This window comes from Pyrus communis, chromosome 8 (assembly GCF_041283825.1).
Source record: "Pyrus communis isolate YQ-2024b chromosome 8, ASM4128382v1, whole genome shotgun sequence".
Classification (NCBI taxonomy): domain Eukaryota; kingdom Viridiplantae; phylum Streptophyta; class Magnoliopsida; order Rosales; family Rosaceae; genus Pyrus; species Pyrus communis.
Genome location: NC_142572.1, coordinates 18,450,972 through 18,690,895, shown reverse-complemented (window position 1 = coordinate 18,690,895; position 239,924 = coordinate 18,450,972). Strand labels below are relative to the sequence as shown.

Here is a 239,924-nt window from a genome sequence, read left to right as displayed (position 1 = left end):
CCCATGTATTAATTTCTTTTAGCGCCTATATTTTTTTTACATTCATTTATACTCATAATTTTTTAATCTTTTATCTGTACCCTAATTTATTTATAATGTACCCATTCTTCTTTATTAATGTACCACTTTGTTATATGTGAAATATACCAATTTTTTTAACACTATGGATACATTCTTTTGCCATTTATTATTTCTTATTTTTGCATAATTTTTATCCATTTATTCAATCAAAATGTTTAAATTTTTTTATTGTAACCGTTTCAAATAGTATTATAATGAGGGATTTTAAATTTATAGGATTATAAATCTCATAAAATATCAAACATTTAATGTCAAAACTATAAAAATATAAATATTAATAGTAATATAATAAGATGTACAAAATCAAGGGACTTTGATTAAACTTTGAATACTATTAAAGTTTTAATAAAAAAATGTTAAGAATTATGAACCGCATCGAAAATATTTCTACTTTTATTGTGTCTAAAATAGGATCATATGCAAATATCATTATACAAGTAGAATGGCATTTTAAAAATTCTCCTCTATTTGTAGAATAATCAAATCGTATTACGGAAGTTATGACAAGCATCCCCTACCACCACCACCAATAATTTAATCTTTACCTCAAAATATCAACTTCTTAACCAAAAAAAACCAGTCTGGTTTTTCAGCTTATAGCTATTAAAATGCACCCCTCTCTCTCTCTCTACAACTCCTTAAAGGCTAAAGATTGCATCTTTTTTGTAGGCAAATGAAAACCCAAATGCTGCATTTTTCTTAAACCCCTCTGATTTTTTCGTGTTCTATATGGATTTTGGGGTGGTGGGTTTTGATGGGTTGGGGGGTTGTTTTTCAGATTCTGGTTTTCCTTTTGCTGCTACTTCATCGGCAGCAGATCAGGAGGCAGAGAAGCATAAGTGGCTGTACGGATCCAGGTCTCACAGGCAGGGAAGATCTGCCGACGAGGGGGAGGATTGGAGGAGCTCTAAACTTGCAAAGACTGATGATTTTTCAGCTTCCAAAGCAACGCAACAGCAACACCAGCAGCAGCAGTTACTGAGCTTCTCTAATTCTCCCAATTCAGAATCTATCATGGTTGAAAAGAATGCCACAATGCCTTACTTTCATCAAACATTATCTGCTTACAATACAAGTTCTGCAGGTAATTGATTAATTCGTAATGATGTTTAATTACGGTTATGCTTTTGTAAGCAGCAAAACGATTGTTCAGCACTGCGTTGCTTTGATTTAAAAGAAAAAAAAGTTGCATCTGCATGGAGCTTTTGGGTTTGGTAAATGTTTACCAAAAAAAAAACATATATAGTTTGCTTTGGTTCCCCAGGAGGACTTTGGTGGGAGGTCTTTTCATGGAAATTATTCTGAGTCTTGTCAAGCACTAAAAAATAGCAAATACCTATTCCTTGATTGGTTCCGGTTTCCTTTTCTCTTCCCTTTTCTTTTCCTTTTTATTCTATCTTCTTCTAGCAAAAAGAAGAAATTCATGATTTTGTAGCTTCCATAAATGCTGAAGGCAAGGTTTAATTTTTAGGCATATTCTGCCATACTTTAAAAAAAAAAAAAAAAAAAAAATCAGTGCGACGGTTACTGGGAAATGAACAGAACTTAAATAGTTTAATTTCGACTTCTGAAAATATTTGTTCTTGGGGTTTTTAGTTTTCTTAATTTTATTTTTGGTTTTCTGATTTCTGGTTGTGTTCCAGGGCAAAATACTGGGAGTTTGAGTAATGGAGGAGCTGGCATGCATTGGAGTTTAGCAGGAGGCAGAGGACCTTTCACGCCATCCCAATGGATGGAGCTAGAACACCAGGCCTTGATCTACAAATACATCACTGCAAATATGCCTATTCCATCGAATTTGCTCTTCCCAATCAAGAAGGCTCTTGATTCTGCTGGATTTTCGACGTTCCCGAACGGACTTCTCAGGCCCAATTCATGTAATTTCTTCGGTTTACGTAAAGGAAAATGATTTCCGCGCACCCTTTTTTCTAAATGCATGCTTTGATTATACAATATTCATGCCCTTTCTTGCATTCTAAGTTTTTCACCCATCGGGGGTTGTGTATGTGCAGTGGGATGGGGTTCTATCCATTTGGGATTCTCCAACAACACCGATCCTGAGCCGGGAAGGTGTCGTAGGACCGACGGCAAGAAATGGCGGTGCTGGAGAGATGCCGTTCCTGACCAAAAGTATTGTGAGCGGCACATGAACAGAGGCCGCCACCGTTCAAGAAAGCCTGTGGAAGGCCACACCGGCCACACTGGAACCACCACCACCACCACCTCAAAGCAGCCTTTGGCTTCTTCGTCATCAACATCCGTAGTGTCCGTTCCCGGTGGCGGTGGTGGCAGCAGCCTTGCTGTTGCCAACCAGCAGCTCAAGAGCTTGCAGCAGCCTGCTGCATCTAATTCTTCTGCAGCAACCACTAAGACGAGCAGGTGAAATAAAAAGTTTAGACTCACTCAGTGGTCCGCAATTTCTTATGTTTTCAGCATTTATTCCTTGAGACTCACAATTAGTGTTCAAACTTTGCATAGTAGTAGTACCACATTCATTACTTTAAAAAAGAATGATTTCCGCACTTCCATTTTCCTCACTTTTTCATTAGCCGATCGATTGAATAAATGAAAAGAGAATCATGGGAAAATGAGAAGTAAAGTGCATAAGAAAAAATGGGAGTGTGGAAGTCATTTCTGTTGCTTGTACAGTCTAAAGAATCACAGAATCTGATGATGTTGATCAGTGCTCTTTTACCAGCTGAAGTTACTAGAATCTACACAGATTCGACAATGTTAATTAACTGTATGATTCGTATTGGTGGTTCTTACGGGTTTGTTTCTGTTTTGTGTTGATTTGTCTTTGCAGGATGTTCATGAACAAAGAGAAGGCGGGCGAGAGAATTCAACACACGCCAGGCCTCTCCATGCTGTCGAAAGAAAACCCATTCTTGACTCAGAAACAGCAAATCGGACATGAAGAGTCCCCAAGAACAGAGTTCGGGCTTGTCCTCTCTGACTCCCTCCTAAACCCTTCACAGAAAGCGTCATGCCCTGCAGAAACAAATTCACAACATCATTCCCTTCGCCACTTCATCAACGATTGCCCTAAAACTCAATCCGACTGTCAACCTGTTTTGTGGCCTAACCAACTCAACATGCAGTCGGACAGAACCCAATTATCAATTTCGATCCCCATAGCTTCCTCCACAAGCAATGAGACTCTCTCACCGCTCCATCTCCCAAGGGAACTAGAGTCCCCTGCCTCAATGGGATTGGGAGTAGGCAGCGGTCATGCCCTCAGTGAACAAAACAACATCAAGCAAGCGAATTGGATTCCAACGGCTTGGGAGACTTCAGTTGGGGGTCCTCTAGGGGAAGTTCTGCACAATCCCAACAGCAGCAACAGTGCAGCAGAATACAAGAACAACTCTTCAGTCCTTAATCTGATGACCGGGGGCAGCTGGGACAACAATAACAATAGCCCTTCGCCTTTAGGGTCATCTCCAACTGGGGTCCTACAGAAGATGGCGTTTGGGTCTCTGTCGAATAGCAGTGCAGGGAGCAGTCCAAGAGCAGAGAATAATAATAGAAGCCATGAAGGGTTTAGCCTTTTGCAATGACCTCCTTGGGTCCAATATGTTCAACTCTTCCTCCTTGCCGGCCTTGTTGGTCAAGGAAGAAGAAAAAGAATGAGTTTTTATAGTTTTTCTAATTAGTCTCTTTTTATTTACTTGTGTTCTTAAATTTCAGTATGTGTTCCTCTGTGGTTGTTGGCTTCCTTACTACCTCTGAAATTAAGGCTCCTTTGGTTGATATATATTAAACTTCAAACGAAATGAGATCAGTCGTGGCTTCGCACGCCGGCTTTTCTTGGTTGATGATAGGGTTCCTGTCTGCCCTTGGCCTTGGTTCTAATCTCATAAGCACTGACTAGTCTTTTTATATATACTTTCTTTGGTCCGTTCCGTTGCCACTACTCGATCATTATCAAACTGACTGCAATCTTTTTTTGTTCAAATCGAACAAGCTAGAACCTGTTACCTATTAATTGATTAATGATTCTCGAATTTCAATCTAATTTTTATGGAATACAAGATGCCCATTGAGTAATCAGAAACTAATTTTCACTAATTTTCACTTGTCCAACTCGAGATATCAAAAGAACATTTGTACAAAGAGGCTAACTTTGAAGCAAGTTCTTCCCTTCTGTTAATCTTATGAAATGGTTACAGGAACAATTTGAATGATAATTACGAAAGAAACTCAGTCCATCTTCATCGTCCTCCACACACCAAAGAAACTCAGAACTCGGCAAAATAACCTCGTAACTTTAGGACAATTTTTGGAAAAAATTGAGTGCTCAGAAGCCAAGCGTAACAATTGTATTTCATCGAAAATTCCCAAACAAATCGGGATATTTTCTTACGTGTTAGCTGCTCATCACTGCTCTCCCTACCTATCCAATTCATCATTCATTTAGGGTTTACCAATCATAATTATACATATCACATTTTACAATTGATGAGTTGAAGCTGATGTTTCCGAATTTTTTTATGTCAATTAGGGCTTTTAACCCTAATTATCTTTTCCAGAAACCCTAAACCCCGAATAAAAAAAAAATTAAAAAGGGCTGTATCCCAAACAATGACAGTCCTGCAATTTTTGGCACCGCTGCAGGGAAGCGACTTGACAAGGAACCGCCAGAATTTTCTCGCTGCAGGGAAGCGACTTGACAAGGAACCGCCAGAATTTTCTCAAGCCGCTTTCCGGTGCCAAAAATTGCAGAACACGGCTGCGAAAACCTCAGCCAATATACCAAAAATTAAAAAGAAAAAGAAATTGAAATTGATGGGTGATTGGAGCTCATATTCTATGGGTGTATAGGTGTCTGTCAAGCCATGGCTATGGCAAATTCAGAACGAGGAATTTTTATAATCACCGCAACCAAACTACCCATTTTTTTCAAAAACTCAAATCCGAAAACAACTTCACAAGCATCAAACGAATCATCAGAAAACAATTTGCAGGGTTTGAAAACGAATCGAATAACAGTTTCTGAAAATTTTGGTTTCTGAAAACTGAGAGGAAACAGAACGCGGCTGCGATTGCTGATTTTCTCACCTGTTTCGTAGATTTATAGGGATGTTGGTGAGGGAATGCCCTAAAACCCTAGCGCGAGGGGCGCCTCTTTAATCGAGACCAAAACGACGGTGGAGGTGTTGTCGTATTTGTTTCCATGGCTGGTTGGGTGAAAATTTGGGCCTTGAGAAGGGAATGGTTGGGCCAACCCAATTGAAGATAAAGAGACACGGTTTGCACCAGATAAATAATTTGTTTAATATGATAGGATATGAGTTGATTGGTTTTAATCTTAAAGTCTTGATACTTCACTCCTTACAACATTTAGTTATTTTTTTTATATTTGGAAAGAATCGAACTTAGAATTTTAGACCTATTATAATCATAACTCATTATTTTTTGACATGGGTTCTCATTACTTCATCTAGGGTTTAAGTATTTTACACAATCAAATCAACTTATTACTTGAGAATGAATTAATCCATCTTCAGCTAGAATAGAGGATATCATTTATTAAAAATATTTTTGTTACACTTTAAGAATAATCAACTGTAAAATAAAGCTATTTTGCATTTGATTAACTATATTTTTAAAGTGTTATGACTATGAAAAGCAGTGTAAAAGCGTTTGTAAACTTTAATGATAAAGTGAAGTAATTGTATATAGTGACAAAAATAGACATGGTAGTGGGGGTAGTGGCAACGATAACAGTGGTGGGGGGGGGGGGGGGCAGTGATTGTGATAATGATGGTGGCGGTGGCGGCGGCATAGTGGTATAGTGGCAATGATGCGGGTATGGTGGTGGTGCCAATTGGAAGTTTGGTGGTTAGAGTATATAGCTAACAATGGTGGTAATGGTTGAGGCAATGACGGTGGTTGTGGTTGTGGTTATGGTGGTGGTGGCAACGATGACGCAATTGTGGTTGTGGTGGCAATTATGGTTGTGGTAGAGCTATAGGTGACAGCAATGACGGTAGTGGCGGTTGTGGTTGTTGTGTTGGTGGTGGTGGTGGTAATAGTGGTGGCGGTGTAAGGTTAGTATTTGTAATAGTAGGTGGTAATTGTCACTTATTCTCCAAGATATAAAATGTGTGTAGAAGGATACAGAATGTCATTTTTTTTAAGGGAATTGTTATTGGCATTCAAAAAATCTCATTCTACACTCCAAAATTTTTATATTTGAAAAGAAAAATACACTTATGAGGAGTGTAGAATGAAATTTTTGGAGTGTCAATAACACTTCCCTTTTTTAAAACTAATTAGGGTAATAGGAATTGAAAATATCTATTAAAAGCTCAACTCCCTTTTTTTTTTTTTTATGAAAGCAGCTTCTACAAACAACTTTCAAGTTGCTTTTAAAAGTTACTGTCGGGAGGTCATTGCTTTTAAATTAAGATGGACATTTATTTGTACCAAGCTTTTTTTTTTTTTTTTGAAAAAAAAAAAATTGAACAAAACAATATTATCTACACTAAAGGAGAAGGGTGGGTTTAGCCTCACAATGGGCTAGCAATAATGTGGTCCAAGTTCACCTTTGGCAAGAATCGAACCTAAGACCTCACTTACAAGTGAAGATGAATACCATTAAACCGTAGTACTAAAATGGTTGTAACCTCACAATGGACTAGCAATAATGTGGTCAAAATTCACCTTTGGCGAGAATCGAACCTAAGAGCAAGTCCACCCCTAAAAAAATGCGCCAACACCTAGCCTATTTAATCCACTCAATGAACAGTGATAGACCTCAATGAACAGTAATATGCCAAATGCATCTCCACCCCTAACAAAAAATAGCATAGTCAATTTTATTAAAATATTATTATTTTTATTATAAAATAATAATATTTTTATTTTTAATTTCTGACTTTAACAGAAACAAAACAAAACCCATTCATCAAAATCTTCCATCCTTAATCCCACCAAAAAACCAAACTGCAATGTCGGTAGCATGTGGTATGGAGTGTGTGGTTGTGTTGGGCTGTATGCGCTGGGTGCGGCGGCCTAGACATCCGCCAAACTGCAACCTAGACATCCGCCACTCTCGACGAGTTCGACCCAGTTCCCCGTGTCTGCCGCTTAGTCCTCACCATCTACGAGCTCGATCTCCACAACCCCCACTTCCTCCCCAGGGGATTCCGCCCCAACCTCAACTGGGTCGTCAAGCGTGTCACCTACAACGTCAACATGACGTCAGATAGGCCGTCCCATGGGTCTGTCGATTCTGGGCCGGCCTGTGGCCTGGCTTGGTCTAGGTGCCAGCTTATTAGGCTGGGGTGGAGCACAAATATGGGAGGCTGGTCAATTTTTTGGACTGGGTGCCGAGCTATCAAGCCCTGGTGGAACTGCTTTAAGACCTCACTTACAAGTGAAGAGAAATACCACTAGACCGTAATACTAAGTAGTTGTACCAAACACTTTTAAAGTAAAACAATTTTTAGTGAAAAAAGCAATACCAAACTCGATCTAAAAGGTTCAAACAATACAAAGCAGACTTGACAAGCACATGTGCTACATACAAGGTTACAAATGTGAGGGCCTGAATTGGCATGGAGCTTGTTTGAAAGAGCTTTTAGTTCTTTCAAATCACCAAAAAGCTTATGAATGTATTTGGCAGAAAATGTTAAAGGGCTTTTGTGTTGGGGAAAAAAAAAAAAACACTTAAAAAGTTTTTTCTGGAAGAAGTTTATGTGTTTCTTTCATGAACCACTCCAAGTACTATTCCAAGGAACACTTGTATTTTAATAAAATAATTCATAATGCTTCTAATATAAGCGTTGTTACTAAAGTGCTTCGAAATATAAGTGCTTTTTAAAATGAAGAAAACTGACGAAAAGTTAAAAAAAATTTTAGTTTTAATGAAAAATGATGAATAAAAGTGTACTAAATAGTATCAGGAAAAGATAAAAATATGATTTTTCATTAAAAATGAATAATACCGGAAGTATTTCATTAAAACTCCTTTTTAAAAAAGCATTTGAAAATTCCACACGGGTTCATAAACTTTTAATTAGTTCTTCGATAAGGCATGATTTTCATCCGTTAGTCTATTTAGGCTGTTCCCTTTATTAAACAAAGACCACATGAATATTCCACATTTAAAAAATATTTGGTTTCATTTCTTATTGCCATGGTCTGGTTAACACCAAATATAAATTGATTTCATAAGCATAGAAATATGGATAAAATATCATTATCCATGAAGCAATGCATTTTCTAGTGATAAGTACAAAGTATTAAAAAATGGAAGATAAAACCTAACATTAATTAAAGAAATTAATTGGGATTCATTTTCACGGCATCTTTAGAGAGCTTCAGTGTGCCAGAAACTCGGTTTGGTACACACTAAATGTCAGAATATAAGCGGTTGGAAAGTCGAAAAGAAAAAGTTCCCAACCAATTATATTATAACACTTATTGTACTGAGCTGTTTTCCCGACACATAGAAAAATTTATACCACATTTATATGATACAGGTTTTGATAATTAATCCAATTGCTAAGAAGCAACATTAGCCATCAAATCCAAGTTTGTTAGAAAACCCTAGTTGGCTAGATAAACCAAAAAAACCCTCCTCTCAACTTTTTTACGTTATTGAACAATGACGTGAACTGAAAAGGGGCTCGCCATCTTTTTCCAATATTCATTTGGTGCATGGCTACAATTTGAATTAGTTAAACCTAACGAACACAAACAAAATTAAGCTTCCCATTTAAAGGCCACAATTAGCACATAATCCTAAAACATTTAACCTCGATCATTGCATTAGTTTCCATTAATACAGTATCGATCAAACACCATGCACCAGAGGAGACGAAGTGACACTGAGGCCGTATTGTCACTGCATTCCCAGGCTAACATACCCTTCGCATGGGAAATGGAGCCCGGGATGTCCAAGGCTGCAACTGATGTACATCATGGCGATCACCGCGATCATAGAGTACTGTCGGAACATTTGAACGTGGAGCAGTTAACGTTGAAGCTGACTCCTCCTCCTCGTTTATTGTCGCCAAGGGGTGGCAGTGCTAGGTTTGTGGTGGTTGATCGGCAGAGCCGTCTTCCTGTATGCTCAATCCAGCCTTCGTTTAGGTTAAACTCATTCCGATTAGGCGGTGGCGGTGTTAGGAAGGAGGAAGATCCGTTTCTGGCAGCTTTGGTGAAATGCACGGCAGCGAAGAGTCCTATTGGTCATCCAGCTGGAAACAATGGTAAGAAGTACGTTGGGAAGAAAACTAAGACCAGGTTTAGTTTTTCATGCAAGTACTCGTGTGATGTTAAGGAGGACTCTGTAGTTAAAATGCCTCAATCTCCTTATAAATAGAGAGATGGAGTACTGTATGTTCAGATGGCAATATATACCTAATGATGGGTTAAATAACCCCTCTAATTGGTGTATTGTTTGTTCTTTTTTTTTTTCGAGTGGTGTTATCCATACACTCCTTTTTATCTGCCACACATACTTTTTAATTTTTGACCGTCGAATCAAATGAATTGAAGATGATCAAAGGACATAAGGAATATAGGATAATATGTTTTGTTGGTGTTTTGTTTCTTTCCAATTGGTGTAGTTTTTGAATTAGTTTCGTTGGTGTTTTGTTTCTTTTCGACATTCCATAAAGTTCCCTAGCATTGATTTTTATCATGATGTTGGAATAGTATGTCGGTCGTTGTCAAATTCAGTAAGATTTTATTTCATGTAATTACTTTCAATTACAAAAATGTCTTTCGTCTGAGTTTTGAATCACATTCTAATTATTAAGGGGATAGAAGGAGTAATTTTTAAGAAAATTATTAAAAATGACTTAAAAATTTTGAGTTTTAACAAAAAAGATAAAAAAATATTGTAAGTGAATGGTACTATGATTGACTTTTTAGAATAAAAATATGATTTTTTGTTAAAATGAACAGTACCATGAGTTTTTCGTTAAAGTTTTCAAATTTTAACCCGGATGCATTTATGTAAATTCAACATCTTATAAATTAAAGGGAATTTCAGTCAAACCCCTTAAAGCATCGTTTCAAAGGAAAAAACAAAACTAGACATGGCATTGGTACACCTAACTCTTTTTACACTACGTACGTATGAGTATTTTTTATAGTTTGATTCTTTAAGTATTTTTCGCTTAATTGATCAATAGAGGTATAAGACTAATTAAATATTTAATACATTAACAATAGAGATAAATTTTTCGGTAATGCCGGAAAAACTGTCCAGTACACCAAGTATCATAATACAAGTAATTGTATGTTTTTTCAAGTATTCAAATAATTGTATTATGACAGTTGATATACCCGACAATATTTCCGACATGTTGAAAAATTTCTCAACATGCACATACTACTCATCCGTCCTTGCCCTATTTTTTAATTAAAAAAAAAAAAAACTATATGGAGATTTATTGGTGCCAAATATTGTCCTTCAGCATAAGAAAAGATAATTTTCAAGTATGATTTTGTAAAAGTGTACTCTCCATAGATTTTCTACCATCTTATATTTTTTGCATATTTTTTATGATTTTAACATAAAAATTAATATTAAATTGTAAAATGATAGAAAATCTATCAAGAATTTCATTTTAAAAGAGACCCTATTGCATATCTCTAAAGATAAATATGAATTGAGTCGCACATCATGCTGGTCTCGTGGCCCCTTAAAATTCATATTAAAATCGCAGCCATGGCCCATGGGAACTCATCAGTCATCTTTCTTTATACATATTCATTGTCTTTAGCCTTCATTAATCTTTCACTGATGACTATCAGAATTAAAAAATGTGGACAGAAATATATTTTCTGAATCCTTTGTTTTGTCCATCTTTGTTCTAGGTCATAAAAAGCCACCTGATGAGAATCTGAAATTGAAATATTTGCATGAGCGATCACTTTATCTACCAATAATATACAAGGTTAATTAAATCCTACTAACTCTTAGAATAGCATATGTCTTGGTTACTTTCAACGGGAGATTTTTTAATGTGTCAGAAATACAGTTCGGTACACTAAGTATTATAATGTAAGTGGTAACACCAAGTATCATAATTAATACAAGTAGTTGGATACTTAAAAAAAAATTTCAACCGCTTGTATCATAATACTTAATGTACTTGATCATAATTTCAGCATCCTTAAAATTTCTCACTTTCGACATATAGTTTTCTGTTTGGCCAACAAACACATAATTGTGGTATATTTTAATGCTTTTTGTCAAATGAAAGAGCAAATACATAACTTGCAAGCATCACCTGCAGTAGTGGAACCCAGATCCCATCACGTTTTTATTCATTTGGCCTTATTGACCTTTTGCCGCTACAAAAACCCTAAAAAGCATAACAAACTCTCTCATCCTCCCATATAAATATTCTCCTTCACACTTCACATCCTCTCCATATTTTCACACCAAAAATTAGAAGCCAAACCAAAAGTATGAGCAACGACAAGGCCGAATACTTCCCAGCCAACGTGCCCTTCTCATGGGAACACAAGCCCGGCGTCTCCAAGCTCTCACGCAAACAAACACACACAGACAGAAAATACTACTTGCCACCACCACCTTACCCTTATGAGCCTTCTTCCAAGCTTTCTTTCCATGACTTTCAGCTCCCTCTTCCTCCCTGCACGTTTCAGCAGCCGCTTTCGCGAAGCTCCTCCTCGAAGGCTCTCCAGGATGACCCTTTTCTGGTGGCCTTCCAAGAGTGCACCAAGCCCGGACCCAAGGACAAGGGCAAGACGTCGTTCTTGTCACGTAAGTATGGTGTTAGATCTGGATTTGGGAGGTGGTTTGGTTTTGGCTTCTCGTGTAAGCGTTCGAGTAGTGTGAGGGATGATAGTTGGTTAGAGTTTCTCGGGTTCCATATCATAAAGACAGATCGCTTTGACTGGTTTTTCAGCTTTGGTATATGTAATTTGAATTGTCTCATCATATATAGCTTGTTTTGAAATGATGACGACCTTATATTTTTCTTTGCTATTTGGCCAAAGCGTTAATAATTTTGTATTTATGAAAGTAGGATATTCATTGATGATATGAGAGAATACGTAGAAAAAAGATATAATATTTTTAAGTGGGGTTCTAGTAAATTTTACTGGAATTTTCAATCCAATAGAAGGAAAATATGCATCCACAAAAATATTCTTACAAATTAGGGTGAATGTCCGAAAACGGTCTCGAACCGAAGGCCAGACCAAAGGGTCCGTGGGCCCCACTGGGTGGCCCGGGCCAAGCCACTTTTTGATTTTTTTTTTTTACAGTTTTTTTTTTGTTTTTATACAAAATTTGTTGTAATTTTTTTACAGTTTGTTTAAGTTGTTGTAGTTTTTAAATTTAAATAATAATTATGTTTGACCTTGTGGCCCTTTGGCCCTCAGTTGGAGACGATTTTTTTTCCAGGACTATGTTTGGCCTATGGTCCCCTGGCCCCTCAGTTGGAGATGATAAAAAATATAGCCTTGTACTGTTCATTAAAATATTAATTTCTTGGAGGGCTAAAGGGCTAAAACGAGTCTTTTGGCCAGCCTTCGATTAGAGATAGCCTTACAATCCCCGTATTGCACCTCCATTTAAAGGGAAAAATATTTAGTTAAAGAAATGCGGCCGGGTCAACATCCATCCTGAAATGACACGAACCGCAATGCATCAAAAGTCCTTTTAAAATAGCTGAAAACATTTTGATGAAAATATTTTTGAATCAATTCTTAATAAAAATACAAGTGAATTTTTAAAAAGCACGTCAAGTGTTTTTTGTAAGAAGAACCAAACTTGTGTTATTTGTAAGAGAAGTATTTCAAATACTTTTAGAACACAAAAATATTTTTTCTAAAATCAATTTTAGTCATTTTAAAAGCAGATAGGTGGTTTTTGCAGAAACACTTTAAGTGTTTTTAGAACTCAAAAATATTTTCTTTAAAACCAGTTCTTAAACTGTGACATGCATGTAAATTCGGCGAAAGACAGGGTTATTTTCGGTAGTCGGCAAACGTCGATACCCAAAATTACAACTCTCTCCGACTTATTCAGCTCTTACTTTGCTAACAAAAATCCTCCGATTTCTTAAACCCTAGCACCTGAGTGTAGTGGTGAACACACAGTCGCAGAGGTCCTCCCGCTCCTCCGCTCGTCGACGGCAAAAGGTTCTCGCACCGCCGATTGCCTCCCCCTGTAAGTATTTCTTCCTCTCCTCCCTCCCAAAATTCGAAACGATTGGTCATCCCTTTCTTCTTCGTTCTTTCCTCTACATTTTGCCCTAGGTTCCAATTGCAGAGGCCAATTGAATTTCGGTATGCGGTTATGGTCGAATTCGTATTAGCACATGCGGACTTAGATATTAGAACTCTAAATAGAACAATGAATAGATGTGTTTAGGTTGCATTTGAGTGGTTAATTTCAACTCCTCGTTGATTCGGAATCAATTCGTAAATTCTTGAAAATGTTCCGAATTCATGATTAATTCAGCATGCTTTACCTGCTCTGATGCATTTGCATTCACATTTTACTGTTTTTTGGGCATGTACTAGCCCCGGCTTGTTGACATAATTGGCAAGATATGATTCTGTTTTGATTTTTGCAGTTGGATCCGGTTGTGTATGCGCAGCAATGGCGAATAACCCTCAGTCCTCAGCTGGGCAGGTACCGAACTTTGAACCTTGTCATGGCTTAAGCAGTCAATCACATGAATTTATTTTTTGTCCTGTTTTGCAATTCACTTTCGATTATAGTAGTTGTTTAGACAGTGAAAGTATTTTAAGGATGTTGAATGTTCATGTTGGCTTGTTAGGGGACAAATAACTTCGTATTCTGTCATCATTGTTGTTAGGGGCCGGAATACCTTAATCATTTCAAGTGCATAAACAAATGTGTTTTAGTAATCTTGTTTATGTAGTTTTCACCTATTTTTAATCTGTTTTTTTTTCTTTTTTTTTGGTCTCTCCTATCTATCTGGATTAGCCATTTCGTCCTCCCCCAGTTGCTTCCATGGGTCCTCAAAGTTTTGGTTCATCCCCTCTTCAAGTAAATCCCTTTCATGTTCATCTTCTGTGACTTTTTGTATTCTCTACTTCCCGGCGGACTATTAATACGAGGTGTATGTACAAATCCCAACAATGCAGTACCGACCAGTGGTTCCAACACAGCAAGGACAGCAATTTATTCCACCAGCTTCCCAACAATTTCAGCCTGTGGGACAAGGTATTCCTTCTCCAAATGTTGGGATGCCTGGTAGTCAAAGTCAGCAATTACAATATTCTCAACCAATGCAACCGTATCCTCTCAGGCCAAGTCAACCTGGTCATGCTCATTCATCACAGGCGTTGCCTATGCAATACATGCAGACAAGGCCTACTGTCCCATCTCAGTCTCAGCAACCTGTCCCACCTTTTAATAATCAGATGCCTGGAATGCCTTATTCTTCCTCATATATGGTATGTTCTCACAATGTTATCTGCATATATGTGTTTTCTTTGATTTGATGGAGCATATTTTTCAAATGTTTACATGCATCTGAACTGTTTCAGTTTGCTCCGCCTACGTATGTCCAGCAACAAAATAATGTCAGTTCACAATTTCAGCCGATGTCTCAAGTGCAAGCACACATTGTATCTGCCACAGGACAGCCTTGGGTGTCCTCTGGTAATCAGGGTGCAGCAGTTCCTTCACCAGTACAGCAGCCTGGCCAACAATCTTCAAGCACTCCTTCCACAGATTCTGTAAGTGCTATATGTAAAATTCAATTCAGTTACCTTTAACGCCATTAAACATTAGGCTAAGGTCATCGCTTTTGTTCAGGAAACATGTTTCAATATCTCCTTCTGGTACTAATCCAGAACCCAAAAGATGTGTCATCGGAGTGAATTTCTGATTATTTCATCATCTAAATTGTCATTTTTAAATTATGTTTGTCATGTTTTGCGATGCTACACAGCCCCATGAAACAATAAGGCGCACTTAGATGCTGATACGACACTGATAATTTTGTATGAATCCCGATTTGGGAATCATGCAAACCCATTATCTTTAGTGTCAATGACAAATGAATGACTTTTCTTATTTGTGTTGTAATTTTTACTTTCCTAAATTTCAGGCTGTAAGTGTTCCTAGCCAAGTACAGCAGTCTTCTTCGGATTGGCAAGAGCATATGGCGGCTGATGGAAGAAGGTAAAATTATAATTTTGTCTGCCTTTTCTTCTTGCAGTTGATGAAATATGATGCATTGTTACAGTGTTTATTTATTATTTTTTTCAATGAGAAACAGTGTGGTTCGTTATTTTTGAGAGTTACTCTGATTTTGTATTAGTTATTTTGAAGTTCTTCTTGACCTTATGCTTTCTTACTTGTGTTATTTCTATTTTTTTATGGATTCATTTTTCTTTTCCAGATATTATTTCAACAGAAGAACAAGAGAATCTAATTGGGAGAAGCCTTTAGAGTTGATGACACCGATGGAGGTGAGTCATATTGTTGATTGGTTACCAGTAGCTTGAACTTTTATATATAATCTCCAATTACCTGTTGAACATGCCTTTGAAATGTTTTTGTATTTGCAATTTCGCCCATAAAATTTATTGCTGTTTATGGATGTTTTAAATTTTTTGGTTTTAACTATGCTTAAATTGATTGAAATTGTTTTATGTGAATTATCCTTTTATTTGCATATGCTTTAACTGGTTTGTAGATGTCATGGCAAGTCTGGAGAAATTTTACAACTGCTCTATAAGCTCACTTTGAAGACGGGGTTTCATTTCACAAGTCAGGCAATAATTGCTATTTACATCTTATTTATCTTGTAGCTGGATGTGGTTAATGAATGCCAAGCAGTAATTGTTGCCTTTACCCATATCATCCATTATCCTTGGTGGAGACGAGTGTACTTTGGTCTATTTATTTTTGTCTATCCTCTGTGGGGTTGATTTTGTTTAAGTATCTTCTTAGCGGAGTGTTTCATATTTCTATTTGTTTCTTATTGTCTTTCCCTCTAAGTCTATGTCCGTTATTCTTGTTAGTTGTTATAGTTGTTATGGTTTTTATAAAATAAAGTATAAAATACACAGGCAGACAGCCGAATTTTCTCTCCGTCTCCCTTGTATAAGCAGTTGCATTAGTAGATTAACATGTGCATGTATCTCATGTGCACGCCCACTCAGAGAGTCACACAGAAATGCTCACCCACACTCCCACATTGATGCTGCTTGTCACAGGTTTTCTTGTGGCTGTGGTATTTCTTTTCTGATATTTTTTTTAACTTAATTTTTTTGTTAGTACGAGAGTCATCATATAGTGGACAATATTTTTAATCTTATTCTCAATAAGGTGTCCCTGCATGCACTTCTTAGTTGTATATGACATTTTTGTTGTCTATGGATTATAAAGGCTTTTTCAACATGAATTCTTGTGCTACTGTCAGAGGTATTAAATGTTATGTCACTGGGATTGGGTTTTTTACTTTAACAATTATTATGTATGTGCATTATATTTGTATGTGTACTGTAGTATCATTATTTGTATGCAAAGAAAGGCCCAACAGTGTTTCCTAGTTTTACTAGCGTAAAATTGAAGGATTTCAAGGATATGTAGAACTTCTAGCGGGTACTGTAACTTGTAATTTGCTGTTAATAAACTACTAGGAGTTCTCTCCAGCTGCTTTTTCATAGAAGTTAAGAAACCAGAGTATATAATAGTCTATCCCCTGCTGCTTTGTTGTAGTACTTTTTCTTTTCATTTTTCACCTGTTATATGCATTTGGTTCAATCTTCATTTATTTGCTTTCTACACCTGTTGGGTGTGTAATTCACTACAGGAGGTCAGGCATCTTCATTTACAGACATGTATCGATTTCAGGTTGATTTTTTGGGGGTGGGCAGGCTTTTGTACTGTTATTTCATTTTCTAGTGAACCTATTCTTTTTGACTGATTATGCTCAACTTTTAGCATTCTTTCACAAATGGCTGCAATCTTTCACTAAATACTTTTTGTGACTGTAATAGAGGGCCGATGCATCAACTGTTTGGAAGGAGTATACGTCTGCAGATGGGAAAAAGTGCGTTTATTCTGATCATTCTGTTTAATTCCCCAATTCCTGCTTTTGTTTTCTAAATATGCATGTCAATGAATTTTTGTTGGGCCCTGTTGTTCACTATTAATTTTTCAATGACTGATGCAGGTATTATTACAACAAGGTTACAAGGGAGTCTAAGTGGACAATTCCAGAGGAGTTAAAGGTTTCATATCATTGCCTGTTTATTCTTTTTCTCCCTTTTATTTGTAATTTCCTTACACTATGAAGTACGTGCTTCCAGTTGGCTCGCGAACAGGCTCAAAGAGAACTAATCCAAGGAACACATTCAGAAATGAATTTGACTTCTCATACCCCTCCTGCTGTTGCTTCAGCAGAAACACCTTTGGGAACTAGTTTAGTTGGCCCCAGTACTTCTTCAGCCCTACCTGGGATGGTCCCGAGCCCTGTTGCAGTTACACCTGTGTCTTCTTTTTCTAATCCTTCTCCTACCGCACCTACTGGATCATCAGTTGCTTCTGGTGCACAGTCTTCTATAACAGGTGCCGTTGGCGTTCAACCTCCTGCAGTAACTGTGACTCCACTGCCTGCTTCTGTTTCAGGGAGTACCGGAGTTCCTCCTACTTCGGTCAACACCACTACAAACTCAGTGTATGGACTTTTTAGGGTGCTTTATTTCCTACGCTCTGTTGATTCTTCTGTGATTTGTATAATCTTCCAGTTCAAATTGGTCTTATGTGTCTCGAAATATTACAGGAGTACTTATGAAACTGTAGCATCTCAAGATATTGCAAGTTCAGCTGATGGAACTTTGACTCAAGATATCGAGGTAAGGTTTTTTCCTTAATGGAAACATGCACATTAATTACACCTTTTCTAGACTGCCGTAGTGAGACTGATTTTCATAGCATTTCTTTTGCCTGTTTCAAATTGTGGTTTAAAGCAATTAACGAGACCAAATGCTTATTCTTTTCTGAGAGTTCTCTATGGCAGGAAGCCAAAAGAGGTATGGCAGTTGCTGGAAAAGTCAATGTGACTCCTTCAGAGGAGAAAACATTTGATGACGAACCACTGGTGTATGCCAATAAGCAGGTAAAAACTTTAGGTTTTATTTCTCTGTCCAATTTTGTTTCATTGTTCTTTTTTTTTTTTTCTAAATTAATTTGATAATTTTTCTCCTTTTAGGAGGCAAAAACTGCTTTCAAATCACTTCTGGAATCTGCAAATGTCCAATCTGATTGGACTTGGGAGCAGGTAGCTTCTTTTCCCTTCTTTTTATCACTGTCTTATATCATTGAGGAGTCTTCTTACAATTTATGAAATGTTATATCAGACAATGAGGGAGATCATTAATGACAAAAGATACGGTGGTTTAAAAACTCTAGGTGAGAGGAAGCAAGCATTTAATGAGGTAAACTTTTGGTTAATGTCTTAACTGCTTTAGAGTCAGTGCGTTCTTATGTTACATGGAAGACTAGTTTAATCTCATTGGAATGCTGTGATGCTCAAATGACTTTCCTTCTGCTTAGTATTCAAGATGTTCATCAAGAATATTTCGACTCATGTTTTAACCTAAAACTAATTATATGTTTTGAATTGTAGTACTTGGGTCAAAGGAAAAAACTGGAGAATGAAGAGAGGCGCATGAGGCAGAAAAAAGCTCGGGAAGAATTCACAAAAATGTTGGAAGTATGTTGTTTACAAGTCATAGTTGGTTTTGCATTTTTCTTTAACGACTTTGAAATACCTCTTATCTTGATCTTAACAAAAGACTTTGTGGTTTGTTCTTTTCTAAAGGAGTCCAGGGAACTTACATCAGCAACCAGATGGAGGTTTAGTCTCTCCCTGCATCATGCGGAGTTTGATATTGTTTTAGCCTTTTTATATATTTTTTTTTACGACAAAAAATGTTTTAGATGTTCTAACTGATGCATTTGCCTGATCAGCAAAGCTGTGAGTATGTTTGAAAATGATGAACGATTCAAAGCTGTAGAACGAGCTAGAGACCGGGAAGATCTTTATGAGAGCTACATTGTAGAACTCGAAAGGAAGGTAACAATTTGCATTTTTATTTCACATTTTCTGACTTATGCAATCCACCAAATGGAGATGTCATGTTGTACATTAGGGCTTCATATTTGACTCCAGATTATTTATTCGTAACAAAAATTTTTTTTTGTAACCAATAAAGAGAATGGAGAATTGAAAATTTGGAACCACTTGCTTTATGTATGAATTATGTTGAAGAACCAGAAATTAGGAACTGGGCATCGGGTTATAGACCGGCTGCCTGATTTACCATGATCCTTAGTCCAGTCCCACACATTCCATATCCCTTCAATTTGTGGCCCTTTTTCAGAATTAAGGCAATTCTCACTGGTAAAGGTTGCCTTAAATGGTTTCCTCATTTTCATTGTCCTTTTGGTGTACTAAACTCCAGAGTCCTCATGTCGCTAAATGTGCCACGTAAGTAGATATTGACAGTTCATGGATGGTAGGGAATATCACCAGACAGCAAAGTGCACAATTTTGAGTTATTTAAGTCTCAAGCAGAAGCATCAAAAAAATCTGAGATACATTTAGTTGCCATATGTGTTGCTATTTCATTGCCATTCTCTTTTGAAGAGTGCGGATAAAAATAGGTACTCGTATGTCACAAAGGATGCCTGGCTTACTGCATAGGTTGCAATGTTCAATGTGCAGGAAAAACAAAAGGCAGCTGAAGAGCATAAGCAGAATATTGTAGAGTACAGGAAATTTCTGGAATCTTGTGACTTTATCAAGGTAAGTCTTGTAAAATGAGCGTGCACATAACTAGTATTATTTTTTTGTTTTTTGTTTTTATTTTTGTGATTCCTTGTATCTATAAACCTTTTGCATGGTTATCGTTCATTTGCAGGTGAACAGCCAGTGGCGGAAAGTTCAAGATCGCTTGGAGGATGACGAGAGATGCTTGCGCCTTGAAAAGCTTGTTAGGTTGCTCATTTTCCAGGTAAGTCAATCAGGCATGTTGTGTGTGTGAAATGATTGATCATGTTAATTTAGTAGAATTATAAGACGGTATTTTTGGTGCAGGACTATATTCGTGACCTTGAGAAGGTGGAAGAGGAGCAAAAAAAGTTACAGAAGGTATAATCCCATATAAATGATATTTTCCTTTTCAAGTTCATGTTCTTATATTTGTCTCTGAATTCAAGGAACAATTGAGGCGGGAAGAGAGGAAAAACCGCGATGAGTTCCGCAAGCTATTGGAAGAACATGTTGCTGATGGCACTCTTACAGCTAAAACTCTCTGGCGCGATTACTGTACAAAGGTGCTCAACCTTAAAATCGTCGCAGAGATAATGTCTAGAACAGTTGCATAGTAAATTAAAAGACAATTGATTATTTTCTTCTGCATCAGAAATTCGTTTGATATGTACTGTCTTTGGATAGTAGGTTAAGGACTTGCCTCCATATGAAGCTGTTGCATTGAACGCCTCTGGTTCAACACCAAAAGAATTGTTTGATGACGTTTTTGAAGAATTAGAGAAACAGGTGATGCTTAACATCTCATGCCTCAGTCCATTAATGATTTTGTATGGTTAATGTTAATAATACATCGAGATGTAATTGAAGGAAGTTAAGGTTCCTTCATAAAACCAATTGGCAATATGAGGAGTAGCCCAACTTCTTGTAAACACATGCTAGGTCCCTTAATTCTCTGATGTGTGATTCACACTCTCAAGACAGCCTCACACGTGGGGGTCATGGAAGCCTAACATGTGGACAACATATTGGGTGATGTGAGAGCACATGGGTTAACATGCTCTGATACCATAAAGGAAGTTGAGGTTTCACTATAAAACCAATTGACTATATGAGGAGTCTCAACTTTTATTAGCATGCAAGGTCCCTGTAATTCCATGATGCGGGGATTCACTCTCAACAGTTTGGATGAGATGCTCTGACATATACGTAGGTTAACGATCTCATGTGCTCCTCACCACCCAAAATACTAAAGCTCCATGTATTTTGGCTCTGTCATTGCTCGTCATGTCACATATGAGGTGTGTGTTGACAATAAAATGCCACATCGGAAATTAATAGCCTTGCATAGCAATATATAATATCATGGTGCTCTCCCCCCAGTGCTAAATGATTGTGGGTTTAAAGCTCTAACTTCTACAGATAAAATACAATATTAGTTTTAGAGTTTGATTGCATTACACAACTTTGAACCTGGAATGCAGCTGACTCTATATGCCTGACATTGTTTTTTCTTGTGGACAGTATCATGACGATAAAGCTCGGATAAAGGATGCAATGAAGTCAGGGAAGGTATGCTGTTTTTAACTGTATAATTTTATAAACTTGTGGCATTTTGGGAAACATTTCAAATATCATTAATTTCTTTACCCAGGTTACCATGACTTCCACATTGGCATTTGAAGAGTTTAAGGTTCCTATTCTGGAAGATATTGGTTCCCCACCAATATCAGACATTAACTTCAAGGTAAACCCCTGCGTATTTTCAGTCCATTGCTAGCCTAATACTCATATTTTTTTTTTCCTTTCATTTGTATGCTTGAAATATAAAGGTCTGTATAATAGGAGTTGATGGTGTTTTTTTACTCGTTGCTGGCATATTCCTACCCCCCATTAAGCAAATAAAATTAGTTTGTGTGTATTCAAAATATTTTTAAGTGGCTCTTTATATTGTATTCAAGTTCACCGAGAATCATACAGTTTACTTGGATGTAGCAGTATCAGTGTTTCTTGTATCTTCTTTTAGTGAAATACATTCATATTCATCAGAGGAGAGAATAAAACAGTCATAACTTCTTGGTTTGAAACTTTGTCATTTTGACCCGAGCATCTTATATCCTGATGTATCATTTGTAGCAAGAAACCATAATTGGTTCAGTGTGCATGGTCAAGATAAAAAAGAATATCATTTTTTTTCTATGTGCTTCTTTACTTATTAAAGCTGAAGGGTTTGAAAATGACAGCCAGTAAATAATTAAACTTTAACCACTATCTTCATTTGATTTGGATTACATGGTTACGCCATCATCTGTAACACTCAATTCACGTATGCACACTGATGCAAGGATCAACTTTGTTCTGGTTTCTAAATCAACAACTGATGTGACTGTTAGTATTTACCTGTGTTGTGTATTTGAAAGTCTGCTAATACTTTTACTCCTTTGGAAGCTTGTGTATGAGGAATTATTAGAGAGAGCCAAGGAGAAGGAGGAGAAAGAGGCAAAGAAGCGTCAACGACATGTTGATGACTTCAATAACCTATTGCACACAATCAAGGTACTGTGGACTTTTGTGGAAGAGTATGAAGCAAGTGTGATGCTAGAGATTGTATTGACCTTCTTTATTATGTTCTTTGTAGGAAATAACTGCTGCTTCTAATTGGGAAGATAGCAAACACCTTTTTGAAGAAACCCAAGAATACAGGTTTTTCTATTGATCTTTTACTGTAAAAAAAACATTTAACATGCCTTTTTTTGTTCGAACTTTTTAGTTTTCGGAGTGAAAATTATTTCTTTTATTTTCAGATCAATTGGTGATGGTAGGGAAGTTTTTGAGGAATATATTACAAGCTTACAGGAGAGGGCTAAAGAGAAGGAACGAAAGCGTGAGGAGGAAAAGGTATGGATCTTATTGTCATCTATAAGCTGTTAATGTCATTTGGCTCGTCAATTCTTGCAATGTTAATATGCGTAGAGCTTATGCTGAAAAATAATTTACTTTAACACAGTGCATATGTTATCTTTATAAATGACAATATCTCAAAGTTTGAGCCTATGTAAATATTTTCGCTTTAATTTTTTATAGGAGTGGCATGTAATGCATTGTTATCAACTGATATCTTGAGTTGGGAATTTTTGTACTGATTCTGATACATTGCAGGCCAAAAAAGAGAAAGAAAGAGAAGAGAAAGAGAAGCGGAAGGATAAAGAGAGAAAGGAGAAGGAAAGAGAACGTGAAAAAGAAAAGGGAAAGGACCGATCTAAGAAGGATGAAACAGATAGTGAAAATGTAGACATAACTGATAGTCATGGGCATAAAGAAGATAAGAAGAGGGAGAAAGACAAAGACAGAAAGCACCGGAAGCGGCATCAAAGTTCCATTGATGATGTAGGTTCCGATAAGGAGGAGAAAGAGGAGTCTAAGAAACACAGACATAGTAGTGACCGCAAAAGATCAAGGAAAGTAAGTGAACTTATCTCGTAATATATTTGGTCAATAACTTTTAAGCTATTCATGAATGGAAAATGTATGATTATTTTCCTGTTGTATGGTAGCATACACCTGAATCTGACAGTGAAAGTCGTCATAGAAGGCATAAGAGAGAGCATCGTCGAAGTGGTGAACATGTCGACCTTGAAGATGGGGAGCTTGGTGAAGATGGGGAAATTAAGTAAGCCCTGCCGATCTATCTTCATAGAGGTGTGAGTTTTGTGGCCTATCAGGGTCTAAACATACCGAACATAACCAAGATTATTGTTCTTTTAGCATTTCTCATGGTTATACACGACGGAAATCTGATAGCTGACATTCATCACAATTAATTTTAATTGAATGCTGTGTATTGTTCAGCGGTGGCTGGAGGGCGAGTGGTAAAATTTATCAGATCTGGTAAGATTAACATAAACCTCTTCGACCACCGATTGATTAGTTTCTTTTGCAGTAGATCCTACCATAATTCTCAGTTTTCTCGTGTTTAGTAAATTTCGTGTGTTGTCGATTGCAAGATAGCTGAATCATATGCATCAATCTTATTGGGACCGTGTGATAGATGCGTATGGCAGCCTTCGAAACGATGTTGAGTTTTCACATTAAATGCAAAGAGAAGAGAGACTCGGCAGAATAATTCTGGGGTTTAATGTTATATGCCGGTGGTGGTTCGGATATCTACATCAACTCGTTTGCCCCATGGGTTAAAACGCTTGTTGCCTCTTCCTGTCACGCTGTTTGCTTTTGTTTCTCTTTTGTCCCTGCAGAAAAAGAAATTAACCTTCCTAATCCATGTGCTGTGTCTGTGTGTGCATTTATATTGGCTTGTGTGTGTAAATTTTTATTTTTTTGAACAAACGATATTATTTACAAAAGAGGAAAGGGGGTGGGGTGGTTTAGCTTTACAATAGGTTAGGAATAATGTGGTTCAAATTTACTTTGACGATAATCGAACTTGAGATCTTTCACTTGCAAGTAAAGAGGAATACCATTAAGCCGTAGTACTAAGTGACATCATACTCTCTAATATAAAGAGCCATAACACTATCAGTCAATAAATAATCAAGAGAGATTATTTATTTATTTATTTAAATAACATTGAAATAGTTAGCATTATGTACGGAGAGTCAGTAGGAGTTCATTTCTCCCTTGATACATTTAGGAGCTCCAAGATGATTCTCTATCACAGATGGTGGATAGTGAGCATGATTGGAGTCGATTTTTTTAAATCCTCTCTAAATTCTAGTTAAGAGCTCATTGGAGATGCTCTAAGTGTTGCTTAGCAATAAATCCAGATGAGAAATAGTTGGTTTGTTGCATAACAATCATTTCTTCATTAAGATAAATTACAGTTTGACACGCACAAAAATGTTATTTTTGTTGTTCTATGTCACTTCAATATACGTGTGTTAGTTTGTGAAATGTGAGTTTGAACTAGTGACTCCCTTAACTGTAAGGAGCCAAGCAGTAATCTATATGAGTTGTGGTAACCAGAAATATTACTGGTGTTGGGAAACAACAAATATAATGTGGACAGACATGAGTGGCTGCAAGATCCATCAAATAGTAGGAGACGAACTGTCAAGGCACGGGAATGTCATAGTAGCGTAGTGTGTTTGTATTATAATGTTATGTGGAGATACTTCAAATGTACAGATTTAGCACAAGTACACATGACATTGTATCATCAGCACGAGTGACACAGCTGTGCCACGGAAGTCCTCATAAAGACTTCCATACACTCTTGGTACATGTCTATGGCATGCTGGACCGATAAGGGATCATCGTCATGTGGCCGATCTGAGATGTCACGATGGCGTACCGGGAGTGTATGGTAGTCTCCATGAGATGAGGTTGCTCTCAAGTAACTTTGGCATCTGATACAATTATTTTTCACTCTTCAGAGACAATGCCTTTGATGATCTCTTCTAAAATGGCGTCTCCAATTTCGGACCCAATTTCCCTTTTCTCTTGGTAACTATCATCCCATTCTTCACGGGAGCCCAACAAGTCCAACTCCAACAAAACATTGACGTCGGCTTCGTGCCCAGCCTGTTTACCTCCCCAACTCCCCAACTTCTCATAAATCAGCTTCCCAATCTCTTCGGCTCCAAGAAATCCGTTGGGGTTATGCTGCTGCTGCTCTTTCGATTTCTTTGCGTGATTTTCCGTCATCTCCCTCACGCAATCGAACAGGAGCTGCCTCTTCTGCTGCAACACCCTTTTCGATTTTGCAAAATGAGGGGATGGATTGATGCTAGACCGGACAGGCTCGAGCTTTTCCGAAATTCCAGAGGCTCTCGGCTTCTCTAATGGTGGGTGGAAAAGTAGTTCCCAGAGAGAAGATGATAAATTTGGGTCTTCTATAATCTTGTTGAAGCTATAAGTGGATGGACATGAAGTTTCCTTCTCTCTAGACATTGTGTGCAGTTTATACCCTGTTTAGCCAGAAGAGAAATTCACTAGTATAAAATTACTTAAATCTTGTAATTAAGACGATATTTTAAACTACTCTAATTAGCGGTGAGGAAAATAAAATTTTGAACATGGGTGAAGGAGCTGAGTGCATGGTCTCGACCAACTGGCCTAACTTGTGTCTGCGGACTGAGAGAGAGGGACTAACTGTTGTTATAAAGAGCTGAACTTGCGTTTGCATGGGGAGGTTCATCTTCTGGTACCGAAACGGGGTTTTGTTGCTTACGGTGAATCTTCGATGATTGTCCGTTGAGCCATTCTATCTGTAACATCCTGTTGGCTTTGTTAGCAAGCAAATCTAATGAACATTTTTGTAGAGATCGGAAAATTTTCCGCTACCAAACTATCAATATTGTCGAAAATGTATCGATAACATGTAAGGGGTTGTATGGAAAGTGGTGTTCCTACCTTTCTCTCTTTCATATTACAGGATTCCGAAATTTGAGTAGCGTCTGCAGCAAGTGAGGAAGCATCATGCTTATTTCGCAACGAAACGGGAGCTTCTTGTTTTGATTCTTTTTCGCCCTCGGAGCACGAATCATACTGTGTCCTACTGCTGGCAGATGAAAATGTATCCGTCCCCCCGCTCTCTTGGCTACTTCTCCGCGTCTCGGCGCCACCATTGGGCTTCCCCTCTCGGTTTTCACAACCCTTAGTGCTTGTTGTCTCACTATGTCTTGAACCAAGCTTGTTACACACAGATCTCAATACTTTATGGCAGCTGAGATTACCCCAACTGGATGATCTGGTGAGTTTCTTGCTAGAAGTTCTACTTGTAATCCTCGAACTGCTATTTGTACTCGAGGTTTTTCTCAGGTAACTCCTTTCAAATAGGTAAACCTCTAGGACAAAGGGCTCTTGCTGCTCTTGGAGGAGCTCTGCAAGTTTTACCGGCTTGGGGGTGGAAGCCATTGGAAAACTCTAAGGTTGGGGAGGGGTTGGGATAGAGTTTGGGTGCAAACTGGAAAAGTCAGCAAATGAGACAGGGTGGTGAGGTTCTGGATTGAAGTTAATTTAGACGGACAAATCATATTTGTCAGCTTTTGGGACTGACAGAAGCAGATCAGAGGAAGGAAAGTTGGTATTTATTATATGTGAGAGAGAGAAAGAGAGAGAGCTCAAATATCTCTAGGTTATATCTTTTAGAAGGAGATCATCTCCGGATCTCTTTCTTCTAATTCATCAAGTCTGAGAATTCGGATCGTTAAAATTTAATGCAACGGTTAAAGTTATCATAACTTTTAAAATGAGCCTCTATTTGTAGCCGTTTGATCAAATTTCAACGGTTTAGATCTCTGAACTTAGTGGATTAGGAGAAAGGGATCTGATCGCTTTCCATATCTATTGACTGGTTGAGGTTATGACCAATAAGTTATAGTATTGACTTGTTGCACGTTAGGTCTTACGTGCTCTTTTAACCTAGATCAGTGTGTCTGCTATTTCGCATTCGTAATCCTTAATTTTTCTTATTCGTTAAATTAGAACGGCTTAGAATAGAACATTTTACGTTAAAGAAATGGAAAATTGACTAAAATGATTAGAAAATCAAAAATTTCAATTACTAAATTACTTGGAACCAAATCTAAACGGCATAGAAATCAGACATCGACGACATAATGAGAAATTGATCATTTCAACGATTGAAATGTAAAAAATAATATTTCTGACCAATTTCCGAAAACAATAAAATAAACCAACGTTTTTTTTTTTTTTTTTTTTTGTTTTTTTATCTCGACCAACCCTTTCAATTTTGCTTTTGCAACTGTATATAATCTCGTCCCCTCACGTATTTTTTTCCTAAATAATAAATTTCAATGTTGTGTTGTATTCGTATCTATCTTCTATGGTTTTCTCCAGAATGGATGGTCCCATTGTTGTTGTGACTGGTGGCCATAAGAAGTTAAACGTTGATGTAACAAGAGCCAAAATTTGAATGTAATTCTTTCTGCATGAGATAGCGGTACATGTCATAACGTTACATATAATTAGTGCTTGAGATAAAAATATAATACAACATGTCACACTAATCAACAAAAGAGTATTTGTCATGTATTGTAATTGTCGACATCTTTTCGACATCTTTCAAATATTGTCTTGACATGTCTCTGTGTGTGTGTGTGAGACCATAGTTTAGGTATGCGTTAAGTGAAGTGTTTAAAATATCGATGTTAGTGGAAATATTGATCGATATCGGTTGTTTAGATGAAAATGATGAAATTTAAAATGAAAATTTAGAAAATATCAAACACTGATTTAAACAAAATATAAGAGTGTTTCGCTGATATTTAACTAATATGTTAAAAGTATCGATGAAATCAATCAGTTTTAATGGAAATTAAAAAATGTCTCCTGTGTGGAATGAGTTTTTATTCCAACCTCTTTTCCATGTCTTTATCTAATCGTGTGACATCTTATACTTTCAATCCTTGTCTTTTTAACATGTCCAATCTCCATCTTTCTATGATTAGTTTATATTTTATCCTGAAAGATAAAAAAATATAATATTTGAGAGATTAAATTTGTAAAAAAAATTTTGAAAATTAAAAGACATGAAAGTTTATAGTTGGTTTATTATTTAAGCGTTGATAAACATGCTCATTTCTAACAATGGAGGGATTTTTCAATGTGACTGGCACACGAGGCGATACATCACGTATTACTATACAAATGGTGAGATATGTGTGTTGAAAAGTTAATAACTTAAAAAATAAAATTTCCCACCACTTATATAAAAACACGTGGTGTACTATCCATGTTTCTATCACAATAAAAAATTTCTCTTATTAGTGACACATAATTTAGTTTATAAATTTTATCTTCCTAACATTATAAAAATAAAAAATAAAAAAAAATAAAAAAACAGTTTCTTGACAGATCATGCAAATGACATCATCAGCGTGGAAATCTTTGGAGATCACGAGGAAAAGTAGCTTCTGAAAAATATATAGTATTACAAAAATGATGTAATGAAAAAAAATTTGAGGTATCATCGATTTGGAAATTTTGGGGATTAGCAAAGAAAAGTATTACCAGTAATGTGTAATTTAAGTGTTTCATACATCACTCATTTAATAATTTAGGATGGTTGGCCAAAACTCCATCTCATTTAACCAAATGCAACGCTCTCCCATCCTCTCTCCTTCTAAAAAGAAAAATATATTCGATACAACATGATATGATGTAATTTTGTTTCGGCTACACGTAATTAATTTTATTTTTGTATTGGCAACACACATTACAACTAGGCCTTCCACGTATTGACAGCACACATTATATCTAGGCCTTCAACAACGAATTTTGTGAGATCCGCTATATATAGGAATCAGGTTTTTTGGTTTGATTCTTATAACATTGCTTAGTTAATGGTGTGACCGTGTAAGTTTCATAGATATGAGAGTCGTATTATATAAGGTTCAAAATCAACAAACCTATATATTAAACTCAACAATTGAATTCAAATTTTCATATTTTCTTTTTTTAAAATAAGAATCAGTTGGCGACTTCGCTAAAACAGTTTAACTTTTTAAATTTCGGAGATCAAACTCATGATGTGCTGTGTAGATAGAAGATATGTTCTCAAATTACACATAATACAAGAGAATGCCGCATTTGATTAATTCTCGACAATCATTAGAATTAAGGTACCATCATTTGATTAGTGCCCCATTCCGTGATTTAAGGTAAAATCATGGAGTTTGTTGCACCTAAAAGAAGCTCGCACTTCCTCAAATATTAAATGTTGTGATAGATTTTCTTCCAAAAAATTATAGAGAATTATCACCTTTTGTTGTTCTTGTGGTGGGACTTTTCATGATGGGATGGTTTATGGGCCTCAATTTCCATCACAATCTTATCTCCAACCCTAATTAAGTATTAATTACTTGTACTTTTTGGGGCTAAAGACCTTTTGAATAATCCCTAACATGTGAGGTGTGCCTTTACTTGTAGCCCACTATGGCACTACCAGCGTGGTGTAATGTAATGGGAAGATGGGGGACTATAAGATGAAACTCAAGCAACCCCACAAAATTTTTTTAAAAAATTAATAAAAATGACTTGAAAACTTTAAGTTTTAACACAAAATAAAGGGTAAAATGAATAGTACCATAATTGACTTTTTAGTGTTAAAATGTGATTTTTCGTTAAAATGAATAGTACCGTAGACTTTTCGTTAAAACTTCCTTTTTTTTTATGGATTTTTAAATAAAATGGTCTCTGAGATTGACTTAACTTTTTTGTTTGGTCTTTTGATGTTTAAAATTGATAGATCTGGTCACTGAGTTTGTCCACCATCAATCGTTTGTCATTCCACTAAAAATTCTCCATTAAATAAGGATAAAATTACAAAAATATGTTTTTGTTGTCAGATATTTTGGCCCATTGAAGATTAAATTGAGAGTATTTTTGTCATTTTAGCCCTATTTAATGGAGATTTTTCACGAAATGACCAAAATGATTGACGGTAAACAAACTCAGGGACCAGTTCCATCAATTTTATATCTCAGAGACCAAACAAGAGTTATCCAATCTCATGAACCATTTTTGCTAAAATGCCATTTTTCTATTTTATATGACCAATATTGAGGGAGATGAATTTAAATTTGGGACTTTGAATACAAAGTAAATATTTTTAACCAACTGAACTACAATTCCATTGTAGAAACTCCATGACATTTTGTTTCGCTCTTCAAGTATGAAAGAAAGGGTAGGAAGATGATTTTTTTCTTTCTTTCTTTCTTAGATTGTGGGTAAGTGGTCTACGATTCAAGTTGCAAATCCAAGCTAACGATCTTTGTAGATGTAGCAACACTATAGTTTAGTGGTGTTTCTCTGTACTAGTAATGAGAAGTCTCATGTTTGACGAACATGAATGACGAGTTCAATACCTAATACATAATTGTAAGAATTAAAAGGGTCATTCTAAAAATCCACATTGATACCAAATCACAAGAGTTAAAAGAGTCGTTCTGAATAGAAAGGAAACAAACGTTACAGCTTACATAAATATTACTAAATAAGGCCACTTGATAATCTTCAGCATCCAACAGATTTGGGTACTGAAACTGGATTTTGGGCTCTCAAACTCTCAATCTTAGACTTAAACTCGCTGTGGAAAGACATGAGCGATGTCTTCCGGCAACCAAAAGCGACACGGAACTGTTCGATTTTTTCTTCAAGGTCTTTCCTTCTCAGTAACTCGTGATTCAGATCCTTCACAACATTTTCCTTTTGGTCAGTAACCAGAGCAAGTGTTTGAGATGATTCAGATACCTTTTTGTGCAAGGAATCTCTTTCTTCTTTCAAAAGCCGAAACTCAGCTTCGAAGGCATCATATCTTTGCTTGGATTTCTCTAGAAGCTGGTTATTCGAATCTAGCTCTTCCTCCAGGCCATGGTATCTTCCCTTGATAGTGCTGAGCTCATTGCTTAGTTTTTCCTCCCAACAGGCAGTTTCTCCTCCCCTTGCACGGTCCTTTATCACAAAAACTTTAACTTATAACAAAGCCACTCTAGTTTTTCCTGGGAACTATACCCAGACAGAACTTTTTACAAATCTTCTATGAAACACACAACTTTTTTTCACTAAACAAACAATAAATGAGGACTAAAGGGACACCGAAACGTGTTTGATTGCCTTTTAGCGCTCCTTTAGTGAAAAAGTTATATATTTGATTAAAATCCGTAAAATGTTATGTCCAGGTATATTTCTCTTTTCTCCCAAACCCAACTAAAGTTGGTTCTTTCATGATTTCTGTGGGTTCAGCTAAAACTTACATTGTCAGAGTGCACATAAAAGTAAAACGCAAGAAAGACTCTGAAAAGGAGACATATACATATAAATATGAACCATAATAAGTGATTATAGCAGCTTGAATCATTCCTATACGTAGATAGTTTCCCAAAATATCACAAAAATTTGAGTTTCCTTGCCTACATTGGAAGCAATCGTTCCTATTCTTGTATCCTAACCCATTTTCCCGCCCTTCGTCACTACTTGGCTTAAACCCCAAGTATTCACAAAATTCTAAAATACTGTTTAGAACTCCCCTGTAACTAATACTTTATGCATCAACATGATTAAAAAACATGTAAGAAATCTTCAACAGCAAGGCAGAGAATAGAATCATAACTAATGGAAAATATCTTTTTAGTTGTGACCAGGCAGCTACCTTGTATTCATTGCAGCATAGCGAATTTCTCACTTGCTCATTCTCAAGACTTGATGGTTCTGATGATACGAACAATTTGATTGTGCTGTTCAACCTCTCGGAGAGAATTTTGCGCTGTTCTTCAATTAGAGAACTATTCCTAGAGAGCACTCCTTGGTCCTCATCAAATGCCGCTGAGAATTGGGCTTCGAGAGTCGTAAAGAGGCTTGTGCCAATTTCACTTATGCTTGAAAGCAATGTTGCCGCAGAAGATTTTTCATCAGATATAAAGCTCTGTCCAGGTAACTGTAATGTTACTAAATTGTGGAACACCAAACAAAAGTTGGGAGCGCAAAATGGAAAACAGCTATTACCTGAGTTTTTGATAAAACATCCACATAAATATCTTTGCAAGTTGCCGCACATTCACAAAGCCTTTGAGGGATGTCTCGAATTAGTTGTGCTTCTTTTTGGAGTTCAGATATTTCCCGAACTAATTGATCATTCAGTACAGCTTGTTCGGCATGTTTCCTCTACACAGATAAGTATCAAAACAGAAATCCATAAATCTAGGCAGAAATTTGTGCATTTTAAACTCTAAAGTTGGACTACAATATCCAAGTCCATATGCCATATACTAACCTTGAGATCATCTCTCTCTTCAACAGCAAGTTCTAGCTGTCTCTTCAAATTGTGGACCTCGTGCTTGTAGTTCTCATTTGAGCCCTAGAAAAAATTGATGAGATAAGTGAAAAAAAATTAATAAAACTTATGTCCGACAAGCAAAATGCAAAACGAGAAAATAGGATGAGAATGGTGGCTTCTCAAAGTTTTAAAATGGAAAAATATTGAAAGTGAAGAATAGTAGGTAAAATTAAACTCACGGGAGTTTCATCACTTGGCGGAAAGGATTGAACTTTTCTTGCAGGAGTTATCTGAAGGGAATCAAGGTCAGCTATGAAACCTTTGTTCATTTTAAACCATGTGTCTTCATCAACCACGTTGCTAAAAGCATCTGGAAGAGGGCTAAAGCTGGGCAACTGTGAATAATTTGATCGCTTGACAACGAAGGAATGGGGAGCGGCCTTGAAATTAGATGGGGTACTGAAGATATCTCCCTGAGATTTACTACTGCTGTCACTACTAACTTCCTTAAGGCTTTGTCTCCCAGAATCTTGTGCCTATAAAAAGATTTATGGATATGAGAACCTCACCTACACACACACACACGTGCACTACAAACAAACAGAACTACCTGAAGACCCTAAAACAACATGAAACATGTAAGTTAGAATACATATTTGCACAACATATAACAAAGCATTAGAGGTATACCTGACTAGAACTTCTCTCAAAGTCTGAAGTAGTAGAAAGACTACCGAGATTGTCAGTTTTCATCTGTTGGTCCCTGATGCTTTGTTCGCGTTGTTTATGTGATTTCCGCTGCTCTTCCAGTTCCATTTCAAGCTTCTCGCGTTCTAGTTCATACTGAATCATAGAAAGTTAGCATCTAAGTTGACTAAATGTAAAAGAAGCAAAAGTAATGGTTGGTGGGTGATGCAGATGAAACTCTAGATATGGAAAGTTCGTGGGGAAATACCATACCTGAAGCATGTCGTTTCGCAACTTCAGTATTTCTTGCTCCAGCACCCCAGCATGGGATCCCTGATAATTTATTTTTTTTCAAGACAAGATAGTTATGTGAGCTTGTGTCTAACTTTTCATGTAAAATAAAAGAGATAGTTCTACCTGAAGTTTCATACGAAGCTCTTCTATCTCTTGTTTTTGTCGCTTCAGTAAGGCTGCATCTGTCAAAATCTGCAATAGATTTGATCATTAGTGATGCGCTTAGAAATTTCCTGTATGAGATGCTAAAATCTTGAACTAATTAGCACTGGAATATACTACCCAAGAAGAAACATACCTCATTAACTTGAGCACAATTAGTGATGCGCTTAGCTCTGCTAGCAAATTGAAGGGTCCCCTTTGTTTCCTCAATGTGTACCTAAATGCATCCATAACATATTATGATTATAATACATATAGCATTCAGTTATGCTGCTAAACTAAATTATATTACCAGGGGAACACTAATATGATACCTCTTCTGGTGCTATAGTACAAATAATTGAAGTTTTTGCATTGCCTCCAAGGGCAGGTTGAAGTATACGGGTAAGCTTACTATCGCGATAAGGAATGTGACCCCTGCACAGAAGTTATCATTAGCAAAAATAGCTCACATTCAGCTAAAAATGATTTACCAAGAGCAAAATAAATACCTGTTTTTTGCCCCATCACTAAGTTTGTTAATTACATTTCCAAGAATCATTAAGCTCTTGTTTATGTACTTTCCCTCCTTCAGACGTACTCCGCCAGCTCCAGTTTTGGCAATCCGTTCAGAACCAGCTAAATCTACCAAATTCTGCACCCATCATTTAAAATTTAACGACAACACTCACAGAGTCAGAAATAAATAATTAAGATGCTGCAAAGCATAAGAGAACAAATCATCTGGAACTGTTTATCAACTTTGATAGAGAATGGCAGAAAGAATACGAACCAAGACTGAGACACGAATAGCATCAGTACTTGAACAAGTAGTGTCCTTCGCATGGCTTTCAATTACCTAAACTCATGAGATACAGAAACCATTACTTGGGAGTTAGAAGTAAATCCAAAATTTAGTTGGAGGCTCTACATGGAAAAGCATAATATATTAATATGGACATACCATTCTGAATATTGTGTGAGATCTACTACTCCGAGCATTCATATTCGTTTCTCCAAAGTGCCTATTAACTGTAATTAACATTTTTGCAGGTGCATGTAAGAACGAATATTCAAGTAAAAAAGCATAGAGGAACCAAAAACCCAGAAACTCAAGTTTTGGTTTCCAAGTGCAAACCTTCTCCGGATTCAATGAGCTTCAACACCTGTTCAGCGTTACTGACAATTTCCTCCCTGAGGCCAGCAACAAATATGCCACGCTGCATGCGAAAAATCAGTGAATTCAGTTCACTTAAAAGAAGCTAACTAAATTTGTGAAAGGGGTCGGTGTAGCCAACCTCCAAACTCTCATGGATCTGCAATTTCTGGTTCTCTACTGCAAAAAGGTCGTTAATTTCCTCATTGTACAATTCCATGTAGGATACTCGAATCAGAAACTCCCGATGGGACATCTGGAAACATAAAGTTGCATCCAAATCAATACAGCAAGCATCAAATTTAATCTAGCAAAAATCAAATTTCAAATTAAGAGAACCTCTATAGCTCATTACCAACTGGATTCTGTCAAAGACATCTCTAACAGCTCGATGAATGATACCCGGATCTGTTTCGGAACCATTCATGGTGAAAGTCTTCCCACTGCTGGTCTGCCCATAAGCAAACGCAGTTCCTGCAAACATTCCACACAAACATCATTAAACGCAAAACACCAACGAAACGGAGCTAATAAAGTCTCGATCTTTTCACATACCATTGAATCCTTCAACTGCGGCGTGAATAATGTCCTTAGTGAGAAGCTCGTAAACCCTAGAATTCGTACAACCTTCATCGAACACATGATCTGCAAACAAAAAAACCACATTTCTTTCAACCAAATCACACCGAAACCAAACCAAAACAAATCAGAATCAAATCGCGAACTCTCATGTGCTCGCTTACCGAAAGCGTAGGAGATGCCGGAGATCGGCGTGCCGTGGGACTTGTGGAGCGAAATGCGGTTGTCGTCGACCTTCCAGAAGGCTCCGGTGGAGGAATCGTGAGTTACCGGAGGCCTCACCCGAACCGCGACGCAGATCTTCTCCATTGAAGCCGTCGATTTTTTTTCTCTCGAAGAGAGGAACTGATGGAATTCAACTTCCGCAGGCGGCAAATGCTCTCTTCCTTTTGGAACAGTTCTAATTTGAATTTCGTTCGGTTTACGAAAATGCCCTTTATTGATAATTTTTCAGTGCAGATTTCAACGGTTGGATGACGAACCAAAAAATAAAAAATAATTTTTAGCCCGATCCATGCTGAAAAGCCCATACAATTTTGGGCTCTCTAGTTTGAAGCCCAAATGTAATAAAAAATGAAGCCCAATAGGTTGGCCTTTTGTGGGCTTCATCTGTACTGTGTATGCAGCAGTCTATCACAATGGAATCCAACCCTCTGTGTGAGTGCGAGTCCCTCTCTTCGTCCGAGGCTAGATTATATTATATTCAAGAAAGTATGGTTGGAATGAAAAACTATATTTACTTTTTTACCTTTCTAAGTTTCACTTGTACTTTTTTTCTAAAACGAATATTTATATTATGTCCACCCTTATTTTTTTTTTTTTTTTCAAAAGAAACCATAGACGTGATGATCTAACCTCCCACTAGGTTGCAATCAACAAAAAAGATAAGACGTTTAGATGACTACCTTAGAGTAGTATGTTTGAAACTTTGTTACCTATGATATTATTAAAATGTGTCACTAGGTTGCGAATTTTGTCACAAAAGCTGACCAACTTACTATATTCAAAAGCTCAAAACAACTTGAGCTTGGTATCGAGCTTGAGTTATTTAAATTCGCTCAAGCTCGTTTCGTGTAAGAAGCAAACCAAACTTAATTTAAGGTCGGAAATAAAATTAAACAAGCTAAACTTCAGTATAATGATATTATTAAAATGTGTCACTAGGTTGCGAATTTTGTCACAAAAGCTGACCAACTTACTATATTCAAAAGCTCAAAACAACTTGAGCTTGGTATCGAGCTTGAGTTATTTAAATTCGCTCAAGCTCGTTTCGTGTAAGAAGCAAGCCAAACTGAATTTAAGGTCGGAAATAAAATTAAACAAGCTAAACTTCAGTATAATGATATTAAATTTGGGTCGAGTTGTTTATAACCCTATCTATAGTACAATCTCTTGTGGTAGAGAGGTGGTCGATGGAGTGGCCACTTAAGATGGCACAAATTAGTAGCGCTTTGTTTTTTCTTTCTTTCTTGTTATACAAATGATATTAGGCGAGGAAGTAATGAACTTCGAACCTCATATTCAAGAATAAATGTTATTAATCGATTGAGCTACTTGCATTATCATTTCAAATTAATGTATGTCTATAGTGTCGTAACTTTGGATAAGTCGACATAAACGTGTCCATTTTTTTGGCCCGACGTCAGAAGAGTATCTTTGCTATCCACTAGATATAAGAAATTGTAAGATTGACTGCAAAAGAAAAGGAGGAAGAAAGCAATAGGAAGAAGGAAGAATCAAAGAGACTGAACATATATGGAATATAATCTGGTTTCCTTTTTCAGATGAAGATTCATGATTATCCAAACTATGAACTACAATTTCAAAAGAGTAATGCCAGATAGAAGAATTTTTTTTTATTACATTATAAATCAGGTAATGGGTTAAATCACCATCAATCACATTATATGATTTATAAAATATAATTTAAAATGATAACCTGCGTTGCATTTCCCAATCCAACAACATATCCATGAACGATGCATACTTTTGCAAGAAGTCAAAAAGAAATTTACTTTCACCAACTTTTTTCGCTACTTTTGTTTTAATTACTACCAACTATTTGTGCATGTGTTAATTAATTAAGTTGTCAACATCTAAGAATAGTATAATATTTTGTTTTATCCGGAACTTGGTTGTAACAACTTACAAAGAAAGTTAGTGTCACGAAAGAGATAATATATATAACAGAGACAGTAGATACAGTGTTTTTAGATTCTACAATTTTCCGGAGTTTGAAGGATTAACACATCTAAGAAGTGATTAATGATCAACTAAACATGCATTAGAGAGTGTTAATTATCTCTTTTTCTTTTTATGTAGTTGAATTAATCAAATCGGTCGGCCTAGCTAGGAGGTTTCCTTTTCTTTTTCTTTGTTTATTTTTTTAATTTTCTCTCCGGAATGATACATGCTTTGGTGATTTGATGGGGGCTACAAATCCAAAAGTTCAAATCCATTCCTTGCATCTGGATTGAAAGAGTCCACAACAAGATTAATTGCATGCAATAGAAGGTCGACGTATGTTTTGTCCCTGCACATTTTCTTTATCCATCAACCACACACACGCACACACATATCTATTTTTATGGTAGCGGCCTAACTCTCTTGACTACACTTTCCGACTTCCCATGGCTTCGGAAGGATCAGGATCCTCTCCTGAGTAAAAGATGAGGATGTTCCTGATCAACCTCATCAGGTCGTTGAAATTTTATCCAACGACTACAATTATTATAACTTTTAGAATGACTCCTTATTTCTAGCTATTGAATAAAATTTCAACGATCTAAATCAAAAGTCATGTTTAGTTATTTAACCCTGACTTGATAAGTAGACAAATCATGTGCTGTCGATAAATAATGAGATGTTCACAAAAATAATTAAAGAGCATTATTTAATATATATTAAAACCCAAAAATAACTGAAATACTGTTCATAATCACAGTGTTGTTTCAATTTTGCCCTCACACTTTTACAATAATCCCGGTTGTGTCCTTGCTGATTATTTTTTTCTTCCTTCCTCTCTCTTCCCCTCTCGATGCTCTCTGGTTTCTATTCTTCTCTCTCATATGTCCACTCTCTCTCCAAAAGTCCATCTCCCTCTTCCTCCGAACCACTCACCGTATTTTCTGTTTGGAACCACTCACCGTATTTTCAGTTTGGAAGAGTCATCATCCTTAGCTGCATTTTAGATCAATTTTTCACTGCCCTCCAACCATGTAGACTTGCTGCACAAATTTTCACTCATCTGCCATACCACTGTAAATTCACAAGTTTTCACAATCTGTTGGTACTACTTTTTAAATATTAATTCCCTTTGTTTTGATGTTAATTGGATTGTGCTTTGCCTTCATCTTCTACACACCAGCATATTCCTAACTCACATAGAAACTGTAACGTATATAATTAGAGATTGACAAGAATACAAATAATATTCCTTTCAAACTTCGTTAATGTTGCGTGCATATTTCGATTACGATTTGGGTGTATATATATTTATAACTTTCTACATGTTTTATACGGTTCTAAAATTCACAGCATTGCACGAGAACACTTTCACTTGTGATTTCTATTTTTAATGAATTTTTGCAATAATGATTTATGAATGAAACCTTAAAAACAAACACTTCATCAGACTATGAGATTACTTTGTAGAACAAATCATACAAATAAATAGCGCTATCTTAAGTTACTAACTAGTTAGCATTTAACAAGTACAGATGTCTACGCGAGCTAGAAAAATCACATACTCTTGTTTGCCAAATAAAACTAATCACATAAAACATTAACATTAGCGAGTAAATTATGACAATGGTCTTTTAACTTTAACTCAATTGGAGTAATGGTCCCTCAACTAAAAATTAATTACCATTGGTCTCTCAACTCATCAAAATGTGCGTGCATCTATGGTCCATCAACTAAAAATTTATTGTCATTGGTCCCTCAACTTTAATCTAACTGAAGAAATTGTCCATCAACTTTAACTCAATTCGAGCAATAGTCCCTCAACTTTAACCAAATTGTAGCAATGACCCTTCCAACATAACTCGTTTTGACAAAATTTTGACAAAGTTGACGAAAAGGACCATAGCTACACGTTTTAATAAGTTAAGGGACCCTAATTGTAGCAATTGTCATTACAACATAACTCATTTTGACAAAATTTTGACGAAGTTGATGAAAAGGATCATAGCTACACATTTTGATGAGTTGAAGGACATCAATAATAATAAATTTTTAATTAATAAATCATTGCTCAAATTTAATTAAAGTTTAAAAACCATTAATACAATTTACTCTAACATTAGCATGTCGATCGCATCAACTAGGCTGCTGCGGTGCGTAGTTGCCGCTTTGCCCAACAAGTAATGGGACAAAGTTAAAAAGTAGTGAATCATCATGCGCTAGCTAAAAGCAAAGCAAAATGTGAGATACAATATATGGAAGGAAATGCATGTGTTTGGAGAATTGAGAATCTTCCACACTATTCCTCCTTCGATATTAATCTTTTATTTTCCAAGTAACGTATAGTACTGTTTCACTGCTTTTCCTTCGAATGGACACCTCTCTAAAGTTCGCAAGCCTAATATATACCACACATATATACATGATATACACCATAGTTATATTATCCAATCGTTAAGAACCAAGTTGTACATCTAAAAAGCTCGAGCTAGCAAGCTGTAAAGAATAAGATCAAAGATTAATTTTCCCTTATTCTTAATTGCCCTAAAATAAAAGATATTGCACCCAAACATAGTACTGTTAACATAATTTAATATCTTACTGCTGGGACCTTCTTCTTTTTTTTCTACTTATAGGACCTTACATGTGTTGGTTATGATGGGTCGGAATTAGCGGATTCTAGTATAATACAAATTACAATATATTATTTATATTACAGAATTTAAGATATAACGGATCCAATCCAAAATTCTTTTCTTTTTTTTTTTTCCAATTTTTCTGAGTTGATTTTGATGCATCAAAGTTACAAATAATATCTGGCTCGTATTTTCTATCTAACTTGCACTCCTAAGTATAACAGTTAAGAACCAAAATAGTCTGTTAACTAGTGTACTCCTTATATATTAGGGTTATGTTGCGGTGTGTGAGAGTGAAGGCTTTGAACTGTAATATTCTGCCCTAATCTAATGAGAAAAGAGACCCATATATATATAGTTGAACGTAGAACTCTCTGATTGATAAGGACCATACAATTTAATCTGATTTGGTGCTTTGCTTCTTTCTTTCTTTTTTCCCCTTTATTTCTAGCATTCTATTTGGCAAGTCCCTGTGTCCTTATGTTGCATAATCTAGGTACCAACTTTTTTCTTTAATTTTGCTCGTACTGTTTTCAGGTAAAAGACATAGATATGGCTGTCTGGATAGTGGAAGATAAAGCTGCGCAAATGTTGTGCATAAGACATGTATAAGAGTAATTTTATAGGTATCAACTAACAATTAATCTAAAATATTGGCATTCAAATTTTGAGATTCATCTTGGAAATGTTCATTATATCCTATAGTATGCGATATTGCGTACCTTGCAACAAAACTGACTGTGAGGATGCGAATGTAAAATAGTCTCATATCGGTGAAAAAATAAACATTGTAAGGGCTTATAAGGGGGCGTTTGTTGCGCCGAACTATCTCGGACTGGATTAGCTTCAAGGACTAAGCTGGACTGGCTTAGACTAGACTAAACTGGACTAATTTAGTGAAGCGTTTGGTGCAGTATTGGACTAAGAAGCTGGATAATAACAAATTCTAATATTATTTTATTTAATATATAAATTATTAATATTTTATTATGATCTTATCTTTTTCTCCATCTTTTCCTACCATTTCCGTCCCACTCTTTTCCTCTTCTCTCATCGTCCCACCCTCTCCCTCGTTTTTTCCTCTCAGACCTTTCAATTCATGTCTCTTTCTCATTCCTGGTCAAACTCCTTATTGATTCCAGTCTCTATTTCTCTGTCCTCCCTCCCTCTCTAGCTATGCGTTGTTCGAACGGACCTCACGGCTCCAATTTTCCCGACGAGTTGCAGGTTTCCCGATGTGTTTTTTGGCCAACCCTCATTAAATTGGATGAAGTTAGCATCACCAAAAAATTCATCACCATCCCTGAACCGAGATCTTAGCTTTGCATGCTCGAATTTGTCATGGATTTGAAGAAGCCCAAACAGGTTGAGACTTCCAGGCCATTTTCAGGCCACATTCGACCACATTTTGGCCTCGATTCAAGTAAAATCATAATCTTGTCACTCCCAGCTTCAATTTGGTATATTTTATATGAAAGTTGGTTGTGAAATGGATCTGAAAGCGAGTCGGGAAGTTAATGATTGATCTAGATGATTGGCGATGACGAGGAGTCTATCGAGAGTGGTCGTTGAGCATGACAAGGACGATAAATAGAGGATAGTCTTAGCTAGTCCCATGGTTATTGGGGGGTCTCACTAAGACCTCTTAGTGAAGGGTTTTGTCTATACTAGTCCCCTTTAGTCTCATTAATGTTAGTCCCAGCATGGAACAAACACAGTATTGGACTAATAGCTAGTCCAGTCCAGTCCAGTCCGAGTTAGTGAGGGCAAACAAACGCCCCCTAAAAGATTAAGCTACTCCCCATATATCAATTATTTTGGTTATATCAGTTATTACGATTTACTCTTAGGTGTTGGTATTTCTAGGGTTTGTTCACGACAAGACGTGCCATGAATAATTGCTAATTGCATTTGCTCCAAATTTGTACATATTATAGCATGACTTGGAGATGAATAACCAAACTATTGTTTAGCTAGCTAACTTAGCATCAAGTTTAAAGTAACATAGAACAATATTATATTATTTAAATTACGAAATTAAAGAAAGAAAGAAAGAAAGAAAAAGAAAGTCTTCAACATGCAAGACCAAAAAGCTACTAGATGTTACCCTCGAATCTTTACGTAGACCAACAACGTGATGCAGAGCTACGTAGCTACTACCAATCTTTTTGAAAAAGGCAAAAACAAGTGCCTCAAGTTCAATACATAAATATTCTTCAATACAAATATTTACACGAAGCGCCAAGCCCGATAGAGCATGCATGGTGATAAAGCTAAAAGGCCAAACAAATATCGCCGGAGAAATATTTGCATACATTCGGCTCCTTGCAGCATCTCTCTCATATGTAGACATGATTACGTGCTGCTCTCAGTACTTACAAAGCTACTAAAAAGAAAGTCTCCCCCGATCGACAACGGGAACCCAAAAGTAAAGTAAAACCCAAAAGACAATTTAACCATCATTTTCAGTGACACACTGAGCATGCATGCAGCCTAATGTACCCCACAAAACCATACAACTTTTTGACCTTTCCTCTAATTAATCTTCATTAAGCTTATTAATGATGATCATTTTGCTAATTTCGGGATTTTTTTTATAAATGGATTAGACGTGGAAATATTTAATAATTATTGTGAGCACTGCGTCTGCATGGCAATCAAAATCCGGTATAAATCCGAAAGTCTTGCACGTAGTGCTAAGGACTCGGATGTCATCCGGTTATTTTCTCTCCATAATACGTGACACTTTTGAGCAACCAGCCCCAAACGATTCTTCAGCTCCTGGTTCTCTATTTTCAACCGGTCCACGTCGCTCGTCAGGTCCTCTAAACGCCTCTTCTTTCTCCACCTGGACCGCCGGGCTGACTCGCGGTTTGACATCATCCGCCTACGCTTTCTCTCGTCAACTGTATCGACCTCCCGGTTCGACCCCTCTGAGCTTGGGGAGGCCGAGTTCCCAGCTTGAAGCAAGGACAGTAGCTCCTGAATCTCGGCTGTTGTGAGCACGGTTTCTTGAACCGGACACTCGAAGTGGCCCATGTGGGACGGTTCATGGATGAAGGACATGGCTGAAGAACTCATCATCATTTGAGTGAAGGGGAGGGGAGGAGGGAAGGAGGAGAAAAGGGAAGGAACGAAGAGGAGAGGTTGAGTATTTATAATCGAAGGAAAGGATACACATGGGATCCACCCTATGCAAAAGTTTTGGAGGAGTGAGGGTAATTTTGTCCAAGAAAAGTATGTGTTAACAAAGAACTAATATATTTTTATTTTAAATTAAATAATATTTAGGGTTGATGTAGTGCCATTACGTGCACAACTTTTGTGTAAAGGGGAATGGTAATGGTGGTGTGTGGCCATAGGGTTTCTGCTTATTTGTTCAGGTGGGCTCCAACACAATGTTAGCTTTAGCTTAATCACGAAGAATCAAACAAAAATGTGTAAACAAACAACAGATTATCTGAAAGTTTAGCCGAGAAATTACGCAGAAGACGTATGGAATACGCAATTGAGAAGGTGATGATTTGATTCTCTCAATATACTTACGTGTGTGTGAAAATTTCTTAAAAATATACACTCGAGTTATCTAAAATTGATATTTGTAAAAATCAATCAACATCTTCGATCGATCTCATGATAAATGTGAAGTATATGTGATCTTAGCGTTTAAAAGGCGGAACATTTCTAGAAAATCACATTTATAATAATATTTTGAGTAATGCTAAATAGACTAAAATTTTAAATTAAATTTGTAAACCAGATGATGTGTCACTAATAAGCAATCGGCATATTAATCGACACTTGATTAATAATTCAATTATCAATAATCATATCATTTGGTTTACATAATTTGATTTAAATATTTAGTCTCCCTAGCATTACCCTAATATTTTTCTTAACTTTGATCTCATTTAGGGTATATAAGCCTTTTTGACCTCCGTTTTTAGGTTGTGTCAGATTTTGCTCCTAAAGTGATTAACCAATCTAAGACTAGAATCCTAATGTTTAAGCTTTAAATGGGGATGCTATTCTACAACTAAAACCAATCAATATTGTCGATATGATCAAATCAAAAGAAAATTGAGTATAGAGATAAATTTTTTCAACATAATTGTTCTTTTAACGTCATATTCAGATAATGACTAGTGCATATGTAATCCTAATTAATCGTAATACCTATGTGAGATGCATTAGTAAGCCTTTTTAAGAATATTTCATTTCGAAAAGATCGCATAACTCAAGTGGTTAATACCGTTTAATTTTGCACGTAAAGTCGTGTGTTCAAACCCCTCATTCTCCATTTATCACCTGTATCTGAAAAGCATACCTCGGTTGTCACATTATTCCTTGTTCCTAGAACATGGCGTTTCTAATAGAATACTCACATACATTAGGAATTATGCAAAAGGAATCGAGGCAGTTTTCTTAGTTAGCATTCTTGGACGTTTTCTCAGTTGGCCGTTTGGGAAAAAGGGTTCGTCTCTGATCAATCAATCCAAAACAAAATAAAAGTGGAGCCTAACATGCACACGTTCTCTGATGCGTTTTGAGCTTTAAAAAACCTGTAAAAATACAAATCAATGAAATATTAACTATTAAAGCTTAATTACTGATCAGGTTTGTCTCCCCTCTCACTTTTAATCTGCCTCATTAAAATCGGCAAATCCACAGTAGGGTTCATGTGCTGTGCTGCAGAGTTATTGGAAAAGTATTAACCTGGTCGATTCCCTCTATTTTTTAGGAAATTGTTATTGGCATTCCAAAAATCTCACTCTACACTCCAAACTTTTTATATTTAGAAAGAAAAATACACTTGTGAGGAGTGTAGAATGAGATTTTTGTAGTGCCAATAATACTTTACATTTTTTAAACTGTGTTTATTATATAATTCTGCTACGGTTTGTCTTTTTTCGAATGTTAATTAATCTTGGAATCCCAGTTTACTACAAGGGACCAACATGAGCATCATGTTTCATAGGATTCAGCACCGTATATCATCATTTTTCGATAGCTCAGTATTACTATATGGTGATATTCCTCTTCATTTGGAAGTGAGAGGTCTTAGATTCGAATCTTGTGGATGACGAATTCAATACCAATTAGGCTGCTTATTGTGTGGTTTAACCAAACTCTTTTTCTCTTAGTGTAAAAATATCGATGTACTCAAACCAAAAAAAAAATCGTAATCCATTTCTCTATCCACCTTCACCACTATGATCTGATTCCTGATTTCTCATACATTAAATTATAGATTTTAATGTGAAAATTTTATTTTATTCCGTGTGTTAGTAAACACATGAGAAGTCCCAAATGTAAACATTCAAGAACACTAGTGGATCCACATCCTTGTTTGCAATTTCCCTCACCCCCATTGATTCACACACATGAAAATATTCCCTGTACATCCTTACTTATTTTTGAATTATAAAAATATATATTTAATTAAGTAAAATGTAGAAAAAAGAAAAGTGTAGAAATGGTTTCCCTTTCTTTAATGTTATCCATGAAATATGACTGCTTTAACTAAATGCCTCACAAAGACTGGAATTTTGATCCTCTCCAGACCTGTCCGGAGCTAGGATTAGGAAATTTGCACCCTTGGTTTGTATGAGGTGGTGGGCTAATGGAATAAGTTAATCGGTACATTTGAATTCAATTTGAGTAGTACGAATTGCCTGGTCTTTCCGCATGATGAGATCCAGAGTGAATCTATGTCCCAAAGACTGAGCCAAGGGTAGGGAGGCAAGGACAACTCCACAAAGTGGCATGAGGACTCATGACGACCAAAAAGTTCTGGACCCGCCATTTTGGAGTCTCGGGAGGTATATGTGATTGGCACAAAAATATAGTACTTAAACCGTCCTAAAAGAATTGGAACCTAAAAAGCTAAAAAAGTCAAGACATCCCCCCCATCCTCTAAAGCATGATTACAAATCAAACTCTAGGCATACAAGAAACTCTTGCCATTCAGCAAGAACAAGTAGCGAATTCAAAGTGCTTCCACTCTCCAATATATTATATATATATATATATATATATATATATATATATAGCTAAAGCTTATTTTTCACTGAACCTGGAAAGTACATTGATAGTGAAGATGCCGCTTAGTCTTGTAAAAGAAATGAATGTTTTACAATACAATTTACAAACGGCCCTTAGCCGGCGGCACCACATGCACACACGAACAGCAAGACTCCCATCTACAGTTGGGGTACAATCTTTACATTTATCACAGGCAGTGAAATGTCTCTGCTTGTCTCATGTTTTCCTGTTGTCCATATAGACTCGTCTATGATATTCATTGCCTGCGAGAAGTATATATATGATGCTTACAACGTCACTGGAGGAGTACCCTGCATTTCACGAACGAGATGACTAAAATTTAGTCGTGGAAGGAGTGATCAACTGCGGGTTTTATTTTTCTGTTTTTGTTTCAATACTTATTTACACAAGTTACGATTACCCAAAAATATTCAGTAGCAACCGGGAACAACAAACTCACCTTAAAGAGAAGATCATATGCAATCTGTTCCCAGGGTAATGAAATGGACATTAAGCAGCATTTGAGAGGTACCATCTCATCATCAAAACTATGGGTAGAAGAAGCAGCTGCATAGGCATTCTTCGCAGCCACAGACGCAACAGAAGCTGCTTTACGAACAATGGAGCCAATTCCAAATCCTCTTTTGGATATAACTGGTGAAAAAGGACCCAGATCTTGTTGGCTTTGATCTGATAACATAACATCGACTTTCAGTATTTGACACAAATGATCTCATCATAGGGTCAATTATTTGATAATAGTAACACCTTTGTCACAAAACAAAAGCAAGCATGAATAACAATCTCACATGAAACTAGATGAACTTTGCATGAAAGATAACGATAATCATACGAATTTCCTACTGTCAGGTATAACTTTCTTTAGACCTTTCAAATCTATAATCACTTAAGAAGTGCGGGTCACATGATAATCAATCTCCATCTGAACTATTATGAATACACAAAATTTAGGAAAACAACTACTTCAACTTTATACCGTCACTAAATTTTAGAGAAAAAATTCCTTGCCTGCAACCCTAGAAACAGCTACTTCAACTTCCCCACGTCCTCCGGGACCTTTCATGTAAAGTTTGTCTGTTTTGCCAGGGGAATGACCAAGAAGGTTCCCAAATCGAGACTTGCCAGCTGCAAGAGAGACAGAGAGATGAGTGAATCAATATGCTGCACCAAATCCCCTTGTAAGATGCTGAGAGATGTATAAATGGCGTTCCCAAAATATTTAATGCATTGTTCAAAGATCAAAAAATATAGTGGTTGTGTGGGTGGAACCCAGTCTTAATGGATTTTGAAACAAACTGGTTTACAAGATAAGCGTGAATAAAAAAAAAAAGATCTAAATGAAACAACAGAAATTTAGTGAGTTTATCCAAATCAGCAATACTTTTACACATCACGTTCCAAAAACTCTGCATGTATACCACGAAATGAAAACCTTTTATACTCCAACCAACTTAGACCAGATAACATATGAAGTCATCCAACAGTTGCAGGGGAAATGAAAACTGTATCTAATGGCACAACAACATAAAGTTATTTGTAGGAAATCTTACCATCATATGCGTCTCGAACCATTTGATAGCTGACGAATCCTGAAAAAAGAGTCAGCTGCAATCATGACACCAGAAAATCAGAATGTTTACAGAGTATTCCTTGAAGCAAAAGCATGCGGGGGACATTCACCTATCTCATCTCTAATTGTAGTTCTGGCATGTGAAACAGAGATTTAGAAAGAAACCTTTGTATTTTTCATCTTTGCGGAGTTAGTCTCAACCCTCAGAGAGGAACTATCACTAGAACTGCAATCATTAGACTCCTTTTCCCTCGGAAATGCTGCCCCATCGTGTGCATTGAGAATTACGCAGTAGCAATGGTCTGTTTCAGTCAAGACCTGGAAAAACAGAAAATAAAATCATTTCTTAGTTCTTACAAAATTGTAAATTGTAGATGAGTCAGAAAGCAAACTGAAAGTCTTGCACAAAAGGTTGGTTAAAGTCTGAAAATGTGAGATTTGGAAAAACGAAAGATCATTATCAAATTAACAGAAAAGTGACAATAACAGAAAAGTCTCAAAACAAGCAGGTTTTTCAAACTGACTAATAACAGAAAAGTGACGATCAAAAGCATGATCAAGCATTTAACTGTTGTGGCAACAACATTATCAAATTAACAACAGAAGGTCATTTGTAAATGATCTCATCACATAAAAGGTCTTTTACCACAGCATCAAAAGTGGAGTCGAAGTCATCGATTGCAAAACAAATATCTGGATAAGCAGGTGTTGTCTCCACTTCCTAGATAAATGTCAGCGATAGTGTTATATTAAGGGGATCCAATAACATGATTCAGTGATATCACGTTTTATCAGAAAGTACCTAAACTTGCCTTTTTTGAGTCCAACTGAAAATTGACACGGCTTGGAGATGCATAAAGAGTCTTTACAACCTGCAGAGATACCACAAGTCGTAAGGAAAACTGAGACTGCAACCAGAGATATGCACAGTGTGCAAACTGTATCGCAATTTTCCCGTAATAAATACGGAAAGAAGAAGATCGGTAAGACATACATCTAACACAGAAATTTAAGGTTGTGCATACCTTATATATTGGAGATAATGGTATACCTTGCTCAGCTTGATGATTCCGGAGGTCCTGATGACTGAATTTCAACCGTTAATTTAACTTCTACCATTGATCAAGTGAAAACTAAAGCACTATTCGAATAGAAGTCTGAAAGATATTTTTTTTAAGTAAAATCATTGTTCCCTTTTTTTTCTAAGATTCTGGGATAACTGAACTGCAAAGTTATGATCGCTAAACATCTAAGCTCAATCTCCTTACTTAATTAACAACACGGAAACACGCTTAATAAGAAAAGGCGGTGTGTGCAACTCACAGAACTGAAACATTATTAAAACATTATGCACACAAACACTAAACACAAGAACAAATTACCTGCAAATAGCCACTGTTACAGTAAAAGAAGTGTGAGCAATCAAGTTCAAGTAAAACGACCGCCTCCAATCCACATCCACATTACTTTCCCCGATCAAGTCATCCAACTGTTTGAAAAAATTTAACACATTTATGAATTCCATTCCATCAACAATCTCTTAAATTTGACAACACAAAAACCCGAAAAATCGATTTCCAAACCCCTTTTTTTTTTTTACCTTAGGTGCCCACCTGCGTACGAAGTACGGAGAAACACCTTCCTTGCCGTCATTGAATCCATAACCATAAGAGCTCTGCTCCCAAAAAATGCAATAACATAACAAACGAAACTATAAAATTATCAAAATTTAAGCAAAAATAAAAACAAATAAATAAAAAGGTACCAATTTTCTGACGAAGAAAACGAGATCATCGTCCTGACGTCCTCTGGAATCTTTACCGCGAACGAAGTACAAATCCAACATGTCGTGCCAGAATCTGTGGTCCAATTCGACATCGGAAGTGTCGTCCTCGTCCGCGACGATCACTGTTTTCCCCAATAAGCTCGAGTGCTTCTTCACCATACTCAGCAATTCGAACCTACCCAAAAGAAAAAGAACAAAATTTTACCATCAGAAACTCCAATCCAACCCATTTTCCCGAGAAACAAACAGAAAATAGAAAATTTGAAGATGTGGGTTTTACCTGGACGGGGTGTCTTCTCCATGTCCGAGCATTTCGATTGGAAGCATTTGGTTTTGCTTCTCTGGTTTGGTTTTATGAGGGGTGATTGGAGAAATTGGGGAAGGAATGTCGGAGGTGGTGGTTATGGCGGTCACGAGTTATGGTGAGTTCATTCGGTGATCTGCTGCCGCTCTCTGTAAGTGTTTCGTTGTGTTCCACCTGACAGTCTGACAGGGACGACTCGCGTGACTTTGGACCCGGAGAAATTTCAAGTTTCTTATAATTTTTAATTTATGGATAATATTACGTGGAATACTAACATCAAGGTCGTTGTAGTATAGTGGTAAGTATTCCCGCCTGTCACGCGGGTGACCCGGGTTCGATCCCCGGCAACGGCGATTTTATTTTATTTTATTTTTATCTTTTTGGGCCTGCTTCTTATGAATTGGACTGATTAACTTTGGGCCAAAAAATTCGAATCCAGTACAGACTTTTTTACGATGGGTTTAGAACAATGCATGAAGTTAAGCCTTCAAATTTTTTGTTCTTCTAAATGGTGAGATAGGCTTAGAGCTAAAATGTGTCGGGTGGATGATTTTCGTTAGCTACTATTTTTGTCCCAAACTCCTTAAAGAGTCTTGAGCCAGAGCTAGGTCTAGTTTGGCCTCACAACTGCAACGGGTATGGCTGATTGGATGTGCTAGAAAGCTTTTCTTTGCAATCTAAGGCTAGATATTTGTCTAGCCTAGGCTAAAAATCCTTCGTTAAATATGCTTTTAGACCTACTCCAACTATGGGTTATTTGCCAAATTTTCCCCCAAAATCACCCCCCCAAAACACCACCCAACCGAAGCTAAAACATTGGGCTAAAAGCCAAATGCTAAACCTGGGCCAAATTCCCCGCCCCCAATCCGCGTGGACTTGCTTGAAACTGGGCCACTCTCAGCCCATCCACTCGTGGACGCGCCCAACAGGCTTGCTTCAAATCTGCTCCCGATAGAGTGGGGGCCCACTGTCAGGGCCTTGTCGGCCACTTCCCCCGAGCATAACGGCTCTTTTCCCCATCTGACGACCATCATTTAAGGACCGTTGGTTGATCCAACGGTCCAGATTCAAATTTCATTTTTAAAAAATATGTTATTTTAAAATACATTGAATCCAACGGCTGAGATCGAATATAATCAAATCTAATGGTAAAAAAAAAAAAAAAGATCTAACGGCCCAAAATTCAACGGCTAAAATAATTAAAAAAATATATTTAACTCAAAATTCACCCAAAAACTCTATAAATACCTATGTATTTGTTCAAACATCCACACAAAATTCAATTTTCTCCTAAAATTCTTCCAATTTATCTTTCTACCATTTCTTTCCATTTCCAAATTGTTCAACATGGCAAGAGAGTATATTAGAGGTCGTAATTGGACCTATGAGGAAGATGTTGCTTTATGCTTGGCATGAGTTTCTGTTAGTGAAGATGGTGCGATTGGTACAAATCAAAATAAAAAAGTTTTGTGGGATAAAATCATTGCAAAGTTTCAAGAAAACTGCAATGGTGGCGGGCGGGATGGTGGTGGTGTTTATAATCAGTGGAAGACTATCAACAAAGCATGCACTTTATGGAAGGGAAGCTTGGAGGAAGCCGTGGTTGGTATGCCTAGTGGAAGGAGCACCATAGAAATTATGAGTTTTGTTCTTGATATTTTATTTGTCATGTGCATAATATTAGTTTGCAACTAATTATTTTTATGTATTTTTTGCATAGGGTGACAAAACAATGGAAATTTACAAGACAAAAGTAACACCAAAAAATCAAGTTTTTAAGTCGCAACATGCTTGGGACGTCCTCAAGGATTGTCCGAGGTGGGGAACTGATGCGGACCAACAATTGGGAAGACTATTTCAATGTGAAGCTACACAAACAAATGCCGGAGATGAAGGTGTTTATGAAATGACCCCATCTCCTTCTTTTGCAAGGTCCCCGGGAAGAGATAAGCAAAAGGAAGCAAAGAGAAAAGGGAAGTTCCAAGATCCGATGAGTGGACACTTTGCTACCGGAATTGCAAAATTGAACGAAACTCATAGCGCTCACCAAGAAGAAACAGCCCGAATGTGTTTGTAAATGAAGGCAATCTCAGATAAGGAGCAAGATAGGTTTGAAATTAATTTGAGGATGGAGGACCTCATCAAATACACTCTAGAGAGGAGGAAGTTCTTACGTGGTAAGCAAAGGGAAATTTTGCGAAAGTCTGCCTCAAGGAGTATGTTTCAAGATGATGAATCCTCTGAACCCTATATCCCAATTCAATCACGAAGTCCATCACCAAGTGAAGATGATGGATATGATTATTAAGTTTATGTAGTGTATGAATTATGTGCTTTATTAATTAAATTTATTAATTGTCGTTTGTATTTAAGTTTATATAGTTTATTAATTATGTGGTTTATGAATTATCGGTTGCATTAAGTTTATGTGGTTTATTAATTATTGTTTCTATTAATCTAGATGCCTTCAATAATTATTGTACTTATTATTCCACACTGTGATGTAGAATAGATGTCTTTAATAATTCAACCATCATTCAATAATTTATCCAACGTAGTAGACAAAATATTTTGCACAAGAAAACACTTAAATTTATTACTAGAAAATAACAACATAGTACACTTAAAATTATTGCATAAATGCTTAACCAACATCATCAACGTTCACCTTCTCAGCGCCATACATGCTCAACCAAATCCTTACGGAGTGTCATGATATTGAGGAGCTTGAATTCTATTTAAATGTCTCATATACTCACTCAAGGTGACCCTATCCTGTCGGGTCTCATATGTGGTTGGAGTGAGATATTCAACATCTCTTGCAATAGCTCTCGCATGTGTTGGTTGGTCATCATCCACATCTTCGTCTGAATCTTCTTCAATTTCGATGTACTCATCTTCCACAATCATGTTGTGCAAAATTATGCACGTCATCATGATTGAATGGAGATCTTTGGTCTGCCAAAATCGTGCAGGCCCTCTAACAATGGCCCATCGAGTTTGTAGGATCCCGAACGCTCTCTCCACATCCTTCCTGTAAGACTCTTGCCTATGCGAAAATAATTTCTTATTTGCATTATCGGGGTGAGAAAAACTTTTGACAAAGGTAGACCAACTAGGATAAATACCATCAATTAGTTAGTAACCTAGCTCATACCTATTACCATTTACCTTGTACCGAAATTCTGGTGCCCATCCATTGTTAACATCATCGAACAAAGGAGAAGACCAAAGGACGTTGATATTGTTGTTTGATCCTGGAGCATCGAAGAAAGCATGCCAAATCCATGTGCCGTAAGATGCCACAACCTCGAGCACGATGGTTGGCTTGTTATGACGGCCCTTGAATTGGCCAGCCCAAGTAGTAGGACAATTTTTCCACTCCCAATGCATACAATCGAGACTTCCTATCATGCCAATGAAGCCTCTTTTGTCTGCCTTTTGTAGAAGCCTCTTCAAGTCTTCACATTTTGGCTTGCGAAGGTATGTGGCTCCATATATGGCTTGAATTGCTTGACAGAAGCGCTTCAGGTTCTCAATAGCAGTACTCTCTGCAAGTTGGCAATACTCGTCAATTGAGTATGCATATCACCCATTAGCTAGCATGTGAAAAGCAGATTTGAGCTTCTGATGAGGTGATAGACTTTGTCAGCATGCGGCATCTATCTTCCTTGCAAAGTACTGGTCATGATTGACAACTACGTTCAAGATGCTTTCAAAAAGCTCTCACCTCATCTGAAACCTCCTTCGAAAATCATGAGCAGGAAATCTCGGACGCTCATTGAAATAATTTTTCATCATTTGGTCATGACACTCTTCTCTATCATGCTGCATAAATGAACGCCCCGTGACAGAACCACGATGGCTAGATTCGCCATCGTACTCATATTGCATAAACGAGTTTACAAGTTCAGCTTCAGTGTTAATCAATTATGCATCATCAATCTCAATCCTTGCTTGGTATTGTGCCATCTGCATTGCCATGCTATGCCTTATTCTATCACCCATTGATGAGATATTGAGGATTTTTAAGAAACAAAAACTCTTTGAAAGTTGAAAGATTGGTGAATATAGAGGATGATTGAAGGTTGAAAGGTTGTGTGATCAACTAATATTGGACATATGTTTATATAGAGGATGATTGATGAAAGTTGAACGGTTGGTGAAAGTTGAAAGTTTGGTGTTGAACGGTTGGTAAATTGAAAGTTTGGTGAAAGTTGAAAGATCGGTGAAAGTTGAAGGCTTGCTTTGTAGAAAATTTAGTGATTTTTCAATATTTATCGGAATTTAAATATTTTTAGATTAAAATGTTCATAAAATTAATTTACGGTAGTCTACATATTTATTTTTTATATTTTAAATTAATTTAAGAAAAAAATTAGCCTAAGTTCATTATTTAATAATCTTGAGCTAAAATTTTAGGTCAGAAGGGTTGGAGCAGAAAAGTTGTTTCTGGGCTAAAAGCTAAATTTTCCGGGTTAAAAAATTTAGCTTTTAGCCCAAGGGTTGGAGATGGTCTTAGTGGCATAAAACCAATCTCAACTATCTATAGTTTTCTTGTTATTATAGCCATAGAGTATTCCTTGTAATTAAATACATAATTTTTGGGAATTTTAACGAAAAGCTCCGATACTATTTACTTTAACGAAAAACCATATTTTTACACTAAAAAGACAATCTTGGTACTATTTACTTTACCTTTTATTTTGTCTTTATCATTAAAACTTAAAGTTTTCAAACTATTTTCATTAGTTTTCTTATAATTTTTTCCATTGAAAGAAAAATATCATAATTTTATGGCCTAAAACCTTTTATGAGTCCTCTCAATTCGACCACATGTTCTTCTATACAACCATTTGGATGTGACCCTTCTCTCACACACTAAGATCCTTTTTTCGATACGTGGGCTCAGCTTATATGTTGTCGTAGAACCACCTCTTCAGCTCATCAAACCTTTGAATTTGTCTGATTTCAAACTCTATAACCACTCGCTTTATCACTTGCAATTTTTCTTTGTGTCCCACTTTACCTCTTATATTATATTGTCTCATATGAGTAGATGCAATCTTCCTCAATATCTTACTTTACCTTATTTTGTCAATTAAGTTTAAAAGAGTCGTTAATTGTGCTAACATCGTATAAACAATTTAGTCATTTCAACTATGTTAGTAAGACTCATGATTGCAGAGATGTAGGTTAACTCAAACTAGAGTTTGATTTCTCCAAATTAAAAAAAATAACGAAGATGAGAGCAATAGAGGTACATATTCTCCCTAAGAATCTTTGCAAAAGAATTCGAAAACATTGAAATTGATTCATAAATCTTGAAATTCAAGCTTCTCTTGTATATCTACCTTTTTTCTTATATTTTTCTCTTGATCTGGATAAATCAAACCGTAGCTTGAGTTTAACCCACCTACCATAGTTTGAGTTTAACCCATGGGTCCACTAACATGACATGTTACAAGCCATACAACCAACATTGTTGGAAAGACTAAATTGTCCATGCCACGTCAAAACGATTAATGACTCTCTAACTTATTTGATAAAATAGGATGAAGTGGGAAAATAAGGAATAGTACATGTGGTAAAGTGAGACGATATAGTATGTAAGGCATAAAGTGGTATACGAATGAAGAGTTCTGGACCTCAAGTGGTAAAGTGTGACAATATAGAGGGTAGAGAATAAAGTGAAATTTGGTGAAGAATACATGTGTCATAGCTAAAAATAAACCTATTAATTTAGTGGTTTGGTCTCTGTTTGGGATATGAATATATTCGGATCAAATAAATAAATTTGATAGTTATACGAACAATTTACAATTCGTGACACCCAAGAATCCCCACAATCGTAGACGTAAGCCGCACAGACATGAAAGTACCCGCTCTAATGCTTAGATAGTGGCACCTAAAAAGAAGAGTATAATGGATTGAGATGATCAACTTGGCACTTAAAAAAAAACAATTAGCGACACTAATTATGTTGTTAGACGTGACCCTTCACCATAAAAAGAAATTGGGTCATTGTCTTTGCTTAATATTCCTTGTTTACTACTGCATTAAACTTGTTAAAGGTACATAGGCATTTTTTGGTAGCTATTGGAAGAACAAAGGTGGAGTAACTCTTCTTGGTGTACTGCTCTTGTTAAGCTTTTGTGATTTAAGAGATAACTTATCTTGTTAGTTGTTACCATTCTGTGAAAATTTTTACTATGTTCGAATTTCAAATAAATGACAATTTTTCGCTGTTAATTATTAATTATTGGATATATTCTTGACCAAAAATTTAACAACTAAGGACTCTAATATAAGATACTCCTAAACATGTAGAACTGTAGATAGTTATAAATCTCCCATGCTTTGGATTCCTTGGTCTTGATATATTGTACATGCTCAAGGGGAAAAGAGGGAACAAAAAAGTAAAAAACGAAAAACTTGGGGCAATGAAACAACATGATTATAAATGAAATGACAGCATATTCAAAATCATGGAGAAAATAGCGCTTAAAGTGGCTTTGCTTTCTTGTTGGCTTTGCTTTCTTGTACATTTCTTTCTGCCATGAATTTTAATAATAATTAGGAAATCCTTAAATTCATTTAAAGTAAATTAAAACGACAATTTCAAGGTTCCTGCAGGCTTGAACCTTGGCAGCAGCAGGCTAGGTGAAAAAAACAGCATATTCTACGACTAAATTAATAATTTGTATAAGATTAACAGTCCAAAGTTTGATCACATATATGCAGATATTCATCACATAAGTCAAAACCAGTAAATAATTAAAATATGATTAGCACCATTAATTTCCAGTCTTTAATCCCAAAACCATGACCAGCAAACTTTCACAACTGTAAATCAAAGACACCACATTTGATTTCACTTACCAAAAGAGAAGAGATAGAGATAGGGATAGAGAACATTTGATCTGCTTGTTACATATATAGTTGAGATAACTTAGTCCTCAATCGGTCAATATGGTGCTGGTCCAGTAGTACTAGTACGTACACTTCTTTCCTTTGCCTGTTCTTCTCCTGGTGGTGGAGTGATCAGCAACATCATGCCGGAAATTCCCGTCGTTAAAAATCAACGGCAAGTCGTTACAGTCATCGCCGTCTTCTTGAGTGACGATACGGATGCAAGAGCACCTCTCTAAGGATGCGAAGAAAGCAGAACAGACACTGTGAATGAACCACATACCCACCCCATCAACCTTGCCACACCCGTGTGATGACCCTTGGCTCGACGATGACCGGACCTTGGGCTCGCTGGAAGAACTACTTGACCGGAAACTGAAGAAGCTGGAGCATGTGGTGGCCATGGAGTTGGAGGTTGAATTAAGTTTCGGTGGCTAGCCACATTGTGAGAGATATGTTGAGAAAGCTAGGCTTTAAGCATTTTCTTAAGGGACCTTTATTAGGCTTGTCAATGATTTTAAACTAAATTCCAACATATGCCCTTTCAAAGTTACAGAATTACGAATTTGTACTACTTTAGATTGAATAGATTTTTTTTTATCGAACTTTAGATTAAATAGTTTAATCATGTGACGTTTGCTATGTTGATTCGCGTTACTGTCTTTTTTTGACCTGTTGGCCGTCTACGACTACTGCAAAAATACCATAAAAATAAATAAAGTAAAAATCACAGACTTAAGACGAAAACATCAATTATGGTTAATCCATGAATAATCATACCAAAGCATATGATGTGATCTTCCTTCATTAGTAAGCTAACCAACACTAGTATTGGTTCTAATTGCTAATAATTAATGAGAATATATTGTTGACTACCTTTTAAGAATGACATTATTCGATTTAAAGAACAGAAGTACCAGTAAACTATTTAAGAGGAAAAATTACTTGACCTAATGTGTGTGTCTGCAGTGTGTTATGTTAGTTCAGAAAAACGTTATCAAAGATTAAGTTCTCACACCACTCTAGCTAGTTTACCTACCATGCCCAAGTCTTCTTTAGAAATTTTCCAAGCATTTATTTATATAGTAAATATACTCAAGAGAACATCATAGGAAAAGCAAAGCATATTTAGTACAAAATAATAATGAATATGCTTGATATAAATATACAGGATAGGAATAAATGAGGAGGCTGAGAATATATTAAAGAACGGAGGAAGATAATGATGAGACTTCAGTGCGTTTCATCATATCCATTACTGGGCTAGCTAGAAAGAGATCGATCAAAGACATTTCTTTAATACAGCAAGATTTATTTTCTTATAAGACAAACCCTAATAAAAGTTAACTTTCGAGGTATGAGTTGGGTACGTATGTGCTTCTGTGCATGCGCGCGCATGCTGGAGAGAGAGAGAGAGAGAGCAGAGAGGGTCATTGATTGAAAATGTTTCCTCGATAGACCAAACAAATGCATGGCAAAATTGCTTTGCACAATAGAATTGCTCCAGCAATTGGAAGATTTCTTAGTTGCTGATTGAACAGATAATAATAATTAGATTTTTTACAAGTGATAGCGTTAGTGAGTTAAACTATTAAATATTATGAGGAAGAGAGATATCGGTGGCATTGTAACCCTCAATAGGATGCATAAGTATTATTGTTTTTTAGCCATTGCGGTAAAGTACTATCTGCGATTAAAATTAGAAATTGATGTATGTGTGCATGAATGGGTGCCACTAAACAGTCTAGCATAGTCCAAAGATAGATTTTTGATGTCATCATTTCTATATAATAATGTGTTTATCTCTTTGAGGACTTATCATTAAATAGTTTAGTCAAGTCCAACAAAATATTTTTGAATGTCACAAATTATATACAATCATGTATCTATCTCTTTCAATACGAAATTATTATAATAAACAAGATAAACAAGTGTAATTGTATACAACTAGTAACATGGTAGGTTTTCTCGAGTTGAAGGTTTTAGGAGTGGCAATGGAAGCATAACAAGTAATTAAATACATGCATAAAAGTAATTAAATACATTTCTTCTCTTTATACAATTCACTTCTCTTCCTCTATGAAGGCCCAATTTTAGCAACCCTGCAGGTTTCATTTAATACAGTTTTTGGAATTTAAGCCCATTCTTTACACTGCAATGTTGTTTATTAAGTGATGTGACAAAAAATTTTCTAACCAATCATTCCCAAAGTACATGTAAAAATCTTGGTTTTATGGTTCGAGGAAGTGACCAAATATACATGTCATGCTGAAATACCCCCACTCTTCTGATTGATCAGAAATCAGAATGGCAAATCTGTCATGATCAGTTGATGACAATTTCAATACAAATGGTTGTATTTACACATATTTTTTTTATCTTTTACGCATTCCTATCATTTTTTTTTTATCTTTCACACAATACTTTCAAATTTTGATCGTTGAATAGAAAGAATTATAAAAGATCAAATGACATAAATTAACAAGATGTGTACACAAGAGTGTGGACATCATCACCCTTTCAACACAAGCCCTCTTTTTGGAAGATTCTTCGTTGTAATTTTCTTGCTTTCAGGAGCTTCAGAAAGATCATGAGAATTTTGGCATATTTTATGGGAAAAGAGATTCTCTCCGGATCCCTTCTATCTAATTCATCAAGTCCGGAGATCCGAACCATTGAAATTTGATCAAACGGCTAAATTTATTATAACTTTTAAAGTGGGCCCCTATTTGTAGTCGTTGGATCAAATTTCAATAATCCAGATCTCCAAACTTGATGAATTAGGAAGAAGGGATCCAGAGAGGACTCCGGATCCCTTTCCATTTTCTGCAGTCTGCATATCCAAATTTAGAGTTGTGGAAGGGACTTCCTTGTGTTTTGTTCCTCTAGCCAAGTCCCTAGTTTTGGAAGAATCCCACCGACACTGTACTTTCTACGTGATCACAAGGCATTATCACTTTAATCCAAGGATTATTCAATCATTAACATTATAAACTCTCAAGTTCGAATCACCTTATTACTCAAACCAAAAGCCCCGTGACTAATTCACTTAGTCATCACCAAAAACACACACTGACTGATTAAACATGTATTAGTCACAACACATCTTATTACTAGAAAATTAAACCAGATTCTCACTTTTAGTCACAACATTCTTTTAATTACAACGTATCTATCTTTTGTGTCAACCCTTATAATGACTAGTAATTATTTAGTCGCAACTACTCTTCATGAATTCATCTTATAGTAATTTTAGTCTCATCAGCCTTCTTAATTAAAACTCTTTCAGTCACAATTGCATCTATGACTAAAATCAAATACTAACAACTAGAAACTAACGACGGTGATTAAAAGTCCACTACTTCATATAAATATCTTCCATTCTATCATTCACACATGCCATTCCATCTTTGTGTGCAGTTTTAGGGACAAAAATATAGTCAAAGACATTAAGACATTGTATTTCACAAAACAAGAAGTTTTATGTTCTAGTTATCATCAAACACGACGTCTACAACAGGGTACCAAAGTAGTAGATATTTTATCAGAGAAACAACTAGTATCTAGACCCAAATCAGCACGCACGTTGCTGCCAACAAGTAACCAGTTGCATTTCCTGTAAAAACAAAGAATAAATTGTATAAATATTCAAATTTTATTCCTAGTTAGCATATAGATGTAAATACAAGACCAATAGCTGCATTTCCTTACTAATCTTACTAACCTTTGGGCTTCTTGTGGTTTTGCTTTGAGTGCAAGATTCACTGATTCGCACCCTTCCTATCCTACATGGCCTGCAACCAAGAATGGCACTGACGCCACAGAGAATGAATGGACTGAAGCTTATAGTATATAATTAAATTCTTGCTTATAGCTTAGGAATCATATCTGTTTTCACACATATCGCAAGGGAAATGAATCAATACTACTGTAGTAAAAGTATCAAGTTACACATTGTCTGTCGACGAAGAACAATTCTTACATCGTGTTTGTTCACCAAACATAAAAGATTCAATTTCCACGAATCATGAAACTTGTAGTATACCGTAAGATATTGCTTCGAATTACCAAAAACAACACAGCCTCAAAGAATTTGTAACAGAAAAAACAAAAGCACCAGTAGAAGATTGAAATTATAATCGGCTTAAGAGTGCGTACCACATTGAATCATTGTGTAGGAATAGAGATCAAATTATAACCAAAGTTTGAAAATGGCTATGCCAACAAATGTGTGAAATTAGAAGAAAAAAAGGCCGGATTTGGTGATTACATACCTCTAAAAATAATGTGATTTTAAACCCAGACAAATCTTCCAGAAGAAGAACCTGGCAAATGGAGGAAATGTTAAATTGCATTGCCAAGTATATATTCTAGAAGGAATTGAAGATAAGAAAACTTGTATGAAGGAATTGAACTTTGGCAGTTGAGTGAAAAACAAAGCAAAGGTATCTACAAAACACAATAGAACAAAGCATATTATGCAAAAGTATAACCTTTTAGGAAATATGTATCAAATCCTTAATTAGAGGTCGTTATTACTCTGTAAGTTGAACATCAAAGATGAAAGATAACTTGTGAACATTATTTTATTAAACAAAAATCAAATAAACAAAATTGACGAAACGTCTAAAAACTGAGGGTTACATTTTGCTAGACTTATATAATAAACAAATACAAGGCAATGTAGAATGATAGTCTCCCTAGCATTACAGTATAAGTCTATCCTCCCAAAAGGTGATGCACCTGCTTAAGTCAAATGCCGTCAACGAGTAAGTATCCAATTGGGCATGCAAAACGACCAAACAAAAACCCTCAGGAGCATCCTCTTTATGAGGATCCTCTCAAAATTCTCTTTATGAGGATGCTGGGGATCCTCAAATTATGTCTGTTCATCGTATATTGTACGGCCAGTTTTCATCACGTACTATTTATATTTAATTTAAAATAAAAGAATTTAAAATGATTACTGGCCGCACGATATACGATGAACGGACACGATTTGAGGATCCCCATAATCCTTACAAAGAGAATTCGGAGAGGATTCTCATTCCAAAAACCCCACTATAAATTCTCCACTTTAGTTTCTTTCACATTTTGTATCCCCCTTCTAAAGATATTCCGAACAAATAAAAAAAAAAAAAAAAAAAAAAAAGAAGAAATGGCAAAGCATATTATCACCTTCTTCACCGTAGCTCTCCTCCTCAACCTTCAACTCACAACCTTCGCTGCTCGTCCAGTCCCTGCTGCTTTCACCAACAACACTCTCAAAAGCCAACACCCAGTAAGTTGTTTTAATTGCTTTGTTTTAGGGTCGTCTAATAACCCTTTCGTTTTCACATTTTTTCTTCTAAGAACTGAAAAATGAAAGTTGTTTTTGTGGCTTTTCAAATATTGTTTTAATTTAGTATTCAATCTTCAGTTATTTTAAAACTGGCAAGTAATAACTAAAAACTGAAATGTCACTTTTCTTTCATTAAATATTTGTTATCTTAACTTTTTGTTTTGTTTATGTTGTAATTTGTTGAATAAATATGTGCAGCAGGACATAGAAGCAAAGATCGCTGTGGCGGAGGAAGGCGGGAGCTGCGAAGGAGTAGATAAGGAGGAGTGCCTGATGAGGAGGACGCTGGCGGCTCATTTGGATTATATATACACCCAGAAGCACAAGCCTTGAACTCGTGTAACCAATTAAAATTATCTCTCTTTCTTCCTTTTTTGTTGTTGTTGTTGTTGTTGTTGTTGTTGTGAAAAGCCATGCAATAATAAAGCATCTATATGTTCATACTAAATAATAGCAATCTTGTCTGCAGATTTCCCAAATTTCATAAACTCAATCTTTGTTTGCCAAGAAAGATAATGGATTTAATTAGGATTAATTAGTTTGTCTATATAATATTCTGTGTCTTTCGCAGAGTTTGGCTTCATGTCCCTCTCGTTATACCTTTAAATTTTTTTAATCAAATTTAGATGACGCGTCGGTCTCTCTTTCTTCTCTTTTTCTTTTTTTTTTTTTTTTTTTTTTTTTTTTTTTTTTTGTGGTTGTTGTTGTTGTTGTTGTGAAAAGCCATGCAATAATAAAGCATCTATATGTTCATACTAAATAGTAGCAATCTTGTCTGCAGATTTCCCAAATTTCATAAACTCAATCTTTGTTTGCCAAGAAAGATACAGGATTTAATTAGGATTAATTAGTTTGCCTATATAATATTCTGTGTCTTTCGTAAAGTTTGGCTTCATGTCCCTCTGGTTATACCTTTAAATTTTTTTAATCAAATTTAGATGACGCGTCGGAAGGGCGCGACAAAGTTTTTGCTAAATCGCCTTGAGAGGGTAAATCACTATATGTGGGAGTATGATGACTTCACCGCCACGCTATTGTCAACAATAATATAAAAAAATAACCAGACTATGTGTTTGGCAACAAGAAATTGGTTGCCATTTTGATGGTAAAAGTAAAAACGATGAGTCATGAGCTTCTATTAATAATTTAAACTCAAAGTCAAGTAGTGTGGACTTTGGGGGCTGGGTTTCTTATCTTTTCCATGGTTTCCGTTGGAAGTTAAATGTTGTTGGAGTGACATCTAAGAAATCATTCTGCAATCTTTCTAATAAAAAAAATTAATTATAAAAAAAAGAAGAACATGATGACTATTTTGCTAATAACAGTCGATCTATCTTTAATAAAAGAAATTATTTGTTGTCCTCATTTGTGAAGTATGTAGATGGAAAATGTTTAAACCCACAAACCAAAGCAGCTTGACGAATCTAGAGTCTATATGATATCATTAAGGGTAGAGGTTTTCACACTTTCGTTTCTTCTTTAGAAATTTTCTTTCTATTTATTAATTTTTTTTTATTTATTCAAAACTTGTTTTGTCAAAATGGTTTATGAGATTTATACAACTTTTCACTTTGGCCTCTGAGATTTGAAATCGATATAATTAGTCATGAGTTTATCAACCATCAATCATTTTGGTTATTAACTTATTTCGTGAAAAATCTTCATTAAATAAGAATAAAATGACAAAACTTTGTCAATTTTTGTCAACTTATTTTGGCCTATAATTTATTAAAATGAGGGTATTTTTATCATTTTGATCCTTATTTAACATAATTGTACATGGAATGACTAAAATGATTGATGGTGGACAATCTTAGGAACAACTGCTATTGATTTCAAATCTTAGGAACCAAAATGATGAGTTATGCAAATCTTAGGAATTATTTTGGCTAAAAGCCTTTATTCAATGGATTAGGATTTTCTTCCCTCCTCTTTCCATCCCCTCTTCTCACATTCTTTATTTTGTCTTTCTCTTTCTATAAAAAATTAATATACGATATTGACGTGACTTAACCGTGACCGTTAAAATAAGAGTAGAGTGAAGGGAAGGGAAAAAAAGTTGAAGAGATAATCCTACTCCTTATTCAATTCAATGTGAAAGAAAAAAAAAGAATGTAACCAGAACGAAAAGAAGTGCAAAAATTACTCGCCTATTCGACATCTTTGGTCAACTATGGTCAACAAAAGCAACTACTAACACCACCATATTCATAGCACATGATTACATTGTGGTAATTAAAATTTTGAAACCCAATATTAGCGGTGTCTAACACGGCTGTGAGGATTGCCAAAGCCCAAATCGAGTTGAATTAAGAATTAATGTGTCATCTTTGGAAAATTTTAGATTAACGAATGCATTTTTAACCACCACCAGCAGTTGGCGGGGACGGCGATGTCCACGATGTCTCTGTCGTGTCATGGGATCTGCAACCTCTGTTGTCCTTGCTACCCACACACCCACGCGATCCTGTAGCCCACGCCTCCTGCAACGTTTGTACTCATGTCTTCCGTGTGGACAGGTAATCGGCTTTAGTTACGTTTTAAGTATTTGTTTTGTAGCGCTTTGAGCGGGTTGGATTATTAGATTTTGTGTTGCTCTTGGGATCTGATTGTATCGCTTATGCGATTTATGTGGTTTCGGTGTTGATAGCTTTATGTCAGGGTACCAGTGTTAGAACTGTCGCGTCTACCGTCTTTGTGACAGTTTTACATGGAATTCTTGTTTATGTTGGTTTATTGTGGTATCCGTGTAAGGGTTTAAAATCCTAGCATCTTGTGCGAACTATCTTCAAATCAAGAAATTAATCACTGGAGAAATTGTACCTATCTGGCACCTCTTGTATTTAGTTATTCTTAGTAATGAAACTCACTATCATTCCTATCAACAACAAAAAAAAAAAAAAAAACAAAAAACACAACCACCACCAGTTGACATCAGAATTCCATCTTGTACGTGCATGCATCGAGTCTGACCTCACAAAGATGATAAGCCCGTAATCGATCTGCAATCCTCTCATTCTGCATCTAGATAGAGTCTTGAGTGACATAAATTGTATACAACCACGACTCTCTCTTATCACGTGACCAAAAGTGACGGAACAGATGAACCATGGGAATAGTGAGCATCACTAGCTCCAAACTTTTGCTATGGTAGACACCTGAAAGGGGCACAGTGATCCATTTATCAAATGAAATATGACTTTTCAGACGTACATTATAAAAGGTCTCAGTTACCCTTGAGGGCAAAGAATCATCACAGGTTTCCAACGACTACGTTCTTTCTGCAGCAGAAAAAGATCACTGCTTCTTTCATCCACTTCTGATAAATCCTTTTCCCCGGAGACTAATCAGGTCCCCCGTCCTACGAGGTGGTCGTCATGGATCGTTCTATTTCCTGAGATGCTAAATTAGGTGCAGGTATAGTTCCAAATGAATTCTCAAGTATCAACAAGTCGGACATAATCACTGAGCGGTCTCAGTTCCTGCATCATCGGTTAGTTCAACAACAAGCATACTTGGGACGCTTTGGATTACCGACTCTCTAAATTTCCAGATTTAAACAGATGAACAAAACTCAACTACAGAAACATTCATTGGACGCTACAGTGCAATTCTATGGGTAGTATTAACAAAACGCGACTGATCGTTACAACAGAAACATTCATTGGACACACGAGAAATGGAGAAAGATCAAATCCACGCGGCCCCTGGATTTCTTAAAATGTTGAAACAAAGACAGTCTACAATTAACCAATATGAACCAACATGAACCAAAGCAGTAAGATGTAAACCAGAATCTGCTCATATTCATCACCCTACCTAGTGCTTCAAAAAGAAACAGTTGAAACAGAAAATAGTTTTACAGAAAGATGATACCAAAATCAGAATCTGGCAAATTAAGAACGCGGTACATATCATGAACGTTTAAACAGCAGAATCATTAACGTCTATTCGATTTAACTTCAGCAACATAAACAATGATTCCTCCAAATCGAAAGTAGGGATTTTCTAAACCTTTAGATCCCACCAACATTCAGACATGTATAGAGGCAATCACTCAAGGATTCCAAAATTAAAATTTTAAAACACAAGAAAGGAATAAAATTTCCTGATTTAAAGCATGCATCATCATGAATCATGAACCCCTTTTTTTTCCTTTTCAATTAAGTGACAAAGATATACATACATACATAACCTTCCTCAAAGGGAGTCATATCTGACTGATAGGAGCGTCTTACAAGGGAGGGATAAACCCATCAAATTAAGCAGTCAAGAGAACTCTTGTACCACCCAAGACATACAAATGCAAGGCAAGACATACAGTAACTATAACCGAAGACTTTCCACTGAAGTATCTGATGACTTGCAATCCCCTGTCTGCAACCTCCCCATGAAGTGCACTAAGGCTTCTTTTCAAACCATCTAATAGCATCCACAACATAAACTCAACGAGAGATCGTACTGTCTCGAACGTCACCCTCCCTGTCACATCAAAAACAAACTTCCTGTTGCTCGGAACTGCCAATGTAGATGAAACATTCCTAAGCCACCCACTACTCTGAATAACATCAAACGAACTTCCCTCCTTCAGCTGCTTTGGAGACACCTCTCGATGCAAGCACTCATCCATGGTTCCACTTGGACCTTCACTCTGATCAACAATTGAACACGCATGCGAATTCGAGCTTGAACTCGAACTGGAACTTGTCAAAACTTGGTGAGATGTCCTCACAACTGTTTCCGCAGCACCATTGCAAATAGAAACCAGAACATCCCTCACTCTGTTCTGATGCTTGGGATTGGTCAACCCATCAAACATTTCTTCATAAACGTTGATATCTTTCGTTTTGTCAAGGTAAACCGCAACCGCAGTGCTTACGAAAACCTGAATGGAATTCGATATGAGCTCCTTGCTTCTATCACTGCAAACAACATTAACCCATCTAGGCACATCTGATGAACTTGATTTCGACACAGTCGAATTCTCACCCGATTGCTCATCAGAGTAAAATCCCATAACCAAATTCTTAGCAAAGCTTCCAACCACAACCGAAACGAACCCGGTTCCAGCCGTAGAGAAAACCTTCTCGAAAACCCTATCCGAAAAGCTCGAATTCTCCAAACCCTTCCCCGATTCACTCTCATTCTTCATCTCCAATTTACACCCTCGAATCATCCCAACCGTCATAGCCTCTGTAATCCTACTCAGTGGCACAGAGAACTCGTCCGACCTTGCAATTTTTGAAATCTGCTTTAAACTTTGGGGCATTTCGTCCGAATCAGAACGCAAAAACTCCTTCAAATCCCCGGAGACAACACCGATCGTCTCGGCCGAATCGGAGACCATCTCGGCCATAGAAATTAGGGCTCCTACGAGCTTCAGGAACCTCTTCCTCTTCCTGGCCACAGAGGGCAAATTGTAAACCCTATAAGCTCCATAGCCGGAGACCCCAAGTGCTGCGAGTATCAGAAGCCATTGCCTTCTTCTCCGAGAGAAATTCAAGCCCTTGGCGACGAGCCCAAGTTCCATTGGAACTCAAATCACAAAAGGGAAGCTGTAAAGATTCAATCTTTAAAGTGAGAATGGAAATGAACTGACAATTTTACGAATTGGGTACTGAATATCGATTGCTTTGGATCGATGAATTCCTTGGGTTATGGAGTTGAAAATCCCAATGAATTGGAAAGATCAGATATTAATTGGGGGAATTATACGGAGGGCGATGAGAAGACGAACCTTCCCGAGTGATTGTCGATTGGTGAGAGGAGAGAGAGAGAGAGAGAGAGAGAGAGAGAGAGAGAGAGGAGCCGGCGGGCGTTACAGTGACGGAGGAGAGAGAGGGAGAGACAGCAGTACCCCCCGCCAGAAATATTTTATTGCAATTAATTAAATGGCATCGTGCGCTGATTGGATAAATTACGTTGACCGCATTGGCGGGCGTTACAGTGACGGAGGAGGGAGAGGGAGAGACAGCAGTACCCCGCGCCAGAAATATTTTATTGTAATTAATTAAATGTCATCGTGTGCTGATTGGATAAATTACGTTGACCGCACTGGCGGGTGTTAGAGTGACGGAGGAGGGAGAGGGAGAGACGGCAGTGCCCCCCCCCCCGGGCCAGAAATATTTTATTGTAATTAATTAAATGGCATCGTGCGCTGATTGGATAAATTACGTTGACCGCATTTTGTTTTGGAATTATTATTTTTTCTTTTTCATGAGATTTTTATACACGAGATATTTATACTAACAAATGAAGTGAAATTTCTAGTTGAACTCATACAACATTATCTTTCGCAAGTGACCATTTATCATAGTATTGAAAATAAGTTGAATCCTTATATGACAGTAAGATTTTTTAAGTTTCGTTGGTGACTAATCTAATAAAATGATATATATAACATTATTTTCAAAATATATATCATTTTTTTTCATTTAATTTAAATTTTAAATGTAAATTATTCTCTTATTCTTGTATAATTACCATCAAGTACAAGTTTGTGAGGCTATTAACAACTAAGTAATAGATATGAGTTTAAAGTGATATTGATAGTTTTGTTAAAAAAAAATGAAGATATTTATAGTTTGATTAAAATTAATATGAGTGTAGAATACGGTTATATGAGTTTAAAATGAAAGTTAAAAAAATTATTTTGATGTATTTTGATGATTTAATCATTCTTGTAATTTTATGTCTAAATTCAATAAAAATTGTTCTTGAATTCTAAAAGACTATTCAAATTTGATCTTTATGGATTTATTCGAATCTGACATTTCTTATGCAACGAAAAAGAAATCGTAATATTGAAAAAGACTACTAAATTGTAATGGCAATGACAGGAGACCTAACAGTCTTGGCACTTGCAATATCACTTTAACCCTCTGATCATGATCAAGAGGCTGACATTTCCTCCAAACTTTGTCAAGTAATTGGAAAGAAGTGATGATATAAAGTTTTTTTTTTAAGTAAATCATAATTCCAAATTCATATTTATGTTTTTTTCATATAAATTAAAAAATGTTGTTTATCTCATATATTACGTTGCATGATTAGTTTGAGACAGTCCTTCCTAACTTACCCATTTCATGAAAGTGCTCCTCGTCGTGTAGACTACTAGCAATAATGTTTTTGAATGCATAGAGACTCCATAGTGTAATATAGAAACTGAAAGATAGAGCTAATTACCATCCTTCCAAACAACCAACATTGGATTTTGATTGTGGTAGCGGCGGTGGAGGTTGATACATTACTTGAGGCGGCGGAGGAGTCTGAGGATATCCCTGTGCCGGATAGCCTTGTGCTGTATATTAACTTGTGCAATGTAAATTTATCATAACTTAGCCTAACATCTCGACCCATTCCACTTTATCATCCTAGTTGTCTTGTGGCACGGGATGAGAGATGCGTTTGAGACTGCGTTTTAGAAAGCTTGAAGCTTTGTTGGAGTTCAGCCTCTAATTCGATTTTCCACTGCCGAAAGCTCTAGAAACAAGAACATAACACAATTCCTTTGCTCGGGTATTGGCAAGAAGATGAAGCGGAAGATGAAGAACATAAAATGTTGCCCCTCCAGATGTTTCTCCTAAAGAACTGACTGTAACAGTGAGCATGATTTTCATGTCAAAGTACAGAGAATCCGGCATCTGCAGATGAATCCGAGCAGAAGACCATTTCTGATGAAGCCAAAGAGTTCATGGATTGTCATCGGGAGACAAATGACATCATTCTTCTTTCTGACGGCCTCCTGTAGTGCATAAAAACCATGAAAAAGCCTCAGAGAGTCTTAACATTGTTCTGTCTGACATAGATTTTATCATCTAAACCGAAGTAGTATCATCATCATGGATGTGTAAACCACATTGTCGTTATCATTCATTTAGAAACTCAAATTTATGTTCTAAGATGTCTTTCGTTTTCTTAACTTACATTACATATGCTAAACTCTCATTTTCCTTTCAAATTTTGAAAAGTTTTTGGAAATTTTCTATTTTGTAGTTGCGTCGGAATCTACAAAATGTATTGCAGCAGGCCATCAGTGATTCACACACCAGAAGACTAGCCAGACATAAAACAGAAACTTGGATTACAAGAAACCGAGGCAAACTACTACAATATGAGTTCAAAACCAAGACTGAAAACGAACAAACTAATTAATACTATTACCACAAGGAGAAAAAGACGCAAATTCACTCCAGATATCGATAACCCTGGTCTTGATCTTCTGTTGCTTTCACCACGAGAAACCCTTGGCTGCCTCGTACAAATTACAGGGTCACCATCAAGAAGACAAAGGCTCCCCACTACAAAAGTAGCTTCTCCATTGTGAGGGGGCATAACACGGGTTTCTGTATATTCATCGACCTCTTCCTCTAAATCAAACCAACGAAGACCAGGGTGCGACTCACTTTGAACGAGAACCATTTCACCATTTTTTGAAAACACCAAAGGTTTGTAACGCTTGCAAAGATGAGAAATACTTGAATGAAGCAAGGTCCAAGATTCTCTCGCTCCATATTCCTTCATAATCCAAATACCGAATTCACTGTTGTTATAGTTAAGAATACAAACACATAGATAGCCTCCCAAGACCTCCAGCTCAATACTGACATCCAAAATGCCGTTGACCGGGCAGTAAAACTCACCATATTTCTCAGTGGCAAGATCAAGAGTTAAAATTATGCTCATATTGTTATCAGACATCACCCAATTTAGAGCACCGTTTGAAAAATGGATTTTCGAAACAAGTTCAAGGCCTTTGGAAGGCATGCTTTGGATCTTCTTCCACAAGTTGGATTTTAGGCTGTAAACATGCACTTCATAACTCAAGGCAACACAATAGGGCCAAGAACCATTAGTAATGTTTTCCCAAGACCACTTAGAAACGTCTACCGAATACGGAGTTGAGATCTTCTCAATTTCCACAAGTTTATAGTCATCATTAGTCGAATCATATCCGAATCCATACTGAGGACTTGAAACTGAGGGTGTGAAGGGAATTCTCTTGAACTTTTGAATGGAAGGATTCCACAAAGCTATCTCAGCATTTTCAGTGCTTTTAATGCAAACCAGGCCATTGCAGGATCCCAATATCGATATTTCACCCCAGCCACGACGTTCAACCAGCGGTTGCCAAATTTCGACAGCTGTGCTGAACGAATCGTCGTCTGAAAGAGCCAACAAAAAGAAATCCTTGGGATAAATGGTACCCCATAGACTAAATAAAATGGTACGAGCGGAGTTGGTGTTGATGGAGCGTTGAAGATGCCTTTTGGTGAAGCGTCCATCGCGGATGCAAGCATTCCAAGCTTTGGAAACACACATGCATCGGATCAAATCCTTGGGCGGGAGAAGTAAAAGGATTTCGAAGAGTAGCTCCGGTGGGAAGTAGTCTGACATGCTTAGGTTGATACATGAAAGTTTGAGTCTAGGGTTTTGGGATTTAGAATTATTGATTTATGTTATCGTACTACTTAGAGTTATATTTACGTAAAACAAGGATTACTTAAAGTTCAGCTTCCACAATGACTCTTGTGAGTTCCCTCCATGTAACCCTAATATGTCGATTGGTTTCTGAATTATTATCTGAGTGAAAATATTGAAGAAGACTAGGGAGGAAAGATGTCTTTTTAACTTCTAATTGTGGTGGAAAAGTAAAACGCACTAATTGCAATTATTTATCTAACGTTGAAGCTTCCCTTTACATCCTGGGAGCTTGCTCTGTTACTTTTGGCCAATATTTTAAATGGAGGTTCAGAGAAATATTGAAAACGAAATAAGATCGTATGTGATTCAACTAGAAGATCATTTTTATAACAGATTACAAAAACAAGAAATTCGGATAAACGCCTGAGCTAGAGTTATGTTAAAAGGTTGTAGTGACTGAAAAATGATTCAGTGTGGTGACATTTTGTACGTTTGAGGTTTCAAACTTGCAGGCAATTTCCTTTGCATATACCATTAAGCTCCTAAATTTGTTAGCTTGGGTGCATATATTGCCACACATGATACATCAATTATCATGCTACACAGCCAAATAGATCATTCTCTTCTTTCACAAATTCTTGCTTCCCAAGGAACCTGTGACTTAAGCTAGAGTTCTGATATACAACAAACCATGTTCAAATTTAGTATACCTAACATTATTCAAAAATTACATGTCCGTCAATAAATGTTAAAATTTGTTTATTCTTCTTTCTTCTTAATGTTATTTGTGTTTGTCTTTTCTTGAAGAGTAATGTGACAATCTTAACGATAAGCGTAGAACAAGTTCATGAGATGGTAAAAAAATATGACAAGAAAGACAAAATTGTTGTATTGATGCAATGGTCACAGAATCTACTCTGCATATTTTCTTTCCAGGACATTTCATTGGTGAAATGACCCTTGTACCCTCTCTTTCTCTCTCTCTCAAAATCACTGGAACAACAGTGTAATTACAATCATATCACAATTCACAACCAATCAAACATGTACTTTTCTGAAAAACTTGGACCACAAGAAATCAACATATCATGTACAATTTGGTATTAGAACAAATAGTATCACCACCAGAGGCTTGAGTCCCAACGTGGGACTACTCAGTAGGACAATCAGCTAGCATTTAGAAGAGTCCCCGCGCAGGACTATACGACAGCGTACATTTGCAATCCATTTAGCCATTTAGCCACTACCAGTTCATCCGTTGACTTGAAGCGCCATCTTCTATCCGACGAGCAGAGCACGCGCCGATTGTTTATCCTCTCTTTCCTTGAGGTTTCTTATTCCTTTGAGACAGTCTTGAGTTTTGTGGGAGCAAGGAAATCATCGTCCTCTAGGTCACTGAACGATATGTCTTCTTCATTGATAGCGTGAGTAGCCGTTCCACTATACCCATCTAATTCAGAATCTTCCTCTGGCCAGTCATCGTCGTCATCATCTTCGTAGATATTATCTAGCATCTTCGAGGATGGACCAACTGTTAGATTCTTGTCCTCGCTCTTAATGATGGGCTTTTCTTCAATAACAGACTTGTCAATAAATGGGACTTCATCACTCTCAACTGGGTGCTTCTCAGTCTCATAAGCCGTGGGGGACATCGTTGATTCATAAGGATACGTCCTTAGCATCTTGTCCTCGTAATAAACACTACATGATGAGACCGGAGCACAATCTTCGTCTAGTATATTGGAACTGCCTTTTAAAAAAGAAGTGTTTCTTCCAAATTGATCATGTTCTAATGCAGTCTGACAATGTAGCTCCTGCATCCACTTTGCTCTGGCTTCCATTACCTGCGACCAATATGTTGTACTACATTAAATTTCACAAAGTATAAATAATGTTTTAATCTAAGAAAATATTGTCATTTTTCTAGAACCATCTAGAATTCCGAAATCCTAACTTCATTCCGAACCAGGAAGATCACCTGCAACCTAAATAGAAAATTGAAGTTGAACGCCTAGAACTACCAAAATCCACGCTGTGGTAATCCATCCCATGGGGGAGTTCAAGAAACTACTAGCATCCAACAACAACGAGAACTCGTGATATACAATCAAGCTGATCGTGGATAAGAAAAAAGAAATGGAAGACCGCAATCTGGATTTGGCATGAAGCAACATTTCCAACTTTATGATGCCACAAGTCCGGTTTAAGTTGGAAGCAGAAACAAATTTAATCAATTGACTGACGGACACTAAAAGTAATTATACAAAGAAGGAAGCTTACTTGGAGTGTGGATAAGACCTCGGCATCCTGCTTATTGAGCCTCGAATGCAGAAGAACAAAATACACTTTCCAGAAGTAACTCTCGCTCATATGGCACGGACACAGTTCAAATCTCAAGGCAGCAAATCTTGGCGCAAGATGTTCAATCACCATAGCATGCTCTTGCTGGACATCAGACAAGTCAAAATCTAAAATAAGAAACGCGTATCAATTAGGCACCAATCCCAAAACTGCGGAACTGGAAAAAGCAACAAGTTTGTTCAAAAAAATCAGAAAGACACAGAAAAAACTACTATCAACTAGTTTTTCTGTGCAACATAATCTTAACTCCCGTTCCAACAATGTTACAATGCAATATTTCAAATTTCCCAAACTAATATCAACTGCATTGTGCATAACATCCATCACCGCAATGAGACAAGCTATGAATCCTAAGCCACTCAACTGCCACAACCTTATGCATTGTCCTAACAAACAATAGGGAAAATTCTATGTTCCTAACATATGAATCTCCAATAGCAAAACATCGAAATTCGAAGATTAACCCAACAATTTGAAGGAGAATAATGCAATGTACATTTCAATTCCACATTTCTAAAATTCACCAAATAAAACTGAGTAATACATTGAAAAATACGTACTGTATAAAATTTTGTATACATACTGCCCAAATCCTCCTCCTCGTCGAGAGGAAAGTCCAGCCACGTCTCCGGATGCATCGCGATGTTCCTGGTGAAGGCCGAGTTCATCTAGATACTTTCGCTGCTTCTCATCGCGATGATATTGCGCGACGAATACTGTGTTCGTTGCGAAAACGTACTTTGCGCGACTACTCTATCATTCGTCGCGCAAGTCTACTTTTTTTTTTTTTTCGTTTACTTTATAATTTATTAATTTAAACAAGTTGCGCGATGAATACTATTTTCATCATGCAAAATGCATATTTTTTATTTTTTCCATTTCCTTTTTAACTAATGTAAATTTTTATTTTAATCTAATAAAAAACTCAAACCTAATTAAACATTACCAACATAATTAACAAAACTAATATACTATCCCTAATACATATTATAATTAATTTAAATATTAATGGTCATCCATATAACATAAATTTATTGATTAAAGTCAAATATAACGTCCTAAAAATCTTATTTCATAAAAAAAAAAAAAACAAAAAAAAAAAACAATTCAACTTCAATCCTCCTCCTCCGGGGTAGCTCCTCGCTTCGCATCCAGCAGCTCATTAAACTTCCATTGCCGAAAATGCTTCTTGAAAAGTTCATCCAGATATTTTCGCTGCTTCTCATCGGTTTTATCAACATCCCAATGAACCTATATTAATGCCAATAACAATATATTAGTAATTCAAAAAATACTACTTTTTAACAAAAATAATTATACATTATCAAACCTAAGTTCGGCGTATGCATCAGCCCTACTCTTGTCTTCAAAGTAAGTCATTTGCTTAGCTGGTACCTCTCTATTCACAATACACCTTTCCTTTTGCAAGAGCCTTCTCCCGAATTAGCCATTGCCTTTGAAAATTAGGGTTTTGAAATGTGTTTATATAGCACTTGGAACACTTAGCCCAACGAAGAACTTCGTCGCGCGAACTTCTTTGTTCGTCATGCAAAACGCGTTATAAATGCGCACTAAATGGGAGCATTCGAAGGCATCTGACCGTTTCAATGAAGTGTTGCGCGACAAATATGTGGAAATTTTTGTCGTGCAAACATTTGGTGGCAAATTTTTTTTTCTCGCGTTTTCTTGCACGACGACCACAAGTGCTTGTTGCGCAAAGTATTTTTCATCCTATAAATTTTTTTTTTTCCTTTCCTGCCATTTTTGCGCCACAATTTTTTTTTTTTGTCACGCATGAGCCTCTTAGGCGACCAAATATGTTTCTTCGCGCAAAATCTCGTTACGCAAACCATTTTTTTTTACTACTGGCTGCTCTGACCAACTAACCTAATAGGGGTGAGAAAGATGTTCATGATTTTTTTCATCAGATTTTTGGGGAAAGGTCTAGTTGGGTTAGATTCCCTTCTCCCTCTTGTTGCTAGGCAACTTAACCCTCAACATAGTTGAGTAACATAAGAGATAAAATATTTTCTCATATTGTTTTTTAATTTATTATACTCAAATCTCATATATAAATTAATATTTTTCGATATGGCGAGGTCTTGTAAATATTGTCCCGTGGTGTGCGATGGAGGAAGTGCCTCTGTTGTTTCATGGCGTAACAACATTGCTTATGAAATTTATGCAAGTATTGTAAAAAGGTTGGTTCGATGAGATTAAGATGATCTGAAACATTGTTACCAATCGCTGTTAGCTGAATTTGCAATCCCTGAATGCGATTATTGTAGTTGGTCTTCTTTTTAGTTTTATTGTTGTAAATTTGAGATGTTATTTACAGTTTCCTGCCAAGATGTTTTACATCACCCTTGTCAGAGAGTTTTCAAAGTTAAATTTGAATGACATTTTTGCTAATTTATTGTGAGGCTTAGCCCATTCTCCCACCAACTTGGTGTAATAATATCGTTTGTTCAAAAAAATTATACCAGTGAAATTAATCTTTTGATTTTACCTGGTTAATGAATTCAAATAAAACCATTATCTGTTTTACTCATCGAATCCGTCAAACAATTTGATGATGATAAAGGTTAGACAAAATCATTCCAATTTTGAAAATGATTTATTAATTAATGGTTGGTCAAGATATTCTAAAGACACAATCTAATAACATAACGTAAAGTAAGAAAAGATTAAAAGTTCATAAAAATAGATAGAATCTGAAATACATTCCACGAAACTGATCAGCTCTATTATTTAAATCCAAATTAATCTCTCTCTAAACATTTTTCATTCAAGAACAAGCAACTTGGGAAGAGAGTGGCTTGAAAGGAAACTTAGTTGTCGAAGCATAAGCAAAATTGAAAATTTTATTTCCATAGATTGGTTGACCATTATTGACCAAACACTCGCCACCAGATTTTGACAAAATTGAAGGATCAATGGGTTCTGCAGACTGAAATCCATCGCAACTGAGCTTTACATCCCGTTGAGAACATACACAGTCATTAGTGATTGTTACATCCCACTTGACATTGCTAATCTTTGCTTGTGCAATTTTAAGATTGTCTAACGTGCAGGGTTGGCAATTTCCTGCAATAAGCGAATATGCAAAGTTGGTAAACTACTATATTGACAGTAAAATACTATACACTAATTCTTCTAAACTGCGGAGGAGGGATTTGAACTCGTAACATATAGTGAGTTGAAGAGAGAAACTCAAAAAAAGAATGTCATGGAAAATTATATAAATTGTTACTGCCACCAAGTATTTCATATAAAAAGTAAAAACTAATATGCAAATACATAAACTAAAAATTAACTAGATCATTCGTTAAGCAAGACTACAAGGAATAGTAACATTGGATAAAAAAAGGAGGGTAAAACTTTACCTCCTACAATGAGACTGCAAACGAAAACCAACAGAGAAAAGTTCACGAATCTAGATGCCATTGGATTGGAGACAAAAACCAGAATTTTGTTTTGCTCTTGGCTGCCCTTGTTATTTGATGAAAAAGTTAGAGAAATCTAACCCAATTTATAAGGGATTCTAGGGAAACAAAAAACGTAAAGATATGAATGCATTAATACTTGAAATCTTTTGTGATAAAAGAATATTTAAAATATTTGAGCGAAAAGGTAAATGTAGGAGGGCGTATTTAATTGAGATTTTGAAGGAATTTAAAATTTATAAACCATAAATTTTGGTGGAGTTTAATTGATTTGTAGAGTTTTCATGCAAAATTTTGATTCAATTTTCTCAAAATATCAGGGTGAGAGATGAGATTCGTGAGTGCTTAAAATACACTCAAAAAAATTAAAATCTCTTAAAATCTCAATTAAATTGACAATAGAGAAAAATGAACTTGCCAATCCACTCAACGGGAGGATAAAGTCAAGGCTCCACATTAAAATAATAATTAAGTGAGTTTGAATATGGAATTTATTTATGTAAAAGGAAATTGAAGGAATGCATGAATTTAAAAGATTATTTGCACTTTAAAATTTTTAATTAACCGTATTACTTTGTATAGTCTTTTTCGAATACGCTGTATTCATGTAGCCAAGGTACTCACTCCTAGGGTTGGAAAAAAAATACCGAAAATACCAAACCGAACCAAAAAAATACCAAACCGAAAATTCCGAAAATTTCGGTACCCAATACCAAATCGATCCCGAACTTTCGGTATGGGAATCGGTCTCACATTTCCATTTTTTCGGTAAATCCCGAACCGACGAAACAAAAAAAAAAAAATTTAATTTTAAATATATATATTTGGAATTGTAACATCCGTCAGATTTGGCTGAGATTTAATCTCAACTGTTGAATACAAATCGAGGTTCAAACCCTTAGAGAACTTAGTCACCCTCTCTCTCCGTCTCTCGAGTCTCAACTTGACCACACCTCACCTTAGACACCACCTTCCTCGCCGATTTCTCTCTCCGTCTTCGAATCCGGCCACACCCACATCACACAAGTGACTCACCTCTTTGATCTCTCTCTCAAATCAGGTAAATTTTGGAATTAATTTAGGGTTTGAAATTTAGTTTAAGGTTTGAATTCTAGATTACGGTTTGTGAAATTTAACACTTGGAATTGATATGGAGTTTTATTTACATTGTGTCTTGTTTCTTTGTGGTTAGGCTCTCCACAATTAGGCATATGGAGACCCTTCATTCTAGGATTGTAAGCGAGCATCTGAAGCTGCTTTGACCATAATTATCAAGAATTTGCAGGTTTATCCTTTTTTCTTTATCTTTCTTTCCATTTTATAATACGGTGAGACTGGTTTTTCTCTCTACCCATATCTAACAAGAAACAAGTAGATGTCTTATCCTTACTTCCCTTGCAACGTTTCTCTGGGGGGTTCTTGTTAAGTTTCTACAGTCGAGGTAGTACTTTTTAGTTGGATGGTGTCATAGTTATTAGTTTATATGTTTAGGGGCATATAATATATAACTCCAATAGAGGAGCCAAGGTGGGAGCAATGGGATTCCTTGACCCCAAAAACCTTGTGTCAACAGTCCCAAACAAGAAGAAAAAGAAGGAGCTGCTGCTCCATTTTGATATGCACCGACTCACAAATCACCTTAACTCGACCTGCAAATTGCAGTAGTAGTAGACGGGTAATGGAGCAGAAAAAGATAGTGGAGAGAAAGAGAGAGATTTTTTAATATTTCTTTTGAATATGTCTGTCTTCCTTTAGCCCCATAATTGATTACATATATTCTTTTCCAAAACACAAGAAGCTAACTGGCCTAACTAATCAAAAATACTTATTTAATAACTAAGCTTGTGATTAAGATAATCATAACTATAACACATTTGTTAGCCATCACTCCATCAGCGCCTTAAGATAATCATAACTATAACACATTTGTTAGCCATCACTCCATCAGCGCCCCTTCTCCCCCTGCTAAATCTTCCCACCATTGTGAATCTATCGCCTGGCAGCCTTTAGATCATCAAACCCGTGTTTTCGGCCTGCCCTGTCTAGGGCGTCGAATCAGACAGCACTTTGTCATCATCGTGTGGGGATTTGGATTCTTTGGATACCTAGATGGGTCCCAGCGTGGCCTCGTAGCCTTTGGCGAAGTACCTGGCGCTAACTAGTTTACGATTACAATTGGAGGAGTTGAACTGGGTTCCAAATTCGCAAGTGCCATTCCAAGAGGTGGGCATAGGTCCAAATCCAGTGTCATCGAAGCTCTTGCTCTCAGGCCAGACGCTGGTGTCCAGTACTCCGATGATGATGTCACTGGCCGAGGGTAAATTTATGACCCCATCGTTGTAAATTTTTGGCTCCACCACTGTATAACTCCATTTGCTTTAATACATGGATAGGCGTTATGCAGTTTTTGGTAGAAGTATTAGCATCAATATTGGTAAAGAATTATGTTGTATGTTAGGATTGTGCATATATCTCAGACAAAAGATTAGTTTTAAGATGTAACAATCATGTACTGCCGTGTAATCTCTTTTCAAGAAGGCCACTGCTTGAAACGTGTGGGAAACATTCCCTTGGATGAATACAATGTTTCAGTAATATGATGCATGTGTTGTCTTAAAATAAGCTCTCTGATCTCTTGGGATATCTCCAAGTTATGTGAGTGAGATGTTCATGCTCATGAGTAAGCTGTATCCTATTAGATGAAGTAAAATTTATGAATCAAGGCATGTCATTTTTCACTAGCTATCAAGCTATTTCTTAATAGCCATTTATTGTGTATCTGTGTCGTATTACTGTACTTTCTTAAGCATACTTTGACAGAAGAGTGGACATTCACCATCTTTTGTGTTTTTAGTAATTTAGGAGAGTTGAAAACTTAGAATTAGCAAATTTAGGTTTTGCAGATTGCTGAAAGAAGGAAATTGGTATCTTCTATACAAAGTAGTGATATTAGCCAAGAAGAAGAGGAAGTTTCTTTTGAACAAGGGAATGAATCATTTTCGAATGTGGAAAGTTCTTCAAGTAGTGTTGATAATAGTGTTGACCAAATTGGCAGTATTGTTTCGAGCAGCTATGAGCATTCAACTGAAGAAAGGGGCTTTGAGGCTGTGCCTTCTGCTCTTAATGGAGGGCTTGATGAAATAGAAAAGGATCATGGATATGCTTTGCCGTTTAATAAGTCTCCCAGTGAACTAGAGTCCAGTAAGCATGTAAGTAAGGATAGTTCCAACACAGAGTGGTCTGATGGTTTGCCATCTTTTCTTACTAACCCTGAGTCGTCTATGCTAAAATATGAGGAGCTTATTGATCTGAAAGAACCAAGTGTAGAGGAGGTCAATGATGGGGCAACTGGTTTTACGAGTAAGGACGTAAAGCCCCTTCTTTTGGATGGCCCTAATGTCATGAATATTATATTAATAGTTGGAAAATGTGCTCCATGGTCGAAAACAGGTAATGTTTCGTAAGCCCAGAATGTACGAAGGCAATGTCCTCCAGCATGCATGTTTAACTGGCCTCCCATTTGATTTACAATTTTATGGCTGCTAAACCTAAAACAGAAAGGTATATGAGTCATCTACTTGTTTCTTCCAATAGCACAAAATCCCAAATTATTTCGGGACAAAATGGAATATCTTTTCCACAAGGTTTAGAATCCTAAATGCCATCTTTGGATGTTCTGGCTGTGAACGAATTCCCTATTTCGTAATGATTCCCGATTTGTCCCAAAATCCCAAAACTATTTCGGGATTTCCAAAAATTTGGTTTGGAATCAGTCTTGAAATTGGAATTCCTGAAAACTTCAGTTTGGGAATCAGGACAAGGGTTTCAGTTCGTTATCTCATACTGAACTAGCCCTCCTCATGTTCGACCTAGCCTCGAACCTTAGAACTCGAATTAGGGATGTTCGTTGAATCCCAAGCCTTGGATCTCAAGCATAGATCTTGGACTCGAGACTGAAACCCAGGACTTCGATACCGAAGTGATCCAAACCCAAGCCCTAAATCCATCTTTTGAGCCATAAACCCCAAACCCTAGCGTTAGAGATTGAGTCATACTTTTTTTTTTAATAAATGATATTATCTATATTAAAGAGGTGGGGAGTGGGCTAAGCCTCACAATGGGCTAGCAATAATGTGGTTCAAATTCGTCTTTGGTGAGAATCGAACTTAAAACCTTACACTTACAAGTAGGCCTGACAATTTCTAATACAACCTATTAATCCGACACGAAATTAACAGGTCATCGAGTTAACATGATAACGAATCGAGTCATTATTGGGTAATTCAATAAGCACCTATTTATATAATGGGTTGGTCCATGTATACACGTGGGTACCCCGATACACTATAAGCAAAATATTAATTTAATAATTTTATACCCCTAAAAAACTATAACAATTATATATATATATATATATATATATATATATAATATTATAAGGAAAACTAATAAAAAGTCCTCAAAAACTTTAGTTTTTAATGAAAATGACAAAACAAAAGTGTAAGTGAATAGTACCAGGAGTGACTTTTCAAGGTAAAAAAGTCCTTAACGTTGAAAGTGAACAGTATCGGGAGTGTTTCATTTAGATTTCCTATTATATACTATAATAATTATATATATATATATATATATATTAAATTAAATTAAATTTAGAAAATTTAGAAAATGAGATAATATATTTTTATAGGTACAGTACTATTGTTTTCCTCCCACGCTCGACTGCTAAACTTGCCAGATAGCTCCAGATGCAGTTGTAGACGCGGGTCCCAGCATGCACATGGCCTCTTATTTTTTAAAATTATAAGTCAATTGTTAGAATTTGAACTTGGCTTAGATTTAATGTTTGTTATCCTTCTCTCTTGCTCCTTCTCTTCCTCCCTTCCTCCATAGCCTCTATGTGCTATTTGCATGTTGAAATAGGGTTTTGAGAAATGGGTTTTAGCCAATGCTTCCCTCTCGATCTTGTTGGAATTTTGACAAGGAAGAGAAGAAGAAATATTTTAACAATTTGGTAAAGGGAGCTCTTGGCCATCCCTCAAACCTTCTGTTTGTATTTTCACATTGGAGAAAGACAATGTTCTCTCTCAAACACTTCCAGCATAATACTATCCCTTTGGGGGTAGTAGATTAAATCCCCTCCCCCCACTAAAACCTCCTCCAACCTTCCTAAGTCCACCGGGCTATGGGAAAGCCCAGTTGGTCCCCCATACCAGAACTGCTTAGCCTAGCCCCTAGGTTATGTGATGTCACGCTGACGTCAATTTATATTAAATTATCAAAAAATCAATAGAAATTACTTAAAACACAAAAAAATTAATTTAAAATACAAAAAATTATTATTTTTTCTCTATAAATACTTGACCATGTTCTTCCACCTTACATCACATTTCAATATTTTCAAATACTTTCAACTAATCTTCATGATTATCCTCATTTAAAATAAAATGATATTTTAATATTTTAATACGAATTTCTTGGTGTTAGGAAGGCTAGTGAGGTCGTACTAGTATGTGAGAGTGAATATCCACCAAGTAAATATGAGAGCTAAATTTTACCAATTAGACCTGACAATTTTTTACACGACCCGTTAAAACGACACAAAATAATAGGTTTCGGGTCAACACGATAACTAATTGGGTCCTTAGAAGGCTACTAAGGTGAAACGCGAGTAATCTGTTTCGACACGTTAAAAAAAAAGTTATTTTGATGATTTTAATTTTTTAAACTACTAAAAAAACTTACTATAAAATACAATAGCTATAGTGTATATGTATATATTGTATCTTAAATATGTATTATTGTATTATTATTCTATATAAATTTTTAAAAAATGACTTATTTATTTATTTTTATTGTATATTATAGGCAAACAGTGAGATTAAAAAATTATAAAACACATTAAAAAAAGTATCAAGTAATTTAAAAATACCAAACACATTAAAAACAAGTATAATAATTAATTTGCAAGTGTGAAAAATGTGAAAAATATGCAAAGACTCGTGATCGCATCATTTACGCTATGAGTATGGGTACATTGCCTTTTGAATTTTTAAAACCATACAAACCCTCATTAGTAGTATTTTTAAGGAAGTTCAAAATAAATAATCATTAATGATAAAAATGTGAAAGCATATATAAACGTGCAAAGTTCATCAACCTTAAAACGCAACTCCCTTCATTTTGCATATCCTTGAACATTTGCTATTTTATAGCAATGTACTAATGATTTTTCATTAGTCTCTTATTTTGGAGTATGTAATACTTGACATTTTTTTTTTAATGTTTTGAAATAATATTTATGTGACAATATGGTATGTGACACACCCCGTCCCGAAGGAGGGCATGCTGGCCGTCACGTGAGAGTGACGTAACCATTTGCACAGTTCGGAAGCTTTAAAATATACAACTTCTAAAATGAAACACCCGAAGGTGAGTCCTTATTTGATCCATTCTGTCAGAACACCGTTGAATTTCCTCGTAGTCACCACACCTTTGCAATTCTTGAACCTGGAGGGGCGCAAAACAAAATTGAGTGGGTCAGCAAAACAAACTTATTCAAAACTTTCTTTTCTCTTTAAATATACTAACCCCTCGCCGTAAAACAAGTATACTTCCAGAAAATAAACATATATACGTATGTATAAATATGCCAAACATGCTCAAGAGTATATCATTCATGCTCAAGAATATGCCATGTCGGAAACTCATAATGAAATGTAAGTGCTCAAGCATAACTCATATCAATAACATATAATCTGGCAGCCGGGAGTCACCTAACGTGACCTATACGGCTGCATATAGAGCTCAAATCTCAAACTCAATAACTGAATCTGCACACGAGTCGGAACCACCTAACGTGGTCTGTACGACAGGCTTGGTGTAATATATATATATGCTCTAGTGCTACGATCACGTGAAGCTGTGCGATAAATCGCGGGTCACCTACAAGTCGGAACCACCTAATGTGGTCTGTACGACAGGCTGTGCACCTAACTTGGATCCAAGGCGAGCATGCGGTGCGGGAGGTGAACATACACGTGAAGGCTATGCCCCTAACTCTGGGCGGGAGCACTAACACCGGGGGTGCAGATTATAAGCTCTCTAAGCATCTCAAGCTACTACTGAATACAAACATGAATACCACTTACCTGGCACTTACCTGTGCGTCCACAGCACCAAATACACATATATAAGTGTATGCCACTACTAATGCATGTGATGATAGTATTTCAATCGTATTCCAAATGTATTTCATACGTATATCAAATGTATTTCGTACGTAGCTTACCTGGGCCTCCTCAGCACCATGCAACAGTATGCATAATTATGGTAATGCACATATTAAAATATGATGCATATATGACAGGATATTTAATTCGTATTTCTTTTAAAATACGTTTTCTGGGAAATACGTCAAGCATACGTATATATATATACTGAAAAATAACTGTCCACTCACAGATAAGTAGCCGGTTCGTAACCCTCACGCCTAGTTTGGTTACATTCGTCGTCCGTACAAGTTTCACCTATAACAGAATAATTATAAAATCATCAATTAAACGCACACACAAACATTCGTCCATAACTTTCTCATACGTTGCTCAATTTGGGTGTGTGAATATACCACGGTGATCTACACGACGTCACGAACACGTGACAATTTTTCAGAACTCAATTTGGAGCTCTCACGCGCCCCCACGCGCCCTGTTCACGCGCTGCCCACGCGCGCGTCTTTTTCCTCGCGTCGCCGGACTGGTTTCGCCGAAGGTGGGTGTTTTGCGGGAATTTCTGGGTAAACTTCAAAGTGTCATAACTTCTTCATTTCTTAACCATTTTCGACGTACTATATATCAAAATGAAGGTATTGACGAGACGAACACATCCATACCTTCCTCGACCCCTAACTCTCCGTGAATTCGCCGGAAAAAGCCTCGAAAGTTCCGGCCAAACTTTGAACTTGTCGTTCTCCGTGTTCCTACGTTCATTTTTCACGTAATTTATACCAAAATGAAGCCCTAATCATAATCTACCACGTTGGACTAGTTTTAGGGCCTAAAAACAACGGAATCAAACTTTTCCAAAAATACGAAAATTCGGCCGAACTTACAGTTCGTGATCCCGACGTCCAAATCCTTCAAACGAAGCACTCCGAGCTTCCTTAGGACCTCACCAAGCTTCCTACAAGCTTCAAAATCCCAAAAAAACATCAAGTTTTACGTGTGCATGAACAGTGCACACGCACAGTGAAATTGAAATCCATGTTTTCCGAAGTGAAACTCACCTGAAATTGGTACCATCGTGTTCGTGTGGTCTTCAGGAGTACGATGGTGGTCTTAGATCCTTCGTTGTTATAGTTTTAGGGTGGTTTGTGGGTGGTCCGTGTGAGTTCGAAGGAGAGAGAGAGAACTGAGAGAGAATGAGAGATTTGTGAGGGAGGAGAGAGAGAGGGACAAGGTACGGGAATGGGGAGAGATTTGAGGGATGTGGGGTTCCTACCCAATCCCCAAATCATCAAGTTATAACATATAAACCTAGTTCTAAGTCTTAAATTTAAGTCCCTAAAACTAATGAATATTCCAATTAACATTAGTTTAGGAACTTCAGGTAAAAACCAATGCCAACTTTACGCCCCTTAGTCCCGTTTAAGGGCATCTTCGTAACTTCACGTCCTCGGAATTAAAAATTCCGGGACGGGTTGTGACAGTATGCATATACTAATTTAGTATTATATTTTCTATTTTTTTGGGTTAAATTATGTTTTTCATTTTCATTATTTATTGATTTAAAAAAAAAATAACGGGTAATAGGTCGGGTCGTATTACTTGATAATTTTAACGGGTTCATTTCAGGTCGGATCATATTAGCCATTTACTTTAACGGATATTACATGACACTGTCCGTGAAAATATCAAGTATAACATGAAAACAACACGAACACGAACAACATGACACGAATGCCAGAAACCGAGTCGAATTAAAACAATATGGGTTCAAAACTAAGACTGAAATCGATCAAACTAATTAATACTATTACCACAAGGAGAAAAAGACACAAATTCAGTCCAGATATCGATAACCCTGGTCTTGATCTTCTGTTGCTTTCACCACGAGAAACCCTTGGCTGCCTCGTACAAATTACAGGGTCACCATCAAGAAAACAAAGGCTCCCCACTACAAAAGTAGCTTCTCCATTGTGAGGGGGCATACCATGTGTTTCTGTATATTCGTCGATCTCTTCCTCTAAATCAAACAAACGAAGACCAGGGTGCGACTCACTTTGAACAATAACCATTTCACCATTTTTTGAAAACACCAAAGGTTTGTAACGATTGCAAAGATGAGAACTACTTGAATAAAGCAAGGTCCAAGATTCTCTAGCTCCATATTCCTTCATAATCCCAATACCGAATTCGCTGTTGTTATAGTTACTAATACAAACACAGTGATAGCCTCCCAAGACCACCAGCTCAATCCTGACATCCAAAATGCCGTTGACCGGGCAGTAAAACTCACCATATTTCTCAGTGGCAAGATCAAGAGTTAAAATTATGCTCATATTGTTATCAGACATCACCCAATTTAGAGCACCGTTTGAAAATTGGATTTTCGAAACAAGTTCAAGGCCTTTGGAAGGCATGCTTTGGATCTTCTTCCACAAGTTGGATTTTAGGCTGTAAACATGCACTTCATAACTCAAAGTAACCCAATAGGGCCAAGAACCAGGCCAGTACAGGATCCCAAATTCCCAATATCGATATTTCACCCCAGCCACGACGTTCAACCAACGATTGCCAAATTTCTACAGCTGTGCTGAACGAATCGTTGTCGGAAAGAGCCAACAAAAAGAAATCCTTGGGATAAATGGTACCCCGTAGACTAAATAAAATGGTGCGAGCGGAGTTGGTGCTGATGGAACGTTGATGATGCCTCTTGGTGAAGCGTCCATCGCGGATGCAAGCATTCCAAGCTTTGGAAACACACATGCATCGGATCAAATCCTTGGGCGGGAGAAGTATTCGAAGAGTAGGTCCGGTGGGAAGTAGTCTGACATGCTTAGGTTGATACATGAAAGTTTGAGTCTAGGGTTTTGGGATTTAGAATTATTGATTTATGTTATCGTTCCACTTAGAGTTATATTTACGTTAAGCAAGGATTACTTAAAGTTCAGCTTCCACAATGACTCTTGTGAGTTCCCTCCCTGTAACCCTAATGTGTCGATTGGTCTTTGAGTTATTATTCAAGTGAAAATATTAAAGAAGACTAGGGAGGAAAGATGTCTTCTTAATTTCTAATTGTGGTGGAAAAGTAAAACCCACTAATTGCAATTATTTATCTGACGTTGAAGCTTCCCTTTACATCCTGGGAGCTTGCTTTTTTACTTTTGGCCAATATTTTACGTGAAGGTTCAGAAAAATAATGAAAACGAAATAAGATTGTATGTGATTCAACTAGAAGATCATTTTTACAACAAATTACAAAAACAAAAAATTTGGATAGACGCCTGAGCTAGAGTTATGTTAAAAGGTTGTAGGGACTGAAAGATGATTCAGTGTGGTGGCATTTTGTATGTTTGAGGTTTCAAACTTGCAGACAATTTCCTTTGCATATACCATTAAGCTCCTAAATTTGTTAGCTTGGTGCATATATTGTCACACATGATACATCAATTATCATGCTACACAGCCAAAGAGATCATTCTCTTCTTTCACAAATTCTTGCTTCCCAAGGAACCTGTGACTTAAGCTAGGGTTCTGATATACAACAAACCATGTTCAAATTCAGTGTACCTAACATTATTCAAAAATCACATGTCCGTCGATAAATGTTAAAATTTGTTTGTTCTTCTTTCTTCTTACTGTTATTTGTGTTTGTCTTTTCTTGAAGAGTAATGTGACAATCTTAACAATAAGCATAGAACAAGTTATTGTATAGAACAAGTTCATGAGATAGTAAAAAAATATGACAAGAAAGACAAAATTCTTGTATTGATGTGGTCACAGAATCTACTCTGCATATTTTCTTTCCAGGACACTTCATTGGTGAAATGACCCTTGTACCCTCTCTCTCTCTCTCTCTTTCACACTGGAACAACAGTGATATTACAATTGTGTCACAACCAATCAAACATATACTTTTCTGTAAAAACTTGGACCACAAGAAACCAACATATCATGTACAATTTCGTAATAGAACAAATAGCATCATCACGAGAGGCTTGAGTCCCAGCGTGGGACTACTCAGTAGGACAATCACCAAGCATTTAGAAGAGTCCCGGCTCAGGACTACACGACAGCGTACTTTTGCAAGCCATTTAGCCACTACCAGTTCATCAGCGCCATCTTCTATCCGATGAGCAGAGCATGTGCCGATGGTTAACCTTTCTTTCCATGAGGTTTCTTGACAGTCTTGAGTTTTGTGGGAGCAAGGAAATCATCGTCCTCTAGGTCACTAAAAGATATGTCTTCTTCATTGATCGCGTAAATAGCTGTTCCACTATACCCATCTAATTCAGAATCTTCCTCTGGCCAGTCATCATCGTCATCATCTTCGTAGATATTATCTAGCATCTTCGAGGATGGACCAACTGTTAGATTCTTGTCCTCACTCTTAATGATGGGCTTTTCTTCAATAACAGACTTGTCAATAAATGGGACTTCATCACTCTCAACTGGGTGCTTCTCAGTCTCGTAAGCCGTGGGGGATATCCTTGATTCATAAGGATACGTCCTTAGCATCTTGTCCTCGTAATAAACACTACATGATGAGACCAGAGCACAATCTTCATCTAGTATATTGGAACTGTCTTTTATAAAAGAAGTGTTTCTTCCAAATTGATCATGTTCTAATGCAGTCTGACAATGTAGCTCCTGCATCCACTTTGCTCTGGCTTCCATTACCTGCGACCAATATGTTATACTACATTAAATTTCGGAAACGTAACAGGTTTGGCATGAACTTAGGCTCAATCACAAAGTATAAATAATGTTTTAATCTAAGAATTTCTGGAACCATGTAGAATTCCGAAATCCTAACTTTATTCCCAACCGGGAAGATCACCTGCAACCTAAATAGAAAATTGAAGTTGAACGCCTAGAACTACCAAAATCCATGCCGTGATAATCCATCCCATGGAGGAGTACAAGAAACTACTAGCATCCAACAACAACGAGAACTTGTGATATACAATCAAGCTGATCCTGGATAAGAAAAAAGAAATGGAAGGCCGCAATCTAGAATTGACATGAAGCAACATTTCCCACTTTATGATGCTTTAAGTATGGTTTAAGTTGGAAGCAGAAACAAATTTAATCAATTGACTGACGGACACTAAAAGTAATTATACGAAGCTTACTTGGGGTGTAGATAAGACATCGGCATCCTGCTTATTGAGCCTCGAATGCAGAAGAACAAAATAGACTTTCCAGAAGTAACTCTTGCTCATATGGCACGGACACAGTTCAAATCTCAAAGCAGCAAATCTTGGCGCAAGATGTTCAATCACCATAGCATGCTCTTGCTGGGCATCAGACAAGTCAAAATCTAAAATAAGAAACGCGTATCAATTAGGCACCAATCCCAAAACTGCGGAACTGGAAAAAGCAACAAGTTTGTTCAAAAAAATCGGAAAGACAGACAAAAAACTACTATCAACTAGTTTTTCTGTGCAACGTAATCTTAACTCCCGCTCCAACAATTTTACAATGCAATATTTCAAATTTCCCCAACTAATATCAACTGCATTGTGCATAACATCCATCACCGCAATGAGACAAGCTATGAATCCTAAGCCACTCAACTGCCACAACCTTATGCATTGTCCTAACAAACAATAGGGCAAATTCTATGTTCCTAACATATGAATCTCCAATAGCAAAACAACGAAATTCGAAGATTAACCCAACAATTTGAAGGAGAATAATGCAATGTACAGTTCAACCGCACCAAAGTTTCCACATTTCTAAGATTCACCAACGAAAACTGAGTAATACAGTGAAAAATACATACGGTATAAAATTTCGTATACATACCGCCCAAATCCTCCTCCTCGTCGAGAGGAAAGTCCAGCCACGTCTCCGGATGCATCGCGATGTTCCTGGCGAACGCCAATACCTCCTCCGTGACCCCAACGGCGCAATCCCCCTCCAATTCCTCCTCTTTCTCTTCACCTTCATCAAAATTCATCGCCGATTGATCGGGCGGCTCGGATCCATCCATGTCAGGAGGATCCGATCGATTACTGGACGGCAATGAAGGGTACGGAGGTGGCGGAGGGGGAGGCGGCGGAGCGAGGAACGACGCGACGCCCCAGAATTGGCGGGTCAGCGTCTGCTTGAATTCGTCCAAATCTTCCCTCACGCCTCGGGTTTGGTCGTCCTCGTCTTCGTTTTCCTCATCTGAAGATTCAATTTCGCTTCTTCTTCGAACGACGTCGTTGTCAGCGCTGGGTGGGGTTGGTGATCCATTGTCGTTGTCGTGGGGTACGGCGTCGCCGTCGTCGTTGAGACGTAGAGAGTCACCGAAGGAGCGAGCGAGCCATGACATTTTTTTTTTTTTTTTTTTTTTTGGAGTTAAAAAAAAAAGTGACGGATTTAAAAAACAAAAAAAATTAAAAAATTAAAGAACTGGGACGTTTGAAAAGGGTACGGAAAAGTCCGGGGGAGGGATCGACTGGTTTTTGAACTACCGGTATCGGTGTTCATGGAGCTTATGGGATAGCGACACGTGTTCATTTTTCCCGGGTAAAACAACCGAAATATTTTATCCGGCACGAGGTGATTAAGGTAGATCCGGAAATGATTTATCCAATCATATGGATCTCGAAAGCTTGAAGCCCATATTTTAATGGATTTTGGGCTTAATGTCACATGGATAAAAAAAAATTGAATTTATCCAACTACTTTTTTTTTGTTGTCGATGAATTGATCCAACTTAAAAATTCAAAAACGATCCACCATTTAGTGTTAAGATCTGATGATATTTCTCTTCATTTGTAAGTGAGAGACTTTAGGTTCAATTTTTGGTAAATGCGAATTTGAACAACAATATTGCTAACCCATTGTGAGGCTTAACCCACTCCCTTACCCTTTTAATATAAATAATATCGTTTGTTCAACAACAAAAAAACCAAATACAACCTAAGTTCCGTCTTTAATTAGGAAAATTTTTTGTGTGTAACCAGAACATCATGAGGGATTCCGATGTTATAAGTCACGCAAATTATAACGCGTTACCATGAGAAACTACTTCTCTATTAGATTGAATTTTATGATTGCTTATGCTTCGCGGCAATTGAAACCCCATGAGATGAATTACCCTACACATGATTTGGAGTTGGCTGCTATCATTTTTGCGTTAAAGTTGTGGAGACATTATCTTTATGGAGAAAAGTGTAGGATCTTTACAGATCACAAGAGTCTTCAGTATCTCTTCACCCAGAAGGAACTTAATCTTCGTCAACGGAGGTGGTTGGAGTTGCTCAGCGATTACGATTGCACGATTGATTATCACCCTGGTCGTGCGAACGTGGTAGCCGATGCACTTAGCAGGAAGTCACAAGGCCGTATCAATGCGTTGTACGCTAGTCGTATTCCTCTTTTGGTGGACTTGCGTGCTACGGGAGTAAGGTTAGAAGCAGAAGATCGAGAAGTGGCGTTACTTGCTAATTTTCAAGTTAGGCCAATCTTGGTTGATCGGGTGCTTGAAGCTCAGGTAGCTGATGAACAGATTCAAGAACTAATTCGAGCTCGAGATCAAGGAAGGAGGCGAGATCTCAGAGTTCGTGATTCTGATGGCATGTTGATGTTAGAGGGTAGAATGTTCGTGCCTAGTAATGTGGAGTTGAAGAAGGAAATTCTCGATGAAGCACATATATCGGCTTATGCCATGCACCCAGGAGCGACTAAAATGTATCATACCATTCGACCATTTTACTATTGGCCGGGTATAAAAAGGGAGATAGCTGAGTATGTGAGCAGTTGTGCTGTTTGTCAGCAGGTTAAGCAGAAAGAAAGAAGCCGTTTGGATTGTTGCAGCCGATTCCCGTTCCAGAGTGGAAATGGGAAAATATCACTATGGATTTTGTGTACAAGTTGCCGCGTACACATAATGGCTTTGATGGCATTTGGGTGATCGTTGATCGGCTCACTAAGTCGGCACATTTTATTCCAGTAAGAGAGAAGTATTCTTTGAGCCGGTTAGCGGAGTTGTTTATTTCAAAGGTTGTGAAGTACCATGGTGTCCCTGTAAGTATTGTCTCGGATCGTGACCCACGATTCACATCGAAGTTTTGGGTAGCTTTTCAGGAAGCATTGGGTACGAGACTACTTTACAGTACGACATATCATCCACAGACAGACGGACAGTCTGAAAGAACTATTTAGACCTTGGAAGATATGTTGCGAGCATCAGTGTTACAGTTCAGTGATGCTTGGCACCAGCGGTTAGATTTGATGGAATTTGCTTACAACAACAGTTTCCATTCGAGCATTGGCATGGCGCCATTTGAAGCCTTGTATGGTAGATCTTGTCGCACTCCGTTATGTTGGTCAGAGGTAGGAGAAAGAGTTTTAGTAGGTCCGGAGATTGTCGAAGAGACTACTCAAAATGTTCAGGTAATTAGGTCTAACCTGAAAGCAGCTCAGGACAGACAGAAAAGTTTAGCAGATCGACATGCTACGGACAGAACGTATGAGGTCGGAGATTGGGTATTTTTGAAGCTTTCACCGTGGAGAGGTGTTGTGCGGTTTGGAAAGAAATGGAAGTTGAGTCCCAGGTACATCGGACCGTACATAGTCACAGAAAGAGTTGGTGAGGTAGCTTACAGGTTGGAGTTGCCTCCGGAGTTGGCTAAAGTGCATAACGTTTTTCACGTGTCTATGCTCTGACATTATGTTGCTGATTCGTCGCATGTGATACCTCCTCAACCGTTAGAGATAAATCCAGATTTGACGTATGACGAGGAACCGTTAACGATCTTAGATTGGAAAGAGAAGGTTTTGAGGAACAAAACGGTGAATTTGGTGAAAGTTTTGTGGAGGAATCACTCGGTTGAAGAAGCGACATGGGAGGCAGAAAATAGGATGAGGGATTTGTATCCTAGATTATTCTTTGACCGTTAGGGGTGTAATTAGTTATTTTGAATTTCGGGACGAAATTCTATTAAGGTGGGTAGGTTGTAACATCCCGTCCCAAATTTCATTTTAACGTACGTGTGAATTTACAATTTTACCCCCTAGTTGTTATTTTACGTGTAGTTTTGTGTTGTGTGGTGTTGTAGGACCACACACACTCATACACTCTATCACTCTCCCGGGATTCCCTCCCTCTTTCCCTCACTTTCTGTCACTCTGTCTCTCTCTCTCTCTCTCTCCCCGAGTTCTCCTTCTTCTTCATTCAACACACGGACATACACACAAACATACTCAATACTTCACCAATCAAGAAACCAATTACACCATTGAACTCGTGAGGTTGTGAGGAGCACAACCATACCAATTCCAGGTAAGGATTCGAACGTTTTCACGTCGTTTCGACAATGGGCGAATTATGTACTGTTCATGCAACCCTTAAACTAGCTTGTTTTTGCAATTTTGAAGCTTGTAGTTGTGTTTGTGAGGTCCCAAGGAGCCTCGGAGTGTATCGTTGGACGAGTTTGGACGTCGGGATCGTCCTGTTCAAAGTTGGCCGAGTTTTGAGTTTGAAGACAGGTATGATCGTGTGATTTTTAGGCCTTAAAACTAGTCTAACGTTGTTCTACTAGTCCTAAGCTTCATTTTGGTATAAAGATCGTGAAAAATGGTTGAAAAACGAAGGAGAAAACACGGTTGGAAGTTTTCCCAGTTTTCCGGCGCCGTCGCCGGCGCCGGAGTCTCGCCGGAGAAGGTGACGGAATATTCCGTCAAATCTGACGGAATATTCCTAACGGCAGTAACGGTATCAGTTAAGTTTAACGGAATATTCCGTCAGTTTAACGGAATATTCCTGACGGCGTCAGTTGACACCGTCAGTGTGCATGGCACGTGGCCGCGCGTGGGGGGCGCGTAGGTCCGTGCCTAGGACGGCGCGTGGGGGCGCGTGCGGGGTCCAAAAAATTTTCTAAAAATATGGGTGTGATCCTGAGGTTGTGTAGAGCACTTTGGTATATTCAATTGTCCAATTTGAGCAATGTATGAGAAGTTATTACAAGAAGTTGCTTAGGTGCTTTTAAATTAACGTTTTCGTAACTTTGTCGCGTATAGGTGATTCGTATTCCGAGGACGAGCGTACACACTCGAGGCAGGGGGGCTACGACCCTTCCAATTATCAGTGAGTGGGCTTTTGTTTTCCGTATATACCTATATACATATTAATTCCCAGAAATTAAATAGAAAAGGTTATTTGTTTTATGCCATGCATCATATGAATGTTGTTTACGCATCATCGCATGTATTAGTAGTGGCATACATATATATATATGTGTATTTGGTGCTGTGGACGCACAGGTAAGTGCCAGGTAAGCGGTATTCATGTTGTTATGTAATAGTAGTTTGAAATGCTTAGAGAGCTCATAATCTGCACCCCGGTGTTAGTGCTCCCGCCCAGGGCCAGGGCATAGTCCTTCACGTGATGTTCACCCGCACCACACGCTCGCCTTGGATCCAAGTTAGGTGCAAGCCTTGTCGTGCAGACCACATTAGGTGGTTCCGACTCGTAGGTGACCCGCGATTATTCGCACAGTCTTCACGTGATCGTAGCACTAGAGCGTATATATTACACCCAGTCCTGTCGTACAGACCACGTTAGGTGGTTCCGACTCGTGTGCAGATTCAGATATTGAGTTGAGATTGGAGCTCTATCTGCAGCCGTACAGGTCACGTTAGGTGACTCCCGGCTGCCAGATTATATGTTATTGATGTGAATTACGCTTGAGCATTTATATTTGATTATGAGCTTCTGTTGTGGCATATTGTGGAGCATGAATGGCATATTGTGGAGCATGAATGGCATATTGTGGAGCATGATTGGCATACCTATACATACGTATATATGTTCATTTTCTGGGAAATATACAGGTTTTACGGCGAGGGGTTAGAATATATTTTGCTAAAGAGTTTTCAAAGAGCTTTGTTTTTGCCCACTCACGCTTTTGTTTTTGCGCCCCTCCAGGTTCTAGTGGTCTAGCAGGTTCAGTGGTTTTTCCCAGAAGGCGTCCCGGCATTTCTGACAGACACTCACCATTGTAGGGTCACCTTCGGGTGTAATTATGTCGCATTTTCCTTTTTGACTGATGTAGACTTGCTCTGAAATTGTGTCTCACATACACTAGTACTTTGTATGCTAGTAGGTTTTTAATTATTCGTACTTTTATATTACTATCTTCTTAGCTTCCGCACGCGCACATGGCTACGTCACCTTCGTGTGACGGCCAGCACGCCCTGATCTCGGTCGGGGTGTGTCAGTTAGTGTGCTTGACAGAAGAATAAAAAACAAGTTGAAGGCATTGATGAGTTGCATTGAGTAACAATTTTCTTTTCTTTTTCTTTTTTCTGAAAAAAATAAAATAAAATGAGAAAAATATGTTTTGTTTCTCAAAATAACAAATTTCGTTAAGTTCCAGCAGTACAGCATGAGAGGTCAAGTCATGAAAATGTTACAAGCTTCGTTCCGAGTAAAAGTTACACAAAATATAGCCGCCGGGGGAGTGTTACGAGATAAGAGTAGTGATTGATTTGGTGGGTTTTCGGTTAAGTTGGGCAAATGGCCTTTCGGTTAATGCTGAAATTTGTGGGGCTTTATTTTGGTCTACAGCTTGCAGCAAACTAAAGTCTTTTAAGCCATTTGTGTGAAATGGATTCAATTATAGTCGTTAATTTAATTAACGCTAGTATATGGTCACACATAAAGTGTGTGTGGGATTTTTTTTTTTTTTTTTTTTAATTAGAGATATGTTAGGATTACATGTAGATGAGACTTTGAAAAAAAAAACAGCAAAATTTGGTTATGTGAAATTACATTTCTGCCCATATTTTTTATTCATGTTTTGTTTTAATTAGATGGTTAAACTTGTAATTTCATAGGATTTTGGTTGACAATAAGTATTTTATTAATTAGTAAAGATTAGCATTTGCCTACACATTTTGTGTGTATGAACACATTTTTTAGAAAATGAGAAGGAGAGGGAGAGAGAGAGAGAGAATGCAGGGGAGTGGAAGGTTTTTGTTTTTGTTTTTGTTTTTTTTTTTAATTTTAATATTGGATGTATTTTAACATTACCTGTAGGTAAGACTTTAATAAATAAAAAAAATTTGGATATGTGAAATTACATTATTGCCCATCATTTTTTTTGTGTAATAGAAGACTAAGTAGTCTTTTCACCCTCTTTTGATTGACAAAGAAGGTTTCATTAATTAATAGATATTATAACTAATGCCAACTTTCATTATCTTACTAACATCATTGATCAATGCATACAATTTATGGTACGCATAACGGATTGTGAGTTTGTTCATGTTTACTAGAAGAAGAATGTTGTGGCGAACGGGCTTGCCAATTGGAGTTATAATATGAATTTTAGGTACCATTATTTTGAGAATTCACTTGAATGGATTGGAACTCATTTATTTGGTGATATGATCAGTCTCTAGGAGTTGAACTGTTTTTAATAATTTAATAATTTATTGAGTTAGTTTTGGGGTGATTGACCCCCTTATGTTGCGGGAAATAAAAAAAAGGGTTTTGAATTCGACTTTTATGTAAGACGAATTTGATACTAAAATAATATGACCGATTTATTGTATGACTGAGTCCAAATATCTCACTCTTTAATTAGTATAAATCTATCGTTGTATACAAAAATCAAATTTTTATTATTTTCGTTATTTCGAGTGTTTGTATTTTCCGCTTGCATTATTGCATTATTGATAAATATATTCCGATTCAAAGATGCTCGATGTTGCATATGTCACAAAAGAAGTTTTGGATTGTCATCGTCGTGGTCTCTCCTTTTTCAAGTAGACAAGGTTTCAACGCTCTTTTTATCCACTCCAATATTTGTGCAAATTTATTTCGATTGCCAAAGGGCCCAAAAGCAACAAGTGTCCATGTGCACCCATTCGTGACAACAAAAGCGACATGTGAGGGGCCCTTCAACGTCTAAGTTTCAACAAAGTTAACTCTTGCGAAGCCAACAAAATAAAGTTTCAAAGCAACTAATACCCCATTCGAATTCCGTTTGAGATTGCTTTTGAAAAGACTAAAAGCGTTGTTTTACAACTAAAGTGGATTCTGAGTGTCTTTGATTAATAAAAAATAAAAAATTAGAAGTGTTTTTAGGTGCTAAATGCTTCTTCGAGAAACACTTTCAAGTACTTTTTCAAGGAAATATTTGAGTTTCGAATAAAAATTTAAATCTGTTTATAATCAATTCACTTTAGCATAAACTCTTATGAGCAGAAGTGTTTCACACACAGAGAATCACAAATGAACCCTTAAACAACACTTTGAAAAACATGTAATGAATTTATTATATGATAAATATTTTAGTATGTTAATTACAGTTTCATTTGTTTTAAAAAATTTCAAATTTTATCATTCAAAATTTCATTTCGTAGTTAGAAAATACTTTAAGTGTCGTTTTGAGTTCGGAACACTCCTTGGTAAAATCTTTTAAACGCACGTATTCCTCCATGGGCAATTGGGGTGCGGACATACGGGTCTTTGATTTATTACACTATCAATAATTCGGTTCATTTTGCCTTGCTCTAGCCTTTTTGTGGGGTTATTGATTTTTAAAGTGTGAGAAATTTCCACGAACCTACACTATAAATATTTTTTACAGCAGTGCAAGAAACTTCAGCTATGAAAAAAATACTGAAACTTTGGAAATCCAAAAAAATCATAACCCTATCTGAAGATTGTGGACCATAAAATGGATGATCTTAGCCATTGGGACCCTGCAGGCTGCCCTGCAAATATCATCTTAAGGGGATGATCAATGATTATTGATAGGACTTGGCATTAATATTTGCCTCATTTTTCTCTGATATTTCTTAATATATATTATTCGCTGAATTCCATTTACATTTTATTTATTTTTTATTACTATGTTGATTGATGATGAATGATGAGTAAGAGAATGATTTGGCGAGATTAGCTTTTGGCAATAGTTCATGACACTTAATCTCCTTTCAAAAGGATAAGGATCATTACACTCAGAAACCTCCCGCCTGTCCTTTCTCCACCATTTTCATTGATAATAAATGAAAGTAAACTAAAAAGATACCGGAGAAGACTAGGTCAAGACCTGAAAAAATAAAAACGGTAATAATAACAAAATAATATGTCACGAACATGAGCAGAAACTACAGAGTAAAACAAGGATAAGCAATTAAAAGATCAGTGAATTTTTACCCCTTGTCGTTTTGAACTTTATCATTCGCGTATGAATCAAGAAACCCCTGCGTTTCTTCTGTAGCAGGTTTTCACACAAAGTAAAACAAGCAAAACCCAAAATCCAGCCCTCCCCTCTCACCCATCTCTCTCACCCAGTCAGCTCCAGTCAGCTCTCAAGTTATCCAAGGTGAAAGAATATTCTTAGCTGTCCCTCTTGTGGCTAAAACTTCGATAGGGCAACCTGATCATTTAAATGGTTAAACGCTCTCATAAGAAAAAGTTTCTCTCTGTATTTGGGTACCATCCGCCCTCGTGTAGGTACTACTTTGAAATTTCGAATGTTGCCTTTGAATTTCGGTATTATCCGGCCTTGTATGGGTACTACTTCCCAAAGCACGCAGTCTCAACCTAGTAAGAGTGGCTTGATCAAATTCAAGATGCTCTACTAAAAATTTTCTACTTGTATAGGCCCGTGTGGCAGGTTGAATGAGATTTACGATTGGATTAGCAGAAACTTGTAAGACATGGCTTATAAATCATGTATAAAGATAGGGGTGTGATAACCACACATCCCATTTTACTTTTCACACACCTTTTTAATTTTTAGCCATTGGATCGGATAAATTGAAGAAGATCAACGGACAGAAATTATCAAAGAATGTGTGAGAAGTAAAATGGGATGTGTGGATAGCACACCCCTAAAGATAAGTTAGATAATCCACTCTATTGTGCATGCATAACTCATCATGTCCAATCCTGTCTATCTTACATTTTAACACAACAAACAACAGAATGAACTCAAGTCCATTTTAATTGGTTACAACATATCCCATCTAGCCGACCAAATGGGTCTAACTCTCGTTTTGCTCAACTACTGAGATCACAAGTCAGTAAAGGAGGAGATTATTAGGTATTCGCAATTGTATATCTCCTTGTGTTTATCTCTTTCGTTACAGGATTTAGAAATAAGCTACTCATAAACTTAGACCAATACAGTGCCAAACATAAATAAGTGGAACGTAAGTGAATGGAAATTCAAAAAAAAAATACATGATGTGAAAAGTATGTGAATCAATTAGGCATTGCAGCCAAGCAACTTCAACTACAATTACACTAAAGAGCTCATGACACAAGCTTTCACCTTCACTCAACTTCTTTACAGATACATGATATAAAAAATAAAAATAAAACTGCCCTAACTGGAAATTGAAAAAAAAAAAGAAAAGAACAAACAATTTGTCTGTGAGAGACAAAAAGATGAACTCCATTTGGATTGAAACTTGCTGAGGCTTATTGGCAAACTCAGCTCAAAATTGCCAGCTTATATAGACAGTGGAATTACAAATTCGAAAACTGCAACGGCGTGCCCCTCCGTTTATAGCTTGTCGGCTTTGTGGTACAACTTAAGGTCATCAAATCTTGGGTTTGACTGGCACGCGAATGGATCAGCGTATCATATTTACCAGAAAATGGCAATACATTGCCCAAATCGATCCACATTATGATGCTTCTTCTGGTGGCGGAAACAATCGATCCAAATCAAAGATGTTATAGTATACGCAAGGAAGAAGGGTACCTCAGATACACCAAATGACCTTTTGTCTTGAACTTTCTTAGATCCCAAACAAGCTCTTCGGTTCCATTTATCCGTTGGGACAGAGAAAAATTGAGAGAATGTATATCACCAAAGTGCCATATTTTCTTCATTGTATTGTTCTAGTAAGCTTACACTTCGAAATGAAATGTGTAGCGGTATAATTTAGACTACACAACTTCAAGAGCTCAGCAGCTCTTTGCTTCAACTCAGGATTGCAACCACTTTGAATCACAAGCAGCAGCTTGGCTGCCAAACCCGCCTCTACCGCAAGAGAAGCGCATTCGTCTGGTGCTAGCTTGCAAACCGCCCACAAGACCGACAATGCGAGCTGAGTGCAGCTCTCTGAAACCTTCATCAGTAGTCTAACTACACTGGGAATTGTCTTGGGACAATCTTTCAAAGCCTGCCTTCCCTCGGGAAGTGTTGACAAAACTTCTAGAACATGAAGGGCTATCTCCAAACACTCGTGATTCAAACCAGGTAAGAGCTCAATCAATTGAGGAACTGCCCCAACGCTGACAACCGAGTTCCTGACTGATTCGTGGGAACAAATTGTCTTGAGCAAACTGAGACCGGGCAAAACCCCATTAGGGTTTCTTTTATCCTTGACCAATCTCAACAATCCAACCACAAGACTCAAGCTTGAGACGTTTTCGGACTCCAAATCCTTGCCCTCCATCAAAACCTCAATCAACTTCGTGCAATTGATCTTCGTCTCAATCGATCCCTCGTTCAACATATCAACCATCAATGAAACCTTTGCAGGTTGCAGCAGACTCGTCCTGGACTCTGAACTGAGCTCCAAATTCACAAGGATCCCAATTGCTTCCGACCCAACGGCATGCGAAGTGAAAGGACCCAACAGAAAGGAGATCAAAGCAACACCCCCATTGTCCACCACCGTGTTCTTAGCTGAAGCGTGAGCTGCCACTACCCTTCTTAGCTCCTTGAGAGCTTGAACTCTGGCTTGGCCCTTAACCTTCTTCAATGTGTCCAAAATCTCAAGAGCCCTCCCCTGCACGTCCTCCGACCGCTTCTTCATCGCCACGTACTTCTGCGAAAACCAGCTGCAAATCAGCTGGTGGAGGGTCATATTTGGCGTGACCGAATCATCCCAAAGCTCCTGCATTGTTGTGGGGCAAGTAAAGTGCCCCAAAGAGAACCATTTGAGAATGTTCGATCTCTCATAGGTCTGACCCGTGCAAAGGGTCACCGGATCCTGCATTGGCTCCAACGAAATCGGGCAGATGAACACTGAAGGAATCTCAATGGACTCCAGCTCCTCAATCATCTTCTTCAGATCCAATTTATCCGCCACAACACCAACACCAACTCCGCCGCCGCAAATTAACCCGCCTCCGCCGCCCAAAATTCCATCTTTCACCGCAGTTTCCAGATCTAGAACTTGCCCACCACTTCCTGCATCAAACTTCATCTCCCCACAACTTCTTTTCCACCCAGAGGGATGGTACACAAACAATTACAAAACCCCTTTTCCCACAAATCAAGAACAAAATCAACCAAAACAACAACTGAGCATTTCAGATTTCAACTTCAACACCCCCAGAACCCAAAAACACCACAAAACAAGGATTCAACTCGAATACCAATCTGTCCTCCCATCAGGAGATTAAGAAGCGTGTGGCAAACCAAAGGCAGAAAATGTAGAGAGAGAAAGTGTGGAAAAGAGAGAGAGGAAGGAAGGTTTTTTTTTTCTCTCCTTTACTATCTTTGGCTAAACCTTCTCATTAACAATTGCAACCAACAAAGACCATCAAAATCCAACGAGGATCTCTTTTATTTTCTTCCTCCTTCTCTCCCAAACTTTCCTACTTTATCTGATCTCTTTTTTCAATGGTCAAAACTCAAAGGCCCACCTTCCTTCTCCTCCACCACCACTACCAGAAAACCCATCATTTTCTCATCACCAAATCAAGCAAAATCATCAACAAGCAGCAGTAGTAATCCTCCTCCTCCAATACCAAAGCTCTCACTCTCTCTCTCCTCACTCACTCACTCACTCACTTCCTCTTCAAGCTCAACAAAAAGTTTGAAATCATAAATACACCCCCCAGATCAGGGAAAGAAGCAATAAAAAGGTACACAACTCACTCATACCACTCAACCCAAATGACCCAAATTAAATTCCCAGAAAGAATTGAAATTTACACGAAAAAAAAGCCCAGAAGCATACCATCGACAGCAAGTGAGGAAAAAGATGGAGGCAGAAAAAAAAAGGCAGAAGAAAAAAAATAAAGCTATCTCCTTCTGCGCAGTCTCCTTCACTGCTCCTGCTGGTCTTCTTGTGGGGGCAAGTGGCGAAAACCCCCCATAAATTTGTTTATTTTTATTACTTTTTTTAAGGAAATTATGGGTTTGTGTGTGAGGTTGACCGGCTATAGCCGGTGGCGGCAAGTTTAAGTTCAGGTCTGGGTGATTGTGCACCACACGTGCAGTCATAGCTTCGGTCACAGAAATATCTGATGATATAATTTTTGTTTAATTTTATTTAATTTTATTTGGTATTATTGATATTCAAAGTAATTATGCAACCGATGCAAGTTAGGATAAAGGCTCCTTTTGACTGGAATATAAAGTGTTTGACTGATAATCTACAAATTCATAATACACCTTTTTATAGCTTTATTTTTTATGCCACGGAAATAAAGAGAAAATTATTAGTTTGTTACAATTTTTCCAGTCTTTTTATCTACTAAATACAAAAGAGCATTTGAAGTTTTCTATATAAAAAAATAAATAAAAAAAACATATGAAACAGTAGCACTATTTTTTCAAACAAATCATATGAGGCCAGATCTGTAGCATTATTTTTTATTCAACAATATTTAACTATTCAAAGATGAATAGAAATTCTTACTTAAAATTTCTCAAAATTGTTTGTTGTCAATTTATAGAACTTCGTGTTTATAATCATAATCATTCATATCACAAATGATCATATAAAGATCGCATATGTAAAAAATCAATTAAAACTAAAGTCGTTTAGTCATTAAACTGTCTAAAAAAAAATGAACGGTATTGGTAAAAACATTACGAACCGTCTATGTATTGGTTACAATAGATTGACTAGACGACCTTAGTTTTAATTTATTTTGTGCAGATATGATCTTTACAGTGTGATTCATAATATGAACAATTTTGATCATAAACACAAAGCTCTGTGATTTAAATATTAAGAGTTTTGAGTAGGAGTTCCTACTTATCTTTGAGTAGCCAAGTATTGTTCTTTTTTATTTATACAATCTTTTACACATGTTTTGGTGGGATCCATTCTATAATGTATTTCAACAGTCTGAACTGTCTATCTTTGGAGCATCATCCATAGATCATCCTTACACAAAACTAGACAAGTCCAACAAAACACTAGGCAAATTCAAAACCATTATTACATTTATTTGTAGTGAATAAAATGGACGAATACGGTTTATGAAAAAATCCTAAACTCTTAATCCACTAGTCATATGGTTTCAAATTTCTATGATTTTTAGTAAACATGATCTTTAATTGAAGATCCAAAAAATAAAAAGTTTACATCGTTGAAAAAAAATAATAAAAAATGAAAAACCACATGTAAAAACAAACAATGCGAATCCGCCCCGTCATATTATTATGTCAAAATGCTTGACATCGTAACATTCTAAAGTGTAGCTAAGTTATTCTTCTCCACGATCAAGTCATGTTGGGTATGTGCAGCTAGTCAAGGATTTGCTCCGATGGTCAGATTCAACCACCTATGACCAGCATTTGCCTAACATAAAACTAATATTGGTTGTTTAAGAAAAATACAAAAATAAAAATATACAAACAATGGTTGAAAGTTGCTCCAAGCTCGTTATTGATACAATTAAAGGATTTTGCGTAATTTATTTGGCGATTGCAAAACACCATTGAAGATATCAAATGGCTAGTATCCACGTTTGAGTATACTATTTCATGAAATTATGTCTACAAAGAAACGAATTTCTCAGCGGACATAGTCACTAGTACATGATTTAAATTTAATAAATTTCATGTTTGGGATGGGTCTCTTCCACCTGTGACAAGAAATGTCTTTCTTCTGACTGTACTGAAATTGGATGTAATCGTAATCATTCTCTTTAATGTATTATTTTTCTTATAAAATAATATTACAATGGTTGGAGGAACCCGTATACAATCAAAGGAAAATAGTGGGTGGATGGATAGAATGGTTGGATTAATATTTTAAGATAATAGACAGTGTTTTAACTTCTGTAGTTTTATTAAAGTATAGAAATATTAAATGTCTCATCGTATTTATTAAGTGGGTTTCACTTGTTCATGTTTTTCATATGAAAATTATATTTATCCTTATCGAATTAGTTGCTTGTTATCACTTTAGTTGGTATGCAATTTTGAAAGAACAAATAAGAAAATAAGTTGGTAGTGAGCAAATGTTATTTTCAACCACCAAGGTTGGTTATGAATGAATTTTAGACTTGTATTTCATAAGGCATATTTTAGATTTGATTCATGACGTTAATGAATCACAAGATAGTCAGATGGTGCCTGGGAGGAGGTTAGAATGCCTATGTGAGTCTTCTCAACCGTAAAAAAGATGGAATGTCGTGTCGTACAAGTGACAAATCAACTTATTAGGTTGTTAATGGGTACTTATTAAGACTCATTTAGTTTGATTTGACCTCACACCATCATCATCACTACCAAAACTCACATCTACAGTATGGTGATATCAAATCAAAAAAGCGTTAGCTGGTATCCATTACCAACCTAATGGGTTGATTTGCCACATCTACATTGTTGAAACCATAAGTTGATCCATTTAATATATATATATATATATATATATATATATAATGTTAAATATACTAGTATCTCTCCATTACAATCACAAATTAAGTTGTTATGGAATTTACTTTCACAATTATTTTATTTTGTGATAAGTTGTTCATGTCGCGAGTTTCACATGAATTAAGTTGGAGGAGATTCAAAAAGTGCGATTATTTTATATTTAGACTATTCGTTTTTTGATAGTTAAGATGCTTTATATAGTCAATGTTACTAGAAGGTCTCTTATCGTCACATTTTAAGTATTAAGAGCGCCTTGATTCAGCAAGGAATTTTGTCAATTAATTAGGCTCATCTTCATCTCACATTACAAGGTTACAAATAACTTGTTTTCTTTAGCTACAATAGACTGTTAGCCACATATAGTGTAATTACAGTTGAGCATGTAAATTGGCATTTCATTGAGTTTTGGTTGGTACAAGGTCATTTGTTAAGTCATATTGCATACCTGTTGACATATATCAAAAATTTCTGAACGAGCATCTTGACTAATGTTAATAGTTTTTTAGCAAGCATATCGATATATGCCAACATATGTCAAGAGAGCTTATCGACAAAAGCCCATAACAACACACACAAAATTTTATCTCGTTACTTATTTATCCAGTCCTTCTTTATTTTCACTCAAATAATATTTCAAACGACAAATCGACAATTTAGGGTTCAAGATTTGGAGCAAAACTATTCCAAGACTTTCTCTTGTATGAAGATTCAATCCAAAAGGGGGACAAGGATCCTCTTTGCGGGGATCCAGGGATCAATCAATTGTGTCCGTTCATCGTACATCGCGCGATCCATTTTCGTTAGGTACTATTTATATTCAATTTTAAATTTTAAATTTTAAATAATTTCTAACCGTGCGATATAAGATGAATGGACACGATTGATTGATCCTCCAGATCTCCACAAAAAGAATCTGAAGAGGATCCTATTCCCCAAAAGGGTCCATAGTTGGAGATGTAAATGACAATATTTTTGCTCACTAACATAAACTTTGGCGTATACTTACTATACATCTCATATTTGTCACGAATCATTTTACCTAATTCTAATTAACTTCTATATTAAATATTTCTTTTCCAAATTCAAAGAAAAAAATTTAACTAAAATTAAGTAAAATAACATAGGCAGACGATGACGTGTACGGTGAACATACATTTTGGTAACGGCGGAGCGAGCAAAAATGCTCATGTTGGAAATTTGGAACGTGGAACTATTTTTTGGTGGGGGCCATTGACCATTGAGCTAATTTGCAAACCCACCACAACATTAATACTGTGCATTATGTACTGCAAAGAAGAAACGAATATTAGACCTAAAAATAAATAAATAAAAACAAATATTAACACAAAAAAAGCTAAAATTAAAAATAAAACAAGAAAAAGAATATTAATAGCCAAATGTCTACTTCCCGGTTCCCAGTCCTCGCTCTGATCCATCTTTATACAATAATACTGCACAAACACAGTTGCACACGCTAATTAATTAATAATTAATTGTGTCTTAATGCAGAGAAAAAGTGTCTGGGTCTTCGGACGCACAGTTCCCGTGGCCACATGGGGGAAGCTGATTGGTCGGGATAAAGCAAGTGCATGAGGATACGCACTCTCTGCAGCCCCATCTAAAAGACTTGAAAGTGGTCAAACCGGGCACCGGAAAGCCAAAAATTGCCGATCGAGGACTCCAAAATATAAAAATTACTAAATTTCCCTTTTCATTTTGTTTATTTATTTATTTATTTGTTTTGTTTGGATGAAATTGTAAATTACAAATCTTTAGACCGCACAAGGAATCAGGGTCGGTCAAACGAAAAACTGAGCTGGCAGCCTGGCACTTTATGAAAGCCACGCTCTGGTGGGTCCCGCACCACGGGGTTCCAGCCCTCCCCGAACTTCTATGCTTTTGTTTCGTAAAATACTTTTTCTTTCTAATTAAAAACAGTAAACTAACTATTCAGTACGTTCGGATGTATTCGATACTAAATTAGATTATTTATTATGTGGTTTAGTCGAGCTTATTCTTTTATTTAGTGTAAAATATGTTGTACTAAAAAAATAAAAATAAATTAAAGACACGTTTGAAAAATGATTTTAAAATGGCTGAAGTATTTTTAGAGAAAATATTTATTTAAATCCAAAACATTTGAAATGTTTTATTTAATCCATTAAAATTTAGTTAAAGGTACTCCTTTTTATTTAATTAGAGAAGGTAACACGAAATTGATTTTCAATTCGCCCAAGTGACCATCTTTTTTTTTTTTTTTTTAATTTTATTTTTGTCAATATATTTGTTAAATTTGATGTTAGATTATGAAGTCGACGGGATTCGAGCACACGTTGTGGTGCAAGAGTAACACTCTTCTTCACCACTGTGATAAATGGTTGCTTGTCTTCTTTTAATTTTGTTTGAAGTTGTCTTGTTTTAAAAACGTGGTAGTTTGCTTTAATTTTAAAATTTATTGTATCTTATGTTGGTTTTTCTACTTAAATGTATGGAATTGGCACTTTTTTATGCACTGATATTTACATTAAAGGTGAGAGAATAAGTTAGTATCGAACTCGTTATACTCATTTACAAGATTCAAACCTAAATTTTTTCCTTTATACATAAAAAGAGTTATCTTTAGATTGTAATAAACTAATATTAACTAGTATAAAAATAAACTAATATTAACTAGTATAAAACTAGCTCTTATAACTATGAACTTCTGTAGAAAATGCAAGTGGATTATGAACAACTCATCATACTTTATGATTCATGATATAAAGCTATATTGTCTACACATTTTCTGTGGGCAATTACAATAGATTATGTTCACATTATAATTTTTTTTTTTTTGTCAATTAGTAATGGCACTCCAAAAATAAAGATGGTCCCCCCAACAAAGGAAAATGTCATGTGACACAAATTTGATAGCCATGTCAGCAAGTATATAAGATTTACATTTGCCATATCACCACTTAACAACCAAATTAACGAATTGACTAACGGATGTATGACATTGCAACTAAAATTAAACTTTGTGTATGACGTTGAAATGTTTTAAAAATGATGTATGAAGTTAAAATTGTGACACGTCCTGACCTAGATATCTCCAAATATCAGGATAGGCACATGCTGGTCGACACCCGAGAGTGATGAAGCCATTTTAAACATGCATACAAATTATAAAAGAAGAACGAATGTAAATAAAATAGGTAAATTTAAATATAATGAAATATGCAAATGCATGAATGTATTCAGAGTATACAACTAGTCAAGAATAATGTGAATGAATTATTATAAAAAGGTATGAACAAAGGATTGGATCATACACAGAGAAGACTTGAAGATACTTATTGGAAAGTGCCCTGATGCCAGGATCGAATGCCTCGATTCTAACTCCTAAAGGGGGCGCAAAACAAAGGGTGAGTGGACCAAAGTTTATAATAATAAAACCATTTTTTTTTTCTGAACATACTAACCCCCCAGTTTTGAAAACTCATATAGTACTACATAGTAGGTTTTTTTGAAAACTCAAGCATGCCATGAAAAACATTTGTAAAACATATACATGAAAACCAGTGCTCAATAATGGTAACATAATTGCTCGAAGGCAAATCCATAAAACCTTCATAAACACGAAATAATAAAGTACTCAACTAGGGGTATCATATTCGCCTGAAGGCATAACCATCACTCGAAGGTGAAGCTGTACGACACTGGGTTACGCCAATGAAGAAACATGGTAGGCCACATCACCCGAAGGTGAAGCTATATGACTCTGGTTTACTCCAAAGAAAAAAAATATAACATAACACACCAACACTAGCTGTGGTTAGTGAAACTATCTGACACTGGTTTCGCTAGTGAAGCAGTGAGTATGTCATAAATATCATCAACTGTGTCCTATGGCCATAGACGTCTACATACTCGTGTTGTGTGTATGTGTTGTATGATAACCCACTAGATAAGCACAAAAAATGTATTTAAAAAACTCGTATCAAATCACCGGAGCTCAAAAGCTTAAAGCCTCCTCTCAAAAATCCATGATAATTCATATTCATAAATGCGCAGAACTTCCTTTAGTAAAATGTAAATTCGATAAATTATAAATATTTCGTAAAAGTAATTTAAATAATTCATAAATTCTTTGTAAACCATAAATATAGAAATCCATAAAACATAATATAAAACATAATCAAATCATGAAATATGAAATATGAAATGCATGTAAGCCTAATATTTTATAAAAACATGCAATTTGAGAAGGGGTTCACTTACAATATTATGTTGCTGGGGGAACCGCTCGAACTAGAGAGGATGGGATCACTTCTAGTCGACGCACCTAAACACAACTAGAGACCATTTAATAAAACTCTACTAAAATGATTGAATTTGGGAAAATAGACAGCAAATTCAGATTCGGCATGTTGAAAAACCTAAGGAGGGACCTCGGATTACGACGGCCCAGGAGGCCACAAGTCACCGCACGCCGAGATGGGTCATCGGAAAATTTGCAGAAAAAGTCGTCGACGTCGTTATGGGTAGCGGTGAAGGCACGTGTGCTCTACGCGCTGACTATAACAACTTTACATAAGCACCCACGTGCGGCCCATGCCTCGACCATGGAAACTAGGATTGGGTCTGGGTCTGGTCGTATCTGAGCTTTTGGGTTCCTTGGTTGGGTATGGGCTAAGGTTAACGGACTAGAGGTTTGGGTTGCATGGACCAAAGGTTTAGGCTGAATTATTTGATTGGGTTTTTGGGTTGCAGGTCGGGTCAACCCAGTCCAGGCAGTGGATTTGCCCGGAATTTGGGCAGAGTCACGGCACCCCTCGCCAGAAACTGGGTTCATTAGCCTCGAGGTGTGTCTGCGTCCAACAGCCACCAAAACGATTCAAAAATGTCCCAAACTCACTCATATACTTAATCTATGAAGATTTTAAGAGCTTACCTACATCAGGGATGGCGAGGACTCACCGTGGTTCATCGAGGAAGATGATGGACAATGACTGTGTTGAGAGAGAGTGTGAGATCGCAGAGAGGTGAGAAAGGGAGGAGGGAGGGTCCACAGATGATGATGGTGCTCACCAGAGTGACGAGGCTAGTGGTGGTGGAGGCGGTGTCATCAGCGTTTGTTGTGTTGTGTGTCCGTGCTTGAGAGGAGATGAGTGCATAGATGAGAAAGGAAGAAAAACAACGAGAGTTCTAGAGAGAGAAGTCCAGAGGGAAAGAAAAAGAAAAAAGAAAATGGGAGAAAAGAGGGTGGGCCGGGAGACAAACCAAAATAGGGTGGGCCTTTCTAGAACCTCAACCAAAGTGAAAGAGGACGAAAGGAGAAAATATATTGCGGGATGCAAAATTACCAAAATGCCCTTATCATTCCGAATCCCGTAAAATCTTCGTTTTAGCTCCAAATTCAATTTCGCTTATGCCCATGTGTTTGTAGTGAGAAATACTACAAGAAAATGCTAATAGAATAGGTCATATGTTTCACGGTACGAAGGTCAGCAAAAGTAAATGATTTTGCCTCAAAGGGTATTTTTGTAAATTCATGTTTTAAAATTATATAAACCATAATATTTGGGGACATGTCGTTACAAATTGCACCAAAACTTAAGGGTGCAAACTGTAACTTATCCAAAATCTAATACAAAAGTGTACAATTAAATTTTTGGAATGCGACTAATAATTTTCTTATATATTATCAACACAATTTTGTTAAAAAAGATATGTATTACAAAATACAAAATGTGAAGCTTAGTTTCGAAGCGACGGCTCGTGCACTTGTACAAAGTAATCTGTGCATTTTATTCCACACTTCAACTATCTTTGTTTATTGAGTCCATCGATATGATCCCACTTATTGAAAGAATTGTGGTACATGCACCAAATAAATTTGTGCATTTCATTCATCTTATTGTTGGTTGAACTCATAACATACAATTATAGTGGTAGATACACCCACTTTGGAGAAGTAAAACTTTATATTATAGTATAGAAGATATGGTGCATTTTAGTAGACTGCCCTATTTATTATCATTGTTAAATTTAAATTTTGAGATTAATGTGTATTCACTACACATATCTCGAAATTTAAAGTCATCTGACGATGATAAATAAGGTGTAACTAGTGACCATCACCATCACTTAAGGGCGGTGAGCAATGGCAAAGCCAGAATTTCATATGTGGGAGGGTCTCTCACATACATTCGTAATAACATGAGAGATTGAAGTAATTTGCATAAAAATTGAAAGACCCTAAATTCATTAGAGAGAACTAAAAACATTGCACAAACCTAGAAACCCAATATGAGGTAAAGAGTAAGCAAGAATTTAAAAAAAAAAAAATATAAGCTAAAGCCAAAGAAAAGTTGATAGAATATGGAGGGAAAACGAAGACTGCCCTGCAATAAGAGAGATAGAGAAAAAAATGAAGCCTAACTTAGAATGAAAAAGAATTTGAATTAAAAACATACTGGTGAAACTGCATCATACATTGTACCTACACAAAAGTTAAGCCCACCGAAGCCCAAACTTTAGCCCACTTCTACTAAGTCTCTTAAACCCCCAAAACCCTAAAAAATAAAATAAAAAAGCGCCTAAATCCCTGGCCGGGTCTTCTCTCTCGATTTTCTACCTCAGCACTCAGTTCCATTGCAGTCTCTCTGAAGCTAACAGGTACGTATGTAATTTTCTCAGCTCATCGCATTCATTTTCTTCTGTCTGACCAACAAATTTGATTTGATTTTTTTATTTTATTTTTTTTTGTTGTGATTGGTGAGCGGCTGATTCTTTCCAGCTTAAGCTAAAGATTGTAAATTTACTTCTGGGAATTGAAATTGTGTTTTTAAAATTAGGGTTTTGAATTTGGGGTTCTGTGTAGAGTGCTTGTTGTAGTAATCCGACATGTAGCTCGACGATTTGTTTGTTACCAGCTTTCATGGTTATAAAGCAGATGGTTGAGAGATTGTTATTTGTCAGCAATTTGTCATTGACATGATTTTATATTCCCAGTTGGACTCCGGGAGCCGACTTGCTCAGCTGTAAGAAAAAATGGCGGATGTGGTCCAGTACCGGATGGAGCGTATGCTCCCGGAGTTGGACGACCTGGAGAAGGAGGAACTGTTCACGAGACGTGAGCTTGCTGAGATTGTCAAGCAGCGTCGCAATTTTGAATTCCGGCTCAAGCGGCCGAGCCCACTCAAGGAGGACTACCTTGCCTACATTGACTACGAGACTAAGGTCGACAAGCTAAGGCGCTTGAGGAAAAAGGCAAAGTTGCCGGAGCGGGAAGATAACGAGGAGACGAAGAAGAAGAAGAGGAAGAGGAAGTCGGTTTCAGACTTTGCTGGCGTCAGGAGGATTCTTGATATTTATAGGCTTGCTGTCACTAGGTTCACTGGTGATCTTGAACTCTGGTTTCGCTACCTTGACTTTTGTAAAGAGCGACGAAATGGTAGGATCAAGGAGGTAATTGTTAACAGTTCTTGTTTTGTGGAGTGAATTTAACTTCAAAGTTCAGTATTGATTACTGCATTCAAACTTGGTTCCGTAGATTTATTTTTCTTGGATTTGGGATTGTTTTGTAGGTCTTGAATAAGGTAATTGGGTTTCATTCCAAGCAGCCATCTGTTTGGATTTATAAAGCAGCTTGGGAATTCGACAACTACTCAAATGTCGAAGCTGCCCGTAATACAATGCTACAGGGGTTGAGATTTTGCAAAAATTCAGAAGATCTTTGGTTGGAGTATCTCCGGATGGAACTCACATTCCTTAATAAACTAAAGGCTCGAAAGGTTGCTCTTGGAGAGGATGAGGGCAGTCTGGTTCGTGATAAGATTAGTGCTGATGAGCAACAGTGGAAAAGTGAAAACAAAGATTTATACATGCCCCTCAATGAAGAAAGAGAAATTGATGAAAATAATGAAGGGTCAGATATCGAAGAAAGCAAATCAAGGAAGAAAGTTGATAAGTTACAAGAGGTAGGTTGTGGTGTGATAAAAACCATATACAGTGAAGCAGTTAAAGCTCTTCCCTCTAGCTTTACCCTGAGAAAGCGGTTTTTAGAGATATTGAAATCTATCAACTTGGCTAAATCTGGGGAAATGGGTGAGGAAGTACTAAGTGACATGAAGAGAGACTTCTCAACAGAGCCAGAGTATTGGGATTGGCTTGCTAAATTTGAATACAATCCTGCAAGTACACAGGAGGAGACGGGTGAAGAAATAACATTTTCTTGTATGGGAAAAGCCATTCAGGTATTAAATGCATGTATTACTGATTAAATCCTGCACTTTTAGAGTGGTTTATTTAGTCTTCTATTGACTAATTGGTTAACATCCCTGCTATATTTGAAACTGAATTAGACTCCGTTTGGATATATCTTATGTCCCTATCTATAAATGAGTGATGAATAAAACGGATGTCATGCTCTATGGGTAGGTCTATGAGGATGCCATACAAGTTTTGCCTTCGGCCAAAATGTTCAAGCACTATGCAAAGTTTCTCATGGGTGCTGTAGCTCTTCTAGAAGGAGACAACGAGACTTCTCTAGACAATCAATCTGCTAGTTATGTTTCACGTCTTTTGGGCCTTTACCAAAAGGCTGATACAATGGGGTGCACTGATGAGGAACTTGCCTGTGAACATATTTCATTATATTTGCAACTTGGAAGAGTGGATGAAGCTCGGAGACTGGCACACAATCTTTGTTGTGGAAAATTTCCAAATTCAGCAAAGGTGTGGGTATTATGGGCCTCTATAGAAATGAAGCACTCGACAAGGGATCTTATTTCTTTGAGCAAAGATAAGCTGCTATCGATCTTTGAACTTGTAAAAGATGGTTTGACAAGACTGTCAATTTCAGAAGCTGAGAGCTTGTGGGTAATGGTATGTTATCCACACCTTTCAATTTGATGAACTCCGATATGACAGTATGTAATTACCATTTATCTTGATGAGACGCTTTAACATTATCTCCTATTGCAGGCCCTTAAATTCTTTGCCAGTCAAAAACATTATTTTGACATGTTGGTTGAGGTTGCTGTTACATCGTTAATTAAATATCGTGGCAGTGACGAAGGATTTTCCCTCTCTTCTATTATTGTGAATTTTGTTCTTCAAAAAGATGGAATTGCGCATGCTAGAGTGATGTATAAGCGGTAGGCCATTTCATCCTTAATAACTCTACATTATTCTATTTCATCTTAGATTATGCAGTTTGCTTACGAAGAAGTGTCTATGTTTGCATCAATTGAATTGCAGCTTTACGGCTTTACCACGCCCTGGGCTAGTTCTATATAGGACCTGCATAGAATTGGAAACAAACCTTGCATCAAATGGTGATAAAACTGGTCTTGAAAATGCCCGGAAGTTGTATTTTTCTGCACTTCAGACTTATGACCAAGATTCGAGCTTGTGGCGAGATTACTGGCTTATGGAGACCAAGGTGAACTTTCCTCTGGCTTGCAAGTAACTCTAGAATCTGAAAAAGTAACAACTTTCATTTTTAACAACAAAGCGACTTTTCTTTTTCCAAATTGTTGCCTTGGACATTGGTTAAGCAAATGAATTGTGAACGGAACTATTATTTTTGTTCTACTTTGTAATCCGATATCAGAACTTGCTTAATCTATACTAATAGCCGTAATTCTTTCATCAATTTACAGATGGGAACATCAAAGACAGCTTCCGACGTATCTTGGCGTGCACGTAAGACTCTAAAGGACAGTAGTGCACTTTCTTTGGCAGATTTGTGATATTAGTAATGCAGACTGCTCTTCAATTGTAACTTGTAAGCTTTTGAACTTTGTTTTTTTGGTCAATAGTTGTTGAATTTAGTTTAATAGACAGACAACTCGTACTTTTATCCATGTCAACGGAATTGATTAATAGTTACAAGTTCATGTTTTACATTAAACATGTTATTGGTTGAATGATTGCAGCAGTCTCTTGCCTTTTGAATCATTGCTCCGGGTTCTCCAACTCCATCGATTTCAATCTTCCATGTTCTTGGCCAGTTGAAGGCGATGGAGTGGTGACGTTCGGAAGAGAAGATAGCTAGCATCCCCATATAACTATCCATTCATTAAACACTTGCATTCTCAACAAAACTTGACTAGGAATTAATACCAGAAATTTCCCTAACTATTTCATCTAGTGCATCTTCATCTTTGAGTATTGCTGTATGAGACCCCACCCCCCCGCGGAACTCTGATCGTTTTCGGAGTTTGATTTTTTGTATCGGACCACAGAGATTCATGTGCCAACAAGCCACCATGTTCACAGTCCCATCTCCGTCCCCGCAAACACTCTCAGGCTGCTCATCGAAACCGTTGCTTCCATAGAACAAGGTCTCTGCTGTCTTCACACCAGCTCCTCTGTTAAACCCAAAACCCTAGTTTTGAAAGGATGAGCACCTCGAAGTCCAATGTTGTCGAGAAACTGCGGAATATCATAGGCCGAATATGTAGCATTTGGGGTGATGACAAGCCGGTTCCGACCAAATATTTTAGGGTTTGGCATCAGCCAAAGGTTGCTCTCTGAGCTCCTCTCTTACCACGCCAATGCTATCCTAGTGTGTTTCCTGAATCAAGAGTGAGCATTTCATCCACAGTACCACCGCGCATAGAGTGCAACAAAATGTTTGCTGAATTTTCGCCGCCAAAACGTGAATTTTACTCATTACTAAAGAGAGGAAGGTGAGTTCAGTTTTACAATAGGCTAGTAATAATGTGGTTCAAATTTACCTTTGGCGAAAATCAAATTTAAGACCTTTCACTTACAAATAAAGAAGAATACTACTAGACTGTAACGTTAATCACACTTAAAAATTCATAATTACATATAATGAACTAAATCTTTTACTAATAGACTTGTAGTCGGACAGCTGAGCTATGACACAAATTATGGAATTTTGGGCCCAAATTCTCAACCTTCGCTCATATTTTGTGAAGTATATTGGAAACTTGCCACGTCATAACATGCAAACAAGAATCGTCACATCACCCGCATCTTTTAATGTCAAACTTTGGTGTCCATGCTAATTACAAACTTAAAAGCATGTTAAATGTGGCTGCCACCTAATTGCAATCATTACCTAGAAGCAATGGGCGCCCATAAATTATATAAATATGTTGGCCGGCTGCATTTGGAAACTGCCCTTTTTATGCCTAACACTTCTTTGGATATAGATAGACCCTTATTCTGTATTGCAGCATGACTGCATGACACCTTACCATTCAAAATACTTATAAATATTATGGTCAGTCTTTATATAATCACGTGTATTATAATATGAGTAAATAATAAAATACAACAATAAACGCCCAAAAATGGTGTAAATATGTTGGCAAGCCGGCCTTTGGATTTCCCTTTATGTTCAAGGATAATATGATAGATATTATCTAGTGTAATAAAAAGTGAGTTTTACGTTTTATTCTACTTGTCACATAATCATACAATATCATAAACTTTAAATACAATATTTAAAAACAACCATACATCTTCTCGTAAAAGAATTAGTAACACTTTATGACGGTGTCAACCAAAACTTTTTCTTAAATTTGTCTAAAATATTCAATCTTACCTAAAACCAGAGAGAACCAGTTCACACATACTGTGACAGTCAATGTCTGCCATGGTACTGTCGCTGAGGACACTTGACTCTCTAATTCAACAATACAATAGTTCCAGTAAGCTCTTAGCAGTCATTACAGTAGCAGCAATTGACTGAATATTTTATTAAGTTGATTATCTTGAACACAGAATTGCCGTGAAAGGGAATAAAAAGAAATCATTTCTGACGAGAAGAATAAAATAACTCATTTCTGTGTACTAGTATATTTTTTTAACACATATCTGTTTGCGTTTGGTTCTCTATTTTATTTATTTATTTGATCTAATTATTAAAAAAACTAGTGTTATATATTCACATATTCATTTTTATTTTTTCTTAAATACTGTTATATATTCACATACTTATTTTTATTTTTTAGAGATCCATCTTAATTTTTAACTGTTAAATTACAAATTAAAGATCAACGCATAAAAAACAACAAAATGTTTGGGAGGTAAAAATATGTTTGTAAATAATATTATCATTGTTAAAAATGTTTATAAAATTAAAAAAAAGTGGGAATATTATTTATTAAGAACATAAAGTAAAACCAAGTAAATAAATAAGAAGTCAAATTTGAAAATTTCCTAGTCAATTTTACCCTTCGTTTTCAATTTCGGCCGACTTTATCATTTGATTAATTAAATACACCCAGACCAGCTCTTCGTTCTTATCTCCCAATTTCTTTATTTTGTATTTTATTGAACTTTCCATCGTGTGTTTTGAAAAGTCTAAACCCACCACCTTCACCTTCTACAAAACCATTTGTATAAAACCCAAGTTTCCTCGCATCACACCCAACTCCTCCTCTCTCTCACATTTTTTTCCATCAAAGTTTTTCTCTTCCCTCCTAAACCCGATTTTCGCATCGAAAAATTTCGGGCCCTCCAACAGATAATTCAGTAGTTTTCGTATCACGTAAAAGTTGTGCAGAACATGAGGAAGACCAAGGTGAATAGCCAGAACAAGTTCATGAAAATCATCACGGTGCCCATCAGAGTCCTGAGCAAGGCCAAAGACTTTTACGTCAGAAGCATGACGGACATGGGCGGCAGAGTGGCCTACGGTGGCGTAGTTGGAGGGCTTGGTGGTAATGTCACTCAAGGCTTGCCTAGGAGCTTCAGCGTTAGGTCAACTTCTTCTAGGTTAAGTGAAAACGGTGATGATTATTCAGAGCTTATTAGGGCTGCGTCAGCGAGGAACTACGGGGGCAGGATTGACGTGAGCATGATCATGCAAGAGCAGATGAAACGATCGGCTACAACCACAACTATGCGATCGGGTATGGGACCGAAAAGGGTATCGAATACTCCGGCTGGTTTGCCAAAATGTGGCAGCGTGGCCATGGGGAGGATTGATGAAGATACACCTGCGGATTTTGATGAAGGTGCTGCTGGTGTCAAGGGTGACTTGTACCCTAGAAGCAAAAGCTATGCTGTTGGAAGGAGAAGTGCTTTTGCGTTTTGATTGTTGATCAAACGCGTCCAGTGTCAGTTGAATTCAAGATCTGCTGATGAATTCGTACCGTGAAGTTAACAAGTTACAAGACGACGGACAATTCTGTTGTGGTTTTCATTCAATTTCTTTGTGATTGAAAGTTGTGAAAGTGTACAAAATTAAGGTTTTGAATTTAGAATCGCTGTCATGTTTGAAGCCGTTTTGTTTTGTATATATGCATTTTGTTTTCCTTTTTGTTCAACAATTCACAATTGTGGTTATGAGATTTGAACTCCCGCCAATTGAAGTAAGGATATAGACTTTTTTGAGGATTAATTATTAATCTGCTTTGCTGCAAACACAAGCAAAATTATGAGAAAAGGAAAACTGGGGCTATTGCTTAATTAGGTGTTTTAGTTGTTCTGGTTGCAAAGAAAAGAATGGTCCCTAAAATTGATGGACACAATCAAGATGATTCTTGAAATTGAAAATCAATGGATGTATCCTTGAAAATATATGTCGCAAATCAATGTAGTATTTCCATCATAATTTTGTCAAAAATTATATTATGTGCTGATGTGACACATAAATGGGTTTCACAAGTCCTTTTTTTTTAATTTTTTTTTATTATCATAAATGGTCTCTAAAATTGACCCACACCATTAAGATGGTTATTGAAATTGAAAATCGATTTTACGTAGCCCTAGAAATAAATGCCTCAAATCAATGTGACCATTTCATCATAATTCTGTCAAAAATTATATTTTCAAGATCGTCATGTGGGCCAATTTCAATGATCATTTGTGATAAAAACCCAAAACAAAAACACCAATTTGGAAGTTAACTTTATAAATTACAGCATTATATTGTTTTCTATCGTAGGCGAGTAACATATTCTAATTTTTTTTCAATGTGTTGACTTCTATTAAACAAAAATCGTAAGGATATTTATCTAAAAGGCTAGGGAGAATGAGTAACATGCTAAAGATGTAAGTAATTTTGTTTATCTTAAAATTCAATATATTATATTACATGTATCGAAACTTGACGAAATAAAATACAATAATTAATAAATGATTCACCATGTAGAGATGCAAGCCATTGACAATTTGGTAATTTGATATATTTTCACAAAGTCATATCATATAATTTAAAGCTTTTGATAAACAAAATTTTATTTAATGTGCTGGAGCTTCTTGTGATGTCCAAATTATTCTTGTGAAGTGAACAAATCAATTATTAATAAAAATTTAAAATTTGTTAAATACATGAAACTATTTCTACATCAAATATTATTATTTTTTACGAAAAGAAGAAATATATACAAACATTACTTAAATATTACACATCTTGCGTTTTTAGGCGTATGTGTACTAATTAAATTTACATAATCTAATTTTTCAACCAATTCTTTTTCAATTGATCAAATAGCTAATCCATTTTGTGACATAGTTGATTGAAGATAAGATTTGAACAACTTTAATTTTGAAAAACTTCTTTATAGATCGAGAGACAATTGTAATTGGTATGGTTAACAAAATTCTATAAGCAAACACTCAAAGACTCAAAGTCTGTAAACTTCTTATTTGAACAAAAATAACATTGTAATCTGAATGTAGATATATAATAAATAAAAATTGGGGGGCCTCCGAGTAAGAGCCCTAGGCGGCCCACCTACTCTCTTAGGCCATCTCCAACCGAAGGAGGGCCAAAGGGCCATGTTTAGCCCTATAGCAGGCCATATTTTATATCATCTCCAACCAAGTGGGCCAAAGAGCCACAGATCAAACATAACCCCTCAATAATTTATTATTTTAATTGAATTAATATAGTTAATTAAATTAAACTACCATATTAAAATAAAGTTTTCAGACATATTTTGAGTGCCACTTGCCACAATAACAAAGAAAGCGTGGTATTGTTGCACTTGCCACAAAGTCAAGCTTGACATTCTAACGTCGAAGGGCTGACTGGCTGGCTAGAAATGGCTAGCCCGCTGGCCTGATTTGGGGGGTTTTGGCCTGGTGGGGGTCACAAGCTTTTGGCCTAGCCCTTAGTTGGAGACGGTTTTCGTGTCATTCCGAGTTATTTTTAACCTTATGGCTATTTGACCAGGTCAGTTGGAGATGACCTAACTACCCTTAAAGCTAGCCCTGCATGTGTTGCCAAATCAGTGATGGTTTGTAATCGAAGAGGATGCCGGATCAATGATGGTTGCGATCACTGGAGCCTACCCTTCCCATTTGCGGCGCCAAGCCAATACAAGCTCATCACTTAGCCTACTACGCCCTTCATATTGGTTGCTTTTGTTGCTGATTTGAGGATCCTCCGGACCTCATCTCTAACTTGTAATTAGAGGACTGTTGTAATTAAGTTGACACTATTGTTTGTAGCTACTTTGTTTTATACGGATTCTTCAATCTTCTATGAAAGCTACCGTTTCTCTTAAAAAAATGTGTTGCAACTTGCGATAAACAAAATTGTAGGGATATTATTGTAAAAGGCTAGGGAGAATGCGTAACATGCTAAAGATGCAAGTAATTTTGTCTATCTTAAAATTCAATTAATTATATTACACGTATAATCAATCAACTATAGATTCTTATCAATTGTGGATGAGTACCATCTGTTGAAGAATGCGAGAAAATACATTATACATAACTTGACCAAACAAAATACAATAAATAATAAATGATTCACCATGTAGGGAGTCACTCATTCGTCATTTGAAATCTTGACACCAAATTATTAGTATTTCAATTCCGTACAAAATAGGATGAATGGTAACTTAAAATTTTTAAATAGATGACGTAAGTAATTTTCTTTTCATTTAATTTAATCAAAATATTCAGTTAACTACTATGCACGATGTATTATAATACACGTAGTTGACAAATTTATATTATAACAGTATCGTAATAGAATGTCGGTCATACCAGATACATAATAGTACATATATACGATATTCAAATTCCAAACCATCCCAACACACAAAGACAAACCTAATAAAAAAAAAAGAGAGATTCAAAGATAACCTTTCATCACTTATATTTAAACATTATGCTGCCTAAACATGACGTAGAAATGCAAGCCATTGACAATTTGATAATTTGATATATTTTACAAATATCATATCATTTTAAGCTTTTGATAAACCAAAATTTAATCTAATGTGCTGGAGCTTTCTTGTGATGTCCACTTTATTCTTGTGAGGTGGACAAATCACTAAGCGCCACGTAGGTTCAGAAAAATTCTGTGGGCTTTTGGCCCCAGCATCATTGCAGTCTTTTTGGACTTTACTCCAGTTTTGGGCCCATAGCTTTGAGGTGGCAATTCGTGCACAATGGTCGGCTTTTTCACTCTATAAACGAATTCCACACAAATACGACTAAGGTTAATTTATGGTTGTTAATTAGTTTAATACGATATTACTAATTAGTTTACTGGTCACAAATAAAATAAAGTAAATGTTCACGTCAACTAAAAGAGTTAAACTTGTCATTTAAAAAAGGAGAGTAAAACTTGTCATTTTAACGTGAACTTAAATGAGTAATCTCTGTATTGTTTTACTTTTATCAAATTTCCGGATATGTATGTTGTATTGATTATCAAGGATCAATGAGATGCATGACTATTAAGTGTCAATTGTTTGTTGTGGTCTATTTTATTTGACAAGGTTAGGTTGGCCGGCGACAAGGAGAAGAGAGAGTGAGAGAGATATATTTGTAGAATTGTAGGAGAATGTGTGTTGTTATCGCTCCTACATTGTGCCCTTATTTATAGTAGTAAAATGAGAGAAGATATTCCTTCATCCCCAAGGAATACAAGATACAATAGGAAATGATAACTAGAATCAAATATAATATAGGATTTACACAATCACACTTAAGCTAGGAATGTTTACAACACTCCCCCTTGAGTGTGTAAATACTTAAGGTAGATTCAGCATCATGCAGAAGTTGAGGAAGTCGACACGTCGACATTGTTTCTAAGGAACAACGCTTATTCTCAATAAGGTAGGAACTTGCATAAGTAGTAAATCTCACTAAAAAAACCCTAAAGCTATGGCAAAAACCTGAGTAGGGACAAAATCCATAATCTAAGGAAAAATGCGTGAGAAATGCAAAGTCAAAATAAACGTCTACAAGATGTCATCAGGGCTTTGGCATACAAACCCAAATCCAAGTTTTGGTTTTAGATTGGTCCGTGAAGAACCAAAGCCCAAAGGGCTATGTTGTTGGACCAAAAGAACAGCCCATCACATGCAGGGTGTGCTTTGCCGGGGAAGAACGCCATAATTAGTTGACGGCGTTTCCAAGTCGGGGCAAGCCATGGTTCGTCGGAAAGGAGATCTCAACGTCGGGGGAGAGAGAGCCGAATGAATTCAAGCAAAACAACCCATGAAAGTCTTTTGGAATTTCGAGAAATCGTTGGCAAAAACGATGAGGTTGTCTAGATTGCACGATTGCAAGTCGTGTTTCGTCGGAAAAATTGACGTGGGAGACTTGGGCTTCAGGCTGTGGGTCGGGATGGTGGTGCATCAAACGCACCGTTTTGGTCTAAGGCTTGCGACCGGGGTTCGATTTTTGGGTTGGGCTCGCCAAGCTGTCGTAGGCTACTGGCCTGGTGTTGGTGGCTTGCACAGTATGGCCCATCACCATGGATTGGGTAGTGCAGGGTGCGGGTTCAAATGACCCTAGGTTTCCCAATTGCAAATTTTTTATTTATTTAATTCAATTCAAAGCATATTCAATTCAATAATATAATGCATGTATATATTTTTGATGCAATTCATGGCAAATATCAAATTCACATAATTCAACAATTATGAATATAATGCACACACAATTTATGTAGAATCTAATATTCGAAAACATAAAGTTGGGTCATGCATTATGGTGAATGTTCATGCTATCAGGGCTGCAAAAATATTGAGATAAAAACCATTGTTTTGAAATAACCTGATTGCGTGGTGATATGGATGAACTGGTTTGATGTAGAAAAATTCTTCAATGTCAAATTCCTAAGTGTAGCGGTTGGAGCGTGCTGATGACGTGTTGTGGTCTATTTTATCTGACAAGGTTAAGGTGGCGGCAGTGGCCGGTGGCAAGGAGAAGAGAGAGTGAGAAAGATGTGTTTGTAGAATTGTAGGGGAATGTGTGTTGTTATCCCTCCTACATTGTGCCTTTATTTATAGTAGTAAAATTAGAGAAGATATTCCTTCATCCCCAAGGAATACAAGATACAATAAGAAAGGATAACTATAATCAAATCTAATCCAAGATTTACACAATCACATTTTAACTAGGAATGTTTACAACATCAATTTGAAAATTATTTCAATCTTTAGTTTTTAATTTTTATAGAGGTTTGAAAAATATGATATTTTAAAACTGAAAATTGAAAGCCAAATTATGAAACCTCACACAAGTAGGAATTGTTTGATAATCATTTCGTTTTTAATTTTTAATTAATTTATTTTTTAATTGAAAAGTCGTTTAGTACATACTTTATGTTTTCCGTTTTTCAAAATTAAACTTTCTCTATCTTTCTCCCTCTCTTCTTTTTGGGCCACCCTTATCATTTTCTCCGTCTATCATTAACTTGTGTGGGATGCAAGCTTGATGAATCTTGTCGAATGTATTTTAAAATTTATGAATTAATTATTTGTATATAATTCACGTAGCATTGTATGATTGGATTGGTAGGACCACTCGTGAGTCAGTGTGCTCAAGTGAATTTGAATGAGTAATCTCTATATTGTTTTAATTTTATCAAATTTCCGGATATGTATGTTGTATTGATTATCAAGGATCAATGAGCTGCATGACTATTAAGTGTCAATTTGATAATTATTTCAATTTTTAGTTTTTAATTCTTATAGAGTTTTGAAAAATATGAAATTTGAAAATTGAAAGATAAATTATGAAACCTCACACAAGTAGGAATTGTTTGATAATCATTTAATTTTTAATTTTATTTATTTTTAATTGAAAAGTTGTTTCGTAAATTCTTTATGTTTTCCGTTTTTCATAAATAAACTTTCTCTGTCTTTCCCCCTCTCTTCTTTTTGGGTCATCTTTATCATTTTCTCAGTCTATCATTAACTCATGTGGGATGCAAGTTTGATGAATCTTGTCGAATGTATTTTAAAATTCATGAATTAATTATTTGTATATAATTCACGTAGCATTGTATGATTGGATTGGTAGGACCACTCGTGAGTCAGTGTGCTCAAGTGAATTTGAATGAGTAATCTCTATATTGTTTTAATTTTATCAAATTTCCGGATATGTATGTTGTATTGATTATCAAGGATCAATGAGCTGCATGACTATTAAGTGTCAATTTGATAATTATTTCAATTTTTAGTTTTTAATTCTTATAGAGTTTTGAAAAATATGAAATTTGAAAATTGAAAGATAAATTATGAAACCTCACACAAGTAGGAATTGTTTGATAATCATTTAATTTTTAATTTTATTTATTTTTAATTGAAAAGTTGTTTCGTAAATTCTTTATGTTTTCCGTTTTTCATAAATAAACTTTCTCTGTCTTTCCCCCTCTCTTCTTTTTGGGTCATCTTTATCATTTTCTCAGTCTATCATTAACTCATGTGGGATGCAAGTTTGATGAATCTTGTCGAATGTATTTTAAAATTCATGAATTAATTATTTGTATATAATTCACATAACATTGTATGATTGGATTGGTAGGACCACTCGTGAGTCAATGTGCTCACATCAATTTAAATGAGTAATCTCTATATCGTTTTAATTTGATCAAATTTCCTGATATGTATGTTGTATTGATTATCAAGGATCAATGAGCTGCATGACTATTAAGTGTCAATTTGACAATTATTTCAATTTTTATAGAGTTTATTTACTTTTTTATTTTTTTATTTTTTTTATTTTGTGGTAATAAGTTTTATAGAGTTTTGAAAAATATGAAATTTGAAAACTGAAGGACAAATTATGAAACCTCACACAAGTAGGAATTGACACACCTCGACCAAGATCAGGGCGTGCTGGCCATCACACGAAGGTGACGTAACCATGTGCACGTGCGGAAGCTAATAGAGTAGTAACATAAAAGTACGAATGATTAAAAACTAGCATACAAAAGTACTAAAACAAGTGCTAGTAAAAGTGAGATACAAAGTCAGAGCAAGACTACAACAGTCCAAAAGAGAAGTTGCGACATAAGTACACCCGAAGGTGACCCTACGCTGGTGAGTATCTGTCAGAAATGCCGGACAAGCCCTCTGGGAAACCACCGAAACTGCTAATCAACTAGAACCTGGAGGGGCGCAAAACAAAAGCGTGAGTGGGCAAAAACAAAGCTTTTCAAAAACCATTTCAAAAACAAGATTCTAACCCCTCGCCGTAAAACCTGTATACTTCCCAGAAAATGAACATATGTACGTATGTATATAGATATGCCAATCATGCTCAAGAATATGCCATGTCGAAACCTCAGAATGAAATGCAAGTGCTCAGGTATAAATCATATCAATAACATATAATCTGGCAGCCGGAGTCACCTAACGTGACCTGTACGGCTGCATATAGAGCTCAAATCTCAAACTCAATAACTGAACCTGCCCACGAGTCGGAACCACCTAAAGTGGTCTGTACGACAGGCCTGGGTGTAATATATATGTACGCTCTAGTGCTATGATCACGTGAAGACTGTGCGAATAATTGCGGGTCACCTACGAGTCGGAACCACCTAAAGTGGTTTGTACGATAGGATTGTGCACCTAACTTGGATCCAAGCTGAGCGTCTGGTGCGGGAGGTGAACATCACGTGAAGGACTGTGCCCTACTCTGGGCGAGAGCACTAATATCGGGGGTGCAGGTTATGAGCTCTCTAAGCATCTCAAACTACTACTGAATATAAACATGCATACCACTTATCTGGCACTTACCTGTGCGTCCACGGCACCCAATACGCATATATAAATGTATGCCACTACTAATGTATGTGATGATGCATAAACAATAATAATATGGTGCATGGCATAACATAAATAACCCTTTTTAATCAATTTCTGGGAATATAAATGTATATAGGTATATACGGAAAACAAAAGCCCACTCACTGATAAGTGGAAGGGTCGTAGCCCCCCTGCCTCGAGTGCGAACGCTCGTCCTCGGGGTACGTGTCACCTATATGTGAAATAACTATAAAAACGTTAACTTTAAAGCACATAACCTAACTTTCGTAATAACTTCTCATACATTGCTCAAAATGGACAAATGAATATACCAACGTGCTCTACACAACCTCAGGATCACAACCATATTTTTAGAAAAAATTTCCTCCGCCGCACGCACCCCCACGCGCCGGCCACGCGCAGGCACGTGCGGTGCACACGGACGGCGTCAACTGACGCCGTGAGGAATATTCCGTTATTTCTAACGGATTCCGTCAACGGCGTCAGGAATATTCCGTCACCTTCTCCGGCGAGCCTCCGGCGACGTCGCCGGCGCCGGAAAACTGGAAAAACTTCAAACTTTGTTTTCTCACTCATTTCTCAACCATTTTTCATGATTCAAACGCCAAAATGAAGCTTATGACTAGTAGAATCACGATATACTACTTTTAAAGGCTAAAAACCACGGGATCATACCTGTCTCCAAACTCGAAAATCGGCCAACTTCGAACCAAGCTATTTCGACGTCCAAATTTGTCCAATGAAGCACTCCGAGGCTCCTTGGGACCTCACTAAGACATCTACGAGCTTCAAAATTCCAAAAACGTGCTAGATTAAGGTTTGCATGAACAGTACACAAATCGGAGCTCGTGAAATCGACGTGAAAACGTCGGAGTTCTTACCTGAAAATGGTACGATCGTGCTCCTCTCAGCCTCACGAGTCCAATGGTGTAGTTGGTTCCCTCGATCTACTAAGGTTTGGGTGAGTTGTGTGTTGTCCGTACGTTTATGGTGAGTGGGAAGGGAAAGGGAACTCGGGAGAGAGAGAGAGATAGGGAAAGACAGAGAAAGGGCAGAGAGAGACAGTGAGTGTGCATGTGTGTGTGTGGCCCAACACATGCCACACCACACAAAACCACCAAACGACAAAACGAAACGAACTAGGGGTAGAAAAGTCATTTCACTAGTACATTTTAATAATCCCGGGACGGGATGTCACAGGAATTGTTTGATAATCATTTCGTTTTTAATTTTTAATTTTATTTGTTTTTAATTGAAAAGTCATTTAGTAAATATTTTATGTTTTCTGTTTTTCAAAAACAAACTTTCTCTGTCTTTTCCCCTCTCTTCTTTTTGGGCCACCCTTATCATTTTCTCTGTCTATCATTAACTTGTGTGGGATGCGAGCTTGATGAATCTTGTCGAATGTATTTTAAAATTCATGAATTAATTATTTGCATATAATTCACGTAGCATTACATGATTGGATTGGTAGGACCACTCGTGAGCCACGTGAGCACATTCACGGAAAATTTGAGAAAGGACGTTGATATGCAGCATTCAAATACAAGGACCACATCATCCATTTTTTTGTTTTCTTATGTTCATTTTTGGTATTTAATAAAACATTTATTATTCCGAAAAATAAAAAGTAAAAATAGGTTAATTTTATTTTACACCAAAGTTTTGGGGGTTATTTGCAAAATGAGTTATGATATTTTATTTTTTGCATATCACACCACGTGGTTTCAGTATTGAGTTATGAGATTTTATTTTCAGCGTCTAATTGGCAATTTTATTTTTTAAGTTATTAACTTTTTAACACACATATCCCACCATTTGTATAGTGACACATGGTGTACTATCTCGTTTTTCGATCATACTGAAAAATCTCTCCCACATTTTAAGTACACGTTGACCACCGATTTCAATGTTAGTATTTTAGTCTTTAAATCATTTTATGAAATTAACAGTCAAGCTTAAAATGTGGATCCAATATATGCTACATAAGCATTAATGTTTAATCAGATGCTGAAATTAACTGTTACTAAATTAATGCAATTAAAAAACCACGTGATGTAATACTCACATATTAATTAAAACTACCCATTTTACAAATGAGACCCCGAACGAACCTTATGGCGTAAAATGCGGTTAAACCAGAAAGAAAAACTAGGTCAATTTTAACATCGCTAACGCTATGGCGGGTCAATTTTGAAGCGTGTTTTCCCTAGGTCTGCGAAGCCCTTCACGTACGGAAGGTTCAAGAATTGACTGGATTTCAATTATTTAACGGTATTTATTTCAAAAATAAATTATTACTTGTGCGAGAAAACGACATCCACATTGAACACAGATAGTCCATAATATGGTCGTATAAGGACGAAAACTACGTCACGACGAGAATTTCAACATATATGTCTAAGTTACCGGATACAAGACCCGAATGAACAAATGGGACATCTTTGCTATCTCTTGCCGGACTTTTCCTTTCAGTTCATTTGACAACGTTTTCCGGCATACATATTTCTTGTACAGAATGGGATACTCAATACTTCTGCGACGTTTTTCGCTCCTCTATTTCGAGTAAGTATGCAAACAAGTGAGTTGCCATCGGGAATGCGCAGTTGCTCGTTTGTGTTGAAGGATGACATAGTCTTCAGACGAAATTTGTCTCCCCAGTTTAGGTGTCTCAAAAAATTTGGAACACATAAAGCTCCGTTTCTATTTGTCACGTGATTCCCTTTTTGGCAGAAAATCAGGCCGCCTCCACCGGAGATTGAACCACCGTGTGCCTACAAGAGGAGTAACAGCCAGCAAAATCTATGAGACAACAGTATTGTTATTCGAATCCAATCTGAGCTAACATAAGTCATACATGTTATAGACAAGGAGATAAACGCATTTTGCGGAAATAAAAATGACAATACTTCGAAAAGCAAAGATGATTACCAGTAGAACTTCTTGAGAAGAATTTTAGCACTTCATCGATGATAACAACCTAAAATCAGATCACGATCGAAAGCTTGAATGAGCATTGACAAAGAGTATTAAAAAACAGGAGTCAAAACATAGGAGATCTGAAAGATAAACCACATACGGGAAATGAAAGGTATAGCACAACAATCCAGTCGGCCCAAGATAACGGTGTAACCTACAGCACAAAATATTACATTTACGGGACCATTAGTAATGTTCATTTACATAAAAACAATAAAAGAAACTGCCAAACACGAGCAGGTATAAGACTACTTACGGAGAAAAGAATAGAGAGTGGATGGACGTATAATATTAGTACGTGAAGGATCATCGTTAGAATAATTGAACCAACAAGCCACAAGTTACTCCATGGAGGGATAACACTGGAAACCAGAGAAAGTCAGTGCTAAAGTCAGTCTAGTTTCCAACCAAAAATGTCGAACTGAAATAACTTAGTCATTAGAAATAAACTGGAATTTGAGTTGGGGCAAAGTAGTAACTTAAATTTTAAAAGTAAATTGTAGTATTAATATCTACGTATATGCTTACACAAGAGACTGATTTTCGCTGAGATTATTCAAGGCGTTAAACATTTCAACAACTACAAGCACAGTCATGGATACAGTTGATGGATGGCGATCATCAAATATACTGCATGGATAAGTTGTCTCCCTCGTTGAGCATGAGTCAAAATTCATCTGGAATGAAATAACAAAAAAGGTGAAAACCAGCAGTTTATACATAACGGAGGATGTTATAAGTGTCTAGTCTACAGACATTTCCATGTAAGTAACAATTAAACGTATGTCATAAAATGTGTAGAAACCAGTAAACAAGCGGACGATGATTTTAGCAAGTACAGAATTTCAGAGCCTGTATGATCTTACCAATTCAGAATATGGCAGTTGAGGACCGCTATCAGAGTAAACAAACCACCATATAAATCCCGCAACCGTGGCAAGCCCAACATAAGCTGCAATTCATAAACCTTCATTTGATTTGCATGAGGAAAATAAACAAGCGCTAAATCTTGACACAAAAAATCCTAAACAAATAGGATCAATCATGTTATATTCAATAAATGGCTTCATGTTATGGCTTAAGTTTTTTACTAATTGGCAGCACCAATTCTGGACAGTCCTTTTCTCTATCGATACATAATGGAAAAGGAGTGCAACCAAAGCAGGGATCAAAAGGCCATTCAGCAAGTAATGCCAATTCATTTGTTTAAATATAAGCTTATGAAAGAGAGATTAAATGACTTACTATTATGAGGCTTAACATTGCTTCATATTGAAAAAATAACGTAAAAGGGATGCACTACAATGCTTTACAGCTTTTAATTATAGATAAACTAGTACATGTGGGATTAATTTCACTGGGAACCATATTTAATGGGAACTATGCATACCTCCAATTACCAAATAACGAAAAAACAGCCATCCAGAAACAACTGCTTCATTGACCTGTACACATATAGAAGTTAGAGTGACGTTATGCTAAAACTAGAACTTTTTTGAACCACAGAAAGACTAGTTTTATGAGATTAAGATAACATCAATAATGGATGAAACACACATATGGCCTAGTGAAACAAAATAAATGTCCGAACTTGTCCTTGATATTTATCTCTAATAATCTCCATAGAAAAAAACTCAACGCCATTTCTCATTCAGCCACTTTTAGGCAACTAGTGTTAAAGACATATAAAAGGAGGAAAAGAAAGAACAAATCAGAATACTGATGGAAGAATTAATTAATACAATACCTTTCGAGGTTTAGCCTTCATCACATCAGAATCTTGCTTATTAAAACCAATAGCAGTGGCAGGCAATCCATCAGTAACTAAGTTGACCCAGAGCAACTGGACCTGGAAATATTTTTCATGAAAGTTTCAAGGACATGAAAGTAAAAGAAGCAGAAGACATTACTGTTCTCGAATAGAATGAGTTGGAAAATGAAATATCATAATTCGCACGTAAAAGAACTCACAGGGGCTAGGGTATCAGGTATGCCAAGTACAGCTGCCACAAATATACAAACTACTTCGCCAATATTTGAAGAGATCATATATCTGATAAATTGCTTCGTGTTATTGTATATGGCCCTTCCCTCTGCAACAGCCTGCCAAGAATTAACCACTAATAAAGCTAAATGGAACAGGCATATACGTAAAAGTCCTCATTGACTAGTAGAAATACAATACTAGCCAAAATAATATAAAAATGAAAATGGAGAAAGAAAGGCTTACTGCAACAATAGTAGCAAAATTGTCATCTGCCAAAACCATATCTGAAGCACTCTGATAAGGGCAAAAATAACAGCGGTGAGAAGAGTAAAGTAAAACTACAATGTGGTGATAAAACCAAGAATGGCTCTAGGAACCAAATAGTATAGAAGTTGATTTCGCAATGGCAAGGGTGAAAACAATATGTATCCTGGGCTTCATTGGTGAAAGAGTGCATTTACATGCTATTGCCTTTAATTATATATGGGCTGGAGCTTTTAAGTGCATACATGTGTTTGGATGCAGATATGACTTCAAAATAAGAATGAAATGATAATTGAAAAGAGGCCACTTACTAACGGCCTCTTCACCTAGTGATATAGGTACTCAGTAACTTTAGTTTGAAGACTGCAACAGGCATCGGGCACTATCACACTGTTAAGGTGGCCTCAGACAGTGCAAACAGTGCAAGGAACGTGGTTTAAGCTTCTCACTAAAAAGGAAAGCTCTTTACTAATTAGCGTGCAAAAAATGAGTACCTTGGCAACGGCTGTTCCTGAACCCATGGCAATTCCAATATCTGCCTTTTTTAGTGCAGGTGCATCATTAACACCATCACCAGTCATTGCAACCTAACAAGCACACCAAAGATTCAGGAAAGTCCACAGAAGAGCATGCACAGTGAGCACGAAAAAGATTAATCTAGAGTTTCATGACTAGTGCCACTAGCGTTGTTCTCACATCAATCATTTGTACCCTCAACTCATATCCTCAAAGGAATAAGTTTCTTTTACAAATTTTAATAGAGCAAACATCGATTCCTAGGCTAAAATGAAGGTATTGCATCGATATATTGATTCAGTGTCCAGTGATAAGGCTATAGAGGGGTGTACCACTTCGTTCTGGTTTCGCAAGGCCTCAACCAGCATCCTTTTATGAGAAGGTTCAACTCTAAACAAACCAAAGAAAAAAGCACACTTACTCAAGATATTGAAAGAGAAAATTTGACAAAAAGATGATTAAAAAAGATGGAACACATGGCAAATTCATAATCTTGCATAGAAAATTGACAAGATACAGCATGGATGCAACCAGTATACCTGGTGAATAGTGCCATGCGTTGCAATGCCAGCGTTTTCTGCATTGCTGGTAATTCTTCAAACTCAGTTGCAGTGTATGAGTGTCCAGCAAGATCTTCTAAGTGATCAAAAGCCCCTATCTTGCGGCAAAGTGATTCAGCTGTTGACTGAAATCATGCCCAAATCAGCCGGAGTGTTCTAACCATGTATGTGGATATATACATGTGCATAAGCATACATCCATGCATAAAAGGATAGACCTACCTTGTTGTCCCCGGTTACAACTATAACTCGTATGCCAGCAGTCATGCATGAAAGCATAGCATTTCTCACTTCTTCTCTTGGTGGATCAAGCATTCCGATCTTCAAAAGAAACAAAGTAAGAAAAATGTATACGACATTAATAAATTATAACAGAGCTAATGAACATCAGGACAACGTCCATTTCTTGCAAAATAAAAAATTAAAATCACGATTAAGTACAGTAGCAAGTATTTGGCACAGCAACCAAACTTGACTTTATATTTTGAAAAGAAAGCATACCAACCCAATGAATGTGAGATCCTTCTCATCATTATGGGAGAGACTCCGTAGACCCATGGGCATCCGCTTGAAGGCCAGGGCCAAGCATCTTAGTGTTTCCTTTCCTGCAAAACTGTCCAAAAAATATGTATTGCAAACTCAAAAGAATTCTATGCTTGCCATTACAAGAATTTAGACAGGTTTGACTAGTAAGAATTTTAGGGCCACTAAGAGAGATGAAGAAAATATTCCTAACCTATGGAACCTTGATTCCAGCTCAGCCTGGATACTAGTGGTTAGTGGTATGGCAGAACCATCATCATTGCACAGAATACTGGTGCATCTAGAAATAATACTCTCTGGAGCACCTTTTGAAAACATAATTTGCAATTGGTTTCGGCTGCAAAGAACACTCATCATCTTCCGATCACGAGAAAAATCTGCAACAGAAATCTGCAAGCAATATATTAAACTAATAAGCAAAACAAATCTTACTGCAACAGAAATATGGCAGTTTAGAAACTTTTTTCCAATGTATTTCTTTTGTGTTTATTGAGTAAATAGTTCTACTGTTACTACTTATGACATTAAAGTAAAACTCAAAGGAAGACATAGATGCATAAGCACAAACACCAGCCAATGATTTGTAGCTAGAAATCAAGATACAGCCTAGTATTTTTAGCAGACGACAATAGAGGGCCAATAAAAAAATATACAGAGGTACACAAGAATACAAACCAACAAGTAGAAGCAATAACAAGTTAGTCCAAGTTGTTCGGTAAGGAGGTGAAACAGCATTAAAACATCATAATTCATCGGCAGATATTATTATGTCCAGATACATAAGAAAATGGTATATATTTCATATCATAAAAATATAATATAAATGTAGAAAAAATAATACCTAAAAGCATTAGAATATAAAAACTACAAACTGGATATTTGTAAACCATGCAGCATACATATTTATAAGCTATATTTTAATCTTGATCTATTAGTTTAACAATTTAATCTCTTTCTCCATTTGGGGCGGGGTGTGAGGGCACTGAGGGGGAGGGATCACAAGGCAAACCTTTTTAAAATGGTCCTCCCAGTAGCGATTACAGTAAGATGCACGTTCATGCTTGCTCAGCATATTCAGAGAAGAAGGCATAGAATCAAAGCCAGGAAGACCAATCTGTAAAGGAAAGAAAAAGAACTTACAAGTACAAACCTTGAATAACTGCATGACAAAAAAACTAGAGAAACGAAGGGGAAGATAGTGAGAATTGAAAACTTCAGTTATTAGCAAATGTTCAGACTGTATAAGTACATAAACGAACCTTCTCTGCAAGAACACGGAGGGCAACTTCAGTTGACTCGCCAATTTTTTCATAGTTACTCTTGTCAGGATTATATTGCAGGATAGACTCATTGCACAGTGCTGAACACATTGCTATGTGAAGAAGACAAGGAGACTGAGCTGGAAGTTCAAGCTGAAAAATAGAGAACACTTCAAATTGGTGCGGAACTAAAAAGGAGACCTGAATGAAGCATTTAAAAACTTATGCCAGGTCTCATTTATATAACCCCATCGTAATATTTCATGTGACACATTCAAATTTTGGGCAGTAGAAGGTATTGCAACTTCACATTCAAAGTTTTTCTATTTTTTATTTTTTTAACTCTTGTCAATATGCCAAAGATGCAAAAGTAAATTACCTGAAGCCCAGTACTGTCAAAAATTAAGCCCTCCGGCGCATATGTTGTTCCACTCACACTGTATTCAGAAATAACAGGAGCATGTTGTACAGTATGAAGCACACAAACCTGCAGAGATGAGAGTAGCAATGCGTGAAAAATCATTTGAGTGAAACATAATTGCGCCAAGCCAACAATTATAGTAAGTGAAGAAAGTTTGAAATTAACACTCCAAGATTTTAAATCAGACAGCCAGGCTGTTGTAACTTAGTTTCACACAGTTCTGTGAAACCTGGTGAGCAAAGTAATCTTTCAATTACACTGATGTCTTTGTAAAATGAACAAATACAATTGTACATGACTTCAAACATCTCATACACCAGAATTCATGTTGTCCTTCATGTTACATAACTCACAAATTCCTTGTCATTATCAGAAATGCCTATAAATATGCACATGAGCATGCACTTCTGTGCGTCTGCTTCCCCCACTGCATATGTATGCACATGTGTTGCATCCTTTGGAGGTAGGTTATTACAAGTTTCTACTGCAAGTAATATATAAAGACAATACAAAGGCACAAATCAATCAAATAAAAAACACATATGCCAATAAATCTAGGAAGTGACAATTTATGTTCCTTGCTATTTACAGGAATATAGGAAGTCAAAAAGATTAGAAAGGTCATATTCAACTGTTTACTATGGCAAGGTCTTTCGATAATCACCTTTGAGGCAGACATCATATTGGTTGTCAGTGTTCCGGTTTTGTCACTGCAGATTACTGTAGTGCAGCCTAAAGTCTCAACAGATGGCAAAGACCTTACAATGGCATTCAACCGAGCCATTCGTTTTGTCCCAAGAGCCAAACAACTAGAACCAAAACGAAGAAAGACCATGACAAAGAAAAGCATCAGACATCATATTATAACGTCTTTGTCATTTGATCTATACATTCAAGTACTAACGTTGTAACGACAGCTGGAAGTCCTTCAGGGATTGCTGCAACTGCAAGTGCGACTGCAATCTTAGTGGGCACAAGAAAATAGTTTGTAAACATTAAATCAGGAAAGATTAGTAAGAGCCATTATAAATCAGCCATTGAAACAGAAATGTGATGGAAAAAAGTTACAAGGAAAACGAAAACCTAAAAGAATTTTCTGTGTACCTTAAAGTAATGAATTGCACCACGCAAGAACCCACCATGAGCAGGGTCACGAAAGTGACCAATATTTACAATCCATACCAGTACACATATGCCAGCAATAACCTGAGAAAGCAATGAAAGTTAAGAAATGCATAATAAAGCATACTGGAGAGTAATGACCAAATAAAAACTTCGAGAGTTACCTTGGCCAAGAATGTACCAAATTCATCCAGCTTCTTTTTCAATGGCGTCACTTCCTGCAAACAGCCGTATAAATGAATAATCGGAAGTAAGCTCAGGTCATCTATATATAAACTACAAGTTCAACAAAGGATCTTTTCTTTCAAGCTTCTTTCATGTCAAGTTTTAGAAGAAAAAGTGAAGAAAGGACTTCATGAAGTAAAGATATTTCGAGTACTGTGCTCTATGTTGTGACTTCTTCCATTATTTCGCTACTGATTTTTCAAGTAGGAAGAGAGAACCATATAGATATGCAGAACCACACTTCTTCGAACTAGGCAGTAATGGCAGTACACAAACAGCTTTACTGTATCAATGCTAGAAAAATAATTAAAAATTCAAAGCAAGATTACAAGTTACTGAAATGGTAAGAGCACACAGATATAAACTACTGAAAAAAATCTGAATTTACAGTTCTTACATCTTCTGTTTGCAACATTGAATCGTGTATACCACCCATAGCAGTGTGTGTTCCAACTCCTACTACAACAGCTCTAGCCCTACCAGCCACGACTACTGTACCCTGAGGATCAAGATGTGCAGGACGTTGATCATTGCTTTGTAACATACAGAAATAGAAAACTTGATCAACCCATTCCCTCAAGTTTATAAAATAGGTAACTGGGCACATAGAAACTGGATCCAGCATATAGCTTTAAGAAACATAAAATTTTACCGAGAAAAGGATATTTGTCTTGTCTTGATATACAACATTTGTTGCAGTAGTGGACTCGAGCTCTTTTCCGACAGAGCAACTCTCACCTGCCATCACCAAACAAAAGTTCTCAAATAAATTGATCCAGCATGCACTCAATCATTATGAAGTCACAATTACAATACATACAATTTTAAAAGACAATAATTTTTACCAAAAAAAACAACAATAATGAAAAGTATCCATCAACAAAACAAATATCCATTTGATTTACTATATCCAGTACATAAAGCAGATATACCTGTAAGAATTGCCTGATCAACACGTAATTGATTACTTAGCATCTCAATCATTCTCATATCAGCTGGAATTTTGCCTCCCACTATACATTTGACCCAACCCAAAAGAAAAATCAAATCCAAGAGTAACCACAATATTAAACCAATTTTGCATGCTCAAAGCTACTTACCAGCCACTTCTACAATATCACCTGGGACAAGCTCTGTTGCTGGAAGTATGGAGAAGCAACCTGCAAGGAGTTACTTTTATGTCAACTTTTGAGTGGTAAAGGATGACACAATTTTATCAAGCAATTTGATATGATGCTCATAAGATTTTGTTGGTCAACCACTACTCCCAAAAGCTTAGGTTGTCCTTAGTTAGCAATTATATCCCTTTTCAAGCAAAATTAACAATGTTCCCTCAATTTCCCTTTTTTGTCCCCAAGATCCATCCAAGGAGTCACATTTAATCACAAAAGCAAAGCATCCAAAAAGAATCAACAATAATAAATATGTTTCACTATTCTCAGTCCTTCACAGACAGCTCAGCAGTGTGACTAGCCATGAAGGTCTCTTTTTTCAAACAAAGCTAGCTATATCACAAGCATAAGATCACACTGATGAGATCTCAACCAACACCGTCATAATAAAAGGGTGTACTACCTTACACTTCTTATGGTCTGATTTTTACAAATTAAGCTCTAGAATGAAAACCTTATACAAAAGAGGACTTAGAAACATGAAATCAAAACATCATAGTGCAAACAGCATTTAGCCCTGTCAAGTCACTTCCTAAATTAATTTTTTACCATTTCGCAGCACAGTTGCGATATCAGCTTGGTATGCACGTAGCTCCTACAATATCAAGGGTAAAAATAAGGAATCAGAACAAGTCAAAGCCGCAAGGACTGATTTAAGAATTTCCAGATTGAAAAGTAGGTTACCTAGGACTTCATGTATTAATCTTCTACAACGTGCAACAGAAAATAAAGACAAGCATTGTAAGAGGTAGACATGGGTACATGGGAAAGGGTGAGGATAAGTAGATTAACTCAAGTGTTAATGGCCAATCAACAAATTGAACATAACTTCAAGTTTTAGTAGAGAATGAACTTATAGAAAAAGGAAGCACGGTTCCCACATCCACTGATTTGGTAGTCTTTCAAGATGTTTTCTGATATTTATGCAAGTTCTGAAAGGCTATAAATATAAAAGTTACCTCAAGAGCCTTTTCTGCGTTTGTTTCTGTAATCACTCCTACTGCAGCATTTGCAGCCAATATCAAGAGAATAACCTGTGCCCCAATAATTTCAAGACAATAGAATCTTTATTAAGACCAAGTTGTATGCCGCGTGCTTAATCAACAACAGACGTAGAAAAGAGTTATAGTGAATCATAACATTCAAAGCCTTACTTGTAAAGTTTCAACAGCAACAAATTTTGAGCAAGATATATTTCAATACTTCAACAAAAAGACATGCATCAACGACTTAATAGTTGAAAAAAAAAATCAGAGAGAATAGCTGAGTGCAAATCAAACACGAAGGAATAAGAATCACATCCAGACATTGAAAATAAAAATATGAAGACAAAGAAAGCACAAGGACATGCATCTAGGCATCAATAACTAAACTAACAATCTTTTTTAGCCAGTCTAAAATAACAGTTTAACATGCATAGCATCTTTCCTTCTTTATTTTTAGGGAAACAAAAATTGTATTAAGGAAGAACATGCATACTATCTTTTTTCTTTTTTGGCTAGTAGATTACTCCTGAAAGGTGAATTCAACCCATGCTTTGAAAAATAATAAATAACAACAGTAATAAGCATTCAGTTTAGCAAAGCAGAAAAATATCACATCTTACAGAAGGCTCCAAAAAAGCTGTTAATCCCGTATCTCCATTAATCAAAGCCAGAACAAAAGAAACAAGCGCCGCAACAATCAAGATCTTTACAAGCAAATCATCAAATTGCTTCAAAACCAATTTCCAGAATGAAGCCCCTGCATATGAAATATAGATAGTTTTCAATACAGGCATGAAAATCACAATCTTGATATAGATAGATCCATACCAGTAGCATACTCCTAAAAAATGAATTCGAGTAAACAAATTTGTATTTAGACTCCCTAAAATTCTTCATTCTCACCAACCTCACCAAAACCAGCCACCTCTTCTAAAGGGATCATAACTGTGGTTTTCTACACTTTGTGAAATTGGGAGTATTAACAAATTATTGGCAGTACACAAGCCATTGGCCGCTAAAAGGCACATTCAAATAATGGTCTATAAGTACAACAACGAGAAAAACTAAGGGCTCGTTTGGATGTGCTTTTTAAATGACTGAAAGCACTTTTAGAGAAAATGTTTTTCAAAAGCACTTTAAGTGCTTTCTACAAGAAGCACCAGTTATGTCCTTCTTCCAGGAAGCACTTTAAGTGCTTTTCCAGGATTTATTAGCATTTTTACTAAGGATTGTTTCCAAAAATATTTTCATCAAAAGCGCTTTCAATCATTTTAAAAGCACATCCAAACGAGCTCTAATTTCAGGTGGAACTCGTGCTTCATTTAGTACAGGAAAGAGTAGGGGGATTTGAGAAGACATAAACAAAAATGTACTCGTGCAATCAATGAAAGAAACATCACGTTAACTTGCTTATGGGAGATGGATAGAGTAGGGGGAAAGGAAGTGGTTTACTTACTTTTCTCTTCCGGAAGCACTGCATACCATATTCCAAGCATGCACCAAAGAAGAAACCACATTAGAACTTGACAAATAATACCAAAACCAGCACTCTAGTCTGGAGGACAAAACAACCGAATTGGTGAACGAAGACGCACACACGCTGGGAGCAGAGAAAGCATACCATTTTTGCCGTAGAGTCTTGCATGTTGCGCAACCTGCGAACAACGTAACAATTCAAACCTCAAGAGTATATAAAACTAACTCCAAAACTGAATTAGAACTAAATAACCAATAAAACAGAACAAATTTCACAGCTTTCGCTCCGAAAGAAACAAACTTTACAATACCTGTGAGTCATTGAGGCCCTTCTTCGGGTCCACGCCGAAGAAATCCAACACCTAACCAATAACACACGGGCAAAACAATGAAGTAGTGAATTAATCAGTCACTGGAACCGAAAAACACCACATCTTCATGGAAATGCTGCAACAGAAGCTTCCAATTTCCAATGAATTCAATTCTTCCACCTCAAGATTCAAATTCTTTCATCTAAAAACACACGCACACACAGGAATTTGGAAGCTGGTAAAACCGATGGATTACTGGATTGGTGAATTACTAAATTACCTCGGTGACGGATCGAGCGTAAGCGTCCTCCATTGAAGGACGACGAAGAGCTTGGATTGGATCGGAGCCTGGAACCTCTTCTTCTTCAACTCTGTTTTCGTACCAGTCCACTGCAAGTAACGGGTGAGATCTGAACAGAAAGGGGAAATTTTGGAGCGAGACGTTATGTTTAAGCAACGTCGTCGTTTTGGGTTGTGGCCTTTATGTTTCGTAATTCGTAAAGTAAAGGCTTTTGATTGGGCCGACTTTCGGATCTGGATCTTGGCCCATATGAAATAAATGGTGATTATCAAGTGGATTGACCCTTTGGTGGAGAGTAAAATTATTTATGTTGATCTTCTAGTTGGATTTTTTTTTTTGGTTAGGGATCCCATTTTTCGAAACTGCATAATCTCAAATTTTTGGTGTTTTATGACTAACTAAGTTTGAATATTATTGACAAACGATTGGATGAAATTTGATATGCAAAGTTATTAAGGTTTTATGCAATTGGATTTGTTGGGTTTAAATATTCGATTAGGACATTAAGTTTTGCAAATGGACAACATGATTGAAACCTTCTTCTCTCTTTTTATTTTTGTTTTATTGTTCAATTATCATTTTATTGTCATGTACCAAGAATTACTCAAAATGAGGACATTAGGAAAATAGCATGTTCTTAGATTCGATTTTTACTAAAGACGAATTTGAACCATATTATTATTAGTCCATTATGAGGCTTAGACGTGCGGTCCATAAGTTGACATATGTAAAGCGGTGGGCCGTTGCTTTCAAATCTCCAAAATCCACGTTTTTTAACACCGTGGACCGATCCTCAATGGGCCTTTTTTTTTTGGTCAATTCAATGGGCCTTTTAGATATGCCTCTAATTTGACCTATAAATACACACTCCACGATCAAAACCGGTCCGACCCGGTTCACACGACCCAACAACAAGACCTATCATCCAACCCGCGCCGCGCTTAAACCCTCGAACAAAAACCTAACTTCATTCCGGCTTCTTCGTCTTCTTTCTCCTCTCTTTCTCTCTCTGATGCTCTCGCACCTCCATTACACTCCCTTCACTCTCGGAGTCACTCGCGGAAACACCAAACCCTAACCCTAATCGTTTGCGGGGGCGCTTTCCGGGACTCAGAGCCTCAGACGAACATGTCTGAAGCTTACAGGGCCAGTTCCGTCGATTGGAAGCCCTCTCCCTTGGTTGCCCTAGCCACCAGCGTCGACGACTCCCAAGTCGCCGCTGCTCGCCAGGACGGCTCCCTCGAGATTTGGCTCGTCTCCCCCGGCTCCGTCGGCTGGCACTGTCAGCTGGTACGGTCACAACCACGAACTCTCTTTCTATATACACATATGTTTACGTATAGCCTTTGGAATTGATAATCATCAGTAATTGATAGCTTACTTTAATTTAAAGTTGAAATATCAATGTTTTGTTTTGTTTTTGTGCTTAAGACGATTCATGGTGATCCTGAATCTCGAGTCTCGTCGCTTATTTGGTGTCGTCCTGGCTCGAAAGGGTTGCCTTGTGGACGGTTGTTCTCGTCGAGCATCAATGGTTCGGTTTCGCAGTGGGATCTTTTCCATTTGAAGCAGAAGGTATGCTTTTCTGTTTGTAATGAAGCTAAATTGAGCATTTCCATTGTTTAACTTGTAAGCCAAATTTTATGCAAACAATTGATGAGATGTGTAATTACTCATACTTTCGTAATTCTTCTTAATTTTTAGTTCTCGAAGCATTTATTGTGATGAAGCATCAGATGCTTTAACTAAATTTTGTTTTTCATTCGTAGACCGTGTTGGATTCTATTGGGGTCTCAATCTGGCAAATGGCTGTTGCACCGTGTACTAATGAAACTGAACCTAAGGACCACCCTATTGGAAATGGGTTTCTTAAAGCTAATAGTACTGAGGGGGATGATCCAGAAACCAGCGATAGCGAAGATGATTCCAATTCAGCTGAGATTAATGATCAATCAGTTGTTGAGAACCAGCGTGTGGCATTAGCTTGTGATGATGGCTGTGTGCGGATATACACCATTACCAACACAGATGAGTTTGTATACACTAAATCATTGCCTAGGGTCAGTGGTGAGATATCTACCCTCTTTGTTATTCTAGCTCTTGGGGTTTTGTTTTGCTTCCTTATTTTTCTCTTTCATAAGTTTCAATTTTGATGTTTTTGTGATGTTCTATATTTCAGGACGTGTCTTGAGTGTGACATGGAGTCCTGATGCTAAATTTATATATTCGGGGAGTAGTGATGGGTATGTTTGAACATTTACAGCAACTGTACTTGTTGTGAACTTCTATGAATTATTACGAGTTATACTAGTGTCATTTCTATGCATTTGATGATTTTTTTTTCGTTGGGCAGGATTATAAGATGCTGGGATGCTAAATTGGGCCATGAAATTTATAGGATTACGGTTGGGCTTGGAGGTTTGGGTAGTGGACCTGAACTTTGCGTTTGGTCGTTACTTTCTCTGAGGTAAAAATGAGGCACATATTTATTATTTTCTGCTGCTCCAAATTGATTTTTCAGTTTGTCGCATCTATTGGTGTTTATTAGCTGCTGAACTACCTTTTTGAAAATCAAGTTCTTTCTTTACACCAGGTGTGGGAACCTTGTAAGTGCAGACAGTACTGGCAGTGTTCAGTTTTGGGACAGTCAGCATGGAACTCTATTGCAGGCACATTCGCACCACAAAGGTGATGTAAATGCTCTGGCAGCAGCTCCCAGCCATAATAGGGTGTTTTCTGCTGGTTCCGATGGTCAGGTACATGATTCATCTCGGAGAGAAAAATCGTTGGTAGTTCTGGATTGTTATTCTGTTAATTGTTTTAGGAAATAAGAATTTGATATCTGTCTCCAGAATATGAGGAAATTATAACTCACTTCAGTTGTAGCAACAGACTAATAGTTTAGCATAACAATAAACGATACACCAGGACATAAGCAGCCAGTGTATTATTTTTATAATGCATTCATTTCTTGTTCTTTTGCTGTGCATTATGTGGACCCTGTATCTTATGCTGCATACAGTTCCGTTAGAATGTTTTATGCCGTAATTGGATATTGTCCATTCATCTCTATTGTATTGAAGTGAAATTCTTGGCGGTGGTTATTAACTAATGAGTAGTAACAAGAACAGTTTATTATTTTCTCTAGCATCTTGAACTAATTGAATAAATTGGAGGGAAATTAGGGACATCAAATTTACTTATGAAATGATAGGTATATATTCCTGCTAATAATTCTTTATATTTGAAATTCACTTTTTTTCTATGGTTTTGAATTTGCTATTTTTATCAAGGAGCATGCACTTGTTGAACTTGCTGATCGGCTACTATAATCTCAAATGGTCCAATATCTTCTTTTGGCAGGTTATTCTTTATAAGCTCTCTAGTGCGACAGTGGGATCTAGTGATGACAAGTCTTCTTCTGAGGTGACAAAGAAATGGATCTATGTTGGTCTTGTAAAAGCTCATACACATGATGTTAGGGCTTTGACAGTGGCTGTACCGATCAGCAGAGAAGGTTTGCCCATATATTATGATTGATTTAATGTTTTTCCTTGTTTTTGCTGCTATTTAATCTTTCCATTTTCACACACAAAAAGATTCATCAGTTTATGCTCGTTTGTGTTCAAATGGATCTATGTTTATTTATGCCCCTTGTTACGTCTGAACTATTTTCCAATTCTTAAATTGAGTCATTCTCTAATTTGCAGATCCCTTGCCAGATGAAGGTATAAAAATACACCGTAAAGAACATCGTAAGATAACACCTAATAATATTAATGAGTTCAGTTATCGTAAATGGGCACACTTGGGTGTTCCCATGCTTATCTCTGCTGGTGATGACACAAAGCTAATCGCTTATCCCGTTAAGGAGTTCACACAGTTTAAACCCCATGATATCTGCCCTGCGCCTCAAAGACTACCAATTCAACTGGTGCTTAATAGAACATCCAAAGAATCATTGCTTCTTGTACAAGCTTCTAGTTGGGTGGATATCCTGCTTGTACGTACACAAAGTGGCACCTTTTCTAAGATGGCTGCTGTCTCCAAATGGGGCCAAGCCTCAACAGATCTTTTGGTTCGAGTCAAGAGTAAGGCATCTCGGAAGATCATTTGCAGCGCAATTTCTAATACGGGGGTGCTTTTTGCTTATTCTGACCATGTGAAACCTAGCCTATATGAATTGAAGAAGAATAAAGTTGGCAAAAGTGCACTGACTGTTAATAAAAGACAACTTCCACAGAAACTACCATTTGCCCATTCCATGGTTTTTAGTTCTGATTCTTCTCGGTTAATGATAGCAGGGCATGATAGAAGAATATATGTAAGCTGTCTCCTTCTTGTTGCTCTATTTTATCTATTGTTAATTTGTTACAAAGAAAAAAACTTTTTGGGGTTTGATTTAGAAGGTTCCGCATGCAGTTCTTCAGCCCTTGATTTGGCAATAACTTTGTGGATAATCATACTTTCTCACTCACACAGATAGGTTACCTTTTTGAAATTAGTTCTTGATAATCCTACTTTCACTGCTAAAAAAGGTACTCTGTTTTTAGGGAGTCTTAATGCTTGTGCCTTTGAAGCAAATTCATCTGGCCGTTTAGCTCTTAGGTGAGGCTAAAAGCAATGCTAAAGAGCTTGATCATTCTGACTCTTTGAGACATGATTGGACAGTTTAACCTGTAAAAAACATTGATTAGATAGTGGCAAAACCTGTGTATTCGTTAATGTTATATGGCTTCCATTTCTTGACTTACCTCTTATGCTGTAGGTTGTGGATGTGAGCAGAGAAGAACTAGTGCTCAGGTTCACCCCTTGTCGTGATTTGCAGAATCAAGAATTACCACCTAGTGAGCCTCCCATAACAAAACTGTTCACCAGTTCTGATGGGCAGTGGCTGGCTGCCATCAATTGCTTTGGAGATATTTATGTATTTAATCTCGAGATACAAAGGTATGAAACTATACTAGATGTATCTTTTTCTGGCCGGTACCTAACATTGATAATAATTTTCGTTTTGATATTTTACTAGGACCCGGACCAATTTTCTATCCTAACTCTTTGTATATATTGTTAAAACAGGCAGCACTGGTTCATTTCAAGACTAAATGGTGCCTCTGTGACAGCTGGCGGTTTTTCCCCGCGAAACAACAATGTGCTTGTAATCACAACCTCTTCAAATCATGTATATGCGTTGGATGTTGAGGAGAGAGAACTGGGAAACTGGTCGAGGCAGCATACATATTGTCTGCCGAAGAAATTCCAAGAATTTCCAGGCGAAGTTATCGGGCTCTCTTTCCCACCCTCCACAAGTTCATCTTCTGTTATCGTTTACAGTGCCAGGTGCGCTCCTTTTTCCTTGTGTCTGGATGAGGTGTGATTTGTGCGTATGTTATAGAGCTCAAAACCTTGGAAGTTGCTAATGTGAAACAAAAGTAAAATGAGAATCCCTTGTCATTAGATTTGATGTTGCCAGGGCATTACAACAAACGGCAGTTTTCATTCCCGCAATTCAATTCTGAAGTTTCATGTAGGAATAGTGCAGCTTAAAGTAGATTTTGGGGATAGCCGTGTTTATGCGTTATAACTAATTTCAGGGTTTTCTTATACTTTAGGGCAATGTGCTGGATTGATTTCGGGAAGCCCATTGATCCAGATGATGAAAGTAGTGGCATGCCAAATGGTCAGAATCCGACATCGTTGAATTTGCAAAGTAGTAATTCCATTAAGAAGATTCTAAAACGTAAATTGACAGACAGTGAAACCGAGAGTAAACTGACGGCTATGAAGAATTTTGATTTTATTTGGTTCCCAAGTCCAGCTTTATTTTTAGGTCATCTTTCGAATAGTTCTCTGTTGATGATAGACAAACCGTGGATGGAAGTGGTTAAATCTTTGGATTCTGCACCCGTACACAAACATGTTTACGGGACATAATGTCATGGAGGGTTTAGCCTTCGAGAGAGAGTGAGAGAGAGATCAAATGTGGCAATCGATCTCTTTTACACGTTGCCATCGTGTATTTTTTTTTCTCTTTGGTTACGGGGGGCTAAAGCGTGTTGTGTAATTGTACTCATCAAAATTTTGTTCTTGTTAACCAGTTTAATGAAGTTTGTCTTACAATTCTTTTAGATTCCTGCATTTTATGTGTACGTCCGTTGATTCCTTGTAGGCTTGTTAACAGTATGATTCCCTATCTAACAGTGAGATGTTGTGATGCTATACGAAATTTGGCTTTCCGGCCGAGTTTGGATTTCTGAGTTTTACCGTTCTGGCGAGGTCCATTTATGTAAATGTTGAGATTAGATGTCAATATTTGCTCTTTATGTTATATGGGGTAGGGAATAGTTCAATTTTGCTCTCCAATTCCATCGAGCTCAAAGGAGATCTTCTAACCTCTTTGACAATGCGAAAAAGAAAAATTACATAAGCTGTTTTTCTGTGGCGGTTGGTGAGGCTACGTCGGCAAAGTTTGGTTTTTCCAGCAAAGTTGTTCGGTTGGTGTTTCCGGTGAAGTTGTACGGTTCAGATCGCCTGTTACGGGAACCAGAAACAAGGGGATGGGACCTGAAGGAGGGGGTGGGTGGAGTGCTTTGTGTTGGTCGGACAGCCACGCCACCAATCGTCCCTACCCAAGAATTTCTGTAGTTGGAATTTAATGAGGCATTATGCCACCTTGAGAGTACAATCAGAAATTTAGGACAGGGAATCCAACATTTCCGCCGGTCACATATCTTGACATTGGTGTTAACAAGGGAATGTTATCAGCCTTCTTATTTGGACCTTTTCGAGTTCTCGACTAATTTTTTATTTTATAATGTTGCACAATGAATGAAAGTGTCTATTTTGTAGTTTACCTTTAAAAATCAACTATGTGAATGTATAATAAAATAAAAACATTAAACCGTTCAATTAATGTTGTTAAAATTTATGTTTGATTGAATAATATAGTTCATCTATTTATTATACAGTTGTTAGATAATTAAATGATTTCGGATATGGTGGAATTTTTTACAAAGTTAATCTTTAAATAGTTTACTAGAAAATAAAAGCTTATATAACATGCTAGGATAAAAAATAGCATAAAAGAATCGTTTTCCAATAAAAATTAAAAAGAAATGTTAATGAGATTCTACTCTTTATGGACTTTTTATCACCTCATATCTTTGGCACAATATTTTATAATGTTGGCACATGAATTAACGTCAAAATGTAAGACGATTTATGAAGAATCTCACTTTAAAAGGATCTCCTCAGCATTTCTCCATATTTTAAAAGATCAAAGTTCCTTTCCAAGATATGGAATGCTAAATTTGAGGATCCACCTTTCAATAAAATCATAATCAAGGGAAATCTCATCTGCCAAAACAAATTCAATAATTGCCCCAATATTATTGAATGAATATCACATGCTTAGTGGGAGCTATCAAAGTGTGGTGGGCTGCCTCTTTTGGTTGAAAATGGAGCTTACCCTCTGGTTCCATTTCATCAAGAAATTGTCTTTTTTCTTAAATTATTGTTGGCTTTGATATAGCATTGCCAAATTTACTAGAGAATCTCTCATGCATCAAAGGAACCGCATAACTATGGCCCTCGTTTATTTTTTTTCTTTTTTCTCTCTCCTCGTAACTTTTACCAATTTTAAACAAAAAAGATTAATAAAATTACACATTGGATGCACGGGAGATTCTCTCCAAATTAACCCACCTAAAAGTTGTAGTGAGCTAGGCTGGCAAGCTGGAGAAGAATAATAAAGTTGAATCATTTATTGCTCCTTTGGTCTTGGAATGGTCATCTCATCTCATCTCGTCTCATCCCATCTCGTCTCATCTGTTTATAAATGGGATGCAGCATCACTTTGCTCTTGAGTGGACCACAACTCTTTCTATGATTAGCTTTGTTTCCTCCACCGCTGTTTAACCTAAAACTATGTGATTATTGAAAAGCAAACACTTCATAGGTCACTTATTCTTAATTTATGTACTTTTCTAACGCATCGGTTCCTTTTAAAAACATTGGTCGACGCTTCAATAATTAACAAGTTATTTCTCCTTATTTACAAATTACACTTTATTCCTAGGTTGATACACATATTGAAGCGACCTACATGCAAAGATCACGTATTTTCCATTCCTTAATAAGTATTTCGTTATCTAATCTTGGAGGCAACTGAACTTAATGCATCTGGGAGTCTACATCTATTGGGAAATTTTCCTTTTCTTCAAGCTATCACCTTATTCGACGAAAACATAACAATTGTGCTTGTGCTAATTTTATTTGGCGATGTTTTCTTCCGCCTCAACAATCTATTTTGGCTTGGGGAGCCTTTTCATGATAAACTTCCTCCCAAGGGTGTACTTCAACGGCGTGGTATTTCTTTGGCGTCCATTTGTTGTTTATGTCATAATTTTGAACAATCTACTGCGCATCTTTTTTTCGGCTGTCAGATATCTAGACAACTTTGGAGGTGGTTAGCATGTCAATTTGGTACCTCTTTGCTTTTTCATATTCTCTTGCTGGTTTTTGGTATGCTTACGTGCATAAGCCTGTTTCGAACAATTGCACATTCTCTTGGGTTTTGCAGGTCTTTCTTCGATTGTTTGTAAAACTCGATATAAGTTTATTTTTTAAGGTCACCTAATATATTTTCATCATCTTTGCATGCCTATCAATTCTGGGATTGTTCATGGTGGGAATTTTATTCCTGGTTTTACTCTCAGGGTTTTGACACTTCTATCAATTCTTCTCTGGGGATCAGACCTATCCCTCACAAAGCGCCTATTATTTTTCATGTGCTTTGGTATCATCCTTGGTTTCTTAGGATTGAACTTAATAGATGGTAATCTTAGTCCTATTGCTTGTTGAGGAGTTTTCAGGGATTTCCATGGTCAACTTCTTGGTGGTTTTTGCCCAGGGATTAGTTATCGCAACTCTTTCTTTATAGAATTATCAGAAATTATTATTGGTGTAGAGATTGCATATCAGTGGGGTTGGCATTATCTTTGGTTGGAAAGTGAATTTTCTAGTGTTATTTCTACTCTCCAATTGACTGATTTTGATTCCACTAACTAAGTGTAACTTCTTTTTTGTTATCAATAAAATTCCACTTATACAGTTGAGATTTTTTGAAGGAAAAAAAAAAGGAATACGTGGGAGAAATGAGAGATCAAAGGCCGAAAATTTAATAATATTTTTAGTGTTCCTTAGGTTGTTTCCTACAGCGTTGACAAGAAGAAATAAAATGGAATTGATTGGAAAAAAGGTAGCAAAAAAAGCAAGGAACAAGCTCCCATGGGATCTAATTGCCTTCTGTCTTTTACATTGTTTGTTTCCCAATCTCTTATCTCCACAACTGCAGCAGATGAATGAGATACTTCATTCCTGTCATCGCCTTATATATCACTCCCAACTTCCTCCTTGGAAATCACCTGCGCTTATTGATAACCATTTCATTTTTAGTTTATATTTTTTTTTGTTAGAGATATAAGAGAAATATGCAAGAGAAGCGAGAGACAAAGAAGAGTGGAGTAATTCGGAAGAAATGATCGGTTTTCAGTTTTACCTGGTTTTTGTGAAGCTGGAGTTTTGGCTAGAGATGACTTGAAGAAACCAAAGTGCTGCAGCAATGCAGATTTTCCCTGTAAGAAATCAGAATTTGCAGCACGTTCTTGAGAGAACAGAAGTAGCTAAAAAAACCAAAAAACCCGAATTAGGAAAGAATAAAAGAACGAACCTTTATATGTGTTGCAGAAAAACCCTCAGAGTAATCCAATACATTCTGCATTGAAGATTCATCCTTTGGGAAATTAGCACTCAACTTCTTCTGTAAAATAAGAACACATTCATGTAAATACATGGACCCGAAAAACAAAGATATACATTTGTGAAATATGTTTCTATGATATTTTTTTTGCCTTGGAGTAGTTGAGGACTGGGGAGCTAGCAGTGTCATCAAGGTGTTGTTCTCGGCTGCCACTTCCTTTGCTTTTCTTCTTGCCCTTCTTTCCCAACTTGGAACCCCACGAAACCGAAAAGGAAGACCTGTTTTCGTAAACGCAGTCTTCATCAAATTCGTGGTAATGTGGAGGTCCAGAAGAAGCATCAGACACCATCGACAGATCTTCTTCTTCTTTTGTCTCCACATAATCAGCAAAACCCCCAGGTTTTTGGAACTGACTTTGAGAAAGATAGGAGGACTCATCTAAGTAACTTGTCCATCCAGATTCACACCCACTATTGCATTGTGATGGTGATATATTCATCTCCACTCTCCTCGACCCGAAACGGACTTTCACACTTAAATTCGAGCCGCTATTTCCAACAGGGTGTTGTTACTGGGGCTCCAAAAAACGAAGAAAGTGTGTATTTTGCAGTAGTGCAATTAGCTACTGCTCTGGCAATACCCCTTTCTTTCTTTTCTTTTTCTCAATGTTATTGTTGTTGTGGTTGTCTATATAAATACAAGTTAGAGGGAGGGAGGAAATAAACCAAACAAATATTCAAATCCTATGCTACATTTGTCCTTTGCTCTATCTTTTGGCCTTGTTATTTTATCTCTTTGTGGATGAATCAAATATGCCAGTTGGCTGTGTGGTGGTGGTGGGGTGGTGGTCGTGGTGTGGGAGGTGGGGTGGGGTTGGGGGGGGAGGAAGAGAGGAAACAATGGCAATTGGTAAATTGTTGTGGGAAGGCAAGTGGTTATAATTTTGTGTGCAATTTTAGCAATAAACAGCTTGTTTCCACTTTTTGATCAAAAGAGAGAAGAGATCCATAACATTTGTCTCACTATTTACCTTTTTTTTTTCGCTTTTTTCCCCCTTATCCTATAAGCCTAAACCTTCCTTCCCAACCACTACTCTATGAAGGTGAAGTGTCGAACAAATAGTTAAAAGTAAATTTAGATAGTGACCACCAAGATTTTGAAAGACGTTAAGCACTAGTCAGTTGGCGGGTTGGGGCCTAACGTTTAAGTAGCTAGGTGTGGCTTATGCAGATTTAGATAAGTTTTTTATATAATCATATAAATAAGTACTTACTTATACTTAAAAAAATATATAATTACATTGAGATACATAAATTGTAAAATATAATGACCTATAAATTATAAATTATAAAGTATTAGAATATAATTAAAGCATGGAGAACAAGCAGATATGTGTGTTCATCTAAGTATTCAACAAGTCTCTTAATTACAATTTATTAAAAAAATAAAAAGCAAATGAAAGTTATCTATTACTATAAGAGTAGTGACCTAGGCGGGTGCCTAGTCGAGTCTAGGATGGCTAGGCGGACGCCTACATAGATTTAGGCGCCCTTTCTTAATTTCCAAACGCCTAGGGATTAATCAAAGCAGTGATCAGCCGTCTAATGCCTAGACAACACTAGAGGAGGATTTTTAGAACAGTGGTGATCACTTACTTTTGTATATAATATTTCATAATTTTTACCATGTTTGGTGGTGTTGTAAGATTGAATCAAATTGGATAACTCACAATTTTTATCCAAGACTCCGAGGGCTCGTTTAGTGTTCATAATTTGCTTGAAATGGGTAACTTATAAGCTTCGAGGTGTGTTGAAGTAAGCATGAAAAGGTGATTTTCACACATTGAGGAAAAATGTACGAGAAAATCCTTCTCAAGACATAAATGTAGAGGAGAGTATTTTTTTTTTTTATTTTGGAGGGAATAGAGGGGATAAATTATAGAAAAATGCTGAGAAAATTCTCAAAGTGGAACTCTCTATCATTTCTTTAAATTATAAGATGTTATATTCAATCATTTTGTTGGGATTAGAAGTTTTTGTCATGAAGAATTCATTTTAAACTCTTAAATTTGACAAAATTTATTCATTTCTTTTTTCAAAATAGCTTGAATATATTGAATTATCCAACTCACTTCAATCTTAGACGTTAAACGAGCCCAAACTTCTATTTCTTTGCATGACAAACCAACATTGGGAAATATTGAAGAGGAGTGAAAAAAAAACATATATATTTTGACGAACGATAATTTTAGTGGGTTAAATTGTTGAATGTTAGGGGTGAGGAGGATTGAAGGGAATCACACCCGTACCAAGATGCATAAGTATTATTACTTTCTGTCATTACGGTAAAATATATAACTTGTCCCTAGATGGTTTTTGTTTGAGAATCTAGCAAAGAGAGGAAATTGAAATTAAAAAATTTCTTGACCCCATGTTGGTTTAGAGGTCACTTAAATCAGGCAACAATTTTCTTTTTATGTATATATAACAAAAGTATCCTTGACTCTTTTGGTTTTTGACGTACATTTCATTTCATTTGATTTGACTCTTTTGGTGCTTGACACTAATTCTCCATGATTTAATAAAATAATTTTGGAAAAGCCCAAATAATTAATCAATTTGGGAAGAAACAGAGGCAGATTATCTGCCCTCCTGTTTTGATGTCCTTTTCATCCCCTTTTATTTTGTGCTATCACGGTTAAGTCACGTCAACATTTTATATTGATTTTTTTATAAAGATAATAAGATAAAAATCATTAGAAATATAAAATATTAACGTGACTTAACCGTGACCGCACAAATAGAAGAGAATGGAAAGGGCACCCAAATAGGAGGACATACAATCTGCCTCTAGAAACAGAAGTGAACATTTGCTAGAAAATCTTGTTGAATATACATCCAATAATATGTATTTAATATGTATCTTGTTGAATGAGGATCCTCTTCAGATTTTTTTGTGAGGATCTCGAAATCTGTGTATAGTGTCTGTTCATCGTACATCATGTGGTTAGAAATCATTTTAAATTCTTTTATTTAAAATTGAATATAAATAGTACCTGATAAAAAATGACCGTACGATATACGGTGAACGGACACAATTTATGAATTCTCAAAATTCTCACAAAGAGGATTCGGATTCTATCTTGTTGGGCCCTGCTGATGTGTAATAATGCCCATTGGCCAACACATTTTCTGGTTTCAAAATAATGTAAGAACAAAACAAAAAAATCAATAATATGTCACACATATTTGTACTGAATCTTCCAATATTTCCACCCTTAGAGTAATTTTAGTTCAGAGATCATCATTTTCTGAATGTCTGTTTTTCTGCTGTGAAAATTCGAAATGTGTGTTTTGACCAAGTTAGGAGGTTTTCGAAACTCTACAATTCTCGCCTTTTTTTATGTGACAAGTCTCAAAATTATAAACAAATGATCGAATAATAAATGAGAAGTTCTTGTGTTCACCTGCCGCAAATGACATTGCATAAAATCATAGGTGGGTTGGTATGGATAATCAGACATTAAAATTTCTAATTTCTATGACCAAATAAAGGGTTGAACATCAAAAAGAAGTTTGCCAACACTCATTAAATGGGTTTATGTGAAGTTACAATTCATCTATGATGGAAAATCAAAAGTGGTGATCAATGTGACATGAATCAATGACCATGAAATGTGACTATTTAGAAGGATCCAAATTTCGGATGAGCACATGCCCTTTTCACTGCTTGCGGACCGACCTTAATTTATCCTCCACAATTTTTGTACGAAAACAGAGTCTGTGATCAATTGGGTTTTTGGCCTTTTTCCCATCCTTGTTTTATAGGGTCCAATGCCTTCAATTTCCTCCTTAAAAATTTCCATGTGCTTGTTGAATATAATTCGGGTGATGAGGTCTGATAAAAGAGTTGTGTTTGTTGTATTCATATCTTTTTTGCGTTTTTTTTTTCTTTTAATGAGTTGCGTTGTATCAAATATGTTATCTTAACGGATTATTAATAGGTGGCCCAATAACAGTATCTTATTGAGTCTTTAACAGAGACTCGATCACAGCCCAAAACGTCAATGGAGTCTTAACGAATTACCCGATAACAACCCGACTCGTTAACATGTTGACCTGAAACCCGTTATTTTCATACCATGTTAAATTAATTGGTCGTTTAACAAATTATCAGGCATGTATATCATGCTACTTTTGACTACTTTTGACTACTTTTGCTAGGTGAGAATAAGATTGATATGCCATAAATTTTCATTATTTTCTTACGAAATAGAATTGATTATATTAATTCATGGTTTATCTTCTATTAGAAAAATAAATATGCTAATCTACCAGAAAATCACTTAGAATTCTAATTGAATACCCTTAGAATCATTTGAATTAAAATCCTTCAAAATCTCAATAGTATACACCCCCTACATGTACGATATATGGTAGTTGATGTTTGAGTTCCAACAACATGCACTGGACGCTGAAGAGTAGGTTTAGCTCCAACGAGCGACAATGGAGATTCAAGCCAACCACTAAGCGAGAAACTCAAATGTTTTACCCACTGAACGAAATGGGGGAGTAACTCAACTCCTCTTGCAAAGTTTTTGAACATTGCAAAGGGTCCCGGAACATGTTCTTGGCACTGAAGAGTAGATTTAGCTTCAACGAGCAGTTATGGAGACTCAAAGCCAACAAATTGAGCGATACTCAAAAAGTCTTACCCATTGCTCTTGTAAAGTTTCATATCTTTCCGATATGAACAATTGTTCCGTGTACATATCCTCACATTGTTCCCTACAATATATGAAAATGTCAAACAATGCTAGTTGCTAGTTTAGCCATAGCAATAGTCACCCCATACTGGTATTTTGTATAGATATACGCCACCGACATTACACACACACACACACGCATCATAAATTAAACACTCTGAAGGCTCTCCTTCTCTCCAAAATGAAAGTCAAACCTCCCTCTCTCTTGGATTTTGTCTTTCTGGAGAAGAATGGTTAACAAAACCGCCCATATCTTGGCCTTTTTGACCAAAATCAAAGAGTAGTGAGGAATGATTGTTTTCTCTTTTGATCAAGAGCTTGTTTGGAAATGTTTTTAAAATGATTAAAAGCGTTTTTAATGAAAATGTTTTTGAGTTCTAAAAGCATTTGAAGCATCAGTTCTGTGCTTCTTGCATGAAGCACTTCGAGTGCTTTTTTAGGATTCACTTGCATTTTTACTAAGAATTGATCCTAAAAACATTTTCATCAAAAACGCCTTCAAGCATTTTAAAGCACTTCTAAACGAGCTCTAATTTTTACGTCTCTGCCCCCACTAATTTAATTTGGCTTGCTAATGATAGTGAAAGAAATGATTGGATTTTGGGGATTTTTAGCATCAAATTTGTATTGGCTATTTCTAACTGTGGTTGTGGCTCAAGGAAGATCTTTTATTCTAAACGTTGTTGATTAACCCTTTTCAAGATCATGTATTAGGGCTCGTTCAGTGCCTAGGACCAGGGTTTAGGGTATAGTTTGGATTTGATAACTCCTATAATTCAAGGTATGTGTGAAAGGTAGAGGTAAATAATTTTTTATTTTGAGGTTGAATTGGATAACTCATATAATATAAAATATAGTGAGGTAAAGGTGAACGTTTCATTTTGAAGGAATTAGGTATTAGACATGCATAAAACTTGTCCCTTCTAATTCATAAATTTTTGGTCGAGGTCTCCAGATCCATGACTACAGATCAAACTTCTAATAGTGTCATAAGTTTGCTAAAGAGTACTCCATCTTTTACGTACCTTCAATCTTACGTACCGAACTAGCACTTGGGTCTTTGTGGCCAGATTATGAATGCAATTTCCATTTGATCCCCAAAATTATAATTTTTTCCTTGATATCTTTTGTGGCGGTTTCAGGGGGGACTATGGACTTGTTTTTGGCCACCAGAAGGGACACACATCACACAGCTCATTGCAAGTTTCAACGAAATCCCTCTAGCCTTTGCATGTGTGGAAATCTCCATAACTTGATACGACTCGAAACTTCTTTAAATATAAAAATTCAATGTGTTTCACGATTAAACTCACTACAAGGTCATCTCCAACAGAAGGGTCTAAATGACTAGAGGGCCGAAAATAGCTCGAAAACCGTCTCCAATCGAGAGCTAGGCCAGAGGGCTCGTGGCCCTCACGGAATCTGAAAGGACCAAAGGGCCAACCGGCTGACCCAAATATATTCTTGTCGGTTATATCCAACATGAATTCTAGACCAAATTTCAAATGCAACGGCTAGCTAACGTCAGCTAGCCGTTATTTTTTAATTTTTTTTAAATTTTTTTTTACACAATTTTTTTCCTATAACTTCTATTTTTTTCTATAACTTCTATTTTACAAAATTTGTTTTACATTTTTTCTAAATTATATTTTTTTTCCTATAACTTCTATTTTAGAAAATTTGTTTCATATATTTTTTTAAATTCTATTTTTTTCCTATAACTTCATAAGCCATTATAAAACATTAAATTAAATTAAGTAACATGCTAACGTCACTTAGTTATTGGATTTGAATTTAAGTTGTAGTTTTTAAATAATAAATTATGTTTGGCCCTATGATCCTTTGACCTTTGGTTGGAGACGGTTTTTTGTGACAGGGTTAAAACGAACCCTATGGCCCTTTGGCCTTCGGTTGAAGATGGAGGCAAATATAGTCCTGTAATATTTATTAAAATATTAATATCTTGGAGGGTTAGAGGGCTAAAACGAGCCATCTGGCCAACCTTCGATTGGAGATGGCCTAACATAATCAACACAATTCAACTAATACTATATTAATAAAATGATAACAATTCTCAAATTTTTGAGAAGCACAAGTTAGTAGTCTATTTATTAGACAACACAAATATAAATGAAGAAATCCGAACACGATCTATTTTCAAAAGAGATTTTTCACATCCCACGTATCATGTGTTATGTTGATAACGGTTACCCCTAGATGATCCAATCCAAATTTATTCCAGTACTACCTGCAACCGCAAAAGAGTAGTACTTCTCCTCAACTAGGTTAAAGTTGCATGTCCTTTTGTATTTATTTCTCTCGTTACAAAATTTGATCCATTTCGTAGTGAGAAAGATGTATGAAGAAGATATACGGGGGTCCAATAACTAACTAGAAATGTTGAAACGTTGTGCTATGGAAGTGTTGTCTTCCAATATGTTATAAACTGCTTATTAACATTATGTCAACAGTCGATAACCGAAGATAAATTCACCATAAAGTTATCATTATATATGATAATTAGAAGATATTCTTACTATCTTAAATCGTATAACCACTTATGTCTATCTCGTCCAAAACTTAATCACGTGATGTGAAATTAGACACAAAAAAATATTCGACAAGTTGCCAGACATATTTTCTTAAAACTAGACCTTGACTTGGCTTTCACCAATTTTCAACATGCAAACTAAGAAAAAGGTAAAATAATCCAAAACGAACACGAAAGGGCTGGAAAAGACCTTTCCATACCTAACATATTATCTGGATCCCAAGTCATCAATCCTGACAACCTTTGCAATTTGCAAGTCCTGCCATCTGATAAATACCAGCTCCAGCAAATATTGCGTGTCAAATTGTCGATTGTCCTGCCACAAATCATGACATGAAAAACCTGTGACGGGTAACCAAGAAAAAGTTTGGATCGTGTTCCACGTCGCTCAACATTTTGGTCCAATCATACGTTGTTATATGTAAATTTAACTTTATATTTTATTGTATTATTGGATTAGAACGTTACAATGATATTCATTATGTTATTCATAAGTTGCTCTTGCTAACAAAAAATTGCTACATCAAAAGTATTGAGTCCCAAATTTTGATTACAAAACTGAGCGGTCATTTCAACTGTTCTGCTCGATGGACGTCCTACAGAGAGAATATCCCGATATTTGAATGCATTTTTCACTTCGCTTTTATTTCAAGCAGTAGTTTTATGGACTCGAAAGGATGGGAATAACTTATCCAATCTACAGGGCAGTTTATAGAACTCGTTATTCCTAGCATCTGAACCTTATAAACCGAACTTATCCCACCAATTTAAGCTGCTGTCTTTTCGAGATGCATCATTGTCGTACGACACAGAGCAGTCCAAGATAGGGCAACTAGAGCAGCTACCCTTGTGTGCGACATGAAAACCACATTCACCATGTCCTCTAACTGAAAGTAAATGAACCGAAAAAAAATAAATAAGGCGGAAGCTAGTTAGCATTTGGATTTGATTTGCAAACGGAATCAAGTACAGTGACTGAATCGACAAAAAAAGAACCGCAGTTACTAAAATTGAATGCGAAAAACAGCACAGTGATCGAAAATGTATTTTCTCACCCGTCTAAGACCGCTTTAAGCATGGTCGGACCTAAGATCATATGGTATTTTCCCATTCTCTTCCCCAATCCAGATATCCTCCTCTTCGCCCAAGAAAGATTGATTGAATTATCAAAAATTTGGAGCGTGAAGTTCAATTAGATCCATTTTTTCGGGAGGGTATACAGATTAATATATTCTATTGTGGTACTAAAGTTCCCATGAAGAAAGAGAAGCCTAATACGAATTTTGTTCTGAAACACATTGGAAAACAGATGTTTAAGGAAACAAGAGACTTATCAAAATAGCCGAATAAGACACGCTAAAGAGCCGCGATAATCGGTGTAGGAAGAAGCGAAAAGTGCTCCGATTTTTCCTGGTTCAGAAGAGCATCATCTAAAATGAGAAACATCTAGCATACGAGAGGAACTCCCCTACAACATGTTGTATGAAACATTATCTCCATCTCTCTCATCGTATGACAATCATCGTGATTACCACCATTACCACCATCATTATTGTTGTTATTGTTACTATAGCAGCCACCACCACCACCATTATTGTTATTGTTGTTGCCATCGCCACCAACCACAATTATTATTGTTGGTGTTGCCATACAACGGTCATCACCATTATTGTTGTTTACACCATCACTGTTTTTGTTATCATTACCACCACCCCCATCATTGTCATTGTCATTGTTACCGCCACCGTTTTGGGCCATTTGTTTTGCTAGTTTTTTGTAGTAGTAGGTATAAAATGACAGCAATCAAATGCCAATTCTTGGGTTTTATTTGTAAAGTTTTTATTCCTTGGTAATCAAAGCCCAAAGATCTATGAATGTACCCATGTTTGACTAACCAAGCAAACAAATGACTCTGCATCTTTTTTATCTCTCCCACATTTTGATTTGTATTTTATTTATATAGGTATTTCATATTTATGATGAAATTTATGAAAATTGACTCGCTCTTTGCTTTGTTATCCTGTACAAAAGGATCCTGCTTAATTCACTAATTCAGGGGGGTAGGAAGAGAGCTAGGTGGCACACCTTTTTCAAATTTCAGATTTTGTTCGTAAGACATGGTTTTTAAACTTGATGATTTCAAAACTGAAAAACGATTTTGTTTAATGGAAAAATTGAATAGAATAGATCGATAGGTAATATCATTATGATTCTAACAATAAGATTTATTTTCATTGAATATTAAATCGGAAATGATTTCCACTCACACTTGTTCTACTTTAACCAGAGTGCGGAAATCACTTCCATGCTAATTATGGACCTTAATTTCCTGAAGAACCGAAAACAATTCCTGCATTATAGATAGCTTAAGAGAAATGGAGATTCTAATGAAAGTCATGAAATATACCGACACATTTCGACAACAGAGCAGCACCATCTTTTTATACATGAAACTAAAATGCCGAAATCACGATTAGTTCCATACGAAATCACGATAATTAATCAAGTAAAAGTACCCGAATAATGATTAGGTCAATCATCAAACCAAAATACGCATGTTCTCCGGTGATTTACAAGTCATCAACTAAACCACTGCATCAGCGTGACAAGTTTGGTTCACATCTGCTTCGCCACCTCTGTGTTGGATAATTCTTGCTCGTCTTCCCAGCCAACTTCAGTGAACTTGCATTCAAAGATGTTCCACTCGGACCTGCAGAGCGAGCATGAGAAAGAAAATTTATTGATGCCAACGACGGTATCCCTTGAGATACTCATGGTTTACCATATTTTCCCTCTTCACTAACGCCGTTATCCTCAACAGAAACAGAAACAGAAAAGAATATATTGGCCATGTTCCAATACTTCATTTGATATACATTGTTCCGACGAGTATATTATTTTAAACTCCAATTCGACAAGAAATGTTTGCACCCTTATTCTCAAAGCTGCAAGTTTAACAAAACAATGTTGCCTTCGGGTAAAGCATGTTCATAAAGAGGCAATGGTATAAATGAAATCTTGACCACAAAACTCGTCATTGAAATGATCAATCGAAGAGCTATACTACCTTCAACAGCTTATAGCTTCTATCTGTCAGAGGGGCTGGTTGCCCATAATTTCAACCTTTTGAGTTCGTAAATTCCTCTAAACATCGATCGCGGCTGGCATCCAGTTCAACTCATTTTTATGACTTCCAGTCCCCTACCTCCTAGACCTCATAACAAAGCAATTACCCGTGTCCTGCAGCGTCTATACTCTCCTTCTGGTAAGCTACAAGTTTACCAGGTGAACCTGATATTACCCTTCGTGTTCTTCTCAACTCAATCTTTTGTAATGACATTTACAATTCTCCTACTAAACTGCTAACTTTTGATCAACGTTGTGTATCTAATCCTTCGCTCAGACTATCAATCCCTACAGTTCCCAATCTTAACCCATCAACACGAAAACTACTTTTTCCCACAACATTGTAACTTAGAAATGCTCTAATTCAAGCTACATTATGATTCTCAGCATACCAAAACCTTTTTTTTGTTCAAATCATTGCATTCTCTACATCTAAAATCAGTTAAATACGCTCTGGTAAAATAGCAAACATCAAAAAACAAAGGCATTGCTTAAACAAATAGTGAATCTGACTCACCAGAAACAGCATCACTGCCCTCCAAGCTCTGACTCACCAGAGGTGCCGGTTGCCAATAATTTCAACCTTTTAAATCCTAATTCAACTTCCTAAGTTTGTAAATTCCTCTAAATATCGATCACGGCTGGCATCCAATTCAACTCAGATTTATGACTTCCAGTCACCTACCTCCTAGACCTCATAAAAATTTCTTCATTCACAGGTTACAACTATCCTAATCTGTCGAAAATATTTTGACAACATGCATCACCAACTTAAATACATACTCCTCCATCCTCTCCAAAGTCCTTTCCATCCAGCATTTTGCTTTAACATTTCCAATGTTTACTTAACCCTTTACCTTATCCAATACATCTAAAGGGCAACCCCAAGTGAACAAGGCTCCCCTGCTTTGCTTTAACATTAACCGTGTCCTCCAGCGCCTATACTTCCCTTCTGGTAAGCTACAAGTTTATCAGCTGAAGCTGATATTACCCTTTGTGTTCTTCTCAACTCAAATCTTTTGTAATGACATTTACAATTCTCCTACTAAACTGCTTACTTTTGATCAATGCTATGCTTCAAATCTTTCGCTCAGACTATCAATCCCTACTGTTCCCAATCTTAACCAACTGACACAAAACTACCTTTTCCCACAGCATTGTAACTTAGAAATGCTCTAATTCATGCTACATTATGATTCTCGGCATACCAAAACCTTTTTTTTCTTTCAAATCATTGCATTCTCAACATCTAAAATCAGTTAAATAAGCTATGATAAAATAGCAAACATCACAAAACAAAGGCATTGCTTAAACAAATAGTGAATTCTGACTCACCAGAAACAGCATCACTGCCCTCCAAGCTCTGAACCCCACTGCCATTGCTGTCACCAACCTCGCCTTTCTTAACCCAAAGCCTAAACCCAGAACCTCTCTGTCTCTGTAAATGGAAGCGGCCTACCCTCTTATCATAATCCCTTATTTCACCGGTACCACGGCGATCAGCTCCACTCCATCTCCTCAACTTATCATCCCCATTACCAGCCTCACCATCCACCGATAAACCCTCAAATTTCGGTACAATTTCCTCCGCCAGAACCACATTCTCGCTCTTTGCCCTAATTTCAGTTTCAATTTCAATTCCAACTCCCTTTTCTTCCTTTCCAGTCGCCTGATCGTTTTCCTTCTCACCACTCACCGGAGGCTCGTCCACTCCACCTTCCTTCTCAGTCACATCCTCCTCTTCCCTAGCTTTCTTCTTCGACTTTCTGTCACCCTTCCTCTTCTTCTTCTTCTTCTTCTTCTTCTTCCATTTCTTCTCCTCCTCTGGTTCCTCGCTTTTCTTCCCCTCCAGCTCAGTAACCTCGAGCTCTGAAACACCCTGATTAATTGGGCGAAACTGCCCCTGATCACTCCGATTCCTCGGCTTATTAGCAATTTCGGTTCTTCCAACTACGGTGTTTTGCTTCAGCTCTTCTTCGTCGCTTCTTTTAGCCTCTAGCAAGGGTGCCCAATCACTCCGATTTCTGGGATTGTTACCAGTTCCGGTTCTTTGAACGACGGCGTTTTGCTTCACCTCTTCCTCCTCGCTTCTCTTCCCCTCCAGCAAGGGTGCCCGACCAACCTGATTCACCGTCCGAAACTGCGCCCGATCACTCCAATTTCTCGGATTGTTACCCCTTCCGGTTCTCCGAATGACGCCGTTTTCCTTCGGCTGTCCTTCCTCGCTTCTTTTTTCCTCCAGCTCAGCATCTTCACATTCCGAAACATTCCTATTAATCGGCCGAAACTCTTCCCGATTACCGCGATTCCTCGGTCTTTCAGCGGTTTCGGTTCTCTTAACCACAGCGTTTTGCTTCGGCTTTTCTTCCTCGCTTCTTTTCCCCTCCAGCACAGTTTCATCGCGCTCCGGAACACTCTGATTAACTGGCCGAAACTGTGCCCGATCACTCCGATTTCTCGGATTGTTACCGGTTCCGATTCTTTGAACGACGGCGTTTTGCTTCGCCTCTTCCTCCTCGCTTCTCTTTCCCTCCAGCAAGGGTGCCCGACCAACCTGATTCACCGTCCGAAACTGCGCCCGATCACTCCGATTTCTAGGATTGTTACCCGCTCCGGTTCTCCGAACGACGTCGTTTTCCTCCGGCTCTCCTTCCTCGCTTCTTTTTCCCTCCAGCTCAGCATCTTCACATTCCGAAACATTCCTATTAATCGGCCGAAACTCTTCCCGATTACCGCGGTTCCTCGGTCTGTCGGTGGTTTCAGCTCTCTTAACCACAGCGTTTTGCTTCGGCTTTTCTTCCTCGCTTCTTTTCCCCTCCAGCACAGTCCCATCGCGCTCCGGAACACTCCGATTAACTGGCCGAAACTGTGCCCGATCACTCCGATTTCTCGGATTGTTACTGGTTCCGGTTCTTTGAAAGACGGCGTTCTGCTTCGCCTCTTCTTCCTCGCTTCTTTTCCCCTCCAGCAAGGGTGCCAGACCAACCCGATTCACCGTCCGAAACTGTGCCCGATCTCTCGGATTGTTACCGGTTCCGGTTCGGAAGACGCCTTTTTCCTCCGGCTCTCCTTCCTCGCTTTTTTTCCCTTCCAGCTCAGCATGCTCGCATTCCAGAACATTCAGATTAACCGGCGGAAAGTCTTCCCGATTACCACGATTCCTCGGCTTGTCATCGGTTTCGGCTCTCTTAACGACCGCGTAATGCTTCGGCTTTTCTTCCTCGCTTCTTTTCCCCTCCCGCTCAGAAACACTCCGATTAACTGGCCAAAACTGTGCCCGATCACTCCGATTTCTCGGAATGTTACCGGTTCCGGTTCTTCCAACGACGGCGTTTTGCTTTGCCTCTGCTTCCTCACTTCTTTCCCCCGCCAGCAAGGGTGCCAGACCAACCCGATTTACCGTCCGAAACTGTGCCCGGTCACTCCCATTTCTCGAATTGTTACCCGTTGCGGTTCTCCGAACGACGACGTTTTCCTTCGGTTCTCCTACCTCGCCTCTTTTTCCCTCCAGCTCAATATCCTCGCATTCCGAAACACTCCGATAAACCGGCCGAAACTCTTCCCGATTCTCTCGATTCCTCGGCTTGTCATCGGTTTCGGCTCTCTTAACGACAGCGTTTTGCTTCGGCTTTTCTTCCTCGCTTCCTTTCCCCTCCACCTCAGCCCCACCGAACTCCGAAACACTCCGATTAACTGGCCGAAGCTGTCCCCGATTACCACCATACCTAGGCTTGGAACCGGTTTCCAGGTTCCGAACGATGGCGTTTTGCCTCTTCTGCTTCGCCTCTTCTTCTCGGAGCTTCCGCTGCCGGAGCTCTTCTTCTCGCTGTTCCCTCCCCTCTCGTCGCCGTTTCTCCTCCTCTTCCCGTCGTTTCTTCTCCTCTTGCCGTCGTTCTTCCTCCTGCTGTCGTTCCTGGTCTCTGAGCCAGCGCTCTTTAAGGTCGTTGAGGGTGACGTAGTTGGCGGGCACAGATTGGGGCCTCTTCAATTTGGTGTCCGCCATTTTCGCTCCACAGTCCACTAAAGAATGACTGAGCCAAACCCAACGACAAAGGCAAAGCCTTTTTCATTATTTATTTTCGATTTTCTTTTTCTTTATTAAAGGAAAAACAATGAGCAATTTCTAATAATTTTCTTTATTTAAAAAGTTTCGAAGTCAATCCCTCCCTTACGTTTCCGTCAAATTGTAGGTCATTTTCGTCCATTTCCGTCGGGAAACTTACATTAACGTGTGATGGGTTCGGTCATTACCGTCAATGTGACTATTAAGGACAATAATTAGGTAGAATGTCTATCCACATCAGTTGTGAATGATGAATTTTAACACACCTCTGTCATAAAAAATTTGTTTTTTTTTTTTTTAAAAGTCGATCATTTTTCAATTTATCATTCAAAGTTCATTGCGACAATCTAATTATTATCAAAATCATCAATTTGTTCAATGTATATAAATTACTAAACCATTTTTATTTTTTTAATCTTTAAAATAGGATATTGCAAACTACTTAAATTATTTAATGTAAACAATAAAGATGCGTTAGTCACAATTGAAATACATAAAAAGAGGCACTCCTAAATAGGGGTGGGCAAACGAGTATAGGAACTACGGGTTAGGACGGGTAATCAAGGTTCGGGGCGGGTACAGGCCAGTTCTAATTTTTTTAATAAGAGAAACGGGGCGGGGCGATGAAATTTTAGGGGTGGGCAAGTTCCAACTGTATAGAAAAACAAGGCCCTCGACTGGCCCGTTTGTAATATCAATGGACGGACGAGATTGAAGAGTAACCCACCATCCAATCTTAACCGTTAGTTTTACCCTAGGTCTCCTCCAGCTCTACTTTGTCACTCGAGTCCTCGAACTCGATTCTCTCTCGCAATCTTGCATGCATCATCCCTTCCCCTCCACAGTTCCACCCACACTCTGTCACTCTCCGTCAATCATCTCCCCCACCACCCCAACATCACCGCCGTCGCAAATATGGGCCCTAGCGACCACCACGATGGCCCATCAACCTCGATTGTCCTCCTCAGGTCCTCGATGACATCCCAGACTTAGAGATTCTCACTGACCTAGTCCTCACTTTCACGATCTCTCTCCTGAATCTAGATTGAATCTCCTCAACCTTCCCTATCGAATCTCGACAGTCGACAGGCAAGTGCTTCTGCCTGTCCAGGTGCCGAATTTCCAGCATCCTCTTTCAATTTTTGGCGGATATCGGTGCGACGCTCGTGGCTGGGAGATGGGGAATCACTTCATTTCATCTTTACAGTGCTGCTTGATGGGAGTTGTGGTGTCGATTTAGGAAATCGGTTTTGTGAAATCCCGTTCCTGGATTTAATTGTTATAATCTACGTATTTGTATTATTGAGATTTTATATTATTTTTGAGAAATTATATTAATTTATTTGGATTTAAATTTTAATTAAATTAGTTACGAAGTTTGAAGTTTGGAAGGTAATTATTTAAAATTTGTTGACCTTTTGAGGTCACAAGTAACGTATTTGAATAGATCTTGAAACTATGAGCACATAGGCGAAAACCGTTTGCGAGTCCGGATTATAACAGTATAGATACAGACATTTGAAGTTGTGTTACTAACCTATAGATTTTTAAATTTATTTTAAACTCCCATCTTGTGGGATAAGGAGACCAATCAGAAGAAAAGAAAATAAGGGAAAGGAGGAAAGGGAAAGGGAGAGAACCGGCCAACCCGGTTTCTCCACCCGACCCGCCAACTTGACCCGCTCATATCTCCTTCATACGAACTCCGTTTTGGGTGATCTCGGTGTCCATGGAAAGCCCTTGATGAGCCCTACATCTTTATAGTGTTAGATTTCCCAAATTCTTTCCCATTTTTCCAGTTCGAAGCCACAAACCCACGGGTGTTCCAGCGGCTTTATCCCTTTTTTTTGGGGCTTCGGCAAGTTTCACCATCCATGACCACCACCACAAGACTCCCCTCAATCCCAGGAACAAAGCCCAAGCAGTGTTGGAGGCGTCGGAGTTCGATTGGAAGCCGAATCAAAGCACACCTTTTTTTAGGGTTTCGGCAGGTTTGAGTGAAATTGAGGTGTTTCTTGGCCAAATTGGACTTGGCCACAGGTATAAAGTTTGCTCTACTCTTTGAGATCTTCATTTCTGTAATTATGGTAATTTTTAAAAATAGTTGAATTTTCCGGCGAGTCGAGACGACCGACCGCCACCTACGGCGGCTCATGCGACGGTGCGTGACCAGTGGGCCTATATTGGTTAGATAGTGACTTGAATATATGAGATATGTTTATTATCTTAATTTCTTATATTGGTATCAATTGTGATTAAGAATTGGTCTTATGAATATGATTTCTATTGAAATGTGATTTTTATATATTTAGCCATAGACCTATGATTATTAAATAGGATTTGGCTTGTGCACTGATGATGTTTGTGACATATATGTGTTTAATTATCTTTTTAATAATGTGATTGATAATTATGATGAATGTTATGACAATTATGGGATTTAAATATTGTTTGATAATTATTTGGATATGATTGCCAACTGAATACCTATTTGAAATTGGCATTACTACCTAGCATGAGATGGAGATGGAAGTCAAGAGATGAGTTAGGTACTTTATTAGATTTTTAGTAGAAATAGTAATTAAGGGAATTCCTTGAGTTGTGCTTCATATGACTAGATGTTGGTTGATATGTGGAATCGATAGCTTGTATGTGCATAATTATGTTTAATGTGTGATGATGAGATTGCACCACGTAGTCCTACTTGGTATATCCGCGATGGGGGACCATATGTATTCAGGGGTGATCATGCTTAGTATATCCGCGATGGGTGATCACTGCTTGCACGATGAGTTTATGCCTATGGTCCTGCTTGGTATATCCGCGATGGGGGATCATACGCATTCTAGAGGTGATGATGATTGGTTGTACATGGTACATTTTATAGGCGATCATATTTGGTTTGGTTCCATTGAGTGGTTCGGAACCCGAGGTTGTTGAATTTCGTAGAGTGGCCTAAAATCCCATTATTTGGAGAAGTAGGCTTAGCCTAACTGTGTCACTCTAGCCTTAGTTTTATATATATATTTGTGTCAATGGTTTCAAGAGTCTTGTGAATTGACTAATTGAGTTAGAAAAGATGTTGGACGTCTGAGTGACTCCTTCGGGATTTCTATGATTCGATTATGATTAGGTATGAATTTAGAAGATATGAGAATGATTGTTATTACGTTGATCAAATTAATTAATTAATGCGGCTAGAGAATGGTTTTGTGTTTCGTCGGCTCTTAAATATGTTGTGAATTGCGATATCATGATGAGACATAATGATTTATATTTGGATGGGAGAGAAATCATGTTTTCATGGGGATTGGTTATGTAGCCTGAGTCCAGGAATTACATGTTGTCAGGTTATAATAAATGATTGAGGAATGCTATGCTTTTCTGCTTGAACTTAGTGGAATAAACGTTTGATTTTGTGATAAGTGAACTACAAATGGCTTGATCCTTATTGAGGGTATGTAGGCAGTCTAACGAGGAGGTTAGATGCAGCCATAAGGTAAACGAAAATTTTCTTTGCAATTTGATTCTCGAATTGTGATTGCCATATTCCTGAGATAGGGTATGTGATATATACGAGTATTTGGGTGACGTCACATGTCGATCTTGGACGCATGTCGGGATCGGGGCGTGACAGGTTTTGGTTGATCGGGAAGAACAGTTGCAACAGTGGGAGAAATCTGGAACGTTCTAAAGCTCTGTATCAAAACCAACAAAAAAAAAAAGTAATTGGATCCATGGACTCGCCCCGGACTAACCCGTTTGAAACGGGCCAGGTTAAGTATGGTTCCCAAACTCAAAATCCTTCCACCCGCCCCTGCCCGTGCTCAGCCCTACTCCTAACTCCCAAGTAATGCTTTACTTATATTTTGGTTTTTCATTCTTTTTTAAAAACATAAAAAAATAAAAAAAATGGAGAAGACTTATTAGATGAGGTGGTGTAGTGCTCATTAGGCATTGGATTCCTTGTCAGCAGCTTATTAGTGGTTTAAGGACGGATTAACTAGAGTAATCATGTTTATTGGATAAATAACTAATCATCAACATTTGACGAGTTACTCACATTTTCTACCATTCAGTATCTAATCACCCATCAACTCATGAGGTACTTATGATTTGGTTTCGCGGCATTTTAATCATAAAATTGTTTTTGCTTTCTAAAGAAGCACATACAAAATGTTTCTTCAAGAAACATTTCCACGTAATTTTCAAAAATTTGCATCTCTAATACAATTTTGGACGATTTTTAATATATAACTTTTTGAATAAGCACTTATGCTCATAAGTACTTATTACAAAACCAAAACTAAACTAACTTTAAATGGATTCTTCTCTCCTTGTGAGAGGCTCTCTCTTCCTGAGAGTTCTTCTCACCACATGTGTAAGTGGTTTCCTTTTCCTCCAATTTCGAAGTCGTCGGCCCTTGCTATTGCTGGGGTCGATGGCATATCTTTCCCTCTCTCTGTTTCCTCCTTTCATTCCTTCAACTACTTTTTTCTCCAGCTCTCCTTCCTAATTTGCCATGTCCTTCATACCTCATGGGCATCCATCTTCCTCAAGCACCTTTAATTCGATCTGCAGTCAGTCTTCAATGCAACAAATCATCGAGATGGTGTGTAGAGTTTCAATGTTCAAACTGGGTCGGGTGTTAAAATACCACCATCTTCTCTCTGTCTGCCTTTGTTGGTAGTGTTGCTCATGGTAATTTCACAGGCTTCTTTTAATTGGTGGTTGGCTTCTTTCAATTTCTGGCTGAGATGGTGCGACAGTTGTGGTTGGATGATGAGGTCTTTAAAAAAATAAAAAAATAAAAAGACTTTTTATTTAACTTAATGGAGAAGACTTATTAGAGGAGGTGGTGTGGTGCTCATTATGCATTGGATTCCTTGTCAGCAACTTATTAGTGGTTTAAGGACGGATAAACTAGAGTAATCATGTTTATTGGATAAATAACTAATCATCAACATTTGAAAAGTTACTCACATTTTCTACCATTCAGTATCTAATCACCCATCTACTCATAAAGCACTTATTATTTGGTTTCGTTGCTTTTTAATCATAAAATTGTTATCGCTTTCTAAAGAAGCACACACAAAATGTTTCTTCAACAAGCATTTCCACGTAATTTTCAAAAAAGTACTTGCATCTCTAAATTCTAATACAAATTCAACGATTTTTAATATTAAAAAAATAAATAAAAAAATAAAAAACTTTTTGAATAAGCATTTATGAAACCAACACTGAACCAGCTCTAAATGGATTCTTCTCTTCTTGTTAGAGGCTCTCTTTTCCTGAGAGTTATTCTCACCACTTGTGTAAGTGGTTCCCTTTTCGTCCAATTTCGAAGATGCCGACCCTTGCTGTGGCTGGGGTCGACGGCATATCTTTCCCTTTTTCTCTTTGTTTCCTTCTTTCGTTCCTTTAGCTACTTTTTTCCCCATCTCTCCTTCCTGATTTGCCATGTCCTTCATACCCCATGGGCGTCCATCTTCCTCAAGCACCTTCAATTCGATCTGCAGTCAGTCTCCAATGCAATTTGTTGCGATCAATCGAGATGGAGTGTAGAGTTTCGATCTCTAAACCGGCTCGGGTGATAAAACACCACCACCTTCTCTCTGTCTGCCTTTGTTGACAGTGTTGCTCGTGGTAATTCCACGAGCTTCTTTTAATTGGTGGCTGGATCCTTTCAATTTCTGGCTGAGATCCGCGCGACGTTTGTGGTTGGATGATGCGGTCTTCCTTCACTTCATCTCCGCGATGCTGCATGGTTGTGTTTTTGGCGTCTATTGGGGCAGTCGAAGCGGGTTGATCGTGATGCACTGTTGCCGTGGTGGCAGCAGACATCTTGAATTTTCTTTTGATTTGCTTCTGGTTTTGGGCTCATTTTGGTTAGCTTGGGAGGTCCATTTTTTGCTTTTTGTATTTGGGCCTTTACCGTGTAAGTTAGTGTTGTTGGTAATAAAATTTAGTTATGCATTATGCTGGCCATTGATTTGCACCAAAAGGAAAAGCCCAAAAAATAGAAGATCTAACTAAAGCCAAGCGGGCCCACAACCTAACCCCATACCCAATAGCCTTCTCCAACCTCGGCTTCCGTTCTTCGCGCGGCGCCTCCCACGCAACCACCACTCAGCGACTTGGCGACCACCGCAGCGTCGCGCTAATAGAAAAGCAAAACGAACCGGCTTTCTCCACAAAACGCAGAGCCCTAGCTGCACAGACCACGTTTTCCCATCGCGCCACGTGTAATCCGTTCCCACCTCTCTCTCCTTCTCTGTAACGTTTTAACCTCCCGAGGCCTTCACCCACCAATCAAACTCCACCGCATCCGGTTGCATAGAGGGATTTTTCAGTGTGACGTACACCACGTGTCATTATACAAATGATGAAATATATATGCTAAAAAGTTAATAACTTAAAAAATAAAATTTCTCATCATTCTTATGAAAACACGTGATGTACCATTTGTATTTCTGCCGCAACAAAAAATTTCTCGGTTGCATGCAGATCCGGACGCAGCGGACCAACACGTCACACCCCGCCAAATAAAACCGACCCAGAAGAAGGGGCAGTTTCGTAAATAGAACAAAACGCCAAAACTCGCCCAAACCAATCGTGATAGGTGTACCCACGCATGGCGGCCAAACCCACACGCGTTGGTCTTGAGTTTTAGGAGAATTGCATGCAAAGCCAGGCGTCTGATTGGTGGGTGTACCCAGCCACATACCCAGCACAGGAAAAAATGGACCCCACTTAGTCCTACATGGACATTTTTCTGTGTGCTCTCACAAACACGTACCCACCGTACATTTCCAAGTGTCACTCTCTGCTTACTCTTCTATCTATGCTGGCCTTCTCCTATTGGTCCAATTCTCACTCTTAAAAACACCCAATCCCTCTCTAAAAACCCCCCACCAACCTCCCCCCTCAAATCCCTTCCTCCTCCCTCCACATTTCTCCCAACACTCTCTTTTGGCTCACAACCACCGTCGTTACCGAACAGCTGGTAGGCCGGCGTTAGCAAAGAGAACCGGCTACCGTCACCATGATCAAGACATTGAACCCCTACACCAACACGGAGAAAACCGCTGAGATTATGTCCAGGTACAGGCCCATAGCGCCAAAACCTGTGACCCCATCAAACCCAGCAGGCGAATGCCCGTCCATGTCTCAGAAAATCAGGGACTCTCCTTACCTTAGGAACCTCTGGCCGCAGTTGCAGGCCAGACCCACCAGGACTCGAAAGCGGGGTCGATCAGCTCTCTCTCCGACCACCTTTAAGAGGCAGAGGAGTCATCACATGCTAGGCTTTTCCACTCCTTGTCATGTGCAATCTCCGGTGAAAAATCCGAGATTGGACGGTTTTGCTCGTATGCTTCCGAAGCTTTCCATTCCGACCAGCCTCGATGCCGCCAACAACTCCACCGGTTTGATGACTCTGCCTCTTCTGCCACATATCCCTCCTGCGTCGGTCCCCATTGTCACAAACCCAGCAGTGGTGCCGCCAGAGTTCGAATTGATCAAACCCTGCGGAGGAGAGGAGCTGATTGATTTGAACACCGTGGCAGCTGAAATCCCAGAGGAAAAAGATCTGCTCAAGCAACTACAGGAGAATTCCCCCGCACCTCCACCAGCATCCACCAATGTCATAGCGCCGCAGCCAATTCGACCGGTGGGTTCCAGCATAAGCGTTGGATGCATCAGCGCAGACCCGAGCTTAACTCTGGCAGCGCAAGTTCCTAAGAAACCAGAGGACGTCGAGGAGGAGATGGAGTCTGAAGCCCTGCCAGCAATCATATCAGACTCGCACAACAAAGTGAGGATGGCGAACTCTGCCTACAAGGAAATGGTGGGCCAGCCAGAGTGTCCATGGCTCGACGCCATGGTGGCCGGAGGCGACGGGCGGTTTGGAGGCAAGAGGATCAGCGGGGAGGTCAGTCTGCAGCTTTCTGATTCCGGAGTGCCCGTTTCCTCAAACGGGTTCTCCTGCTGGGTGAGGATTGAGTGGGGGAAAGACATGAACAAGCACGCGATCAACACGTTCTGCGACGTGATGAAGCTGTCCTGTGAGTCCAAGGACTACCTCTTTGAATGGAGGTTCCACACCCGCAGCAGAGAGGGTTGTCAGTCCTCCAGCTCCAGTGCTTGAAAAATTTGTACTGTAATTAAGAGAAGTAGTGTAGCTAGCTCACTAGGGGAGGGAAACAATGCAGGTTAAGTGTCTATTATATATATGTACTATGTAATGCATATAGTAAGAGGAAGCATATGTAAAGTTTGGCCAGCCTTTTTAAGAGAAAAAAAAAAAACTTGTTCATCTCAATTTATTTTCCAAATCCAACAATTCACAAGTACGAACACACAAGCATAAGTACTGATCGGATTCAAGGAAAGACTTACCTACACCCGCGACTTGACGCCATTGTCGCTATCGGTATGAAGGTACCGCGCACAGTGGCATTTGCGGGTGTAGGTAGGGACATTCTGGGGGAGGAAAAAACGTTCTCAGATGTTCGCAGCATCAGCTGCGGTCTTCTCACTCTTTTCAGGGCCCTTCCACTTGAAGTTGTCTGCATAAGCCTTGACCTACGAATGGTCATAAGATTTAGATTAATAGAGCTTCTAGCGTTCTGTGATCCAATTGGAAAAACTAGTAATTTCATCTTCAAATAAGTTTGGTAGGAGGATTTCAAACCTTCAAAAGTGGGGTGTGACGCTTCCTGACCTGCAAACACAGTTCATTATGTGTCAAGAGTGTGCAAAATTGTGGTCAATTTGCACATACGATATCCAATTCCATACAAAATTTTGCGGAACATTAGGATCATTTCGTGCATAGGATTGGACTGGATGAGTCATAAAATTTAAGGTACGTTAAAAGATAGGGGTAAAGGAGTTTTTATTTGACAACATAGGAGGGATTAGACAAGAAAACTGATCCCTCATAATCTACCATTGCGGATTGGATGGGATAGGTTCCCGAACAAGTAATTCATCTTCTACGTTCAAGCTAGACAAAAAAAATACAGCGGAGCCATGAAGGGAGCACGATGTTTCCAGGCTCAGCCAAACAGTTTTTTCAGGCTGAAAAGTTTAGCATTATGCTTACGATTTTCAAGGTTTTTCAGTAAGTTCGGGGCCCAATCTGACGTTTTTACTTTAATTTCTTTCCATCGGATTGATTTGAGGCTGGTGGCTCTTATGGAGTTCAAGCAATCTGTTGCTCGTCAGCTTTGAGAAGGAGGAAGAGAGGAAGAAAGTCAGAGAGGCTTGGGGTTTACATTTAAGGAAGAGGATGATGAGGACAACACCATACCAGACCTAAACAACAACGGTCAGTTGCTCTGCTCACCACACAGCAGAGTAAGATTATGAGAGCTTTTTAGATTGACACCTTTGGGCCACTTCTAGACTAAAATCGTGGCTACGCCACTATCTACGTACCTTGAATACAATGAGTTATCCAATCCAATCCAGTCCTAGGCTTGAACCATTACTTTTTACTATCATATAATAAAACTGGACAGAAAAATCAAGAACAGTTTGATTTGGGTACAGTTCTATCAATGCAGAAAGATCAAAACTCGAAGAGGCACCTACCGTATAATCCCAGCCATGTTTCTCAGCAAATGCCTTTGCAGCTTCTTCACTCTCAAAACTCAGTCCTGCTTCACCAACATTAGCGTAGGGATCACCTGTAGATGTCCATCCCATCAATGGGTTTTCCCACCTGCAATAATTGAAATTTGGTATAATTAGTATCAAGATTTCAGAGAGACGGACCTCCCGGCAGTGACGAATCTACACCGATATTATCCCTGACTTGCACATTCCCTCTTCACAACACGGCTGGTGTGCGGTTTTATCGCAAAAGCTCTCGGTGCATTAGTAGTAGAACCATTCATTCCTACTGTGTTTTATTTTATCAAATTTTCGATCGGGGATATTTACATTCTTCAACAATTAGCATCCGATAATGGAATTGCAGATCAACCAATATTGCTATCAAATTTCAAAGAAACACAACACAGCTGAGATAATTGAGCTAATTATATTAAATATACACAATTAATTACGTAAAATCGATGAAATTAACTATAAATATCATTTAAGTATGCATGCAAAACATGATTAAGACATCAATATACGTACTTCTGCGTTGAAAGAAAATTAATTTTCCATCTCCCGACTTTCCCAGAACCTTGTTGGCTCGCAGTTCGAGCAGGCGAATAGATTATAACCTAATCACACCCAAAACCAGGATTAAATTTATGAACTTTACGAAAAAATAAAATAAATTTTCATATTAAAAAAAAAGAAAGAAATATGAAAATTTTGAAAAACGACGAGTAATTGAAGAGCTAACCCTTCGCCGGAGATGCTGTTCGGGGATTCCGGAGATCATGCCAAAGTCGGGGGCATTGACCTCCACCAGCGCCTCCGAAGACTGCAACGACGCCCATCGCGGCCGCGATAGCACGTGCGCTCGGGCGATGTTGAAGCCCTGTCGTAGAGATCGGGCCATTTTTGGTGGGAGCGAAAAGCTTCGGGGTTGCCTCAGGCGAAAGCGCAACAATGGTTCCCGTGACGAAAAGCCCAACCGTGTAAGTACGAGTGTTTGGTGGAATTACTACCATAAGGGTTCAGAGTTGGTCCTATTGCGCCATAATTATGCCACGTGCTCAATGTCGAACACAACATTTTTTATTTTTTATTTTTATTTTAAAAAAAGAATCAGTTTGTGACTTGGTCGCGTCAATCCAACCTTTCGGGAGTTGGGAAAATTCCAATCTCCCATGACCACGAGTATGGTTTATCAACGTTAGAAATTGAATTCATAACGTGTCATGTGAAATAAGGGGTTGAAATTTATCTCCAACTATTGGACCATCCCGTGATGGTTATAACATTTTTGTAATTGGTTTGATTGTTTATTGGTAACTTTAATGAAAAGCTCTAGGTATTATTCACTTTAACGAAAAACCACATTTTTACACTACAAAGTCAATCCATGTAATATTCACTTTACCCTTTATTTTTTTCCTTATCGTTAAAACTTAAAGCTTTCAAGCTCTTTTCATTAATTTTCCTTTGTTTATTTGGCCTTGAAACTAACATGGAGTCTCACTTTGTCATCTAAAAAAAATGGTCTATATAATAATTTCAAAACAAGTCACTTAGGGCTTGTTTACTAATCCGTAATCAAAATGGAAGGAATTGAATTGAAAAAAAATTGAATTGATGAAGAGTTGGAATGGGGAGGAGTTGAAATTGGATTCTTGTTGTAACTGTTTACTAAAGTTATCTAGAATCGGAGTAAAAATAGTATTGATTTCGTATAAGTTGTTTATTAATTTACTGGAATCGGAATACAATCCAATAGAATTACTAAAATGCCATTATCGAAAATAATCAATTGTATTATTATTTATATACTAATTAATAATAAAAATTTATTTATTAAAAGAGAGAAAATAAATAATAAATAAATAAACCCTAATCAATCTTATCCTTCTCTCTTTCGTTTTAAAAAAAAAAAAAAAAAAAAAACAACCTTATCTTTTTGTTCATAGAAACCCACTCCCCAACACCACCGTAACTCTCTCTCAATCCATTGCATTATGATTTCAAGATTATCTGTTTCAAGTTCATAGCATCCAATGGCAAGTGGATTTGGGTTGGGTTGATAGCTTGGGGTGGTTGCGATGATTAGGGAATGAGTGGCACTGGACAAGGGCGCTGGGCAGCAGAGGATGGATCTGCTCTGGTAATGCGAGGGGTAGTGTTAGAATATTGAAAATAAAGTGAGTGTATAATTGGTTGAAGATTTGCATTCCGGATTCCCCATAACACCTGAAATTGGATTATCACCTACATCTAAGGAATCCAATTCCACCAATACAAGGAATTGAATTCCAAAATTTGTGTGGGGCCCACTGCTTTTTTGATTCCTCGATGTTTAGTAAACAGCGAAGTATTCTATAATCGGAATTCAATTTCACATTTTCCAATTATGGATACGTAAACACACCCTTAGTATATCGGTCTAATGATATTATTCTTAATGTATAAATGAGAGGTTTTATATTCAAATCTCATAAGTGATGAGTTCAAACAATTATTGTGGTGGTAAAATTTCACTGTCTTCAGTCTCGACGAAATTGTACCCACAAAACAAATAAACACCTTTGATCAATAACCAAAACAACGCTTGCTCGCAAGGAGGATGGTTTGGGCAATGGATCTCTGATGCCTAAGTCAGTTTCTCTAAAAAGATATAGTTTTGGGCCTGATGGCGCGACAAAAGCTTACCAGAATTTTGATGGAGAATGAGGTATTTATAGAGTTAGGGCTAACCACATGTGTAGCATTTACCCTGACAAAGCTAGCTGCTTAGGTCTTCAAAAGGGTTGAACTGTGCATAAAACGGATGTGAACTTCAACAATTTAATGAGAGCATAGGTTATCAAGATGGTTGAATTGCACGTAGAATGGATGTGAACCTCGATAATTTAAAGAGAGCATTCTCTTCATTTGCATGTAAAAATCCATGTGTCAGTATTAGAATTTCTTTATTATCTTTTACTCCATAATTATCTATTTCCCTCCCCTTCGGTATAATTTATGTCGCTTTATACTAAAGAGTTCTCAAAAACAACATTTGTGTGATGTTTCCTCCTTGACATTAGTGCATAATACTTGGTCAATTTGAAAACATGGAGATTGATCTTTCAAACAACATTTAACGGCAAGATATACTTCGATAGCTAAAAGACTTTCAAAAATGTGCCCAAAATCATGTGACACGACTTATACATGCTTCAAACACCAAATATAAAACACAAATCACATAACGTTACATGATTTTTGATAAAATATCTTTTTCTTCATTAAAAGAAAAACAACTGATGGCAAATCAAAGTTATCCACTATTTTCGAAAACCAAAAAAACTTACAAAAGACATTTTTGATAAAATATTTCGTCCATGTAATTATTAATCTTTATTTACACAAAAATAAAAGAGTGATTACTCAGCAGAAGCCCAAATGGCATGACCCCAATGTGAACATAGACCGGGCTTGCCGTAGCTGCACGGCCCATGGTATATCTTTGGCGTTGAATAGTCACTAGGGGTGTGATATTCACACATCTCTTTTTACTTCTCACACATCTTTGTTAATTTATGTCGGTTGATCTTCTTCAATTCATTCGATCTGACGGCTAAAAACTAACAAGGTGTGGGAAAAGTAAAAAATGGTGTGTGGATATCACACCCCTAGTCACTATCGGCGATGGATTGTTTCTTCCATCCACACTATTGAGTTTCTATTCAAACCTTTTTGTATTATAAAACTTTATATTTATGATCAGAATCATATACATCACTTTGTAAAGATTATATTTGTAAAAATGAATTAAAATTATGTTCGTTTAGTCAATCTATTATAGTAAATACATGCACAATTCGTAATGCTTCTATCAATTTTGTTCATCTGTTTTTATACAGTTTGATGACTAGATAACCTTAGTTTTATTTGATTTTTGCAGAAACGATCTTATAAAGTGATTTTAATGTGAACGATTCTGATCATAAATACGAAGATTTGTAAAATGGTCAATAACAATTTTAAGCATAAACTCTTATTCATCTTTTGAGTAAGCCAATTATTATTCATTTTTATATCCTCAGACCACCACTATGGTGTGTTTATTTTCAATACACAAATATAATGTGAGGATTTGTTTTAATTTACTCTGAATAAGTACTAAGATTGTCGTCGATATATATTATAACACTTAAAATAATATGCAAGGCGACAAGTGTCCTGGTAACAAGTTCTCCACCGTCTGAGCACATTCCCCTGTGCTAATCTTCGAAAGTTACCCCTTTGTCCGTTTCCAACACACAAATGCCATTTGTTGTTCTTAGTTTGCATCGAGCCCTGATGATTTTACTTCCTTGTCCTGTGCCCCCACAAACACATCGTGCTCGTCGTGAGACGATCATATAAACACACATGACACAATACAAAAAACCATTCAACCTTAATCACGGTTAACAATGGCGTCTAATTACAGGTCAGCCGATTCGAGGCTCTCCGATCTCGAGCTAGCATGTTCCGATTTGAAAACTCTCCTAACAGCGACGGCGAAAATGGAGGAAAATCTTCAACAGATGGACAACAAGTTCGAAGTCATAGACGAAACGCTTCTAACTGCGTCTAAAAGAGTAGCTCCTATGCAATCACTAGCCATGGCCTCGAAAGCCTTGGAAACCAGAATCAACCGAGCTGTCACGCCGGCCCTGGCGCTTCTCGATAACTTCAAGCTCTCCGAGACCATCCAGGACAAGCTCTTGGATCTCGCGGAGACGTTGTCCAGCGAGAAGTCAAGGAAGAAACGGCTCAAGAAGCTTGTCAAGTACGTGGACTGCGTGGATCAGTTGAAAATTGCGATTAGCTGTATTTGCGAGGAAGGCGAGCCAGTGATTCAGAGGCTGCAAGAGGTGGTGGAGTTTTTGAGCCGGACGAAGGCGACGGACCAGTACAGGACTCACCGGCTGAGGGAGACGCTGGTGACTCTCAAGGCGCTATACGAGACGGAGGTGGACGCCATGAGGTTTGAAGGGTTGCTTGATGACGCGCTGCTGAATTTGCAGGACGAGTATGAGAGTATACTGGAGCAGATTAAACATCGGAATGTGGTGGATTTGCAGGCTGCTTCGGATAAGAGGAATGAGATAGCGATCGTGGGTTCGGATTTGGGGACTGAGTTGGAGGTTGAACTTCTCAGAAGGATTTCACAAACCCTAGCTGCCGATGATTGCTTGGACATATGCATCGATATTTATGTTAAGGTAACTTCATTACAATGGTTATTTTTCCTCACTTAGAGAAATGTTTTCTTCTTAATTATGTGATTTGTTATCCACCTATATTAGGGTGAACAGCACCCTTAGCTATTAGACCAAGCGCTTATGTGACCTAGCGTGATATGATAATGAATTTCTAATTAATACTATTATATGTCCTCGGTACTTTTGAGGCCGAATATAATTGGAATTAAGTTTCATACAGTTTTATAATCTCATCTTTTTAAAAGAGTTTAAGACACAATACGTTCAACTGTAGTCTAATAATTTAATGAGCCTATGTTTTTAAACTTATAAATTAATCGACACTAGCCAGACAATATTAGTTAAATTAATTGAAATACTCCACTTCAAGCCGATGCTATCAAATTATAATTAATTTTATATTTTATACTTCTAATTGTTATGCTTCTTGTTGTTCAACAGGTGAGGTACAAAAGAGTGGCCAAAGCACTGATGAGGCTAAACCCGGATTACCTAAAAACACACACACCAGAAGAAATAGATGAAATGCCATGGGAGAGCTTGGAGACGGCCATAACCCTTTGGATCCAGCACTTCGAGCTCGCAGTAAAAGCAGTGCTTGTATCGGAGAAGAAGCTCTGCGAAAAAGTCCTAGGAGGAATAATGGAGGGCCTGATATGGCCAGAATGCTTCGCCAAAATCGCAGACAAAATCATGGCAGTGTTCTTCAGGTTCGGCGAAGCCGTTGCCCGGAGTAGCAAAGAACCCCAGAAGCTGTTCAAGCTCCTTGAAATGTTTGATTCCCTAGAGAAGCTGAAGCCTGGATTCTCGGAGGTTTTCGATGGTGAATCGGGGACTGACATTTGTACAAGATTCAGGGAGCTGGAGAAGCTACTTGTTCATGCTTCGAGTAAAGTTTTTTGGGAATTTGGGCTCCAAATTGAAGGCAATTCTGATGGAATGCCTCCACCACCAGATGGTTCGGTGCCGAAAATAGTAAGGTACGTCAAAATATTAGAAAGACGGATTAACGGGACATCATTAATTAGTCGAGTATATTGGAGTATTGGTTATGAATTATTATCGAACACAAGTTTTGATCTCTTAATTAAAACCAACACTTGAATTTGAAAAATATGGAGCATTGGTCATTCACTCTTATTTCATGAGAATTTCGTTAAAGTTAAGTATGTGACACACAATATTTAGAACGGTCATCTATGAAGTATCCAATTTGCAAGTTAAGATTTGTCTCACAAACTTAATTTTGACAAAAATTATGACAGAGTTTAATTAAAAGGACCAATGCCTCACATTTTATCAAATTCAGAAATCAGTTTTATACGATTCAAGCGCCATACTTCAAATGTACTGTATGTTATTTTGTCACATTTCTTAAGTGCCACTTTTTACATTCTTCAATAGGTACGCAGTGAACTACTTGAAATACTTGGCAACTGAAAACTACAGCATCCCCATGGCGAAAGTTCTAAGAACGGAGCAAATCTGGAAAGCCGGAATCTTGTCGAAGCCAGAAACCTACGAGAACTTACTCAAAGACGCCATTTGCAACATCATGGAAGCTCTGCAGCGAAACGTGGAGTCGAAACGTTCGGGCTACAACAACAGCAGCAGGGAGAGGGACAAAATCGGCATTTCAATTCCCATGCAACACGTGTTCCGCATGAACACGTACTGGTACATTTACATGCGGACGAAGGACACGGAGCTCGGGAAGCTGTTGGGCGACGGCTACACGAGGAACAACTACAAGGCTGTCGCCGAGGAGTCCGCTTACTTGTACCAGAAGCAATCGTGGGCCCCGCTGGTGAGGATTCTGGAGAAGGACGATTTGGAGGAGAAGCAGAGCAAGGAGGCCAAGGCGGCGCTGGTGAGGGTGAAAATCGAGGCGTTCATGAAGGGCTTGGACGACATTTCGAAGAGGCACAGGGGGTTTTGTGTAATTCCGGACGTTGATTTGCGGGAGCAGATTAGGGCGGCTACCGTGAAGCTGGTGATTCCGGCCTACACTGAGTTCGTGAACTCGTCCTCGGGGTTGTTGCAGGGGAAGAGTTATCTGAGTCCTGACTCGGTTCGTGAGTTGTTGGAGAAAGTTTTTGACGGTGTGGATGGGAAGCTGAAGCGGAGAGGGTCTAGGGATCGGACGGGTGGTGGGAGCTCAGTGAAGGATGGTGTTCTGAAGGACTATCGACGGTCCAGATCGAGTACTAATGACAATTGAGAGCTGTTGATGTCGTTGGATTTGATTACTTTTGTGTATGAATATTTGATGGTAGTGTAGATATATATATATATATATATATATAGTGATTCTTGGCGCTATAATAATAGTTTAAATTCAAGTGATAACGTTCTTCAAACTGTATAATAATTTCCTTATTTCTTTATTTGTAAGTATTCATTGTGGGATCTCCAACTTCATTTATTCATTTGAGTTCTATTCGTACGTTGCTTGAGTTATTTTCCAATCGATATGTCTTCATCTGAATTATCACGCAGTCCAAATATTCGAACATAAAAATTATTCCGTCAACCTGCTCATATCACCAAATTTTCTCTAATGCACCTCTAAATACTCATATCAATAATAAACATTATATTGAATGGGAGTTACAAGACGAATTCTTTTCCAATTTTTTTTATATTTCAATACTCTCTCTACGCCGGAAGTTCACTCCGCACTTGCCGCTCCACCCCGACGGCCAAGAATTCGAGACGTTGGTGTAACTTTTGTACTGGGACTGTAAGTAACATAATCTAAACTTCCACTATCAGCAGTTGAGATAATGTGTGCAATTTTTTTTTGAGTAATGCTATTCTAACCACAATTTTATATCATATTTCTTTACCTTTTTAGGTGGAGGATGAGTTGGACAATCTATATCATTTAATTTCAATTTTTTAATTAATTAAAACACTTAAATAATTTTACGTGGAAGAAGGAAACTCCTCATATACCACAATTATCATTTAATTAACAATATTTTTATTAATTATTTATTAACATTTTGAAATTAAATTTAGATGATGTGACTGATCATATCAGATACCACCGAAGATAGTATACAATTGTAGTACAAAAATATGGTAAAAATAATATTATTAATTTTTTTTTAGTACAACCTATAATTAGAGAAGCCCTCACCATATCACCCGATGCGTGTGCGGTTGGACATATTGGGCCTAGGGTGAGTATTTGGCTGCTTGGCCCTTGGGGCCTCCACGTTTCAAGAGTACAACACGTGTCACGAGCTGCTACGTTACAATTGTACCCTCACAAACGCCGTCAATTTACTGGCACAGAAACGTGGTGGTCTTCGAGACTCCTGTGCTCCAGCAAGGTTGAAGAAAGAGAATCATTCCCTTTCGCCGAAGAATCTCCCAAATCCAATTTAATACAACACTTTCTCGTTTCCTTGTCCAGCACCTGTATTTTGCCACCAATTTTCCGAGAAAATCATCGCCAAAGTTCCCGAATCCGAAATGACGACAATCAAAGACCCAAGTCTCACAATTGACGAATCGGGTCGCGCCATTTCCTTCTCCGATTTCCCCGAGGACGTCCAGCTCTGCATCCTCTCGTTCCTCACGCCTCCCGAGGTCGCCAGCTTCGCCTGCACATCGAAAGGGTTCGTTTCGCTCTGCAAGTCGGACGGCAAGCTCTGGTTCAACATGTGCGACCGCAGATGGGGATCCAAGACCCAGATCAGGAAATGGGGAAATGGAAAAATAACGTACAGGAATCTCTACCAGACCCTCAGCGATTGGGAGAATCTGATTGGGTTCTGGCGCCAAGGCGGCGTCGCGATATCGTCACCGTTGATTTTCTTCGAGTGGGGCCCGTCGTTCGTGACCGGATTCCGGATCTCTCCGGCCAAGGATGGCACTTATGGCGTCGTAAAGGCGCCGTTTTTGTGGATGAGCCTCTCGCCGGAGGGGCAAGTCGTGAACTTTCTCGACCCGGAAGGCCGGGCCGAGATTTCGGAAGATTTCGCGGATTCCCACCGGTTCAAGTTTTGGGAGAGCGAGTTGGTTCCTGTGAATTTGAGCATGATGGGGAAGACCTATTTTGTTGTGGAGGAAGATGCAAGCTTTAGGGCTCGGGGAACTTCGAGCTCGGGGAGTGGCCGCGGAAACAACAGTGGGGTTGGCGAGGATGTGATTGGAGCCGCCGAGAGTAGTGGCTCTCCGGGGACCTCGCCGGACCAGGCGGTGGTGGAGATTTATCAGTACTTTGCGAACCGGACCAGCGCGGGTGCGGATAGAGCTTCCAGGAGGCAGAGGAGGAGAGAGAAGGAAAGGCAGGCAAGGAGGAAGCTGGAGCCTCAACATTTCGTCAAGATTGTCGATTGCTCGCCGACGGCGGCTCGGCCTTTGCAGGGCCTCTGGAAGGTGCCTTTTCTCTCTTTGTACTTGTATTTTTCAGCTGAAAGTTTGAATAGAAGATTGTTATTGCCTCGAGAGATTTTGTGCTCTAGTATATACACACACGCATTAACATTTTGCTTTCAGTTTTGCCTGTTGTGAAGTGTTTGTTGAGTGTTGGCGGACTGCTATGTTTCTAGTTTGTAATTTGGAATGTAGAATTGGCACCCGAATTTATTCCGAATCGTTAAGATGTACACTGGATGGTTGATCAAGTTGGCTATAGAGTTCTTAGATTATATAAACATGTACTCATCAATTTGTTAGGTATGAAATTTACAAGCGGAGATCTGTCTGCGACTCTGCAGCAATCTGTTAGTTTATAAGTGCTTGAATCTTACAGTCGATGCTTAAGCTTCGTTGAGTTATTTGAGTAGAATTTCGATGCTACTGAGTGTAAGAAAAAAAAAACACGGGTTAAGAAGTCTCGTTGGTACCTTAGGAAAGTCGGATCAGTGTGCTTTAGGTGCATCATCAGCCAAACTTTGTGTATGATGAGGCAGCTCTAGTTTTAACCGACTGGTTTTGCGCTTTTCGCTCTTTGCTTATAATGTGCCATTACCAGATTGTGGATTCAGAAGAGGTTTCAATTATGGCACAAATAACCTTCTCATCTTCTTCCAACTGCAGGGAATTTATGATGACATGATCTTGGGTTTTTACCTTGTTGCATATGATGACATTGGGGGCATTTCCTGCCTAAGGATTTGCAACCAGTCCGAGAATTTCTGCCGTTTAATGCGTTTTATCAGTAAGCAACCAGTGTTTTGGACAGTGAACCCTACTTTTATCGAGTCTCCGATTTCCCCAGAGGAAGAAAATTTGTATACTAGTCGCATACATCTTCGACCAAATGCAGCAGCAGATCACGGGCACCAGCATCTCCCTCTTGCGGGAAATGAAAGGGTCTCCCGCATTCTGCGCATAAATTTACGTCATGATCTAGCTCTTCCGAACTGGCCCCGACCTAACCCTCTCCTTGCACATGGAAGGATTTGGCAATATGGGGATGGAACATTCGGGTTTGGATCTCTTCAAGATTGTTTTATCAGAGACTTGAAGCATGTTGCCAAGAATGGTCGTCTTCTTGATACCGTGGAGCCTTTGTCGTGACGAATGCTCTCCTACTTCATTTTAAAATTTGTTTTTGTACAGAATTTCATTGCAGTCATAATTCCGATGACTGAATTTCTTCCTGTTTTGTTGTTCTGTTTTGATACAAGCGATATTTTACTTTGAACTAATTTAAGATGTGGAGACGGAGATTCGAACTTGTGTGCGTGGGAGAAGCGCATCGGTTCACGTCCGCATGTTTTATTGCCTTCAAAACATGGGAATCCTCATCCTTTATTCACAATTTCAAAGCAACAAAACATTAGGGTTTAGATTGAAAATATAGGATTTAGTATCTCATTCGATCATTCACAAACCTCACAGGGAAACCAAAAACAACAAACGAATGAACCCACACGCTTCAATTATACTTAGACTCATCTGTCTTGCAAGGAAATGATAAGGTATGAGGGACAACAACACCACTCAGGCATAGTGAACGGATGTTAAGGCGATCGTGTTCTTTGAGTCATATTTCGGCAGCAACTTCTCTGGCGCCGACTTTCTCATCCTCCGCGATCTTCTCATGGTCACCCTCAAGCTGGCTCAAGTTTCCTTTCTCCTTGATGAGTTGGGTGTGGTGGTGTTTGCAGTAGAGCCGACCCTCGTGCGCAATGTAGTTTGATGGGCTGATTGTACACCCTCCATGTGTGCATTTGAAACACATCTTGTGGTAAGGAGTTCCGTTCACCGAGACCTTTTCTGTTGGATAAACAGTATTCTTGCAGCCAAAGCACTTATCTCTGGTTCCACCAAACATGCTTGAAGCTTTCGCAACTGCAGATTTCTGTTACAAAAATTTGTCATCACGACGATGAGCAGATGTCAAAGACATGTAGAATCCACAGGCAAGCTTTTAAAGATTTTCGGACAAATATATACCTCATTATCAATAGGTTTATCTGGTTTTACAATTTTTGGTGTCCCTGAGAAAGGAGATCGAAACGGAAGTTGATCAACTTGAGCGATGAGAAGGGAAGGTAAGTTATTGAAGCGGGATTTTTGTTTTACCTTCAAAACTTTTGTCAAGACTGCCGGTTCTTTTGAAGAGCTGATCAAAATGTGGCCTGCAGTAGAGTACTCCCTTAAAGGAATTGTAGTTGCTGAGCTGCATGTTCATCAATAGGTCAATGGAGTTGTATATGAAAACCAAAAATGGAAAGTTGTTATTTAATCTTTTATCCCGGAATCATTCTTTATCGACTTACAGATGAAGATCAAATCTAAGTCGATACAGAATGATTCCGGGATAGAACAATGCCAGAATAACTGGTAGAATGGAATGACCGGAATCCGATTTCCGACTCTTTTGTGTGGTAAAAGTTTGCCAATCTGCATAACTCGAGTTCTGTTCTTGCATTTGAACAATCCGCATACCAATTTTTCGGGTCTAATCTATGATCTTATAACATCAAGATGCAGGTGAAAATTGAAATTTCTGGAGTTCCAATGTTCAAAAAAAAACTTGTTCAAGATGAGAACAAAGTACCACAAAGCAGAGTTTACTCCAAACAAGAACATTTATCAGATCGAAAAGTATGCAGAAAACAACACTTAATTATTGCAGTAATTGGTTGAGTGCAAGCAATATGAGACTGGTTTTGCTTCAGTTCAACAATCCGTCCCCAAAAAATGGCAGTAGATTTTGCTTCAGTAAATTTTAAGAGTCGTTTGACAACCATTTCATTTTTAGTTATAGATCGGCGTAAGTTAACGAACCTTGAGGGTTCCTCTGCAGTGGTGGCACCGAAAGCAGGCTTTGTGGTAGACTCGGTTATCAGCTGTGAGCTTGTCCACCAGATACACTGTCTTGTCACAAGCCATGCACTTCTGAGTTGTTCCTGCAAATGCCATTTCTTCTTCTTCTTCTTCTTCTTCTTCTTCTTCTTCTCTCTCTCCTCTTTCTCTCTCTAAGAAGGGGAGATATGAGAAATGGAATGAGAGATTATTGGGGTTGGAGGGGGGAATGAGAATGCAGAGACCAAAAGAGAAGCACAACTGTCAAACTGTTGTGATGAATATGATTAAGGTTAGCTGCTGCAATTAGCAATCATGTTGTCCCATTTCCAAGCGGAGTAGGATTCTCTTCCTTCTTTTTTTTCTTTCCTTCATATTTGAACGGTCATGGTTAAGTCACGTCAACATCTTATATTAATTTTTTATATCAAGAGAAAGACAAAATAAGAGACCATAAGATGAGGGGATAGAAGGGGATAAAAAGAGGAGGAAAGAGAATCCTAGTCCTTTCCAAGCACCTACCCACCACTGTCTCTCACTCTCTAGATATTTTGTTTTTTGCCGAAAACATGGCTCGGTACATTAAGTGTTGTAATGTTATTGTTTACTTTTTATTTAAATTTTTTAACCAATTATATTATTATACTTACTGTATCCGACCGTTTTCTTAACCCACTAAAAAATCATTCCTGTCCTCTAGTTGAAAAACCATGCATTTGATTTGTTTTTTTCTAATGATTTTCTGCATTATTATGAGATGGCAACGTCAAAGCTGGAAATATTCAAGGACACATGGGAATATATAAAAACAAATTGCTGACTTCATTGCAAATTTAATAGATGGCCAGGCCAATATGGATGGACGGCTTTGATCGGAAAGAATTTATAGCTCAAATATAAGGTCAATATTCATGTGGTTAAAAACAGTTACCTAAGACTAAAAGTTCTGTGTTCAAATCTCAATTTCCAATATTGCTAGCAATATATTAGGGGTGGCTGGGAAGGTTTTTAAAATAATTAAAAGTGTTTTTGATGAAAATATTTTTTAAATTAATCTTTGGTAAAAATTCAAGTGGATATTGAAAAAACATTTTAAGTGTTTCTTGCAAGACGCACACATCTGATGCTTCTTCCAAAACATTTAAAAGTGTGTTTTGAACCTAAAATCAATTTCACCAAAAGTGATTTCATTCATTTTAAAAGTACTTTCATATGAGTCCTTGCTTAGTTAGGGTGATGGTGTAAAGAGGTTTAATTAGTTCAGAAAATGACTACTACTAATTTGATTTGTTTTAGTTGGAAGCTAAATTAGAGTTGTGGGACACTAATGAGTGGGAAACATGTATGAATGGATTGGGTAACACCTAAAAACCCCTTTTTTAAAAATTGAACTTGAAGCATCAAATTAGTGACTTTTCACAAAGTTTGATGGTCCATGCCATCAAATGCCAGCACTACTTCATCATCTCATTGCCTAGCTGGCTTGCATTGCATGTTTATATTCTCAAAGATACTTTACTCCATGATAGCATTATTTTTAAGCATTTTAGCGAAAAATAGTCTTTGAAATTGACATAATTTTTTACTGTGATTTCTTATATTTGAAATTGATAGAAGTCATCCCTGAATTTGTCCACCATCAGTTATTTTTGTCATTTTGTAAAAATCTCTATTAAAGAATAATCAAAATGACAAAAATATATTCAATTCAATAAACAATGGTTCAAAATGATTTGACAAAATTGGAGAGTATTTTTGTCATTTTAGTCTCATTTAACAGAGATTTTTCACTGAATGAACAAAATGATTAATTGTGGACAATCTCAGAGACTACTTATATTGATTTTAAATCTCAGTGATCAAAGTGAGAAGTTATGTCAATCTCATAGATCATTTTGGCTAAAAAACCTCATTTTTATAAGGATGGAGATGGCTTCTAAATTAAAGTTATATCTTTGAGTGAAATTGTCTCAAACATTAACCGATCATTTTGATTGATAATCTATCAACATAATTATAACAAACCGTTTTGCTAAAAGAACATCTCCGTGCAATCTTATTCCTAACCAATGTTCTATGATATATATCAATTGGACATTTTGGACCTAATAAGATACGTTTTTTGCAGAGTTGTGATGTAGCAGATGGTTAGGGTTGTTTGATCATATGATTTTTTTTATTATTTGAGCAATATTATAATATATTTTAAATTAGGGTTTCAAATTTAGCTATGGAGAAGGAAAACTGACATAGCGTAAGTATCCAAACATTGCACGTGAGTTTTAAATGATGGAGGTACAAAACTAGTCATTTACTCTCTTCTTTTATCTTTTACCACACTCGATCATGATGACAAATCTTATTCCAAATTCCATCCATGCAATATGTAGGAGTCCCACATTGGACTTTTGCTTTTGCCTAATGAAAGCTATAATTTACCCATATGTGGGAATTTTTCAAGTTTTTAACCAATGTTAACACTTGGTGTACCAAGACGTATTTCCGATACACTGAAAAATCCCTTCAAAATCATAGAATGTAATGAATTCTCTATTCATAACGTTATACATGCATCGATATCATCAATAATATACTAATACGTTTTGTTGATAACAATGATACCGTCTTATTAACTGCAACATATTGACCTTCCATTCCACAGTAGGACCTCATCCCATGTGAATGAGAGTGAGATGACATAAAGCTCGTCCGAATTGTAATAAATGGGCTCAAGGGTGAGAACAATGGGCCCCGACATGGGCTTAATTTAAGATAATATTTTATAATTAATATATATAGCCCTAGATTAATAACAAACAGGGCATTTGGTCTAGTGGTATGATTCTCGCTTTGGGTGCGAGAGGTCCCGAGTTCGATTCTCGGAATGCCCCTATTTTTTCACTTTTATTAATTTCTACCCCCTTCTCCATTTTGCCGCCGACTCGCAGTCCCTCAATTACCGCCCCCAAATTTAAAACCCTAAACCTCTCAATTCTTCGATTGCATTGCCCTGAACAATCACTTCTCTCGATTTCCCGGCGACTTTACCCTAAAACCCAAAAATGGTTTTTGGGCAAGTGGTGATCGGCCCGCCTGGGTCAGGAAAGACCACTTACTGCAATGGCATGTCTCAGTTCCTCCAGCTCATCGGAAGGTAAAACATTTCACTCTGATTTCTGGGTATTCAAGTTTTTCCATGGCTTCAATTTTGCGTTTTGAATCTATCTGAAATATTTACAGTGGCAATTTGCTGTTTTGGTGTGCAGGAAAGTTGCTGTGGTAAACTTGGATCCTGCCAACGATGCATTGCCGTATCCTTTTCGGGTTTTTATTTTTTTTATTTTTCGTGTTTGTTGTTCGTAATTTGTAGTGTTGCATTGCATTCCAATGTAGAATGTTGAGCCTTTACGTGAATTTAGGTATGAATGTGCTGTGAACATGGAGGAGCTTATAAAACTGAGTGATGCGATGGTGGAGCACTCTCTTGGTCCCAATGGAGGTGAGCTCCTACTCTTCTTTTCTTTTTAATTTGTAAAAGGTTCATTACTTGAGTAAGTTAAAAGGTGGAAATTGTTTGGTTTGTTAATGAAGAAGGAAACCAATGGAAAGACAGGAAGTTCTTGGATTTTGACCCTCGATTTTCTCTTTCGAAAATAAGTGACATTTGGAGATCTTAGATGGTAGGAAATACACATTTAAAGGACAAATTTCCGTTCACTGATCATGAAGCTCCTTTGTTTTCTATTTTTGGGAGTGTGTTAAATGGAGTAAAGGTTCTAAAATATCCACAAGATAGACAGGATGAACAGTTAACAAGTGCGTGTTAAAGAGCTTACATGTCATTAAAAACATAAAATCACTTGATGTACCTTTTGTTGATTTTCTTGACCAAGACAAAAACATGTGAAGTTTAGGAACTTGTTGATGTTGTGTATCAGCCTATCAGATGGTTTACGATATGCTATTCATGTTTATTTGTTGTGGATTCTCTTGAGTTATGACTGACCCGTTAGTTGGGTGCTACATATGTGTTTCTAAACTCAACAAATGATGCTTTTTCGAGGAATGTTACAAGTCCTTTTTTGGTGGATTTTGTACTTAATACTTGTAGAGTATGGACCTTTGGAGTTCTGCAACTTCTGAAGTTTCTTTCGTCGTGTTCGTCCAGGTCTTGTATATTGCATGGATTATCTAGAGAAGAATATTGACTGGTTGGAGGCCAAGTTGAAACCTCTTATAAAAGGTTGGTGTGTTCTGCTTTGTTTTACTTGTTTAGAATATTCAGGCTCTGGCATTAAAATCATGATAATCCGTTTTATGTTTTCCAGAGGGCATGACAGTTCGGGATTATACCAAAAGGTTTGAACAATGATACCTAAATGTTTGAACAATGATGCCTAAATATAAATGATAAATGCAACCTCTGGAAAATAAAAAAAAAGCAATGGTTGAAAGAAACTAAGCAAGTATAAATGCTTGTTTTTTCGTTATTTTGGTCTATCTAACTGTAGTATGTAGAGTTATGCATTGTACTAGCATGTTTAAAAGGAATGGAATGTTAGTCTTCTAGTTTGTCCCCTGAGCAGTGATGAAATAATAGTGCCATGCTGCTGCCTAACATTATTATGAACTTTGCAGATCATTATATTCTATTTGATCTCCCTGGCCAAGTGGAACTATTCTTTCTTCACTCCAACGCCAAGAACGTTATCATGAAACTCGTGAAGAAGTTAAACCTCAGGGTATGATTCCAATCCTCTTTTTAATACTTTTAGCTTGCACCATTCAGCGGGACCATGATAATTATGCCCTTGGGATTGTAATCTTGATGGCTTCCTGATTTGGTGCAGTTGACTGCAGTACATTTGGTTGATGCCCATCTTTGCAGCGACCCTGCAAAGTATGTTAGTGCATTGATTCTCTCTTTATCAACCATGCTTCATATGGAACTCCCGCACATAAATGTCTTGTCTAAGATTGATCTAATAGAGAGCTACGGAAAGCTAGGTATGGTCATGGCTTATCCTTTTGTTTTTTTTTTATCCGTGCCATTTCTTATACACATTTGAGATATATAATCTGATACTGATATTTCTGTTTTCTTTTTGACGCCTGCAGCTTTCAACCTCGATTTCTTCACAGATGTAGAGGATTTATCTTATCTTCAGTACAAGCTTGATCAGGATCCTCGCTCGGCTAAGTACAGGTTTGATTAATATTTGATCATATGACAACAACCTATGAAAATCTTGCTCTTCCATAAACAAATTGTTTTTTGTTCATATTGCAGAAAGCTTACTAAAGAGCTTTGTGAAGTAATTGAAGATTACAGTCTTGTCAATTTTGCAACCTTAGATATTCAGGCACGCCAGTCCTCTCTTCACTTTACTCCCGACCTCTTGAACTTTTTGTACTTCGTGTTCTCACATGCTACTTTTCAGGATAAAGAGAGTGTTGGAAATCTAGTTAAACTGATAGACAAGAGCAACGGGTACATTTTTGCTGGCATAGATGCGAGTGCAGTCGAATTCAGTAAGATTGCGGTCGGTCCAGTTGATTGGGATTATTACAGATATCCTTTTCATTTGATTCTACAGTAATAAGTTTGCTCTTGTTCCCTTATCTTGTGAAGATACTTGTGAATTAGACCATGAAGTATTCGAGCTATCAGTTTTTTTTTCTTTCTGTTTTGCTTAACAAAGTAGCTCACAGTTGCAGCAGTGCAAGAGAAGTACATGAAGGATGACGAAACTTTTGATGACGACAATGAAAGGCTGGGAGACTGATAATCTATATGTACAAGAGTGATGCATGTCTAGTACATCCTAGTTTGCTGGTCATATGCTTCAGAAGCCCGTGACTGTTACCAAAGAACTCTCATATTTTTGAAGGTTGCTAAGTCGTGAGTCCCTCATTGACTACAGATCCAAAGAACTCTCAAGGTTGCGGAAGCTTGTGCTTAAAGATTACGGAACTCGCTCTCATGTGACTATTTTTGTATGATGTATATACTGTTTAGTCATGCCTTATTATTTATACGAATAAGTTAATTGCGTAGAACTGTTTGCAAGGGATTGAGCAATCACGATGATGTAGGTTTTATAACAACAAAACTGTGGTTTTAAAGGCGTCGATTGGATTACACACCGCCAAATATTACGTCAATGATCTTGATAAAGACCTGAATAGTTATGCTCGCTTCTTTCACACGCGCGCACAGAGGAAATCTGCTTGTGTGAAGTGAAGAAGATGCCCTGGTTTCTCTAGATGTGTAGACTTCTGGAAGCCATTAACTAAGCATGGTTGAATTTCTTGACGACAACATAATGTCGGAGGGTGAGAAATTTGGGGCCCCCATTCTTCAAGTTGGGATGATTGCTCATTGTTTTCTTTTCTTATGTTCTAGAACTTCTAGGGCCCCCCCTTTTTTTTATTTAATTTTTTTTTTATAACTATCTATTTGAAAATACGTTTAAAATAACTAAAATTATTTTTAGATTCTAGAAAAAAAAAAAAAATTAGTCTAAGAACAAGAAGTGTGTTTGCATTTAGAAAAGTTGCATTTAATTGCGTGAATTTTGTATTAGTCCTTATTCTTAACTAAATTACATAACAAGTTATTTAATCGAAAACTAATCCTAATCCCTAATAGGCATGGAAACAAAACCCTAATTCCAATGAATTAGGCCTAAATCATAAAGTACCTATTAACAAAATTCTTTTTGTGTTTGCATTTAGAAAAGTATATGTTATGTTGTACTTTTAAAATTACTGAAAGCGTTTTTGGTGAAAATATTTTTTAAACTATTCTTTAATAAAAATCCAAATGGATCATGGATCAGCACTTGAAGTGCTTCTTACAAAAAGCACGTATGCGGTGCTTCTTCCAAAAGCACTTGACGTGAGTATAGAATCCAAAATTAATCCCAAGAAACGTTTTCAGTTATTTTAAAAGTACTTCCAAATCGTTAATAAAAATACTTCAAGTACTCTTTTAGGAAGCACTTATTTTTTGTTAAAAATTTCGATGTGTTTATAATAGAAGTGCCTTTATTGGAAGTGCTTTTTTCAGAAAGCACTTATTTTTACATAAAAATTCACAGCTTAATTCGATGATTCAAGTCCGGGATGCTCTGACTCAATACTTGCCGACTTTTACTTGCACAACAAACCCAATACAATGGGACAATCACAACTTAAAGTTTTCTTGAGAGCAGTAGACAATGAATACTCTTTGGCTCACTATAACCTAGCGGAGCTGCACCAAAAGCTACGGTGGGTTGTAGTCTAGGAGAGTGTGTGGCAATATATATGTACTTTAATGTATAGCCTAATATAATAGACATAAAAAGTGCAATAAGAATTATTATTTTTTAATGAAACTAGCCCAATGAGTATTTAGCACAAAAAAAAAGTATAAAAATTACTATGAAAATTATGATGTCATTTTGTTTTGAGATTATCTTGCTTTAATTCAATGGGCTTTATGTTATTTTCAATCATTTTTTTAAATTTATTTTAAGATTGCCTTTACTTCTACTTTCATGGTTTTGTTTTGTGCTAGTTGTATAGTTGTAATTGAGATAGTCCATGTATTAAGTTTTTATCTTTTTCTTGTGTTTGCATCTAAATATATGTGAAATTGCATTATTCATTATAATTTTTGCAATTTGCAATTGTGAAACCAAGCAAATTTTAAAGCATACAAATACTAAAGTTAAACTTAAATTTTTACATACAATACATATGTAGCAAAAAAAATAAAAAAATCATTTGATTTTAGGGTAAGTTTTTTAGCTAGCCCACCCATAAAAAATTTTTTGGCTCCGCTCTTGCACTATAATTAAGAAACTATTCTTCTTTTTAACTGTAAATCACAAACTAATTACACATATAAATAACATAAAAACAATAAAATTATTATTGTGACGGAAAGTGCTATTCACTCACACTTTTATATCTTTTACACACCCTTGTTACTTTTTGGCAATTGATCTTCTTCAATTCATTTAATGCCTACCAAAAATTGAGAGAAGTGTGTGTGAAGTAAAAATGTGTGTGGATAACACTACCTTATTGTGATTTACTAGGGACAATCATTCTTTTAGCAGCCACTACTGTAACGTCCCACATCGCTCAGGGAGAGGATTCTCTAAACCGTATATGTATATTCCCATCTCTACCTAGCACGAGGCCTTTTGGGAGCTCATTGGATTCGGGTTCCATTACAACTCCGAAGTTAAGTGAGTTTGTGCAAGAGCAATCCTAAGATGGGTGACCCACTGGGAAGTTCTCGTGTGAGTTCCCAGAAACAAAATAGTGAGGGCGTGGTCGGGGCCCAAAGCGAATAATATCGTATTACGGTGAAGTCGAGCCCAGGATGTGGTGGGGGCCCGGGTCGGGATGTGACAATTTGGTATCAGAGCCAATCCCGGGCCGGGATGTGACAAGTCAGTAAGCTCCCAAAAGACCTCATGCTAAGTAGAGATAAGAATATACATATACGGCTTAGAGGATCCACTCCCTAGGCGATGTGGGATGTTACAATCCACCCCTCTTAGACCATCTCCAATGGTGACCTAAAACCTAAAAATATTTAGCCCAGAAAATTTAGGTTTTAGCCCAGAAATAGTTTTTCTGCTCCAACCCTTTTGGCCTAAAATTTTAACCCGAAATTATCAAAGAATGAATTAAGGCTATTTTTTTTAAAATTAACTTTTAAAAAAAAAAAAAATTATGTAGACTATCCTAAATTAATTATATGAACATTTTAACCTAAAAATATTTAAATTCTGATAAATTTTGAAAAATCACTAAATCAATACATGAAAATCATGATAAACCACATAAACTTAATACAAACGACATTTAATAAACCACATAAACTTAGATTTTTTTTTTTACCGTTAGATTTGATTATATTCGATCTAAGCCGTTGGATTCAATAAATACATAAATATAAAACTAAAAAAAAATTACTTTGAACTTGGACCGTTGGATTAACCAACGGCCCATTTAAATGGAACCGTTGGATGAAGAAAAGTAGCCCAACGGCTACTTGATGGTCTGATAGTGGGGGAACAACCCCACGTGGGTTGGTACAAAATTTTGAGAAAGCCTAGCGCGTGTAGCGCGTAAGCGAGTACGGAGTGGGCAGTGGGCTTCACAGCCCCGATTTCAGTCTCAATTGGTGGGGCCCATGTTTCTTTGTGGCCTAAAATTGGGCCGATATTTGCCCTCCATTTGGGTTTTAGGTTTTAGGTTAATTTTAGGTCATAGGTTGGAGTGGATTTTTTGGGGGGGGGGGGGAGGGGGAGAAGGGAAATTTTAAGTTTTAGCCCACCATTGGAGATGGTCTTAGGGGCCCGACATCCGGCTAGGGATTGGATCCTCTAAGTCGTATATGTATATTCCTATCTCTACCTAGCACGAGGCCTTTTGGGAGCTCACTGACTTTGGGTTCCATCGGAACTTTGAAGTTAAGCGAGTTTGCGCGTGAGCAATCTCAAGATGGGTGACCCACTGGGAAATTCTCGTGTGAGTTCCCAGAAACAAAACCATGAGGGCGTGGTTGGGGTCCAAAGGGGACAATATCGTGATATGGTGAAGTCGAGCTCGGGATGTGGTGGGTGCCCGGGTCGGGATGTGACAACTACTATTTAAATTTAACATCCTTAATTAATTGTAGCTACCTTTATATATATATATATATATATATATATATATATATATGCACTATCAGGGGTGGATGGAAGTAGGGGCCAAGGTGTTCCCAGGACCATCCAAGTCCAGATGTGAAGGTTTTTTGAGGATCTTCCGAATGTTTGGTACGGATTTCTTTTGCGTCTACTAAATAATTGATGTAATGCATGCTAGGCATACCTCTACATGTTGCGCTGACAGCACTCGACAAGTTCTCTCAATATCACTCATCTGATTGCTTTATCATATGTCGATATCTATTGACATGTGCATAACAAGCCCATCAAGTGAATAAACTGATTTTTTTTTTTTTTTTTTGCATGCTTTGCACTCTGTTCCCATATAAAAAACTTATATTTAACACCAGAATTCTTAAAATTCAAATTCTAAATCCACCACTATATGCTATCAACTCATTTAAGTTTTAAGTTTTGACCCAATTCGTATCTTCATTTCCTGCTTGTATAAATTGTTGATGAACTACGAACTCTCTAAGCGCGTGGAAATGTTCTCATGCGACGCTCACGTTGACTTGTTCTAAGACGAAGAAGATGAAGATTACCAGGACATTACAAGTTTATAACATCGCAAGTATGCCTCATGTGAACATCTATTTTTCCCATATTATTTTTTTAAAATTTTTTGCAAACAGGCAGAAATAATAAAATACAAAGAAAAAAATGTAGTTCTTGGATGCGGTGGTTGTCAACTGGGATTCACGTGTACAAAAATTATGGGAATTATCAACCGTGCAGACAATGATATTTGAAAATTAGATTCAAACAATTATTGTGTAAAACGGGAATCGTATTCAAATTAAGCAGCCAGAAGACGATATATTCCGACATGATAAGATCTTTTCTTCCAAGAAATTATTTATGACATGTTTTGAAATTTAGCTCATCCTAAAGTAACGTAACGACTTGGCAGTTGTCCATTCTTTTGAATAAATAATAAATTCGGACAAACGTTATGATTTTTACAAAAATATTTTTACCATCGGTTCGTTAATACATTCACAAAATCCTTATTATTTGTACTTATTCCTTCGTTATCAATGAATATCATAGTTGAATTCAAAAAATACATACACAATAAGTTAAACTATGTAATCGATAATCATCACCACAAGGCATAGCTAAGTATGGAAATCATAAGAATACAAGAAGGTTATTAGGTTCATGCACGTTGAACAAGTTTATACGCCCTCTCTCATCAAGTGAAGATAACTACCACGAGAATAGATGCTAGCTCATCGCCTCTCGTTTTTCAACGATAAGAAAGATTGAGGCTGCGTTATTATCCTATTAGTATTAACTACCATCATTAACATATTTGAAAATTGAAATATCTCATGTGTTACGCCACCCATTACAATAATTCTCGAGACTTCAAATAATATAGTCACATGCGTGTTTCACAAGTTTTGCTTTCACAAATTATGATACTGATTTATGATCTTTCTACATCCATCGATCTTAGATTTAGATTTGGCATCCGTGTTGTGATTTTTGTGTTTGTGTTATTTTTGTGAAGTACTCGATATATTAAAGGGTTATTGAAAATGTAAGGAAACATCAAGAAAGCAATAAATATTTTTTGGTTTTAACCCTATGACATAGAAGAAATAGGTGTTGTCGTGTAACACCAGTTAAGATAAATGGGTAATATGACCTGACTTGAACTCGACCCGTTAATATTAATGGGTGACATGACCCAACCTGATATTAACGGGTTTTTAACATGTGATCTGATAACAATCCGATTAGGTAAGGTGTTGACCAAAAATAGGGCCGTCTTTGAGATTTTGGGGACCCTATGCGAAATTTATAAAAGGGCCCCTTCTTAAGATAGTTTTTCAAAAAATGTACCCATGCCTCAAAATTTTCTTGCCAAGCTACATGAAACAAATTTTTAGAAGAAGTCCACAAAAATTGCCAATTGCCCGAAATGAGAAGCAAAAATATTCTAATAAAAACTTTCATCAATAATATCATCACGACACTCAAAGTCATGTGCGGTAGCAATACCAAATCAAATACGACGAGTAGTGGGGTCCTGAGCTAAGCCTTGGCTAAACCTTGAAAATGTTAATGCCATAATGCCTTTAAAATCCTCCTAGTCATTATCCTACTGCAATAATTCTTGCTAAGAGGAACGCAAGACAATGTATTGATACTAGAAAACAATAACTTAAATCAAAACAAACTTAAGGCTCATTGAATATATAGCATTATTATATAACAGAATTGAAAAAAAAAAAATCGTTTTTAGGGTGTTGTTATTAGCACTTTAAATATCTCATTATACACTCTAAATTTTTATATGTAGAAAGAATTTTTTTTTTTACACTTATAAATGAGATTTTAAAGTACTAATAAAAACAATTTTTTTTTTTTAATATATAGCATTATTACATATAAATTTAGATGAATTTTTTTTTGGAGGCCTTTAAATTTGGGGCCTGTGCGATCGCACCTTTCGCTCCCCCTTAATACCCCATCTGACCAAAAACCTGTTACTTTCTTATCATTTCGAATTAGATTAACAGACCACGTAAGAAATTGTTAGTTCTACTTAGATTTAGTAATAACTAGCAGTCACGCATCATTTAGATAAGTGCTTTGCTAATATCCTATTATTTAAATAACTTGCTTCTGCTCCTCTTCAATATCAGCAAATTAATATTGCATCATGCAATAAGTATGAACAATTTATTATTAGTACGTAATCCAATACGTCAAGGCAGACATGATGTTGGATTTAATCTTTGTCATCCACACGTTAATGAAAAATGACCTGGAAATTAAATATGCAATTATGGATAAACATCCATAAAAAAATTGCATAGATGATATTTGAATTTTTTTTGTTCACTTCTGTGGATTTACCACACAAACTAACAAAATTATACAATTAACACAAGATTTTAGAGCATCTTCAAAATAGATGTCAAAATATCTAAATAAGCATTATCAATAAAAAAACAACAACAATTTTTTCCAATTGAAAAGTCAAATCATACATGTATTGGCAACCCTCACGCTTGTTGCCAAAATTGTCAACAACTTCAATTAAATCTTCTTTTAATTAATTATTAAATGAATTTTATTAATTTTGTCATTGTTTTTTATTTTAAAACGTTTAATATGTTAAAGTGTCACATACGCTGTCAAATTTAAAATTTATATTTAAGATAGATGCTCTAAAATCGTTTGACATCTATTTTTCATTCCCAATTTCGTCAAATGCTCGTTATGGGAAGCATTTTCGCTTACCGCCCTAAACTTTGGTATATGCTTACCATACACCTGATTATCTGCCACGTGCCCTTTTACTTAATCATGGTTATTTATTTATTTATTTTTTAAATTGGAAATAACGTTTAATGTGAAAATTAACTATAATTAGGTAAAAGAATATTTGACAAATAATTAGATGTGTGGTGAATATACACTATAGTGATGATGGTGACAAAAATACACTTCTCGTTATAAGATGAATCTAAAGGCTAAGAACCAAGGAACCCGGGTTTCGGATACCTCTAGGCTTGTGAATTGATGAGAATGTCATGAAAAAGGCTCATGCAAGCTACGTGTTCATATTTGACATATTGTAAGTGGAAATTAGATTCATGTGTTTCTACCAAACTATTTTGTATGAGAATAAATATTTCATCACTAGAGCTATAAATGGGAGGGGGAATCGAACTCCTGGTATGCTCACTTAACATGAACTGGAGAAGCAAGAATTGGAGAACGTAGGAAGTAAACGAAGAAATAAAATGAACTAGTCTCATGATTTGATTCACAGTTTCAATATTGCAATACGAATTTCAATGAAAAACACATTTTCTTTTCGCTTTTATTGGTATAGTAAACACAAAGAAAATTAGGAAATACATTTATTTAAATAAATTGATTTTAATTCTCATTCTATTCTATGTAACTAAAAATATCATCGACACATCTAATATGTACATAAGACAAATACTCTCAACCACTTGTATATCATGCCAAACTTCCAATTAATCTGTGGCACATGGTTAGCGGGCTGAGTGATCCTTCTGGAAAACATTGTCTCACTCCCTCGTTTAAGATTTTCACAAATACTTGTGCGTCACTCAGCATTTTATTATTAAAAATGTTTTCATATCTAAAATTTGTACCAACTCAATTTTAAATAATATTTTTCTTTCCATTTTATCTTCCTAGTTATACAGTCTGCGTATTTGCAAAAGAAATTTAATACATCATTTATTATTTTACAAAATGATGTATATGTTACTTAATTTTTTTGGACCGTTAAAAATAAAGAATACGTGGTATTTTTTATTAAGCCAAATTAGAAATGAGTATATATGATACTCCTTATTCACCGGTGAGTATCAAAATATTATCCAAAAATAAATATCAGATGTATATATGTGGCATTATTGCCTTCCTCTCCAAGAAGTCAAACCCACCCCAAAATCCATGTGCGCAGCAGAAGCTTCCATGAGATTTTGCTTTTGTCAAACCTTTCATTTAACAAAAGCTCGTCTGGATCTCTCTTCTCAGCTAATCACAGCAAAAGCAACCCCTTATATATATATAATCTCTCCTTTCTTCCACTCAAACCAAATCCCTCAATACTCAAATCCCAAAACTCAAGAATCATTTCGTTTTTAGTCTTTAGTTTATTCAGATGTTAAGCCCTTTCAGCTGCGTATTCTTCCATCAGAAAGATGTTCAAGACGAACCCTTTTCAAGTCCTTGCTCCACGCCGAAAAGATCAACAAAGAGAAGTAGCAAGGAGAGCAAGAACCCCTATTCGAGTCGAGGCCTCGACAAGTTCTCTGAACTATTAGCCGATCTCGAAGAGAAACGGCAGAAGATTTATGCGCAAACGCCTCAGCAAGACATATCCCTCGTCCGCTTCATGTTCAAGGAGTCGAACGAGGACGCCCCTCCCGTCCCGGTCGTGATCAAGTTGAAGGACAACAAGAAAGAAAACCGCAAAGAGAAAACCAAAATTCAGGTGGTGACAGAAAAGCATGCAACGAGTAACTCGGAAGGTTTGAATAATTTTACCGTCGAGCCCTCCACGCCCACAAAAGAAGTAGCAGTTCAGCAACAACCAAAGAATTATAAGAGGGTGCGTTCGTCATTAAACTTTAAGGACATGAACTTGGGCATCTGGAGAAGGCCTTCTTACTATTTGCCGGTGGTTGTGGTGTTCATTTTGGTGCTGCTGGCGGTGTTCGGGCGGTCGGTTGCAATTCTGTGCACGTCTATCGGCTGGTACGCATTGCCGACGTTGGAAGAAAGCAATGGCAAGGCAAAAAGAGCGTCAAAGAAGAAAAATCATGGTAGAAGATTGAGTGACAATAATAATAATAATCATGGACTATTGTCTTCTCCAAAGAGTAACAACATAGGGGCCGGAAGCACGCCCAGATCACAACAACACGGTCATCAGAAAATTTGGTGACCGCGGCGTTGCGATTGACTTGTGAATTTTGTCCTTATATTCCTTGGTTCTTTCTTTCATGTTTCCTCTTTTTTCTTAATTTCTCGGTCAAGATTTGGCTGCCATGTATGTACAGACAATGTTTTGTTTTTGGTCGCGGTGCCAACTTGGTAAATGTAAACTATGATAACTATAAGATTAGTCTAGAGATGTTTGCAAGATGTGAGTAGTGAAATTTGCCCTGTAATTCCACTATATATGTGGTTTTTTTTTTTTTTTTTTTTTTTTTTTTTTTTTGTGTGGTTAAATGTATGTATTGGTCTCGAGGGATTTTTGGTTTTATGCTTAAGTTCTTCACTGCAAAGTTTTTGTGCCAAAAGCTAAATCAAGGATCTAGGGCTCATTTGGGGCTCGGTCGAGACTGAACTTGTTTTAAAATTCAGACTAATGTCGTAGCCATTGTTTGATGAACTTAAAATACTAAGACTGAACTCATGATTTATGAAAGTGGATAAAAAGAGGCAAGACTCTAAGATTGGGTTTTGAGACTTAATTCCAATCATCTCAAGTCTCAATTGCGATTATGGATTAAATATAAACGTGTGACGTTAGCTCTTGTTGACTTTGTATTTTAGGTAGGATTTCTAATTGATATTAATTCTGTGTAATCTCCTGTAACCTCGTCTAATTAGTTTTCTTCCTTTTACATTAGGGTTGTACACCTTGTACAAATATCTCTCATTGAGAAGAATAAAATTATCATTCAAAGCATTCTCCACTTGGTACCAGAGCTAGAAAAACCCTAACTGGTATCACGTGATCCCAATATTGATTCCCTGCGGTGCTGAGCTGTTCAGCACATCGTCTAGGAAAAGGCAATCCACTGCTCCAGTAGCACTGCGCCTTTGATCAGCGAGCGGCTGCTGTGCCGTTGCTGCCCCTCTGAAGAAATCACAGTGAGCGACCTGTTTGCCTCGTCGTTGCTGTGCTCAACTAAGCGCAGCGAGCAACCTTGCATTGTTGTTGTCCAAGAAACTGTGAATAAGCTCTACTGCCATCCGAAATCTGTTGAACTCGCCCGAAGAAATTCGTTGACTCATCTGCATCACGCTGGAGAACCTGACCCGCGAACTCGTCTGAGATCGTTGCTGCAATCAGAAAACCCAGATAACCCCTGCTGCTGCAAGACTACGGACCCGCACCTGTTTTTTTAGGGATGTGCTATCCACACCCCATTTTACTTCTCACACATCCCTTGATAATTTATGTTCCTTGATCTTCTTTAATTCATCCGATTCAACGGCTGAAATTAAAAAGGTGTGTGAGAAGTAAAATAGGATATGTGGATATCACATCTTTTTTTTATTGTTTTCAAAAGGAAAAAGAAAAAAAAAAGAGTAAAAAAAAAAAAGAAAAACAGAAAAAAAGAAAAAAAAGAAAAAAGGAAAAAGAAGAGAAAAAAAAGGAAAAAAAAGAAGGAGGAAAAAAATCAGCTTTGCTTTGTAGATTGGTCTCTTTTTTTTTGTTTTGTCGTTGATGGGCTACCTTGTTGGCCCATACTGATTGGTTTCTTGGGCTCAACTTGCTTGGAGGTTTAGGCTACATCAATCAAGGACTCGCGGACTGATTATAACTATTTGGGAATGGCCTCGATTACCGAAGCTAAGATCCATTCTGAACATATAGCCGAGAAAGTGTCGGCCTTTCTTAATGACACAGGTTATGATGGTAAGGGTTTAAAGGTTTCTACATCTGTTAAGAATAATACATGGATAATTAATTATGGTACTACTGAACATATGACTTGTAATTCTAAATAGGTACAAACCCTAAAATCATCCCCCAAAACTGTCGTGAGTGTCACCAATGGTAATGTTGCCCCCATTATCAGAGAAGGCGATGTCTCACTTTCTGATACCTTGAATCTTGATTATGTACTCGTTGTTCCTTCTCTTGACTATAATTTATTATCTGTTGCTCAAATAATTGTCGCCCTACATTGTCTTGTGATTTTTTGGCCTTCTTTTTGTGTTTTTAAGGACATTCGGACTAGTAAGACGATTGGTTATGGTATTAGGAAGGGGAAACTCTACTACTTGGAGCTGACATCGAACAGTTCTCACATGTTGACTCAAGCTCTTGTAGTGGAAGGAAATTAGGGGGATAGGAATAAAGCTTCAGAGATTTGGTTGTGGCATCGACAACTTGGACATACTTCTTTCGGCTATTTACGGAGTTTGTTTCCTAGCCTATTTGTTAAGCATGATGTTTCTAGTTTTAAATGTGGTGTTTGTGAACTAGCTAAAAGTCATCATTCTTCGTTTCCATCCAGTTTGAATAAAAGTTCTGTTCCATTTATGATAATTCATTCTGATGTTTGGGGTCCATCTAAAACTACTAAACTTGATGATGCTCATTAGTTCGTTACTTTTATTGATGACTGCACACGTATGACTTGGGTTTGTTTGATGCAATCCAAAAGTGAAGTACTTCTTTATTTTAGCAGTTTTACAAAATGGTACAAGTACAATATAAGTCACAAATACAGGTTCTTAGGAGTGATAATGGTGGCGAATATGTCAACTCTGAACTTCGTGCCTTTCTTGATCATCATGGGATTGTTCATCAAACTACATGTCCATATACTCCACAACAAAATAGGATCGCTGAACGTAAGAACCGTCAGCTTCTAGAGGTTGTTCATGCTTCTTTACTCGAGGCGCGTCCCCTGTTATCCTATTCACCTCAGCTGCGTATCTCCTTAATCATGTTCCATCCCAATCGGTTGATTTTCAGACCCCCTTCAGGCACTTTCTTCACATGTTGCTCCTGCAGTCCTTAATCTTCCACCTCATGTGTTTGGTTGTGTGGCCTTCGTTCATCTTCACAAACAACAACGAAGTAAGCTTGAACCTCGGGTCTTATGATATGTGTTTGTGAGGTATGCATCAAGGCAGAAAGGATACCGTTGTTATCACCCTCCGATGAATAAGTTGTTTGTCACTATGGATATTGTGTTTCATGAGAATGATATGTACTTTGCCAATCTCGAGTCTTCACTTCAGGGGGAGAATCAGAAAAAGTTCAAACTCTTGATTATACTATTCCAGATATAGATAGAGTGAATGATTTGGATTTAAGTGGTGATGTCTTGGAAATAAGTGGTGATCATTCACACGAAAACAATGATGTGAATGAATTAGAATTAAGTGGTAATGTCTTGGAGACAAGTAGTGATCTTTCACATGGAAACAATGTTGAAAACCTTGAAAGGGATGAGTCGACATCGCCAGATAACTCACTGCCTGATAGCTCACTGCCAGTTTCCTCACCACAGGACAGCCCTATGTCGCCAGCTACCTCACAGTCGATCTTGCGTCCTAATAACCATAATCAATCGTCTTCGATCCCGGATGCACCACCACGACGTCGTCTCCCTGATTACGTCAACCGAGATATTCCTAAACTTATTTATGAAGCCGACCTTAAATGTAAAACCAGGTATCCGGTGAGTAAGCCCAACCCTGAGTCTAATTTGTTATACCCGTTAAGTAATTATGTGTCTACTAGTCACCTGTCAGAATCAAATAAGTCGTTTGTGCATCAATTATCTATTGTATCTATTCCTAACAGTGTGTAGGAGGTTTTAGCTGATCCACATTGGAAATCAGCAATGAATGAAGAGTTGAAATCTTTGAAGAAGAATGCTACGTGGGAGATCACAGATTTGCCAGCTGGCAAGAAACCTGTGGGATGCAAATAGGTATATACTGTGAAATACAAAGCAGATGTGATGGTGGATCGTTTCAAGGCAAGACTGGTAGCAAAATGATACACTCAAAAATTTGGAATCGACTACATAAATACATTTGCACCTGTAGCCAAGACCAACACAATTCGTGTTTTGTTGTCATTGGCTGCAAATCTTAATTGGCCCTTACAACAGTTTGATGTGAAGAACGCCTTCTTGCATGAAGACTTGACAAAAGAGATTTATATGGATCTTCCACCAAGATGTAATGCTCCAGATAAATACAAAAGAAAAGTGTGCAGGTTGAAGAAATCCTTATATGGTTTGAAGCAGTCCCCTCAGGCATGGTTTGGAAGATTCAAAAATCTATGAGAACATTTGGCTACCAACAAAGTAACTCCGATCATACTCTGTTCCTGAAAAGACGAAATGGGAAACTTACTGCACTTATTGTATATGTAGATGATATGGTGGTAACAGGTAATGACCCAGAAGAACGTGCGGCCTTGCAAAGATATTTGTCTACAGAATTTGAGATGAAAGACCTTGGATCCTTGAAATATTTTTTGGGGATTGAGGTATCGAGAAGCAGTTCGGGAATTTTCTTATCACAAAGGAAGTATATTATTGATTTGTTGCATGAAACCGGCATATCAGCTTGTCAACCAGTAGCTACACCATTAGAGGAAAGATTGAAGCTTAGTGTTGATCCTAATCAAGTACCAGTTGACAAGGGGAGATATCAAAGGTTAGTAGGTCGTTTAATGTACTTGGCACACACAAGACCGGACCTTGCTTATGCCTTAAGTGTGGTGAGTCAATACATGCATGATCCCAGAGAACAAGATATGAATGCAGTGATGAGGATTTTGAGATATTTGAAAGGAAGTCCCGGCAAAGGAATTTTGTTTAAAAGGAATAATCATCTTAGAGTTGAAGCTTATACTGATGCAGATTGGGCATGTTCGATTGACGATAGGCTCTCAACATTAGGTTACTTTACATTTGTTGGGGGCAATTTGGTTACATGGAGAAGTAAGAAACAGAATGTGGTTGCCCGTTCCAGTGCAAAAGCTGCATATAGAGGTATGGCCTTGGGGATTTGTGAAATTATGTGGCTTAAGGTCTTACTTCGCGATTTGGGTATACTACATGATCAGCCCATGAAATTATTTTGTGATAACAAAGCTGCCCGTGACATTGCACATAATCCGGTAAAATATGATAGAACAAAGCATGTTGAAGTTGATCGGTTCTTCATCAAAGAAAAATTAGAAGAAAAAATAATTGAGCTACCGACAATAAGAACAGAGGATCAGTTGGCAGATATCCTCACGAAAGCTGTTTCAAGTCATAAGTTTTCATGTTTTTCAAACAAGTTGGACTTGAGTAACATATATGCACCAACTTGAGGGGGAGTGTTGACTTTGTATTTTAGGTAGGATTCCTAATTGATATCAATTCTATGTAATCTCCTGTAATCTCGTGTAATTAGTTTTCTTCTCTTTACATGAGGGTTGTACACTTGTATAAATACCTCTCATTGAGAAGAATAAAATCATCATTCAAAACATTCTCCATTGCTCTATCCTAAAAAATCGATGTTGTTCAACAATTCGAGGGATAGGATGACCTTTACATTTTTTTTAATACAATAGTCCTTGAAAAATCTGGTCCGCCGGCCTAATAAACTTCCTTACACTAAACCAACAATTTTCACAAAGTGCACAAAACAGATTAGGGCAGAACAACATTCAGCATTTCCATCAAGTAGAAACCGCAAAAAAACGATCCTTAATTGGTTTACATGAACTGCAATAAACCTAGAGATGCAAAACCAGATCACGTAGTTTTGATTCGGAATAAAAAAGATCGAAAGTCGGGTGATATCAGTACAAGTTTTGCGCCGGAGGGAACTTTGTCTTGAAGCTTTTTACGGGCTATTTCCTGGCCTGACTCTAGCCAATAATGATGCCCATTGAAACCAACGGTTTTTTCATCACCAATCCAAAAATGTTCCTTATAGTACCTTTTATAGGGGGTTAAGACCATTCGCTGAAGACTCTGCACATAGTACTGTGGGTGGATAGTGAGGGGAAAATCTCTTAAACTAGTTTTGCAAGGCTTCCATTTTCGACGTGGGATATACAAAACTCTCAACAAAGACCAGTTTCAAGATAAAAGGGGAAAGCAATGCGTATTGGAGTCAAAATATAGAGCACTACAATAATGTCTAGAAGGTAGACTAGAAGGCTTCGTTTGTTGTCTACGATTAGACTTGACAAGTTACTAGATTCAATGTATGTTGAAGTAGTGGGTGCCGATTTTCAATTTTTATCCAAGTTGAGGGTAGAAAATGAATTAGTTAAGTTATCCCTCCCCTCATAAAAATAATATATACAATTGTGAGAAGTTTCTTTTGTGATTATCCATCTTCTACTTTTAAATTGGATAAAACTTAAAAACTGACATCAATTTCTTCCTCATCATGCAATATTAAATGTGAATTATTCAATATATCCAATTGGATCACATATTCCAAACGAGGCTAAATTTTGCTTTATAAAAGTTATATGTAGTTGTATGATGCTTGTGCTAGTTTACTAATAACGAATTATAGAATCACTTGAATTGCAAATAAGGCGGTCAATGCACCTTTTTCGACGACTCTGTTCGCCGGACGTAAACGAATAATTGATTTCTGTTCGTCGAGTAAGACTTCAGGCGATGGCTTTTAAGCGACAAACTTTTTTCGTTACCTAAAATTTTAGGTGACGAAACCCCATTTGACTTGACAAAATTTTTTCGTCTTGCGAAATTATTTATTTATTTATTTTTGGTAATGAAGGTTTGTATGTTCGAGGAAAACAACCGACTAGATTGAAATTCATTAAAACTAAAGATCGATATGAGAAGAAAAATCTACTTTCAAGAATGGAATAGTAGGGTATGAATATTATAATAGATTAATTCAAGGCTAGTTAATTAGCATGGAAAAATTAGAAGAAATGGATTAGAGATATACAAACGTGGATATCTTCAAAAGTTATTGTCTGATCCATTGGTTTAGTGATGCAGAGCAGCCCGGATTAAACGAAAAGGGGGAGATTTTTCTGCGTTATGAACAAAATTAGGGTTTTAGAATCCTTGGAGATTCAGATTCGGCGAGATGACGTGAGTCTTTTTATTTTTCAGATTTGGTATTTAGTCAGAAACGAAAACTAAGATGAAGCAATTACCAAATTAACATAAATCTTTTTCAGCATTGAAACGAAATCCCACTTAAATGCATGCACGTACAGTTTTTTTTTTATTAATAGAACAATATTTATTGTTAATCAAACTTAGGAGGGTGTATTCAATTAGGATTTTGAGGGATTTTAATTATTTTAATGAAGTATCAAATTTTGGAAGAGAACATTGTGAAAACATTGAGAGGGTCCTCAAACCAAACTAAAGAACTCCCAACTGAGAGACAAACTTAGCTATCGTTACAAAGAAGAGGAATATAAGTAACACTAATTTCCTGCACTTGTGAGGCTATGCAATCACAAATCCTCCAGGATCAAACTTGGGGAGGGGGTTTGAAAGGAAAAAAAAAAGTAGGCGTTTTGTTGAGGATCTCACCACCACTAATACACGCACATACCAATATGACTTGGTAATTAGAGAAGTGGCTTGGTAATGGGCTTGATTACTCAAAATATTAATTGAGGGTCCATTAATTGATCAAAATATGGACCTTGTGCCTTATGGGAGCCAATTGGGCTCTAATTACTTGTAAAACATTAATCTAAGTTTTAAAAAAAAAAAAAATTTTATATGTTGGGAATACATATAGTGTCCTTCTCTTAAAAAGAAAAATGTTATGAATATCACATTGGTGTACCATCTAATGTTATTAGTAATGAGTACATACTACATTTAATAAAAGGAAAACTAATGAAAAAGGTATGAAAACTTTGAGTTTTAACAATAAGAACAAAATAAAGGATAAATTGAATAGTATCATGATTGACTTTTTAGTGTAAAAATATGGTTTTTTGTTAAAGTAAATAGTACCGCGAGTTTTTCGTTAAAACTCCCTTTAATAAAATCTTATTGTCTGTTGATTGTGTGTATCACTTGCCATATGATATGATCTAACAATGTGGTATAAATATGTAGTTTCCATATTAAAAGCATCTCCAATGGGAGCCCCTACTTAGGAACTCCCACCACCAACTTTAAGGACTCATTTAGGGGCTTTAAAGAAATATTCAAGCCCCTAAAAGAATATTGTTTGCAACGGGAAGTCCTTATAGTATAATTCCTAAATGTAAGAACTAAAATATTAAAAATCATTTTTCATCATTGAAATATTTTGGCCATTGATAAAAACCAAAAAGATATCTCAACCATTGATTTTTCAAGAGGTGAAAAAAAAAAAAAAACTATAGGAGCAAAACCAAGTTCTCAATCCCTGTCAAAAAAAGTCTTTGCAACTATTAATTAGGCCAACAAGGTCCTCGTCAAATAATACTTCTTGCAGTAATATATTTTTGTCTCTCCAACAGTAATGTTTATGTCTCCTGCTGGTAAGCAAGTTGATTTATTCCCTCTAGTGCTTGTAAGTTCACGAACATATCAAAGGTTTGACGCATACGGTTTGGTGGTTAAAAGCACGCACATGGTGGTTAAATTATTCTTCTGGGTTCATGAACTAAGGGCTTCAACTTTTATATGGTCCGCTGTCTAAACCGGACTAAAAAGTTTGGTTGATAAATTAATTAATTTGACAGGAAAGCTAGGAACCTCCTTATCTGAACATTCTCATTATTTTTTCGCCTCGTTTTCTCGTTTTACAATATTGTGTGATGATCTAAATTTTCTATTCATTAAGTCAGCATTTCAGCATCAAGTCTACCAAAATCAACTAAATTTTAAATAGTTTAGCCATCAATCGGCTATCAAATAAGTAAATGAAGCATCCTATACTATTAAATACTGAATTTCTGACAACGTTAGAGTTAATTTTTATAGGTTGAATTAGAAAGTATACAGTTATGATCATCACGTAGACATTGCAGAATGAGAATAAAAAAGAAGAAATTATTTGTTTAAATATTAGAAGATCAATAAGAAAAATGATCTTGGCAAGGAAAAAACGATAAAGGCGTTGCCTGAAAAAATTACATATAATAAGTATATATACCAAGTCCTGCTGTTAGTTGATAATGTAAATAGAACGATTTTCAATAATTGTAAGAAGGAGATCAGAAATACATTATAAATTCAGTGGAAGAATGCATGGATGTTTACGCGTCTTGACCACAAAACATAATCATCAAAATAAACTAAAGAAAACATATCCCTGAAAAATATTATTTTCGTTACTTGGCAGAATGTTTGCTTTGCTTAAAGCTAAGGACCTCAGCAAATATGTGCAGAGAATATTGTTTCTTTACAGTTTGTTTTGGTATCACCGAAAGAAATGAACTGATTCGAGCAGCCACGCAGCCCACCTTTTTGAATTCTAACTTAAAGCTGGTCATCGTTCATTAATTGTTAAAGTTTTACTAAAAGTTGTAATCTGGAGTTTTTTTTTTCCCTTTGAAAAGGAGAAAAGTTATTTTTAAAAAATGTCTGCGGATCTTTAAAGCATATATGCGTTAAAGAGAAAAAGCTAATAAAAACGTGATTAAATGACAATGTAGATTCGTGTATGGCGGTTTATATATGGCAAAAGCTTCCTTCTTTTTGCATGTGTATTATTCAAGTTTTTGCTTCTGAATGTTCAGGTCTTTGTCAAAGTGGAATATTAGTGAATATATTACCAAAAATATAAATATTCGTGAATATTGGAATGAAACTTTGCAGGCCCAGGCAAGGTCCTAGATGAGAGACTTAGCTAGGTAAGAATATAATTAGAATAAACGACGATTTTTTTTGTTTTATAGAAGGGAGGTTTGAATAAAATATTACGTTATATATTTTTATTGAAAATCATATGACGTGATTGTTGATAATTTTTTTTTTTAAAGAGGATTAGCTGGTGGCTTCACCATTGCAATCGGAGCACTGCAATTCACCCTTCCAGAGGCCGCAAAAACTCACAAAGGCATTTCACCCTCCACCTGGCCACCATTATGCGATTCACCAGATGTTGATAATTGAATTATTACTTAATTGTTGATTAACGTACTTATTTTTTTATTGGTAACACATCACATGGTTTGTAAATGTGGTTTAAAAATGGATCTATTTAGTATTACTCTTTAAAGAGGATTTTAAATAAGAAGATCAACCGTCAACAACGACATCATGTATATGGTTTATGCATGTGGTTTAAAAAGAGAGTAATGTTATACTTATCATATTTCTTACCACTTAATTGTACCACATCTATATTAGAGGTAAGACCCACTATCATATAGGTCACACCCACATTAGAAATATAATATAAATGTGGTAGTATAAAAAATCTGGTAAAAATAACATTTTTGTTAAAAAAAAAAAAAAAACTCCCTCTGACATTACTCTGGGAAGCTTAAACCCTTCTATTTAAAGAGGCCCAGGTTGAGGCAGACAGACCCACAGAGCGCTAGCTAAAGCACAAATTAGAGATACAAAGCTAGTTTCTGACCCAAGAAAATTAAGAGCCCCAAAATACCAAAAACACAAGGAAAAAAAAATGAAGCCAATTAGTCTAGTTTCTGATCTCATGATTTTTTCATTATTTATCTTGTCATTTCAATTTTCTCTCACTACTACCCGCGCTGCTGGTGGAAAATGGCAGCTCTTGCAACAAAACGTCGGCATTTCCGCCATGCACATGCAACTCCTCTACAACGACCGCGTCATCATGTTCGACCGCACCGACTTCGGCAAATCCAACTTGTCCTTACCCAACGGTACATGCGTCAGAAACGACTGCACCGCCCACTCCGCCGAGTACGACGTCACAACTAATACCGTCCGCCCCCTCACGGTTCAATCCGACATTTGGTGCTCCTCCGGCTCCGTAGCCCCCAACGGCAACTTGATCCAAACCGGCGGCTACGACATAGGAGAGCGCCGCGTTAGGGTTTTCGAGCCCTGCACTGGTTGTGATTGGAAGGAGTATGAGAATACCTTAGGCGTGAACCGCTGGTACGTCACCGATCATATTCTGCCCGACGGACGGCAGATCATCATCGGCGGAAGGCGGCAGTTCAACTACGAGTTTTATCCGAAGACCGAGTCTTCGAGCCATGTCTACAGCTTTCCCTTCCTTGTGCAGACTAACGACCCCAACGAGGAAAACAATCTTTACCCTTATGTTTTCCTCAATGTCGATGGGAATTTATTCATTTTCGCAAACAATCGAGCAATTCTGTTCGATTATGTCATGAACAAAGTCGTTAAAACCTACCCGCAAATACCCGGCGGCGACCCGAGGTCGTACCCTAGCACCGGTTCAGCCGTGTTGCTGCCATTAAGGAACTTGACGACTCCGTCTATTGAGGCTGAGGTTTTGGTCTGTGGTGGAGCTCCGAAAGGGTCTTATATCAAGGCAATAAAGGGTACTTTTGTGGAAGCTCTCAACACATGCGGTCGGATCAAAATAAACGACCCGAAGCCGCAGTGGGTTGTGGAGACTATGCCTCAAGCTAGAGTCATGAGTGACATGTTATTGCTCCCAGATGGCACCGTTTTGATCATCAATGGTGCATCTTTTGGGACTGCTGGTTGGGAACTCGGACAGAATCCTGTGCTCGAACCACTTGTGTACCGACCAGATAACGCTGTTGGGTCACGGTTTGAAAAACAAAACCCTGCCTCAATACCGCGAATGTACCATTCCACCGGGGTATTACTTGAGTACAAAAAATACTTTGGGTGACGTAGGTCCTTCGTCGCGCAAAGTCAAAAAAACGTCGCGCAAAAATTTTCGTGACGAACCTTCGTCGCGCGACAAGCGTCGCGCCACGCCTGTGAAAGAAGGTTTTGCGCGACGAAGAAGTTACATGCGTCACACAAAATGGGTTGGCGTGACCAAGGTGTGCGTCACGCAAAGTGGGTTGGCGTGACATAGGATGCGTCACGCAAAGTGGGTTGGCATGACATAGGATGCGTCACGCAAAGTGGGTTGGCGTGACATAGGATGCGTCACGCAAAGTGGGTTGGCGTCACTCAAAGACACTTTGCGTGACACATACCTACGTCACGCAAACCCACTTTGCGTGACCTATGGAACTTTTTCGTCGCGCAAACTTTTTATGTTTTAATTTTTTTGACAAAAATATTTTGGATTTATTAATATTTTTGATTTAATTTTTAATAAATATTGTAATTATTCTAAACAATAAACAATAAACCAAGAAAAAGTTTAATTATAAACCATATGAAAATGTGCATACAAGATGTCTAAACAAAAAAAGAAAAAACTACAACAAGTAGTCTTCTAGGTTTGAAAGCTGCACACAAAAGCCCGAAGAAATGTAGAGCAACATCTCCTGAAACAAAAAACAGAAGCAAATCATACACTCAGGCGACGAATCTAACGATATAAACAGAACACCCTAAATTAGATAAACAAAATTCATATGCAAATTCCATCTGAATATCGAAAGTTGTTAGCAAGATTCTATCACCTATGCAAATATCTCCATCATCATCACATTCAAATCAACTTTAGTTAATTGAATTAACTTTAATAATTGTAATAGGAAGTAATGATTATGTCCAACCTTCGGGACAACATTTGTAGGCTATATCTGCAAAAAAGTACTAAAAAAGTAGAAAAACTCACCAACGAACGCCAGGCGTTAAAAAAAGGGACCCTGATAAAATCGAAAAACCAACAAAATTCGTATCAATAGGAGATAAGATAAGGTGTAATAATGAGGCTACATACCTTATTATATACCTTGAGCACAAAGTGGTTCCAACGTTGCACAAAGACAATCCTCCACTTACGAACCCTAAATATTTTAAAAATGAAATTTGATTACAAAAAACCTATGCAAAATAAACCTTTACAAAAATGTTTACTTCTAAACGGAAGATGAGATGCTTCAATGTTCTTGGGCTAGAACTAGGGTTTTGACAACGAAATTTGAATCCCCAAACGGAAAGAGAGGAGTTCTATGAGATCCACAAATAGATCCTTCACAATCTAAATTTGCGCCCTTGACTTTGTTGGAAATTCAAATCAAAACAGGTTGTAAAATGTTGCTGCTAGCTGTTTGTTTCTTTCCAGCTACAAAGAACAAAGTCTCCTCCATGTGCTAGCCGAAAGGTGTTGAAAGACAGCAAGGAATGATGCAGAGCATGTGTGTAAAAGTGTCTAGCAGCTGGTGCATATGTGAAAGGGTGTAAAGATGGTAATCACCATCTGTCGCTGCATGTGTGTGTGCCAGATTGTTCTAAGTTCATTTGATCTGTTTGAATGGTTGTATGTGTTGTTGTATTTTTTTATTTAAAGCACTTGACTGGTTCTTTGCTGTTTGGATTGTATAAATAGGCCTTTCATGCTAGGCTTTAGGTATCATCCGAATCCCATTTTCTGATTGTATTCTCTCAGGTTCATAAGCTTGTAAGCTTCTGTTTTCTGTTTTTTTCATCAGTTTGTAAACTGCCTTTTATTTCATATATCAAGAGAGTGTGGTTCGTGGAAGCTTGTTATTTCCTATCCCTTCTCCATTTGTTAGTCCAATTTTATTGAGAGTGAAAGAAGTGAGAGGTGTGATAGAGTTTGTAAACTTATCACCCACATATTTTGGTATTGAGTTAGTAAACTCTTGTGAATACCAACAGACTTTTAGCTATATCTTTGCCATATATCACAATCCAGGCAAAAATATAGCAAAATTTGGATATTTTTTTATGGTGAAATTCTAACTTGTAGCTAATTAATTGTACAAATCTAAAAATGTATCCAAGCAGCAAATTTTTGTTCTTGGTTTATAGAGATCTAAGAACAAATCACCTTGATATCAGGGCGCAAATGATTGTGCCATCTTTCTCTACACTGCTTGCCAGCCCTACCCACCAACTTCTCAGCAATCTGTGCCCATTTTCTCTCTCCACATTGCTGCACCAGCCTGATCAACTTCCTGAAAATTTCACCATACGAAAACAAAGCCAAACAAAAGAAAAAAGAAAACCCATTCAAGTTTACCTGAAATATTATTTGATGGCTTCAAAAAATCGATTTATCAACAACGAAACATGAAAAATCGATAAACTATAAGAAAAAACCCAAATAATTTTACATGCAACATTGTTTGATGATCGATCGACTTTGAAATACAAAAAATCCACAAGCTTTAAGAAAAAAAAAGGGCAAATTAAGAGAACCATCACACTGTTTCTTGTTACAGAGATATATATATCTATATATAATCTTACCTGTCTTCTTCAGCAGTCCACTGTCCCTTTATTAAAGTAGCAGCAGTTAAACCTTTTTTAAAGAACTTACCAGATGCAAGATTCAAAGAACTTACCAGAAAACATTAGCCTTTTTGGCTAAAAATCATCTTCAATCCAAATCAAAAGGCTGAAGAAGCTCGGAGAAGCTTAAACTGCTTCCAGTTTTTTCTAGCGAGCCAAGATTTGTCAGGGATAGAGGAGACGCAGGACTTGAGCGAGAGGAAAAGAGGAAAGTCTTTTCCTGCAATTTGATTTGCAATTTGAGCGAGAGGAAAGTCTGCAATTTAAGCAAGAGGAAGAGGAAAAGAGGTCTGCAATTTGAGGAAAAGAGCTCTACGGAAAGAAAAACCGAGAGGAAAAGAGGATAGGATATATGGTTGCAAAACTTGGAAAAATTGAAAAAAAAGCCTATTTTTCGCCAAAATTATCAATTCGCGTGACATAGGTATACAATTTGACGTCACGCAAAGTGGTTTTGCGCGACGATTAAAGCGTCGCGCAAGGTTTTTTTATTTTATTTTTAAAGTATTAAAAAAATTACCAAAAATGTGACTTTACTCCTTTCAAGTTCAATTTTTATTTCACATAAACCCCACAATAATATATTATTCTAAAAAAAACCCATAATAATTTTTTTTACATATATATCATTCAATTTCTTAAGTGTTATAAGCACAAAATAAATAAATTAAAATCTACTTAGTAAATACATTGTACGAAACTAGTTTCAACGATCCAACCGTCAAACTTGTTTGTATATGCTTCGAGATCGCATACGCCAAAAATAGGAAAAAAAAAACATTTAGAGATCAAGTAACGCGACAAAACTTTGATCTTGGTGATTCCACAGGCTTAATCTTGAACTGGTTTCCTCCCATCGTTGATTTTCCACAGGCTTAATCTTGAACTGGGCTGGAGGATTTTTTTGTTCTCCCCCGAAGGTCTGAGCTTACTCCTTTTATCTGTTTCTTTGTTCAATCTCTCCAATTCGTATTGAAGAGGGTTAGAGGATAACTCAGCATATGCAGTTGTTGCTTGTCTCCACATGCTTCAATGTATCATTTTCACTTGCCTTACTTACTCCCCTTTGCAGAAGTGGTCCCTTCTCTAGAAGTGTATCAACCGTTGAAGATGACTACTCGAGAGCAATCCTAGGTAAGCAACCAGGGAATAGATTCCAGGCAGTCGGTTCCAGATCGGAAGACTGACTCCAAGTGCCAGCTGATTGCTTCTTTCACTTTGCCATGCGAGTAAGAACAAGGACAAAGAAAAAGACAGGGAAAGAGCATGATATGAGATACTTTTGCTTTGGACCTTGATGATATGAGATACCTTTGCTTTTGAAGAAGCGGTGAATGAATCAGCACATGTATTTGTTGTGCTTATCTCCACATGCTTCGATCTACCGTTTCCTCCTGGGTCATCTGTACTCCAAGCATCTGGTATCTTCTTTGGGGAAGAAGAAAAAATTGAGTATTTCGAGAGGCTTTGCTGGGAGTGTGCCCTCAGACGTGAGGAAGAGTTGGGCATTTTCTTCAGGTCTGCCTTGCCATAAAAGATGAAGGTCGATATATATAGGGATTTCCCAATAGCAAGTGGTGGTACTGAACGAACGCCTCTTTGATTTCTGAGCTAGCGCCTCTTTGCTTTCTGAACAAACGCCTCTTCGATTTCTGAACAAACGCCTCTTGGATTTCTGAACGACACGTAGTAGTGTGGATGCGGCTCTGTCAGAGATCTTTTGACAAAGTTGCACACGTTTTCTGAAAAGCAGAGAAAGCGTCGCCGAACTTTACGCTTGTCGGCAAAAGTGTGTAGTTGCGATGATGACCTCCACGTGTTTTCAACTTTGTCAGAGATCTTTTGACAAAGTTGAACGCGTTTTCTGGAAAGCCGAGAGAGCGTCGCCGAACTTTACGTTTGAAATTCCGGCTTTTTGAATCGGTGGTCTTGTCGCCTTGGCTTTTTATAGAGGTATCGATCACCTCCAACATGCACACTTTGAAGATTGCCCATTCTTGAAAATCGTCTCCGGCCCTTTTAGATTTTACTCCATCCAACCCTTCTCTTTGAACACCTTTGAAAAATGGCTAACCCATCTAACCTTTGCTTAGATTTGAGTCTCAGCAGCGATCCGGTTGCGCCCCGTCAAGGTAATGTATGGCGCCCTTCTTTTTTATCTTCTAATGGCCCTCTTACAGGTGAAGACTCCATGATGACGGATGCAATAACAGCTACGATAGTAGTTAGGAACCTCCTCACTCCTAAAGATAGTAGGCTGCTCTCCGGACGGTCCGATGAGTTGGCCGTTCAAGAGTCCCTCGCTCTCAGTGTTCAGTGTGCAGGCTCTATGTCCAACATGGGCCAATGATGCGTGATTTATACGCACACAAATTAAACCCTCTTTTCGTCAAATTATAGTATAAGTATAAGTAGGGATCGTTCTGGACCGGGGATTAGGAGGGATTGTTAATCACTTGGATTTGACTCAAAAACGTAAAAACGTAATAATAAACACTAAACTAGACTCAAAGAATGTAAAACTAAACTTTAAAACACTAAGACAAACCAAAGACTCAAAATGCTTTTAAAAACACAAACTAAAATGATTTCTAACTAAATTGACATTAAAGTAAAGGGGGATTTAAGTTTATACGAAATTAAATTAAATGAACAAATTAAAACAGAATGTAAATATGAAATTGATGAAATAGAATGGATGAATGCTAGCTAAGGGGGTCATCTCCACATATGTTACACTTGCATAATAAAAAGATTTCCAATTACATTTCAATAAATTATGAAACTCATCACCCCAGGTTAATTAGGTCCGCTTAAATTAACCGTCAAGTTTTCCTTAAGTTAATGAATTGGATGGGTTAGCGCAACGCAATTCACAACATTCTCCAAAAGTCCTTTACGTGAACAGCACAATAAAGATACAATCAAAGATCATTAAGCATTATGAAAACTATAAGTGTTGACGAGGCATTCGTTACTATGATGAGCATGAAACTCGTGCCAAGAATTCATTTAACGCGATTGTTTATAAGCAACCTCCACTACTTGTGAATATAAGTTCATAACGATTAGGTGAAAATCACTTATATTCTAGCGTCATATTCATGCATGAAAATTAAGCGCGCATTCTTAATAAACATACATAAATAAGTTATCAATCAAACGGTTAAACAAATTGAATCAACAACTTATGAAATGCAATTAGAAGTAATCAAATCAAAATGCAAGCATAAACATATATTTCGAATCACCCCCTAGCTAAAGGGGGTTTAGTTTATTATAACTTTGAAATCAAAGAAACACCTAAACATTCCAACAACTCAAACTTGAATTGTATGAACGTTTAGGCACTCTTCTCTTCCTCGTTGTTGTAGCACAAGGTCTAAGGATAGTTGGTTTGGGGGAATGGAAGTGTGGAATGGAGTGAGGAGTGATGGAAATGGAAAGATGGTTTTTGGATTCTAAGGGAGACTCACGGCTAAGAGAGAAAGGGATGTGTTTGTGGTGTGTTGTGTATGAAATGAGATGTCCATGAATGAATGAATGCAAGGGTATTTATAGGAGTAGTGGAGGGAACATATGGCTATGTCATTTGTAGGTGAAGTAGGTGGATGTTGTAGGTGAAGTAGGTGGATGTTGTAGGTGAAGTAGGTGGATGTTATGTTAAGTGATAAGTGATAAGTGATATGATATGTGGTTATGATATGATAAGTGGTTAAGTGGTGATGATAAGTGATAAGTGATTAAGTGATATGATATGTGGTGATGATAAGTGATAAGTGCATGTGGGTTAACTAATGAAGGAAATGCATGTGCAATGACAATGTGTTAGAATGGATGTGTGTTATGCATGGCATGATTGGGATTAGGAAAGGTTTAAATGTCCTAAAACTAAAGAGAACAAGGTTCCAACACTTTGGCTCCAATTAGGTCTTCAATTTCGTCCAACACTTTGGCTTCAAGCATAAGCTATCCGTCCTTAGCCCAAAAGTGCTCCAAAAGTCTCCAAAATGCATCTTTTTGCTCCTTTAGCCCTTTGGACCTACAAACACACGAAAATAGCTTAAAGTACTAAAATAACTAAAGAAACATAACGTAAATGTACGAGAACAAGCCATTTAAGTCGCATAAATATGCTCCTATCAGCCAACGCCTACTTGCTCGCTCCCGTCAGGTTGAATCGTTGATGGCAGAGGTGGAAAGTCTCAAGTAAGAGATCAAACATCTTAAACACGAGAATAGAAGTTTGCACGTGCTTGCAAACAATTATTCGACGGGCATGAAGCGGAAGCTTGATGAGCTATAAGAATCTGAAGGTCGGATTCAAAGTGACCGTCAACGGCTTGCGGCTTATCTCCAGAGGCACCTTTTTCCTGGGTCATCTAGCGTTCCACCAAGTATTGAGGCCTCGAATGATCCATCTCCGATGCCTCCTGCTCCGATGCCTCTCGCTCCGATGCCTCCTGCTCCGATGCCTCCTGCTCCGATGCCTCTCGCTCCGATGCCTCCTGCTTCGATAGTTTTGCCACATAGTGGGGCTTCACGTAAACAACCTTTGTGAAGGCTACATCTGCTTTATTTATTTTATTTTTTTGTTTCAAATAAGTAAACGTTGCAAAATATTATTCTTAAAGGTGCGAACGAGTGCTTCGTCAATGCTTATGGTTTTCAAAGAACTTAACGATTTAACGATAGTTTTAACTCCGATTTTGATGATTTTTTACAGCTACACTCCTTAACGTTTAGGTACACCAATTCGAAGGCTCGTTGTTTGCATATTCATTTGTTCTTTTCATTTTCATTCCCAGATTCTAAATTTCTCTTGTTTCAAATAAGTAAACGTTGCAAAATATTATTCTTAAAGGTGCAAACGAGATAAACCATCCATAGATGTAGGTTTTAAAGTGTAAATAAGGTGTTGAAGGAATATTGAATGAGGTTGCATGAAAGCATGGCGAAAACATTGTCAAGATCCAAAGGAGGTAGCTGCTGCAACTAGTTTGCAGTTTCTACCACCCAAACTGATTAAGTAAAGGAAAAAAAAGTCGCTGACTTTGCGTGACGTATGTGGCGTCGCGCAAAACAGCTTTGCGCGACGCACGTGCAAAGATGTTTTGCGCGATCTAAGTGCACGTGCGTCGCGCAAAGCTGTTTTGCGCAACTCACGTAGCCCTGCGTCACGCAAAGTCAACAGAAAAAGCGGTAAAAATTACTTGCTTCAGCGCCAAAATCGTGCGGGACGCACAAAATGTCGCGCAAATGGCCTTTGCGCGACTGCACTTTGCGCGACGAAGATTGGCGTCGCGCAATACTGTTTTGTGTGACGTAAGGGTACTTACGTCGCGCAAAACATTATTGCGCGACGCCAATCTTCGTTGCGCAAAGTGCAGTCGCGCAAAGGCCATTTGCGCGACGTTTTGTGTTTAACGTCACGCAAAACATACTTTGCGCGACGCATTTAGCTGCGTCGCGCAAACATGTTTTTGTACTAGTGTTACTACGTGATGGTAGGGTACTCGTTGGAGGTAGTAACCCTCATGATAAATACGAGTTAGCCGATGAGTTATTTCCAACAGAATTGAGATTAGAGGCATTTAGTCCTGATTATTTGGATGCCAAGTACTCGAAGTTGCGTCCGAGAATCGTTGATCCCAAATCACAAGCTAAAATCAGTTACGGAAAAAAATTATTCATTCGGTTTTCGTTGAAGGGAAGCATAGCAACGAATTTGGTGATGGTGACGATCGTGGCGCCGTCATTTAATACACATTCCTTCTCAATGAATCAGAGGCTGCTGGTTCTTGCGGCGGAGACCGTCAAAAAGGTAGGGACAATGACGTACCAAGTTCAGGTGACGACGCCGGGTTCCAGTAATCTTGCGCCTTCCGGATATTATCTTCTCTATGTGGTGCATCAGCAAATTCCAAGTGAAGGCATCTGGGTTCAAATTCTGTTATGACATGAAAGTTATATTATACAGTTTGTGTAGTGCTTCCTCCCCTTCTTTTTTACTTCAATTTTTTTATCACAAAAACATGATTAATTGTGAGTTGGAAAAATAAAAATGTTCATAGAACATTTATTTTTTTTAGAAAGGAACAGCTTTGATTCCACTTTGCAAGTTGTATTTGTACTTCTTTTTATTTTTATAACTTTACCAAAGTAGTACTAACTTTTATATAGTAAAAAAGTCGAGTAATATTAAAGAGACCACACTGTATACAAAATGTTGTACGTTCGGTTTAACAACTCTAAAAGAAATGATTTTCCTGTAATGTGCAGCAAGTTAGCCATCCTTGTGCTTTAACCGGCATAGAAACACATGATTTAAAATCTAAATCCAGCATAAATTAAATGTTTTGACCCTCCCAGATATATTTACATTAGCTAGATATGGGTTTCAAGCTCTGAAGAGATCCCTTGGAAACCAAGGGATGGTACTCCAGCTTCTTCATACAGTCGTCAGTGGCAGCACCGAAGATCAAACTTCAGACTTGTTTTTTATGGGAGAAGGAAATCCTGAGTTTAATTTATATATTATTTGGGACCAAGGGAATAACATTTCTATGTTCCGGCAGAAAATAACTTGCTTCATTAAACAAGCATTCGAAAAAAATACGGGATTCCCAAGCTGTACTCTAAGTTCATAAAGTTGATAAGCTACTGAAACCTGCAGATCATAAGTTGATGAAATTCATATCCAAACTCTCCCTGTGGAACTACATTCAGGGAACACGGGCCGGAAGTACAACTCGATGGACAAGTGTTAAAGAAATCTTCATGGTATAAATAGAAATGAAATGTCCATCTAATATGATAGAAAAAGGTTTGGAAAGCAGAATCTGAAATGCAATTAAAAGAATCAGTGGAACATAATTTTAATGAAGTTCAAACCTAACAATGTTTACATATACAAGGTAAATACATAAGACCAAGACGATTGAGTAGTTCTTGCTGACAGGGCAGATGACACATGTTATCTGTGATGCCTACTAAGAGCATCTCCAAAAAAGATGTCAAATGTTAAACATAAAATTTGAATTTGACAGCCTATGTGGCATTTTGACATCTTTCAAAATTTTGTTCTTCATCCGGTATGTCAAATTAAATATTATTTTATTACACTATTTTCTTTCCTTTTTATTTTATTTAACTATTATTTTATTAATTTCCTTGTCTTCTACTCTTACTTGCATTCAATGGCGGATCTACAGAGGGACCTGGGAGGTCCTAGGACCCTTCGTAGAGCCTAAATCGTGCTTTGAAATTTTCTAAGGACCCCTCGTACTCGAAGATGACAGCCAGTGCAGCTTCAGCGGCGGCGTCTTCGTGGAGCAGATGACCGCGCGAAGAAGAAATATTTTTTTCTATTTTAAGACTTGGCCCATAAAGCTCTTTAGGCCAATTGTATGGTTTTGTTCGATTTTTGCTGTTTGTTTGTGGGCCTAATATTTTGCTTAGGCTTTTGGTGAGATGGTTGGGGTGTTGCTTGTTTTCTTGTTTTCAAGGCCCACTTTTTCTTTGTGGTACTTTTTTTGGTTTTTATTTTGTAAAATTTCTTGATAACTAATGAATTTTACCTTTGTATCATTAAATAAATAAATAAAAACCCCAAACCCCTATCACGTCCCCCCCTGGGAGTCCCACCCCATCCCTTCCTCAACTTGATATTATATTCTCCCTTAAAAAAAACTTGATATTTATATTTATTTTATGCATTCTGATAATGATTTTTCTCAATTAAGAGGGATTAGAAATCTTGCTAAAAAAATGGTGGATGAAAGGGTTGCAGCAAATATTTGCTTTTTCAGTGAGCTTTGGTTTTACCGATTGCAACTGCTTCAATGGAGATGAAATTTTTCGCTATGAATATGATTCAAGGTCACTTCGCAACAAAATGAGAGATTGCGTGAAGAGGACACTTTTCAATATAATTTTTTTTATCTTTATTATTGGGACCTCCTCAGTCTAAAATGTCCCCCCCCCCCCGGCAGTCCCACCCCATCCCTTCCTCAACTTGATATTATATTCTCCCTTAAAAAAAACTTGATATTTATATTTATTTTATGCATTCTGATAATGATTTTTCTCAATTAAGAGGGATTAGAAATCTTGCTAAAAAAATGGTGGATGAAAGGGTTGCAGCAAATATTTGCTTTTTCAGTGAGCTTTGGTTTTACCGATTGCAACTGCTTCAATGGAGATGAAATTTTTCGCTATGAATATGATTCAAGGTCACTTCGCAACAAAATGAGAGATTGCGTGAAGAGGACACTTTTCAATATAATTTTTTTTATCTTTATTATTGGGACCTCCTCAATCTAAAATCCTTGATACGTCATTGCTTGCATTCAAGTCTTTCTCCATGAAAACTATCCACATCTGCAATATGTTCATCACTTTCTCAACTCTCCACATCAAAGCCAAATCCCTCAACTGGGTTTTCCTCCTATGTTTCACATGAAGAAATTGCATTTTTTTACACAATGAACAGAACCCAGATGCTGACTTTGATTGTTGCACTGACTTCATCGACAACTTTGGTGTTTTTCCTGCTTTTCATCTACTTTTACTGCAAGCAAACTGCAAAAAGTGAGCAAAAAGATGTGGAAAAAACAGAGCAGAAGCAAGAGGAAGTTGTGGAGGCAGAGGAGGAGCTGATGACTTTTCAGGAAGGGGAGGACCTCACAGTCTGTGACATTCTCGATGCTCCGGGGGAAGTGATCGGAAAATTGAACTATGGCACGCATTATAAGGCTTTGTTGCAGAGCAGTAACTTAGTGAAGTTGCTGAGAAAAGGGAAGAAGAAGGACGGCGGCGCTTCGAGTGAGAGAGGAGAGTTGCAGATCTGATAAAAAAATTAATAAAAAAATATTTGATGCTGATGTCAAATGTAGGGAGAGCTGCTATTCCATGTCATGCTATATCAGATTTGGTTTCTAGATTGGAAAACATTGCAGTTATTTTTTTTATTTTTTTATTACTGATTTGGACATTTTTCCTTTGACATGCTCTAAAACGCCAAGAGTTAGGCTCATTGTATCTGTCATACAGTGGTTTATTTCGTTCTGACGCTGGGATCTGCAAATTTAAAGGACATCGGCGCCAATTCCACCAGCCATTTGGGGTCAATGACTGTCACCTCGCGCATGAACTCCTTCGTAGTCATAACCAGCTCATGGTAGATGACCCAATCCGGTTGTCTCTGGAAAAGAGCACTGCTGGGGTGAATATAAACCGGCTGGTTCTCCGTTAGGGTTCTGTAACCCTCCTGCTGGTCCTTTCTAGCAGCGTGGGAAGAAAAATCCTGCACTAATTGCCTTCCTGATCTTCATAAAATTCCTTCCTGCACTCACAACGTCCAGTTTATACTTGTCCACGATGCTCAGAAGCTGTTTTCTGACATCCTGCGCCCGCCTCAGGGACCCAGACTGAACAAAATTCTCGAAACACCATGGCCCGAAAAATTATTTGCTTTCCAAGCTTCATAGACTGCGAGTGAAAAAAAAACTTGGCTTTCTTCTGATCTGCCTTGGCTTGTTCTTCTCTTGTTCTGTAAAAGATATTGCCTGTCTGAATCATTGTAATGATGGCCAAGATCTCATCGCTGCATCCGAGTTCCACACTCGCGAGTAGCATCTTCGTTAAGGGTGGATCCAGAGGAAACTCGGCCATTTTCTATATTATTCTCTAGGGTTTCGGTCGGAGGCAGCGAATCCAACGGCATGGCGCTCATCGCTGTGTAAAATCAGGGTTTTGCTTCTGCAACGGAACAGACTCTCCCAGCGAGCAGGACTGAAGGAGGCAGAACCTTTCAAACGCAGCGTTTGCGGTCCTGACCGCGTAAAACGACGTTGTTTATAACGGAGTCCAAATGACGAGACTGTCCTCGCTTTATGACCTGGCACGCGGCAAATGCTCCTGAGAGGTGGGAAATATAAGTAAACAACTTGCCAACAAAAGAAAAAATGTACCAGAAAATTTAGAATTCAATCGGAGCAGAAGTCACAGATTGTGGAGAGAGAGGGGGAGAGAGAGATAGAGAAAGAGAGATATGGGGCTGCTGTGTTGTTTCGATGGAGGCAACAGTGCACATAGAAGGGAAGAAGAAAGGGCAGCCTCCGCGGAAGCTCTTGCCAACGCTGCCCAAGCCGCCCAGAGAAGGTAAAATTATTTCTCTCTTTTTTTTTTTCCTTCTAATTTTTAATTCGACCATTTTTCATTTTTCGAAATTGGAAATTTATATTTGTATCGTTGTTGCAAGTTGATCAATTTGTATGTAAAGATGTGATTTTGGATAGGATTTGTAATTGTCATGGGGATAAAAAATCAGCTTTTTTTTGTTTTAATTTGGAAAGGGATATGGAATCAGATGTGGGTTAAGCAGTGTGTTCGTCCATTGGCACCCGATTTCAAATTCCGCTCCTCGTAGATTAGAGTAGTTTGGAAATGGGATAGGGAAAAAATAGGATGAATTTGATGATCAGAATTCTGAGTAGACCTTGTTCGGACAATGCACATTCCACATTAATACCATGTTAAATCTTCTTCATCTTGTTGATTGTGTTCGCCATTTCCATCGATTGTTTGTTCATGTTTAAGCAATTTGTTTCAACGCTATAGGATTGTCTCTGCTTGCAGAATTTCGACTTTGTTAAGTCCAAGACCTAACTGTGCTAACATTATGCGGTAATTCTGTTAACCGGCAGTCTTGCAAACAAAACCTAAGTATAGAGTGTGAAAATCATAAAACCTGCCAAGGGTCATATTTGCATTTTGTTAGGCAGATAGCGCCGCATTGATAGGGTGTGAATCGTAGTTCCATTACTACTGTGCCCACATGATGGTTTCTTTCGTCGTTATTTGAGCACACTTTACTGCAACCACAATTTCAGGCAAGAAGAATTCGAAAAGTCTGCAGCAGGAAGAGCTGCGCGTGCACAGCAACAGCAACAGGCGGCTGCAAAGCAAGCTGCCAGCTCTAACAAAGGCGAACCAGTATTAAAGGTTTGACTGACTGAAATTCCAAATCTTTTGTTGGAAAGTTGATGCTAATGATCCGAGCTACACTGTCAGCATAAACAATAATATCATAGGACTGGCCTATAGTGTTTATGCCAATCTCTGCTGGTTATATGCTAATTTTTATGATGCCGAGTGTACGACCTATTAAGGCACTGTATGATGTGCCGGTTTCAATTTTGTCACCTTTTCGCTCATTGTGATATGTATGTTCGTTCAAATCACTATTTTTTGTTGGTAATGTGGATGCAGTGGTCAGTGGGTTGAGGCCTAGCCTTTGGTCTGTCTCTCCGTCAACTTCCAACTGTAAGTCGATGAATGTTCCACCGAGTAAAACTCAATGAGTTCTGCTTAAACTATAATCTTATGATGGTTTCAAATTTTTGCCTATGAGTCATTTCAATTCCGGTACATGGATTCTCTGTATATTGTATAGGTAGAGATGAATTATCTTATAGTTCCCCAATTTTGTTTTCGTTTTTCTCACTTTTAATCTTCACTTGTCTGCAGTGTTTATACAGATGCAACATGTTCCGTGGACTGCCAATTCCTTTTGCGCCGAGAACAAATACTCCAGATCTCTAAAGACAGTTGCTGTTATCGATCGACATTCACTTTGTCATTTGTTTTGTATATTGAATGTCAAGAAAATAATAACAGTTGTAAGTTCTTGCTTCGGTGCGTCTCTTAATAATTCAATGTGGGCCGTTCATTTTTTGGTGCAACAAACTTTATTTTGATATTTCAGTAGCCAGTGTATACGTACATACTAATCTTAAGAATCCGATACCAAGCAATGGTCAGTGGAACAAGTAATAACCTGTAATCTTACGAATAACTAGGGATCGCTAACTGTTACACAAAGCTTCGAACTGGAGCTGAGAGCTGACTCTCATGCGCAGCTTGAAAAAAGTGGCTGCTTGTTGTATCGAGCCTTCCTTTTTCGAAATCAACCCGAGGTTCAACCATGCCCTGTGGTTTGTCGGTTCTAATCGCAGTGCGTTCATTAGAAAGCTTCTCGCCATAGCGAGCGACTGGCTACCAAGTTTCATCAATACTTCTGCAGTCGAAACGATGCTTGGAACATGATCTGGCTCTATTGACAATGCGACTGAGAATGAAATAAGGGCTTCCTTGCATTGTGATTGAGCTTCAAACAATACATTTGCGGATGAATTCGAGTTATGCATTTGGTATGAGCTTGCAAGCACTTGTTTTCGATGCAAACAAACACGATCATTTTTTGTATCTTGAGCTCTAGGACAACATAACACGGGAAAAAATTGTACCCGTCGTGTGCCAACCATGGGCAGAGTAAAAGTCGATCAATTTGGCTTTGTTGACACATAATTCTGCATCACTCCACAAACCGAGTTTTGTATAAACGGCTGCCAAGTCCCGCCATGCTTCCTTTTCCAAGTTTCTTTCGACAAACGCCTGAAGCACAAAGAAGAGAAAGTTAAACAGTGAAGAAGCAAAAATATGCCGACTTCATAGAGCCCCTTCAACTCGTTTATCGCTAAAGGTTTAGAATTGAGGAATACAAACCTCGGAATCAAAGGTTTTCTCTTGCTCGGAGTTCTTAGCTATTTTATCTCTCTGTGCTTGAACAAGAGTTAGCAACATTCTGTAGGTTTCTATTGCTTGCTTGGGTTGTTCCTGAGCAACTTGAAGCACGGCTTTCAACCTGAGCAGTTCTAACTGATCCACTCTTCCGGCTTCGTCCAAAGCAAAATCAACTATAGTTTCAGCAACCTTGAAGCGCTCCTCTGCAGAAACTATAAGGGCTAATAGCTTCCAACTTTGTCCTGAGCAGCCAGCCACCAAATCCGAGCACTTCATTGCATTTTTGAAAGCTGCATCCAGATTCCTCTGCACCGCATTTTTGAGGCCCAGACTAAACATCACCTCAGGATCCTCCTTCCTGTTAAGAGCAGCATGGTTTCGAGAGTTCAAAGACTCTCTTTGAAAAGACATTCTTTCAGAATCCGATACAGAAGCCCTTGCCGCACCACCATAGCAAACACCAAGATATTTATGGCATTGACCCATGAAATGCTCACATTGATGATTTGCCAAGTCAATAGCTTTACGAGAAAAACCTATCCCTTCACGAGCGTGAATTGGGTCTTGGGAACACAATTTTGCTCCCAGGAGAAAAGAACCGAAGTGGGGCTTGTTCTTTGCTTCAGAACAGCCTGCAACCTTCTTCAATACATTCAAGGCTACTTCGTTTTTTTCCAGAGGCAGTATAACAAAGAGCAAGAAAGTACCACCTCTCAGCTCGTCTATACAATCCTGGAAGAGCCTGCTCCACATGATCTGCTAATAATTCATACAATCTGGTAACAGAAAGAGCATAAGTCAGATGATCCATGATTTCCGGATCCCACTTTATCTCTCGTAAAGCCACCTTTTTCATAAGAATTCCCAACAGAATTGCTTCTTCTGTATTATTTTTAGGCATGGTTATGCCCCATATTTGTAACTGAGCGGGAAGGTTTGCTTCAACACCGCCATAGAGTAATGTGCAAGCTAAGCTTTTCTGAATTGCAGTCAACCTCTCCGGTTCCAAATTCCATGGCTTGAGTAAGGCCCAGCGATATGCAGTGATAGCCTCATCAAGATAGCCTGCCTTTGTCCATAAAACGCGGAGCAGCTCGAGCGCTTTGTGAAAAATGTCTGGCAATTTGCAGTCCTCGCCAATGTCTTCAGGCATTCCGTTAGGTAGTGCTGATTCAACTGTATCGAGAATAACTTTGCACTCCTTTGCAGCCTCTGATGAATAAGAAAGTATGAAAGCACGCAAACTAATCAATACTAATCCAATTTTCATTATACTACAACACGAAAGCGTAATCACATACCTATGTATCTTCCAAGTTCTCCCAATGATCTTGCCTTAAGTAATATTGCTTCAATAAGTAGGCTCACAGAGTGCATTGACATTACACTGGGAAGAACCACATTATTGCCTTTCGTGCGCGGTTTTCTTTGCATAGTTCTCTCCACAATAGCCTTGGCCATCCCCGGGGTTAAATTTCTAATTTCAATACCTTGGAACAACTGAAGTGCAGCCTCAAAATTCCCCCTCTGGAATTCAAGCCTCCCCAACAAAGCTCTAGCTTCCTAAAAGCTCATCGAAAAACACGAAATTAAACATTAGTAAGCTGTAGAACAAGGAAACCAATCACTAATTACTCAAAAAGTTTAGGGCCCGTTTGATAACCATTTCAGTTTTCAGTTTTCGGGTTTTGGTATTCAAAACATGAATTGGTGAAACAAAAACACTCACCTCATAATTCAATGATAGAGCTTCTCTAAGAGTGGATTCAGCTTCATCCACTTGAATATCTTCGAATTTGGAGTCCCAGTCGCCGGTCCTAGATGAAAGGGCACTCGCGGAGAAGTCCCTCATGGCAAGGGACTCCGGCGAGTGTGGCGGCCCCTCGAATTTGAATTGCTCTCCTGAACAAGAATACAACATCTTCTCCACAAATCTTGGACCCTTGCGATTTGATTTCACACACAAAATTGGGGGGAAAAATTCACTTGTCTGTGATTTGTTTCATTTGTGCACATACCTGGAAACAGTAAAACATGAAAACATGCCACCGTCACTGAAGAAACAAAAACAAATGCAAGCAGCAAAATTATGAGTTGTACGGATTTTACTACGAAAAAATGGTCGGAAACAGTAAGCAACAACGTAGATCCCCAAAGCAGGATAGGCAATACCGAACAGGAAACAACATTTGTAAACAAAAAACCCAGCAAAAAAATCGAAGTTTTTTTAATGTTAAAAAACCATAAAAAATAAAGGAAATAAAAGGGCATAGATTTGGAGGCAAAGACTGAGTCTTTGAAAAGAAGAACACTGAGGAAGTTGAAGGGGCGAGACAAACGAAGAGGAAGAAGGGCAGGGTTTTTTGAACTTACCCCAGAAAGAAAATCACAACCCAGAACGTGATTTATGGCAGTCGTGGAAGATTTGAAAGCTACCTCTCTCTCCCCTCTCTCTCTCCACTCACTCTCTCTCTCTCTCTCTCTCTAGTCTGAGTTTTCCAGGTTTTTTCAGAAATTTGGAATCTTTCGTATATTTCAGGTTCAGAACCCAATGCAAATGACGTGACGACGGAGGGAAAAACAAATAGGACTCCGAGTTCTCATACACTTCCATCTTCTTTTATTTTGTACGATCACGGTTAAATCACGTTAATATTTTATATATATATATTTTTTATAAAAATAATAAGACAAAAAACAATAGTGATATAAAATATTGATGTGATTTAATCATGATCGCACAAATAAAAAGGAATGAGAGTATATAGAAACTGGGTAGGCAGAGAAGGCAAATGAGTTGATGATCTTATTTTTTTGATGGTGTGTGGAGCCTAAAATCATCCTAACAATTCTAGAGGCGACACGTGAATTTTTGCTTCAGAAAGACAAAATTGCTCTTAATGAATATGCAGGCTTATCTGATGTTTCCATGTGCAGCTCACACCCCTGAAGATTTTAGTAGCTAGAGAAATTTTTAATTGTGACAGGAACACAAGTGGTACACTACGTATTTTAATAGAAGTGATGAGAAATTTTATTTTTTAAGTTATTAACTTTTTAGCACACATATTCCACCATCTGTATAGTGACACGTGGTGTATCATCTCGTATACCGGTCACACTGAAAAATCTCTCTAGCAGCTAAATACTACTGCCCATAGCTCACTTGTCATTGACAAGGAAAAGTCAAAGCATTCAAGAAATAATTACCCAAATTATATCTTTAAACATTTCCAATTGAAGATTGACTCCAATCAAGTAAGTAATCCCAAGTTAAATCAATTAGGGATAATTATTCCATTATGTCAAGATATTATTTCCTATTTAATATCTTGAGAATATTTCTCCATAAAAACCTTGGCCAATAGGATGCCGCCATGTGTAGGGTAAAACCCTAACATTGTGGTCGGCCCTATCCCTATAAATACCTCATATTCTACCAAATTTCAGAAGCTTTTTGCTATCCTAAAAAATCCTAAACACTTTACTCTCTCAGAGAAACTGACTTAGGTATCAGAGATCCATTGGCCTAACCCCCCATCTCGTGGCCGCGTGAGGCTTAGGTCTTTGATCAAAGGTGTTGATTGTTTTGCAGATACATTTTCGTCAAGATTGAAGACGGAGGAAATTTGTATCGAAAGTGTGGTCTTTTTTCTACCTGCTGACTTTGTTTAGTACAGAAAAGATAAAGCTTGTTGCAGATTTGCAGGCCTCATACATGGTGCGTTTGTTTGTGTTTAGAATTTGCAATCTAAAATTTGATAGGGTAAACTAGATATTAATTCATGCCTATTCTTAAATCAAATAGAATTTTCAGTTTTTGGACTAGTGCGGTTATGTGATAGTCGTCCATTCTTAAAAGATTTAGTGTTTATATACCATTGATAATGCGTTAATACTATCGACACAAACGGAATTTACAGACATGTTACTGATTTATATCCATTCTTTAGTTATAAAGAATTTTTATTCTTGGATTGCTATTGGATCTATATGGGTGGGAAATCTTATTGTGGTAGATTATGAAATGGCACAAAAGAAGAAATTTTGAAATTTTAGCAGGAAAAAAGTAGGCAGCACTTTCCTTGTATGGACAAAGATATGAGTATAAGCAAAGTCTTTTCCTAAAAAGGGGTTCACATTGGCTGAAAACATACTACAAGCAAAGCCAGCTTGAATGAATTTGAACTATATCAAATTTGACAACGTTTTGAACTCAAAATATGGCTGCCTTTGTCTAGCTGCCCCCTCCAAGAGCATGTGTTCTGGTTGAGGATTGCTGACTTGGCTGCCTGGTTGGCCTCTTTATTTGTTTAATTCAACTAACATGAATCATTGTGAATCGTGATGCCATGCCCCAAGGCAATGAGGGAACGAGTACAAAGTTACAAGCAACTCACTTCAGCACAAATGCAATGACTAGTGTTTTAGCATTAGATCTATTTGCCCTTTCTGCTATTTGTTTCATTGTTTAGGGTGTTTTGTAATCATGTCGTTTTGATTAATTTTCGATTGGAAGGATGTTATTCACTCTCTCAATAGTAAGTTTAAATAGAACTCATTAATGCTTGTAATATCTGTTTTTTATTGTATGTACTATAATGAACACAAAATACAACATAAATTTTACGACAATAATACAAGCGTCAACAAATTTCAATACTAATCCAATTTTCATTATACTAATCTCAATGTAATCTAATTTACTGGGAAGTTCTTGCTCAATACAACGCGAAAGTGTTGGCACGTACCTATTTATCTTCCAAGTTCTCCCAGTGATCTTGCCTTAAGTAATATTGCTTCATTAAGTAGGCTTACAGAGTGCATTGACATTACACTGGGAAGAACCACATTATTGCCTTTCGTGCGCGGTTTTCTTTGCCTAGTTCTCTCCGCAATATTCTTGGCCATCCCCGGTGTTAAATTTCTAATTTCAATACCTTGAAACACCTGAAGTGCAGCATCAAAATTCCCCCTTTGGAATTCAAGCCTCCCCAACAAAGCTCTAGCTTCCTTAAAGCACATCGAAAAACATGAAATTAATCAACACGCCTAGGGTCCATTTGATAACCATTTCAGTTTTCGGGTTTAAGTATTCAAAACATGAACTTCACATAACGTAACAAAAACACTCACCTCATAATTCAAAGACACAGCTTCTTTAAGAGTGGATTCAGCTTCATCCACCTGAATGTCTTCGAATTTGGACTCCCAGTCGCCGGTCCTAGACGAAGGGGCACTCGCCGAGAAGTCCCTCATGCAAGGGACTCCAGCGAGTGCAGCGGCTCCTCGAATTTGAATTGCTCTCCACAACATCTTCTCCACAAATCTTGGACCCTTGTAATTTGATTTCACACTCAAAATTGGGGGAAAAAATCACTTGTCTGTGATTTGTTTCATTTGTGCACACACCTGGAAATAGTAAAACATAAAAACATGTCACCGTCATTGAAGAAACAAAAACAAATGCATGCAACAAAATTATGAGTTGTACGGATTTTACTATGAAAAAATGGTCGAAAACAGTAAGCAACAACGTAGATCCCCAAAGCAGGATAGGCAATACCGAACAGGAAACAACATTCGTAACAAAAAAACCCAGCAAAAAAATCCAAGTTTTTTTAGTGTTAGAAAACCATAAAAAATAGGGGAATAAAAGGGCATAGATTTGGAGGCAAAGGCTGTGTCTTTGAAAAGAAGAACAGTGAGGAAGTTGAAAGGGGCGAAACAAACGAAGAGGGACAGGGTTTTTTGAACTTACCCCAGAAAGAAAATCACAACCCAGAACGTGATTTGTGGCAATCGTGGAAGATTTGAAAGCTACCTCTCTCCCCTCACTCTCTCTCTGTTCTGAGTTTTCCGGGGTCTTTTCAGAATTTGGAATCTTTCGTATTTTTCGGGTTCAGTAGAACCCACTACAAATGATGTGACGATGGAGGGAAAAACAAATATTATAAGGCGGATGAGTAGATGATCTTATTTTGTGATGGTGTGGTCTTTTTTCTACCTGCTGACTTTGTTTAGTATAGAAAAGATGCAGATTGCAGATTTGCAGGCCTCATACATTAGTGGGTTTGTCTGTGTTTAGAATTTGCAATCTAGAGTTTGATATGGTAAACTAGATATTAATTCACTCCTATTCTAAAATCACATAGAATTTTTAGATTTTGAACTAGTGCGTTATGTGACGGTTGTTAATTCTTAAAAAATTTAGTGTTTATATGCCACTAGTAATGTGTTAATACTGTAAACACAAACGAAATTTATATACATGTTACCAATTATATCCATTCTTTGTAATTTTGAATCTAAATGGGTGGGAAATCTTATTGTGGTAGATTATTAAATGGCACAAAAGAAGAAATTTTGAAATTTTAGTGAGAAATTTTGAAATTTTAGTGGGAAAAAATTAGGAAGCACTTTCCTTGTATGGACAAAAGATATGAGTATAAGCAAAGTCTTCTCCTAAAAAGGGATTCAGAATGGCTGCAAACATACTACAAGCAAAGCCAACTTGAATGAATTAATATCAAAATTGCCAACATTTTGAAATCAAAATATGGCTGGCTTTGTCTAGCTGCTCCCTCCAAGAGCATGTGTTGTGGTTGAAGATTGCTGACTTGGCTGCCTAGTCGGTGTCACATCCCAGCTCGGGACGGATCACTTCCCGAGCCCGCTCCACCACCGTAACACGATATTGTCCGCTTTGGGCCCCGACCACGCCCTCACGGTTTTGTTTCTGAGAACTCACACGAGAACTTCCCGATGGGTCACCCATCCTGGGAGTGCTCTCGTGCGCTACTCGCTTAACTTCGGAGTTCCCATAGAACCCGAAGCTAGCGAGCTCCCAAAATGCCTCGTGCTAGGTAGAGATGAAAATATACATTTAAGGATCACTTCCCTGGACGATGTAGGATGTCACAGTTGGCCTCTTTATTTGTTTAATTCAACTAACATAAATCATTGTGAATCATGATACCATGCCCAACGGCAGTGAGGGAATGAGTACAAAGTTACAAGCAACTCACTTTAACACAAATGCAATGATTAGTGTTTTAGCATTAGATCTATATGGCCTTTTTGTTATTTGATTCATGAGTAATGCTAAGTAGACTTAATTTGCAATTTAAATGATACATCACTAAAAAAAAAGTTAATCAACACTTAGAGCAACTCAAAGTCTCCATTACTGTACGTGCTATTGAGCATTGACAATTACTGCCTTGGTGAACAGTAACTGCCTGAGTACATCTTCTTCTCTCTTGAAACATCTGTTTTACCTCCTGACTGTCCCTCTGCTTTTTCTTCATCTCACTCCTCCCTCTCCCTTTGCTTTTTCTCCATGGGGCTATGGTGGCCACTTCTTTTTTGCATGTCTTTTCTTTAGAATCTCACCATCTTCATAACTAGATTTAGGGGAAGAAGACTGGAGCTTGGATCGTCCGATCGGTTCTTCTCGTCGCTTGGGTCGTTCGATCAGAACTAGATTCAAGGGAAGAAGACCAGAGTTCGGATCTATTGATGGAGAAGAAGAATGAAGTTTGGGTCATCCAATCAGTTGTTCCCTTCTCTCTCGTCCTGTCATCTTGTCGTTTAAGAACTCGGGCGAAATTCTTTTGATAGCTCGGTTGGTCGGCCTTGGGCCCACTGGATCGCCTGACTAATGGGTGTGGGCTGAATATGGTTTTCTTCATTTTGGGGATTGAATCACCCAATTGCTTTGGCAATTGGGAGGGGTGGAGTTGCTCTTAAATAATAATTTAATTATTATATTCCATGTCATTTGATTTACAAAATGTAGACTGCACTTTTAATCTTCCTAACATTACTTTTGCTTCATTGTTTAGGGTGGTTTAAAATGTGATTTGTAATTGTGTGGTTTAGGTTATTTTCAATCTGAAGAATGTTATTCAAACTATCTCAAAAGCAAGTTTAAACATCATTTACTGGCTTCTGTTTTTATTGTATAGACTATAATGAACACAAAATACAACATAAATTTCAAGAATATAACTACAAGCGTAAGCAAAACTAACTTGAATTTGTTTTTGAAAATGTACGATTGAAATTTCAAAGTTACTATTTAGTGTATTATAATCACTTTGAATACATATTAGGAGTTGTTGCAGTCATATTTAGAATAGGAATGTGATTATGTAAATCTTAGGGAATCTGGGAATGTATCTTATCTTCCTAATAGGAGTAGATTACTTACTAAATATTGTAATCCTAAAGGGAAATGTTTTTGTCTACCCTACTACTATAAATAAAGGCACAATGGGGTGAATCAAACACACCTCACAATTAAATCACTCTCTCCTTTCTCTAATTGTGGCTAGCCCTCTCTCTAAACCCTAAATCGTTCAATCAAATAGGCCTACAAATATGTTATCAGCATGCTCTTGCCAAAAGCTGAAGAATTGACGGATCGTAGGAGGAGGCTATCTTTTACAAACAAAAAAAAAAAAAAAAAAAATCAAACGCTTATATTCGTTTTCTACTAATCAGGTACGCTTAAAATAAAAGAAGATATTTAAAACGTCCACGAAGAATGAAAACATTCCCCATGATGCATGAACTCCTCTATATTTATATTTTCCTTACGTTATATGTATTGTATGTGTTTATATTTTTGTTTCATGCATCGCATAATTAAATTGTTATGTGGAATATATGAATCAAAGTATAAAATTAAATTAGAAGCATATTTAGGGTTTTCTAAACCTTAGGTTCGAAAAATTGGGTATTTTTTGGCACCACCGTTGCATCACAACACTACCATGGGATGGCATCATCCTGATGCCTTTGGACCACTTGCGCAGCTCTTTTTGGGCCTGCTGCTCCACATCGGACAACAACCAAGCCTCGGCTAGGCTTACATATCACACGGGCCTGACAGCACTGGTCCACCAGAGCCCAAACCCACATGCCAGAAGCATGCTGGGCTTGTTCCCAGGCACGAGCTTGCAGCCCTGCTCCCTTGTTGGCCCACGCCAGCAAGCTGTTATGCTTGCTGGGCTTTGAATTAGCCTCGGCTCGCAGTTCTTTTTTGTAGCCAACCCATATGACTGGACTCCCCGCACCATAACCAGGCCAGCAATCTTGATGGGCCTGACCCGTGTCCCCCTTCGGCCCAGACCTAAAACCTGGCTGCACTGGGGTTTCTTCCACTCCCGTAGGCTTTTGGGCCTGCCCCTGTCATTGGACATGTGGCCTGCAGTCACCTCGTGGGCTGCATATTGCAACCAACTCGTGCCCCTTGCTCACGGTACCCAGCCCACCTTTTTGGGCTATGGTATTTTCGACCCAATAATTTTATTCTAATATTATTTAGCTTCTACAATCAACCATGTATAGCCCAATTTATTGAATTAATTAAAAATGACATGCAATCCATTAATCTGATAATGAATCCAAAATGATTGACCTGAAGATCACTTTTGGACATTAACGATTTAATAATTTATTTTTATATTTTGAATCGTAACATACTTTCATAATAAAAAAGCTCTCACACTTGAGTTCCCAAAGAACCTCAAATCCATTATATTTCAATTAGTATCTTGTATTATGTGTTTCTTGCAGGAACCTCTCATTATGAACTAATTGTTCATAAAACTAAATTGAACCTGTATTTTCAAATTTAGTGCCTTTGAAATCCAAAGTTTTCATTCAAAACATACCACATGAAACCTATAGTTTTCATGCATAAATTGAACCAATACATATCTATAGAACCTGTTTGTTCTACGATATACATCTATGGCTTACCATATGACTAATCACGTTTTATTCCCTCCGTTTTAGGGACATGTCGAATTTAAACAAGCTCGATTTCTCTACTCTAGAAGTCTCCGGACAAAACCATCTGAAATGGGTTCAAGACGTGAAGTTCCATTTAACTGCAAAGGGTATTAGAGCCACTATCGAGGCACCCGTCACCGACAAACCTATTAATGAAGCTTAGAAGGCTAATGCAATGATCTTCATTCGAAGACACATCCATGATGCACTGCAGACTAAGTACCTCACTGAGAAGGACCCACATACCCTCTGGCTTGCTATGGCTGACCGTTTTGATCACCAAAAAGACATATACTTGCCTGAAGCAAGACACGACTAACAACATCTTTGCTTCTAGGACTTTAAGTCCGTGAATGAATACAATTCTGAAGTTTGTAGAATCTGTTCACTGTTGAAATTCTGCAAAGTGGAACTAACTAAATCAGATCTCCTGGAGAAGACCTATTCGACTTTCCATGCCACCAATATTGTATTACAGCAATAATATAGGGCATAGAAATTCACCGAGTTTTTGGATTTGATCTCTATTTTCCTTCTCGCTGAAAAGCAAAACCAGCTTTTGATGAAGAATCATCAAGCTCGATCCATTGGATCAAACGCCGCACCTGAAGCGCATATGACTAATTCTAGAAGCCATAAACGACAAAAGAATCGTCGTGGCCATAGCAATGAGCAGCAAGCCCTACCACGGGCCCAAGGTTAATAGAATGCCACACCTAAGGGAGGAAATGCGACCCAACAATGTCCACCACTCGCCCCTAAGGCCCCAAACTTCAAGAACAAAGGCAAAGCTCCCGTTTAGCCAGCTTTTACTGAACCGGATACATGTTATCGCTGTGGATCAAGGGATCATTGGTCATGTGTACGTCGAGCTTCCCCTGAGGTTATTGCCAAGTATCATTCCCGTCATGAGTCTAACTTTGCACATGTGGATCATCCAGAAGATGCAACTATATCAATGGAGATATCGGATTTTTAGGAGGCGTCAGCCCCTATGGATGAATGAATTAGACATGTTTTTAGGGTGTTTACCCCTAGTGGCCGAACTCACTAGGAGTGGCCAGCCCCTACCCCCTATTTTTCTAGGTTTATAGTTTAATTTTGAACAGTTTTTCTAAGTATTTGGAATAATTTGTTTGGTGTTGGTTTGTTTTGAATTATGGATTGTTATTTGAATGGATATTATTTTCTCGAATTGCTTAATTGAATGAATGAAATTATATTTATGCATGTGACCAATTCAATCAATTTATTTCTAGGTATGTCTAGTGGGGAAGTTAGTTGTTTGGCAAAGTGCAACCATGCACACCATATTGCGTGAATGACACTATTTACTAACTTAATACCCAAAAAAAGCTCATTTGAAAAACTCTCTCAGGCCTATCCAAC

The 239,924-nt window shown here is 37.4% G+C and overlaps 28 protein-coding genes, 3 long non-coding RNA genes, 4 other non-coding genes and 3 pseudogenes across 48 annotated transcripts; 17 read left to right on the top strand and 21 right to left on the bottom strand.

The window, feature by feature from the left end:
* Window positions 1-645: 645 nt before the first annotated feature.
* LOC137717774 (growth-regulating factor 7) lies at window positions 646-3,857 on the top strand. The gene is given in 5 exon segments (XM_068457255.2): window positions 646-1,165; window positions 1,725-1,958; window positions 2,094-2,460; window positions 2,888-3,608; window positions 3,610-3,857. Coding segments are annotated over 5 exon segments (1,782 nt in total). The 5' UTR covers window positions 646-810; the 3' UTR covers window positions 3,715-3,857.
* Window positions 3,858-4,376: 519 nt separating this feature from the next.
* LOC137718904 (small nucleolar RNA R24) lies at window positions 4,377-4,471 on the bottom strand. Its single transcript, XR_011065983.1, has one exon. It is a non-coding gene; the product is annotated as a small nucleolar RNA R24 (small nucleolar RNA).
* A 408-nt stretch (window positions 4,472-4,879) lies between these two features.
* On the bottom strand, window positions 4,880-4,969 carry LOC137718915 (small nucleolar RNA snoR8a). Its single transcript, XR_011065994.1, has one exon. It is a non-coding gene; the product is annotated as a small nucleolar RNA snoR8a (small nucleolar RNA).
* Window positions 4,970-13,094: 8,125 nt separating this feature from the next.
* On the top strand, window positions 13,095-23,808 carry LOC137717365 (pre-mRNA-processing protein 40A). 6 transcript variants are annotated; one of them, XM_088698769.1, is made up of 30 exons: window positions 13,122-13,252; window positions 13,662-13,720; window positions 14,039-14,101; window positions 14,200-14,278; window positions 14,364-14,511; window positions 14,629-14,796; window positions 15,171-15,244; window positions 15,465-15,534; window positions 17,071-17,123; window positions 17,247-17,304; window positions 17,383-17,750; window positions 17,856-17,928; window positions 18,093-18,191; window positions 18,285-18,353; window positions 18,433-18,510; window positions 18,702-18,788; window positions 18,897-18,931; window positions 19,046-19,151; window positions 19,803-19,883; window positions 19,999-20,091; window positions 20,175-20,228; window positions 20,297-20,413; window positions 20,538-20,636; window positions 21,372-21,419; window positions 21,502-21,594; window positions 22,296-22,403; window positions 22,486-22,550; window positions 22,652-22,745; window positions 23,007-23,309; window positions 23,402-23,808. In XM_088698769.1, the coding sequence occupies exons 5-30, from the start codon at window positions 14,407-14,409 to the stop codon at window positions 23,519-23,521; spliced, it is 2,718 nt and encodes a 905-aa protein (XP_088554895.1). In that variant the 5' UTR covers window positions 13,122-13,252; window positions 13,662-13,720; window positions 14,039-14,101; window positions 14,200-14,278; window positions 14,364-14,406; the 3' UTR covers window positions 23,522-23,808. The 6 variants fall into 6 exon arrangements, with proteins under 6 accessions (XP_068312819.2, XP_088554892.1, XP_088554891.1 ...); XM_088698767.1 differs by having other exon boundaries at window positions 14,605-14,796; XM_068456718.2 differs by having other exon boundaries at window positions 13,095-13,252; window positions 14,200-14,511; window positions 14,605-14,796.
* A 1,120-nt stretch (window positions 23,809-24,928) lies between these two features.
* LOC137718383 (uncharacterized) lies at window positions 24,929-26,904 on the bottom strand. Its single transcript, XM_068457922.2, has 3 exons — window positions 26,217-26,904; window positions 25,957-26,071; window positions 24,929-25,771 (listed from the first exon to the last, which is right to left on the bottom strand). Exons 1-3 carry the CDS (start codon window positions 26,718-26,720, stop codon window positions 25,227-25,229), a joined length of 1,164 nt encoding a protein of 387 aa, XP_068314023.2. The 5' UTR covers window positions 26,721-26,904; the 3' UTR covers window positions 24,929-25,226.
* Window positions 26,905-30,726: 3,822 nt separating this feature from the next.
* Window positions 30,727-35,875, bottom strand: ZCF125 (P-loop containing nucleoside triphosphate hydrolases superfamily protein). The gene is made up of 18 exons (XM_068458064.2): window positions 35,623-35,875; window positions 35,435-35,524; window positions 35,235-35,353; window positions 35,022-35,135; window positions 34,862-34,943; window positions 34,688-34,755; window positions 34,517-34,582; window positions 34,236-34,378; window positions 34,059-34,161; window positions 33,881-33,961; window positions 33,706-33,774; window positions 33,562-33,621; window positions 33,292-33,444; window positions 32,841-33,137; window positions 32,599-32,682; window positions 32,331-32,489; window positions 31,978-32,250; window positions 30,727-31,280 (listed from the first exon to the last, which is right to left on the bottom strand). The coding sequence occupies exons 1-18, from the start codon at window positions 35,765-35,767 to the stop codon at window positions 30,843-30,845; spliced, it is 2,544 nt and encodes an 847-aa protein (XP_068314165.2). The 5' UTR covers window positions 35,768-35,875; the 3' UTR covers window positions 30,727-30,842.
* Window positions 35,876-42,849: 6,974 nt separating this feature from the next.
* On the bottom strand, window positions 42,850-43,401 carry LOC137716794 (basic leucine zipper 4-like). Its single transcript, XM_068456171.2, has one exon. It carries the CDS (start codon window positions 43,363-43,365, stop codon window positions 42,907-42,909), a length of 459 nt encoding a protein of 152 aa, XP_068312272.2. The 5' UTR covers window positions 43,366-43,401; the 3' UTR covers window positions 42,850-42,906.
* Window positions 43,402-46,366: 2,965 nt separating this feature from the next.
* On the bottom strand, window positions 46,367-50,202 carry LOC137717984 (uncharacterized). Of its 2 annotated transcripts, XM_088699235.1 has the most exons (12): window positions 49,981-50,202; window positions 49,680-49,875; window positions 49,515-49,589; window positions 49,297-49,403; window positions 48,940-49,000; window positions 48,723-48,786; window positions 48,561-48,631; window positions 48,080-48,232; window positions 47,895-47,949; window positions 47,353-47,469; window positions 46,784-47,013; window positions 46,367-46,634 (listed from the first exon to the last, which is right to left on the bottom strand). In XM_088699235.1, exons 1-12 carry the CDS (start codon window positions 50,025-50,027, stop codon window positions 46,611-46,613), a joined length of 1,200 nt encoding a protein of 399 aa, XP_088555361.1. In that variant the 5' UTR covers window positions 50,028-50,202; the 3' UTR covers window positions 46,367-46,610. The 2 variants fall into 2 exon arrangements, with proteins under 2 accessions (XP_088555361.1, XP_068313614.1); XM_068457513.2 differs by lacking the exon at window positions 48,561-48,631 and having other exon boundaries at window positions 48,727-48,786.
* Window positions 50,203-50,285: 83 nt separating this feature from the next.
* TRNAD-GUC (transfer RNA aspartic acid (anticodon GUC)) lies at window positions 50,286-50,357 on the top strand. The gene has a single exon. It is a non-coding gene; the product is annotated as a tRNA-Asp (tRNA).
* A 6,417-nt stretch (window positions 50,358-56,774) lies between these two features.
* On the bottom strand, window positions 56,775-57,388 carry LOC148695260 (uncharacterized). The gene has a single exon (XM_088698379.1). The coding sequence runs from the start codon at window positions 57,318-57,320 to the stop codon at window positions 56,997-56,999; it is 324 nt and encodes a 107-aa protein (XP_088554505.1). The 5' UTR covers window positions 57,321-57,388; the 3' UTR covers window positions 56,775-56,996.
* Window positions 57,389-62,017: 4,629 nt separating this feature from the next.
* LOC137717275 (phytosulfokines-like) lies at window positions 62,018-62,708 on the top strand. The gene is made up of 2 exons (XM_088699245.1): window positions 62,018-62,197; window positions 62,459-62,708. Exons 1-2 carry the CDS (start codon window positions 62,075-62,077, stop codon window positions 62,588-62,590), a joined length of 255 nt encoding a protein of 84 aa, XP_088555371.1. The 5' UTR covers window positions 62,018-62,074; the 3' UTR covers window positions 62,591-62,708.
* Window positions 62,709-66,388: 3,680 nt separating this feature from the next.
* LOC137718286 (protein PHLOEM PROTEIN 2-LIKE A10) lies at window positions 66,389-68,364 on the bottom strand. Its single transcript, XM_068457805.2, has one exon. It carries the CDS (start codon window positions 67,785-67,787, stop codon window positions 66,519-66,521), a length of 1,269 nt encoding a protein of 422 aa, XP_068313906.2. The 5' UTR covers window positions 67,788-68,364; the 3' UTR covers window positions 66,389-66,518.
* Window positions 68,365-69,711: 1,347 nt separating this feature from the next.
* On the bottom strand, window positions 69,712-71,653 carry LOC137718171 (F-box protein CPR1-like). Its single transcript, XM_068457672.2, has 2 exons — window positions 70,421-71,653; window positions 69,712-69,900 (listed from the first exon to the last, which is right to left on the bottom strand). Exons 1-2 carry the CDS (start codon window positions 71,651-71,653, stop codon window positions 69,712-69,714), a joined length of 1,422 nt encoding a protein of 473 aa, XP_068313773.2.
* A 1,222-nt stretch (window positions 71,654-72,875) lies between these two features.
* On the bottom strand, window positions 72,876-74,679 carry LOC137718172 (uncharacterized). Its single transcript, XM_068457673.2, has 3 exons — window positions 74,625-74,679; window positions 73,961-74,148; window positions 72,876-73,524 (listed from the first exon to the last, which is right to left on the bottom strand). Exons 1-3 carry the CDS (start codon window positions 74,677-74,679, stop codon window positions 73,015-73,017), a joined length of 753 nt encoding a protein of 250 aa, XP_068313774.2. The 3' UTR covers window positions 72,876-73,014.
* A 2,032-nt stretch (window positions 74,680-76,711) lies between these two features.
* LOC148695259 (uncharacterized protein At1g05835-like) lies at window positions 76,712-77,529 on the bottom strand. The gene is made up of 2 exons (XM_088698217.1): window positions 77,428-77,529; window positions 76,712-77,128 (listed from the first exon to the last, which is right to left on the bottom strand). Exons 1-2 carry the CDS (start codon window positions 77,486-77,488, stop codon window positions 76,830-76,832), a joined length of 360 nt encoding a protein of 119 aa, XP_088554343.1. The 5' UTR covers window positions 77,489-77,529; the 3' UTR covers window positions 76,712-76,829.
* Window positions 77,530-78,403: 874 nt separating this feature from the next.
* On the top strand, window positions 78,404-80,990 carry LOC148695258 (uncharacterized). Its single transcript, XR_015965711.1, has 3 exons — window positions 78,404-78,547; window positions 78,680-78,772; window positions 80,391-80,990. It is a non-coding gene; the product is annotated as an uncharacterized LOC148695258 (long non-coding RNA).
* A 7,457-nt stretch (window positions 80,991-88,447) lies between these two features.
* On the bottom strand, window positions 88,448-91,089 carry LOC137718468 (uncharacterized). The gene is made up of 3 exons (XM_068458024.2): window positions 90,516-91,089; window positions 89,840-90,027; window positions 88,448-89,384 (listed from the first exon to the last, which is right to left on the bottom strand). The coding sequence occupies exons 1-3, from the start codon at window positions 91,027-91,029 to the stop codon at window positions 88,860-88,862; spliced, it is 1,227 nt and encodes a 408-aa protein (XP_068314125.2). The 5' UTR covers window positions 91,030-91,089; the 3' UTR covers window positions 88,448-88,859.
* An 8,818-nt stretch (window positions 91,090-99,907) lies between these two features.
* LOC137717607 (U-box domain-containing protein 30-like) lies at window positions 99,908-102,791 on the bottom strand. Its single transcript, XM_068457021.2, has one exon. It carries the CDS (start codon window positions 101,886-101,888, stop codon window positions 100,560-100,562), a length of 1,329 nt encoding a protein of 442 aa, XP_068313122.1. The 5' UTR covers window positions 101,889-102,791; the 3' UTR covers window positions 99,908-100,559.
* A 9,067-nt stretch (window positions 102,792-111,858) lies between these two features.
* LOC137718214 (uncharacterized) lies at window positions 111,859-115,435 on the top strand. Of its 2 annotated transcripts, XM_068457715.2 has the most exons (8): window positions 111,859-111,964; window positions 112,301-112,756; window positions 112,876-113,544; window positions 113,729-114,175; window positions 114,275-114,447; window positions 114,551-114,734; window positions 114,955-115,079; window positions 115,231-115,435. In XM_068457715.2, the coding sequence occupies exons 2-7, from the start codon at window positions 112,340-112,342 to the stop codon at window positions 115,042-115,044; spliced, it is 1,980 nt and encodes a 659-aa protein (XP_068313816.2). In that variant the 5' UTR covers window positions 111,859-111,964; window positions 112,301-112,339; the 3' UTR covers window positions 115,045-115,079; window positions 115,231-115,435. The 2 variants fall into 2 exon arrangements, with proteins under 2 accessions (XP_068313816.2, XP_088555356.1); XM_088699230.1 differs by lacking the exon at window positions 115,231-115,435 and having other exon boundaries at window positions 114,955-115,205.
* A 2,251-nt stretch (window positions 115,436-117,686) lies between these two features.
* LOC137718173 (uncharacterized) lies at window positions 117,687-118,605 on the top strand. The gene has a single exon (XM_068457674.2). The coding sequence runs from the start codon at window positions 117,840-117,842 to the stop codon at window positions 118,368-118,370; it is 531 nt and encodes a 176-aa protein (XP_068313775.1). The 5' UTR covers window positions 117,687-117,839; the 3' UTR covers window positions 118,371-118,605.
* A 10,023-nt stretch (window positions 118,606-128,628) lies between these two features.
* On the bottom strand, window positions 128,629-140,594 carry LOC137717921 (calcium-transporting ATPase 3, endoplasmic reticulum-type). 3 transcript variants are annotated; one of them, XR_015965448.1, is made up of 34 exons: window positions 140,405-140,594; window positions 140,125-140,175; window positions 139,959-139,992; window positions 139,794-139,811; window positions 138,958-139,094; window positions 138,311-138,385; window positions 137,901-137,946; window positions 137,280-137,339; window positions 137,112-137,192; window positions 136,832-136,917; window positions 136,577-136,678; window positions 136,119-136,172; window positions 135,937-136,038; window positions 135,737-135,795; window positions 135,497-135,641; window positions 134,791-134,898; window positions 134,412-134,564; window positions 134,162-134,266; window positions 133,346-133,542; window positions 133,111-133,222; window positions 132,832-132,930; window positions 132,589-132,734; window positions 132,382-132,439; window positions 132,028-132,120; window positions 131,513-131,563; window positions 131,254-131,385; window positions 131,030-131,131; window positions 130,673-130,727; window positions 130,149-130,249; window positions 129,811-129,959; window positions 129,539-129,644; window positions 129,383-129,436; window positions 129,235-129,283; window positions 128,629-129,077 (listed from the first exon to the last, which is right to left on the bottom strand). XR_015965448.1 is itself a non-coding variant. In XM_068457425.2 (34 exons), the coding sequence occupies exons 1-34, from the start codon at window positions 140,435-140,437 to the stop codon at window positions 129,007-129,009; spliced, it is 3,009 nt and encodes a 1,002-aa protein (XP_068313526.2). In that variant the 5' UTR covers window positions 140,438-140,588; the 3' UTR covers window positions 128,629-129,006. The 3 variants fall into 3 exon arrangements, 2 of the variants coding, with proteins under 2 accessions (XP_068313526.2, XP_088554873.1); XM_068457425.2 differs by having other exon boundaries at window positions 130,149-130,234; window positions 140,405-140,588; XM_088698747.1 differs by lacking the exon at window positions 134,162-134,266 and adding an exon at window positions 134,303-134,327 and having other exon boundaries at window positions 130,149-130,234; window positions 133,346-133,529; window positions 140,405-140,574.
* Window positions 140,595-141,313: 719 nt separating this feature from the next.
* On the top strand, window positions 141,314-146,553 carry LOC137717604 (WD repeat-containing protein PCN-like). Its single transcript, XM_068457019.2, has 11 exons — window positions 141,314-141,715; window positions 141,857-142,000; window positions 142,195-142,492; window positions 142,605-142,668; window positions 142,779-142,892; window positions 143,019-143,181; window positions 143,789-143,942; window positions 144,136-144,749; window positions 145,194-145,375; window positions 145,505-145,765; window positions 146,038-146,553. Exons 1-11 carry the CDS (start codon window positions 141,554-141,556, stop codon window positions 146,357-146,359), a joined length of 2,478 nt encoding a protein of 825 aa, XP_068313120.2. The 5' UTR covers window positions 141,314-141,553; the 3' UTR covers window positions 146,360-146,553.
* Window positions 146,554-149,581: 3,028 nt separating this feature from the next.
* Window positions 149,582-150,849, bottom strand: LOC137716896 (protein SOB FIVE-LIKE 5). The gene is made up of 4 exons (XM_068456250.2): window positions 150,337-150,849; window positions 150,156-150,245; window positions 149,985-150,060; window positions 149,582-149,850 (listed from the first exon to the last, which is right to left on the bottom strand). Exons 1-4 carry the CDS (start codon window positions 150,682-150,684, stop codon window positions 149,822-149,824), a joined length of 543 nt encoding a protein of 180 aa, XP_068312351.1. The 5' UTR covers window positions 150,685-150,849; the 3' UTR covers window positions 149,582-149,821.
* Window positions 150,850-159,915: 9,066 nt separating this feature from the next.
* On the bottom strand, window positions 159,916-164,857 carry LOC137717788 (uncharacterized). 2 transcript variants are annotated; one of them, XR_015965447.1, is made up of 2 exons: window positions 161,145-164,857; window positions 159,916-160,211 (listed from the first exon to the last, which is right to left on the bottom strand). XR_015965447.1 is itself a non-coding variant. In XM_068457276.2 (2 exons), the coding sequence occupies exons 1-2, from the start codon at window positions 164,628-164,630 to the stop codon at window positions 160,099-160,101; spliced, it is 2,781 nt and encodes a 926-aa protein (XP_068313377.2). In that variant the 5' UTR covers window positions 164,631-164,857; the 3' UTR covers window positions 159,916-160,098. The 2 variants fall into 2 exon arrangements, 1 of the variants encoding a protein (XP_068313377.2); XM_068457276.2 differs by having other exon boundaries at window positions 161,963-164,857.
* Window positions 164,858-171,087: 6,230 nt separating this feature from the next.
* Window positions 171,088-175,329, bottom strand: LOC137718302 (NADH dehydrogenase [ubiquinone] iron-sulfur protein 4, mitochondrial). 2 transcript variants are annotated; one of them, XR_015965685.1, is made up of 6 exons: window positions 175,057-175,329; window positions 174,843-174,931; window positions 174,291-174,420; window positions 173,386-173,415; window positions 173,091-173,276; window positions 171,088-172,849 (listed from the first exon to the last, which is right to left on the bottom strand). XR_015965685.1 is itself a non-coding variant. In XM_088699143.1 (5 exons), the coding sequence occupies exons 1-5, from the start codon at window positions 175,213-175,215 to the stop codon at window positions 173,196-173,198; spliced, it is 489 nt and encodes a 162-aa protein (XP_088555269.1). In that variant the 5' UTR covers window positions 175,216-175,329; the 3' UTR covers window positions 172,958-173,195. The 2 variants fall into 2 exon arrangements, 1 of the variants encoding a protein (XP_088555269.1); XM_088699143.1 differs by lacking the exon at window positions 171,088-172,849 and having other exon boundaries at window positions 172,958-173,276.
* On the top strand, window positions 171,736-173,013 carry LOC137718301 (uncharacterized). The gene has a single exon (XM_068457820.2). It carries the CDS (start codon window positions 171,736-171,738, stop codon window positions 172,837-172,839), a length of 1,104 nt encoding a protein of 367 aa, XP_068313921.2. The 3' UTR covers window positions 172,840-173,013.
* Window positions 175,330-178,698: 3,369 nt separating the features above from the next.
* On the top strand, window positions 178,699-181,947 carry LOC137718177 (exocyst complex component EXO70I-like). Its single transcript, XM_068457677.2, has 3 exons — window positions 178,699-179,548; window positions 179,990-180,528; window positions 180,953-181,947. The coding sequence occupies exons 1-3, from the start codon at window positions 178,754-178,756 to the stop codon at window positions 181,767-181,769; spliced, it is 2,151 nt and encodes a 716-aa protein (XP_068313778.2). The 5' UTR covers window positions 178,699-178,753; the 3' UTR covers window positions 181,770-181,947.
* Window positions 181,948-182,839: 892 nt separating this feature from the next.
* Window positions 182,840-185,302, top strand: LOC137716829 (F-box protein At3g12350). The gene is made up of 2 exons (XM_068456199.2): window positions 182,840-183,940; window positions 184,604-185,302. The coding sequence occupies exons 1-2, from the start codon at window positions 183,032-183,034 to the stop codon at window positions 185,084-185,086; spliced, it is 1,392 nt and encodes a 463-aa protein (XP_068312300.2). The 5' UTR covers window positions 182,840-183,031; the 3' UTR covers window positions 185,087-185,302.
* Window positions 185,303-185,330: 28 nt separating this feature from the next.
* LOC137716830 (LIM domain-containing protein WLIM1) lies at window positions 185,331-187,207 on the bottom strand. The gene is made up of 4 exons (XM_068456200.2): window positions 186,806-187,207; window positions 186,098-186,194; window positions 185,969-186,012; window positions 185,331-185,873 (listed from the first exon to the last, which is right to left on the bottom strand). The coding sequence occupies exons 1-4, from the start codon at window positions 186,938-186,940 to the stop codon at window positions 185,556-185,558; spliced, it is 594 nt and encodes a 197-aa protein (XP_068312301.2). The 5' UTR covers window positions 186,941-187,207; the 3' UTR covers window positions 185,331-185,555.
* Window positions 187,208-189,642: 2,435 nt separating this feature from the next.
* Window positions 189,643-189,714, top strand: TRNAP-UGG (transfer RNA proline (anticodon UGG)). Its single transcript has one exon. It is a non-coding gene; the product is annotated as a tRNA-Pro (tRNA).
* LOC137718584 (GPN-loop GTPase QQT1) lies at window positions 189,668-192,883 on the top strand. 2 transcript variants are annotated; one of them, XM_088698207.1, is made up of 10 exons: window positions 189,668-189,977; window positions 190,090-190,134; window positions 190,243-190,322; window positions 190,992-191,066; window positions 191,462-191,565; window positions 191,674-191,830; window positions 191,942-192,029; window positions 192,114-192,186; window positions 192,265-192,419; window positions 192,536-192,883. In XM_088698207.1, the coding sequence occupies exons 1-10, from the start codon at window positions 189,886-189,888 to the stop codon at window positions 192,567-192,569; spliced, it is 903 nt and encodes a 300-aa protein (XP_088554333.1). In that variant the 5' UTR covers window positions 189,668-189,885; the 3' UTR covers window positions 192,570-192,883. The 2 variants fall into 2 exon arrangements, with proteins under 2 accessions (XP_088554333.1, XP_088554332.1); XM_088698206.1 differs by having other exon boundaries at window positions 189,670-189,977; window positions 192,265-192,396; window positions 192,535-192,883.
* Window positions 192,884-200,993: 8,110 nt separating this feature from the next.
* On the top strand, window positions 200,994-202,346 carry LOC137718178 (uncharacterized). Its single transcript, XM_068457679.2, has one exon. The coding sequence runs from the start codon at window positions 201,212-201,214 to the stop codon at window positions 201,995-201,997; it is 786 nt and encodes a 261-aa protein (XP_068313780.2). The 5' UTR covers window positions 200,994-201,211; the 3' UTR covers window positions 201,998-202,346.
* A 10,189-nt stretch (window positions 202,347-212,535) lies between these two features.
* LOC137718180 (aldehyde oxidase GLOX1 pseudogene) lies at window positions 212,536-213,591 on the top strand (annotated as a pseudogene).
* A 226-nt stretch (window positions 213,592-213,817) lies between these two features.
* On the top strand, window positions 213,818-217,230 carry LOC148695257 (uncharacterized). Its single transcript, XR_015965044.1, has 3 exons — window positions 213,818-214,736; window positions 215,794-216,035; window positions 216,165-217,230. It is a non-coding gene; the product is annotated as an uncharacterized LOC148695257 (long non-coding RNA).
* Window positions 217,231-225,059: 7,829 nt separating this feature from the next.
* LOC137718181 (putative pre-mRNA-splicing factor ATP-dependent RNA helicase DEAH5 pseudogene) lies at window positions 225,060-225,997 on the bottom strand (annotated as a pseudogene).
* Window positions 225,998-226,099: 102 nt separating this feature from the next.
* On the top strand, window positions 226,100-227,877 carry LOC137716874 (uncharacterized). Its single transcript, XM_068456232.2, has 4 exons — window positions 226,100-226,307; window positions 227,039-227,150; window positions 227,418-227,471; window positions 227,676-227,877. The coding sequence occupies exons 1-3, from the start codon at window positions 226,198-226,200 to the stop codon at window positions 227,430-227,432; spliced, it is 237 nt and encodes a 78-aa protein (XP_068312333.2). The 5' UTR covers window positions 226,100-226,197; the 3' UTR covers window positions 227,433-227,471; window positions 227,676-227,877.
* On the bottom strand, window positions 227,878-231,325 carry LOC137718182 (protein NPGR1-like; annotated as a pseudogene). Its single transcript, XR_015965496.1, has 6 exons — window positions 231,105-231,325; window positions 230,461-230,749; window positions 230,033-230,294; window positions 228,714-229,943; window positions 228,440-228,602; window positions 227,878-228,315 (listed from the first exon to the last, which is right to left on the bottom strand). The product of XR_015965496.1 is annotated as a protein NPGR1-like (transcript).
* Window positions 231,326-233,335: 2,010 nt separating this feature from the next.
* LOC148695256 (uncharacterized) lies at window positions 233,336-234,969 on the bottom strand. Its single transcript, XR_015965495.1, has 3 exons — window positions 234,493-234,969; window positions 233,868-234,143; window positions 233,336-233,744 (listed from the first exon to the last, which is right to left on the bottom strand). It is a non-coding gene; the product is annotated as an uncharacterized LOC148695256 (long non-coding RNA).
* Window positions 234,970-239,924: the final 4,955 nt, after the last annotated feature.

Coding starts and splice junctions, on each gene's coding strand:
- LOC148695260 (XM_088698379.1), bottom strand. CDS start 57,320: ATGGCCACCACATGCTCCAGCTTCTTCAGTTTCCGGTCAAGTAGTTCT.
- LOC137717788 (XM_068457276.2), bottom strand. CDS start 164,630: ATGGCGGACACCAAATTGAAGAGGCCCCAATCTGTGCCCGCCAACTAC. Junction 160,212..161,962: donor GGGCAGTGATGCTGTTTCTG/GTGAGTCAGAAT, acceptor CTCGCTCTGCAG/GTCCGAGTGGAACATCTTTG.
- LOC137716830 (XM_068456200.2), bottom strand. CDS start 186,940: ATGGCATTTGCAGGAACAACTCAGAAGTGCATGGCTTGTGACAAGACA. Junction 186,013..186,097: donor TCTTGACAAAAGTTTTGAAG/GTAAAACAAAAA, acceptor CTCCTTTCTCAG/GGACACCAAAAATTGTAAAA. Junction 185,874..185,968: donor ATAAACCTATTGATAATGAG/GTATATATTTGT, acceptor TTTTTGTAACAG/AAATCTGCAGTTGCGAAAGC.
- LOC137718383 (XM_068457922.2), bottom strand. CDS start 26,720: ATGGCTTCCACCCCCAAGCCGGTAAAACTTGCAGAGCTCCTCCAAGAG. Junction 26,072..26,216: donor GTAATATGAAAGAGAGAAAG/GTAGGAACACCA, acceptor AGGATGTTACAG/ATAGAATGGCTCAACGGACA. Junction 25,772..25,956: donor TTCAGCTCTTTATAACAACA/GTTAGTCCCTCT, acceptor CTGGCTAAACAG/GGTATAAACTGCACACAATG.
- LOC137718301 (XM_068457820.2), top strand. CDS start 171,736: ATGATCAAGACATTGAACCCCTACACCAACACGGAGAAAACCGCTGAG.
- LOC137718214 (XM_068457715.2), top strand. CDS start 112,340: ATGGCGGATGTGGTCCAGTACCGGATGGAGCGTATGCTCCCGGAGTTG. Junction 113,545..113,728: donor GTATGGGAAAAGCCATTCAG/GTATTAAATGCA, acceptor CTCTATGGGTAG/GTCTATGAGGATGCCATACA. Junction 114,448..114,550: donor GCTAGAGTGATGTATAAGCG/GTAGGCCATTTC, acceptor ATTGAATTGCAG/CTTTACGGCTTTACCACGCC.
- LOC137716874 (XM_068456232.2), top strand. CDS start 226,198: ATGGGGCTGCTGTGTTGTTTCGATGGAGGCAACAGTGCACATAGAAGG. Junction 226,308..227,038: donor GCCCAAGCCGCCCAGAGAAG/GTAAAATTATTT, acceptor CCACAATTTCAG/GCAAGAAGAATTCGAAAAGT.
- LOC137718172 (XM_068457673.2), bottom strand. CDS start 74,679: ATGCATCCGGAGACGTGGCTGGACTTTCCTCTCGACGAGGAGGAGGAT. Junction 74,149..74,624: donor CGAGGAGGAGGATTTGGGCA/GTATGTATACAA, acceptor TTCTTATTTTAG/ATTTTGACTTGTCTGATGTC. Junction 73,525..73,960: donor AGGTCTTATCCACACTCCAA/GTAAGCTTCCTT, acceptor TATTGGTCGCAG/GTAATGGAAGCCAGAGCAAA.
- LOC137718302 (XM_088699143.1), bottom strand. CDS start 175,215: ATGGCCCGATCTCTACGACAGGGCTTCAACATCGCCCGAGCGCACGTG. Junction 173,416..174,290: donor AACATGGCTGGGATTATACG/GTAGGTGCCTCT, acceptor CTGTGTTTGCAG/GTCAGGAAGCGTCACACCCC. Junction 173,277..173,385: donor GTCACACCCCACTTTTGAAG/GTTTGAAATCCT, acceptor GACCATTCGTAG/GTCAAGGCTTATGCAGACAA.
- LOC137718177 (XM_068457677.2), top strand. CDS start 178,754: ATGGCGTCTAATTACAGGTCAGCCGATTCGAGGCTCTCCGATCTCGAG. Junction 179,549..179,989: donor GCATCGATATTTATGTTAAG/GTAACTTCATTA, acceptor GTTGTTCAACAG/GTGAGGTACAAAAGAGTGGC. Junction 180,529..180,952: donor TCGGTGCCGAAAATAGTAAG/GTACGTCAAAAT, acceptor ATTCTTCAATAG/GTACGCAGTGAACTACTTGA.
- LOC137716896 (XM_068456250.2), bottom strand. CDS start 150,684: ATGAATATATCACCATCACAATGCAATAGTGGGTGTGAATCTGGATGG. Junction 150,246..150,336: donor CAGTCCTCAACTACTCCAAG/GCAAAAAAAATA, acceptor CTTATTTTACAG/AAGAAGTTGAGTGCTAATTT. Junction 149,851..149,984: donor TCCAGCTTCACAAAAACCAG/GTAAAACTGAAA, acceptor CAATAAGCGCAG/GTGATTTCCAAGGAGGAAGT.
- LOC137718178 (XM_068457679.2), top strand. CDS start 201,212: ATGTTAAGCCCTTTCAGCTGCGTATTCTTCCATCAGAAAGATGTTCAA.
- LOC137717984 (XM_088699235.1), bottom strand. CDS start 50,027: ATGCTTCCAATCGAAATGCTCGGACATGGAGAAGACACCCCGTCCAG. Junction 48,632..48,722: donor GTTGGACTCAAAAAAGGCAA/GTTTAGGTACTT, acceptor TTATCTAGGAAG/TGGAGACAACACCTGCTTAT. Junction 47,014..47,352: donor AGCTGTTTCTAGGGTTGCAG/GCAAGGAATTTT, acceptor TTATGTTATCAG/ATCAAAGCCAACAAGATCTG.
- LOC137717365 (XM_068456718.2), top strand. CDS start 13,688: ATGGCGAATAACCCTCAGTCCTCAGCTGGGCAG. Junction 19,152..19,802: donor TTGTAGAACTCGAAAGGAAG/GTAACAATTTGC, acceptor TTCAATGTGCAG/GAAAAACAAAAGGCAGCTGA. Junction 20,229..20,296: donor AGCAAAAAAAGTTACAGAAG/GTATAATCCCAT, acceptor TCTGAATTCAAG/GAACAATTGAGGCGGGAAGA.
- LOC137717607 (XM_068457021.2), bottom strand. CDS start 101,888: ATGAAGTTTGATGCAGGAAGTGGTGGGCAAGTTCTAGATCTGGAAACT.
- LOC137718173 (XM_068457674.2), top strand. CDS start 117,840: ATGAGGAAGACCAAGGTGAATAGCCAGAACAAGTTCATGAAAATCATC.
- LOC137716829 (XM_068456199.2), top strand. CDS start 183,032: ATGACGACAATCAAAGACCCAAGTCTCACAATTGACGAATCGGGTCGC. Junction 183,941..184,603: donor CTTTGCAGGGCCTCTGGAAG/GTGCCTTTTCTC, acceptor TTCCAACTGCAG/GGAATTTATGATGACATGAT.
- LOC137717275 (XM_088699245.1), top strand. CDS start 62,075: ATGGCAAAGCATATTATCACCTTCTTCACCGTAGCTCTCCTCCTCAAC. Junction 62,198..62,458: donor CTCTCAAAAGCCAACACCCA/GTAAGTTGTTTT, acceptor TATGTGCAGCAG/GACATAGAAGCAAAGATCGC.
- LOC137718584 (XM_088698206.1), top strand. CDS start 189,886: ATGGTTTTTGGGCAAGTGGTGATCGGCCCGCCTGGGTCAGGAAAGACC. Junction 191,831..191,941: donor AGAGAGCTACGGAAAGCTAG/GTATGGTCATGG, acceptor TGACGCCTGCAG/CTTTCAACCTCGATTTCTTC. Junction 192,397..192,534: donor TTGATTGGGATTATTACAGA/TATCCTTTTCAT, acceptor AAGTAGCTCACA/GTTGCAGCAGTGCAAGAGAA.
- LOC137718171 (XM_068457672.2), bottom strand. CDS start 71,653: ATGTCAGACTACTTCCCACCGGAGCTACTCTTCGAAATCCTTTTACTT. Junction 69,901..70,420: donor TGCGTCTTTTTCTCCTTGTG/GTAATAGTATTA, acceptor ATTCATCTGCAG/ATGCCGGATTCTCTGTACTT.
- LOC137718468 (XM_068458024.2), bottom strand. CDS start 91,029: ATGTCATGGCTCGCTCGCTCCTTCGGTGACTCTCTACGTCTCAACGAC. Junction 90,028..90,515: donor CGAGGAGGAGGATTTGGGCG/GTATGTATACGA, acceptor TTCTTATTTTAG/ATTTTGACTTGTCTGATGCC. Junction 89,385..89,839: donor ATGTCTTATCTACACCCCAA/GTAAGCTTCGTA, acceptor TATTGGTCGCAG/GTAATGGAAGCCAGAGCAAA.
- ZCF125 (XM_068458064.2), bottom strand. CDS start 35,767: ATGGAGAAGATCTGCGTCGCGGTTCGGGTGAGGCCTCCGGTAACTCAC. Junction 34,944..35,021: donor AGATCCATGAGAGTTTGGAG/GTTGGCTACACC, acceptor TTTCGCATGCAG/CGTGGCATATTTGTTGCTGG. Junction 33,138..33,291: donor TTGAGAGAAGTTCTAGTCAG/GTATACCTCTAA, acceptor ATCTTTTTATAG/GCACAAGATTCTGGGAGACA.
- LOC137717604 (XM_068457019.2), top strand. CDS start 141,554: ATGTCTGAAGCTTACAGGGCCAGTTCCGTCGATTGGAAGCCCTCTCCC. Junction 141,716..141,856: donor TCGGCTGGCACTGTCAGCTG/GTACGGTCACAA, acceptor TTTGTGCTTAAG/ACGATTCATGGTGATCCTGA. Junction 144,750..145,193: donor GGCATGATAGAAGAATATAT/GTAAGCTGTCTC, acceptor CTTATGCTGTAG/GTTGTGGATGTGAGCAGAGA.
- LOC148695259 (XM_088698217.1), bottom strand. CDS start 77,488: ATGGCATCTAGATTCGTGAACTTTTCTCTGTTGGTTTTCGTTTGCAGT. Junction 77,129..77,427: donor TTGCAGTCTCATTGTAGGAG/GTAAAGTTTTAC, acceptor CGCTTATTGCAG/GAAATTGCCAACCCTGCACG.
- LOC137718286 (XM_068457805.2), bottom strand. CDS start 67,787: ATGGAACTTGGGCTCGTCGCCAAGGGCTTGAATTTCTCTCGGAGAAGA.
- LOC137717921 (XM_068457425.2), bottom strand. CDS start 140,437: ATGGAGGACGCTTACGCTCGATCCGTCACCGAG. Junction 136,039..136,118: donor TTGGTACATTCTTGGCCAAG/GTAACTCTCGAA, acceptor TTGCTTTCTCAG/GTTATTGCTGGCATATGTGT. Junction 129,284..129,382: donor TGCTATACCTTTCATTTCCC/GTATGTGGTTTA, acceptor ATCTGATTTTAG/GTTGTTATCATCGATGAAGT.
- LOC137716794 (XM_068456171.2), bottom strand. CDS start 43,365: ATGATGATGAGTTCTTCAGCCATGTCCTTCATCCATGAACCGTCCCAC.